The sequence below is a fragment of the Tachysurus vachellii genome, chromosome 7, assembly GCF_030014155.1.
Source record: "Tachysurus vachellii isolate PV-2020 chromosome 7, HZAU_Pvac_v1, whole genome shotgun sequence".
Lineage (NCBI taxonomy): Eukaryota > Metazoa > Chordata > Actinopteri > Siluriformes > Bagridae > Tachysurus > Tachysurus vachellii.
In genome coordinates this window covers 6,418,849-6,707,206 of record NC_083466.1, presented here as the reverse complement: position 1 = coordinate 6,707,206, position 288,358 = coordinate 6,418,849, and the positions used below count along the sequence as shown (strand labels likewise).

The 288,358-nt window shown below is 37.0% G+C and overlaps 7 protein-coding genes and 2 long non-coding RNA genes across 15 annotated transcripts; 8 read left to right on the top strand and 1 right to left on the bottom strand.

Moving 5' to 3' along the window:
• The first annotated feature begins 90,777 nt into the window (after window positions 1-90,777).
• tnr (tenascin R (restrictin, janusin)) lies at window positions 90,778-129,660 on the top strand. The gene is made up of 22 exons (XM_060873606.1): window positions 90,778-90,860; window positions 94,153-94,616; window positions 96,452-96,928; window positions 101,628-101,891; window positions 103,040-103,155; window positions 104,353-104,503; window positions 106,517-106,786; window positions 107,130-107,315; window positions 110,377-110,466; window positions 110,796-111,059; window positions 112,273-112,539; window positions 115,006-115,125; window positions 115,214-115,357; window positions 116,041-116,160; window positions 116,812-116,955; window positions 125,033-125,163; window positions 126,171-126,303; window positions 126,534-126,685; window positions 126,935-127,031; window positions 128,373-128,534; window positions 128,737-128,900; window positions 129,188-129,660. The coding sequence occupies exons 1-22, from the start codon at window positions 90,778-90,780 to the stop codon at window positions 129,305-129,307; spliced, it is 4,119 nt and encodes a 1,372-aa protein (XP_060729589.1). The 3' UTR covers window positions 129,308-129,660.
• Window positions 129,661-144,929: 15,269 nt separating this feature from the next.
• Window positions 144,930-148,361, top strand: LOC132848337 (uncharacterized protein KIAA0040). Of its 2 annotated transcripts, XM_060873951.1 has the most exons (3): window positions 144,930-145,235; window positions 146,537-146,586; window positions 147,084-148,361. In XM_060873951.1, exon 3 carries the CDS (start codon window positions 147,496-147,498, stop codon window positions 147,826-147,828), a length of 333 nt encoding a protein of 110 aa, XP_060729934.1. In that variant the 5' UTR covers window positions 144,930-145,235; window positions 146,537-146,586; window positions 147,084-147,495; the 3' UTR covers window positions 147,829-148,361. The 2 variants fall into 2 exon arrangements, with proteins under 2 accessions (XP_060729934.1, XP_060729933.1); XM_060873950.1 differs by lacking the exon at window positions 146,537-146,586 and having other exon boundaries at window positions 144,944-145,235.
• A 1,187-nt stretch (window positions 148,362-149,548) lies between these two features.
• tnn (tenascin N) lies at window positions 149,549-171,158 on the bottom strand. Its single transcript, XM_060873410.1, has 15 exons — window positions 170,941-171,158; window positions 167,564-167,930; window positions 166,885-167,259; window positions 163,536-163,799; window positions 162,833-163,015; window positions 162,161-162,250; window positions 157,400-157,663; window positions 155,803-156,066; window positions 154,853-154,983; window positions 154,604-154,742; window positions 154,051-154,202; window positions 153,756-153,852; window positions 153,306-153,470; window positions 153,032-153,195; window positions 149,549-150,400 (listed from the first exon to the last, which is right to left on the bottom strand). Exons 2-15 carry the CDS (start codon window positions 167,925-167,927, stop codon window positions 150,278-150,280), a joined length of 2,775 nt encoding a protein of 924 aa, XP_060729393.1. The 5' UTR covers window positions 167,928-167,930; window positions 170,941-171,158; the 3' UTR covers window positions 149,549-150,277.
• LOC132847919 (uncharacterized) lies at window positions 158,268-167,608 on the top strand. Its single transcript, XR_009648676.1, has 3 exons — window positions 158,268-158,341; window positions 165,874-165,909; window positions 167,544-167,608. It is a non-coding gene; the product is annotated as an uncharacterized LOC132847919 (long non-coding RNA).
• A 9,526-nt stretch (window positions 171,159-180,684) lies between the features above and the next one.
• On the top strand, window positions 180,685-184,287 carry mrps14 (mitochondrial ribosomal protein S14). Its single transcript, XM_060873409.1, has 3 exons — window positions 180,685-180,810; window positions 183,233-183,397; window positions 183,907-184,287. The coding sequence occupies exons 1-3, from the start codon at window positions 180,706-180,708 to the stop codon at window positions 184,087-184,089; spliced, it is 453 nt and encodes a 150-aa protein (XP_060729392.1). The 5' UTR covers window positions 180,685-180,705; the 3' UTR covers window positions 184,090-184,287.
• Window positions 184,288-185,301: 1,014 nt separating this feature from the next.
• Window positions 185,302-189,307, top strand: cacybp (calcyclin binding protein). The gene is made up of 6 exons (XM_060873949.1): window positions 185,302-185,479; window positions 186,238-186,451; window positions 186,565-186,661; window positions 187,442-187,541; window positions 187,629-187,723; window positions 188,936-189,307. Exons 1-6 carry the CDS (start codon window positions 185,462-185,464, stop codon window positions 189,093-189,095), a joined length of 684 nt encoding a protein of 227 aa, XP_060729932.1. The 5' UTR covers window positions 185,302-185,461; the 3' UTR covers window positions 189,096-189,307.
• An 878-nt stretch (window positions 189,308-190,185) lies between these two features.
• Window positions 190,186-195,706, top strand: plk3 (polo-like kinase 3 (Drosophila)). Of its 2 annotated transcripts, none has more exons than XM_060873948.1 (15): window positions 190,186-190,476; window positions 191,089-191,196; window positions 191,295-191,411; window positions 191,519-191,648; window positions 191,785-191,872; window positions 191,956-192,051; window positions 192,177-192,375; window positions 192,469-192,595; window positions 192,700-192,806; window positions 193,227-193,344; window positions 193,543-193,626; window positions 193,735-193,897; window positions 194,062-194,191; window positions 194,311-194,424; window positions 194,567-195,706. In XM_060873948.1, exons 1-15 carry the CDS (start codon window positions 190,279-190,281, stop codon window positions 194,759-194,761), a joined length of 1,974 nt encoding a protein of 657 aa, XP_060729931.1. In that variant the 5' UTR covers window positions 190,186-190,278; the 3' UTR covers window positions 194,762-195,706. The 2 variants fall into 2 exon arrangements, with proteins under 2 accessions (XP_060729931.1, XP_060729930.1); XM_060873947.1 differs by having other exon boundaries at window positions 192,697-192,806.
• A 6,802-nt stretch (window positions 195,707-202,508) lies between these two features.
• On the top strand, window positions 202,509-213,956 carry LOC132847916 (uncharacterized). The gene is made up of 3 exons (XR_009648675.1): window positions 202,509-202,618; window positions 211,170-211,213; window positions 213,798-213,956. It is a non-coding gene; the product is annotated as an uncharacterized LOC132847916 (long non-coding RNA).
• Window positions 213,957-228,097: 14,141 nt separating this feature from the next.
• Window positions 228,098-283,407, top strand: rasal2 (RAS protein activator like 2). 5 transcript variants are annotated; one of them, XM_060873944.1, is made up of 18 exons: window positions 228,098-229,051; window positions 247,919-248,046; window positions 248,645-248,774; window positions 256,582-256,688; window positions 259,473-259,585; window positions 262,651-262,804; window positions 263,080-263,178; window positions 263,284-263,838; window positions 263,922-264,066; window positions 268,421-268,565; window positions 269,167-269,403; window positions 269,551-269,752; window positions 270,598-270,797; window positions 270,948-271,797; window positions 273,515-273,646; window positions 273,800-274,002; window positions 274,171-274,258; window positions 281,831-283,407. In XM_060873944.1, the coding sequence occupies exons 1-18, from the start codon at window positions 228,853-228,855 to the stop codon at window positions 281,996-281,998; spliced, it is 3,855 nt and encodes a 1,284-aa protein (XP_060729927.1). In that variant the 5' UTR covers window positions 228,098-228,852; the 3' UTR covers window positions 281,999-283,407. The 5 variants fall into 5 exon arrangements, with proteins under 5 accessions (XP_060729927.1, XP_060729926.1, XP_060729924.1 ...); XM_060873943.1 differs by lacking the exon at window positions 228,098-229,051 and adding an exon at window positions 238,365-239,128 and having other exon boundaries at window positions 270,619-270,797; XM_060873941.1 differs by lacking the exon at window positions 228,098-229,051 and adding an exon at window positions 238,366-239,128.
• The last annotated feature ends 4,951 nt before the right edge of the window (window positions 283,408-288,358 follow it).

Sequence of the window (288,358 nt, the reverse complement as noted above, 5' to 3'; positions counted from 1 at the left end):
ATCACAGACCCTCACCTGAGTGTGCCTGATTTCACCAGTATGTAGATCACAGACATCCTGAGTGACAAGGAGGTAGCATGTGACTATGGACAAACATGTCTCTATCTCTCAGACCATCAACCCTGGTTCCCTCAAGGCTGTGTTCTTTGTACGCTTCTCATCTCCCTTTACACCAACAGCTACACCTTCGGTAACCAGTCTGTCAAACTACTGACCACGGATGATACATCCCTTATTGGGCTCATCTCTGAAAGGGGATAGAGGGAGATGGACCATCTGGTAACCTGGTGCAACCTGGATCTCAATGCTGTACAAACAGTACACTAGTCCACTACTGTACAGCTAATGTTTCATCTGCACTGTATGTAGCATTTGCAATTTAGCATTTGCACTGGTCCATTTTTGCACATCCTACACTTTTATACAGTTAATGTGTCTCTTTTCTTTTCTTAGATTTTTAAAATATATTTCTAAATGTTTATTGTTGTTTTATGTTCATGATGATTTCATAGATTCTTATGCTTCCTTGCTTTTTATTACTGTGCAACAGTACCCCATGACAGTTTGTTTTACATGTAAAACCCATAATACTTGGCAATTAAAAGAGACTCTGATCTACGCTTTTACCTGAATATAATTACAAATACTCACATGTATTTAGATTTGAACTGAAAGTGGAACTGGAACTGGACGTGGAAGCTTGGACATTTTTTGTCCACCCTAACACTATACTTTCAAAAAAACTGGAAATTGCTGAAAGGGAACATGCTTTTTTGTTTAAAAAAATAAGTAAAAAAACAATTTAGACCGTTTAAACACCTCTGGCAGAGTTGGGGGGATACGATGGCTTAGTGGTTAGCACGTTCGCCTCACACCTCCAGGGTTGGGGGTTCGATTCCCGCCTCCGCCTTGTGTGTGTGGAGTTTGCATGTTCTCCCCGTGCCTCGGGGGTTTCCTCCGGGTACTCCGGTTTCCTCCCCCGGTCCAAAGACATGCATGGTAGGTTGATTGGCATCTCTGGAAAATTGTCCATAGTGTGTGATTGTGCGAGTGAATGAGAGTGTGTGTGTGTGTGCCCTGCGATGGGCTGGCACTCCGTCCAGGGTGTATCCTGCCTTGATGCCCGATGACGCCTGAGATAGGCACAGGCTCCCCGTGACACGAGAAGTTTGGATAAGCGGTATAAAATGAATGAATGAATGACAGAGCTGGCTGGTGGGCGGCAAGTGACTACATTAAAGAGAAATAAATCCAAAAAAACAAAATGCCCAATAAAAAAAGACCCCAAATTCCTACTGTCTGTTTAATTTACACGTCATATGAAAGATTATTATACATATCAAAGGGAAATGCTGGTTAATTATTTTCTGTGCTTGGTTGCTTGTATAAATTATACAGTGAAAGCTATTCATCATGGATATATTTCCAGCACTTCAGTAAGTCAAGAAGGTTAACAATTGAAAGCTGCAAAACTGCTGGAAAATAAAGGATCATCTTTCTCTCTTTTGTAGAAACAAGTAGAAGTTGGAAAGATTGGTATCTGCTGAAGATTCATTAAACACATGACACTATTTTTAAATGACACACTTAAATGACATCAAATAGAAACAAGTGCGCAAACTGTGATCAGCAATGTGCAACTTATACAGTATAAGAACAAGACCGAAAAAAGGTTATATATTTTTTACCAGTAAGGACAAAACAGGCTCTTTTCCCCCACAGCCATACTTCAGCCCAGATGCCCAGCACTTGGTGGCAGCATTTTACCAAATAAAAGGTTTGCTTACCCCCAAAAAATATTCTAAAAGAAAAAGAAATAGAAGCTAACCCGAGAGATCAAGGGCTTCGATAGCCAAGAAGGACCATGTTGTGCACAAGATTCTTATCTGAACTAAAGTAACCAACTTAGCAATAGAAGGGCATCTATATTTATCCACATAAATAATAATAATAAATAAACCTCAAAGAAATAAAGAGATTTAGTTATTTATGCAGGGGATTAATCGCATTTCGCATAAGATGTAAAGCATACTTCGCTTCGAATTGGTAGAATTGTTTGATAATCATTGAATAATAAAGAGTTGGTTGGTCAGAAATGGTTTTCATTTGATTTTTAATTTTATTTTTCATTTTATGATCATAAAGCCACCTCTTTATAGAACATCTTTTGTTTATACACTGTATGAATGCAGATTCATAAATTATACAAATGACAATTTTGTTCATGATATGCATCGTTCGCATTTAAGTGAAGAATCTCACTGATTATACATTGACAGCAAACAATGCCTATTTCTAAATTGCTTCTCATTTCCATGTTTGTTTCCATTCAAATTATTTTTGAGCATGTTTGGTAACAAAATGAGCTTTTATTTAGAAGGAAGCAGACAGTCCTTTGGTCAGGAAGTTCACAACTGATCATAGATAAACTTTAAAACAATGTGAGATACAAATGTTTAAAGAAACACAAAAAGGTTTTTGCAATGACCATCTCAGTCTTTGAATTTGCATCCAAATGAAACCTTGCTATCTGAACTGAATTCTACATGCACAACATGATTCATTATTCAAGGTTGTTTCATATTTTTATGTCAGTTAATATACTCTGTATACGGTGTAGCAAAATAAGACACTGTAACAAAAAATAAACTACTTCTTTTTTTGCCCCTTGTTGCTTAGTTGCCTTCTGAAAATCTACAGCATAATGCCATTAGTAACCAGCAACTCACAAGCTTTGGAAAGAATGTTGGCTATTCATTGCTTGTCTCTAGAAAGCAAGGAATGACGAGAGCAGCAAATATGTCTGCAGAACCCACCGGGAAGAAAAAGGTAAAACCCTTTATTGCAGTGGCAGGAAGAGAAATGGGCAGAAGAGTTGACTCATCAGTCGCAAAGAAAGAGAAGAGTGAGTTTTTTTAAACATTGAAATGCAGATTAGGTGAGCGGGCATGGGCAAAAGCTGTTAGTGGAATGCAGCAGCATGGTGAAATATTGAGCTCAAGGTAGCTCAAAGACACAGAGACAAATCCTGGTATGCTGTTAGTGACTGTGATTCATTCTCTGATCTTGAGGCCTACCTCAGTGGTAGCTCGTCATTGGAGCAGTCTAATGATTGGAGGGAAAAGCAGGAGCACAGCACAGCCGTGGCAATGAATATGCTACACACTGGTGTCAAGGCTGCCTTGGCAAAACTTAAAGATATCAAAAATATGGCTTGACCAGCACTTATTCCTTTTTGTGATTTGATCTGATCCAGGGAGTGACTGGGATATTCTGTACTGTTCATAATTAATGAGCTCTCACACATTTAAGAGCTGACTAAAACCGTCTTTGTAAATATATTACCAGTACATTGCCTCTTTAGCAGTAAATGATGATGAAGCCTTGAACAGTTCTGTGCTGCACAAAACATAAATAAGCTGGTTTACCGAACATATGATACATTAGAGAATGTAAATTGAATCTTCAGTAAAGTGCCACACTTGTAACTGGCCCTTAATGGAATAATGCTTACAGCAAGTGAGGGAATAGAGACATATATCCTTCAGCCTAGGATCCCATAGCATTTCAAACCATGGGATAGCAACAAAGGGCTGCTAATCCAGATGAGGTAACAGGTAGGTTTGGAGTAACTTTTGGAGTCTGTTAAAACACACTGTACCAGCTGCCATGTCTTTGGCAGACAGTTTTCAGAACTTTTTATGTTTCTAATATGGTCAGATTCCACCCCATCTAAGAGACATAAACGTCTGCTTGAAATAATTGGAATTTCACTTACTGAACAAATTCCAGATGTGCTGATTTAACCAACCACTCAACTACCTTTGGTCCTTGGTGAACCTTTAAATTATGGGTACAGTTATGTTTGTTCATTCATACATACAGCTTTTTTTTTCTAGATTCCTCATGAGTACGGATGATCTGGATGCTGCTGAGCTCTAGCCACGTTCATGGAAAAACCATCTGCTGCTGGCTGGACTGCCTCAACTCCATAGGACCCCTTTTGCAGAGAAAACTATAAATCCAAGTTTGTGAATTTTGTTGTTCACAACTCCCGTCTCTGTGCTGTTCCTCTGTGTACCACAGATTAAGGGTCTTACACTTCCGGAAGACATAAAGAGTGCCACCAACCGGGGCAGAAGAGAAAGAAGAAAGCCCTGGGGCCGGCCGGCTTACATGGCTCATGACAGACATGACACCAGTGACTCCTCTCCAGATGAGTCCCCATCCCCAGCTAACCTGTTGTCTTGTGTGTTCCAACAGGCTACCCGGGAGAGGCTCTTCGGGAAGAAACAGAAAGTGAATGACCCCCTCCAATTTTTACTGTCTGCCTACATCCTGGTAAAAATTGGCCTATTATATCACCACATGAAGTGGAGAGGGGAGCCCTGCAACCTGCTTGTCATACCACAACCTCACACACCCCTTCTCCTGCACCTGGCCCATAAACACCCACTGGGGGGACATCTAGGACCGAAGCAAACGCTGGAAAAGCTGCAGGACCAGTTCACCTGGCCAGGTATTAACTCTGAAGTGCTAGCATTCTGCATGGCCTGCTCCCAGTGCCAATGAACCACTACCCAAAAGCCTTGCTCTGGCACCTCTCATTCCCCCCACCTGATCATCGGCATCCAATTTGAGAGGATTGGTATGGATCTCGTCGGGCCGTTACCGAAGTCATCCTGAGGTTATGAATACATTGTATTTATCATGGATTATGCCACCCCATACCCCAAGGCCGTCCCACTTCGGAAAGCCACCTTTCCTCATGCTCTTCAGCCGGGTCAGAATCCCAAGGGACATTTTCACAGACCAAGGTAGACCTTTTATGTCCTGTCTAATGGTGGATCTGTGTTTGTTGTTGTCAAACACCTGAGGAAATCTGGTGTAGACGAGAATTGATACCTACTCCTTCCCTATGTCCTCTTTGCCGTCCATGAAGCTTCCTTGGCTTGCCCCAGCTTCACCCAATTCAAGCTCCTATTTGGGAGACCTCGGGACTTTCGGCCTGCATGGGGTGCCCGCCACATTTTAGCGCCTCATGGACATTGTGCTCGGCCTCTTTGGACCTTTTTTTGGACGATGTTGTCAGCCACTCCTCCATATCGTCGGATCCCTTGTTCCATCTGGGAGAGGTTTTGAAAGCTCTCCATAAGGCTGGTATAACGACAAACCCCCAAAAGTGCCATCTGGGGCTGTCCATGGTACAGTACCTGGGCTACTGCATTGGGCAGGGGCTGCTGAAGCCCCAGGAGGGAAAGATCAAGGCTGTCAAGGTTACTTTTAATGCTTCATTCCTAACTTCTCCTCTATAGCTTCCCCCCTTTCAGATCTGACACTGTGCAGTGGATGGATGACACCAAGTGGAGCTCAAGGAGGCCATTATCTCCCACCCTGAAAAATGGGGGTGTCTTCAGTGATAAAAACCCAGACCCAAACATGGGGATATTAAAAACATGATTTATTACAGAAAACAAAACACAAAACCAGAGAACACTGGGGGAAAGAGAAGAAAGGAAGGAATTTAAGGCTAGGAACCATAAACAAAAACACATGACACGAGACATCTGATCCTGCTAATTTTCCAACAGGTAAAACGTTCAGGTGTGATTCTGACGGTTACTAGGCTCTGACAAGAGTTTGAAGAGAAGAAGCACCTGGCCTTCTTCATCTCCAGGAAGCTGACCCCTGCCGAGAAGGATTACGCAGGGGTGGAACGGGAAGCTCTTGCAATACAGTGGGCCATCAAGGACCTGCGCTACTACCTGGGAAGGAGGCACTCTACCCTAGTGATGGATCAGTCCCCCCTGCTGTGGATGGCCATCAAAGAACACCAATGCCCAAGTTACACTATGGTTTCTCTCTTTTCAAGACTTCTTGTTTCAGGTAAGGCACACAGCCAGAAACCAACTCGGAAACGCAGATGGCCTCTTACGGCGCTACGATATCTGGGGACGACTACTGCCAGGTGGGGGCAGAAAGCAAAGGGGGCCCTGTGTCAGCGGTGCACTAAAATGAAAAAAATCCGCTCTTTGCCATAGAAAACCCGCTGTGAGAGAACTCACAAATGGAGGAGATCTCTCAGCACCAAGGTAGCTCCGCTGAAACAGAGTGCAAGGCGGGATGGTGAAACTCTGAAATAAATCCACATTTGTGATTTTTGTTATTCCTCTGTGCTGTTCCTCTGTGTACTGCTGTTTAAGGAGAAGCTGTTAAAGATAAAAATTACTACATGACTATCATGCCACTGACATGAGGCCAAATAAAAAGCTTGTGTGTGCACTTTCCCTGGATTTACTGTGTTCCCTTTTAGTGCTGTACTGCCAAATTTGTTTCAATAGTTTTTGATTGTTGAGAGTATGAATAGTGTTTTTTGTTAAATAGAATGTAAATGTTTCAAACTCAGTGTTTCTCTCCAATTCTTCTTTTCTTCTTCTTTTTATGCACACAGAATAATTTTCATAGATAAGATATGTTTTTTCAATGATGTGCTTCTATTTTCCACTCCACCTTCGACATTAATGTTTGTTTTGCAGGTTATCAAGCATTAGCTGTATGTGCAGGGGTGATTATGTATTTTTTCATGGGAGACCAAAGGGGTGCAAAAGCATCAACAACGCTTAGCTCACCTTAGCTGAGATTTTGTTATACAAACAAAACTGCCTTGGCTATTCAATGTACCAGGTATGAATTGTTGTTTTTAAACAACAGTCAAACAAAGAAAAGTACAGCTTATCATTTATGTAAAAAAAAATAATAAAACACTATAAAAATTTTATATACTATAAAAAATTATAGTCAATTTTTACACCAGCCCTTTAAAAAGGATGTTAACACCCTATGAAACAGCATAAAAAGCATAATTTTGAACTTCACAGTATTTCCCAATAGAATCAACCTTTCAAATATGATTTGCATGTGAATTCTCCTCCTGTGTAAAGTGAATGTATGAATGTTTCTTTGTTGAAAGTGCTACCTGTAAGTGCTTCCATTACTTTTTTTTTGCATCTGTCACATCGGTAGAACTGTTTCCTATTATGATCAAAAATACCTCTATTTTGTCTTACCCACAAGAAGGTGGTTTCTCTTCCTCTTACATGTCACCTCACTGAGTTTTTCCTTGCTATTGTCATCACTTGGTAGCTCATTAAGGAGCTACATCTATATCTGAATTTTGGTAATGCTGCTTTGTGACAATGTAGATAAAGATAGATGTGAAGATAGACAAACATATTTGCTATTTATAAAGGATGGACTGATTGAAAGGTGCAATGTAAATTAATTAAAAACATGAAATTATTTTGCTAATTCGTACACATATAAATTTGCATGCATCTAACTGCAAAGCTGGAACGAAATGTTCATGTTTTGGTCCATGTCTCCTTGGTCCATGAGTCCAAGAGTGCAAGATAGAAATTAACAGACTCCAATGGTCATGAAAGACAAGGTATACTGTCAGACACTGTAGGAGTAATGTGAATAGAATGTCATGAAAACCAAGCATTCCCTTGCTTGAAAGCAAGAGTGAGAATCAGATCGAGGCCATGTTCACTTCTGCAGCCTCTTTGTCAACATTTCATTAACCTGTGCAAATGGGGGTTATGCAGCTGCTTCTTTTGCCACGTTGTGCCCTCCTGTTGGAAGATAATACCTATGGCACTTTTTTGCCTCATGCCCTACTGAGCAGCACATCTCTAATACTGTCATCGAGTCTCCTAGGAGGGGGTTTCCTCTTTTCCCCTTTTCTCTCAGTTGAGACACAAAACACTAACCTGAGTGGTGACCTGGATACTCAACCCTTTCAAAGCACTTGCTTTTTTTTGCTCTTTTTTTGCCTGGGATTTATTAAAGATCAAAGTTTTTGAGGACATCTCTACATACATAATTTGCAACATTTCTTTGTGCAAAAATAAAGCGCATATACTCCAGACTGGTGAGGGATTGCCAGCCATCATCATTACAAAGTCAAGAACTTCATGCCTTAAAACCTGTAATTTTCATGTTATCAGTTGATAGCTGCAATTTTGTCAAGTCCCTGCTTCTTTTTTGTGGTGCTTTGTATTAACTCAGTGCACACATGCACACAGTGTGAGCAAGTTGCATTGAAAAGCTTCATGCTGTCATGCATAATTACCATTGTATCATGAAATTTACTTTTAGAAAAGAAATGTGTGTTAAAAACACTTTTGAGTGGAGAAAGCACTTTCTCTACATTTTAAGCTTTCTTAACTGAGTCCTCAGCAACCAGAATGATGGAGTGCATCTCTTCAAAGGCCATCAGACACATCAAAGGCCTGATCATTTCCATTCAGCCCCTGGTTTGAATATAGTATTATGTATAATTCCAGTTGGTATTCCTACTTAATAATATGGCATATTATATTACACTGTAAATCTATATTAAAATATTATCTATAAATATATGGAACATGTTCTGTAACACTAAACACTTTACTTAAGGGTGGTATGTTGTGTTTGCAGGAATTTTTTCGTCACCAGTGGCATTTAATTTATATATATATATATATATATATATATATATATATATATATATATATATATATATATATATATATATATATATATATATTCTGACAAAGCAGTTTTGGTGGTGAATAATGTGTATTTATTTGAACGTTGCACTGATAGTTTAATAAATCTGGGTTAAATTAGCTGGATGAATATATTTTTCATTTATGTAGCAGCTTTACAGAAACATGGATAGGGATTTTATGTTTACCTCTACTTGAGCAAGAAGGGGGTGATACTGGCAAAAACTATGTGAAATGACATGAGGAAGTGAGGAACCAGACTTAGAGAACACAACCTCTTCCAAATAGTGGGATTATTAATTTATAACCTTCTACAGCTATAATTCTATGCTCTAAGGTAAAACAATACTAACTAGGTTGAAAGGATGCTTCATTTAAGCATCATATTATGTCTAGATATTTTTGGGCACACGTTTAAACAGTCTTGGGAATATACTGTTTTTGGGATGTGTCAGAATCAAGGACCGGCATCATGTCAGGTATAAAAATTACCCTCTGGTGTAAAACTGTGGGGATTTACCGAGAGCTAATGTACTGTGGCTAAGGGAGCAGTAATATGATCAATGTCTCTGGTTCCTTCAGCATCAGTGGAATGTATTTGCATGCTTTAGTGTATTACTGTGGGCTAAAACCAAACCAATATTCAATTTACATGTCCAAATGAGGGGCAGTATATTGGTGCTTCCCTGAATAGGCTCTAGCTTCACCATGACCTTGATCAAAATAAACTGGTTACTGAAATAAACAAATGAACAAATGAATGAATGAATGAATGAATGGATGATTGATTCTCCTAACTCTTTTATTTTTTTATTTTATGATTTTAAAAGGAATGTGCCATGGGACTCCATACTTACAGTCAGGTACTAGAGAGCTAAATTCAAAACACAAATTGAAGTTGAGATAATTCTATTTGAGAATGCTAACCCTCGCCCTTGATGATTCGAATTTTTATGTTCTTTTAAAGCTGCTTTGTGACAATATCCATTAATAATAGCATTACATTTATTACAATATTACAATGTTACAAGTAGTATAATTATAACCAAAGTAGGAGCTATAACAATAACACCAAATTATAATGCCTTGTATGAGCATTTAATTTGAGCTATTCAATAAATAATGAATTGACAATCTTTACTTTGATGGTTTTGTTAAATCTCTGCTGGAGGCAAAGTGTCACTTCTGCACACGCTGTACCTGCAGATGAGCATCAAAGACGGACTCTCTAGGTGCTTGATGAATGAAAACTAGTCTCTGCAATGGACAGCAGGAGCTATTCTCAAAGGTTTCATCATGGAAAAAGAGCCCACAAGCCCTGTAACAATTAGAGTTTCAGTATACTTCCTGTTTTATTTAATCTCTGAATCCATATCTTTCCCAACATTAGTATAGTTTGAAGAAAAGAAAATGCGTATGCATATATAAGTCCTTTATTTGGTTATAATATTTTCTTTGTGCTCTGTGCTTTTTTATGCCTAGTGGCTTTTTAGTGCATTCAGCAACTTCAATCTCATTTAGGGGAGTCAGTGTTTGCTTTATGCACATTATTGAACTTTAAATGTGTGCCAGTGTAGTGAACACCTAAAAGAGCAATTCAGTCCAATGACAATCCATTGACAAAATCTCAGTTATGCCTATAGGCAGGTCTGTTCTCTCTCTCTTTCTCACACACACACACACACACACACACACACACACACACACACACACACACACACACACACAATTCCATTTGCAGCTGTCAAAGCACTGACCATGAATGCCCAGTCTAACCCCCTTTTAAGTAGGACAACCAGTGCCCTTGTTCCTTTATTATAATAGCTCGATTAGTGGAATTAGGGTGTTGAATAGTGCTGGACATAAAAGTATAAAATAATCTAGGCAGGAAAAAATAGCTTAATTTAGCAGAGTGGAAATGGCAATGGTATCATTGTAAAAATGTTGAAGAAGTGAGTATAAGATATTAAAAGTTATGGATTAATATAGTTACAAAGGTTAGATGCAAGTTGTAGGCCAATGTTTACGTGTCTGTGACAAATGTTTTTGAGTTACAAACCCCGGATGCAATGCCCTATATTCTCTACTGTTGCCCAGTGGGAATGCCTCAATGTTATATAATTTTAAGTAAAAAGATATACTGCCTTGCTTTTGTTGTTGGACTGCTTGGAAATGACCACCTCCAAAGACCTACAACATCAACTTGCTGCAGATGGTGTCACTGTGCATCGTTCAACAACTCAGCGCACTTCGCACAAGATGAAGCTATACGGGATGAAACAAAGATTGAGTTATTTGGTCATAACAAGGGGCATTATGCATGGCAGCAAAAGAACACAGCATTCCAAGAAAAACACTTGCTACCCACAGTAAAATTTGGTGGAGGTTCCATCATGTTGTGGGGCTGTGTGGCCAGTGCCGGTACTGGGAATCTGGTTAAAGTTGAGGGTCACATGGATTCCACTCAATATCAGCAGATTCTTGAGAATTATGTTGAGGAATCAGTCACAAAGTTGAAGTTACACCAGGGCTGGATATTTCAACAAGACAACGACCCAAAACACTGCTCAAAATCTACTCGGGCATTTATTCAGAGGAACAAGTACAATGTCCTGGAACAGCCATCCCAGTCCCCAGACCTGAATATCATTGAACACCTGTGGGGTGATTTGAATCCAGACACTCATTACAGGCTATAGGAAGCGTATAGAGGCTGTTATTTCTGCTAAAGGAGGCTCTACTAAATCTTGATGTGATTTTTCTGTTGGGTTGCCCAAATTTATACACCTGTCTAATTTCGTTTTGATGCATATTGCGCATTTTCTGTTACTCCAATAAACCTCATTTCACTACTGAAATATTACTGAAGTGTCCTTCAGTTATTTGATAGATCAAAATGAAACTGCTGATCCAAACACCCAAATATTTCGAAATGAAAATCATGGAAATTGTCAGGGGTTCGTAAACATTTGCATATGACTGTAGGGAGACAATTAGACACATGAGGAACAAGTGTGCTGAGGCAGGAAAGAGTTAGATAAGGGTGGGGCAGACACGTGAACACAAAACGTAAACAAAACCACATAGCACAAGGGAATAGATCCTGACAGTTTCATATTCTACACAGTATCAAGGATGTGTTTTGTGTACTAATAGTAAGAGAAGAGTCACATAGTAAAGAAAACCCTGTCTCCCCTCCTTCCACCCATTTCTTGACTAGTACAAGCAGTACAGTCACAACATATTGTCTAATCTCTGATGCCTTTTTTCTTCAGCACTGTTTTAATTCTATTGTGGAAATTAGGTAGCTTTGAAGGGCTAGGATGAGTGATGACCTATGCAAGGCTGCTCTTCTCAGCAGGGTGTGTGTGTGTGTGTGTGTGTGTGTGTGTGTGTATACATTGTCAATATACCTACCTCAAGGGCAAAATGTTAGCATGCACCGGAGCCACCCCCACACCATCACCACAGAGTCCCGGTGGCACATTAATTACTGTCTGCATGATTTCAATGAGATGAGCCATGTTGCCCCCTTTCATACTGCTGTCAATGTCCTCTCTCTTTCTCTTGCTGTTTTCCTGCTGCCACAGGCTCATATTCACCATGGACACTTTAATATCATCAGGAAAGTACAACAAAATTGTTTCAATTGAAATGCTGACATTTGTCATGCTAACTATTTTTGCTTTTCTTGTTTAAAAAGATTTTTACAGTTTAACGTTGATTGCGTTATTTGTGTAAAAACTGCCTTGTTCTTCAGTATAATTGATTCTAACACAAATAATTTTGACTTGTGAAGAGGCCAGATTCAGAGCTCTAGCAGACTAGGTCTTTAAAAAGAAATATATTTTTATAAATCATGTAGACCAAGTAGATTTTCAGAAATGATTTAAATAACAATAAAAATACTAAAAGCTTAAGAAAGAAATTGGAAAAACAATTCAGACAGTAAAAAAGCAATTACTTCCAAGTTATTCATGTTTGAGTACTTTCATGTTTTTGAGTTTATACATGAATTTCCTGAAAACTTTACAGGCAATGTTTTCCCCCTTTCGTTATGATCCGTACTGAATGGTGGAGAAAATATACAAGGTCCCTTTTTGAAATGGCTAGGGACCATTAGGCCTTAATTCACTTTTAACAAATCACAACTACAAATTTTAAGAAATGTCTGAAAGCAGCTATACAAAAGCATAGAAACAGATTAAAAAATTTGAAGTTTAAGATTACGATAATATTTATCCCTAACATCTAACCCTGATGAGCAAGCCGGAGGTGACGATGGAAAGGAAAAACTCTCTGAGATGATATGAGGAAGAAACCTTGAGAGTAACCAGACACAGAAGGGAACCTCATCCTCATTTGGGTGACACTGGACAGTAAATAATGTAATTGTAAATAATGTCCTTTCTACAACAGCACCTTACTCTGCCGAGGTCTTCAAATGATCGCTGATGAAGACCCAACCATATAGCAGACTGTCACAACAGTGGTTCAAAGAAGTCGTGACAGTCTCTGGACGGCCCCATTCACAGCAATTCCATTAGTCACTGGCTGTCCAATCAGATCAAATCCCAGCTGAATATTTGGACAGAGAGTGGTAGGGGGAATTAGAGAAAAAGGTATGATTGTAATCATGTGATGGACAATGTGCAAAGTGCAGACAGGAACTCCGGCAAGACTAGCTATGACAACATAATTAAAAGAGAGAGCCAGAATGTGATACAGACATAAGGGCTTTCTGGGACGTAAAGCATCCAACCACTCAGGAGACCAGAGCAAATTGCGAGGGTGGTAAGGCAACAGCATCCAGACATCCCAGATCACCAAACACTCTATTCCCATTAACTCTTACCCCATCTAGTTTCTTACCAAAGAAAAACTATTCATAAATATCTAGAAGTGTTTTCACCCTGCACATGTTCATGTTCTAGCCTATCAAATAAAAAAGCATGGTCAATGGTATCAAAAGCTGCACTAATATCAAGCAACACCAGCAAAGAGACACAACCCTGATCTTTAGCTGTGCTATGATGCCAGTAACAGGTCATTTACAACTTTAACCAGCGCTGTCTCTGTGCTATGATGTGGCCTAAATCCTGACAGGTCATGAATATTATCCTATGTAGGTATGAGCATAACTGCTGAGCTAGAACCATTTCTAGGATCTTGGAGATAAAGGGGAGGTTTGATACTGGCCTATAGTTGGACAGCTGGCTTGGGTCGAGGTCGGGTTTGATAACCGCTAGCTTAAAAGATTTTGCCACATAGCCAATGCTAAGGGAAGAATTTATTATTTTTAGAAATAATTCGGTTTGGTATCTACTGTTTAAAGAAACATGTGGGTAAGGGATCCAGTACTTTACTGCACTAAACCTTGATGAACTGAATTAGTCATTCTGGGCAGGTCTACTAGATTCACTTTCATGTCAGCATCAAGCAAAGGGGAAAAAAAATAAATCACACACCCTGAGTAAGAGCCTACAATCCTGGAAGTTCATGCTGTTTGTAAGCCTCTGGCTATGGCCCTGGGCACTAAACATTATTTCTTGCTACTTCCTAAATTGCCTGATGCATTGCTCACTTGTAGTGCACCTGCTGCAATGATACCTAGTCCACTCCTGGCCATCAACCCCCTGAGAACCCAATTATTTTGCCAATCGTAACCCCTTCACCACCAAAAGGCTCTAAGAATGAATTTACTGTGTCTGGTAATGTGTAAATCTGAGTGGCTTTCTGTTGGTTATGGATCACACACAAAATTCTTTTCAACATTTTAAGCTAGATTAGTGCATTTTTTTTGTTTTGCACAATTTTAGAGTATAAAAAAGTGCAAAGATGCAAAAAAAGAATCAAGATTTAATCTTTGATTTTTATCAGGATTTGATTTTACCATGATCTCAGACCTTATGTATTTTCAAAGCCATTGTTAGGAGAGGCCAAATGATGCAAATTTTAGATTTTTAAAAACTCTGACTCAAACCTTGTCCCAAAAATCAGCAGCCATGGGCCCTCTGTGCAGTTGCTTAGCAATATGAAAGTTAAAATAATTGATGCCTACAAAAAAAGTTGGAGAAGAAGAAAACCATTTTCACCACAAACTCTAGCATTAGAAGTTAGCAAATAAAAATCTAAAAAAGCATGATGCCTTTTGAAACCATGTCCAGTGGACTGATGGAGTTAAAATATAACATTTTAACCATAATGAGCAAAGATAAGAACACCCCTCCAGCTGTTAAGGGGTGGATTGATCCTGCTTTGGACTTGTGTTGCAGACAGTGCCACAGGGAACATTTCACTGGTGGAGGGAAGAATGGATTCACTTAAGTACCAGCAAATTCTGAAAGCAAACATCAAATAATCTGAAAAAAAAAAAAGCTGAAAATAAAAAGAAGATGGATTCTAGAACAGGATATTAATCCTAACACAACTGAAAATCCACATTGGTCTTCCTCAAGAGGCACAAGCAAAAGCTTTTGACATGGACCTGCAACATAAACATCATCAAAAATCTGTGAAAAGGTCTCAAAAGAGGCCCCAAAATCTCACAGAACAAAACGCCTTTTGCAATGAAAAATGGACAGATATCCCTCAAACAAGGCATAAAAGATTAAGCTGGCTACAAAAAGCATGTACAAGCTGTGATACTTGCCACAGGGGAAAGTATTCTATGTATTTATGTTTGGGACCATGCAGAATGGCCAAACATTTGCTTCAAGCACTTTTCACTTTTTGTTATTTTAAAACCTAACTTGGGAATAACTGTAACAAAGCAAGAAACATTTATTTGATTTATTTGACCATAGAATGTGTGTTTAGAGGAGAAGTGTGTTGACCGTGTGTTATGCGAAACATATAAAAGATTTTATGATGAGACTTATGAGAATCAAATAAAATGTATCCTCTGTCAATGGAAAAAAAAAAGTAATATAATATAATATCAGTTTTTGTTTTGCAAGTTACTTTAGTAATAAAAGGATAGCACAATTAGGATCTATTTCTTTCTTTCTTTCTTTCTTTATTTTTGCACATATCAGTGCTGTAATGATACCTTATGGTCAACGCCACTACAAACATTGCCACTCTTAGCCATAGGCCTAGCATGCTATCTACAGTGAATAATGTTATAATTTCTACTGAACTGGGTTCAGTTTTCAGGTTTAAAAAGTTGAATGGTAAATACACAATGTTTAGCCCAAAATTTAAACATCCTGTGGAGCAGTATTACATCCATTATTAAAAAAAAACAAAAACAGAAATAAAATAGCGCAACCAGGAGGACCTAGAGGAGGTGTCCATCAAAAATAACTGGAAGGAAGACATTAGTGAGAGCAGCAGCTAAGAGAGTCTGACTCTCAACATGATGCTATTTCCACAATGTTTTACTGTAAGAATGGTTTCTTAGCATGATGTGCAAACTTTCAGACAAATAGTAGTAGCACTTTGTACTATGGACGAAAAGTTGAGAATCTTTTCCAACCTGTTTGTTGCATCCCAATAATGATGCTTGACAAACACCAAACTGTGGGGAAATAGTAGATCAGTGGTTAAGGTGTTGGGCTACCAATTGGGAGTTAGTAAGCTCTAATCCCAGGGCCACCAATATGCTCCTCCTGGGCCCATGAGCAAAGCTTTTAATGATAAATTGCTCAGCTGTATAAAAGTTATTCTGCATACGGGTGTCTGCCAAATGCCACATTTCCATAAAATCCAGATTTGTTGGCTGTCCAAGTAATGTTTGTTTAGTTTTGTCAACATCTTCCTTTACATGAGATATGGTCATCTCTAACTCATTGAGAGTTATCCCTAGCCTCTTAATCTTATTTCAGATAACTGTGTTATATCACATTTTAGATTCTTCTGCAGGTTCTGTATCCTAGTCATTTGTAAAGTATAGGCAGATAGCATATCCAGAGATTTTTGGACCTGCATATGGATAAACATGGTCAATAAGACTATAATGAAAAAGCACATATTCTTCTGTTCCAGTGTAAAATATACTACATTATTGAAGATATTTGGGTCAGTAGCAGTGCTCCTACTACTCCTAATACTGCACAAAACCGTTTTCAGTCAATAGCCAAGACATATGTTAAGAACTATTGCACAAAGAACTTTGATTAGTGGAGGCAATGAAAGAGAAGTCAAAATAACATTACCCGCATGAGTGGTTTCACAAAAAAAAAGTAAGAGCATAGTGCAAGGCAATATGAGCAAATAGCAGCACAACACAAACATTACAATCTAAAGCACACTAAAAAAACTCCTGCTTGATAAGCAAAATATACCAAATTGGTTTAACTTTGACTTGTTAAAATTAATCCAGGTTCCATGTTATTTATCAGATATAATTCCAGCCAATCTGTTAGATTTTGTTGAATTATTTGTTATATAATTTGCATTATTAGACAAAACACTACGAAGTCAGACATCTTGAAGGCAGAGATAGCAGATCAAAGACCTCCTATGCAGGGATGGCAAGTGCAAGATGAAAAAACACCAAGACAGAGAAGTCTTAGATCATTTTAGAAGGAAAGAGTGCAACACTTTTGGTATGCAAAGGGACCACAATATTATATTATTCAAAGTGTCTCGAGCTAAATTACCAGGCAATACTTAGTGATTGTCACTGAATAGGATGTAGGAATTTAATAAAGAAGAGCATGAATAGAGATGGACAGTTAGGGCCTAGCTGTAAATTAGTTTTGTCCCCAGAGTCCCAATCTCCCAGCACACTGCAGAAGGCCTAAATGTATGTTCAATTAATCTGATTATATGCAGTAATGAAGCAGAGGTCAGGGTGGCAGACATAGCACCCTTTCTGACAGAGGTGCTCTAGCCACCTGTGCATGTCATAAAATGCAAATGGAACAACTGAATTATTTAGGCTCACAGAATTATTAATTGAGCCATACAGTAGGGGTCATAGACAGGCACATAAAAGCAAAAAGCAAAAAACAAAAACAAAAAAAAAAAATTCTATGATGAATATATTATTTGCTTGAAGGATTAAAACAACATCTGACCTGCATTTCTTGCAGTTTTATTTGAAATGGAAAATAAAAACATTTTCTATATTTCATATTAATGGGAGTGTTTTAATAGTTGCAGCAATCTTCTGTTCAAAGGGTAGTGCAGTGAATTTACCATCTTAAAACAATCAAACAAAAATACTTAAAAACTGGTTTGCATCTTGTGCTATAGCCTCTATATTTCTGCTCCTGAGGTCCTATGGAATGGGTTCAAATAAAAGATACTATGTTCTAAATTGTTTAACACATCTAAATGTAAGTCAAGGAAATTGAAGCTGAAATTATATACAATCGTCTCATATTCATCTTTTGATATTTGATTGATTAGCTCACCTTTCCAGTTGATGTGCGGTCATGGGTGAGTATTGGATCACAAACTGCTGAATGGATCGTACATTACTGCTACCTAGATGCTGAACATACATGCTTGTAGAAACACAATATAAAGGTTTTGCAATGGCTATCTTAGTCAATGCACTTGATTGGTTTTGTAAACAGACAAAAAACTTAACAAAACCTAAGAATGTTTAATGAGTTTAAAATGTTCTTCATAGAGGACTGTTTGAAATTTCCTTGAGAGAAACTGTTCTCAAGCCTTGTTAGGAGAGACAATAAGTTCAGTGCTGTTATTCTGTCCAAAGGTAGGCTTTATCAAATATTAATTGTAAGGCTGTCAACAACTTTCATTCTCGTGTTTCGCAGGAGAAAATAGACCCAAATGAAGAAAGCTATTTTTTAAAATAATGCGCTAAATTAAAATATTACTGCGTTAATGTATTTTATGTTTAAAATATAAATCATTGCATGCAGTAATCATTTTTGCTTATTTGCATTAAGACTTATTGAGATTTACAGTAACTATGTAATGTCTGATTATTGATGTATGCATTAATTATGAATTATTCTCTACACAACAATCTCTTTATATGGATAAAACCAATCCGGACAAATAAAGCCAATCCTGTCCCTTAGCAAAAACAGTTTATGTTCAAGTCTCCCTCATTATTCAGTGAATAATCAAATATGCATATTGTACAATTGTACCTAAGAATAATAAAGAATTAGGTGCTCAAACTGAACATCCTTTAAACACAGCACAGTTTTGAATTCATTCTATACTTCTGGGAAAGTGTACTGATTCATAATCTCAGTATGGGTGACATCCAGAGGAGGAGGTTTCCTTTTGAGTCTGGTTCCTCTTCCTGGTCTCAGTTTTTCTTTGCCTTACCTCTGGCTTTCTCATTAAAAATCTAAATTTAGATTTCTGTGCAGCTTTGTGTCTATTATTAAAAGAACTGTACAAATAAAATTGAATTAAACATTATATACAATATCCACATTATACATTCTATATACACATATAGAAAATATATGTAACGAAGGACAGAAGAAATTCTAGGTGTACATATACATAGTACCAAGAATATATATATATATATATATATATATATATATATATATATATATATATATATATATATATATATATATATATTTATATGGTATAAACTCCATTTATAATAATCATTTACGAAGGCAACACCTAACAACAATGAAGAATAAATAATATAGTGGCCCATAAGAGTGCAGTTCCAGTAAAGGTCCAGATTTCATAATACTGAAACATTCAGAATATTATGAAAATTGTGTAAGCATTCTCATTATGCTTCTTCTTCTACTTTGGGATTTCCCGTTAGGGGTCGCCACAGCGAATGTCTGTTTCACACCAATTCCCTTCATTTACTCTTTTAACACATCCATACATCTCCTCTTTGGCCTTCCTCTTGACCTCTTACCTGGTAGCTCCATCTCCAACATCCTTCTACTGTGCCAATATAACCATCTCCCTCCTCTGTACATGTCCAAACCATCTCAATCTAGTTTCTCAGAACTCGTCCCCAAAACAGCCAACCTGAGATGTCCCTCTGATGTGCTCATTCCTAATTCTGTCCTCGTCACTCCTAAAGAGAACCTCAACATCCTCATATCTGCTACCTCCATCTCTGCCTCATGTATTTTCCTCACTGCTACAGTCTCTAACCCATACAGCAGTGCTGCTATCACTACTGTCTTCTACACCTTTCCTTTGAATGCTCATTATGCATATAGAAAACTAATATTCTAGTGTTTATGTAGCTAACTTATGATGTGTGTACAGTTGCGTAAAAATATTAATTGTATTGTAAGATAAAGGATTAAAACGCTCAGGGCTTTTGACTGGAGCCCATCTGTTACCTGTGGAAAGGAATCACTGTGGGAACAAATATGAGCAGTTATTATTAGACTAGGTAGTGGCATGGTTGTGTGTGTGACTAATACTAGTGTATTCAGTGTATGACCTCTGAAGGCCTTCTTCTTTTTTCCATTCTGAATGAATTAATTTGAATGATTAATTATTATGAATTATTTTGACTGTAATAAACTCGGTATGTGAATCTGGTTTTCTTTACGTGAGTATTTCCACAGCAAGCTTTTTGCTTATTTAACACTACAGCTTGATTAATTATTGATTACAGTACAGGTAGTATGGTATAAGACAGTGGTCTCATGTGTGCACAATGGACACTTCATCATTGCCTAAGAGGCTACAACAATAAACTCATGGCCTTGTTGTGCAGTAAGCAACTATACAGTACATGCTATATTTAGTGATGGTGTATGCTCTGTATTCTAGATCAGTGGAACATAAGCTTTATATTTGTTGTTTAAAGGATTTACACCTCATCTTTGCATTTCCTAATGCCAACCCATTACATACAGATGCAGTAAACCTCAGCATAGAAATTATTTACATATTCTTTTATTTTTTAATGTTAAGGTCATTTGTTTGGCAGACATTTCCTCCCAATTATATATAATAAAACATCCATCCAAAGTGCCATCTTTAACTCTTTTGCCAGAGGAAATGCAACACAAATTAAAGTATTAAAGTAAAACATTCAACAGAATGAAAATTGAATGCATTGATGTTTGTTGATTATATATAAAATTTATATGGAGCAGATTTTTGATAAAAACTGTGTGTAAAAAAATGTCCTGTAAGAGTCTAAGACCAATTTGGATAATCAGTTTACATTGTGTGATGATGTAGGTATAAAAAAAAAGATTTATTTCTGTGATTTCTGTCAGTAATGGTCATTAGATCATTAGCAGAATATTTTATCACTGTATTTATTCAATAATTTTCTCAATCCAGCTAAAATTGTGTTATTTTATTGCATGCTTATATGCTTAAATTATGATATTTAATACCCAGTCTAACACAGACTACTTACTATACATGCACTGAAACAATGGAGATGTAGAGCTCTGAAAGACTTGAATGGGACTCTTTGGAGAAATTTTGGCTTTAAACTTTAAACTGACAGTTGAATTATACAGAGAGAGAGCGCGCGAGAGAGAGAAAGCGAGTGAAAGAGAGAGAGAGAGAGAGAGAGAGAGAGAGAGAGAGAGAGAGAGAGAAAGAAAGAAAGAAAGAAAGAAAGAAAGAAAGAAAGAAAGAAAGAGAAATATCGCTTTCCCTCTCTCTTTTACTTACTTATATGATGAGGCCTGGAACTGCTACTGGAACACCCACTAGGGGCTGCATGAGGAGAGAGACCGCCACAATGAGGCAAAGAGAGAACAAGAGCGGGGTGGGGGGCAGAGAATCAAGTGAGAGAGGAGGGGAGAGACGGATGATGTCAATGAGAGGGAGAGTGAGAAAGCGCCTCACTGAAGAGGAAGACTGAGATAGTATGTGAGGGGGAGGAGAATGATAGAGAAAAGGAGAGAGAGAGAGGCAAGGTGCACACATTGCTCAGCTTGCACATTGCAGCCACGGCAGGCAGCCTGAGAGGAGCTTGCATCTGCACCTTGTGAACAAAAGACTGAATGACATCTCAAAACATCTGTTAGATTGATACTTCATCACTGGGAAGACATTACCACAAACAGAGGCATTTTTGGGACCACAGTGGAGAAGAAAAAAAAAAAGCAGTGAAGAATCTGACATCACTAGCTCTCTAAGTGGGTAAGCTCACTACTCATTTTTTTCTTATCTTCTCACATGGGATGTATGGCTTTGGGGTTACTAGAGAAGTACTGTATGTGGTTTGTTATCAAGGCTATTGGGTAAAATCGGTTTGCGATCTCAGGATAAATCTAAACATTACTTAGTTCCACATGCTGAATCCCACATCAGGGATGCTATACTAAAACTACTCTTAGCATTCCTTTAATTGTACTTCATATTAAATACAGCTCTTGGGCTGTTAATTTTTTCTAGCATAGATAAAGGCTGGATGGTGGGAAAAATGTATTCTTCTCCTTGTCCTTCTTTTTCTTGTTTTTTATTGTTCTTCTTCTTTTTCTTCTTCTTTTTCTTATTATTATTATCACGATTATTATTATTAAGAGGAAGAATGCAATTTTTGCGCCATTCAACCTTTATCAATGTTTAGTAGATGTTTCTCTATGTGTGTAGTTTTATTCACACATCATTTCCACTCACCTTACTACTTATATGACAAGGAGAGGGGTGTGTCCAAACCTACCTAGGCATTATATTGATCCAAGGGGTTTGAATCTATTACTGAGAGTAATAAAATCTCAAGAAAACAAAAGTGAACTTGTTGCCCATGTGGCAGGAATTGAACAGTTTCTAAATGATCCAATTCTCATTTCAATGTAAGCAACAGATTAAAACACCTCAAATATTATCTGAAATGCTTACAAACAATATGATACAATCAAAATGTTCTCTTAAATTTGTGGCCATAAAGGCACAGGCTGGGAACTTATTTTTAACTAAAATACTTCCTTTGCAATACATTGCAGTTCACATTTAATAGTTGTATAACTGCACTCGTGGCTTTTTCTGGACAGAACAGTAAAATCTAGGTTTTTATAGGTTTATGTTAAAGCAACAACTAATAATGTACTTATTAGCACTTGTTTTATATACACTATATGGCCAAAAGTTCATGGACACCTGACCATCACAATTGGTTCCTCAATCTGGTGTCACACATTTGAAAACACACATTTGTACAAAATGACTCTGTATGCTGTATATTTAAGATTTCCCTTCACTGGAACTAAGGGGCCCAAACCTGGTCCAGCATGGCAATACCCCTGTGCACAAAGTTAGGTTCATGAGACATGGTTTACTGAGGTTGGAATGGAAAAAATAGTGTCAACCTAACACCTTGGGGATAAATTAAAGCAACAACTGTGTCCCAGACATCAGAGTCTGACCTCACTAATGTCCCATTCACACTTTAATGTCCCATTCAAAACTTGGTCACCCTTCGCTGTTCTACTAACCTTAACTATCCTGTAAAGGCAATCTAATGAAAGCCCAGTAGAATTTGGATGAGTTTGCTAGACAGCGAATGTTACCTTTCTTTATATTCTGTTAACATTATAGGTGGTGTTCACTACAACTTTTTTCACATGGTTGAACATAATTGTTCAAAATTGCAAACTTCAGATATAAACATTTTTTAACCACTTATCTTATTTTTCTGATCAATACTTTTATATTTCAAATTTCAAGTGAATTATTCCTACACTAGCAGCACTTTTATGCAAGTCAGTATCTTTTGCACTGCTGTCTGACCCATGTCTGTTTTCCCACACACATATATTTTAAATGCTGCTTTTTATTGGTAGTGTTTGGATTTGAACTCACGACATGTCAATTTTTAAACCAAATCAAAACCAAGTCCAATCCCTTCATCACTGTACCACCACTGTTCATGACATGAGTGTAAAACTAGTCAGTTTGTGATTAACAGAAATAACATTATAATCATCTCAAATGACATTATTACTGTATTGAATTTATTGCCTGCTTGTAAGAAACAGTTGCATGGCCTCACTCATTGTGTCAGAAATATAATCCAGGAAAAGAATTTGCAGACTGGTTTTGCTGCATTGATGCTCCAGTCTGGGTCCCTCAAATTGTCTGTAAAAGAGCTGTAATTGCCTTTTTATGGTCTAACTGTTTTAGAAATATTGTATTTGGGATCCACAATCCTTGCCATGTAAACACCTATTCATTATATTTATGAGCATTGTACTTTTTATTAAATTGAAACGCATTTATTTTGTAAATGCAGTACCACAATGAATGGATTTTTCCACCCAAACAACAGATAACCCCATTAGCAGTAGATAACCCAACTTCATTAAACCTTTAAGACTGCATTATAGATTTGCTTCCATACACACATGCCCACTGTTTACACCACTGTTTGCTGTTAAATCTTAGGTTGGAGCAGAAACTGAACACAGATAGACAAATAGGCTAATACACAATAAATATAAAATTAGAGTACAATAGTGTGCCAATGTGCCAATGTGAAAAAAAAAGTGAAAATATTTACCACCTGCACTCTGAAAGGCAATTACATGATTTTGAGGGGATGGCATTAGTTGACTGTTTAGAATTAGCTTCTTTATTTCAAATGCTTCATCCTGGGTGCATTATTTATTATTCATTCTCAAAGTTATTTAATAAAGGTATTACCTTTTTGCACAAAACGGGGAATTAGGATGTTACTTAAAAGTGGTGCAAAATGTCTTGTGCCATATAAAATCCTTGCAGCTCTGCGATTTGAATTGTTTCTTCTCTTCTATCTAAATGCTGTCATACAGTGTAATATAAGAGCTTGGGGGCTATACTGTAATCTTGTTATAGGTATATCACACCTCTCCACTGCTCAGTCATCCCTCCCCCTTGTTCCTTCTCCTGTGGCATTAGAGATTCAATGCTCCAAATGTTATCTGAGGGGCCAGGTATTATTCTCTAGTTTCCCCTGCCAAGAAGCAGCCCTAGCTATTAAAGCATACCATATAGAAAAGCCTTCCGCTGAAATGTATGCAAATGCAGATCAATAATGCTGCATACAGACATTAGATGTGAAAAGCTCCACTCTTGCTAAAACAGCGAATGTCACATTCACTACCAACACAAGCACAAGTAATGCTATAGAACTTGAATTCAAATCTACATGAATAATTCAGATTTAACCCTGTGCTAACAGTCAGCAAAACAAGTATTATTAATGTGTTAATTAATAATTTACCTCATGTTCAGCCTTGGGAATGTTTCTCTTCTAGTTTTACAAGGATTTTTGCTTATACCTGTAACAAAACTGATTTACTTTGATGGAGATCTCCTGCATGATTATAGTAACAAAGGTAGAGTGTCATGCCACATATAGGAAGAGGAATATGGACTAACAAGGACTAGTGTCACTAAAATGAAAGCTTTTTACATTTGGGAGATTACATTTTTTTCAATTCAATTTTATTTGTATAGCACTTTTAACAGTGGACATCTTTACAGAACATAAGAAATATAGTACAAAACATTTATTACACAAAAATAATATCATACATAAGATTAAAGATTAATATTAGGCTTATAGTTAAATATGTTTGTATTTATCCCCAATGCACAAGCCTGTGGTGACTGAGGTGACTGTGGCGAGGAAAAACTCCCTTAGATGGAAGAGGAAAAAAAATTAAGACACAAAATTGAGCCTCATCCTCATTTGGGTGACACTGAAGGGTGTGATTATAAACTGTCATAAACACCAGAGAGTGTTATAATGAATAATGTCCATTCTATAGTCATATACAGTCTCACAATTGTGTATTGATTAGGAGGTACTGTAGTTGTCCTCAAAGACCACATGGAGTTGTCATCTCCTCTTTGAAAGCCTGAGATGTGGTAGAATCTGTGCTAAAAAAAATTATGGTATATTTGTCTACATTTATTTTTTCAACACATTATTTTAGCCAAACTAAATAAGTGTTTTTGCTTACAATGGGATTTGAGCTTGCATTTTATAGTTAACGGTGAGTACAGGTGAGTTTAGATACATGTGTATGTATGTACTGTACAGAATCTATGCATTGTTTTCCATTGTAGCTTTTGTGTAACTCTTTAAACATGGTTCCTGAATTAAATGTGTTACAATAAGATCATTTAATTTAAGACCTAAACATATTAGGGTTGAGTTTTTTAAGTTTTGTTCCAGGGATCCAGACTTGGTCCCTGGAACCCTGGATCTCCATTTCTTCTTTGTCAGCCATACATAGATGAAATACATTCTGCTCTGTTAAAGGGATTGATAGCTGTTATTCAAGCTTTGATTCATTTGAGAAAGAAAAGCTAACACAGCTTCAGACAATATGCAGTGAATGACAGAAGAAAGAATGGTTTGAGCCCACATCATTTCAATGCATGTTTCGATTTAGCCTTCCAACCTTCGTATTCTCCCAGCCACTATATTTGTTTTAATACCTCTGATTTTTAATTTGTTAATAAAAAACATGAAAAAAAAAACTTGAAACAAAATAAACAATTAAAAATGAGATTCCTAAGTAACATACTGTACCTAAAAAACTTAGGTATTTCGTTGTCTGTCTGGGTTAGAAGGGTTAGCCTAGAGATAAAGAGATAAAGAGGCTAATGTGCAAAATGACCTAGAATATATAACATTTTTGTTTGGTGGACATCATTGTCAGTGGCAGTTTATCACCACTCTTTATACAAGAATAAAGCCACTGTAGAACAGAACGCTGTAGCAGTGCAGCTGAAGTTCACCATAATGGTGTGTATTAAAGAGATTTGTTAATTAGACTAAGTAAATAAACACTGCTTCTTCTGTTGTGGGCCTAAGGACTTTAAATTCAGACTATGGGACCCTGTTCGAGACATCTGCATTTGGCTTCAATAGAGTCATAAATCCGACCAATAAAACATTGTCACATTGTAAGTAACAAGTAATGACTTTGCTTTGTGCTGTGTGTATATGTGTGTGTGCAAGAGAGCAAGCAAAACAAAGCAAGAGAGATGGTTGATAAGATAAATTCCAAACTGCCCAAGGCTTTGAAAAACATTGCTCGGCAAAGAAAATCATCAAGGATCGAGGGCAAGAAAGCCTCGTTATATACTACTCAAGTGACAAAGAACATTTGTCTTATCAGCTGGCATTTGATCGGGGTGCAGACTAACAGGGCAATTGATTGCTCTGTAATGCTGTAGAAATGGAAGGAAATAAATCAAAGGAGATTTACAGACATTCAGTCAATAGCCCAGATTATTCTTGACCCTTTCAAATTGGGAAGGTGAGGTACTGAATTATGCATTCAGCCAAAAAAAAGAAGAAAAAAAAAAGATAGAGAACAACAATAGAACAGGTAGACCCGAGGATATATCTTGGTATATCAGATGAACTAAGTGACTGTAAATGGTAGGAGGGTTAGAGCCCTTTTAAAATTTACAGAAGGGCTCTGTGTGCCAATTAATCAGACATGTCAATGTCAAAATGTCAAGCAGTCACATTAGAACGGTTACTAACAGCCTAACAAATAAATGTTAGCCTGAACACTAATATGCTTATGTGATACAATGTGCTTATGTGGAGGTTTTTCTAATTAGTAATAAACTCCAAGCTATTGAACAATACCTACTACTTTATTTCCAAATATATCATAGAACTAATTTCAAATCCAAAAAAGACTGTATTACAATATTAAGACTAAAAGGTGGCTTAAAAATAAGCTTTGTAGGTGAAACAATTAGTCAGGGAAATCCATTTACAGCATTTGACAGACACCCTTATCCAGAGCAACCACATTTTTTTGATCTCATACTTATACAGCTGAGAAATTGATGGTTAAGGGCCCTGCTTAGGGGCCCAGCAGTGGCAGCTTGGTGGAGAAGTGATTCAAACTCACAACCTTCTGATTGGTAGTTCAACAATATAAAAGTGGGAAGTTGCAGAAATCTTATAGGAGGGAATTAAGCATTGTTGCAAATATTCCTTTAATAGATGTATGAAGCTGGTGAAGCCTTCAGCAACTCCCACTGTAGAAGCTGTAGAACCATAATGCTAGCAGTTTTATATCCTCAAAGGAAGGTATAAATAAGGGTTATAAACGAGGATTTTCTTTTTTCTTCAACACTTCTAAATTTCTCGTTTTTTAAATACCAAGCTATAAGTGACATTGATGGGTATTGACCCCTTGTGGCAGGTCACAAGAAGTGAAGGTTTAAAGGTTAAGTCCAGGGGCACTAAGATAAGATTGGTTGCTTTATGTGAAGAGATGTCAGGAGAGGGATTTCATGATTTCTGGCTAAAAGTATAGTGCTTTAATATTTTAACATTTATTCATTTCTTATGGAAATCTGAGCATGTGTTAATTAATGCCTAATTAAAAAGGGGTGAAACATCTATTTTCTATGAACAGTCCATCTGTCTGTAATTGAAAGACTTACAATATTACAATAATATGACAATTTGAATTTATACCCAGCAGTTCTAACCTTTCCAATTACTGCAGAGGTGAATTTAAAGTGTTTCAAAATGACCCAAATATCTCTGTAAGCATGCTGCCATTAAATGGAAACTATTCTTTTGATATAACGTCTATCATCTGATAATCCATCTGTTAGAAGATGAATATTAAAGCTGCATTGGGACTGCAAATGCTCAGGGATCTATTCCAATATGTCCGGCTTGCGTTCCTGAACTGACTCACATGCTCAATGTATTTGTCAAGAGGAGATCGTATGACCATAATAACAGTATTATACAGACAATTTTCATCCTCAAGATTTGCAAAACAAATAAAGACCATGTTTATTGTTTACAAAATGACAACTTTTAGCACATACTGTAACAGCTAGCTGATACTAAGCATTGTCTAACTTGTCACTTACTTTCATTAACAGAATGAATTATAACTAGATAAAAGGAATAATAAATGATAGCATAATTGTATGCTTTTCTGTACTATCATTAACTGTTATTTAATGTTCAGAATCAGTGTTGATTTATTCAGAATGGAATCTTGGAAACTCACAAAAGCTTTAATTAGATCAAAGTTTTTTTGTTTTTTTTTTTGTTCGGTTGCTCCCTGTTCAGGGCCGCCACAACGGATCATGTGGTCTGCATATTAGATTTGGTTTTACGCCGGATGTCCTTCCTGATGTAACCCTCCTATTTTTATTTTAGAACTCTTCAACTAACAACTAAATAACAGTGAATAGATCTCTCTCATAAAATAACTTCCTGTAGTTGAGGTTGTAAAAATGCAGTTCATAAAAACAAAACACTTTTATAACTGTCTTTTTATTGCCAGCAACCTCTGACTCAGCTGCACTGAAATTAATTTTTCCTTATTTCTGTTTCCTCAAATGGTTTATGGATCTTGATAATCTTGCCGAATGCCCCCCCCCCCTCAATATAACAACACCTTCATAAATTAGGGCATATATGATTTCTGCTGCTGTTACACACTGGGACATTTCCCTGCCAGAGTACTAGGGGGCGCTGCCTGGCAGGTGTATCGCTGTTCATTGTGAATGTAATGCGATCATGTCTCTCCTTCCTCTCTTCTCTTTCCTCAACCATGGACTTTCTCTTCCCTCTGTCCACTAAACCCAAGAAGACTTCTTGTTCTGCTCCTTGGCTGTGTTGTGTTGTGCTTCTTGGCTTCAGATGTGTTGTGCAACTATCAAAGAGAGCTAAGATCATCTGAGAGAAAGTGGAAGAAATCACAACTTGATGCAGATCTTGACTCTTACTGTACACTCCTGGCCAAGTTCTCTTCAGATGTGACTTCTGCCAAGACCTCCTCCTACGAGGAAAAGATTGAAGCTCTGGCACAAGACCCTTGTAAGATACACACCATCTTTTCTTCTCTAATCAAGCCCTCAGCTCCACCTGCCTTATCCTCCCTGACTGCAGAAGACTGTAATTCTTTTTCCCTGAGAAGATTGAGAAAATGTTTCTCTTTCACAATCTTTCAATCTTTGGACTTTCACTTCAGACTGAACCTATGTCTCACAGTCAGGATTCCTCTTTTCCTATGTTGTTGCATTTCTCAGCCGTAGCAGAGAAGAGATTTTACAACTCATCCTGCAATCCTACCACCCGCCCACTGGATTCACTCCCTCCCACTATGCTTCAGACCATTTCGTAAGACCTTCTGCCCTTCATTGCCATGATCATCAATAGATCCCTAACATCTGGTCATGTACCAACTACCTTCAAGAGAGCAAGGGTTATTCCCATCCTGAATAAATCTGCTCTGGATCCATCAGACATCAGTACAGTAACTACAGACTGCTATCACTTCTCTCCTTTCTTTCTAAAATTCTTGAACGGATTGTCTATAATCAACTGTCTGTACCACAGCTTCTGTTCGGATCTCAGCATGTCTGGCAGACATATCATTGTGGATGACGGCTCTTCAGTTAAAGTTCAACGCAACTGAACTGTTGATCATCTCAGGTGATTCATCCCCAGGTTATGATCTTGCAAATATCCCTGCATAACGGTCTGATCTCCCCTTCCGTCACAGCTGGCAACATTGAGGTAACCCTGGGCACTCAACTATCCTTTTACTCTCATGTTGCTGGTTTGACATGTTCATGTCGGTTCCTTATCTACAACATTAGAAGGATTCGGCCATTTTTTTGCACACAGGCTGCTCAAATACTTTTGTCATCTCAAGACAGCATTACTGCAACCCACTGCTGGCAGGTCTACCTTTGAACGCAATTCGTCCTCTGCAAATGATCCAAAATGCAGCTGCATGACTTGTTTTTAACCTGCCTAATTTTTTTGCATACCACCCCCACTTCTGCGCTTCCTCCACTGGCTTCGGGTAGCTGCAGATTCAAAACACTGATGCTTGCCTACAAAGCCAAAATCGGACCAGCTCCCTCTTACCTCAAAGCCCTCATCACTCCTCCCACTTCACCTCGGACCATCAGATCTACCAGCACTGCTCGACTGGTCCCATTATCTCTCAGGGTAAGAGGTATGTATACAACAAGACTCTTTTCTGTTCTGGCACCAAGGTGGTGGAATTAACTTCCTCTAGAGGTCCGGACAGTTGAGTCACTGCTTGAAGACCTACTTCTTCATGAAATACTTGAACTAATACTTTCTCCCCAGTTTTTTGTATGTGTGTATTTAAAAAAAAAAACTTTAAACAGTGTTTTAGGCTCATGGTGAACCAGAGTTCATGTATTCAATGATAGAGTCTTAAAAGCACTTTTGTACATCATAAGGGCATCTGCCAAATGCTGTAAATGTAAATGTAAATGTCTCGTATGTGTTCACCTGTGATTACTTCTAATGTGCCCTGCTGTTTATCCTCTTCCTCTTTTGTCAACTCTTTGTCGAGACCTTATTCACATGTTCATAATGGTGGTTGTTGTGTACTGTTGTGCTCAGCTTTCTGTTCCACATTATGTTTATTTATGTTTATTTATGATTATGTGTTTGTTCCAGTGATATTTCTATGTTTCCAGGTATTTCTTTATGTTTTTGTTAATAAATAAAAGACTGCTTTCATCCTGCATATGGGTCTGGGAGAATACTTTCTCACATATCGTGATAGCTGCATATGACAGGAAATTGGATGTGTTGTATGCATGTGACATTTAAATGACACGTGGATGGCAACAAGTATCCATGCAACTGAAGATGGCTCATCATTTAAATCACTGCTTGCTTTCATGTGTGTATGAGGATTTCATGAATCAGATACACAGATGTTCATACTTCAATTCCCATGCTCAAATCTCTCAAGGCTCTTTTCTTCACATATTTGATACATAAAGGTCAGTGTCAGAAATCTTACCAGACACTGCACCCATGATTCGAGAAGTAAAATCTACCTGAGATTAATTCCTGTCTGCTTGGATTTGTTACTAATGCCAAATTGGATTGATTTAAATGTCATCTGAATTTAAACGTGACTGCTATGTATCTGTATTGTAAGTGAGACACATGCAAGTGGTGACACCTTGTGTACTGTAAATATGCTTTAGTTCATAAGCAATTCATTATTAGTATTAATTAATTTAGATCATGTGTCAATATTAATGATTTTGTAACGACTTTTGGCTAGTGGCAGTAATTACAGCAGTGGCACTGATTGCATTTGCCCACTGATTAAACACAAAACATTGATTTCCCAATGAGAAAGCCCAGCAGTCAAAGCCAGATTCCCAAACTCCCATAATAGATTTGTCCGTGCCTGTTCCACCTGCAGCAGTAAGCTAATCAGATCAATTCAATTTGTGAAATGAACAAGCAGTCAATTCCAGTTAGATGATAGTCAGGTCAAAGAAAAGTATGGTGCTTTGCTAAAATTAGATTTTTTCCCCTTATGTTCATTGATGACCAGGGTGCATCGATAAGGAGGCAGTTAGATTAAAATATGTCCAGTGTCCATCCCTGTTTCACTGTAGTGGTAGTGCAATTAATAAAGGCCTCATGACTAACAGTGAGTTGTTCACATAGCAGTGTTCAGCTATCATTTCCAACCTTTGTAATAACTATCTCTTTATTCCTTAATGAGGTTCTTAGACTATTCAAATACCCAAATAAATGTTTAAAACTAATATTTCAATTGCATTTTATTGTACTGTTTCAGTAGAGGAAACTGTAAGTTCTCATTTCATTTGAGCACGCTAGCCTAGTGAGAATACACAGTGAGCTTTTTTCTGGGACACTGGACAGGCCTGTTATGAGGAGGCGGATGGAACTGTCAAGCGACTTGTGTTCTAATCAGGCTGTTTTTGGGCAGCCTCCAACACTGAACAGCTCAAAGCCTGCGCCTGCTCTCACTCCCAGCTGCTCACTCAGTTCGTTAATGGTTTAAATGAAAGATTAATTCTTTCTATTCTAGATGAACAAAAGGAAAAGGGGATTTGAGAAAAACAAAGCAGTTTAACTCATGCATATCCAAACACATTTACTATACCAGAAAATGCTGTATTTACAATTATAGCAGTATCTCGCTAACTATAGTCGTATGCAAAAGTTTTTTTTGATTTTGATAGCAATTTTTATGATTTTCATTTCGAAATATTTGGGTGTTTGGATCAGCAGTTTCATTTTGATCTATCAAATAACTGAAGGACACCAGTAATATTTCAGTAGTGAAATGAGGTTTATTGGAGTAACAGAAAATGCGCAATATGCATCAAAACGAAATTAGACAGGTGCATAAATTTGGGCAACCCAACAGAAAAATCACATCAAGATTTAGTAGATCCTTCTTTTAGCAGAAATAACAGCCTCTATACGCTTCCTATAGCCTGTAATGAGTGTCTGGATTCAAATCACCCCACAGGTGTTCAATGATTCAGGTCTGGGGACTGGGATGGCTGTTCCAGGACATTGTACTTGTTCCTCTGAATAAATGCCCGAGTAGATTTTGAGCAGTGTTTTGGGTCGTTGTCTTGTTGAAATATCCAGCCCTGGTGTAACTTCAGCTTTGTGACTGATTCCTCAACATAATTCTCAAGAATCTGCTGATATTGAGTGGAATCCATGTGACCCTCAACTTTAACCAGATTCCCAGTACCGGCACTGGCCACACAGCCCCACAACATGATGGAACCTCCACCAAATTTTACTGTGGGTAGCAAGTGTTTTTCTTGGAATGCTGTGTTCTTTTGCTGCCATGCATAACGCCCCTTGTTATGACCAAATAACTCAATCTTTGTTTCATCACTCCACAGCACCTTATTCCAAAATGAAGCTGGCTTGTCCAAATGTGCATTTGCATACCTCAAGCGACTCCGTTTGTGGCGTGTGTGCAGCTTCACCTTGTGCAAAGTGCGCTGAATTGTTGAACGATGCACAGTGACACCATCTGCAGCAAGTTGATGTTGTAGGTCTTTGGAGGTGGTCTGTGGGCTGTTTTTGACTGTTCTCACCATCCTTCACCTTTGCCTCTCCAATATTTTACGTGGCCTGCCACTTCTGGCCTTAACACGAACTGTGCCTGTGGTCTTCCATTTCCTCACTATAGCCGCGTTCACACTGCAAGTCTTAATGCTCAATTCAGATATTTTGCTCAGATCAGATTTTTTTGTTTGGCTGTTCACATTACCTTTTAAAAAGTTGCCTATATCAGATACCAGTGTGAACTGTTTGCTGTTTCGAACTGACCGCAAACGAACAATAACAATGACGTCACACGCAGCACGCCGTTGCTCTAAAGTTGGCGAGGTTATGGAGGAAGTAAGCATTTTCGCTTTTCTTTCTAAATGCTTGTGTAATGGCAGCACAGAGACGCAGTGTTTTGAAAATTTTCGAATGTCGAGGGCAACTTTTGATTATTTGATCCATTTTGTAGTCGTACTCACGTGCGTACTCGCCGGCGCATAAGTGTGACGAATGTCGATGTAGACTGACGTAAAAGTCGCATCAAATCCACCTTGGTTGTTCACACTGCGGCCACATTGGAAAAAATCAGATTTGGGTCTGATTCAGGACCACATATGGAAGTGGTCTGAATCTGATTTGAAAAAATCAGATCTGGGCCAGATTTGAGTGTTCACACTACTCCTGAAAAAGTCTGACCTGGTCACTTGACCCCGAAAAAAATCAGATTTGGGCCACTTTTACCTGCAGTGTGAACGTGACCTATGTTCCTCACAGTGCACACTGACAGCTTATATGTCTGCGATAAGTTTTTTAGCCTTCCCCTAAACCATAATGTTGAACAATCTTTGTTTTCCGGTCATTAGAGTTGTTTTGAGGCCTCCATATTGCCACTCTTCAGAGGAGAGTAAAAAAAAAACAACACCTTGCAATTGGCTGCCTTAAATACCTTTTAGATGCATACTGCACATGTAGCCATTTATAGTTCTTCATAATTCAAGTTTAATACTTGAAGCAATTGCACTGAAATCAAACATTTTTTTTTTTTAAAACAAAATAGTTTTGAGTTTATTTCACTGCAATTACAGTTATTACCAATTCATCATGTTTTTTCATTGTGCTCTTATTGACAACGTCTTGCGTGTGGTGTTGGTTTATTTCAAAAGAGTTAATTTTGAAGAGTTCATTTGTGGTATTTTATTAGTTGTATTGTATCTTGCTCATGAATAAACCAATATGCAAAGCTCTGTGTTTATACAGAGAAATGTTTTGAAAGTGTGAACTTGTGGATGACTAAAGCTTCTTAGCTATTCTTAAAAACTGCAGTCTCTATTTAATTAACAAAATATATTCACCATGCAAAACGGGTAAAACAAGGAATGGGTCTATGCTGTTGCTGTCAGCTTTGTAGTCCTGTGAGAGACTGCGTAATCATAAAACTATCATAAATGAGCAAATAAATGTGAAAAAAAAAAATGAAAGAAGTACAAATTATGAAGGTGTTTTTATTCCTAACACTGAGTGGAATCATGTATTCAGCTGAACATTTTGGATCATGCAAGTCGTCTGTCAGCGTGCAGCCGCCGCTCACCTTGGCCTTATAACATTAGTTTAATACCACTTTCATTGAGACTAATTCACAATGCAAAGGTTAACACACTTCAAATCACACTGTATGTTTATGCTGAACAGGTCAGTGCAGAAGAGCAAATTTACAGAGAATTAAATAGTAAAAACAGGAGAAATGGTTCACTTTCTTTTTTTTTAATTTATTAAAAAATTCCCTTTTGAAGAACTTGAATCTGAATTATTTTCTGTAAAAGTAGCTCAACCATTTTCAGAAAGTAGCTTTTCTAATAAGATTTTCATGTTCAACAAATAATTTGCAAAGACTTTTATCTGTTTAGAGGCAGGTTTTCAGCATTTCTGTTTGTGTAGAACTTGCATTAGTCTGTGCCTCCTAGTTACAGGGGTTATATGCTACATTCTTTTCTTTGAAAGCATGATTATGGATAATGTGGGAGGAATGAAATAAAAAAAAGTGTGAGGTTTAAAATCCACCAGTGCAGAACGTCTTTTCAATTATATTTCCCTCTGCATTTTTATTGTTCTATCCATATAGGGATCCAGAGTGGGGAAATAAAGGGAAAAAGTGAGACGAAACAGACAAAACAGAACTGATATGTAGGATAAGAAGAATTGTCACATGTTGTATCTGCCAACACTCTGAGCAGCTATGATCAGTATGAACATAAGAAAAATAACAAAATAATCAAACAATATAACCACACAATACATATAAGCAGTTAGTCTAAAATGATTTGTGTAATGTGCAATGGAATGGAAGGACATCATATATAAGATACAGAACATACAGAATAATATAATATAAAAACACAAGATCAAGGTGTGTTGGATTACATAAAGAGGAGTAGGGCAGTATGGGTAACTACACTACCCACAGAATCAGTACCCACACTTAAGTCTGCATTAGTCACACAATCACCTCAATGTTTCCATAGGCTTCAAATGTAGAGTTGTGTAGCATTTGTTTCTCTAATTTAGTTGCTGCAGAAGTGACCCAAAGCTACATAATTTGAAATGCAACCAAGCCTGTGTCACTGCTCCACTTTCACTGCCAGGCAAAGTCTAATGCCAGTTACTGAACACATCACAGGTTCTTTGAGAAGTGGAACAAACAGCATTCACTGAGTTACAATAATATTTGCCATTCAGTGTCACTGTTTCAGCATTTACAGATTACAAATTTACAAAAACACAGTCTACTGATTATTTATCCAAATCAGGTGTTTAACCATCTTTAATTGGAAAGATAGATATATCTATCTGTTTTTGGATTTAAATAATAATAGTAAGAGAATACGCTTGTGCATCATTGTCAGTTTCTTTTGAGCCAGAGTATGAACAGGAATAAATCTCGAATGAATAAATTGAGTTTTTCATTAGGGAGAAAGCTAGCAGAGAATACAGTGTGAGCTGTGAAGAGCTTGATTTTGAGACAAAAAGCACTTGGCTATGTCTGGACCTGCATAAGTAGTTTGCTTTTATTCCCTTCATGTCAGATGCTTCTCGTTTGTGACCCCTGCAACCTCTCTTTTCCTACTGGCATGGTTGCCAGGGAAACAGTGTAATGGAGAGAAAGGGTGGTGGAGGTGGAGAGGGTCTCTCAGGTCTGCCTCTCCCCTATGTCTCTTATTTGGTATGGCCTGCTGATTTTGGTACGTCTAATCATAAACAGAATCTATAGAGCATTGAGTTATGGTGCTGATACAACCTGAATGTGAATGAGCTGACTAAGTCAGAAAAAAAACATGTAACAATCAGAAATATATCAAACTATTGCCTTTTTTGCCTGCAGGGCAGTTGCTTGACTTGAGTGTCCAATTGCAGGAACTGTGTGTGTGTGTGTGTGTGTGTGTGTGTGTGTGTGAATTGCTGGTACCTATAACTGAATGGCACACCACCAGCCTCATCACCTCACACAGATGCAGTTTCATCCTAACAAGGTCACTTGTTTTTCAATAGATGTGAATAATGGCTGACCCCAGTGTCAGACACAAAAAGAAAGGACAACTTCGATTTGAAGTGTAGTACAAGAAAAATGCCACGTGTCAACTCCAGCATATTGGCTGCTGCTGTTCCTTATGGTTTCACACTGACTGACCACCTGTAACTTTGCAATAAGATAGAATTTGTGCCACACTGCCAGATCTGCTCTCCCACCCATTCCTTATTTGGTAGAGAAACAACTTGTGTTTCCTCCATCATGGACATCATAACAGCTTTGTGGGCAATGTTACATTGGCTAAATTTGTCACAACCTCCTCCAGATTCATAATATTTCCCAAGGGGACTATACAAGGTTGCCAATCTCTCTGCTGGAAGAGTGGAGAGGTTTTGTATCATATCTCTAGAGTGCACTGGAGGGCTGGTGTGTGAGCTGCAGCTGGTGTGTAAAGCCGCATGAGTGTTTCTCCCTTGACACCTTCTGGCCTGTCTCATTTGTGTCTTAACTCTCCATCTCAGCTTTCATTTGCCTCTCCTTCACTTTCAGAAAAATAGGAAAGGGTTGCCATATACAAACTCATTGGTGATATGTCCTAATACCCAACATCGATAAAGCAAAATAAATCTTTAAAAGTAGGAGTGTAATGCAATTTTAACAGCTATCCCATTAGATGCCAATTCTGTAGAAGTTGTGCTGATACGTGAAGGGAGCATGGCTGGTGATAAATTGCAGTGAGAGCTGTGAAATTTGCTTTGTTAATTGCGTGGGTGGCTGCAGGAATAGAACGCAGAGATGGTCTATCTCATAAGCAGCCCCAATTTGACTGCTTCGCTGAGCAAATTTTATAGCTATCCATATTAAGTCCATGAACTGTGCAGCATACTTTAAGCAAGCAATTAGCAGTAGCTAGTTAGAATCACTATTAGCTGGCATTGAAATAAATAACACAAAATGTACGGCCTAGCACTCATTTATCATGACAGTGTCTATCCTCTAGCCAATTTGCTAAACATTCATAGGCTCATGTGTTTTTTCTTTAAAAAGGTGTTGTTATTATATATGATTTTAAATGTGAATAAGCATTACTATTACTATTACTATCACTATTACTTATACTTTTATGTCTGTACAAACACATCTCAAACAAACATGTCACACATCATGGCAGAAGATTTTAGTTAGAGCACAAAATCCTCTAACAACTGGTGCCATTACTGTAGATGCACTATATAAATACAGACATTGTTTTGGCTTCTCAGCTTCGATATTCAGTTGATTTTCTGGACTCAGAATGACACATCTTGACTGTATAGGATATTTCATTTAAAATACTTAAACATCAGTTACAAATGACATGTGCTAGAAAGAAAATAGGAACTACTAATGTTAAAGAATATAATAAACTTGATCATAATTGTTCTACCTTTTTTAGTTTATGGTTAGCTAAGTTAATTATATAGGAGAAAACATGACTCTGTTTTTAAGCTGACTCATCCCATGCATATGTCCTCACTTTTTCTTACCTGTTACCATCTAAATCCTATTCATTTTGGTTTTAACGTGAATAAAAATCTGCTCTTAAATGCTGTATTTTCAAACTTAGCTATAAAAATACACATATTCTTGATGTTGAAGGATTGAGAGTCGAGTTATTAGGAATGCATTCTGTCCAAGTAGGATCCATCCTGAACACTGTTGCACTGAGCAACTTTGTGCTGAGTTTTAAAAACTCAAACTTGGTACTAAAATCTTTGTTAGCATTTTATACAGAAACTGTATTTTTTTGCTTGTTTATAGTTACTTTGCATGTTTTTGTCTTGTTTGTGACCAGAACCCCTACCCTATTCCTCTGGGTAAACCACTGTAATCTCACTTCCTAAAAACATACCAGTAGGGGGATTGTTACTGTAAGTAATAGCCTCCCATCCAGGTTCTATTCCCAACATTGTTGGGATAGGGTCTGGATCCACCACGATCTTGATCAGGATACTCAATAAGAGTGTACTCAGTGAATAAATGAATTCAATTAAATTAAATTCATTTTTTTTTTAATAGTACATTTAATAATGGACCTTGTCTCAAAGCAGCTTTACAGAACAAAAGAAACATAATACAAAAGTTGAATATTATACAAAGATTAATATTAGACTTATATTTAAATGTGTTTGCATTTATCCCCAATGAACAAGCCTGAGGTGACTGTGGCAAGGAAAAACTCCCATAGATGGAAGAGGAAGAAACCTTAAGAGGAACCAGACTCAAAAGGGAACCTCCTCCTCATTTGGGTGACACTGGAGGGCGTGATTATAAATATACAGTCTGACAATTGTGTATTGATGAGGAGGTTGTTGTCCTGAAAGACCACCTGGAGTTGGCATCTCCTTTCAGAATGTCGGAATACTTCATGAAGCAGAGTCCAACTGGAGCTGGTACATCTCTAGATGGCTCAGGATCCTCACAGGGTTGGCCTCTTATCAGTGAAGATCTGAAGTCTTCATGACACAGAACACAACTGGAGCTGGTACATCTCTAGATGGCTCAGGATCCTCACAGGGTTGGCCTCTTATCAGTGAAGACCTGAAGTCTTCATGACACAGAACACAACTGGAGCTGGTACAATGTCTGGATGCCTCGGGATGAGTAGAGAAAGAGAAGCAGTGGATTAGCATTGCTGAATAAATAAATGAATTTTGCTCTGTTGCAAATATTGGTCAATATGGAACTTGTGGCTAAATTATAGATTTATAAAAGAGATTTTATAACAATGAAAATCTCAAGGTTACATGTTACTCTAAAGGAACTGTGCCACATCGCATGTGCTTCTTGTACATTGTTTTGGCTTCTCAGCTTCGGTATACAGTTGATTCTCTTGAACCCTATTGTTTTGTGAGACTCATAATTAGACATTTTAAAACGTATTAACATGTGTACATCTTCAAAGAAAGCATGCTTCAATGTTTCACTGAAGATAAAGTCCAAGTTCATTCATTCATTCATTCATTTTCTACCGCTTATCCGAACTATCTCGGGTCACGGGGGGGCCTGTGCCTATCTCAGACGTCATTGGGCATCAAGGCAGGATACACCCTTCGCAACGCATTGCAGGGCACACCCACTCTCTCAAAGTTCAAGTTAAAATAATTTATTTATTTATTCATTAATGTAAATGCTTTCATCCTGGCCAATGTTGATGTGGACCTGCAGTCTGTCCTGGGAACACTGACAGGTTTGTCAGTCCATGTAACTCAAACAGTCCATGTGCACAAATGCTCATCCACACCAAACTGTTTACTGGTGTGCTGTTTGGGTGTGGAAGAAAGTAGAGAACATGTAGGACACCTACACAGACATGGGAAGGTGATATCTCCAGCCAGTAACCCAAGCTCAGGATCAAACCTGAAATGGAGAATTTGTAAGTTTGTTTATAATACATATTGCTATTGAATTTTGGGTGGTGAATAGAGTAAAATAATTACTCCATGAACCCACTGTCAACAACTAGAGAGAAAAATATTGCTCTTGTATTTCACATCATATTTTATTAGCATCATCTTTGAAAGTGCCCATGGCTAGATTTGTGATTACAGTGTGAGTGCCATGGCCAGATCTCTGCTGAATTAAATCTGGTCCCTCAAAGTTCAGCAACATTTTGAATGCAAAGCAATAATCCGCAGCTACACTGTGATTAATTACCAGGTTGGTATTAACAAAAAGGGAACGGTTGTTCTGCTCCCTGCTGCATTCTTTGGCCAGTTTGCTCTTATGTTTTTTAATTAGCAGTGGGCAAAGTCTGTGGCTCTCAAATATCAACCATTTAGTATAAAATTTGAATATGTCTTTATTTATTTCTTTATTTAGCCGATGACAGCATAGGATGAGCATGTGACATGCTATAATGCATTTTGCATGTTTTCTATAGCTGCAGTTAGACCTGATTATGTCAATTGTGGACATTTTGCCTAATGCTTTTTTCATTAAGTTCCATCAGCTTAGATAGTGGCAATAGCTTTGAGAATGTTGATGTGCTACACCTATGATCATGACAATTATGTTAAGAATATCAGATGCACTAAACTGTCAAACCAGAGTTATTAAAGAAAAAATAGGAATAAGTTAGAAAAGAAGAAAAATTATCCAAGGCCTTCTTTAGAGTTGGCTGTTTACCAAAAAAATTTTTTTTGTTCTTATATCTTAGTGAGGACCAAATGTCTCTTGAGGATAAAAGTACAGTATGTAACACTTTTGATTGACACTCTAGCTGGGTCTCCACAAGGAAATGGTAATGTATGAGGATCTGAGTGACTTTTACTTTTGACAGTTGATGACTAGATGACTGGGCAAGAGACTCTCCAAAAAGGCAGGTCATGTGGGCTGTTCCCAGTATGCACTTCCCAATTATTACATACCAATGCAGCTACCTACAGAGACCCACACACATCAAGCTGCAATGTATTTTGTGCTCTGACACCTTTCAATATTAGCCATCATTTTTCAGCAATTTGAGTAAAGATGGACTTCCTTTCCTTTTCAGTTAACATGGTCTCACAGGCTGAAAATAAGTGCACTTCTTCAGCAACCTGAATGATGTGGTATGAGGTTATGGGTGATTGACGTTGTGATTCATCGGTTGTAATCTAATGAGCATGAAAAACTGATGTATATATATACTGTATATTTTTTTAGAAGTTTCTGTGAACATGATCTGTTATTTGTTATGAAGTAAAAGGCTTTCAACTATAAAGGTGTTCAAGATTATTTGATTTTTCACATGGGACTTGAACTGAAAAACACTGCTGGAGAACGTAGACACTTAGGATTAGACACATTAGATTATATTTTTCATGGTTGATTCTAGGGTTAGAAATGGGTCATGTGAGAGCTATATACTGTATGCCTGCATCTATTTCCAATTGCTTTAACAGCATATGTGCTTTATGAAATAAACAATGCTGACTGGATCAACTGTTTTCTTTATATTTAATCAATGCATTCCTATTTTTTTTTCTTTTCTTTTTTTAGTATTGCACATGGCATCTGTCAATCACAGTTTCAGTTTTCTTTGTTCATAATGCTTTTACAGCTGTCAAATTTCTGAATAAGCCTTTTTTATTTTTTCATTATGCTTCTTTAACTTGATTAAATTATATCTAAGGAGCATGGAAGTATGTGGATTAAAATAGTACAGAATATTTCAACAGAAAACTGAGCTTGACATTTGCATCATGTCTCTTGTGTAGCTGTGCATGTGATACTGCCATCAAAATTCTATTAATTCATCTGTGATCAAATCCATTAAATCCACAAGCGCATTATTAACTGCGTATAGCTCAAGTGTAGCTGCAAGGAACTAAACAACTAAATAAGTAAATAAATGAATGCATCAGATTACAATAAATTCCCCAGAAGCATGTAATTGGTGCCACAGTGTTACACATTTGCACAAGCATTTTTTTAAATGAATCCTGTCTTTCAGTGTCGTTTCTACGACCTATTTAAATGAAATGAAATAAAAATAAAATAAAACATAAATAAAGAATAAAACATAAATGTCATCTGTACACTTTGATTTTCTGTTCTCGAGGCAAGGATAAGCTAGGAGAGTTATACAAATATGTATTCGACCACCTGACATCATGCTTTTTCTTCAGAATTTTATTTACCAAGATCCTTTATATGCTGCAATTTATGTAAACATCAAACATTTCTATACATTAATTCATCACAGTGTTTAGATGATGACAGTAAAATTATCTTGTATGTAATATGTCAGACCAATAGCGCATGTTCTAGATCAGCTCTTTATTACTACATAGTTCATCTTCATAGGGAGATTACATTTCTGAGATAGACAAAGAAAAAAGGAACCTGCAGAATGTGGTATTACCTAAAGTGACTGGATGACTAATCATTGTAATTCCTGATATTTGACATAAGAGTGGCAGAGAGCAAAGTTACTTTATAATTCGCTCAATAAGTGTTTCTGCACAGAGATATAGCCTATTTACATTACACACCCCCAAAGTGGTTCATAAATATTTATCTTGCTTCCACAGAGGAGGTAGAATTAGCAAAATCAAGAGCTGTTGGTTCCTCGAGCTGAAACATAGAAAATTGGCAAATACAGGATAGACAGATAGGATAGGGGTTTCTGGTCAATACTTATCTCACTTGTAAACAGAGCGAGAGAGAGAGAAAGTGGAGGAAATGTACAGGTAGATGAGCGCATCTGTTTAAATGCATTTTTCTGGAAGGTTTGAAGCAGCTGCTACTTAATACTGTATGTTAGGCAACCTCTCTCAATATGGTACAATGCTACATGACTGTAGTGATTTTGGCTCGCAAAGCAAGGTAAATATTTATAAGTAATTATAACGTGTTATAGTGACTCCTAAATATTTTAACCTAAGCTGAAATTGACGGTAATGGAATTAAAATTACACTTATTTGGTCTGTTCGTCCGCTGAACAGGCCGTGTAACCTTTATTAATTCTATGTGGGCGCTATCTTCCCTTTTACTTTATACCATAATTTCAATTAAATTAACTTAATAGAGCATGTAGTTCAGACCAGATGTTGCAGGTACCTTACGTTTATGAGCGATACTCAGAGACAATCACTTGTGGAACAAAAATATGGCGTTTAATGAAAGAGACAAACACAACATAAAACTAACTACACGAACAACAAAAGAAATAGAGAAAACAAAGATGAAAATAAAACACACGAAAGGAATTGAAAGTGGGGAAAGGGAGGAAGAGACTGGAAGGGAAGAAATTAGAAAGGAAGGAAAGGAATGGCAAGCTTAGACTACAAAATTAATCACACCCTGACTGGGAAATCATCACAGAAACTTAAATTTACCTTACGATTCAATGCGAGATTCCTACTTGAAATACGCATCTAAATTGATCTGTAAAGGGAACGGTTACTTGCATTGGCTTGCTGCACAAGAGTCCAGATGCAACAGAGAAATCTCTGAAGAGCCAGTTAGGGTGGGGTCAGATGTTCTTCCAAGTTCTCCAAGATCAGAGCAGTTGTTGTTATTGGAAGTGAAGCTTGCTGGAAGTTCCTTGAAGGAAGATGAAGTCGTCTCCAAGCTGTTCCGAAAGTCTGACCACGGATTGGTGGTGTTTGTGACAATATAAAGGTCCTGAACTCCACCCATCTTTGGGGAGATGGCCAATACTACGACCCGGATTTCGGAGGGAAAAACTCTCTTTGTTTCAGGTGTCTGTGGGCGTGGTTTAGCTATCAAATTTTTAGATGACTTTAAAGTTTTTATCCAAGGTGTATTAAGATGGTATAGTGCCTTTCGTGCTCAAATAAAATACACCATTGATTGAAAAATGAGTAACTGATAATTTTGTGGTCATTTGGATACTAAACATGAAGGGGAATGACGGTATAAAGGCAGCGGTACATTATATACACGGATCAGTAATCAAAGTGTAACTGATGTTACTACGATATTGTGTTCTGATAAAGGAGAAAGAAAAGAAAAATGAAACACAAAAGAAAACAAAATGCATTTGCATTATTGAAGTGAAAACAGATCATTTTGTATACATTCTGACATCAAACCTTAAAAGGACATACAGCCTCAGAACAGGTATACATTAACATGCCAGGGTCAGTAATTAAAGTATAACTGATGTTAATACAGTGTTGTGTTCTGATACCTACTGTAAATAAAATACACCCTTTTCAGGAAAGTAAGGAGCAAGTAATTTTAAGTCAGGCAAGCCTTAACAGAAGAAGCACATTACAACAGGGTTATAAGAATAAGAATCTTAGAGTATATTATCTACTTGTTTTATTAGTAAAAGGAATGTCCCATTTTGTTGTGTGTGTGTGTGTGTGTGCGTGTGTATGCATTTGCAGGCGTGCAGTGCGTGCGTGTGTGTGTGTCTGGTTGAGGTCTCTATGAGTTCAATCAGAGAAACAGCGTGGTCTTATCTGGTCTTTGTGTAGGATCCCAGACCTCCTGGAGCCAGGTGTGTGTGGCACTGTGGAAAGTGGCCCTCAATAAAACCGTAAAACTGGGTTGCTCATTGGTTGGTTGAGGAGTAGATGCCGAAGTTTAGGGTGCCTTGGATATGAAATCTAAATGACTTGTACCAGACGCTACATGACCATGAGCCATCAGAACAGCTTTAATGCACATATAGATTCTACACATCATTGGATCTGTACTGGATGGATGAACACTATACTTTTAAAATATATCTCAATTTGACATTTTCAGCATTTGGCAGATCCCCTTTAATCCAGAGCGACTTACATTTTTACCTCATTTATACAGGTGAGAAATAAAGGGTTACGGGCCTTGCTCAGTGGCCCTGCAGTTAAAGCTTGGTAGCCCTGGGATTTAAACTCACAACCTTCTGGTCAGTAGTCCAACTCCTTAACCACTAGGATATTACATCCCAGTTGTACTTAGTGGTGGTGTGCACTGTGTAACAAAAGAAGAGTTGCAAAATAATAGTAATCTTTCCTATTAGGATAGAAATGCTTCATCACTGGATGATCACTGGGTAATCAGTCAAAATGATATTGATTTACGATGACCATTCCCTCAAAAAAGAAAACTGAACCCAAACTATGTCAGCATAATACCTTGTACAGAATAAAATACACTAGATTTTCTTTATTTTGTAACTTCAATATTAGACGTGGTGGCATAGTGACTTAGTGGTTACCATGTGTGCCTCATACAGTACCTCTGGGCTTGGGGGTTTGATTTATGGACTTTGCATGATCTCTGTTCTTAAAGAGCTTTGCACAGTTTCTCTTGTCCCATGTGCAGAGGATTGTGCCAGGCATGAGGACTCAAGTTGCACATTGACTTACTCATGATTGAACTTGTCTGACTCTGTCTTGAGACTGAAGCTTTGTGAAATATTGGACTGGAAATTAATTAAATTGCCTTGCACGGTTATTTATTGCACTGCTATTTGAGTGCAGCTCACAGCAGTAAAACCTAAAAATGAAAAAAATAAAAGCATGAAGCAGTAGTGCGGTTTTTATAGTGAAGTCCCTAAAAGACATGTCAGAAAAACAGATATCTGTCATTCTAGAAGATAAGAAAAGATAACTAAAGTGCCCAAATTCTAAAACTATATCCAGAATGCCTTACTCACATGGTAGAGTGAAAGCATTAGAAAAAAGACATCTACCGAAGTGTTGGTTATTTGTTTTTTTTTTTTTGCAACACACACAACAAGAAACAATTATTATTCTCTGTCTGAGAGAGAGTGCAAAGCATGCACGTGTGCCATAATAAAAAATAACTAGTTATTAATTATTATTTTTATCCGCATTTAAAAAAGTGAGTAAAAGACTAATATGTAATGCCTGAAGCAGACCTTTAGATGCTGCTTTTGTGTTTGATTTATTGTGTAGTAATTGCAGTGCATTTTGTGCAAGGGTGCATATTGTGAAAGTTCAGCCCAGCTGCTAATATGTTGCTGCTAATGGTTTTGCAAATGCAAAATGCATTGTGAGCAAGTGGGCTTTATAACAACTTTCAGTAGAGGCTATGAAGCAGCAGAGGACATGACACCTGGAGCGACAGAGGATTCAGCTGACCATCAGACTGCATGGGAATACGTGTGCAGACTGATTATTTTTTTTACACGAGTTTATAAGATTTGGTAGAGTTTACACAGTGGCTCAATGCAATTGTGGGTGGAGTTTATGCAAATGAGGTTAAAATAAGTGTGACAACTGCTTCTTGTTTTGAATGTAAACTATAAAAAATTCAGTAAATGCTAATTTATATTTAACATATATATATATATATATATATATATATATATATATATATATATATTTCCCTAATCTTTAGTTAAATAATGATATAAATTTCTCCCTATGTAAGATATATAAAAGATATATTTCCCTATAAAATTTTGCCAAAAATAAATAACAAAATAAATAACAAAATCAGTCACGGCTAGACACGCTATATTTTAATAATAAAAATTTGAATATTTAAGTCTGAATGTATATATTTACATTTTTCTAGCAAAAACATAAATTAATTTATTGATGTTTGTGTATTATAGATGTTATTGATGTTTGTGTGGTTTATTTCTTCAGGCACGACTCTTTATAGGTCACAATGTCATTTATAAACAAGACCTGACAAAATGCAGTTTAATACATGCAATTCAGAATATCAATACACATTCAATCCAGAGAGCTGTATATGAATAAGGAACAGGAGCAATGAAAAGCGCTCCTTTGGCAACATTATGCCCTACTCTGTGAAAGCCACTGTAACTGATGAGCCATTCTTTTGATTTCCTGCTTCCTGCTTGTGTCCTTATTGTATTCACATGTTTTCAGTGTTTTTCTTAACTGTTGTACTCATATAAACCCGTCTTCAGTGCGAAGTATAATTGTTGTATCGTCACAAACACACTATGCTAAGCCTTGCTTCAAGTTGTGTTCCTTGCGTCTCGTTAAGCCCATGCCATCGCTCATCTCATGTTTAGTTCTTGTGTTGTTTGACTTCAGTTTCTGTTCCCTGTTTCCGTGTTCTTGCTCTAGTCTATGATAATCCACCTGCACATAAGTATCCGCCTCCATGTTTCAACCTCTCCCACTCTTCAGAATACTTCACCTAATCATGAATGCAGCAACAATGCCAGCGTGATCGTGTCAGCACCAAAGTCCATCAGATTTAATCAGTGGCATGATGTATCATTTCTGGCACCATTTGACAGCACTAGAGAATGGCAAAAGGGTTTAATTTACTGTGAGAGTCTTGAAGAAGCCTGCAAAGGGACAGTGGCTGAAGCTCCTCTTGTAAAATGTAAAATGTCCATGTTCTCAGGCATTAAAGGCAGTGTTAGGAGCCACCCCATCAGCCTCTAGAGAGAGTTCGGGGGTCCAATGTTTGAGCATTAGAGTCTTCATTACAGAGCTTCAGGTAAGCTGGGTTCTCAGCCCTGTTCCATGCCGAGGCTGACTTGGCAGCCTTCCAGATCCTGTCACAAGACATTTTCCCAGCCGTATGTGCTCTGTTTATGTTCCACCTTGTTCTTTGTTTTTTCCTTTGCCACGTCTTGTTTTGATTCCTGTCCTGTCTCTGCCCTGTCATATCATTTTGTTCTTAAATGATGTCCTTATTTAAACCCTCATTAAACCCTTGCCATAGCTTATTTCATGTTTAGATCTCAAGGTGTTGACTTCAGTTTTTGATTCCTATTTCCTCTTTTCTGTGTTCTTGCCCTAGCCTAAGTAATATTTATGTAGCTTCACCAGCTCTTGATTGGTAGCTGTTAGTGGTGACTTTGCTTATCGCCAAACCTCTGTCTTTTCATTGGATTTCGAATTTGTCTTGTGCTTTGGTGTTTGCCTTGTGTTCTGTCTGTTCCACCTACATTTTCTGTTTTTTTTTTTTTGTTTTTTTTTTTGCACACCCACAGACATTTCAATGGACAACTAGCAGCTTAGAAATTTGACATTCTCTAGTCATCAACATCAAAATCATGTTTTCAGCTTTGGCTTATCTCTTGTAGATCTGTCAGCTAATACACATCCAACAAATATAAATCAAACAAGTATACAACAAATACGGCGTGAGAGGTTATTTAGCTGAGGAAAAAAGAAGAATGTCATGTGAGGATTGTGTTCTTGGTGTTCTGGATGTGGTGTTCTTGGATGGGTACACTGAGTACTCAGTTAGTGAATGCACTGAACTCTTAAAAGGAGAAAATAACATTATAGCATTGCTTGTCTTCCTCTCTTAATCTCCTGGTGTGCAGTTCTTTTGTGTGTCTCTGACTGAATTGCCAGAGCTGCCCTGAGTAATCGTTACCCCCAGAAGCAGCACATGTGCATTTCTTGATGTCAAAAGCACTGTGCAGGACACTTGCCATGTTAAGGGGCTCAAAGCATACTGGTGCATGAGAGTGTCCCAAACTGCAATTTACTAAGTAATATTTATATAGATGTACCAGCTCTTGACGGGTAGCTCTTAGTGGTGTGCCCAATTAGAATAAAAGATCAGAACATTTTCTGGAGTAATTTATCACTGTCTATCATATGATGTTGAAGTGAGAAAATAGAAATATCACTTGCTTATCAATACATTGTTTATTCAAAAGACGTCAAACCAGTCATTTGATTATTGACTTTAAAATTGTATGCAAAAGTAGAACAATTTGACCTTTTGTGGGCATTACATTTGACCCATATATATGGAGCATAAAGTACTTGCATATGCATACTTCATAAACATTCAATAGCCTAGTGGTCCTCTTATGGTCATAAGGCCTGTCCATAACTGCTTAAGACTATAATAGCAAAGAAACAAAAGACATGAAACAAGCATGATTATTAAAGCAGGTTGCATTCCCCCCTCCCTTTTTTTTAAAGTCAGTAAATCATATCTTTCAAGAATAGTAGCAAAGAATTGGGAGCAAAGTTATATATATAATCTGGCAATGTTGATTTTAAGATTTACTTTTTAGGATAACACCCTAATGTGTCAATGTTTCATAATTTTTCCTTGTAACGTAACATGATGTAATTTAATCTATTAAATGTAGCCGCCAGCAGAATGATGCATTTTGTTCTTTTGATGACTGCTAAAAGGTTTTGAGACAGCTGTGAAAACAAAATGTGGAGAATCAGACACCTGTCACAGATTAAGTGTCATGAATTGGCATTGGCACTTGTCACAACAATAACCTTGTCTGCATTTAGCCAAAGTGTAAATCGACTGCTTTGTGCACCCCATTAATGAAGCATTCTGCTTATTCAAACCATTAATAAAGAACTCTTGTAAATGTTTATTGGGCTACACTGAAGCTATTTGTGATATTCCAATAATAGGTCTGAAGTTATTTTCACCACTGGACAACTGTTTTAGATTACAGAAAGAGTGTGAGCTTCTCATGGTGCACCTCTTGTTCCTCTCATTCCTTTATGTTGCTTTATTGTTAATCATCAGTGCTCAGAGGTCCAGAGGTGGGTCTCTGGAGGTATCTGATTTAAACTTGTGATCTTCTGCTCACAACAAAATCTCAACAAATCAGGAGACATAACACAAGAATGCATGAAAAGAGCATTTTGACCTTTTGTTTTAAATTCTGAGGAAACATAACACAGATGTTTGACATTTAATAAAATACTACATATTTTCACCTGAGATCAGTGTTCCAAAGCACAAACCATTTCTGAGCAAATACCATGTAAAACCACTGCAGTCATTAGTATAAATGTTCTAAAACACAGCCTACAGTAATGAAATGCTCAGTCTGTCTGTCTGTCTGTCTGCCTGTCTGTCTGTCTGCCTACCTGTCTGCCTGTCTGTCTGTCTGTCTGTCTGTCTGTCTGTCTCTGTCTGTCTGTCTGTCTCTGTCTGTCTGTCTGTCTGCCTGTCTGTCTGCCTGTCTGTCTGTCTGCCTGTCTGTCTGTCTGTCTGTCTGTCTGTCTGCCTGCCTGTCTGCCTGTCTGTCTGTCTGTCTGTCTCTGTCTGTCTGTCTGTCTGCTTGTCTGTCTGCCTGTCTGTCTGTCTGGGCTTAAATGTCATGGCTTGAACCAGTCCGTGAGCAGTCTTCTGACCTTGCAGTATCATTTTAAATCAAATGGACCTATAGTCACTTTACTACATTTACAAGACCTCCCTAAGGAAAACTAAACATTAAAGCAGTGTTTCTGTTAAAAGATTGATCATAATTAAAACAACTGCATATTAGGGAGACAGAGGTTAGGCAGGCTAAGCGTAACTGCTTTATCTCTCTGCTAATGAATAGCTACTGCAAATGCTGGAGCCATAAAGATGTTAAAAAATTCAAATGTATGATACATAAAACTGAAAGCTTTAAAAAAAAAAATAAATATCATCTTGGTTTTAGCCCCAATTGAATAGTTTATTTACAAAGGTTCTTACTCTTAGAACAGAACTGAACAGCTTCTTGTAATCACATTACTCTTTCTCCCCCATAGAGACACAAGCTGCTGTTAAGACTGTTGAATCTCCAGGGCATCATTTCCTGTCAGCAATAACATTTTTAATTATCACCTGGAAAACAGGCTTTATGCCTCCCCATGGCATTGCAGAGAAAAGGACTACACTGTAAAAAAAAATCTTGTATATTTTACTGTATCTTAACTAGCAACAGAATTTACTTACTGAACTTAGTGTAATTAATATTTACAGTATACATACTGGGTTTCTGGTAATGCTACAGTACATTGTACAGACTGCAAAACTATTAGAAGTGTATTAGTGTAAAAATCACGGCTGCATTGTTGTTTTAATTATTTTTATTCTCAATCTAATTAAAATGTGTTTATTAAAGTAATTATTCCGGGTCACAGAAAACAAACAGAAGATTTACACTTTTGTATAAATTACACCAGAGCCTGTATATGTATATCTGTTTTTAAATATCAGCCAAAATATCAAACAAATATTAGCTACCCAGCTAGGCTAACATTACCAATGTTTGTGTGTTTTCTGGTGGATTCTGCTGATTTAACTGGCTAGTGGATCTTGTGGCTAACATGAGATGCTAAGCATCAGGTAGTTTGCATTCCTTCTACATGCCATGCATTCTTTACTGCTGAGTCTGCTATTATTTGTAGTGGGTATTCCCTCCACACATAAGTCTTTCTTATACTTGGGGGGACTGAGTTCATTGTGTTCATGCAGACAATGTCTGAGTCTGCAGTTACATTTAAAGCATTCAGTAGATGCCCTTATCTAGAGTGTATTACAGAAATGCTTTGTGGTCTCTAACAAAAACACATCCTGATGCTACTTTACTAGGTCAGAGACTAAATGTCTCATCAGTCTAAAACCCCTGCAGCTACAGGAAGCCAATAGAGCAAGTGTAGCAAAAGGGCGGTGTAGAAATCTCTTTGGAAACAAGAGTCTTGTGCTGCCTTAACATACCAAACACTCTTAACTGCTGAGTCTTACTTTTCTTTAACTGGAATTCCCACTAATTGCGACTCCTCGTTTTGTAGTTTGGACTTTTTAACTGAATTGTATTGACAAATAATCCACACTCTATTGAGCAAGGAGATAACCATACAACAGTATCTAACTTATTCTGACTGCCTTTACAATGACTATCTGAAGGACACTGTGACATCTGCTGCACTGACTGAGCATGCATTCATTCAACCACTGACAGGTGAGGTGAATAACATTAATTATCTACATGCATTTCAACGGCACCTGTCAGGGGGGCTATATTTGGTAACAAAGAACAGTCAGGTCCTACGTGTTGGCAGTACGAAAAATGGGCAAGCATAAGGATCTGAGCAACTTTGCGACAGGTATCTCCGAAATGTCAGGCAGTTACCAATATGCAGTGGTTAGTGCTTACCAAGGCTTACTTAAACACACATTGGGAGTAGAAGCTTGTCTCATCCCCAAGAAGAGCTACTGTAGCACAAATAGTTGAAAAATTAATGCTGGCTATGATAGAAAGGTGTCAGAACACACAGTACATTGCAGCATCATCACCATGCTGACCCAACCCCAAAAGCACTTAGACTAGGCAGGTGAGCATCAGATGGAGGTTGTCTGGTCTGATTAATCACATTTTCTCTTACACCATGTGGATGGCCAGCTTGGAAAAAGATGGAACCAGGGTACACTATAGAAAGAAGGCAAGCCATTGGAGGCAGTGTGAATGCACTGTACAATGGTCTGGGGAACTTTGGGTCCCGGCATTCATGCGGACATTACTTTTATATGTACCACCTACCTAAGCATTGTTGCAGACCAAATACACCCCTTTTTTAGCAGCAGTATCCCTTAATAGCTTTGGTCTCTTCAAACTAGTGCTGAACATACTGTACTATACTTTTTTTATTATTTTACATATTTCCCATAATTTTTCTAAAGGGTTTTATCTGCAGCTTATTGTTTCATATAAAGTGCTGTTACGGCCTGGCCCTAACTAGGACTATAACAGTAATATTGATAAATGGTTTGCTGCAATGTTTATCAGAGATATTAAAATATTGGTGTATGAAATTTCATCAGAGGTTGTATATTTTTGTCAAAGAAATATATGTATTATTCCTATTCATATTTCCCTCCTAATATTTCATTTAAAATATAGACTCATGATAATTATTAAGGCTTTCAGCATTGTCTTTCTGAGGTGGTTAAGTATAAATCCCAGTGAATACTGGGAAGTGTAATATCTTTTAATAATGTTTTGTACTGTATGTGCATATACTGTATGTGATAAGGCATTGCACCATGGCAATGGGACCCGATCTAAAATATAATATTTAGCGAGGCCGTATGTCACGTAACCAAAATAGAAGAATAGTTTCCAGCTTTCTCAGAAAATGTTCTGTCATATAAATAAAAATCTAATTTTAGTACAAATTCAAATGCAAATATCATTCTCCATTCTTTCATTCTCAAAGTAATCATCAGTTCCAAATGCAGCTGTATGATTTAGCATGCTTAAATCACAGCCCACAAAACATCTTTGATAAGATATTTAATTAAAATGCTCATTTCAAGATTGGGATATGGAATGAGATCATTTCTACTGAGATCATTTTGGAACACTGTAGGATAAAAACAGAAGCAACTGGTCAACTGGTTAAATAAACAAATTGGAATTCCTCATGTCTTGATCACTGTAATTCACTTTCACTTTTGTACTCAAGTCTCCATCAATGAATATTTGATGAAGATGGCTTCCTTTTTGAGTGTGGTTCCTCTCAGGGTTTCTTCCTAATATCCTCTCAGACAGTTATTCCTTGCCGCTGTCATTTATGATTTGCTTGTTAGGGATAAATTTGAATTTAAAATATATAATTTATTTCCTGAATGTAAATATTCCTGTAAAACCTGCTTTGCAACAATATATATTATACAATATAAAATATACAAATAAAATCAAATTGAATCAAATCGAATTCAAAGCACTCCATAGACAAAGCCCTCCTATCTGCTTATCCCTTATACAAACCCGAACCTCATATAAATCCTCTGATACTGGTTTTATTCCTCATACAATACAGCTGCTAACGGATCAGATCCTTTAGTCTCCTCTGAGGCTGTACAAACTTCACCTCGGTCAAAATCAAATTCAAGACATGGATATTTCTTTCTCGCTTTTTCCCCACATATAAGCCTGAAACTTTCCTAACCTTCTACTTCACGTTTTTAAGGTTCGCTTTGTTGTAGACTTTTGTCATCTCAGTATTTATCATTTTGTGTATGAATGAGCCTGAGGAGTGAACTTAAGGAGAGCACTATATCAAAATCTTTAAGTTTTTTGTTGTTATTATTATTATTATTCGGGGGGCATGGTGGCTTAGTGGTTAGCACGTTCGCCTCACACCTCCAGGGTCGGGTGGTGCATGGTAGGTTGATTGGCATCTCTGGAAAATTGTCCCTAGTGTGTGAGTGCGTGAGTGAATGAGAGTGTGTGTGTGTGCCCTGTGATGGGTTGGCACTCCGTCCAGGGTGTATCCTGCCTTGATGCCCAATGACGCCTGAGATAGGCACAGGCTCCCCGTGACCCGAGGTAGTTCGGATAAGCGGTAGAAAATGAATGAATGAATGAATTATTATTACTATCTCAGGCGTCATCGGGCATCAAGGCAGGATACACCCTGGACGGAGTGCCAACCCATCACAGGGCACACACACACACTCTCATTCACTCACGCACTCACACACTAGGGACAATTTTCCAGAGATGCCAATCAACCTACCATGCATGTCTTTGGACCGGGGGAGCAAACCGGAGTACCCGGAGGAAACCCCTGAGGCACGGGGAGAACATGCAAACTCCACACACACAAGGTGGAGGCGGGAATCGAACCCCGACCCTGGAGGTGTGAGGCGAACGTGCTAACCACTAAGCCACCGTGCCCCCCATTATTATTATTATTATTATTATTATTATTATTATTATTATTATTATTATTATTATTATTATTATTATTATTATTAGAGAAGCAACACACAACAGCAGCCAGATTCACATATTGCAAATCTAAAAAAATAACTATATAAACACCAACACTTGAAAATGAGAAATGAGTTAGAGGTTTATGAGTTTAGAAACTGTGAATCTGAAATGAAGAAAAATATTTATTTGATTCACTGATTATCTCTTATTACCTCTTACTGCTTCTATCATGGTTCAGTTATTAGAGCTGGTGCTAAGAAATTGTGCAGTAAAAATATCCTTCTGCTCTGTAGCTGAAACAGCTACAGAGGGGCTTTCAGCAGTGTTTAAAAGAAGGTGTCCTGTTGTGTGGTGGAGCATGAACTTATTGGTTCAGTCTTTCTTCTCAGCTATGGCATTAAAGTGAGTTCATGCATTTCCCCCATACAAATAAATACATCTTTCATTCAAACAGAAAACTGTCTTTAAGAGTTAGCAGGAATTATGTCAACAGATAATAAACATACTGGATATGGCCTGAGTGAACCCTAGTATATTCTCTGGTATAAATGCACGGTTTTTATTGTCTGGCATATGCATGGGTTTGCAGGGAGCATTGTTAAAAGTATATGTAGATATGGAGATGCAGGTTTTTTTTTCATTGTATAGTGAGATGCAGCAAAGTAATAATATTTACTGATGGTGTAAAGGTAGGGTTCTTTTAAATGCTTACTGGGCCTGCTTATTTGAAATCAAATACATTTACATTTATGTCATTTGGCACACACCTTTATCCAGAACAACGTACAATATATCTCATTTTATGCCACTGAACAATTGAGGAATTTGAACTCACAACCTTGAGACTTTTTTATTCCTTTATAATTAAAGCTGCATTATGTAATTTTATTTTACCTTATTGCTAAGTAAACATGCCTGATTACCTCAGGTTGTTCCCCACACTCTTATGCAATGATAATTAAAGATGAACGCAGTTTGAATTTCAACAACATACTTTATTACTTATGAAGATTCCAATTTTGTTGCATCTGCATGAACTCACACTGATCTCCTCTGTGAAATTAAACAGATTTTGAATATTCATTGACAACGTCCATATCTGAATACATCTCTGAATAATGCTCAATTCTTGCAACATTAAAGCATCAGGAATAAGACACAAGAACAAGGCAGTCTGTGTGATCTGAGGGTAGAAAAACATGCCAGTTTTAAAAACGTGGTGCATTACATTACCATTTACTGTACAATCAATCACACTAATTCATTTGTGCCTTCAGACAGACAGATGGAAGAAACCACAGCATAAATCTTTGAAAGAAATGTGTGTAATATGATGATGAAATTTTGGGTGAGTAATAGCAGGATGAAAAAACTGCATTCCATCCCATATCACAGAGAGATATTTATCTGCTCAGCCTCCACATCATTTGGTATGTGGAAAGAGAGTGAAAAAAAAACACCTAGAAATTCACCTAGAAGCATGATTAGTGCACCTGATATAAAACTTGCAAGTTAAACATATAATATCATAAGGTAGCCAAAGCTGAACACTAGCAATACTATTTCAGTTACGTTCAGAAACCCTCATGAGAAAAATAGACATGCTTCTTGTCCAAAGGGAAACAATACACTTTTTCTTTTTTCAATAGGCCTCTATTTTTTCTAATATACCAGGAAAACACTAAAAGGATTTTTAAATGTCTTGAGTAAAACACAGGTAATGCTATTACATGCTATGAGCAATAGACCACAACATGACAGACTAAGTAACACCGTGTTCAGTTTCCTAATTGCTCCTAATAGGAAGGGGCCATTGATTGCTGTGAGCATGCATTGATTTGGGGGATTTTAAAAAGTCAGGTGTCTAGACTCTTACTCTGAAATAGCATCTCTGAGTTCGGCACTTTCGTAGGCCACTCAGATAATCTAGGCATAGAACATGAGCTATTGATTTTAGAAAAGAAAGTTATGCATGTACATGCACTTTCGGATAACTGTCAGTATTGGTAAAGTATCAGATTTTAATGCAGATACCAAAGAATATTTAAGAATAATCCCTACTGTAAGTAGCACCTTTCAATATGGTTCAAGATGCATTCAATACTATAGCAGTCTGCTAGTCAGAGAGCAGTCTCGTACCCGCAAAGCATACAGAGATCATGGGTTCATCCTTTTAACAATTAACTAGACCACCTACTTCTACTCATAGCTACAGTATGGTCAAACAGTTATGAGTAATTATTGTGAAAAGATTCCCTCCTGGAGAAGGTTTCATTTTTAGTATAATTAGCTAACCCTACTTCAGGGGGAATGGATGAATGGTAGGTGTTCAATATTTGTATAGATAAATTGTGAGTCCTGAAATAAGCACTGATCAATATTATTGCAGCAATGTTTAGGTACAAGTCTACAGTCTATAGGTCAGATTACTCGTTTGATGATAATGCAACACATGCAGAATAAATACAGTAAGTGTTCATTTTTATACATTTGCATACTAATTTTGTTGCTTTTGGTCCATGCTAGCAAAGTCTTTAGATTATTAATGCCTTTCCAGTGCATTTAGATTTTGATAAGACCCATAATAATTATAATTTCTAATAAAATTTCTAGTTTAAATATTGTCCTAAAGTCTAACAGTGTGTTAACAATCCAACATTACCACAGGTAACACTTTTAATAATCATTTTATTTAGCAATCTAATGAAAGAAGAATACACTACACTCCTTTCTGAAAGTACTGGAAGAACAAGGCCAATTGTTTTATTTTTTTCTTTATACAGAAGACACTAGATTTGTTACACATCATAGCACCTTTGGTGGCAGATGAGTTGTGTTTAGTTGTGCAGTGAAGTGTAAAAAAAGTTTATCAGTGTAATATAATTGTGAAATTGGATAGGGCTGCCATACTAACATTGGAGTCAGATGCAGGATGGGAAGTGGCTTCTGTAAAGCTCAGTAAGAATGTAGAACATTCAATAAACAAAGAGAAACACTTTGATTGTAGTTCTTGTTCAGTTATTCCACAACAATGGCCTGTAACAGTTGCAACATTAGAATATAAGTGAAGTAATTATACAGATGGATTGTTGATTATATGCAGTTTCCTAGTTTCCTTATTTCTGAAATGGAAAAGCAACGCACACATGCAAAGGAACATTTGACTGGACTCATGTGCTTCTAATCCTTACAACTATGCATGTGCATGTCCATAGACTTTCCATTTCAGGATACATATATGTTGATTGTTGATGTTGACTTTGAATCTGCAGACACTAGAATATGCAGAATAAATTAATATTAATAAAGACACTGGTGAAGCAACTCAGAAGAAATACAGTTGGCTCTACTGATAGCATAGGCGTGATAGCACTTGAGTGTTTTGTTAGATTTATGAGGTTTGTCTTGTTTTGGTACATACCTTCATTTTGGTTATTTTTAGACAGCCAGTAAAGATACATTCACTAGTAAATAGTTAGAGGTGGTCTGACAAGCTGGCAGCATTTTGCAGGGCATTTAAAATGGTGTGTCTCTCACTTGCACTAATATGTTTAAGCTTTACACCTGCTTCTTGTGAAGATTATGGTGTGACATATATGTCAATACTTCTATGTATTTAAATGTAGCATTATTAATGCTTTTATTAATTTTATTGCTTTATAAAGTAAGCAAGTGAATCAAGTAAGCAAGCATTAATAACATCTGGTAACAGTAACATCTGGACTTGCTGATATGTTGGAAAAACTGTTGGAAAAAGCCCATCATACAACGTAAAATTGAATGTTTCAGAGAAATCTTTTCCTTAGTGTCAAAATACATGTTCATATAATTTGTGTTTTAAGAATAGTGTTTTAAAATCCACTGTAAGAAAAAGCACTCACATTTAAATTTAAATGTAGGGCAGAATACTTAGCCAGAGCAACGTTTCTTGCATTTATACAAATGAGCAGTTGAGGGTTAAGGGTCTTACTGAAGGTCTCAGCAGTGGCAGAATGCCATAAATGCGCACACACACACACACACACACACACACACACACACACACACACACACACACACACTCCTGCCTTTATCTGCTTATTTCTTATATTGAAAAAGTTTAAGTTGCAAAAAGGGCTCTTTTTCTTTTAAGGAAATTTGAGGTGAGAAGAAAGCGCAGGGAGACCTCGCTGACTTTTACAGAATGATACAGTAGAAAGCAGAAAAAACATTCAACAGTTACCAATCCAATAATTCAAATGTTTAACTCAATGTGTGAAATGGGTTCTATGATTCTCTCCCTGATTCTCACTGAGGGTGAGGATTTTATGCCACCACACTGGTTGGCTGTCAGCCTTGAGAGCTACTGCTGCCGTGACTTGCAGCCATTTGTGATTTCCACAACAGGGGTTAGTTGTGGAAGTGGGGCTGCCCTTTTATACATACATATACAAACAAAAATGCAAACTAACTCCCCATCTCTATCTATTTCTCTCACTTGCTTTCTAAACACATACAGTATACACATATTCATAAATGTGAACAACTTACATCTAGAACAAACAGAATATAAAAACAGGATATTAGGAAAACACTCACTTAATAAAAATGATAAATGTTTATAAATTGATCTTAAAGTATGAGGCATAAAGAAGCAGAAACTGCCTTTTGGGAGCTTTTAGGCAAGGTTGACAACTGTACATCAAAAACATGGAAAACTACAGATAATTTCAGTTAATAATGTTACCCTGAAACTCTTATAGCAAAGTGTATGCTGGAGCCCATGATAACTGCTTTTCACGGAAAGTGAGGTGCTTTTGCCACTGTGCGGATTGGTTGACGTGGCATTGTCCTTTCATACATACAACCGTACACACACTGCCACCTTATAACAGCAGCCTATAGCCACTGAGAGGCTAAGTAGAATGAGTAACTCCATGATGCCTTACCATTCATTTGCATTCTCTTTGAAGATTTATTGACAGGATGTAATAAACTAATGGACGATTAAAACAACTAGAATGTGATAAACGGTCATTAGAAAGTGAAAGCTCCCGCTACTTACCCCCTTTTTACTCAGAAATTAAACAGGAAACACAATAAAATATATATGTATACCCACCTGCACCACCTATGTGACCAAAACCCGGAAATACAAAATCAAAATACAAAATAAAGACAAACATTTTCAGCACTTACACACCTGACTCTATCCCCTCTCTAAATATACACATATATATTTATGTATGTACCATTCACAGCTGCAACCAGAAGAACCCTAATACTGTACATCAGTGCCAAGGTATGGCACTGATGGCACTTCTGTGGCTGAAAAAGGGCACTTTTATTAGCAACATCCAAACTACTAATAGAAAACAGTACACTGTCTAGACAGGGCTGAACAGCAACATAGCAAACCCTAAGAAACTTCACAGAGAGCACTGTTTTCAGCATGCTTCCCCCTAATAGTTATCAATAGTTAATCATCGTTAAGCCACTCCTTTTGTTGAACAGCAAACAAAACAGGACCAGAGTATATTTGGCACACAATTCTCAGTAGGATCTGGATAGCAGAGAAAAGCAGACAGGTGAAGAAAGACACTTGTGCAGGTAGAATCCCAGAAGCTTCACAGGACACATCATCACTAACATACTAAGCTCAGTATGTGAAATGTTTTCTATTATAATATGATGATAATATGAGAGTCTTGCCACACCTTGCAGCCATTTGACTTCCTGTTTTCCACAACAGGGGTGTAGACTGTGTCACAACATAAATACATGCAAAGGAAAAGAAAACATTTCAGAGGTACCACAGCGGTAGGCGATTAGCATATATACACAAAATGTCCCTAATGTCATTACTTTATAATTTCTTTTCTGATTATGTGTTTGTTAAGACACTTCAAGGAGAAGTGAAAAGGCAGTACTATATTTTACAGAGCACTACAAAGCAGCAAAATTGCCCAATAGCAACACCACCTTCAAAGAAAAGCAGAACACTCCAAAAGATAACACTACTTATAATCTTGACTTGAACACCACAGAGTGTGTGCTGCATCCTATGATATTTTCCCTGATTCTCACTGTGAGTGAGGAGATTTTCCTGCCACACTGATTGGCTATCAGCCTTGAGTGCTTCTGCTGCTCCACCTTGTAGCCATGAGCTCTCCTTCTTGTCACAACAGGGAATCTGAAGTGGTGCTGTCCTTTTATACATACATACACACACACAGCCTCCCCATAGCCTCTAGTTTCCTCTCTCTATAAACATACACATACACATTTATATGTTGCAGCAACTAAAAAACTGCAACAAACAGAACACAAACATACAGGTATACAACAATTAAATATGCATACACACAAACAGACTTTAATAAGAGAAAGCAGAGGGGCACTATCTTCATCTCACACAGAAAAAAGCACCAGCAAACAAACAAAAAACCTTAAACCATCTTGCTATCTATATCCATATATTATTATCTCTAAACATACTTATTTTTATTTATGCAGCAATTCAAGTGTATTGAGAAAAGTTCCATTTTATTAGTAGCCTTTTAGATTAAGGCAGTGAGCACTAACTTCTGAGAATTTCTGCTACATCCTGATACAATCTCACATACTCACTAATGTTGAGAAGCCATGTTAGAGCAGTCTCATTAAGCTTCTATATTGAGGAATAAAAAGGCCAGAGCCAGAAGACATGAACAACAGGCTCAAAACAGCAGAGAAAATTATTCTCCAGTATTCCAACACACAAAACAAATGTCTTTTGCTGTGTGAGCTGCACCCCACTGTACTGTCCCTGCTTCTCACTGAGGGTGAGGAGTTTATGCCACCACACTGATTGGCTGTCAGCCGTGAGTGCTTCTTCTGCCGTGACTTGCAGCCATTTCCACTCCTGATTTCCACAACAGGGGCTGATGTGGCACTGCCCTTTTATACATATACATACACAAACACACTCCCCACTTCTATTTCTCTCATTTACTCTTTAAAAATACACATTGCAGCTACAACAAACACCATAAAACCATTCCAAGATGGGATTAAATAGAAAACCCTTACTTATAAATTGCTGTGAAAGTGAACATAAAGTAAAGGGCATGAGAGGGCAGAGAATCATTAAATTTACAGCATTTAGCAGATGGGGTTATCCAGAGCATTTTTATACAACTGAGCAATTGAGGGTTAAGGGCCTTGGTCAGGGGCCAAGCAGTTTCAGCTTAGTGGACATAGGAATCAATCTCACAACCTTCCGATTGGTAGCCCAACATCTTAACCACTAGGCTACCACATCCCTTCAGAAGATACTACGCAGTATCTTCAGCTGTACAGAGTACACATGTCTCTAAGACCACTGAAAACAAAAGAATGCATCAGTTAATAGTGCTATCTTAAGCCCATGATTCTCTCCTTGCTTCTCTCTGAGAGTGAAGGGCTTTTGCTAATGCTCTGATTGGTTGACGTGGCATTGTCCTTTCATACATACAACCATACACACACTCCTACCTGCCTCTAACTCTCTCTAAATATATATATATATATATATATATATATATATATATATATATATATATATATATATATATATATATATATACACACACACAACCAGAAGCTACACAGCTACAACCAGAAGAACGCCAATACATCAGTGGCCAGGGTATTGAAGAAAAGAACACTTTTATCAGCAACATCTAAACTACTAAGAGAAAACAGTTGAAAACTACTAAGAGAAAACACTAGTGCACTGTTTAGACAGGGCTGAACAGCAACAAATCAAACCTTAAGAAAGTTCACAGAGCACTGTCTTCAGAGTGCTGCACCCTGTAATGTTCTGCCTGACTCTCTTTAATGGTGAATCACCATACTTAAGCATTTGCCAAGCAGCAAACAAAGCAGTACCAGGAGTCATGTGGCACATAATCCTCAGTAGGCTCTGGACAGCAGCAAAAAGCACACAGGGAAAGTAAAATAAACATGCAGGTAGAAGCCAAGAAGCTTCATAGAACACATCATCAATGACATGCTAAACTCACAAGCATATGAAATGTTTCCTATGATCTTTCTGATTCTCACTGAGGGTGAGGAGTCTTTCCCGGCACTCTGACTAGATGTCATCCTAGAGTTCATATAATTGTGTGTGTGTGTCTTTATTACTTTATCATTTTTTTTCTGATATCACAGCCTTGTTAAGACACCTTAAATTGAAGCTAAAATGCAATGTAATTATTCACAGAGAGCTATATAGTAGCAGACTTAAGGCTGGATATGACAACAACAAAGCAGTACCAAGGGAGCTACCATCAAAGGAAGTCAAAAAGCAAAGGACAGCATTACTTAATTGCATGATTTGAATACCCTGGCATGTGCTGCACCCTATGATACTCTCCCTGATTCTTACTGAGGGTGAGGAGTTTTTCCTGCCACACTGATTGGCTGTCAGCCTTGCTTCATCATATATAAACACACACTACCCTGGCCTCTACCTATCTACATACAGTATATCTATATATGACGTTGGAACTCAAAGCAGAACATGAATACACTCTGTCAGTAATGAACAGAAAAGCCCAGTGACTGATTTCAGTAAGCAAAAACAAAGCAGAACCATGGCCGCTGCACAAGGGTAAGCCTTCCTTACATAACATAGAGTGTTTGCTGCACCCTACGATATTCACCCTGGTTCTCGCTAATGGTGAGATGCTCTTGCTACCACACTGAATGGCTGTCAGCCTGCTTTACACAACATTAATGCTGAAGTGGCACTGTCCTTTCATACATACATACACACACACATTTATCCTGCCACATTTACATTGGAACATCTGAACATATGCATATTTATTTATATACTGTATTCAGCAGCTCAGGTGCATTAAGGAAAGTGCACTTTTATTAGCGTAAGGAGTCTAAAAAATGTTTTTTTTGAGTAGCAAACAGGCAGAAACCAAAGAACATAAGCCACACAGCATTCAAAAGCTTTGAACAGCAGAGGAAAAACATGCACTAGCTCTCCCTTTGTCTTACTTTAGCTGTGTGTGCTGCACTCTGTTATACTGTACATGTTGTCTCCCTGCGTCTCCCTGACAGTGAGGCTTCTGTGCTGCTGCTCTGATTGGATACTGGCTTTGAGCACATCTACTACCCTGACTTATAGCCATGTGTTCCTTTGCTGTCCACAATAAAGGTGAAGTGTGTGATGTTTAATACACATACATATACTCTCCTTCTTGTCTCTTCCTGTCTATTATCTATCTGTTATATTCTAAAAGTAACAGCTGGTGAGACATGCAAGAGACACCCCGAGGAGATTTACATCACATTCATCAGTTAACATTGCCAACATGACTTGCTTTTCTTAGCACAAGCTACAGATAAATCACTCTTTTTAACTGCTTTTCAAAGGAAGTTAAAAAAAAAGCATACGATGTGTCAAAACTGAGGAGCGACAAAGCAGAACCTAGAGAGCTATACAACAAGCACTGCTATCTAACACTTTTAACCAACCTAGCATGATGTGTGTGCTGCATCCCACGATACTTTCCCTGATTCTCACTGAGGGTGAGGAGTTTTAGCCACTGCACCGAGTGCACCTACCTCAATGTAAAGACATTTATCATTGTAGCAACTCACCTTTGCAACCACAATACCAACACATCAGATCCCAAGGTACTGAGAAAAGACCTCTTTTATTAGAAACCTCTAAAAAGTATACAGTGGTTTTCTACACTAGGGGATGTCTAGGCTAGGCAGCAACAAAGATACAAAAACTTCACAAAACTCAAAAGCTGTACAACATGATATTATCACTGATTCTCCACAAGGGTGAAAGCCAATACAGCAGAGACAACCACACATCTCTAAGCAACAACAAAACAAGACCCCAGCATTCTCACACAGTCCTGCATACATAGCTGCATGTGCTGCACCCCATGATACTCTCCCTGCTTCTCGCTGTGGGTGAGGCGATTTTGCCACTGCTCTGATTGGCTGTAATGCCACTGTCCTTTCATTCATAAATACATACTTCCCCTACCTCTATCCATATATCTCCCTCACTATATGCATTTATATTTAAATGTATTTACTGTATAGCAATATATTATAGCAATTGACAAGCACAAACCCAATAAACTTCACAGAGAGAACAGCCTTCAGCATGCTGTACCCTATGATACACTCCCTGATTCTCACTAAGAGTACCTCACTTCTGCAAAGACCTGTGGATAGTGCTCCTTTAACAAGCAGTAACAATTGGGGAAAGAGCAACTTTCATTAGGAGCTTTTAGGCACAGGTATGGGTGAGAAGACAGCAGTACTCTTGAGCTAAAGCCTCTCAGAAGGAACCTGACAAAAAGCAATGTCAAGAAAACACATTATGACACATCCCCTAGCTCCAGCAACAGTGAGGAAACAGGAACTCACTCTAGCTGGACAGTGAGAAAGGTGTGCCACTTCTCTAATAGCCTACAAGCACTGAGGACTTCTACAACCCTACCTTACAAGTACCTTGCAATTCACAAAGGGGGCTGTATTAGCATAATATGTTTAACATTATGGGAAGTAATAGTGCGAGGAGCATGTTTTTCACTAATGGTAAGGACTATTTGCAGCCACATGACCTCCTGCTTTCACAACAGTGGTGTGTAGACTGTTTCACAAAAGAAATATACTGTATATGCAAAGTATCTGTATTGCATCATTGTTTATTGTCTCTAAAGAGAAGTGATTAGACAGTATTTATATCCTTTACAGAGTGCTACATAGCAGTAAAGTGTATTTAGGATAGCTCAAAAACAAAGCAGCACCAAGGGAACTACAACAACGTCAGAAGAAGCAAGAAAGGACTGAAAAGCATTTCTACAGTATGCTGCAGAACTGAAACACCACAGAGTGTGTGCTGCACCCTACTGTATGATACTCTCCCTGATTCTCACCGAGAGTGAGGAGATTTTTCTGCCACACTGATTGGCTGTTAGCCTTGAGTGCTTCTGCTGCTCCACCTTGTAGTCATGAGCTTTCCTGCTTGTCAGGAGTTCTAAAATGGTGCTGTCCTTTTATACATACTATTTTTATACACTTAAGTTTTATACACTATAACAATTAAATATTCATTTATTTATGGTTTTCAAATCACCACAAATAGAGTTTAATTTGAGAAAACAGAGCCACTCACTCCAAGAGCCACTTACTTTCGTGTGCTGATACTCTCACTGCTTCTTACTGAGAGTGAGGAAACTGTGCTACCTCTCTGATTGGCTGCTGGCTTTGAGTGCTTTTGCCACCCCGCCTTACAGCCACGTGCTCCCTTGCTGTCCACAACAGAAGTGCTGAAGTAGCATAGTCCTTTCAGCACCTGGGAACACAGCACCATGGCGCTCCTTACACACACACACACACACACACACACACACACACACACACACACACACACACACACACACACACACACACACAGAGATCAATCAGCCATAACATTTAAAAACCACCTCCCATCTAACTCATTAAGTCCTGGACTACACAAGACCTTTGAAGGTGTGCTGTTAACAGTAGATCCATTAAGTCCTGTAAGTTGTGGGGTGGGGCTTCCATGGATCTGACTTGTTTGTCCAGCATAATCCTGCTGAAGGGAATATATATGTTTAGGTAGGTGCTGCTCAAGATATCCCAGCTTTTTTCCTTAGTGCATCCTGGTGCCATTTCTTCTCCAGGTAAGTGAGACACATGCACTCAGGGATCCACAAAAGAAAACAGGATTCAGATATAGATGATCAGATCAAGTTTTCTAGTCATCACTGTTTGGCTCCAGTTGCTCATAGCTTGCCAATTTTTCTTCAACTTTAAAACCTAGATATAAAATATATCAGGAATAATTTTGTAGTGGAATTCCAGCATATATCTGCTTTTGTTGGGATTATTTTTGTTGTTTTCCCTGAGTTGATATTTTCATGTCCATATTTTTATGATAATCTGATGTCATTAGAGTGCAGCGACACAGGACACGACTTTAAAAATCTGCCAGTGCAGCACTGTTTTGTAATTCACCTTGGTTCAGAATTGCATTTATGCTAACACCTTATGTGACCTGCTCTTTGTACTGGCACACTAGCCAATTTATATTTTCCTTAGTTTAGGCCAAGCCTCAAAGGGCAGTTTCAGTCTATTCCTATAGTCCTACTATATTCCTAGAATAGCTGGACTTGCTCAATTGATGGTGCATGTTTACAATAAGCTGGTCCAATAAAGATAAAATCCACAATCTACTTACAGTTGGCAAGAACACACAGAATGTAATGATTAGTACTGTAAGTCAGTCTAGATAATAGCAAAGTAAAAGTTGTTTTTTTACTTTGAGCGAGAGTTGATGGACATTGCAATGTCCATCAACTCTCGCTCAAAGTAAAAAAACAACTTTTACTTTGCTATCCATCTCTTATCCATGCTTCTTGATGATATACCCAATATTACCCTTTTTTTAACAAATACTTTACTATTTACCAGTTTATAGCATCCATCTCTTATCACCTTTGACCTTGTACTTTATTCTTACATTTTAATTCTGCTAGTGAAAATAAGCCCCTATTTGTTTTCCATTTCTTTTCACCCTAAGCACCCATCCTAAGCTCCACAAAATCAATGTATAGGAATGAGTGCATGCTGCTAATTAGAGTTCACTGGCCTGACTTGTCCACTTTGTGAGTTGCAATTTCACTGTAGCTGTCAAGGTCCTTTCCATCTTCATTGACAGCCCATGACAGGGCTTTTGTGGTTCAAGAGAGAGACAAAAATCCAATAGCATTTAATTGCCTGGTTTTACGGTGGTCACAGAAAAGTAATAGCAGCTCAGCAATTCTGTCCACATGGTAGATTCTGCTGATGGCTGTACGCTCAGCAGAAGAATGGGTGTATGCGTGTTTGGAGATTTATGGATGATACACTGAAAGAGAATATAATGTGCATCAAAATATCGAAATGAAAAATTACAGCCTTTTGATCTTGGGAGAAGCCATAGTGGAAATATGTCATTTTAGACTTTTGGTTATATCATAAAACAGCACATTCTATTCACAATGTGTCACCATACACAATTTTGAATGATGTCTAAACAGACATCTGGAAAGCTTGAAGGAAGACAGCACACTCTAAACAGCACAGTGCTGAGCTAATCAGTGTACTAACATACACTGATTAACATACTGTACAGTGGCATAACAAAATGGCTTATATTCCAATCAATGAACAAAATATTTATTTATTTATTTTCTTTTCTATTATTTTTTGTCTTGCAGAAGGGAGGGAGTAAAAGAGGCCTTGGGCTAATGATCACACTTACATCATGTGCCTCATGAGTAAGATTGATCATTGACAACGTTTTCATTATTAAATTCCAGTGTTCTTTCCCAAAACCACATGTAAAGAATAAGGTCAGTTGAAAATCCATTTGCGGCCTTTTTCTTTCTAAACTTTGACTCATATTCTATATTTCTTTGCAAAAACTCCTCTATAATAAGTGCCAGTCAAAACAACTCATTTTCACAGGCTCACTGATGGCAAAGAAGCATCATAAAATATTGATAAAAAATTTCCATCTATTTACTTAACTCAGTGTGCAAAGAATTGATGCTTGTGTTTATGTTTAATCTTCCTCATGGGACTCGTTTCTGGAGTCTTTTCAGCACTTGAAGGAAAGATGCTTGTTGTGAATGTCACAATGTCTATCAATGTCTGGCTTGTTGCTGAAAGCCTGGTGATGGCAAATGTTCTGGTTTGTAAGAAGTTCTTAAAGTTTGGGTCTCTGTGTTGTTACATCACAATTGTGGTGTAGAATGATGGTGTGTGCAAGCTAGCTATGCAGGTTTACTGGTCTGCAAATACTTCATGTAATGGAGTTGATCAAGATGTGCTGCATTTCTTATGTTCCTAATCAACATTGTAACCTTTCCTTATCTCCTTAGCATAATCATGAAAGTCCTACTTATCCTCTCTAAATTCAGCTATGCTATGCAGATTTAAGAATCTCAGCTTCTACTAAGGCAGCTGCATGTTTTTTATGTTACAGAATGACCACTCTGTAGTCTCACAATGATCTCCACTTATCTCTTAATTGACTGTGTGTATTTTACAGTCAGTGATCTCTCAGTGTTCTCTCATGATGTTCTGTATATTTATTATGTGATAGTTTGATATCAGACTCATCCTGCCTTGATTGTTTCCACCTCTCATCTGTCATTATATTCATTATGTAATGGGACTATAATGACATATGAGAGGTGGAAACAATCAAGGCAGATCTTGCCAGATGAACATAGCCCCAAAACATTTGCACTGATATGTGATGGTGGTAGATTGTCAGTTGTACCTTCCTCCATGGTGAAACCATCCACTTACTGTATTAAACCTATCTTAGTGTCATTTTGGCAATTATTGTCAGTGCACTTATCAGTGTTTACTTGGTTACACTCATAGTCCCTCACACAGAATCCACTCTGAGATGAAGCATGTAGATTTATTCTGTGCTCCTTTATTTCTCACTCATTTGCTTTCCCTATTCAACTCCTGCTCAATCTCCTGCAGCTTATGACCTGTGCATAATGTCATATTGATTGATCCAAATATATGCTGTTCTTTCACCTGAAAAATAATAGTTAAGGTTCTTGGTTCCTAATCAGAAGGTCAGATTTTCAAGCCTCAGCAATGCCAAGCTGCTACTGTTGGGCTCTTGACCAAGGCCCACAACCCTCTCTGCTCCAAGGCTACTGTATCATGCCTGATTCCCAACAAACCGAGGTAAAGTGAAGAAAGAATTTGACTGTAATGTATATGTAATCAAATGAGGGCTCTTCAAAATCAGGATTATACATTAGATTGCACACAGGTTTTTAAAGTCACTGCCTAAGACTGCATTGATGAGTATAGTTGCTGACTCATCTTTCAACTATGGCATGTGCTAAGCCATCAGTTCTTTTGTGGTGCACTAAAACTATATTTTGCCACTTCTATATTAGATGACAAGGATTTCTCCTCTTCTCTCACTAAGCTAGCATACCAAGAGTGTTATACAGCTATTAATAATAGTTAATTAATAAAAAACATAGAGGAGAATTGTAAATATCGAGCTATAAATACATAGTGTTTATAGCCCAGTAATATATACAAGGTTTAAATGAATGCCATCTCTAGACAAAGTATTTAATAGCTTCTGTGCTGACTGAATTACACAATGAATGGACACAATAGATTCTAATCTGATTTGCCAGCTTGACATCTGGTCCAATTATATCTCTGTAATGCAGACAGCTCTTAAGAAATCAAGCTTGTGTTTATTAACAGTCAGTCAAGTCAAAGTGTGAGAAACATATGTCTACTTAGTCTGTAAAATTTTGTGAGCAGTAGTTATACGTTTCAACACGTCAGTTTGTCTAAAAGTATAAATGCAGAAGTTTATGGCAAGAAACACAGTTACTTACTGTAGATGACAATGAGCATTGCATTATTATGTAGAAGTGGGCATTAAGGGAACATGTCAAAGTTTACAAAAACTTTCAGCAATGCATTAGATGGCACACAAATCTGACCAAAACTTTTAATAATAATAATTTAAAAAGTGGGAATGCACTGCCGCTGGGAATTTAGATAGATTCATTTTAAATAGGACTTCTTCTTAAATAGGAAATTCCTTTTGAGCTTCATGCTTGAGCATGCATGCAAAAGTAAAAGCCTCCCACTTCACTTTCTCAATTTCTCTGTTGCAGGATCGGTCTGAATAACAGAGTGAAAACTGAGAAAAGAGTTCAATAAACAATGAAACCAAACCAGAAAAGAACTGACTGACATTGAATTAATCATCTGAATGATTAGAATCTATTTATTTATTTTTCTATGATGGTGTTGTCTAAGCTCTAATTAAACTGTGCATGTGAGCAGAACAGTTAAAGTAATAATGTGAAACATTTGGGGTTTACAATAAGCTGCCCTGAGAAATGGAGAATGTGCCCATATCTGCAGCAGCAGTGCATATGCTTTGTCTAATAAACATTCTTTGTAGCTTTATTATGTACTAACATATCCCACATTGTGACATGTGACATTTTGTGATTGAAAGACCTGGGTGTTATCAGTGGAGTAGCAGACTAAAGCTCTGTTTACCCATGCAAATATTAACCATGAATTAATTTGAATCTGAGCCTAAATGCATATGTCTTCATGATTACATGCCTTCTTCCAAAATGCTTTCAACAAATGATGGTAGACCTATTTCTCAAGTAGTAGAGTGATTAAAACTCTGCAAAACACACAAGAACAATGTTAATTCCCCCTTATTATTGGGCTTCCTGGCAGGCTTTTTATTTTAGTCTTCATTAATAATGAATTCATTATGAGGTATGAAAGCTATAGGAGATAATTGCTGAGGCTTTGGTTTTTGTTGTAGCAAAACAGTTCATATTTTATAACTTAGTCTGTTGGGCTAATGAAGAGTGCCAGATATAATTTCACACACTGTTGATCATGTCTGACACACTATATGGTCAAAGCTTATCTGACTATCACACATTTGTGCTTCATGAACTTACTGTTCCAGATGTTATTCCTCTTTGCTGTTATAATAATCACCACTCTCCTGGGAAGGCTTTTCACTAGATTTTGGATCATGTAGGGATTTGCACATTCAGACATAATCAAGCATAACTGTGGTCAGCTACTGATGTTGGGCTTGAACACCTGGGGTGCAGTCACCATTCTAGCTCATCCAAAAGGTGTCCAGTGGGGTTGAGTCCAGGGCTCTGTGCAGGACACTCGAGATCTTCCCCTTCAACCATGGCTACCTATGTTGATCCTCTCTTTATACACTGGGGCACTGGCATGCTGGAGCAGGTTTGGTCCAGTTTCAGTAAAGGGACATTGTAATGCCACAGTATAAAACACATGGCCATATCATGTGTGTAATATGCAATATAGCCTTAAAATGTAAAAGATAAAAAAGAAACTTCTTGTTGTGATCTTCTTTGGATTTTAAGCATATGTGCAAATGATTGAAAATGACCTTCAAAGTAAAGTATAAAGTATTTATATTTATTCATACCCACTGGAAATATTACAGATTTTTCTGAATTATGTTGTAATGTGTACGCAGACATGAAAATAAACCAGTTTTAAGTTACACTAAGAAGAAATAAGAAGTTTCCAGTGTGTAGGGATGATTTTCTATGAGGTATTCATTACCCGATTTTCATCATTATAGTTGGTTTGCTGCCTTTCTGTCATGTGGGCACATAGCACTGCGGCAGATCAATCTTACAAATGGTTCTCTAATCTTCAGTTTTAATAGACCACTGAAACTAAGTGAGTGTACATATTTCTCTCTGCTCTCCTAAGGAAGAATAACAGATTCTAAGAGTTGACACATTTTGCATTTGAGTGCACATTCTGTGTCACAGTCTACTGGGCTATATCTTTGATCTTTGGTCTTGATAGACATAAACTTGTAAGTGTTTACAACTTTAATGGATAATGAGTATTTCATATGTATTCCCACATGAATTAGTGTATTAGAACTTTTTTCCCCCAGAAGAAAGTTGTGGTTGTGATTACTTTGTGATCTGCCAACTTAATTTCCAATGACTTTCCATTAATAAGCTTAGAATCGAGCTAAGAAGCTGTAAGACAGCAACATTTACTACTGAATATCCATGCAACGTTAATATATCTACAAAATACATCAATCTAAACATTGCAATATGAATTAATATATTAGTTAACATAAGTGCAGGCTGCATTCATTAATACATACTAAAAATGAACCAAAGGAAAATTGTAGGAACATACATCATTGAAACATATTGAAAAACAAACCTTGAAAAATAATATGAATGTAAAATGTACTGTATGGATAAGCAAAGGATCTACATCTACAAATCTACATGATTTAAAATTATTAAAAGTAATGCAGCTTTTTTGCAGATCAGAACAGATTTATGGTTAGCATGAGTGCATTTAAATAATGTGGCTTGACACATGCAGGTTCACATATATTAAAACATTAATTTTCTGGAAACTTTACAAGAAGATGATGCATACCGATCACAAAATGTATTACACCAGCTCCTCAGATTGATTTAAAACCTCAGATAACCGTGGCAAGAAATTTGAACAATGGTACAATAAGGCTCAGATTCTCTGTTAGAGTGGCCTGGTGTGGCAAAATTCTTACTTACAGGAGGTAGTTCTGTAAATATTAATATTTAGTCTTATCATTCTTCGTAATCACATTACACAGTAATAAGTGTTGTTTGCACATTACTTTGCTGCTTGTGATTGCCTTTGAGTTTCCTATGAGTGGAGCAATGTAATCATTAAAAAAGTTCCTCAGTCATTTTTCCCCAACAGAATCTGATTACATTGTGATTTGGGCCGTTCTGGTCATTCTAGTTATGTCTGTGACATTATGTGGATGGAAAACAGCTATGGTTGAAATGAATTTCAATTACTTTGATCTTATTTAGCTGTAACCCAGACAATCATAATAGTATTTTGCAATCATAAACACCATCTTTTTTACCCAACTACGGTATATGTACTGTATAGTGAAGGATCCTCAGCTTTTAAAAGCACACTATCCATTGTGTTTTAATGGCATATGATGGACGGTCCTCAGCCAAAGCTTTCTGATGCTGCTTTTAGTTATGACTCATACGATTAACCAGGATTGATTCGGCACTGGATAATAAATCTCATTAGCATGTGGACATCAACGAGTCATTAAATAAAGACGATCAGTGATGTGACCTTCTCTGAAGGAGACAGTATATGTTTGTCTAGCCTTTGCTTTTATTTCTGTCAGACAATAGACAGGTTGGATGCACAAAATGTCATTAAAAATTCATTAAAAATGCTGGGGATCTGTGATTGTATTATGTTGCCTCACCTCTAGTATCAAGAATTTATGGGCCATTTCCAGAACCTAATTTATTCAGGCGCATACATTATACTAGAGTTTCATGGAAAACATTAGCAGTTGGAATTTATATTTAAGTACATTTTAAATGTGTACATTCACATGCGATTCTTTGACATTCTCTGCAAGACACAATAGTGTATATGTTCTATTATAATAGTAATCGACTGGATTGTAATGTATTTATTTTGATGAGCAATTCTCCCAGCACATCTAACCATCACTGATAAAGACTTGGATGATGGATAGAACACTGCCCATAAGGAGAGATCTGTCAGTTCAACAAGTTTCATGTTTTTTGCTTGATTAAGACACTAATACAGGCTGTCCAAACAGCAGAACAACCCCAGCTTTAATCATGTTTCCACCTTAAACCAAATCATGGTTGGTTTGACTGGCTCACTTTCTTCTGAACTATATTTGTATGAGCCACTCAGCAGTGATAGGTGCCCATTTCTCAAAGCAGACAGCAAATAGAGGAACTGAATGCATCATTAATCAAAGTGGCTCATGGCCAAGATTGAGCATGATTGAAGCACTTGTTCAGTGCATTCCTTTGCTCTAGTGCAAAGAAAGAAAATAATATGATTGTGAAAATAATATGATGTACTCTCAAAGCTTAGAGATATTAAAGCTCCTAAAAATATGGAGACAATAATTGAGAAGTGCCTGTCTCTCTTATTTTTAAGCTTTAAAAAAGAAAGCGTCCTTATGGAAAGTTAAATTTAATGAATGTTTGAGAGACTTTTTATATGAATACGACAGTATGAAATAATAGCCTGTAATAACCATCATTATGAATTTACATGTATTCTTGAAGAGCAACCCAGTAAATCATGAGATTTACATTTATTTCAGTGCTTTTGGCAGCTGCTCTAATTTATCTTATACGACTGAGCAGTACATAGACTTGCTCATGGGCCCAGCAGTGACAGATTTGGAAGTTTAACTTAATTTTAAACATTAAACCTTAAATTTTTATTATGTTTAAATACTTATATAAAGCTGCTTTAAGACGATGTGAACTGTTAAAAGTCTTATACAAATAAACTGAATTGAATATATGGTTTTAACTGTTAGCCAGTTATCCTCCAGAATATACATATAATAGGTGACCAGTCATCATGATTTGGCTCAAGATTCATTACTCAGTGCAGAAATAATCTTTGTCATATATATATATATATATATATATATATATATATATATATATATATATATATATATATATATATATATATATATATACACATGGTGATATACATATTATTTCTAATATCATTGTTTCTATGGTACTTGATATGATGTATAAATATGCTAGCACATTAAAATGTCAAGGCTCAACAGCCAACATTAGATAACATTTGTGTTGAATAATACTATTAGCTTGCTACATGGTGCATGACTAATAAACTGAACCTTCCAGTGTAACCAAGACTGAAGTATAGATGGCAGATTATATCTACTGCATGTTCTGCTGCATTTTCATGCCCACTCTGTCATTCCCACTCTTCCCTGAAAATCCCAAATCCCCTTAATGTTAACAGTGTAAATCACATGACCTCATGAACATGATCCATATCCCACACTTTCACACAATCGTCAGCGTGTTGCTCCTGCTTTTGTTCAGTGAAGTTAATTAGCCATTATCTTGGCTTCCTAGAAATCCCAATTTTGACATTTGTTTGTTTTTATTGATTGCTACCTCTGCCTAGTTTCACCCTCTTGCTGATTGCATGATTTCCAGTCCTAAATTGGCTTTTAGTTTTTCACTTTCCCCTGGTTTTATCAATAATCACTGATCTGCATTAATATCCAAACCCATGTAAAATAGCTCAGGTAAAATATCTTGATAGCACATAGGGAAAATTTCATTTACGATTTTATATTCATTTTAATTCTTTATCAAGACATTTTCAAACTTGTTTAAAATCATACTTAATAATAATCTGTGTTTAATAATCCACATACTTTTCTTTTCTAATTTTGCACTTTAAATTTAAAGCAATTTAAATTAAAATTTAAATTTTAATGTGCAGGTCTTGTTGACTTGTAAAAGGATATTTCAGTGCCTTCGTCTGCCATCTGGAATATTTAATCATTTTTGACACCTTAAAAGCAACAGCTAATTTTGTCTTCCTGGTTTCATATCTGGCATCTGCACTTCTTAGGAGTTAGATGTAAATCATGACAGATATTTTAGATTTATTCTCTTATTGGCTATTTTGTTTGAGTCCATTCATGTGTGCTTGAGACACCAAAAACATACACAGAGTCAGCAATTCTCAAGTGAACTAAAGAATGATGGGCTGCAATTTATCATTTCTGTACTCTGGGTGCATTATCAAGCAGTCAGTTTCTTGCATAGCAACAAAGTGACTGCCACCCAAAAGATCTGTTGTGTAAAGTCAACAAGATTTGGTCATTGTAGAAACCAGCAGAGAAGAGAATATTCTTCTACATTAACAGTACAGGTTGCTTCCTTGTGCATTTGCAAGAATAATGTAGATCAATTGATCCTGTCATGGTTTTAATTAGTATTGAGCAAAGTGGACACTTCCGCACTTGTCAGCAGTCTTCAGGCTGCTGTTTTATTTGTTTCAACAGACCACATAAAAAGCTTAGAGAACTGTCTTTTGTGCTGCTATTTTTTCAGAATGTATATTACATAGCAATAAACCATGAAATCACAACTGTCACAAAAATATTCTGCACCTTTGTTTACATAGAATCATTTTGAAAAAGAATCTTGTTTGGATTTCCTCTCTTCATTTATAGCAATGCATCAGCAGTAGGAGCTTGGGTGGGATTGATTGGGCATGCAGAAATTTATCTGACCCTATCTAACCTGTATGACTTACAGGATCATTAGAGGGGAAAAGAAAGACTGCTAGAAAAATGTGCTTGAGCTCTGTTACGGTTTGTGTCTTCATTTATCTTGCCTGTTTTATAAAAATGTGCTTGTTCCAGCAGAATATGGCCTATGTATGATATCTGTGTATGATATATATATATATATACATTTATTATTATTTTTTTTTTTTCTTAATTTATTACATGAATCATATTATTGTGTGGGGGTACTGTGGCTTAGTGGTTAGCACGTTCGCCTCACACCTCTAGGGTTGGGGGTTCGACTCCCTCCTCCGCCTTTTGCATATTCTCCCCATGCCTCGGGGGTTTCCTCCGGGTACTCCGGTTTCTTCCCCCGGTCCAAAGACATGCATGGTAGGTTGATTGGCATCTCTGGAAAATTGTCCGTAGTGTGTGATTGTGTGAGTGAATGATTCAATTCAATTCAATTCAAGTTTATTTGTATAGCGCTTTTTACAGTGGACATTGTCACAAAGCAGCTTTACAGAACATAAACATAAAACAAAAGATAAACATAAGGAGAAGTATAAAGAATTAATATAATAAAAATTCAAGATATATACAGTTCACAGTGTGTATGTATGTATGTATGTGTGTATGTGTATTTGTCCCCAATGAGCAAGTCTGAGGGCTCAGGCAACAGTGGCAAGGAAAAACTCCCTTAGATTGGTAAAGGAAGAAACCTTGAGAGGAACCAGACTCAAGGGGAACCTCATCCTCATATGGGTGACACTAGATGGTGTGGTTAAAAATATACAAGAATCACAGAGTCCAACTGGAGCCGGTAGATGTCTCAGGGTTCTCACAGAGTCAGCCTTGTCTCAGTGGAGGTCAAGAAATTTCAACGCACGGAAGACGATCTTAGCATGGGTGTCTCAGCATGGGTAGAAAAAGAGAAGAGAAGAGCAGTGCATAGGGATTAACATATCTGCTGTTCATAAGAATGAGAGTGTTTGTGTGCCCTGCGATGGGTTGGCACTCCGTCCAGGGTGTATCCTGCCTTGATGCCTGATGACACCTGAGATAGGCACAGGCTCCCCGTGACCCGAGGTAGTTCGGATAAGCGGTAGAAAATAAATGAATGAATGAATGAATATTATTGTGTGTGCGGAAATCTCAGATGCTTACCACAGCATACTTTATTCTTATTGCTATCATTCTTTATTATTGCTTATAAGAGTAATATCATCTTGGGAGTGGTATCATTAGCACAAATGTCATCCATAGAGGATTTAAAAATATCGCTGTGCCAGTAGATTTGAATAATCACACCTCCTGGTCTATCATGCTACCACAAAGTACTGTAGGTGTGTTTACTTTGAACCTGGAGGAGAGTATAGGAAAAATATTTCTTATACCCAACGACATAAGAAGTGCAAAACATCATCAGTGTTACCCAATAAGTTACTAGAATAGAGCTCTTACATCTAGGCTTTTATGGTGTTTTTGCATGAAGATAAAGTGTCTTTGTCTGGTGCAGACTGCTAAATCAATACACCTTTGTTTATGCTGCTATTCAGAGAAATACAGAAGATAAATATGCCTCCAAAATCTTGTATCATTAAAGCTGATGAAAAGCACAATCTACTATTCAGAGGGGAAAGTTCTTTTGTGCAAACTTACATCCTTTGTTGCTCATGCAAGGAAAAGCACTCAATTGCATCATATAGATGCTCCAAGTGGCAATCATGTTTATTTGCATCCTTCAAGCACAAGTGTGTAGAACTTGGAACAACACTGGCTGGTGGCTTATTTGACATTTTGCAATATCATCGAGCTGTGGAAGGAATCAGAAAATGTGTAATCAGAAAATGTATACTAGTTTCAACATAAAAAGTCTATTTTAAGTTATCTGTTTCCTGCTGGTGATTTGAGTGCAGATCTGTTTGTGGTAATTTTAGTTGTAAGCCATCATAGCAAACATGATGGTTTTTAAATAGTACTAGCTACAGACATTTTACAATTTCATCTACAGTAATTTAATCTTCCGTCTGTCAAAGTGAGGCCAGCTTTAGCAACAGTGAGCTGTTTTCAATCAATGCAAACTCCGAACAAAAGTAGGGCATAATTAAGGATCAAGTAGGTCTGGAGAGCAGAAGAGGTCAGGATCACTGATGTGTAGCTCAACAGGGAGAGAGTGAGAGGAAAGGAGGGAGAGAGTGTGCGTAGAACAAAATACAGTTTATTACTTATGCTTATTGTTAACATTATTGCAAACATCCCAGTTCACCAAAACACTTCCATGAACCTTCTGCTCCTTTACGTAAAACTATACACAATAGACTTTACAAAACAAATGGGTTTTCAGCCTGGACTGTGTCTGTCTCCTGAACACTAATTGAAAGGCAGTTCCACAACTGTGGGGTTTTGTAGGAGAAGAGCTATGCCCTGCTGTAGCCTTAACAATGTCTTTAATGTTTGATCATTGAGGCATAATGGATCATCCAAAACAAAGGTTCACTCAGGCACTGTGGCACGAGATCATTCAGTGTTGTACAGGTCAACTACAGTATTTTATAATCAAAATTAGATTTAAAGTTAATCAAAGGCAGTGTGTATAATATACAGAGGATGTCTTTGTATCTTCTGATTCTAGTAAGGACTCTCGCTGCTGTATCCTGGACTAATTGGAGCTTGTTTATGCTTCTAGTGGAACATCCAGACAGCAAGGCATTACAAAAATCCAGGCTAGATGTAACAAAAGCATGAACTAGTGTTTCTGCATCATTTTTTATGCAAGCTTCAAATGAATGACTCTCATTTCTAATCACACTGAGATATTTTACTACTGTACATGAAGAAGCAGAAAAACCATCCAGAGTTACTCAGAACGAGTTCTTCTAGCAGCATGTGGTCAGAGTACAAGTGCGTTTTTCTTGTTAATAAGCATCCATGGTCTAATGTCTTTTACATATTCCTTAACGTTATTAAATTAGTGTCTTTCATCAGGCTTTGTTTAAACCAAAAAATTTGTCATATACATAACAGTGGAAACTAATACAATGTTTATAAAGGTAGCATATATACAGTTGATGTTTATAATACTACTAATAATAATAATAATAATAATAATAATAATAATAATAATAATAATAATAATAATGAGATAGAGTAGTTACTAGAATCAGAATGCTGAATGGACAGGATTTCTGAATAGGCTGTTATTGTGTATGGCTCATAATAAAGGCTATTAACATATACAATGTTTTCATTGACATATTTATAATTTTCAGACTTATTACTCATTAAATGCAAATTATCTTAATGAATAGGGTTTAAATAGTGTTTATGGAAGCCAGAATGTTGGCGTCTTTAATTGGAATTAAAACGGAATCTTTAAAAATAAAAATATCTAAAATAACAATTAGCAATGCATTAATTAACATGATAAATTGTTAACTGTATTATATTCATTAATTATTTGCAGCAATTTATGTTCTGGTGTAAGTGACTTTATCTGAATGCCAAAGATTCCCATTATGTGAGGTTTATTCAGATTTACTAATTGCTGGGGATGGAGCACAAAACAATGTGTTTCTAAAATGATTTCAAATGAATTGAGTTTGCTGTTTAACTATGGTTTTGAAGAAGTCGAATGAAATTTTCCATCACTAGATAAATGATATTTAGTTTCCCTTAAAGTTATTCCAATTAGATAGTCTTGTTTTTTTTACTTTATGCAGTTAACTATCTGTACACAATAAATACATTTAAAACATGGTGTTTAACTGTAGCCTTTAGATTCTTATTCTAATACAGGAGTCAATTCCATCTTTATAGTTAACAGTCAGTGCACATTAATTACATTTAAAATCTAGCAATTAAATGAAGCCTATGGGTTCATGGTCTTGAGCAGAAGCCAAAGATGACTTTTTATGCTCCTTACAATTAACTGATTGTGCTTATCAGCTTCACTGCCTTTATTTCCAAGACATGCAATTAATCATGTTTTAATTTATAAATTGAATAGCGCCATTTATCATATAAATGATTTTTGCACAAAATAATTTAGGCTTTCAGAAATAGGCATTTTAATTAACATAAAATTAATAATTTTACAGAGTTATTAATATTACTTTTTTTAGGTAGATTTTACATGTGAAAATAGTTTTTGACTGCAGGATGTTGACTTTATTCAGCGGGACTTTATATTAGACATTAGAATGGCATTGATGGTGGTAGTACCCCATAATTAATTTTAAAATATTAAAATCTCCCTAAGGACATTATGGTCTATATATTATTCATTTATCATTGTATGAAGTTAAAGAAATGTTCAATTATGTCACAAGCAGTATATTAAAACTCTTTTGACTAATGCGCTTTACAGAAGTGCTATGATGCTAATGTCAGAGAACAATAGAGACAGCAAAATGAGTACATGGCAAAGTGCCAGGCCCTGAAAGCATTGAAACATGGACTATATCTGCTGCCAGTTAAACATGGCTCATGCTGAAGCCAGTACATGGATGTTGGCTATGGTCCATTTTCCTAAACCTGAGCTGTTCAAAGACCATAAAATATAGTTTTATGAATATATATGAATATGAATTTTTATTTTAAAATAGTTTATTTTATCTATTAACTAGTATGATTCTATTCACATACACGCACACACACACTCACACACACACTGTACAGTATATATGATTCTGATTACAGAATATATTTAACCAGCATATATTTACTTTAAGAGAAGAGCCCAAATATGCTGTACAGATGCACGTGTGAAACTAGATACTGGTCTAGAGTGAAAATGTTGATTTCAATATCATTATTTTTTGAATGTTTGTATGGGTCAAATGAAACAAAGCAGCAGCATAAGCCCCAGACCTTCTGAAATCTGAAGGGTCACTTTCTTTTCTTTTCTGTGAAGATATCAGCCATTTTGAACATTTATACCTTTTACTTTCATTTCATTTATTTTACTTTACTGTAGAATTTATTGTAGAATCGATCTAAACATTTGCCTCACACCTCCAGGTTTGGGGTTTGCATCTCTTCTTTGTTACTCCAGGTTCCTTTCCCAGTCCAAAGAGATGTGCTGTAGGCTGACTGACATTTTTAAATTGTTTATAGTATGTATTATTTTGATGGACTGCCTTGTGCCCTAAGTCCCCTGGGATAGGTTCCATGCACCCTGCGACCCTGTCTAGGTTAAGTGGACGGATGATTATTTCTTACTGCAAAGACTATCCTTTTTCTCCTGCTGTAATATGTTTATTTCCCTCTGGGATCAATAAAGTGACCTATCTATCATAGTGTGTACATATGAAACAGATTGAAGTAACAAGGAAAATATGAAACCTGAATCGTTTTACATGAAACATACATTAGTGTTTATTTGTCACATTACTTGCTGCCCCTTTGAAATTCAGCATTAAAATAGCACCTCAGGAGTAAAAGATCTTTTTTAAATGATCATTTGAAATATGTGCTTTCCCTCACCTTCATCTAGAAAATCATACAAATAGGTGCCATGGGTGGTCCTTCTTTATAGATTTGCTCTGTATAGATTTCATCAATTCAGAATGGACTGCAGCCTTTGTGATCACTTGAATTTCTTCTTTTCTTGCTGTTCATTGGTGGTTTCTTTGCTTTCTCCCCTGGTATAAGCTTCATTTCATCATTACATTTATCCTGTTTTCCGTGACTCTCTGCACACACTCGTGTTCATCTCACTCAGTCATTCTGACAAGTTTTTACTGTTTTCAGTTGACACTTAATGTGTTATTGGTCTAGAAGCTATATTTAACTTTTAGTTCTTAAAGGACCATTTCTCCAGTCTTTTAGATCATTTGGATAGTGAAAAAAGGGTGAGACAGCTTTCTCATGACAGGTGATAAATGGTCACAGTGAGGGAATCTACCTGCTGCATCAACAAATAATAATGGGTTTCCTAAGGTTAACAGATTACACATGGTGGTCGTGTTTTACCAAACACTTGAATGCATCAGTCTCTTTACTTAGCCCCTTCCGTTATTTCTCTTCTCCACTTAAGGCTCTAAATAACACACAATATATGAGCTATTACACACAGCGTTTTACAGAGTCATGCAGATGGAAGTTCGTATTGCGCAGGCTATTACAAATGTTTACATATTTTTGAGAGCAAATACTTACAGTGCTGAACACTGTTTGTGTCTTTTTCATGAAACTGTCTTATAACATTGAAACAAGCACTGAGAGTAAACATGAATTAGCATCAGCTGAGGGAAGCAAACTCCCATCCTCTAGTGTCTTAATTACAGATCATGAAATATATGTTGCAGTTATAATGAGACAATAAACGGAAAGCATTCAGCACACTACACAAAACATGAAAGAACAACTAAGGAATGGAAGAACTATCAAAGATCCCAGTAGAAGAAAAATGGAGGGCTATGCTTGATGTGCTTTTGGTTGAGGTAACGGCAAATGAAGGAGAGATTTATAGAAATATGCTCATTAAAAAAGGGAATAATTAGGTAGAAAGCCTGACATGAAATAAGTTGCTGTATATGCAAAGCTTGTAAGCACCTAACCATCACACTCATAAGTGTTTCCTTCCACAAACTGTCAGCAGAAAAATAGATGTTGTTGTATGCTGTAGTGTCACAGTTTCCCTTCACAGGACATAAAGTGGCCCAGACCTATTGACAACACTCCCCCCTTAACAGACCAACATCCATAAAGACATTGTTTGCCAAAATTGGTTAGGAAGAATTCAAGTGTCCTGCACAGAGCCCACAGGGGTAAACTAAAATTGACAACTTTGGGATGAACTAAAATGACTACTGCACACCAGGCCTCCTCGCACAACATCAGTGCTGGACCTCAGTAGTACTCTTGTGACCGAACGTGCAGATCACACTAACACGCTCCAAAAGCTAGTGGACAGCCTGAAAGAAGAGTGGAGGTTCTTATAAAAGCAAAGAGGAACTACATGTGGAACAGAACATTCAAGAAGCATATAGGTATGATAGTCTGGTGTCCATGAGCCTCTAGTGTATGTGAATTCAAACAGGTCAGATTCATTTTACAGCTTCCTATACAAGATCGAGTGTGTCAAACTTCTGTCATACAACAAAATAAATTAATCAGAAACTAAGAAATCTGACATTAATCAAATTTATAGGATTTCCTTGTATGAACTTGCTACAACTGTATGTGATATTGCTATTACTCATACTACTTTGCCCATATACTTGGTATGCTTATTGATTAGACTGATATTGATTTAACAGTAAACATTTTTCAGGTTATTGAAATATTATTCTTAAATTTATACAGATTTCAAAGATGTAAGTTAGTGTAAATTGTAAATTTACCAGTCTGGCTTTACCCCAACCCCAACCCCAACCAGTCTGGCTTTAAAGCAGCTCATTCCACAGAGACAGCCCTTTTAGATGTCTCTGAGAAACTACATGCTGCTAGATCAGCCAATCTCTCATCTGTCCTTATCCTCCTTGACCTTTCAGCAGCGTTTGATACGGTCAACCATAAGACTCTCTTAGCCACCCTCAGGAGTCTTGGGATATGCGGATCAGCTTGGGAATGGTTCGCTTCCTACCTGGAAGGACGCTCATATCAGGTAACATGGAGGGGAGTGACATCTGCTCCACGCAGACTCTCCACTGGCGTCCCACAAGGCTCAGTACTTGGTCCTCTTCTTTTCTCCCTGTATACTCACTCTCTTGGTGAAGTTATTTCCTCACATGGGTTCTCTTACCACTGCTATGCTGATGATACACAACTTATCTTCTCTTTCCCACCCGCAGATGCCACAGCTTCTGACCGGATCTCTGCATGTCTGGCAGAAATTTCATCATGGATGACTGCTCATCAGTTAAAGCTTAATCCTAGCAAAACTGAGCTGCTCTTCATCCCAGGTGATTCATCCCCAGGTCATGATCTTGCTATATCCTTGCACAACGATCTGATCTCCCCTTCAGCCACAGCTCGCAACCTTGGGGTAACCATGGACAATCAACTGTCCTTTTCCTCTCATGTTGCTAATGTGACTCGCTCATGTCGGTTTCTTCTCTACAACATTAGAAGGATTCGACCATTTCTGTCCACACAGGCTGCTCAGGTACTTGTTCAGTCTCTTGTCATTTCTAGACTGGATTACTGCAATGCACTGCTGGCAGGTCTACCTATGAACGCAATCCGTCCTCTGCAAATGATCCAAAATGCAGCTGCCCGGCTTGTTTTCAACCTGCCAAAGTTCTCTCATACCACCCCGCTGCTGCGATCCCTCCACTGGCTTCCGGTAGCTGCACGCATCAGATTCAAAACACTGATGCTGGCCTACAAAGCCAAAAATGGACCAGCTCCCTCTTACCTCAAAGCCCTCATCACTCCTCGCACTGCACCCCGCACCCTCCGATCTACCAGCACTGCTCGACTGGTTCCACCATCTCTCAGGGTAAGAGGCAAATATACTACAAGACTCTTCTCTGTACTGGCACCAAGGTGGTGGAACGAACTTCCCCTAGAGGTCCGGACAGCTGAGTCACTGGCTATTTTCAAGCGGCGGTTGAAGACCTACTTATTCAGGAAACACTTCAACTAGCACTTTCATTATCTTTTGCATTTAAAAAAAAAAAAAAAAAAAAAAAACACACCTTTGACACTTTCATTGTAACTTTGAACAAATGTTTTAAACTCATGGTATCTTAAGTATGTAACTTAGTGATCCAGCATTAATGTATTCAATGTTAGAGATTTAAGCACTTATGTACGTCGCTCTGGATAAGGGCGTCTGCCAAATGCTGTAAATGTAAATGTAAATGTAAATGTAAATTGTTAGTGAAATATTGGGTAGCTTTGTTGGGTAACTTTGGGTTCTTATAAATATGATAAATAATATATGATAAATACGATCTAAATTATTATATGATAAATAAGGGTTACTGTCTTTGGTCAATATTTGGTCCTTATGATATGTTGCTTCCTGTAGATATACTACTATGTTTTTCACCATATCTCTTACCTGGAACAGCATAGTAATGCATTAAAATGCACATTATATATTTAAAATGTCATACCAGCATAAATCATTTGCGAGTGATGAAGCAGAGATAAGACAAACAGTCACCCTATACTGCATACATTAGAGTGAATTGGTTGCACTTCAAAGTCACATCCTAAGATGCAGGATGTAATTTAATTTTTGTAATCCAAAGACCTTGGCTTTTGCTGAGCTACACAAAGGAAGCAGCTTCTGTCTCCCAGGATATGCTGCAAGCATAACACTTTGTGCTTTGTGTTATGAAAAGCTGTGAGATTAATAAATTAGATGTGATAATAATCAGTGGCAGAGCGGCCCTAATGTATCCGATTGTTTAATGAAATTCAATACAGGCTTAATTGGCCACAGTGGAGGGAAGTGTGTGTGTGTGTGTGCTGGTTAAGCTTTAAACTCAACAATCCACACTGTCCTGTCTTGACAGGTGTTAATCTTCCTCCAGTAAGATTAGACTGATAAGAAGAAGAGGACTATAATGTGCATCAGTATTTTCTAGACTTTATCACTAGAGTCTTTTTTAATGTATATCTTATTAGAGCTGTAAGAGCAGTGGAAAGTTCAGAATGACAAAATGCAAAATGAGAAATATTCTTAAAATAATTTTTTAAATATTTAAAAAAATAATATATAAAATTTGAGGAATTTTGAAATGAAATGATTGAACAGTATCTTAACTGGTTATGCAAACATAATTATGCACCAGTTATTTGTTTGGTGTCAGCTTGTACGTTAAACATTGTAAGTATGAGATCTGATGTCATGGACATTTAGTTGAGATATGCATAGTTTACTGCATACAACTCTACTGGGTTCTTCTTTTAATCTAGAAAGAATGCACATTTTTTTGATTGTTTATTAAAAGTCGTAAATGATTATTCACCAAAGTGACTACATACAGTAATTCCCTGATATTTATAGTATAATTGACATTTACAGGTTATATTTACAATGAAATTCGTGAACTATTTGATTTACAGTAATACAGTCTGAAAAGAATTATAGTTTGCAGGAGAATATAAAAAAATTTATGTTATTCAGAAAATGTCATATTGTTACGTTGTGAAAAGAAAACTAAAGGATCTGGATATTGTCTCAAAGTAATTAGAGAACTTAAGCTTGACATTTACAATTGCTAAAAGGCTTAGCTGTGTGTCTGATGGCATGTGGTGTCAGTGATGACTGAGTCAGATTTGTTCTCTTTTAAGTCAGTAAAATTAAAATTTCTGAATTGAAGTGTAAAAATGACCCATTGCAAAGCAAGCATAGGTTAGACAAATCCATAAATAGTAATGCTATTTGCAAAATGAATGCTACATGGTTGTTTGTCAGTCTGATTATTTAGTATTGATAATGTAACGTCTCCATTTTTAATGTTGAAATGAAACTTTTTGATTAACATCACAGTCCTGGTTAAATATAATTTTTGAAAAAAATGTCAGAACACGTGCTTGCTGTATGTTATGAGTCACCCAGGAACTGAAGCAGAGGCAGCAGCTAAGTTTTATTTAATTCAAGACATTTAGTGCAAGACATTACTTGGTATCCCACAATAGCGAATAAAGCTTTACGTAAATGGCTCTCATTATAAGGGAGATATTATTTAATGAATTTGCCATACAAATTTTGGACCCTAGTACAGATGACACAAATCATGACCAAACAAAATCAAAATAAAAACAAAAAATAAAACAAAATCTTCTGTCACCTGGTAAAGGAGATGTCAGCACTTGATTGGGCTTTTTGCGTTAGATCTTTAGCGTTGCTAAAAAAAAAAGCCAATCCGATTGCAATGTCCTAGATCCAGAATGTTGTGGCTGCAAAAGTACTGCAGTCACTATTTAAGTAGTAACACTGCTTACCCTTCAGAATCAGCACCATAAGGTAGCCATTCCTAGACCAAAGAAGGAGCAAATCTAGCATACTGAGTGCAGATGTGTACAGAAAATCAATAAAATGTACAATTTGTAAATCATTATACAATTTGCATTAGGCAATAAACTTCAATCAATCAAAACAAACTCTTACAAGAAGGCTGCCCCACATCACCTAAGGAAAATATCAATGTTGCTCTTTTTATTCCCTTTAATTATTTCTTTGTATATATTTTTACATTTGCTACAAATGAATAAAAGCAGAATGAAATGAAATAGTCAATAGTGTGCTTGGTGCTTCGTCACACTCTACCCTGTCCTTCCATAACAGGGCTACAGCTGAACATATATTACTCTTTTGGTTTTCTGAAGTGAATATTGATAAAGAGTTAGAGGTCAACAAACACATATTGAGCTGTGGTCAGAGTTACAGCTTATGTCCAAAGGTTACCCCATTATATATACAGGGAATGTTTGTGTCTGCAGACTCAGGATACACAGCTGCTTAAGTTGAGTCGAATGATCTCATGCATATTGATCATGTCAGTTATTCGTTGCTTTTGTTTTCTTGACGACAAATCCTATCTCATGTGCCTGTATTTTTCAAATGCTTTAAACTGCTAACAAAACCTAAATAATCTAAGATAAGTTGGCAAACATTGTATTTGTGCTAAAAATGTAAAGGAAAGGACACTAATAGTAATAGTAAAAGCCACATGGTTATCACTATTATTAAGCTGGCTTATAGAAGCCAACATTTTGTTTTGCTTATACAGTACTTCTTGGACAAAAATCTATCAAGAGTAACTCCTCCTAGGGCCTCCTAAGGCTTTCAAGCCATTCGAGGAACCATTTGATGTCGTAGGCCCTGGTCTGAAGTTTGTTTTTATTACTTTTCTCGATACCAGGTCTCAAAATGGCCTTTTTAAGTTAACACAAAATGGACATGTGATATATCAAAACAATGAGGTGAATTGCACAGGTATTCGGGTGACATCACATGCTGGTATCTGTTCGCCTCCAAAAGTATTGTCACCCTAGCCTTTGGGAATACTTCGCTCCGACAAGCCAACATCCAAGTTTGTCGTGACGGACTTCAAATCTAGTTATTATTATTATTATTATTATTATTATTATTATTATTATTATTATTATTATTATTATTATTATAAACCCAAACCCTGCTGTAAATTATCCGACGCTTTTAGAAATTCATGAACTGAACTTGTGCCTTAGCCAAAGGATTTGCCTGATTTCTAACACTGAATAAAGAACTGAGGCACATTTCAAATTGACTGTAGATCTGCCTTCTGAGAAGAAAATGTTTTTTTATGAAAGGCAGAACAATATGTCTACATCACGGCCCCATAGGAAACTGAGGGCTTCAACAGAGGAAGATGAAAGTGAAATGAAGGAAAGACAATGCACTTTCAGAAAGGCTTGCATACAGGTTGTTAAAGTGAGCAGGATATTCCTGCTTTTTGCTCTCATGCATTCTCTTATGAAACACTTTTGATGGCTCTTATGTAAAGTCAGATATAAGAGCATGGATATATAGATATATTATGTTTTACGTATTACGTATTATGTTTTTAGGTTATTGCAGTAGATATTTTTTAGTAATCCAAGAGAGAAGCGGACAAATATCTTTTCTTGAGGATGTTTACGTTTATTAAGAAATTTTATATGGATGAAATTTTTACTACTCACTTAAGGTGTTCCTGTGTATACTTTAGAGTAGAGCACAATAATTTCACAAATACAGTGTTATTATTTTATTAATTTGAAAATCATTTTAAAAACCCGAATAAGCTAATCAGGACTTTCTCTTCATAAATCTTGATGTATCTTCAGTCACTGACAGTGAATATGGCACAAATTGTGTTTCTTTTTCCCAGACATATGCTTTTTAGGGAGCATCTAACAATAAAATGTGAAATTAGAGCAAAAAAAAAAATGTGTATGCAGGTTTGCCAAAAATTCTTCATTTAAATCAGCTTTAATTGTAGGAAGGAGTTGGGCCAAGAAGGTAGATGCCCAACTTTTAATATTATAACTTTAGTGACCTTGAGTGAATCAAAGGCTATGTTATAAATAATCTCAGTAATGACCTGAAAAGCTGTTTGTAGCAAATGTTCTTACTGATGTTACTGACTAACCCTAACCCTTACCCTCATTGTCGTTGAACACACTTGTCCTCATATTTTGTCAGCTTCTGTGTTTCGGTTCCTGTTTAATGTATTTATTTTTTGTGGTTTGTTAATAAAACTGTTTTTATTTTGTTATCCCTGCATTTGGGTCTGCTTTTATCCCTGCATTCCCTGACAGAAAAGAAATACATGAAACAGGAACCGAAACACAGAAGCTGACAAAAGATGAGGACTCTGCAAAGCTAACCGCAATGTGTAGGAAATAAATACACATAATAATTAAATCAATAACAAACAGGTAAGTATTAATTACACGTAAGACACGTGTCAGAAAACACACTGCTAGAACGCCCCCTAATGTTCCAGCAGAAAATGTCCAAGCAGTAATCCTGACAGTTACATTCATGTCATTTGGCAGATCCCTTTATCCAGGGCAACATTATGGGTTTATTATGTTTGTAACATTTGTAAAATCATCAGTGAATCATCCAGTTTTATTATCTGTACTACCTCTTTGACATCTGTGGTTATTAAGCTGAAGGATCATTTGTATAATTTTAAATATGTATAATTTTAGATAGACAACATACTGTAGGAATACATAAATAAAGCTGATTAACAAACTGTTCCCACATCACAAATAGGAACTCAATATAACTGGAGCATTTAAAAAATTATGATTTTTTTGTGCATTTTCCAAACAATAAGTACCAAAATAATAAACATTAAAATAGCATTAAACATCACATAACATAAAGTATTGTTCTCTTACAAAACTCACTCTAAACTAAAAAGTGTGATGCACTAATTCAGGAAGGAACAGCTTGATATCATTATCGAACACAGAAATTCTGCACAATTTTGCACTTATTTACTTAGTAAATAAAACACAGTTTGAAATCTGTACTAGATTTGTAACCTTAGCCTTAAATGAAGGCATTACAGGAATGCAGAACTTTAGTTCACAAGTTTGCAGTGTCAGTATAATACTTGCTAATATGCCATTTGAGGTTGGAATATGTGTAGCACACACTCACACATAGACACTGAAAAGAAGAAAAAAGACTTTGCATTTGATTTTTTTACAATCATGTGCAAAGTGTTACACCCCGAGTCATGGGTGGGGGAAATGAACAGGCACCAATGATCCTGAAATGCAAAGCAATTCAGCAGGACTAATGAGAATAGAACAGAGATATCATGGGGGTCGAACTGCCTGTGAAGAAGGAAGATGAGAAGAAAACAGAAAAACAAGAAGGCATATGCTTTCGTACAGAATCAAGGTATTTGTTTCAGGTATTTGCAATTTAACATGTGTAAATAAGGCATATGGAGTTGCTCCTTCACCCGAGTGTGCACTCACATATCCAACACACATATCCAGAGGGGAGATAAATGGAGAGAGAGAGAGAGAGGGAGAGAGAGAGAGAGAGAGAGAGAGAGAGAGAGAGAGAGAGAGAGAGAGACTCTAAAGTATAAAGGATAGACTTTTTTGTATAGAATATCTGACTTCATACACTGCATCAGTCTGTAAAAACATTTAAAGACCGCTTTTTTTTGCTTTGTTTGATATAAGAAATAAACATTTCCAGCGTCAGATGTACTTAGATTTAATGAAGTTACTTTTTATGGGTTTGCGGCTTACACAAACAAGTGTTACTTTTCTTTTGAGGTTTTCTTTTGACTACTACAGCAGCAATTAATAATGAACTGTAATACTTCATATACATGCAGGCTTCAGGCTCTCTGACTACTCTGTTTTGTTTGGTTATGCATACCCTGATTTTGCATGGGCAAAATACTGTACAGATGAATGCAATATTCTAATTTAAGACCACATTTCTTGCATGAAAAATGGATAGATCTTAACAATGGGTAATTTAATGGGTAATTTAAAACGGATTAAATTAACAATGGGTACAAATGAAACTCCCGGATAATAGTCAGTATCTTTCTTGCTTTAAGCAATGACCACATGAGAAGTCAAATGATGAATCAAATCTTTTTTTGCTCTGGTGATTGCTAGCAATATATGTATAAACTGTTGCACTTCAGGGTTTGTTTTTGTGTGTAAATCCATACTCATTAGGCATGTACAGTATTTATACAGTATACACCCCCCAACCCCTGCATAGACCTTTTTTGCTTGTGTGTATTTGGTGTCTTTGTGTCTTAGCTTTACAATAACTTTGTTTATGAGAAAGTTCCCTGTACATCCCCAGTGTGAGAAACACAGGTGTTTTCAGAAGGCATTAAGATACATGAATAAGTAAACTGACAGATGAAACACAGATGACAATCCTCACACATTACCTTTCTGTCCACAGGTGATGCTTAACCGCACCCCCTCTGCCTCAGTGCTACATAAATACAACTTCTTTTTGACCTATAGTTAGCTTATATTCACACATTCACACACATGGTATCAGTGCATTAAATAACTCCAAAGTGCCATGTGCCATATTATAAATTTGCTATGATTTACATATTGGATTGGATTGGATTTGACAGCCTTTGAAAATGTAATTCCATAGTGATTTTTCTTCTTCAGACATTGGTTTATAGAACCAGCACTGACTCTGCCAATTAGCTTTTCTAATTAATTCTCTTCAACACTTGGTGAGTAAACTGCCATTCTTCTCAAGGCTATGGTGATAAATCCTGCTTATTTATCATTATCCTGTGTGACCAGTGTTTTGTCACAAAGACTTGAACATAAGAGTTATTATTTATTATTAGGAATGTGATCTCAGTGACTTTGACAGTTATCTAGTTGCTATAAACCATGACATGTTTGCCAGATGGGATGATTTGAGTATCTCAGAAACTGCTGATCTCCCAAAAGTTTCTGGCACAATTGTCTCTAGAGTTTACACATGATGGTGCAACAACATCCAGAGAGCAGCTTCTATTGTCAAAAAAGCCTTTTCGATGAGATAAGACTATGCTCAGATTGGTTCAAACTGGCTGAAAATCTATAAAACAAGCTAATAGCCTATTAATTCAAATGGGTGTAGTCCACAGTTTCAGACTGCCCAATAGCTTCTTTCTGGAACTAGGAACAAATCCCATGTAGTCATCTAAAATTTGAGGACTCAAAGATTCTTGCAAACGATCTACTATTGATCTAGAAGAGTGTTTTCATATGCACCTTGTCTGATGGTAACATTAGTATTGAGTTAATGATATTCATCACTGCCACAGAAAGCAGGGACTTGGCCTATTGGCTTCAACAAGATAATGTGTTGGCATGTAGTGGTGCTGCAAAGGCAGAATAATTAATAACCTTCATAATAAAGTTATTCTACTTTATACCTTTATAAATTCCTACTTGGTGTAAATGGTTTACATTTCTTCAGCTTTCACCAGTTTCTTAATCTGCTGATTTCAAGACATAATTGCTACAGTAGTTGTTTATTCTGTCAAGTCCCTCATGGAGTTAGATGATGTACATGATATTCCTGAATTGGTTGGGAGCTTGCAGGGGAAAGGGATGAAAGATGAAACATTGTTAGCAGCAATGCAACAGAGCACTAAAGTGCAGCTCTTAGGAGAGCTTATAACAGTTGCCTTAGATGTAGAAACAATACCTGATTTTCAGTGACTGTATGTCATTCATTAATACTGAGGTCAACCTTGAATTTGAAGCAAAATATTTTACCAACTGAGCTTTGTGGATGTCAAAGTAAAACCCCAAAACATGGTACAGAAGCGGTTGTCTGACTTGGCAAATCTAAAAATGAATCCTCTTATTCACCTAAAGCAATGGATCAAATGCCTGGTACCAGTGGTAGAGCAGTTTAAGTCAGAGACTGGGCTTTTGCACAGTGTACCTGTTTCATAAAGGAGCTCAGTGTGTCTGTGTATAACACTAAAATAAAAGAGCCGATACACTGGACAGACTCTAAGTGTCTAACACCATGGTGTATTTAATCTTGTTCCTCGTAATACAGACAACAGAGATCATACAGAGAGCACTCCAAGTTATGAGACTGATAGTCACAGGATAGGGAAAATAAATGGTCTATTAACACAAATGAGAAGGTAAGCTTGGCTGGTGTAAAGGACATTGTCATAATCTAGTAAAAAACATTTTTGGCACGAGTGTCTAGCTGGGTCTTGGCACACAAGTCCAGGAGGTTGTACAACTCTGCAGATTCCATAGAACATTACTGAAAAGATGGAAACAAGGAGAAAACCTAAGTAAGGAGAAAACTTGTGCACTTCTATTAGGTTTTGCTCCAGTGGCATGTGGTTGATCTTTGTACAGTGATGCCACTGTTTACATCATTCACTCTGACTTGTTACTTTCTCATCTTTTGATTTATACAACAGCTTTAAGGAACATTATTATTTAATTTTTAAGTAAAATATATGTTCAGTCTTCAGTAGACTTTTAAGAGTATTACAAGAGTCATTTATACTTTACACACTATATAAAAGCCCTGATTACTGAACAATGCCTATCATGATACCCCTAGGGAATCACAATGCTATATATAAAACTGTCCTTTTATGAATCAGTCACCTATGATAGACATAATTATCATTATCTTTTATCTTTATGCTATTTAGAGCCATGATGTGTGGGTCCATAAAAGCACTGTGTCCTCTACTGAGCCTGGCATTGCTGTTCCTTAGTGTTCATGCTGCGCCAGCACGCAAAGACAAAACAGTATGGACAGCTAGGATCAAACGACAAGCCACAGATGGTAATGGAAACATTAAGAATCAGAGCCAGCCTATGATCTTCAACCACGTGTACAACATTAATGTTCCACTAGAGTCCCTGTGCTCAGTGGATCTAGACTCAAGGGGATCAACAGAGAGTGACAAATCGGGTGAAGAATATGAGGAGGAATCAATGGATTCGGAGAGCCAGGTGACTTTCACCCACCGCATCAACATCCCCAAGGCAGCATGTTCATGTCCAGCTTCCGCCATGCTGCAGCAATTAGCCAGTCGCATAGAGTTTCTGGAGAGAGAAGTTTCACTGCTCAGAACTCAGTGTAGCGGTGCTTGCTGTGGAGATAACTTGGGTGAGTACAAGATAAATGTATTGTTTATTTTTGAACATATTTTATGCTTGTTCTTTAATAATTCTACAAGATATTTTCATACATTTTGACAAACTTGAAAATGAATCTGGGGACAATTGTTAAACTTTCACGTCATTAATAAAATAAGATGCACAGTTTAAGTATTTGAATTATATATTCTATATTGAATTCTACATTATATATTGATAAAATAAGATACACAGTTAAAGTATTTGAACTGTATAACCAACAAATATCTAATTCTCATTTTCTATTTGGATCAAAATGATCTGTTACTACTTCTGGTACTAATGGAAGAACAGCTAGTGTTCCTTCATGAACCTTCATGAATCAGACTTAATTTCAATCAGGATATTAATTATTATTTTTGAAAGTTAAAAATGTCCATTGCTTTAAAATGCACATTCCAAGAACAGCTTATGATGATGACTCACCTCCATCAGTGGATAATTGTACTGTGTACCACAGAGTCTTGCACCACTTAAGCACTCCTGCTGTGATAATATTCATAATAGAGCTGTTCACAATATGATCATATCAAACATTAAACACATTTAATTATTACAAACATCTCCTTTTCTTTATATAACTGTCAGCTTATTAGGGCTGATTATAAAGTGGGTGATTAGTGAGTGGATGGGTAGACCTGGGTAATAATGCAATGAGTGAAAAAAGATAGGAAAAGGAAAATGGTGTTTTGATGATTAAGTGGGTAATTAGCAAGAAAGTAAGCTACTGTTTAGAATATTTGTGTAATATTTTGTGTAAAAGTTGTATCAGGGGCTAGACTTCAAATTGTGTGTCGTAAATTGTGTTTGCTAATGAATTTCACACAAAAAAAAATTTTTTTATAGTCCAGCTTTTGTTAAACAGTCTGTTAAATCAATTTGTTAACAAGACTTTTACAGAAGATTTTTTGTTAGTTACAAACCTTTCTGTTACAGATTGCTTAACTACACAAGCAAGTGATGTAATTTAGTCATTATAAACATGTCAGCATCATATATACCAATTTGACACATGTGAACGTTTAACTGTCCAAAGTAAATTATTACATTTCTCTTAATAATTGTAACTGAAATTATTTTCACTCATTTTCACTCACCTCATTTAATAATAAAGGAATATAATGTGTGGGTAAAGGAAAATATTCATTCATCTTCAGTAACTGCTTTATGCTTGTCAGGGGTATTGTGGATCCATCCTAATCCCAGGAATAGTGAGGCTGAAGCTCTAGATAGAATACTAGCCCATCACAGGGACTATGCAAATATATTCACACATTTATATATACCAACAGGCAATATAGAGTTTCCAATCCACCTACCAGCAGGTTTTTGGAAGTGAACCTAGAGGAAACCCATGCACACAAGAGAATATAACACAGGAGCTGTGTGGTCGGATTTGTGCTGTATTTAAAATAAATAATGTTTATTAATAATATGTGAGAAAATTAATGTATCATCATTCATGAACATTTGTGAATTGTGAACAACAACTAAGCTTATTATTATTATTATTATTATTATTATTATTATTATTATTATACATGAAAGTAATTATAAAGTTTTGTTCTAATGTAAAATCATTCCATTACAAATACTGTTTAAATAATATACTATATGTGGCAAAATTATGGACAAAAAAATATTCCAAATAAATGCCTGTTTCTCTGGTGTATAAATGAGCTGACATGTTAAGTCTCTGGAACTGTAAAAGGAGGAATAGAACATTCATCTAAAACATTTTGCTTCACATTGTGTTTTGATAGAAGTCTTTATTACATTTCATATTTTGTGTTATTTCCTGCCTAGGCCGGCTGGATTTTTTCCCTCACTGCAGTGGACATGGTACCTTCAGCATGGAAGTTTGTGGCTGTGTGTGTGATGAAGGCTGGATGGGGAAGAACTGCTCAGAACTACAATGTCTGGGGAACTGCTCAGGCCAGGGTCTGTGTGTGGAAGGCGAGTGTGTGTGTGACACTGACTTCAGTGGAGAAAACTGCTCAGAGCCTAGGTGCCCTGGAGACTGCTCAGGCCAGGGTGTATGTATTGCTGGAGAATGTATGTGTGGAGAGGCCTATACTGGAGATGATTGCTCCATGAGCAGATGCCTGAATGACTGCTCCGAACAGGGGCACTGCATTAATGGAAGTTGCCAGTGTAGGCTGGGATTCCTAGGTGAAGATTGCTCACGTATCTCCTGTGCTAACAACTGCAGCCACAAGGGAGAATGTAAGGCTGGATTTTGTGTGTGCCAGGAGGGCTACATGGGAGACGAGTGTGCTTCAGGTGGGTGCTTTTAACCAAATTTCTTCCAAAATTCTTCAAAATTAAAAAAATCTCTTTGTGGTCTTAAATTCATTAAATAATTATTTTTGAGAATATGAACAGGCATCCCAAAGGCTAAAAACTGTCCACCCAAATACCTTGCCTCATTCAAACATGAATGCTGCATGCACGTACAGTGATGCGCAAAAGAACACAAACAACAAATAATAAAAATAAAGACCAAACTGTTAAATGATGGTCATGACAGATATTGATTACAAAGATTTGCAATCAGCAGAAAAAATATTTAGTTCACTCATGTCTGAATTGTGCAGTGTGTTTATTGGCTGCATTCAATTCACATAGGTCTAGTGAAGAAGCAGCTGTAATTCTTAATGAAAGCCTTAAATTGACACAAGGACATATTACAATAAAATCACCAAACTTACAAACAATCATGAAACACATGCACACACATTAAAGCATTCAGATGAAGATGAAAAGGAAGACAGTATAGCAATTTAACCGTGTAGAGTGAAGAGTATTTGGCTATATTGTGTCTGAAATATCAGTAAGTCTATATTAATTTTCTTATACTGTTGTAAAAAAGCAATATCGCATTCACGATTGTGTGATTATGTATGCGCTTATATGGCCAAATCACAGCAACAGCAATATTTCATATAGCTACACTAAAACTTTATACTTTTATTATACTATAATATATATATTTTTTTTCTTCTAACATTCTCTTTTCAACACAAAACAGCAAGTCACTAACAGAAAGTCTAAAGCATCTATTAGTCATTGTCTGATAGAAATGGGGATGTAAACATTAGTTACATTGAAAAGCTTTGACATATTGGCTGCTTGAGACTGCGGGACACAGAGAGTGAAGAGGCTTAATGAGATCGAGTTTAACTTTGATCATGTAAGGTTACACATTTCCCTCAGCAAGTTACAAAACTAATGTTTGGCTTCTAATTATTGGCTTATTTCAGTCTCTTTCACTCCTTGACCTGCTCACAGATACTGTACATGTTCACAGATGTATACATTACAGCAGATTACAGATTTTCAGAGTGCATCTGTAGTGCATCATTTTATGGTGAGATCAGATTTTAACTAAGGCTTCAGTTCGTCTCTAGAAATTACTTCAAAAATGCGTAAATCTTGTAGGAGATAAAGAACCAATTGTAGAAAAACACCCCAAATCCATGCACAAGGCTACCTAAAGTAAAAGAGCAGCTGCACATCACACAACAACAATTAAACCCCCCGCTAAAGCCTCTGCACACACACTGAAGCTATAAAATTGGTGATGTGTGAGTTTAACATCATTTGTTGAGAGTCACATTCACTTCAGAAGGTTCTTCACATTAGTCAGGCCTGGGCAGTTTCTGAATAGTGCTCACTTGCTTTTATGTTGTTCTGAGAAACAAAAAAGAGAGAAAAAAAACAGGCTTGATTGCTGAAAACAGCTGTCACCTCATGAGAAAGAAGAGCAAGATAAAAAGAAATCACACTAAATTACACTACCAATTCAATGCTATTCCATTCTCTGTTTCATGAAGACATGGTTAAGGCAAAATTGCACATTTTATTATATTTGAGGGAAAAACCATAAGGGTGGTAATACAATAGAAAGGCTGGATAATACAGAAAAAGTGAGCAATCCTAATGTTCAACTCGGGTGTTTCAAGCTTTAGGAACTGCATGAAGTGACATTATTGATTCAGACAAGCTGATAACAAAATAAAGCAGTTCTGAAAAATGGAAGGTTAATTATATGGACTTTGATCTGTGTTCCAATCAATGCTTACACTTGTGATCATTCTCTGGCCCCAAACCATCATGCAACACAATTTTCCATTTACATTGAAATTATGGCTAATCCCCTGCTCATGGCCAGTGCTGCAAGCCGAGCTGCACAGCAAGTGTGGACCACAGTGCTATGGCATTTTTCTGTGATTATATGTTTTTTTTCCATTAACACATGGGTTTTGTTTTGGTCCATATCTTGTCTCCACCCATGTCTTGTTACTGTTACCCTGACATGTCTTTATTAGACTCAAATATTTGCACTTTGCTATCTTCTCTATTTAAACCATGGGGTGTCTTTTCTTCGGTAAGTATTTGTCCAGTTTCTAAAGTTTTTTCTAATGTTTTTCTGCCAAAAATACTTCTGTGTTTAAAAAAAAATGTACAGAAATGTACACAGAGATTTGTATTAAGTGATTTTCTCAGTATTCTTCAAGACTACAACACACACACATTTTCAGCTTTATGATGCAGCAGTTGGCCAGAATGAAAAATGAAGGTGGCTCCATCTCAGTCACCGCAGCATATGGCCAAGAGCCACACTGCTAATTAAAATTATCTTGAGCAAGACTACTCAGTGAGCTGTGTCCAGCTGTGCATGTCTCATGTCAGCACTAAAAATAACCCTTATTCACATCAACATCACATCTTGGAGAAACTTTATTTCTGGTGGCTCAGAAGTTAAAGGTAAAATTCTTCAAGGCAGCTTTCTACTACCTTTATTTATAGATGTTGCTGATTGTGGTCAAGACAATCCACTATGCCCAATGAGATCAGATCAGCACTGCAGAATCTGCTTGGTGTGTAATAGCCACTCTATAGACCTGCTGGAAGTTTTGGAATCACATATCCAGCACACCCAAACAAATGATCATTGTCTCTTTTAGTGAACCACAGTTAGTTCCATCTGTTCAATGCTGACAAGGGAATCATCTGGTTCACACTAACTATGGGCAGAAAAGAACAGACTCCTGGAAGATACCAAGTAGCTGTCATCTATCTGACTGTGTATGCCCCAATACCATTAAAAGGCTTTTGTGGAGCACACATTTGAACAGATGGGTACCAGTGTTTTACAGAATGACAACTATCAGATCAATAAGTCCTGATGACAGAGATGCAGGAATACAAGCTGCAGTTCTGCCACCAGTCTCTTTGGAGCTTAAAGGCATTATCAGACCTTGAAATAAATTGTTGACATGTCCCATGAAGGTGCAAATGAAATGTGTAGGCTAGACCCCTATTCAACTTAAATCCTTGTTCAGAGAAAGAATGGTGATTTTTGTCTGAATTTTGTTTTGAAAAAATGTAACAATTTTTTACCCATTCCTCTCTGCAAAAAGCTTCTAGTTCTGAGATATGGTTAGGATTCTCCTGCTTTATAAGCAACCCTTTTACATCTTACACTTTTTTTACAGAGTGTATACAGACTGTTTCAAGGATCTACTAGACTTTTGTGATGTAGAGGGGTTTGGATTTACCTTTCTAGCAATCCTATTATCAAAGTATTTATAAACCTTGGCATGGCCTTTATTAATAGCACTGAAAAAAAGTGAAAAAGCAGTGGTTTCAATGAACTAATTAAGATCTGAGACCTTGGTGAAAAAAAAAAGATCTGAGACCTTCTGAAAGTTAAAATTTCTTTCATACTATCCTTTAATTTATTTTACCCTAAAGTTGTAAAAAGCAAAAATAATTTACTAAAATTGTTAAAAAGAATGTTTCCTCTTTACCTTAATCCCATTGGAGTTAGAAATTTGCATTTTAATGTATTAAAGTTCAATTGGATATATTTTGTATCATGACAGTTGGTAATGTTGACATTAAATTAATGATTATTTCATAAGTAATATTTCATCATTTATGAGGACTTTTTTTAATATTTTAATTATACAATTAAACTGTAATTTAATTAATTAAACTGTGTTAAACTATGCTTTACTGGCTTCATAAATTTAATTAAAACTATTGTTTTAAAAACAAATCTACATCTAAATACATTCGATAAATATTTTATCTCCCGATAAAAAGAGCATGAGGAGATCATATCTCACTGCCAAAAATGTAACAAATAAATTATCAATTTAAATTAAGCTTATTTACTTGACCCATTCTGAAAAGGTGTTGCATGAGGAAAGGACCAACTGTGAGCTAAAAAATCCTAACTGGCAAGGATAATAGTTTGCTATCATTTGATTTAACACATCATTAAGTCTGTTTTTTCATATGCAACATTACTGTGTTATAGGGGACTGCTGCTGTTTTTGTTGTTGAAGGTTGGTCATGGTCAAATGCTTCACTACAGCTGCAAAGTGTGCAGAATTTGAGAGTATACAAATATTAGGGGTTCATCTGACAGACTGTACATGAATTTATTTGTGCTGACTAATAATGAAGCACAATGTGTCCGCTTTGTTATAAGCTCATGTGGTAATTAATATGTAAGCATTAACAGGATGGGAGCATGCCCTTGTGCTTCTTACTCATAGGTTATACTATTCTTGCCAGCTTATTAAATGATGCCTTTATGATGGTGGTATTTACTGGAAATACTCTATTAAACTGTATGCCACTATGTGACTGTTTTGGAAAGTTTCACATTGGCACTTCCAGTTACATAAAACTTAAATATGTTAATAACATTATGTTAGAAAAAAGTGACCAATACTAGAATGAACGAAAGAGAACAACACTTAATCACTGAATCTCTCTTTCAAGTGATGTTGGCTAACTGACCAAAAACAAAACCTTATACTATCTCCCTAGAACCAAGTTGAGTGTCAAGATGTTGCTTTTAACTTTCAAAACTTGCTTTTTTAATGTTAGTTCTTTTCATACCATATGTATGGACACAGTAATATACCATGACTTACACTTCCCCATCCTTCTGTCCTTGCAGTGGCACCACCCATGAATTTGCAAGTGCGTAGGGTCACGGAGAATACTATTGACATAGAGTGGGAAGGGTCATCAGTTGGAACAGACTACTTGATCACTTACCTACCAACTAACCTTGGTGGAGAACAGCTGGACTTGAGAGTTGAAGGACATGTGACAAACACCACCATCAGTAAGCTGGAGCCAGGTGTGGAGTACAACATCAATGTGTACACGGTCATTGATGATGTCATCAGTGTGCCAGTCAGCACTGTGGCCTCAACTTGTAAGTTCACTTTTTGCTTGACTAGATTATGATTCTATTCATTCAGTGATATTGTAAAAATCTCTTAGTCTGATATTTCTGTGAGGAAAAACTCCCTGAGATGATATTAGAAAGAACCCTTGTATGACCCAAATTTAGAAAGGAAGCCTTCAACATTTGGGTGACATCGGATAGTGTGTTTATAAATTATTTCATATCTATAACTGTGTACTGTATAGACAAACATTTACAAAAGTGAGACAGACGTTGAAGCAGCTGATTAGAAATGAGAATAGCATAGTTGACATAGGAAGCTATAATTACCAGATAGATTGGATCATATAGAAACATAGATTGGATCGTAGTAATATAGTAACATTTCCAGAGTACCAGTTCTATTAACAGTATAAAAGTTTGACATGACTGGATGCAATATTATGCAGTATGTTTGTTGAGCATACACAATCACACTATTTGCTGCATTTCCTTGCATAAGATTTGATTCGTGACACTTACTGGATAGCAAGTCGACATAATTCGCCAGCATCATTCTCAGACACTCACTGCTTGTCAACCTTCGGCAACTAAACAAGAGCTGGCAATGGCCAGATTTCTACTGCTTCCCCAACACCACAGCAAATTAACATATTGTTTGTCAAAATTCAGCTGGGCTTTCTGCCTAGAAATAATAGCTACTGCTGGATGAACCTCTTCTGCAAGAACTGTTGATAATTAACTGTAGATAATTTACAGATATCATGTGAATGGAAGCAAATTGAATTTGAATGGGACCATGTAATTAGTTTCTGGCTGTTATCACCATTGGTTGGTTACGCTTTGTCCAACATCTGTACTCATGATTGACAGACGTAGTAAGATTCAAATACATCAGATGGAGCACATGGAGGAGTTTATTTTATGAGTAGAAATCGACTTTGTAATAAAATAAAAACAAAAATATGGATTGTAATTTTTGGTTATTTTTAAAATGTATATTTTGCTAAACCAAATATTTCTTTCTTACAAAAATATCTCAGATAGTCCCATTTGTTTGTTTCACTCACAGTCAGCAACGTGAGAAAATGTTGTATTGCATAAAATATTGTAAAAAAGATGAATTTACCCTAGTGCAGACAAAAGCAAATAATGCATCAGTCTTTGGCTTCCAGATCTCTCAAACCCTGATGGACTAATATTCAAATCTATCATGGAAACATCAGTGGAGGTTCAGTGGCAACCATTTGACTACTTGTTTGATGGTTGGGAAATAAGCTTCATTCCCATGGTAAGACTTTTTTCTTTTTTCTTTCCTGCTTCCATTGATTGTCCATTCAGCATCATTTTCTGGTATGTTAAACAAACATAATCAGTTATAATCACGTGGACTCTTTAATGCCCTGTCAATTATATCCAACAAAGAGCTTCACCTATTGATGGTATCTGATGCCTCTTGCCATGATCAGAAGCACTGACGTGAAACATAAACTGAAGAGTAGCAAATGTAAGAGTAAGGCTCCAGCTGAGAAGTGACATTACAGCAAGAAGCACATCTCTACAACATTTCACCCTTCATTTCCAAAATAGCAGAAAGGAACCTGCCTCTCGCTTTTCAAAAAACATCTAATCTAAAATGTATTTCTCATAACAGTTCTGTGTTGAACATCCAGAGACACTTGTATTGATATTGTGGATTACTAATGCTATAGTCTGTGCAAACTATGTACAGTATTTACTTAGTAAGACAAGACTAATCGTTTTTGTTATAATGGGAACACAAAAAGACAGAATTATAATTTTATTTCATAACATTGCTCTTTTATCTTATGACAAGTAACGGACAGTCTTTAGCCAGTGAATAAGTACATTAATATATCCATGCTTGACTTTGTTCTTTCCTAATTGTGAAATGTTATTTAAAACCACATTTTAAGGCTGGGAAGGCTTGGCCTTTAATTCCCTTTATAAATGCCAGCCTTGTTAGATCCCAGCTTCTGTCCATAGCCTAATTGTTGAATAAGTGTGGCTTCTAAGATAAAAAGTTTTAAAGAACAGACAGTTTACATGAAAGTAAGAAGAAGAAAAAACTATTAGAGAAGGTACGTGCTGAATATAAAGACACATGTGCCGTGAGTGTCAGGGCCTGATTAATCCTATTGGACAAGAAGAGCTACCAGTTATAGAAAGGCACAAGGAAAATCTCAATGTGATTAATAGGGTTAGCCAAAAAAAGGATTGAGTCTAAATGTGTAAAATGATTTCTTAGTTTTGTTCAATATCATAATGGATGGAGTTTTGTGTGGCAAGAGATCAGAAAGCTAAGAGCAAACACACAAGGGAAAGACAATACTGTAGAAATGAAGAACTCTCAATAAAGTGTTTACCAGCAAACAGACTGTTATGGCTGCCATTTTGTATAAACTTTGTATAAGAAACTTATAAAACTTACTGTGTGTGTGTGTGTGTGTGTGTATTTTCACCACAGGACAATGATGGAGGAATGACAACACAGCTACCCAGCACCATCACATCTTACAGTCAGACTGGACTGAGGCCTGGAGAGGAGTACACTGTGAATCTGGTGGCACTGAAAGACCAAGGCAGGAGCCAGCCTGTCACATCCACCGTTACCACATGTGAGTTTGTTTAGCATTCAATGACATGCTCCTCCGCTCAATTTAATGTGCTCCATGTTTTTACAGTGTCTCTTTTTTGCTCATGTGTATTCATGTGTGATGCTCTTCTCCTGATGGTATAGTAACATTCTTTAAAATCATCTACCATGTGTGTTGTTAAGATTATACAAAATTATACAACTGCATTCACACAGGCAGCCTAAAACCACAGCATCAGAACTGGGCTGGACCTATAAAATTCAGTACCAAATCACACTGCCTTGGAAATGGAAAATGTCACCTTGATGAATGAGCAAGTCTGTCAGCAATTATGAACTAAATGTTCTTTCTGTCACATACAGACAGAACAATTAGATTCAACTGAACTTCTTCAAACCAACACAAGCTGTATGTCTGCTATGAAATTGCCATATATTTTAGTCAATCAACAATAAAGAGACAATGAATTTGATGTTATAATTTTTTTACATGTTCACTGTAGCGGCATAAGAACTAAAATATGTATAGGTCTGTGCTTGGGTGCTGAATGTAACTGACAAAGAACTGACCCAGACTTTGAAGACCCTCAACTTTTAATAGCCTTCTTTCTTATGTCTTACAAAAGGGGAGAAATATAAACCAATACATATTAATTAAAAAAAATCTGTTTGCTTTCATAGATGACCTTTTGGAAGCATGGGGAATATAAAATATTTAGAAAATACTGGATTTGCAACTTTTAATTTCAGAATTTTAATTTCATTACCATATTCTGCACCTTACTAAGCTTTAATAAGCTAGTCAACACACTAGATAGTTACCGAGCTAGGTAAGTACTCAACTGACGTGACTCTACTAAAGCAATAGCCAAACTCAATCACATGAACTACATTGTACTTGTGGTTATTGTTCCACATCTATACCTCTATCAAAATACAGCACAATAATAGCATTTGTCTCTTAATGAGTTCTGTAGCATTTTCCCTGGTTGATAAGGTGGCTCAGATCTCCATTCCCTTACCTCTATTTAATATGGAGTTCAGGGAATGGCTTTCGTCTCACATGAAGCAATTCAACCATGAATGTAGTATGCAAACACCTCCAAGTGCAAAAAAGAGATATAGAATAAGATTTAATATAAGTTTCATAAATATTAAGTGTGATTTCTAATTTAAATGTCTGTACCACTTCTGTACATGTAGAAATGCTTTGTTTGAATGAAGTTTACTAGCTAATCTAATGCAAAATATTACCTGTGTGGTTTATAGCCAATTTTAATTATCATTTAACTCAATTCAATTCCAGCTTAAACCAATACATGGTTGTATAGTATAATAATTCACGATTAGGCTACTTGTTTGATAAAAAGACAAAGACAATAGGTGCAAAGGCAGTGAATACAAGATATGTGCAATGAACAGTAACTGAGGAGAATTTTAAGTTAATCTAGATATGAAGTCCTTATATATCATCGGTAGCAAGCACTAGCATGTCTGGTGTGATAGAACAGCTACTGTAGAATAATTTGAAGCTGGCAATGTATCTACACACCAGTCAGAGTGCCCATGGGAAAAGGCAATGTGATTCTCTGGGTAATGCTCTGCAGGAATTCTTTTGGTCCTGGCATTCATGTCGATGTTTCTTTGACACATCAACATCTTTGATCTCAACTACTGTACATAAGCATTGCTGCAGACCAAGTATACCCCTTCCTGGTACCTTTGTTTCTTAATGGCAGTGGAATTAATTTTTATATTTTTTCAGCTGTGGAATACTTGACATTTCTCTGCTTTTGTATCGGTGGAGTCTCATTAGTATTGGCATTACCCTACCTTTTTATCTGGAAAGTGGCATGAGGCTTGATTCACTCACTTGTCCATTTGCAATTCTGGTTAGATTCTAACTGTAATTCACTGGTCCTGTACTTCTACTCTGCACAATGACAATAAAGAAGAATCTCATCCCATCTGACTTCTGTAATTTTTTGTGTGCTCTATTGTTTTAATGCTGGCCATTTTGATTTTTAATTTTCAGTAATTGATGGACCAACCCAGCTTATGATCCGCGATGTCTCAGATACAGTGGCATTTGTAGAATGGACTCTACCCAAGGCCAAAGTGGATGAAATCATACTGCGATATGGAATAGTGGGTTATGGTGAACCCATGACCACATTTCATCTGGAGCCAACTTTGAGTCAATACTCACTACAAGTCTTAAGGCCAGGCTCCAGATATAAAGTGTTAGTTAGCAGCTTTCACAAGGGCAATGAAAGTAGAATAACGTCTGCTGAGTTTATCACAGGTGAGCACACATCATGGAACATAAAACATGACAGATCATCAAGTATTGGTTTGATATTATTGATTTCAGACTGATTTGATTTATCAAATTACTGCTTTTATTAGGTCAAGGTTAGGTATGATGGACAGAAAAAAGCTGGTTAATTGATACTCCAATTCTATCAATAGAATGTTTTAAAATCTCTTACTATGACACTCTAATTTGTGCTAAACCATCCTACACTATAACATTTCTGATGGCGAAAAATTCACATAAGCTTCTTTAGACATGTACTGAATTGCATTGTGACATTGTACATTTAATACCTGATGCTAAGTTTTCAATTTGTCCTTATTTTTTACAGAGATCGATCCACCCAAGCACTTGAGGATACTCTCTAAGACATCCACTTCCCTGGAGCTGGAGTGGGACAACAGCAAGGCTGTTGTGGAGTACTACTATGTTGTGTACAGTACACTGGCTGGAGATCAGTACAATAAAGTTAAAATCCCTTGTGGCAGTGGAGCAACAACCAAGACCACTCTCACAAGTGAGCTCAACACATCTTTAAAATCTTATTCTGCTTCAGAGGTGCTCAGTTCTGTTTTATGGATTTCCTTTCATTATATTTACACTTATTGCCAAAAATGACCTGACCATTATGGATACCAGTGAGTAGTTTGTCTGCAAACTGTTGCATAAGGAAATATGGAAAATATTAAATCGTACCAAAATTAGTTTATGAAAGTCACAAGTGAGTAAACTGTCACTGTCACTATTCAGCATGCTATGTCATGATCCGCTCATAATGACCACCTATCAAGATGGAAAATGTGCAGCTCCACCAGCTTATTGTGGCTTTCTATTTAGCTGTAGTCGTAATTATCAGTTTTAGTGGCACCTTAGTGAGATTGCCATGCTCATATATATCTCGATTGCCCAAATCAAAATGCTGGTTAAAAGGCCGGAAACATGTTACAGCAAGACAATATTTTGTCTTTTTGTACTTTATACTTTGTGGACAAAGTGAGGTCCATGAAGACATGGTATGCCAAGATTAGTTTGGAAGAACTTGTGTGCCCTACACTGAGCCCTGACCTCATCCCCTATGAAAACCATTGGGATGAACCGGGATGCCAACTCCATGCCAGGCCTTCTTGACAGACATTTTCCCTGTAACTTATGATGTGTCTCTGTGGGTTTCTTCTGGGTCTCTTCCCTCTTCCCATGAAAACATATCAATTAGGTGGATAGAAAAGAATTTGCCTTTATGTGTGAATATGTGTATTAGGTGTTTTATCCAGAGTATATTCCACCCAATGTCCACTGAAAATAATATACATTGATTAGTAGAATAAATTAAATTTACAACATGCATATCTGCAAAGAATTGCAGAATCCCTGTAATTTATAAAGAAATGACTTGGGTAAGATTGCAAAACGTAGTGAACAGAAGGTAAAGGTTGTGCGATGGTGTAGCCAGAGGCAAAGCACACTAGATACACTGATTTATGTGTTGGCCTGAGTGGGAAAAAAGGAAGAGTGTGTTGAAGTGCCTTGAAGATTTGTGTGGGCTGTGCTCTTGTGCTCAACTTGGTGAAGTGCATCTTCATCTAGAGGGCAACACTTGTCCGCTGAGTCTGTGTCATAGAAAAAGACAGAGAGACATGATTAGGATGTGGTATTCATCACTTGCCATGCTCTTCATCTTTGTGAGGCATTGCATTGCTGGAAGCCTGGGTAGCTAAGCACCAGGTCCACTATTAGTGCTTGGGCTGATATTCTCCAGTTGTATTATTCTTGTCAACTGTGAAAGGTAGATGGGTACAATAATAGAGATATAAAGTCATAAAGTAATGAGAAGGTTTCCAAAGAACAGCATGCACCAACCTTTTTTTGTTGATACACTTGGGAAAGCTCTTTACTGCTTCCACCTTGTTATTCTGGGGCATCAGCAGTTCACACTGGGTGTGATTTTGCAGTTATTATGACTGGCTTAGATAAAACTCTGTCTTAGGTAGTACTTCCATACCTTGGCTGTTAGTCAATATGCATATAGACATGCCTTTAAGCCCCCAAACTCTATGTAAGCAATGCACTTGTGCTCAAGTGCCAGTGAAATGTCCTTAGTAACACACTAGAGGGTGATTTGGTCTTGTGCCTTAAAGAATTGGTGATTGTTCATATTCTGAACACTTTCCTGTTCTGTAACTGAAATGTGATCTACTGCAGTCTGTCTATATAACTCAAGACCAAACATATCAAACGTGAAGTTATTAGCCTGAATGGGTAATGAATCTTAAATGAATTTAAGTTCCACTGCTAGATTGTTGTACCCCATTTTCTCCTAATTCTCAATAGCTAGCTTGCCACAATCACATGACAAACATCATCCAGGATGTAATCCACCATATGATCACAAAACTCTTCATGCCACATGCTGTCTATTTCCTTCCTCCTTCTGTCTGCCCATGCACACCGCCTTCTGCCCTTAATCATATGGGGTAATTGCTAAGTATAAAAAGGGACATGCAGATGGGCCAATGCAGAGCCTGTAGCATTGTGGTGCAAAGTTGCCTGCTCATTGTTTAACCATCCTGTGTTATTAACAGGCCTGGCTGATTTTTTATTTTTTTTTTGCTAGTAGTTATATTGCCTCCATGAAAAGCAAGATCACATCACCCTCTGTATTGTAAGTTGGATCCAGGTGACATTACAGTATGTCTATTGTCCATGCAGCTTTGATCCTGTTGATTTACTGCCCTGGGTTACTGCTTCTTCCTACTTTGCTGACTCAGATCGCAACTTCTAGTTGCTTTCTGCTATGCCTGACTGTTTCATAGCGCTTACAACAAACATTCGATTTTCATGTTGACTGGTCTCATTGTATTTTTTTTCTTTTATTTATCACAGTAGAGCTTGCGGTTTACCAGGGCTATCACTTAAACATACAAGAATACCATTATTGCTTGCTTTAGGTCATTTTAAGAGGATTTTAAAAATTGGTTGGCTGTGTGGATTCCTTATTCTTTGTTATTGTGTGTAAATGCCTAATGCTGTCAATTGGCCCATATCATATGCTCAGTTTAAACTATATCCTTTTTGGTGTGTAGGTGTGAACAGGATGTTTACTGTTCTTATTGATATTAAAGGAAGCAGCTTTTGTTTCACAAGAACATCCTGTTCACATCCACAAACATGTCATATGTGTGCTGCATGCCTTTATATGACTAACAATGAATGCAACCCCTATTCATTATGATATATGTAGTTTATTTGTAGCATATACTGTATGTATTGACCCCTATGTGTTTCATATACATATGTCTAATAGTGAAAACACATCTTTTGGTCTCCTGGGTGTGGTGATCCTGTGTGCTTTTCTGTTCAATTTCACTGTGTAAAAGTCCAAATGGTGGTGTAGTTGACGTTCCCCTATTTTTATCATTAAGACTTTCATTAGAGATTTGATCTCACTAACTATTATCTTACACTACACATACATCAGAGATTATATAGTGACATTTAGGAACCAATATTTTTAAATTATTATATTCACATCTGTTCTTTTACATAACCATGCTTAATCAGAGAATTCAATTCTCTCTTAGATCTGCAACCAGGCACTGAATATGGCATTGGAATATCAGCTATTCTGGGAACAAACCAAAGCAACCCAGCCACAATGAATGCCAGGACAGGTACAGTAACCAACTATCAGTGTAAAGCATCAGATACAAGACATTTAACATTCATTTATCCAATAAGCTGTTACCTTTTACCTTTGGTTTTCTTCTTGTATGCACTGTATACCAGCAGTTCAGCTATTAACCTGTACAATGGACCTTATGCTTTCTACTTAGAATTTAGATTTAGAATTAAAGTAATTATTGCTTTCAGTAGTTTATTAGGATGCCCCAAAGTCTTCCACAGAAAGGTGCATTCAGTATTTTAGGCCTGGACATTACACATAATTATCCGATGCCCTGCTACTTTTATCTTCATCGTTATTGTTATTACTTTTTCACAGGTCTGGATACCCCAATGGATCTGATGGTCACAGCCTCCACAGAAAACAGCATCACTTTAGTCTGGGGCTCAGTCCAGGGACCCATTGAGTATTACAGAGTGAGCTACACCTCAGCTAGTGGTGTGACCACAGAAATAACTGTACCCAGAGAAATCAGCAGCACCACTCTGAGTGGCCTGGAGCCTGGTACTGAGTACACTATCACGGTCATGGCTCAGAGGGGCAGACAACAAAGTGCTGCTGCCACAATTGATGCTTTTACAGGTACTCACTGGGGGGATTTTACATACTGAGTAGTTATTTGTTGTATTTTTAGCCTGCAGCCCTGAGAATTCACTTATAAGTCTATGGTTTCTTTTGCCCTACATTATTATGATGATATATTTACAATTTGGCAGGGAATTTTAAATGTAATTTAAATTGTTTCTATTTAAATTTAAATGATTGCACTTTTGTTGGTAGGATGCAATTGCAGACATTAATACACAAAACCAGATGCAAAAATGTAACAGTCCAAATGGAGACTCAGTAAAAAGGCACGTAACACAGGTGATGCAGAAAATAAGGCAAATAATCACTATAACAGGGGAAAAAATGCATCCAGAAGAAATGGAGCACAAAAACAAACACATCTTCAAACCATAATCCAAAGACAGATGTCTTAACAGACCTTTTTCCAATGGATTAAATTAATTGATATCCAAGGAATAAATGAGATCCAAGAATGGGAAAACCGGCAAAGATCAAAACCGGAAACCAAAGCAGTATTTACAAAGGCAACATCACCAATTGTAGGAAACTGAGAATATACCTAGCAAAGCACTGAAACAATGGGGCTTAAGAAAAGGAAAACCAAACACAAACAAGGGACTGGTAAGAGCAGTTTAAAGTCTGATGGTTGAGCTCGTGGGATTGCTGGGAGTTGAACGAGGTGGCCATGTTTGTCAGCTGCTTCGAAGCAGGATCCATGATATTGTGCACTGTAACAACATTGAATGTAATCATTTTGTCCTGAGGAATTACTGTGGAGTGAATCATTGGTGTAGTACTGAAATATGGGTTTAAATATAATAATATCATACCCAAGATAGTTACATTTTCTTTACCATTTTAGATTAATCTTTCAAATTGTTCTTCTACTGTACAATCAGTTGGTTTTTTTTTTGGACATAGGTTTTAGCACCTGATAAACAATGATAAACAATTTAATTGCTAGCCTGTTTTCTTCTGAAAAGTCAACAGCTTATCTTTAGGTTATTTCTATATTTTGGTATGTTTGATCTCCAGTCTTCTTAAAAAAAAACACTCATACATGTATCAGTTTATTTGCTTGTACATTGTTTTTAGCCATAGATCTTCTGTCCTGCATACTAACTGATTCAACATCTCATGTTGCTTCCTCACTGAGAAGTTTTACCATTTACAGGAGAGTTGATTCCACAAGCAAACCAATAATATTGAATATCTATCATTTCAGGCTTCCGGCCAGTGAGTCAGCTCTACTTCTCAGACATCACATCTGACTCCTTAGCTGTAACATGGAGTGCTCCAGCCCCACCTGCCGATACTTTCAAGGTGCACTACTCTACAGATGATTCCAGCGAGGAGTCTGAAGTCGTTCTGGATGGTTCCAAGACTATGACAGTGCTTTCAGGCCTTCTACCTTCCACAAAATACATTGTCTCTCTAGTTACCATGCATGGAGACTCAGCTTCAGAGCCAGTTACAGGCACCATCGTCACAGGTACAACGTGGTTCAGCATTGGGGTAACACCTAAGCTAGTGATTCACTTTATAATAATAATGGGGTGCAATCTTGCTATCAGAGTCAAGATGTACCAGGACAAACTTTATTTTCAACCATATTCATTTTGGAAAGATCTATTTCTATGTTTTAAGACAAATGCTGGAAGACACACAAAACCCAACTGAAAAATCTGTGTTATCTGCAATATTTACACAATAAACAAAAATTAACAATGACAAAATTAACAATGACAATACTGCAGAATGTCCACTTGAATTCATGCTAACATTACAGTCTCTCATGCAAGCCAATCTTTTACTGACTTAATATTAAATCTAAAATATTGGCCTCGTATTACATTCCAATATTACTTTCATTTTGTCTAATGAAAGTTTTTCCAATCCTCATTCTGGTTCCCCTGAGCTCCAGGAGTTCTGGCACTGTTCTAAAATACCAAACATAACTCAGCAGCTCATTTACAAGTGCAACATGAGAGTAAAATGAGAGCTTAAGAACGATGCATCAGAGTAATTGTTGCAATGTTTCAGTTGAGAACCAGGATGTGCAGTGATATTATAGACAAAACAGACTTAGAGATCTTTAGAGGTATTTTGATGCAGAATATTATAAAACAGGATGGTAGCTTTGTTTAGGGATTTGTCTGTGTCTCCTTGATCAGTGGATAAATATATGGGTTGGTCTTTTACTGGTGTAAAAAGACCAAAAAAAACTTTTTGACTTATTGTTTACAGCAAAGTGTCTTTGATTTATTATCATGACTGTGTGTGTGTGTGTGTGTGTGTGAGAGAGAGAGAGGGACCTGATATGCTTAGAGATGGGTATACAAGCTTCTCTGCAAAGAATCGTTGTAACTGCAGATTGCAGTGAAGCAGTTACCTAACCTGATTTTACCTCTTTAGCCAATTGATCTTGATCTTCAGTTTACTACCAAGCATAGGCTCATGCTTGGTTTGGCCAAATTCTGCAGGCCCTTACAGATAAGATTAGATAACCTTGTACTAAGCTATTGGCCCACATTTAGACAGCGAGATGTGCAAAAAAGTGTAAATAAATTGGAAGTGCACTTAATAACTTTCTGCTTTTATATCCAATTAGTGACAACTAGTTTTGTCCATGCATATTGTCTAAAAACAGACAATATTTTATTTTACCATTTATTAGCTCTGATGCAAGAGTCATCACATAATAAGAGCACATTTTTAATCTTAAGCTATAGCCACCTTGCAAGCACATATTGTCTTGTCAGATGTTTTGTTGTAGTATCTTGTGTGCAAACTTTTATCTCAACTTCTATGCTGTTTCTAATATATTTCAAATGTAATATTCAGACTGTTTGAGTACTAAAACATTGCTTGAATATTTATGCCATTGTTACATTTTAAAAGGGGAAAAATGACCTGTTTATCATTTACTTTCTCTACAGTATTCCTTGAAATGTGCTGCATTTACTGATTACGATTCCTGCACAAAGTGTGCCAGTTCTTTTTTTTTTATCAATTTGTTTTAAAACATAAACAAAAACAAAGCAAAAATGCAAAGGTGCTGAAGTCACAGATTGGTACAATGTTATCTTCTACCTTTAGACCTTATAATCTTTGCTGATTGTTTTTTTGAATGCATAATGATTCAATATACGCATGGATGAAAAAGAAAAACTTTAAATGTAAGCATTTTAATGCATAAAAATTGAAAAAAATTTGAATTAATTAAGATAAAATTGAGGGGGGCACGGTGGCTTAGTGGTTAGCACGTTCGCCTCACACCTCCAGGGTTGGGATTCGATTCTACTTATGCTTATTGAAAAATAAATCACACTATTCTACAAGAATCTATTCTATTTCTATTTCTAAAACTATTTCTAGTATTACTAGAATTTCTAGTATCAATTTCTAGGAACGGGGGGCACGGTGGCTTAGTGGTTAGCACGTTCGCCTCACACCTCCAGGTTCGGGGTTCGATTCCCGCCTCCACATTGTGTGTGTGGAGTTTGCATGTTCTCCCTGTGCCTCGGGGGTTTCTTCCGGGTACTCCGGTTTCCTCCCCAAAAGACATGCATGGTAGGTTGATTGGCATCTCTGGAAAATTGTCCATAGTGTGTGATTGCGTGAGTGAATGAGAGTGTGTGTGTGCCCTGTGATGGGTTGGCACTCCGTCCAGGGTGTATCCTGCCTTGATGCCCAATGATGCCTGAGATAGGCACAGGCTCCACGTGACCCGAGGTAGTTCGGATAAGTGGTAGAAGATGAATGAATGAATGAATTTCTAGGAACCAAACTCACAACCTTCCAATCACTAGTCACTTAACCGCTGAGTTACCACTTCTCACTTCATTATAAACCTTCATAGTTTTAATAAACATAAATACTCCATTAGCAGTAAAATCCTTTAGCTTTCTTCACATTTCTCTGCACTTAAAACTAACTATATATATCTCTGCTTTAGGTATGGACCCTCCCAGAGAAATCATTATCTCATACATATCTGAGGATTCAGTAATCATATCATGGGCTCAGCCACTTGCTCAATTTGATTACTACAAAATGTCCTACCAGTCTGCTAGAGGTATGGTCACTTATGCACCCACTACATCTTATTATAGCAACCTGTTTCAGGAGCTAAGACATGGAAAAAGTTTTGTTTTTCACTACAGGGCAAATGGACAGTGTGCTGATTCACAAGGATGTGACAAACTATACTCTGACCAGACTCCATCCAGCAACAGAATATGAGATCAAGTTAAACACAGTGCGTGGAAGCCAGGAGAGCAAGCAAATCAGCACCAGTGTCTTTACAGGTACAGTATAGTGACTATTTTAAAAGTGACTGTTTCAGCAAAAAGAGTCACAGAACCACATGCTTTGACGGTTGCTTCACTTGTGTTGGAGGCCAGAAGACTCCATCACTTTGTGGTTAAATTTAAGATATGTCAACAAATTTAAATTACCCAATTCTCTAAATCAATTACTTTTTCCAGAGCACTCATTGTAGCAGTAATATTTACACCAGATGGTGACTATCTGACCCTCAGATCAACTATTCATCTGCCACTACAGAAAGACATGAAAAGCCCACTTACATGTTTTGTGATTTTCCTATTGTTAAAATGTTTACAAAAAACCTTTTTAAATTTGAATTGACATTTCAGCTAAATATAGTATTGCAAATGCACTGATTTTTTAAATTGTTACAATACAAAGCCAATCTTATGCATAAAGATGTGTGGCGCAGACACATTAGACTGTATAAAATCTTCCACAATCTCCGTTCATTTAGAAAATTGTGATCTTCCCCGGGATGTTAATCAAAACAAATTAGTTTCAACCTGGAGAGATGTGCTATATTTAACCATCTCTGAAAATCCTTGGCACATGAAAAAACAAGGAAATCATCAGACCACATCCAGTCATGCAAAACTGCGTTCTACAGACATATCTTTCATAAACTACACTAAACGTATTTATTTGTTTTTAACTGCAGCTATGGACATGCCAATGGAACTGATGGCACTGAATGTCACACCACAGGGAGTATTGTTGCGCTGGACTCCTCCACGCTCCAGTGTGGATAATTATGTACTCACCCTCACACGCAGCCAAGGTAGGTGGAAATAAAAAGGTAGAGAGAGCTGGAGAAAGAGGGAACAGAGTGAGGGAAAGCAAGTCATAGCAGAGGATAAGAGTGAAACTGAAAAGAGAACACGGAAAGAGAATGATGTGAAAACAGAGGAAAAGCATGTGTAAAAAAAGGAAAGGAAAAAATTGAGAGACAGATGGTAAAACTGAGCAACAGAGAGAAAGAGAGTGAGATAATAAATAGAATAACTGCCAGTAAGCTCAGCTGCACCGTTCTGTGCCACAACAATATTGACTCTAAACTGATTGTTAAATTTCTGTTTGTTTGTTTGTTTTTTTGTTTGTTTGTTTCCTTAATTGCTCATTATACACAATGATTTTTAACTTAGAAAATCATTAACTCAACAAAATAGGGTGTCATGTGGGATAGAGTTGCCATCTTGTAGCAACTCTAAGGTTCTTGAGTTTCTCTGCATGTTCTCTCCAGGTATATGTGTGATTCTTGGGGTTTCACTCAGTCCTTGCACCCAGTGTTTCTGGGATAAGCTCAGGGTCAGCTGTGACTAGGATAAAACCATTTTTGAATTTTATATTTTTAAATTACAATGTTATACAGCATATGGTGATTTATAGCTGACAAATCAGGTGTTGAAGCTTATCTTTTTCTTCTAACTAGTGACAGCAGAAACATTTCTAGTGGAAGGGAACAAGCAGGAACATCAGCTGAGTCAACTTCTCCCCAGTACTCCCTACTCCATTGCTCTTTATGCAACCAAGGGCCCTTTAACCAGCGGCACTGTGATTGCCAGCTTTATCACACGTGAGTCTCTGTAACTCAAACACATGTATCCACATCTTCACATCTTGACACTGTTCATCTTCATAATCAATGTCTAGAACCTCATATAGTGTATGTAGCATATTTGAATCATATGTTCTATTAAAAAAAATGATCCCACATTTAGAAAGTTGCAATACATGTATTACCCATAATACTTTGTAAGAATTTCACTTTTGCTGGTGAAACTCTGAATCTGTTTGTAGATGTTTCAAAAAATATTTGAATTATTATATTATATTTGTGTCATGAAGTTGATCTTGAATCTCTCAGATTCCATCCTTAACAAATGAAGTGGGTTTTTATTGCTATCACATCATATAACTTGTATACAGTGGATTGAAATGACCATGGTACACATAACAGTACCTAAGACTACAGAAAGTGCAGATACACAGCAGTGTGTGACAATAGTGCAGGACAATAAATACAAACAACTATAAATAAACAGGACAATAAATTGACAAGAAAATAAATACATGGAACATGGGCTGAAAACTGTAAACAATTGGTAGAGTATCAGAAATACATTTAGTGCTTCACATAAAGTGTCTGCTGCAGCTTTGTAAATTGTGGTGTGCATTGGTATTTACGCCTTCATTGTCATTATATAGCTCTGCATACAACAAAGTTTGGGTTTGCTGCTCATGTTGATGTCAAGTAACAGAAACAATATTATTGAGAGTTTGAAAAAGACAAAATTTAGATGCATATGGTTTGAAATATAAGTTCTCCCTGAAGATACCTGCAAATAAGTGCACAGTCCTTGCAATTTGTAATCTTATTAATTGACACCATGCCAGTCCACAGCAAAACAGAAGTGACTACAGAATGGAGTAGTAGAGTGACAAAAAAAAGAAACTTGAAAAAAAATACAAGACAATAAGTGACAATAAGTAATCAGTATGTGATTTTCTGAAATTCCTTGTCAGTGTATGTGCAAGTTTTTAATAAAAGTACAGTAACAGATTGAAAATGGAATAAAGTGACTGCAGTAATAAGATCCAGTAGTTGTAAGTAAAGTGACAAAAAATAGTAAATGGAATAAAGTGTCTGCCGTAATAAAGTGAGCAGTTGAAGGCAAACAAAACTGTCCTGTAGACATGTGGTCCTTGTACAGAGCTTGTAAGGACCTGTATCGAATGCCAGAGGACAGAAGAGCAAACAGATGGTGGTCTGGGTGTGAGGTGTCCTTGATGATGTTATTGGTTCTACTGAGGTGTCGGGGGGAGGCGATATCTTCCAGGGAGGGCAGTGAGCAGCCTGTGATTATTTGGGCTGTGTTAATTATCCTTTGGAGGGCTCTCTTTTCTGCTGGAATGCAGCCAGAATACCACACCGAAATGCAGTATGCCAGCAAGCTTTCAAAGGTGGATCGGTAAAAGGACTCCATCAGCTTACACTCCAGAATGTTTTTCCTGAACACTCACAGGAAGTGTTCCAGCTGCTGTGCCTTATTGTTGTCTAAGCACTACATTGCCAGTTTCTAGACCTCATTTCTGTTGGCTGATTCATCACGTCCTTAGATGAGTCCAGTCACTGTAGGGTCATCCACAAACTTGAAGATGCTGTTGGTGAGTTGGTGCAGGAGTACAGTCATGTGTGTACAAGGAGTAGAGTATTGGGCTCAGCATACAGTCGGTATTGGGCTCAGCATACAGTCAGATTTTTACAGTCAGCATACTGTAAAAATCTGGAGCTTAGTGATGGTGGAAGAGCAGTGGGGAACAAGTTTAACAGATTATGGACAGTTTGTGAGGAAGCTCTTTATCCAGGTGCAGATGGGGGAGAGGCCTAGTTCTGTAAGTGTGCTGACTAGCTTGCCTTGGATGATCATGTTGAAAAACTAAGCTGTTGTCTACTTGGAGAATTCTTACACATGTTTCCCAGGGTTGCAGGTGGTGCAGAGTGATGTACCTGTTGACTCTGTATTAAAACTAATGCCGGTCAAAGATGGGGCAGGTAGGATTTGATCTGAGTCTTGTAGGCCTCCTTGGCATCTCTGGTGCCTTTCTAAAATGGCTCTCTTAGTGCTTTACAGGGCTTGGTAATCTGATCTTAAGGTGGAGTTTTACACTTATAGCATTTGGCAGACGTACAACAGCGCTTTTAAGTCTATTGATGAATACATTAACACTGGTTCACTAGGTAAAAGACGTAACATACCAGTAAACCTAAAACTCTGTTCTTGTTTTTTTTTTTAATATACACATAGAACAAACAGGGAGAAGAAGAGCTAGTTTAAGTGTTTCAGGAAGAGCTAGTTCTTCAGCCATCGTTTAAAGACATTCAGTGACTCAGCTGCTCTGACATCTACAGTATAGAAGGAACCACCTCCATGCAAGAACGGAAAGGAGACTTATCCTGAGAGATGGTGGGAACAGTTGAGCAGTGGTTGTAGCTCTGATTGTGTGAGGTGCAGTGTAAGGAGTGATAAGAGCTATGAGGTCAGAGGGAGCTGGTAAATTTTTGGCTTTGTAGGCAAGCATCAGTGTTTTGAATCTGAGGCGTGCAGCAACTTGAAGCCAGTGGAGGAAGCGCAGAAGTGTGGTGGTGTGAAGAACTTAAGCAGGTTGAAAAAATTCAACAATTCAAAATTTATTTTGGACATAATTGCAAAATGTACAAAAAAGTTAAAATAATAATAATAAAAAAAAGATTCAAGATTAATATTAGACCTCTATTTAAAAAACTCCCTTAGATGGAAGTGGAAGAAACTTTAAGAAGAACCAGATGGGGAAGGGAAGCTCATTCTCATTTGGGTGACACCAGAGGGTGTGATAATAAACTTTTATAAACACCCGAGAGTGTTATTATGAATAATGTCCTTTCTACGGTCATATACAGCCTGACAATTGTGTATTGATTAGAAGGTTGTTGTCCTCAGAGACCACATGGAGCTGGTCATTTCTCTTTGAATGTTCAAGCTTCAAGAAGCAGAACACAACTGGAGCTGGAACAATCAGTGGATGCCTAGGGATGGGTAGAAAAAGAACAAAGTAGAGAGGAATTAGCATAGCTGCTGTTCATAATATTAACCAGAACTAGATAATAATGTGTATCTACTGGAGCACATGGTTGTAGGGTGTATTATGTGTATGCCTAGCTAATCTTGTTTTAAATACAAAAACTTTAGTAGATTTTGATATTCTGGGATATTCTGATATTCTCAGAATTCCTGATTTTTGTGATCTTAAAGAGCATGAAAGATTGTAGCATGTTGAAAGACATGTTAAATACACTGGAGATAAACCATTAAGAGCCTTGTACGTAAGTAGCAGCAGTTTGTAATCAATTCTAAACTTAACAGGTAGCCAGTGTAGAGATGATAAAATTGACGTTATATGATCACATTTTTTGTCCTAGTGAGAACTCTGGCAGCTGCATTTTGGACTAACTGTAACCTGTTTGTTGAAGGTGCAGGACAACCACCTAGTAATGCATAAAAATAGTCCGGTCTAGAGGTCATGAATGCATGAACTAGCTTCTCAGCTACAAATACAGATAGGAGGTTTCTTAGCTTGGCAATATTTCTAAGTTGGAAGTAGCCTTATCTTGTAATATGGGTGATATGGTTTTCAAGACAAGTTGCTGTCTAATATAACACCCAGATCTTTCACTGTTGGGCTACTAATAACAGTACATCCCTCTAAAAGGAAAATTAATTGTGAAAGCTTCTGTGTACTGGTTTTTGTAATATTTCTTTCTTATAAGAATTTAACAATAGAAAATGCACTCTGTTAACCTGGACAATTTCGATATTTCATTTAGTTTTGATGAGATATATAACTTGGTGTAAGGGAAGCATGTACTGTATGTTGAAAAAACTCAGCGTTCCTAAAACTGACCCTTGAGGGACTCCATTTTTCACTGGTATTAAACTGGAGGATTCTCCATTTAAATCTACAAAATGGTAACGATCGATGGTAGGATGGTAATATGGTAGGATCTAAACCATCTGCCTGAACAAGATGTTTGTGACCAAGAAGTGAGTTTGTGTGCTATGATGGGGCCTGAAACCTGACTGAAAATCTTAAAAGATATTATTCTCCTATAATAAGGAGCAAGTTTGAACAGACACAACTTTTCTAATATTTTAGACATACACGGGAGGTTTTAAATGGGTCTATAATTTGATAATTCATTCGAATCTAAATTAGGTTTCTTAACAAGGAGCTTAATAACAGCCAACTTCAAGGATTTAGGCATGCGATGTAAAGATAACAAGGAGTTAATTATATTGACAAGAGGCTCTCCAGCTGTATGCATCACTTCTTTCAGTCGTTTATTTGGAATGGGATCTTACAATATGTTAATTTAGCTGTAGTAATAAGTTTATAGCTCTTCCTGTCCTATACTTGTAAAGCACTGTAGAGCTTCAGGCAGGACTGGATCACGAGATGCTGTCATGGGTTTAATGTCCACTATTTTGCTTATTTGCTTTTGCTAATGCTTTGGGTCTTATCAGTGAAGAAATTTGAAAAGTCAATAATTGCTTTGGCTCTTCTAGTTTTTCTTTTCTTACAATAATCTCCAAAGGCTTGTCTTTTAATGCAGGGTGCTTGGTCTCCATGCAATGAAGCAGTTTTGAAAGCTTCATTGCCTTATTTGATAGCCTGTTGCTACATATTATGGTGCATCATTCTTGGTGCATTAGAATCACCTGGCTTAATAAACCCATATTTTAAGTACGACTCCTAATTTTCTATTAAATATGGCTTTCTTTTTCTTGACAGTTGAAAGCACTTTTTCTGTCTCATCACTGGGCCTTTTCCACTTTAAAAGTAGCAAAGTAGCTCTCCAAAGACATTTGTTCATTTACTCATTTTAGCTAGTTTGTGGGCTTAATTTTTTGTATCACGTGACTGTATGTGTCAAGCACATAAAGAGGAACAGACAGAGGCTTGCCCTTAATGTTCTTTAAGGAATTCACATCATCAATGCACTTGCATATACACCTCTAAGTCTGTGTTGTATGTAACAGCTTCTGAATATATTTTAAACTGTGTGCTCAAAAATGTCCCAAAACTGCTGAGAAGATTCTCACCAATGGGTTTGGTGTGTTTTGGAAGTGGCGAAAACCCAAGGTGGGAGCAGGGTGCAGTCTTTTAATCACTCTTAATGTTTGTTTAAGCTTACAAGATTAAAGCCCCTGGCAAAAATAAAACATCCATTGGGGTATACTCTCTGTAGCTCTGTAGAATTCGCTTACCATTTTGGCACCAGGTGAAATGTGAACGGTGACAATGAGAATGGTGGTAAATGCATGAGAGGCAGTATGGCTGGCATTTAGGAAGTAGATGTATTCTTCAATCTATGAAATAAGGAAAGCAAGTTAACATGCAAAAAGCAATATATGTTATTTTTAACTATTAATTAAAAATTCTGGAAATTAATTATAACATTCATTTTTGATAGCCTATTAATAGTATTTGCCATTTGGGGGAAGCTAGTTAGCAAACTAATTACAACTTTAATAGTCCTTGACTTCTGAAGCAAGAAACCACTTGTATGACATATTTGAAACATACATTATGCAAAAAAAAACTCAACAAGCAAGTACATTTTGCAAAAAAATCTGTTTTGGCTTCTTGAATTGAGCAAATGCTTTCAGGCACATTCAAACTGAATCTCAATCAACCAGCCCTCCCAGAAGTTTCTCATTAAGCCTTGTGGATTAGAGGAAATTAATTAGCATGTAAAAGTGCACCTACAGGCTTAGCAACAGAATGTACAATTGCCTGACAGGGTTTGCTGGTTTCATTTGACTTCAGACAGATTTTTGATATTTGTATTAATGCCAGCTTAATTTGGAAAAAAAGAAATACACTTAAAGCATAGTGGATTTAGATACTCTCATACACTGATAAAATGTAAAAAGTGCAGAATAAACATTCCAGTGATTTTCTCTAATATATGTACTGTCCTACAGGGGATTTTAAGATGTTGAAATATGTCGTTATGGCATTTATGGCAGAAAGTGTAGCATATGAGAATTTGCATATAATTGATATGAAAACATAAAACCTACTTCATGCCTCCCTCTGGAGGAATGTTGCCTGTCTTCAGCATTTCAATTACTGTACTGCTTTAATAGTTGTGAAGATTAAAGGCTGTGGTTATGAATATGAATGTACTCAGCATGCATATTATCATCTGCTTCATGGGCATTCATTTGCTCAGCATTTGTACCAGCCTTGTACTTAAAATAAGGTCAAAATTGGTTGTGGATTTTCTGTGATGATATGTTCTGTGATGATATGAATGATATGTTTGTGGTATTTTTTTATAAGTTTATGAGCCCACAAAAAAAAAGCAGTCCAAGGTGCTGTGATGTGCAAAAATGACAGTAGGTTGTGTAGGTTGACACTTACTACTGCATAGAAGGTAGTATTTAGTAATTAGCTTCATAATATTTATGGGACAGTTTGCACCTTAGGGCCTACAAGGCAGTGTATAATTCAACAACATGTTTATATTCCAACTAGGGGTGATAACACACTGGATTATGTTTACACAAACACAAAAGGAGAGTCTAAAGCTGTCCACTGGCCCACCTCAGACTCAGGTCAGACCCCTGTGCTGTTAATCTATGTTCATTACCTGCTGATGAAAGACAAAACACGGTTGAACATTACAAGACTGATTTTAGAGTAAACACATACAGAGTTAAATACATTATCTGTCACTGGAAATATTAAGTGTGGGTATGATGATGTTATCAATTAAATTATGATGAGGTCATTTAGGTCTCAATGGCCATGATTGCGTTTGGATCAGGTTACAAAGTGGTGCTACAGGCAGCAAGAAACTCACCAATAGCATCAAGAAAACCAAGGCCACCTACACAAAGACTATACAACAACAATTCAATTCAAACAATTCAAACAATACAGTGCATGTATCAAGGGATCATTAAGTTGACACTAGTCGTAAGTATGCTGCACCTCATCAGCAGCAATGAAGAGTCAGCATACAGGCAGTAATGAGATGGTGGAACAGCTCTCAATGAATTAAATGAAAGAAATGACTATTGACTTTAAGAGGACATGTAGTAAAAATGGCTTACTACACAACAGCTCAACTGTGGAGTCAAAATTTGCTTGGTATGCATATTGGAGAAGACCTCTCCTAGATCCCCAGCACACCTGTTTAGCCAAGAGTGCCTTTCCACTTCCTGTAGACAACTTCCATATCACCACCTATAACAGGCAGTTTCCTGAGAAGCTTTATCAGTGTTTCATATGGGAACTCAGAAAACAAACCCTAAGAACAGCTGAGGAGATCAGTGCATTGAGCAGAAGGTCACCAGCATTGTTGATGTACCCACACAGCCTGCTCTTCACCCTCTGGCCACCTGTACATCACTACCACCAAACTCTTAAACAGCTTCTTCAATGAGGCAGTCAGCATGCAACCATCAATGCAGACTTATGGGACACTATTTTGCTGTTAGCTGACACTTTTTTTACTTGATATTTTACTTGATATATAAACATGCTTCATGTTATCTACACTGGTAGGGTGTGTTTATTAAACTCTTCCAGTTTCAGAGCTGAGCTGACAGCTCTTTCACACTTAGAATGCATTCTAACAATTGGTACATCATTTTACAGTGTAATAAGTACACAGATTTATTATTTCACACATATATTGTACAAATCTATTTACTGTTGTCATGAACAGTGTAGCCTAAAAGGGATTGAACATGGAACTTTAATTTGTAACCTGTGAATGGCTCTTAATTGAAGTGCATTTTGACACTTTCTTGGCTAGACAAATAAAATATCCTAAAATTAATAATGTCCCGGAGCAATTTTGGCTTTAAGTATGGAAAAGATGATAAATCAGTTACTTTTATGAATTAATGCTTGACTAAAAAAGTGTGTAACCTCGACCACAGGATACATATTTCATGCGGCCAAGGATGGCTCTAAACCAGACAAGATGTCACCACAAGTGAACAGTACAGATTATATCACTACTCATTAAACTAGTCAGAACTGCATAGGTGAAGATAAATTGTCCTGTGTGTGACCTTAAAGCTTTTGTTTCATAGCTATGGACGCTCCCCTCAATCTGACTGCTAGTGAGGTCAACCATCGTAGTGCCCTCATCTCATGGCAATCGCCCATTGCAGATATTGACAACTACATGCTGACCTATAAGTCAAGCGATGGAAGCCGCAAAGTGAGTACCAATTGTTTTCACTTTTTAGAATGTATTCCATTAAACAGCTGTATATACATTATAAACTTTTTTTTTTTTTCAAAAAAAAAAAAAAAACCTTCCCATTTTCACAGTTCACCTGTTTAATTAAGAAACGTATTATGTTTCCACAGAATTGTGTGCTGTGAAGTTAAACATGCCTATGTTACATTCAAAATGTCCACCAAGGACACTAATATATTGATACAAATTATATTGTGTTTAGAATCTTTTGGACAATATTAGAAAATGGTCTCAGAAACATCATAATGTAGTTTGCTCTCCATTACTCTTTCTCTCTTTCCACACTATGTTTGATATCATTGCCTCACCCATTTACAGCATTTCATGAAATATAGTCAATACTTGACCCAGTCCTGCTGATAGGCCAGAGGGTGTCAGTAATGCACAGTGAATGAACACAAGACACAAGACTGAGGAAACAAAACCCACATAACAATGTCCTCCCATCTTGTTGAGTTCATTCCATTCCTTACCAAACTAATATGTGTTTTCATCATAAGACTTCAGGAATAAGATATAATGCATTCTAACAATGTATGACACATATTCACATATTTCTATTATATTATTATATACATATATATATATATATATATATATATATATATATATATATATATATATATATATATATATATATATAATTATATATAATTTAAATGTAAATGTAAATTACAGTTTGAACAACAGCATTGATATGTAACTTTAGTGTTTGTTGTTGCATAAATGCACTTTGTTGTGCTTCACACAACATATACAGCACACTAAACTTCAGCACACTAAATTGTGCTTCACTTTTATTAGCTTTTTTTATTATTATTTTTTGATCCAGCTCAAGGTCAGGGTACAACCATGCACAATTACAACTGCACAATAAACTAGAGTAGTGGTAATTTTAAAACTGTCGGTGTTGGTGTGCATGTGATCATTTTATATTAGCCATGTTTTTGTTTAAACAAATGCAGGAGCTAATTCTGGATGCTGAGGACACATGGATCCGCTTGGAGGGGCTGGCTGAGACAACAGAGTACACAGTTAGATTGCAGGCAGCCAGAGGCCTTGAGACCAGTGCAATTGTCTCTACATCCTTCACAACTGGTACCTCACCTTCACTCACAAACAACATGATGAATTAAATTATTTAATCCTTAATTTAAATTAAATTCCACCTGCCTAATATCTTAAGCAGCTACTGTAGTCAGGAACCTGCACAATAGTAATTTCAGTCGCTGGCCGGAAGCTCCAATTAATATTTCAAATCTCCCTAAGTTCTTAAGTTAATAGGGAATGGATATTAATTTAACTCTTGTTTTTACTTGTCTGCTTAGGCAACCGGCTATTTGCTCTGCCACAGAACTGTGCTCAGCATTTGCTAAATGGTGAGCTCCTCAGTGGAGTTTACACTGTCTACATCAACCGTGACCCCAGTCAGGGTGTACAGGTCTATTGTGACATGACTACTGATGGTGGTGGCTGGATTGTAAGTGTCTTGAAATTATATAAATTCTATTAGAAACCTAGGAAGTTCTATTAGATGCCTTGTATTTATGTTTCAAAAATCCATTCTACAAAATCGAGCCAAACAGACTAGAAGGTTTCAACATAGACGTTAGACATTAGAAGCGATCATATTGGGTGTTCGGCATATCACTACATTTTTTTATGCAAACTGTCTCCTAAGTGTGGTCTGATAGAGGATCACCTGAGTGATATATTTGATTTGTTGTAGGTGTTCCAGCGTCGCCAGAATGGCCTGACTGATTTTTCCAGGAAGTGGAGTGAATATAGAGCTGGATTTGGGAATCTGGAGGATGAGTTCTGGCTGGGTGAGATTACCATTTTAGCAGTGTTAAGTCTACTCTTAAATACAGCAAAAAAGATGTTTAGGATTCTGAATGTTTAGGTCATGGTCAAAAACATGTCTTTTTATCTTTGAAAGACAGGTGGGGTTTAATCCTGCCTTCCCATTTATACCAGTCACCCAATGTGCATAGAAACTAGACTTTATTCATATGCTCATTTTCTTTAAGTTTACTTTGATTAGCAAAGCCATTATCCTATCACCTCTTTTATATACAAATGTATACAAAAGTAATTTGTTGAGATGTGTGAGTCATTCTAATTTCTTATTCTTTAAAGTTATCTATTTCTCTGTGCATGTCAGAGTAGTGTTTTTGTGATTGCTTCATGCCACAATGAGTTCATAATCTGTAATGATGATTATTAATGCTGCTTCCAGGTTCATCCATTTAAACAGCTCTGTTATTGTCTTCATCAAAAATCCAATTTGACAATAAACTACTGAACCCATTTTGTTTGTATTTGAAGGCATGAATATTCTTTGCAAATCTCATTATAATACAATGAATATATATATTAAGATTCATTGGAGAATAAAGAAAGACTCACATGGCTCAGAATTATAAGCAAAAAGAAAATCTTAGAATAGACAGAAAAAAATGGAAAAATAGAACCATAAACAGAAAAATATCCAATATCCTAATATCCACTGCAATATTATTTGATATAAAATAATAATAAAATATAAAATAATTATCATAGTTTTCCTGTTTCACTTTTCTCAGTTCAAAGGTCATTTCTTTTCCTCTTATCTCTTGTTTCTTGCTAATTCTGGTGCAGGGTAATGTTAGACCTTTCAGTGAACCAAAACACCACACAAATTACCCAGTATAAGTGCATGCTGGCACTCCTCCAGAGACTCAGCAGAATTTCTTTAAAATAAAATTGTTCAGTTGTGTACTATGAACATAATTTACAGTGACTCAGAGTATCCACACAAGCAAATGAAACAGATTTACATCTTTTTAAACATTCTTATAAGAATTGATCTTTTTTTTCTCAAAAAGATATATACTACCCCAATGTGTATTTTTAAAAAATATGTTATTAAATTTCATAAAGTTTCCAGAAAGCTTTAGGTATTTCACACATAGAAGAGATGTTTTTCATCTGAACATACAAAAACCTCTAATAAAAGAAAAACATTGTAAAGTACATGCCCATGGCCAGATTTTTCAGCATAATAATCACTTCTACAAATCAACATGCTGTTATTGATGTACACCACATTTTTTTGCAGAGAAAACTTATTTGGCTTTGGTTGTAAAGGTACTTGATTACCCTGATATTTTTGTGTTTTTATGCAGGATTGGAGCATCTTCACAAGATTACAGCTCAAGGACGCTATGAGCTGCGCATTGACATGAGAAATGGCCAGGAGGCAGTATACGCCAACTATGATCGGTTTTCTATTGGAGACTCCAGAAGCCTCTACAAACTAAGGATAGGGGAATACAATGGCACTGCTGGTAAATGGATGGCTCTTTCTGCAAAAAAAGAAAAGATTGGGAGCTGTGTGTGTTTGGCTTTGAAGAAAATTTGATACTCTGAGTTTCTTTTGTTATCCTCCGTGCATCCCATTCATATCCTTCAAGTTCAATCAGCTGCGTATCATTTTCTATAGCATGACAATGTTTGTGAAAATAGTATTTTGTGTTGTATTTGTACTAGGTGACTCTCTGAGCTACCACCATGGTCGACCTTTCTCCACTAAAGACAAAGATAATGACAACGCTGTGACTAACTGTGCACTTTCCTACAAAGGAGCCTGGTGGTATAAAAACTGTCACAGAGTCAACCTAAATGGCAAATATGGAGAGTCCAGACACAGTCAGGTAAATATCTAAGATATTGAGATAAAATATATTGAGTAGCAGGATTTAATTGTATGCACATACACATTTTGCTTGTCTTTAATATCATCTTTTGCTTTATTTCAAACACCTATAGTCCAGTTTAATAGGTGCTGGATTTCACAAAACCCAAAAGAAATGTACAAGCAATAATATTCACACTGATCTATAATTCAAAGAAACAGTGCCTTGAACTTTTAAACTACTACAATCACCATTTTGAGCCCTTTCCAGTAATACAGATACACATTTAATTATTTTTTTTTTAGGGTATCAACTGGCACATGTGGAAAGGCCATGAGTTCTCCATCCCGTTTGTGGAGATGAAAATGAGACCCTATAATTACCGCAGCATCAGTGGCAAGCGAAGGAGGTCCACTACACATTAATCAGCTGTTTTATCCCCATCTTACTAGCTGTTCCTATTTTTACATAAAAGGAAAAGTAAGGTTGCGTCATTTTTTTATCTCTTTTGAGGAATTGCATTTAGATGATACGTTTTTTGGATTGTTCCCTTCTGTGTAAAACCTGTGATCCCTGAAGGTGTAAGAAAAACTCCTGGGTACAGTATTATACAGTGTGATTTACCACAAGCGGTTTGAGGAATGGACATAAATAAAAACAACAAACATGACAGTGTTACTTTAAAGAAAAAAAATGTAGAAAAAGAATCACTACAAAAAATAAGAGACTTATATTTTTATAACTAAAAACAGCTGTAAAATATGACTGATGGTTTACATGCAGGATTTTGAGACTATTTTGTTTTTAATCTGAAATTGGTTTTGATTAGACTCTTTAATTTATTTTTGCTAGTTGACATATACATGGGGTAACTACACAGTCCCCAAAATTACATTAAGAGGTGATCAAGATTATATGGGCTGTCTCTGGGCTATCTGGATATTTATAGATGCTAACTACATAAGCTAAAAAAAAGTATAACTGGATAAAAAACGGACTATCAGTGAGTTCAAAAACATCTTTTTAAAAAATTGTATTATTTATTCTTTTATTTCTGCTTTAGCCTGGCCATGGTCACAATCTATCAGTAGCTTGTGCCAGGAATACTGGGTCACAAAATGGGGAAGTGGCAGCTCAGTGGTTAAAGCTTGGGTTACTGATCAGATGGTTTAGGGTTCAAGGTCAAGAGCTGCTACTGTTGGGCCCTTGAGTGAGGCTCTTATCCCTATCTGTTCCATGGGGCCGTATCATGGCAAACTCTGATGCCAAAATTTACTCTACTGTAATTTTACTTCTTTCCAAACATTCACAATGTAGGCAATCCACCTGCTGTTTTTTTTTTTTGTTTGTTTGTTTTGTTTTGTTTTGTTTTGTTTTTTATTTCGATGTGGGAGGACACTAGAGAACCAGGAGGAAAGTCACACAGACAAGAGGAATACAGTGACAGAAACAATCTGCATCCATTCTCTATATAAACCCTGTTAAGAAACAACAAACCGCCTTAAGGATTATTTAAAGGGTTGCCAGTGTTCTAGCTGACAGGGTCAAGAGACAAACATCACTAGTATTACATTTTGAATTGATATTTGATATTTCTAAAAATATTATTGATGCTTTGTCTATAAATAATAATGACAGTGATGAGAGTCTATTGTTATCAATTCTAGAAGCTGTGAATTCATAACACTCATATTTTTGATTGTTCTTGTCCTCATTACCATCAATATCAGATTCAAACCACAGAAACAGTCAAACACCTGAGTAGATTTGGACATGTCACACTCCATATCATAGAAGAGCTGAGTAGTAAAAAAAAAAAAAAAAACATTAGATAAATCACTAAACATGAGAGAATCAAAAAAAAAAATGTAAAAGTGAGAGAATATAATGTTATTTTCATTGATTATTTGATTGTATAGGAAATATTTGAAGACATTTGTAAATCAACACTATAATTAGTTTGCATTCATTTAATTTGTATATTTTTACTCTTTTGACTCATTGCCCTGTTACTGATTGAATCATTAGACTGGAACATTCTGTTTTATTTCACGTGAAAAATAATCACGTTTCAAAGCTCTTCGATTCTTGCACTGATGGTATTTTTGAAAACCAAAGATTTATAGAATATATAGTGAATTTCAAAATTATTCAGCTTACATCTTGATAGTTTTTGATACAAAAATGCCATCATTGCAGCTTATAAAGCATCCCAGACAATACCAGATTATTGCAGCAAAATCAAACCTCTTTTTATAAATCCATCCTTAAACTTAATGATATGTGCACTATTTGTCATGTTCATGTAAGTTAATTATGTATTTAATGTAGTCTATTCAGTTTTGCTGCAGAAGTAGTTTCAGTGTAATGTTAAAAATCTTTCAGAATAACAATCCACACAAATGTAAAATCTACTAATAACATTTTTGCTACCTCTTTTAGTTTTATTGTGTTTTCAGTAAATGGTATTGATTCATTTTGTACTGAGTAAATTTATCTAACTGCGTGATAAAATTTGAAAAAGAAATTAAAATGAAAAAATAATTGAGACTTGAAAATAGACTTGGAGGTGGGGATGGGGAAGTGGGTCAAAAGTCATAAATACAATGCAAGTTAAACTAACTAGACAGATTGTAGATTTTTTCCACATATTTCTGGGTAGAGTTACAAAAAAAAAAAAAAAAAAAGATTGTACTAATCTAGTAACTGCAATTTCAGTTTAACTGAAAATTCCAATTAAATTAAACCCAATTAATGTCTTTTACTGTGATATTTAATTTTTTTTTTTACATTTACATTTACAATATTTGGCAGACGGCAGACGGCCAGAGTGACATACAAAAATGCTTAAGTCTCTATCATTGGACACATTAAATCTGGTTCACTAGGTTACATATTTAAGATATGAGTCTAAAATACCGTTCAAAGATTTTTTTAAATTATTTATATATACATACATACAACAAACAGGAGAAAAAAGGCACTAAGTAAAATATTAGAACTGTTATCCTCTATGGTATGCTCAAAATGCACTTTGTCTGAGATTACAAAAATCTTTCTATTCCTAAAAAAGTATTAATGACACTGAATTCATCATCTTGTTGAAGAAGAGTATTAAAAGATTATTTTGCAGCTATGAGCATGGCTCTGCTAGTAATCCCAGTATACTGGGATTTTCTGACACAATCCTGTGAGATCTCCAAAATTCCAAAATCTATTGAAATCTGACATGTGCTTAGAGAGTAAATAAAAGGAAGGAAAAGACATAACATGGCATAAAGGTAATTAGAGCAAATGTATGCAAATACAAATAGTTTTCAGCAAGTACAGTGCCCTCCACAATTATTGGCACCCCTGTTTAAGATGTGTTAAAAGCGGTCAAATAAACTCTTTTTTTTTTGCAGAAACATAATCTCTAACAGAAAAATTGTGAAAAATATAGCCTTTAACACAAGTTAAAAATTATTTTAAAAAGTCCATTATATATATCTATGTATATATATATATATATATATATATATATATATATATATATATATATATATATATATATATATATATATATATAATAAAACCACCTGTTCCACAATTATTGTCACCCCTAACAATTCCTCTGAAAAATGTAATTAATTTTTTTTTTTTAATATATTTTGTATTCTATTCTGTAGTTGCTAAAGTTGGTCAGGGTATCTAGGAACTTTTAATTAGTAATTCATGACTTCCTTTTTCCCTGGGTATAAATATGACATGACACAGAGGCCTAATTCTCTTACCCATTTGTCAACATGGCAAAGACAAGAGAACACACCATTCAAGTAAGGCAGATGTGTGTCAACCTTCATAAGTCAGGCAATGGCTACAAGAAAATAGCCACTCGCCTAAACTTGCTCATATCTACAGTCAGAGGAATCATTAAGAAGTTTAAAACAACTGGAACAATGACAAACAAGGCTGGAAGAGGTCCCAAGTTTATCTTGCCACAATGCACAGTGAGGAGAATGGTAAGAGAAGTAAAAAAATTTCCTAAGCTCACTGTCACAGAATTGCATCAAAGAGTGGCATCTTGGGGTCACAAAGTCTCCATAACAACCATCAGACACTCTCTACATGCCAACAAGCTGTATGGGAGGCATGCAAGGAAAAAGCCTTTTCTCACTAACACTCACAAACGTAAACGTCTGGTACCGGTACTGGGACTTCAACTGGGATTGTGTGCTTTGGTCAGATGAGACTAAGTTTGAGATTTTTGGCAACAAACACTTTAAGTGGGTCTAGCGTAAAACAAAAGATGAGTATGCCGAAAAGCACCTCATGCCCACGAAGTATGGTGGAGGATCTGTCATGCTATGGGCCTGTTTCTCTTCCAAAGGCCCTGGGAACCTTGTTAGGGTGCATGGAATGTGTACAATAATTGTGGGACACATGATTTCAAGTTGTTTTCTTTTCTAAATGTGTGATTTTTTTTACCACCAAAGTAATGTACTTAAATGAAAGGTTGGATATTTCTATTTTTTTGCATTTGGGTTCTTTGTTGTTTAAAAAAAAAAGAAGACTTTTTAGAAGTCCACGACCACATCTTAAACGGGGTGCCAATAATTGTGGATGGCACTGTATCCAGCTTTTACACCAGACTTCAGGCTGTTAGAGGTGAAATAGGAACTCGAGAATCTTGCACTGTTCTTGTTGGGATTTTTCAGATGTCTACCCTAAATTGTATGTTGTCAGATTGAGTTTTTTTTTTTAGAGTAATGGGGTATATAAAACTTCCATTAAAGCTGTTATTTTTGGGTCTTGTGTGCCATTTTGAAATGTTAGCACCACTGTGGCATGCAGGTAGATGAGTAAAGCCAGAGAATGAGTGTGATATCACAAATATGATGTGACATTCTCAAAGTGATGACTTTGCTTTTAGTACTGAGAAAGAAATAAAGGGAAAATGACACTAGTTCTAAAGTGAAAACCACCCGAGCAATCCTCCACTAAGTTGCAGAACCACAGGTAAATACCTGAAAACATTTCATGTGTTAGGCAGTTTGGAAAGCATTCTAAAATGCACAATGATGTAGTATGTGTAGCATTTGTAAAGAAAAAAGAACCAGATGGATTTAAATACATCATTAACAGATATGAACAAATCATTGGTTAACCTATTTCTTTTTCTTTCTCGAAGTTAATAATGTGACAAAACACAGCTTGTCACAGACCCATTGCCGATGTTAATCAACACTCTTTCATTAATGCAAAAATTCTTTGTTATATAATAGCAAATTTCTAATTGATTTGCTTTTAAGTTGTCAATTATTTGGACTGCCACAAGGTGCCAACAACAATGTATAAACAAACATAGTAACTAATGTATAAAATGTTGAGTAGATACTCAGATATTTTTGATGTTCCTGTTGTGGAAACTGTTTGTATTTGGCTCAATGTCTCTAAAGGTTTGTCATATATCAGTAAATAAACCTCAACATTTTATGTACAAAAGCTCACAATATTCTAGTATTGCAGTCACGTATTATTAGGCATCTCTATTATATATTTATTAGGCATTAATTAATAACAAATTATTTATGTACAGACCATTTTACTGAAGCTGTAATGTGTAATGTAATGTATGCATTCAAAAAAAACATGTTTACTACATCAATTAATGGGCACATTCAAAATAACTAATGATTTGTTCATATTTTATAATGGTGTATTAAGAAAGTAAGTTATTATAATAGTATTTTTTCTTTAAGGTTTTTTGTACATTATTACTTGTCCTGTATTGTGGAATTTCTGCTTCATTTAATACTCACATTGTTGCTATCATTGTTTAATGAAAGAATTTTTTTTTTCTGCTCTCTTAGACCCATAAGCTCTTTTCATCATGTAGTATGTACCTTGTTTGTTGAAGGAATTCTCATTTTAATACAGGCTCCATATTACTGCAACATTTGTACGTAGATTTGTCTTCTTATCCATAAAATTTGACTATCAGTGATAATATCAGGTCTAATAGCTACCCCATAGATTTAGTCCAGTTTCAATCAGCTCTTATGACTACTTATTAATTATAAATAATTATTATGCTGTATAATGCAGCAATAAAATGAAAACTTGACATATTATATCCTGATTTCAATTAGGGAGAAGTCCAGGTTTCGTGATTCAGCTCAGCAGCCTCTGTCATATTGACTAGTCACTCTCTAATGAGCCTTTTCTCACTGGCTGCGCTTGGAAGTCTTTATCTGGGTAACGTTGCAGAGTTGTGGCAGCATCTTGCACACCAGGCTCAATATATTCATATATACCAATAATAATGTGATCAATGGCAACCTAGAATGGATCAGAGAACAAGATTAAACACAGACTAATGATTTGAATAAAAAAATTACAAGTACAGTTACATTTGAAGGTGTTTTTTTCTTGTTAGTTTCGTTGTTTTTGTTTTTTACTGGATTAATTAAGAGGAATATACAATTGTTTATGTCAGTGTAACTGAGAACAATTCAGAACAGCAGCTCACTCCAATTTCAAATTTGTCCATCTTAAGGCTAATTTTATTCCATTTCCTCCCATCCATTGACTGGACTTTGTGTACTATAACACAGTGTGACAGTGCTCTTGAAATTTTAAATATACTATTAAATGAATTATACAGATAATTATTAATACTGTCATTTCTTCATTATGGGCTTCTTTTTGTCATCATGCCTAATGTAGTTTCTGCAGATGTTTTACTAATCTGTGAGACTGTGGAAGAGGGAAGATGAAACAAAGTAAAGTTTGTGTTCTCTTTCTCCCTGGCTTTTGATGTTTACTGAGAGAATGGATAATGCATGCGCTGAAGATGAACGTGATGTGGTAAGAAGATGGAAATGTGGAAATACTGTATATGCCTCTGTAATAGCCTGAACCTTACAGTCGAATAACCTTGGATACTAACGTGACTAATTAAATTAGCTCTAGTTTAACTTTAACGTGCTGTATAATTCCTTTTTAATACGTTTTGTACTTGTTAATAAAACATTATAAATATGAATTTGTTTTTCTGCCTCTTCATGTGTAGAAATAGTAGTACAGCAGCATATAAATTTAATTCAGTTTAATTCAATTTGGTTTGTATAAGATTTTATCGATAGACATTGTCTCAAAGCAGCTTTACAGATTTGTAGATATTACCAAGTTTAAAATTACATTTATATTTTTACCTAAGGAGCATGGCAAGTGACTATATATATGTATATATGTGTATATATATATATATATATATATATATATATATATATATATATATATATATATATATATATATATATATATATACACATATATATAGTAACATAAATGATGTCCTGTCTACAAGTCAGCTGAGGCTATAAATTAATTGCAAACAAATGATAAGCTCAAAATGATGGAGGTTTGTGTCATTTGTAAAAAAAAAAAAAAAAAAACACACCTGTAGTAGAGTATATGAAAAAAGACATCCTGATACTGTTGTCTACACAGGAAACCTGATAGTGAGTCATGGATATAGCAATGCTGAAAAAAAGATGTGTTGTTTTCTCTAGACTTGTTTTTCTCATGATCTACACCATGCTTTTTTGTCCTCACAGCTGGTGCAGTTATGTTGGTGCAGTAAAAATCTGAGCTCCTGGGATTGATCCTGAGCTCAGTGGCTGTCTGTGTTTAGCCTCAGTTTCCTTAACAGGATCAATACAGTACAATTATTTACCTTTATGTTTGTCAGCACTACACAGTTTTCAGATTAGTGTCTGTCACTACGTTGAAGATTCTCTTTTCTATTGCTCAAGAAATAAAAGGCCGCAAAATGATAAAACATGTATGGACTTACTCTGGATTGGACAGAGAACAATGTACCATAGAATTTTCAATTCAACATAGCAATAAACAAATAGTTATCATTTCTATAATAACAGATTCTTTAAAGGGATTTATATGTCAGACACACCAAAGAAATTAATCATGTGTGTAATGGTTTAGATTTCTGTAAAGCACATTCGTGTATCATTTATGGAAAGCATTCTGACTGTAATGGACAGTAGGTTTTCCTAGAAGGAAATTTATACAGTGTCTCCCCAAGCTCTATTTCTTTTACTACAACTAAAATGCTTGATATGTGGCTTATTAATAAAAAAAAAAAAAAAAAAAAAAAGAAATTATTTGCATCATAACATGAATACTGTCAAATATATAGATACTCAACAAGTCAAGTCAAGAAGCTTTTTATTGTCATTTCAACCATATATAGCTGTTGCAGTACACAGTGAAATGAGACAACATTTCTCCAGGACCATGGTGTTACATAAAACAAAGACAGAGCTATAAGGACTTAGGAAGTTAGTCCAAGCCACATAAAGTGCAACTGTGGAACCTGGTGCAAACAGTGCAGGACAAGACAAACAAGACAGTGCAGGACAAGACAAACAAGACAGTGCAGGAAAAAAGTACAATACACAAAAAACAATACATAAAAGACAATAAACGGAAACAGTGCTGACCAGTGTAAATAAGATTTTCTTTCACAAACGATTATTAAGGATAATCGTTTGTGAAATAAAAATAAAGCCTTTAATGGTTGCTGTTTTTTTTTTTTTTTAAGGAATATGAAACCATACAGGTATCTTATCTCAAATTTGATTTCAGATTTAAGAATAGAAAACTGAATGACCTTCAGAAGAACCCAAAAACAAAAGTCACTGACCACCAACAAGGGGTGAAGGTATCTTGATCCACCATGCGAAGAAGACTGAAAGAGGATTCTACTGAAGTCTACAGAATCATTCTGTCTGGCCATTTACAGAGACATGCATCTGATCTAATAGCAAGACAATGACACAAAACACACTTTTCAGTTCATCAGGGGAAAAGTGATGGTTTTATTCTGGCCAGTCAATTACCGGACCTTAACCCAACTGATCAGCATTTCAAGTAATGAAGGGAAGACTGAAGGGTGAAAGCCAAAACATACAACAGCTGACAGCCTGGAAATGTAACACAGAAGAAGAACACATCAATTTGTTAATGTCACAGGTCACTGGCTTGATGAAAATATTGGTATTACTTATGTAAATTTACTTCAAGACTATCCGTTCCATTACATTTGCCTACTCACCTACTTATTGCCACCAAAGGGCTGGATGCAAATATCAGGAAATAAAAGCTATAGAAGCTATATATGAAAGATCAGATAAAAATGGCCTGATTTGTCCTGCCAGAAAGATCTATTAATTCATTTGGGATATGTTACACTTTGTAACTATCTTGAGCAGAAAAGCATCTTAGCAGGCAAAAAACAGCTAACCTTGGAGTGCATGAGCTACAGCAGTAAACAAGTTCCACTCATGCCAGTAAAAAAGATCAAGAATCTCAGACTATCATGGGCATAGATTCACCCAAACTTGGCAATTAATGGTAAAAAAAAATCACCTGGTCTTTAATGACTTTTGTAGGTCAACCACCTCAAGGTCTTATGTGTTGTGCATTCTGAGATGGGTTTTTTCTGCTAAGCATGGTGTAAATTTATTTATTTTTTTTTTAGTTACTGTAGTCTTCCTGTCAGTTCAGACCAGTCTGACCCCCTTCATCCCCACTCATTATCAAGGTAATTCAGTCTGCAGAACCTCTGCTTTGTAAACCTTACAGAATGTGGTATGTGAAAATGGCAGGAGTTCAGTTTTAAAATAGACCAGCAGACCAGCACATTCATTCATTTATTTTCTACCGCTTATCCGGACAATTTTCCAGAGATGCCAATCAACCTACCATGCATGTCTTTGGACCGGGGGAGGAAACCGGAGTACCCGGAGGAAACCCCCGAGGCACTGGGAAAACATGCAAACTCCACACACACAAGACGGAGGCGGGAATCGAACCCCCAAGCCTGGAGGTGTGAGGCGAACGTGCTAAACACCAAGCCACCGTGCCCCCCAAGGTTACAGAGATCAGACTTTCTTCTCATTCTGATGTTTGATGTAAAAATGAACTGAAATCATGTATCTACATGATGTTTTGTATTTTGCTGCTGCCACATTATCTGGTATCATTATCTATGAGTTACTGAGTAAGTGAGCATAGGTGTAGCTGTAGATAGAAAATTGTTTTCAGATTAAGCCTAATTAATTGTCATAATGTTTGATTTTTCTTTCTGATGTTGTCTTGTGTTATTTCCTGACACTGCCATCCCTGTCTTGTTCCTTACATTAAATCTGTATTTGAATTTCTGTAAAGCTGCATAGTGACAGGTTGCATTGTTAAAAGTTTATTATAAATAATATTGAAATGAATTAAACTGAAGTTTAGATTCTTTTATAAACTTCAGTTTAATTAATTTCAATATTATTTATATCAAACTTTTAACAATACAATATTATAATTAATTAATTTTTTTTTAAATTCTATTCATTTCAATATTGTTTATATTAAACTTTGAAATTCAAATACAGATTTAAATGTATCTGTAAGGAGTAAGGCAGGAAAGAAAGTGTCAAGAAATAACTCAATACAACATGGGAAAGAAACCCAAAGAGGAACAAGAATCAAAAGGGAACCCATTCTATTTAGGGTGGCATCGATCTGGGTAACAGACTGCAATTATTAGTCATTTCTTTTCCACTACTGTATACTATCTGGTCATTCCATACTACATGTTTTAAAAGGATCATCTGTATGAGTATCAGGGTGTTTTTTTTATATTATCCAAGTTTTAGCATTACATCCATTTATGCAAGTGACTATATATAAAGAGAAAAATTATTAGGTATCCTCTTGTCCTCTAGTCTTTAATGTGATGTACAGATTACAAGTACGGCCCATGCATGACATGTCCTGTTTACCAGAACATTCTCTGCCTATCAAACCTCCAAATCTGTGCCTTTACCAAAGGAAATGTTTAGACTGTGTTTGAAGTTAATAACATTACACATTGGATAATAACATTACAATGGGACCTGGGATATATTAGACAGAAAATATACAGTTAGTTCTCAAAGTTTATATAAAAAAATTGTGATGACTGCATCAAAGCATTGTGTCTTGTCAAATTATTGCACTCATATGGGCTCAAATGAGTCGCATTATGTCAACTTAAAGCCTATCAAAAGAAGATGATTCCATTTAATCTTGCCCTTCCTTGTTAGTGTGATATCTATCAGTCTCCTTTGTCTCCTTATTCAGTGCATTGTCTGCTCCAACTTGCATGGGCCTAGATGGATTGGACATGTTTGTACAGCATACCCCACAGATACTCAATCGGCTTGCGATCTGAGGAATTTGAAGGCCAAGTCAACACCTTGAAAACTTTGTCACGTTCTGGAATGCTCTGTGTTTACACAGCCCCATATGCAGCAATCTGTAGTGCACTGTTGTGTGATTTCTGACACCAAAATGAACTGTTGCCAATTTTACTATATAGTTTTACTATATAATTTTAGTTCTTTAGTAATCTCATTTTGTCTTACAATATTTACTGTTCTCTAACTCTGATCACAGTGTTTTGAACAAAATAAAGAATTTTGTTCAAATGCCTTTGTTATTGATCCCACAGTGGGGAAATTCACTTATCACAGCAGCTCACAGACAGATAAAGTGCAGGTATTAAAGACTTAATATAGAAAAAAAAAAACAATATTAAAAAAATAATAATAATGAAATTATATAAAACTATATAATATTGCACAATAACATCACTGTAACACAGTGCTATAAAGTCTGACAGTCACTGGTATGAATGACCTGCAATAGCGCTCCTTCCTACACTAAGGGTATAGCTGTCTGCTGCTGAAAGAGCTTTACAGGTCTCCACAGTCCCATAGAGGATGTAAGTGGTATTATAAGCAGTGGCATAGCATGCCAACCCTTATTAAATATCTTTGAATATGTTGAATATGTAATTACAGTGGAGGGTAATTACTAATTATTACAGAATCACAGAACAAGACTGGGAAATCATTTGTAAGAGGAACTGCTAACTTACATCACACACTTAAGGAAGGAAATGATAAGCAGAAATAATAGAAAAAAATCTGTTTCACACCAACACAGCAGCTGGGAAAGATTGTATTATATGACAATTAAATGGCATGGTGTTGGTTTGAAGATTCTCAAGAACTATTATTTGAAATTTATTTAATATTTTTTCTCTTAACTTTAGAACTTTGGCGATCCATGGCTAATTCATTTCCTTAGGCTAGTCACTGCTAGAATCCTAGATTAGATGCACATGTATGTATGTATGTATGTATGTATGTATGTATGTATGTATGTATGTATGTATGTATGTATATATAAATATACAGTAATTCTCCTGAATGTATTCAACAGAAATAATCTTTTCATCTTTTAAAGGAATTATGTTTTTAGAAAAAGGAGCCGGTAAATGTATAAATATAACACATATTATATAAAATAATATAAAAAATATACAATAATTCGGACAGTTTTTAGATTTGGCAAATTAATTCTATAAGACCTTATGAGAACCTGCTTAAATCAATCTTCTGTCCTCACATCTAAACTTGCCAGATTTTTCTTGAGGAGTGCTGAGAAGTAGGAGATAGATCTTTTCTTTTCATTTCAGTAGAACCCCATCTTTAAGGTTTATTTTTCATTCTTGTCAAACTGACATAAAATGGAAATTTCAAAAGAAAAAAGGAAAGACTAATATGATATTCTAATGAATGCATTCAATAAAATAACGACAATGGTAATTTCCAATTCACTGTCATATGAAGAACAAGTGCTGACCATTTGAAAGGTAAGCAGACCAAACATCTACCTGCTACACTTAGTGCTCACTTTAAGTTCATTCAGATATGTAGCTATAGCAGTCACTCCATTAGTAGTTCTTCTCTGTTTAAAAATATTTACGGTTTCTTAATATTTTATTGTCAAACTAAGAAAGAAAAACAAAAAAACGTGAATAGTTTGTATTTAAATATTGCATTTTGAAAGTCATGAATCTTTTGATGAATCTTTGTGTGTCACTTGAATGCAGTTTGTAGAACACAAGGCAACATACTGTAGAAGAAAAATGGCCTTGAGAAAGAGGGCACTCTGTACAAATGAGGCTTTCTGAGCTGCCCAGCCATGTTGAAACTGATGCTTCTAGGCAGCATTTGTGTTTGAACCATCTTGCATTGAACAGGTTTTGAGCCTTTTGTCCAAGAGATAACAAAGCATATGGTGCAAGCACAGTGGAGCTCCTTCAGGCTAAGTACATTATAATACGTTTTGAATCTGAATGTCTTTCAGCCATTTATGCGGTCTTGAAATACACTTCCACTCTCAGTGTCATTCTCCTCCTCTCCCACTCTCCCAATCTCTATCTATCTATCTTGTTCATCTTTGAAGAAAGACTTTGCATCCTCTGTTGAAACAGGACCTACAGTAAGCAATTCACATTGTCTCAAATCAGCTTTACAAAAGTATAGAAACAGAAAAAACGAACTAATTAAAAATTAAAGATTAAAATTATATTACTATTTATCTCTAACATCTATCCTTAACATCTATCCCTAATGAGCAAGCCTGAGGTGAAAAAAATGAGATGATATAAGAAAGAAACCTTGAGATGAACCAGACTCAGAAGTGAACCTCATCATCATTTGGGTGACACTGGACTAGAAATAATGTAAATGTAAGTAATGTCCTTTCTACAACAATTTGTAGTTGAGTGGAATTGAACGAGCAAGAGCTCCTGAGTTCTTAAATAATAACACAACATATTTTTTGGAGTCATGGGCTATCCATACAGATCTATCCCATCAGAGTGCACCACCAAGTGAAGAGCCTCCAACCAGGGTTAGGGCGTTAGGATAGATCAGGTAGGTCCAAGTGTGAGAAGAAATGCTCCAGAGTGGCATGTATACCTAAACAGAGAGAGAGAGAGAGAGAGAGAGAGAGAGAGAGAGAGAGAGAGAGAGAGAGAGAGAGAGAGAATGTTGACGGATATAGCAAACTTGGCAGCCATGTGAAATGTGTTATGCACATAAACATGTTCTGACATTAGTGATACTCGATTGTATCAGTCCAGGAAGTAATTTTGATAAGAGCTCAAAATAAAATATTAAGAATATTTTAGGGGCTTTGTACCAAAAGTTAATTGATGTGGGAAAAACTTAAAATTAGTATGTATTAAAATATTCTCCAAAGATTTACTCATAATGTACAATGTTCAAATTCAGGTAACAGAAATAGTAAATGATCAAAATATATCAGAGAGCAAGTAGTGCTTCTCTTCTTTGTTTTTCACAATAAACTGAATTTCTATTCATTTTGTTGATAATCCATTGGCCCTGTGGCATTTGTATAGTTACAGTACAACTAATATAAAGCCCAAATAAGAAACAGAGGACTAACTAACCAACTACAAACTGTTATAGAAAGGACATTATTTACATTGACATTATTTCCTGTCCAGTGTCACCCAAATGAGGTTGACGTTCATTTCTGAGCCTGGTTCATCTCAAGGTTTCTTCCTTATATCATCTCATTTTTTTCTCCTCGGGCTTGCTCAATAGGGATAGATGTTAAGGATAGATGTTAGAGATAAATAGTAATTTAATTTTAATCTTTAAATTTTTTTTATTCTGTTTCTATGCTTTTGTAAAGCTGCTTTGAAACATTGTGAATTGTTAATAGTGCTATACAAATAAACTAAACGGAACTGAATTGAATTGAATTGAGTTGAATTTAATTGAATTGAAAACTGTTGTTACTCTATGAGGTGAGGCAAGGACATGTCACTGTAATGTATGTTTTCACAATTCCTTGAGAAACCCTGCTACATAAAAGCACCATTCCACATAATTACACATTATAAAATATTTAATTAGGAAAGAAAGAAAGAAAGAAAGAAAGAAAGAAAGAAAGAAAGAAAGAACGAAAGAACGAAAGAAAGAAAGAAAGAAAGAAAGAACGAAAGAACGAAAGAAAGAAAGAAAGAAAGAAATGATTTTTTTACTTATGGCAAAGCATGATGTTTTCTCTAGTTCCACCCTCTTTCACAGTACTAAGCTGGTACATTTCATTTGCCTGACTCACATGTGTTTGCTGCTGGTTAGCAACAACTCATGCTATATTTGGCTTCTCCAAACAGTGTGCCTGTGTGATTTATTTTCCACTAAAAGGGCAGCTAATATCCTAAGCTCCAAAATGTTCTTTTATTGAGTTATTCAGTGGGGCTTTTAATGCCCTTCAGGATATAATCAGGCTGGAGAACAGCTCAGAGAATAGTTCCTGGAGGGCCTGCTTGCTTCATTTTGTTGTAACAATGTGGTCCTTTGTATATACCACATGGCTTTGTAAAATGTAACATAGGCTTGGTCTTAGAGGGCTTGGGGAAATATTAGTGTAGTTCATACTCACACATGTCTAACATCCTCTAGCATTAACAGAATTACAGTGGTTGTAAATTTAGTTCATCATAATATCTAAACCATAGGCTGTAAAGTCAAGGAATCCTGTACTGACCTTCTAACCTCTTTATAATACATTTCTGGCTTTACGGTTTTATCACAAAGAGTTTGCTGAGCAGTATTTTCAGAAATATATTAGATTTTTATCTCCTAAAGTGACCTTTAATGTAATGATAGCTTATTTGTATTATAATGAAAGTTGACTAAAACAGAAACTGGCATGAATGTATTTATGCTTACTAAAGTCAAAAGTCCAGATAAAGTCAAATGTTTCCAGATAAATCAATTTATGCCACCTTTGCAAATTGTCTAGAAGGAAAGGTTTTTTTCTGTCATTACGAATTGCATTATGTATAAAGCATCTAATTACACAATTGGGCTTTAGTACAATACTAGAGAAGGTAGGAGTAGTAATTTAACCATCAAAAATTTTGTCTTTAGTAGTTTATGGCAAGTGTCTAGTTATATGAGCTGGAATTTAAGAGCCTTTTTTTATTTATTAATAATAAATAATATTATTTATTATTTAAGAGTCAGTTTCAGTTTATTTTTATTCCCTCTATTGTGCAAACATGTATGTTGGCTATTGTACTTTTCCTATGAGCTAGTTCATGTTCATGAGCATATACTGTATTGTGACAGTTTTACTTTCAGCCCTCCCACTCTGCTTCAGTGACATCACAGAGTAGTTGAGTGTATAACCTACCCACAAGAATGCAAGAGTGTGAGGCAAAGGAGCTTGTAAGACACAGGAGTTTTCCTTCCACTCTAGGCCTTTTCTTAGCAAAAGGAAGGCAGAGGAGGTAACTTGCGCAGTAGTCAGGTGAACATGTGGATGAAGGATAACCTTGCATGGTGTCAGAATTACCAGGATCTGAGGAGGGCTGTGTAACGAGAAGGAAAACATCTGGTCCTTGTGTGTACAAAGACGGTAAGGGTTAAGCTTTGATGTTGTTTGTGGCTTCCTAAGAAATAAGATGTAGCAATTGTGGTGTTCAGCATTTAGCAAGATGCACACACTTTTGAGAGTAGCTCTCTCAGCATATGCTGCTTCCGTTCAACTTTCTGTAATACTGCACTTATGTGACTGACATAGAGTCACCACACTGACAAAGTCACATATGTGAATGTGGTGAGAAACTTTTTAAGTTTTTAACTCATGTAGCAAATAACAGATAAAGGTAGATAAAAATTATGTAATTGAATAAGGTGACTAGGATAAAGCTAAATATTTATGTAAATCTTAATTATTTCAGAGTTATTTGCCAACATAGAATTTAGAATAGGAAAATAGAATTTATTTGAATAATTTATATAAGATTACATAACAAATTAGGAGATTATGAATAGTAAAATATCAAAAATGCAAACTGGCCACTTATAAGTTGACTCACTGTAACTCAGTTAGTAAATCAAAGGCCTTTTCTCTTTGTGTAAACATTGCCTTAATTGGTTTAGAGCAGCAAATGATGTAATTCTTTCAGAATAACGCTAGCCATTTATGAACATAGCTCCAAACAGCTGTGAGCAGATGGGTTTGAATCTAAGTGGTGGTAATAATTTTTTTCATCAATGTTTGGTCTTCCCCACACAGAGAGCGGCCTTAAGGAAATAATACAATTTCTACTACATTAAGTTGATCACCCTTTATAAAAAAATGAGTTTAAAGGTAATTTCTAATTCTGTCAAAACAGAAATACAATACAATAATTTTCGTCTCTAGAAAACTGACATTAATTTAACACATTATATACAGACTGATACAGTTACCCAACCTGGCTAGGTGTGGTTTCCTGTTTACTATTCTGAAAAAGCTTGAACTATTGATGTGTGAAATGGAACTTTTATAAAAGCACAGTTTTTTGGCATTTTAATGCACTTATACTTATTATTAATGTTTTAAGATGTTTTTCTTACTCTCTGGTTGTCATAGGAAAATAGGGCTTGTGTATGATGTAACCTATGACACAAATTAAGCAGCCAGGCAAATTATTAATTTGGGAATAGGATGTAAACGGTGATCCCTGACCTAGAAATTACAATTTAGATTGGGAAAAACTCAATTGCACCTTTTAAAACATTAGTAACTTTTCTTCTACATTTGATGACACAAACCGATCTTATGAAAGAAAAGAATAACAATCCATCATGACCTTCTATCCCTTTAAGGAAATAAACTAGATCAGGACTTGCCCTTATTAATATTCATGGATCCTTTTTAATTTATTTCAGAGGTGTCCAGAGTGGTTTGCTCCTTGAATAGAGCTTTCAGACTCCTTCCTGTACGTGTAAGCTAAATGTAAGAGTTGACAGTCAGGAACATCATGAAGACAAGAGGAAGTGTGATTTACTGTACTGCTAACTATTTGTGCAACATACTATAAATATCTGTGATTTCCCAAGAGGATTGTACTTTTTTTTCTTTTTTTTTAAAGTAAACTGATTTTGTTTAACCTGAATTTACTTTCTTACACTATTAGAAGTTTGGCTTGAATTATTTAATAGACATTAATGACTATCTTTGTACAACATATATGTATTGCAAGGATATTATGATGTTGTATTAAATGTGTATTGTTATTATAGTTATTTAAATCACTTATGTCCTACTCAAAAAGAGGTATTTATACAATACACAGATACACTGGGATTACTAAGAAGTTCTAGATTTAGCCTGCTAATTGTGAATATTAATTTGTTTACATCATTTCCTTTTTGTCAAACCACTATTGCATAAGCCCTAGATATTAAACCACCACCACCCACCTTCTCATTACAGAAAGGTCGGCATTCTCTCACGTCCACTTCATGGAAAGTCAAAGCAGAAGGGACTAATCTGCAGGTGGAAGTTTGATTCTGCATGTTTCTGAGCTGGACACAACGCATCCACTGTTTCTACTGTCCTTCCCATCAGAATCTTCTGTGATTTCAAAGGCAACCTTCACATAAAAATGTTTTGGCATTCATAACAGCCAGAGATGAATGTGCATTTGGTTGACTGCTGGCCATCTCTCATTCATTAATGCTAAAAAGAACTTAGATGAAAGGAAAAAGTTTGCAGTGCTAAACAAAGCTGAGATCTTACGGAAATTCAGAGAAGTGGTATAACCTTCTGGCCATTTACTAGAAATTGTATTTCTGGTTTGATCTACATATGATGTCCTGAGAGACAAGGATCTTGTTGAACCATAATGGAGACGATTACTGAATTCTTCAATGATTTGTGGACACTTTTGGTCACCAAACACAACGAGGGCATTTACAACACAGTGTGTGTTATTGTGCTCCTTATGCTGCCTCTGCTTGTTTTCTTTACCTCCCTTGTTGTTTGCTGTCACTGCTGCTCGTCCCATTGCAGTGTGTGCCACTGTTGCTGTTGTAGAGATTCTAACACACTGACCGGGACACAGGGTGATAAGAAAAAGAAAAAGAAGAAGAAAGGTGACCAGAATGAGGAGGACTTGTGGATTTCAGTCAAAACAGATGCCATGACTACTGATAGGCTGGTCCTTACCATTGTGTAGTCTGGAAATAATCTGTTTCAAAGTCTTGATTGGATATTTATATATGCTTAGCTCAACTATATATCACTTACTAGTAAGTCAAGCCAACTGTATGTATTATAATAATGAAGATGTAAGTTATTTACTCATTTAAGAGATGTGAATGGGGAAAAACATACTTTCCCAAGCACTAAACTTTGACTCAAATTAAATGATTTGTGCAATAGGTATAGACTTCCCTTTCTTATATCTAAATACAACACTGCTGACAGAACAAAAGAAAAAAGAGCTTCCTGAACATTCAAGTTAGGCATTGTGTTAAGCAAAAAATAAATGCCCCGTGAAAATGATATATTAAAGATATTTTGCTCAATTCATTTTCAATGTTCTAAAAAGAAAAGTGTTGGAAATCAGTTGAGATTTGTGAGATTATGAATGTTCTTTTTTTTTGCTTGTTTGTTTTTTCTTCTATATTATTGAGGAATGCAAATAAATGATAGCAGTCCTGTGTCTTGTGTGTAACCTAATTAAAATAAAGGTACTGTATTTTTTCATTTTCTGTTATGTATAAAAGACTTTCCTTGCTATCATAACAATTCCACTTTAATGTGTTACTGTAAGATGTGTACAGGATAATCTCATATAACACTTAAGCACATCAATTTTCACAAATGAATCCTATTGGCCTAATAACCATAAGTGCACTTATTTTATTCACTGCCATTTCATCTGAACAATAGCTAAACCCATAACAATATCTGTTTATCTAGATTCACAGGCAGTAAGTGAGTGAATGACTATTTCCAAACACCCTGAAACTCTTTTACTTTTTTCTTGAAGGCTTTTTCTTTTTTCTTATTGTGATGCAATAATCCAGACTAGTAAAATAACACTAATACAGCCACGATTTGGCTTCCTTCACCTTCCTTTCATTGCCCAAACCAAACGTGCATATCAGGTCGAGTGTTTTATTAAGTGTTGTTTTTATATAGTAGTAAGTGACAGACATGCATGCTGGCATACTTTGAGACTATGGTCTATATGTTGATATTGTTGCATCATATACAGTAACTGATGCAAATTTGTCAGTTCTCCACTTTTACCACATCATAAAAATGGGGTGATTGTAGTCCTTATAAAACCCCAATATACAGTATAATCCCACATAGCTGTTGAATTAATGTGCTTCTCCCAGCTATGGTTGCCTCCAGGTTTAGATCATGTTACTGTAAAGAACTAAGTAGGGAGAAGCTGCCTTATATAAAAATTAATTGCCTACTGTAGACCTTATCAACCATTGCTGCTTTAGATTTTGTCCCAAATAGAAGCCTGTGGTTCTTTTCCACGTCTGTACTTAAGTGATGTCATGTCTGTATTATGGTAATTGTTTACATGGGGGTACAGTGGTGTATAGATACTGATGTATCCATGGGTACAGAGCACAAAAAGGGCTCTCCTTTTGCACTGTTTCATAACATGAAGAACACAATTACCTTTAATATCTGCAGTCCATTCATTATGACTATGTTGAACAGCCTTTACATGTGAAGAACACTGGGTAGCTTTTTGTAGCAGTCAGAGGTAACATTCATTAGAAAAGCAATACACTGCAACAGGACCAAAAACAAGAATTCTATGTGAGGCTTCAATTAAACTGAAGTAACTTCAATATGCAAAAAACCTATTCTTCTTGCATGTGACCTGCATATTACCAGTAACACACTGTACATCATGAAACCTATTCCAGAGAACTTATTTTCTTTATTAAGTTTTAGTTACAATTGCTATTACAAAATATTGTGCTAATACAGTTTATGCAAAGCCACTTTTTGAGAAACTCATACCATTTTTCTGCCATATTAATAATGAATCAATAATAATGAATAAGATGAGCATCAGTTGACAGTTTGACATCACTATAATAATGATAAATATCCAAATATGGTTTATATTATATGGTACTTTTGAAATAACTGGCCTAATACATACTATACACCATTTAGGTCAAACATTTAAAAGTAATCATTGCAGTAGATACTTAAAAAAACACACACACAAATATATAAAAACAGCATTCCACACATTCTGAAAAGATCAATATTGAACACTGGAATAATTGTAAAATGAGGAAAAGGTGATAAAATAAACTTAGAATGTATGAATTTTAAATTATATATCACCTACCAATAAATTGGCCAACTATACCACAGTTGTTCAGGGAATGATGCCATAATCTTATCTGTACAAAACTGCTAAATGTGACAAATATAATAAAAAATATTGATTTTATTTCTTTTTGCATTTGACCTTTCAACATTTTTGTAAGATAAAGTTGTGCAGTTGTACAGTATCGGCAATCAGTAAAAAAGATACTTTTCACTCATATTTTTTTAAATGTGATAATATGGTACTTTGATTAATCAGAAGTTCTACTTTCATCATGTCATTTTGCTTCGCAGTATTTTGATCACTAAGCAGCTTCTCTTCTCTTGAGTGATCTTTTCTTCCGGCTAGATGTGTTCACTGGGCGGATCTTAATCTCTGTAAAGTCCAGGGACTTGAGGTGGCCCTTCCATGGCTCCCAGTTCACTCCCTAGTAGGTAAGGTTCAGAAAATTAAAATTAAGTCTCCTAATGAAATTCAGCAGGAAGTGAAAATCATGGTCACATGCTTACTTATTTCTCAACTAACTGGTGCCTCTGTTGCGAACAGCTAGTTGTAGCAAGTAAGGACAGTTAGGCTTATTGATTCACTTGAGGAGCAAAGGCTAGCCATCTGGATCAATCCCAAAAGGCTTAAACTGATTATAAGAGAAAGATGTCACATAGTGCATCCACAATGCATCGTGCTGCTTAGTCATAGTCTGGTACACTGCATACAGAGATCATGTGAGCATCAGAACCGGACAATTGGGCAATGGAAGAAGTTGAAAACTGCTGTTTCATTCAAACATCTTGGATGTCAAGAAAAAAGTAAGTTTCTGTAGGGTAAAGTCTGGATGCCTCCGGTGGAGATAGAAACCCCCATCTCCAGCATTAGAGTCCTCACAGCAGAGAGAATTAGTGACAACTTGGGGGCATAGTCATAAAGTCAAAGCTAATGGTAAGGCTCACCCACAGGAGCACCAATTCTCTACACTTCACATGTCTAACAGGTTTGCTCACTTACAGCACGTACAGAGCTCTGGATAAACAAATCTTATGGGACTCCACCAGCCCTGGCCCTTGTTCAGAGCTAGATCACCAGACATAGACGGTAATCTTGGTGTCTTAGTATAAGGCATAGTATCCTAAGGTAGTTTTGATGTATTAGCTAGTGATATACACCTTTGTTAGTTAAAGGGGTTACATAGAGTAACACAGCAGAAGTGTTTAAATTAGCAAAGGTGATGTTTGGATCTATAATATGCCCTTGCTCAATCCCAATGCGAGTTACGGTCACTAAACTCCTGTCCAGGAGTGCTCAAAAACAATATGGGCTTTATAGACAATTGAAGCATTTTTGAGTGCAAAAGCTGGATTATAAGGGCAGGGTGTTGTCCATCCCACTCAGAAAAGTGTTGCTCTCATTGCTTGCAGCATAGCATATAGTCTCAGAACAGGCCTAGTTAATCAACCCGAACCCACAAACATAGCATGTAACATATATATATATATATATATATATATATGCGTGACACTTGACAGCCCTGTATATATATATGTATATATATATACACTATACTGAACAGAAATGTAGAAACAGAAACTTAGAAAGTTATTTTTCTCAGTTTTAGGTGTGATATATGCACTTTTTTATGTTACCATGTGAAACATTTATATTTATAGCTCTTATTGGAGAGCAGTTTAGCAATAGTCTCCCAGCATAATTGTCCAGAACTCGATCAGGCAATTGAATACTTATAGTCAGCATTTCAGCACACTCTCTATAATGTAGTTTCACATTGGTGGTAAATTGATACTATTAAGTGTTGTGGATGGCAAGCCTAAAAAGTTACAGAAAATCCCTTAGTGCTGCTAAATCGACATAATAATTTTTTAATTTTAATTTTTTTTTATTTTTTAACTTTTTGTTATACTGTGGCAAAATTAACAGGAAAATATCCTCAGCACACTAGAACATGCACACCATGAATATGCAGCAGCAATTACTTGCTATGAATTATTGCAATTGTAAAATTTAAATTATCAGCCAAAATTCAGACTATGAATATAAAACCTGACTATTTGATAACTAAACCTCTAGTTAACAATATTATTATATCAGTCAGGATACAGTTTTAGCTTCATATGTTATGTTGATGACAAACAGATGTATGTTACAGAAAGCCATATGGGAGACCCCAACTTAGTAATGTTGAGGAATGTGTACATTAGGACATTACAGAAGGACAGAAGGGCATTAGACATTGGATGCTTATTAACCGGATGTTTATAATGCTTTACTTTCTGGATTTTCCAAAAGAACATAGACAAGCTCTACTTAGTCCAGAATACTGCATTTAGAGTCCTAACTAAAACCAATAGACATGAACACATCACCCAAAGTCTCAGAGTTTAAGTGCAAGCTGAAATAATATTTGTTTAGTAAAGCTTTTTGTGCATAGTTTGTTTTTTAATAATCTGGATGGATTCAGTTGCTCCACTTCTATCAGGCACTCTGAGAGTTGTAGATGGTAAAGTGGTTGGATGTAAACTCATGTCTGTGCCTTCTGACACTAGCTTTTAGTTACACTGTCATATTTAGTCTTGATGGAAAACCTGCTTGAACTCTAAGTGCACACAAAGTACATCCTTAACCATTATATGATCACAAGCATACCTAATACTCTCTCTCTCTCTCTCTCTCTCTCTCTCTCTCTCTCTCTCTCTCTCTCTCTCTCTCTCTCTCTCTCTCTGTGTGTGTGTGTGTGTGTGTGTGTGTGTGTGTGTGTGTGTGTGTCAGACACAATCAGTTTTGCATTCAAGTTTCCATCAGATAACAGTTGCTAACTTCAACAAGACAAACCTAACCTTATAACTAGAATGAATCTCATGGTTAAACAATAGCAGTTTTTGACCACAGCAACATTGTTTTGATGGTGCCCTCTGCTGGCCATAGTGTAGCTCTTCACCATTCTCACATTACACCAATGAATGCACAAATTAAACCACAGACTGCATTACATTCCTTAACATAAAACATTTCTCATTAATTTAAAAGGTATTATTTAACTAAAGCTTACCATGCTGTGTCTGTTGTCCTCAAATTTGCCATTTAAGTTGGCTAAGTGGCAATTTTTGTACCACCAGGCACCACCATGCGTGAAAGCACAATTACCCAGAGCAATGTCATTGTCTGAGTCCATAGTAGTGAAAGGTCTCCCCTGGTGGTAGGTCATAGCATCACCTATGGCAAAAAGAGGTCATTAACAAGTAATTTAGTATATAATTTGTACCAGACATTAGAGTTTGGAGTTTGGGGTGTATATATTTTCTGGCTACAGTTGTCTGTCCTACCTGCATTTCCTCTATAATTGCCAATAGTGAGCTTAAACTTCTGCTTGGCTGATCCTAACTTGAAGTCATCGTAGACAGCATAAGCACGCTCACTCCCCAGGCCCAGATCAAAGCGCACTTCATATATTGTGCTTGTGTTGGTCAGTGCATGGATGTTTTCCAGGCCTAGATAACACAACACCACACAGTTACAGTGGCTGATATTAAATTGCAGTCCAATTTTTTCTTGCATCCTCCAAAGCACACCCCCCCACACACACACCACCACCACCAAACGAAAAAACAAAACAAAATACAGCATTTGATACTATACTGTAAGAATATCATGTTATAGCAATAGTATGTTATCATACTGTTCCCAAAGAGGTCAAATTGTATGTTTGTATTTGACTTTTATATTAATGCAAAATGTAGATTGATAGATTTTTATTATAGCTATATTTTCAGTACCAAGCCAAAATTCATCAGTCAGTTCCCCAAAGCCTTGCATGTATTCTCTCCAGCGCTTCATGAAGTCTAGCTTGCCTGTGTTACGTCTCTGAAAGACCTTGATTAAGAAAGAGACAGAGAGCAAAAACACCTTTTTTACTTTCATCATTTAAGTGTTTAGATCATCCATAATGGAAAACTATGTACAGTATAAAAGATGAATGAATTATAGTGACAATCAACTGTCTTTTTCTCACAAGGAATGGGCTTTTTATATTTGCATCTCTTCAAACAATATATTTATAATACAACTTACAATCCAGCCACCACCATCTGTGGTCATGTCACAATACACCTGCATCGGCTTATTGCGGTCATTGGCAACGTAGATAGTGTAAACTCCGCTCTGCATTTTTCCATTCTTCATGATCTGTGTGCAGTCCATAGGGAAAGGATAGGCTGCACCTACTGCAAAGCCCCAAAATAGCATTACCTTTTAAAAATAACTGCAATAAAATAAAAACAAGCCAAGCAAAAAACAGAACTGTGTTATTGTAATTCACCACATTCTATTTCTACTTGAGAGTTGCAAAACCTAACATGCTGATTTTAGCTTTTATTTACTAGGCCCTCATTTTTTATACCTCACTTACAGTATTAGGGCCTAAGTAAAAAGGGCCTAAAAACAAAATGCAAGTAACTGAGCTGGTAAAGACTATCATTCCTTAGCCTGAGACACTGACCCTCCTATTTGTGCCGGTAAAATAAAATGGTTAATTTGTTTCAGGGTAAAAACATAATTGAAATGATTTACCTATACAATGCATCTTTACACCATAATACTATAATAAAGTTTTGTGATATTTTACCAGTGATAAATATGGTTTCCACCACTTTACTCCTCTTTGAACCTTTATATGCAATTAGAGTGACAATATACTTCTTCCCCGTATCCAGACCAGAGAGGCCAACTCTATTATCTCCTGCGACAAAGTTCTTCTCAACAGCCTAAGAAAGAAAAAAACTTCCTAGACAGAATATTCAATATCTACATGCAGAACTGGAGCATTTATAGCTGCTCAGCGCAGAAGATATTTAAAGTTTAGTGGTCTACATACCTCCATACTACCATCTTCAGGCCTGTAACTAAGAATGTAGCCATCAATGTGAGCCTGAGGAGGTTTCCAGGTTAGAGCTGCAGATTCCCTCTTAACATCAACAGCTTTCAGATTCTTTGGAGCATCAATGTCTGTAAATATGAATAAAACACTGAAGTCATACATTACTTATATTGGCTTTTCAAAAGAGGTTCAACAATGAGGGGAACTGTGCATGATGAGTATGTTTAACACAAAAATTTGAAGTCACAAGTCTCCATATTTTCATTGTACAATCTGTTTCTATGTTTATTTCACAACTCAGGTGTCAGTTTTTTAGATTTACAGTTTAAAATGATATGTGAAATACATCCAGTTGTATAACCAGAAGTATAACTGGTGCCTCTCATTTTTGGTTAATTTTTGGTCTTAGTTTTTCTTAAATGGAGCAAGCACTATGGATATGATGCATGCAACCACAGCCAAGTGATATAGTATGGTTCAAACAATATTTTTTATTGTTTAATTTTTTTATTAAAAACTGCTTATACTTCCTCACTGGAGTAGTTAGAAATACTGTAGTTCACAATGTAATCATCATAGGCTTACTGTTTGGATTTATTTCTCATGCCACTGAAACAAGAAGTTATATTAGGACCATCTACTTCTAAACACCAATTCTTTATTCTTTACTGTATATAAACCAAATAATGTATATAAACTAATCATTTGATATGGAAATAAATGTTTTAGCAATCCCCAAAGGGAGAATCATATCCGAATGTCCCAATACTTGATAAGAGATTTAGAACTAATTTAAACCAATTATTATTATGGATTGTGACTTTTGTTAGTTGATTCTTAAATATGAAGGCTGGCCATCCATAGTTTACAGCAAAACAGTATACAATTCTTTTTATATGATTTGCCAGAAAGCCTGAGGGTTTTACTACAAGAGAAATTTCCGAAACCTGTCTCAGTTTCTGTTGTGGCTGTCCTGCTGGAGCGAGAGCCCTTGATGGCCCAGACATAGATTGTATATAGAACTCCTGGCTTCAGAACAGTCAACTGGTAGGAGGTGCTGTCTGCTCCCACTCGCAGCTCATCACTGGACCCTTCAGCAGAGTTATAGCTCAGTATGTACCCATCTACTTCTGCTTGGACTCTGTCCCATGATACCATCGCTGACTCCCCCGTCACGTCTCTGACCACAAGATTAGTAGGTGCATCTAAGACTAAAAAATTTATATATAGCATGTTAAAAGTGATGAAAAATCTCCCAACATTTTCTTTTTTATTTTATGTTTCTTTTCACAATTCACAGTGATATAATCCATTTACCAAACAATTATTATGGAACAAAACTTTAATAAGGAGGATAAGCTTTGTACAAACTATATTATATAGTTTTATTGACAAAGTCATAGCTTATTTGTATAAAAAACATTAAAAACATTAAGCACAACACTTTATTGTATTACCGTAGCTCTCTGCTTTTTCCATAGTTTATAATGTAAAGGTGCCTGCTGTTAGTGACTTCAGTTTGGGGGAAAAGAATACATTTTCAATAGTTATCTTTTATTTTGATAATACAGTTGTGACTTAAACCAATGTCTTCACTGAACGTAACTTTTTGTTGTTTATCTTAATTTCAAAAGAACTTACTGTTCAAAGTATGGAACAAATAATAGAGAAAAAAGTATTTTTCCTCAATCTTGTGTGAGGTTCAAATGTATGCCCACGTGTGTATGTGTTTTTGTGTGTGTTTGTGTGTGTGTGTGGGGGGGGGGGGGGGGGGTTGTTGGGGTTCAAGCAAAAGGAAAGAAAAACACCAGCACGTCTGCCCCTGAAAGGCTTCTATTCCCTGTTCTCAGATCCATGAGGCGTCCCACCATTTGAGTTATGAGACCAGTTATAGTCTGTTTCACTCATCTTATTTCCAAACATAGAATAAAGTCCACAGGAAGACCTACCACTGATTGAATCTGTACCATCTGCTCTCTGTAACCTATTGCTCACATATAATATTACAGCAGCTAATTTAAACAAGTTTAGTGAATTCTTAAGCTTATCTCTAATGCCAATTACAAGAGGAATTGTGATGTGAAGTAGTGTGTGTGTGTGTGTGTGTGTTTGTGTGTGTTCGAACCACATCACATCACAATTCTTCTTGTTATTTTATCTATATACACACACACACATATGTGTATATATTCACATAATCTAAGCTGTGTAAAAGCTCATAAAATTAAAAGACACATATCATTATGTGAATATAGTTGCAACATGTCATTGTTTCTGAAGAGTTGAGGGCCAGCTCAAGCTCAACATAAATTTGGGCTCAAGGGATAAGCAGGTAATCTCAAGGAGATAAGTAGAAGATGAAGTCCTATCCATTCAGCAACTGTAAATTTGTTACAGAGGAAATGTCAACTATCTTAAGATTAAACCTAGGAAGGCTAAAAAATTTAACTGAAAAAATGACTTCCATTTCAGAGTGTGAATGTGAAAGATGAAAAACTGTAAGGAGATCCCTCAACATAGGAAACAAGCAAAGAATAAGTTTACCTGTCTCTGCCTCAGTAGAGCTCTTCCTGCTCAAACGGGAACCATTGTAGGCCCAGAGGAAGATGGTGTACACCACCCCAGGTTTCAGTGATGTGAAAATATATGAAGTGGCATCTGCTCCCACTTGGATCTCCTGGCTGGAGCCTTCAGCAGAGCTATAGCTCAATATGTAACCATCAATCTCAGCACGGACCTTGTCCCACATCACAGTCACTGTAGTTTCAGTTACATCTCTTGTGACCAGATTATTCGGAGAATCAATGTCTTGAAAAGAAAGGGATCGTGTTAATTATGAGACAATAGTGTGAGTGAAATTCAGTCTATAGTACATTTTTTTAAGATTTGTATGATGTTCTATAGACATGGCATTGATTACGTAAACTGATTATTCTTTTTGTGTGCACATTGTTTTAGTCATTGTAAAAATCTATACTTCATTCAAGAAACCCACAATAGTTTATGCTGTATACTGTACATTTCCTTAGAACAATTATTTTACTTGAATGTTCCCATTTTAAGACACATTTTGACAGACAAATACAAGAAGGTCTTTTATTGGTTTAGTTGTATTCATGTTCAAACTGAAAATAAGAAAATTGGAGAAACTGAGTAGAGCGTGTGAGCATCTGGGTTTACCAGAGTAAAGTAAAGTGAAGTGAGCACTGGCATGAGCCACAAGAGGATGTGAGATGGGATGCAAAAGCTATCATCATTTGGGAAATTCCTCTGTGACTGCAGCAAGGTCAGTGCCATGCTATCAGCTATAAAATTGATAAATTGTGCATTCCAAAGACAGTGAGATCAACATCCCTTGAAGCTTTTTGTTATTATACCCATGGTTTTGTGTTGCCTTGATTTGAGGTATGGTGTGGAATTCAAAAGAGCAAGTCAGACTACAAACAGTAGCATTAACCCAAAGGAATGCCAGTGCAAATACTCTTGGTAAGTACTAACCTCAAGTGCTAAACTTTTTTGCTGAAAAAACCACAAGCAGACAAAGCTTCACTTTTTCTTCCAATTTAGTGTCTTGGTTAATGCTATTACTGTGTACTATACCTACTGTTTTGCTTGCAAAATCTGCTAAAAGCTGTACTTTATAAGAATAAAGGCAGCAGAACAGTGAACTGATGATACATTTAATTGTGTTTAATTGCACTAAGACATCTCTCAAGGTCTAGTCAAGCTTTACAAGGGCAGGGGATAGAGAGAGAAGCTGAAATGCCTGCCTCCTTTAGTGTGAAGAATAGTGTAACAGGGCTTGTGGCTTTTTCTATATGGAAAACACATGTACCTTATTTAAGAGCAGATTACTCTGGGTTATGAGTTCGTGTTGCAAATGTACTGTATAGTGAAGGTGGCAGAACATGATGTGAATAAAAAGTGACATTACTTGGGTGTGTAACTATGAAGAGTCCCAGATGGCAGACAGTCTTCATGTAAAGTAGTATTTTGTCCATGTATGGGCTATACACTGTTAAAAAAAACTCTCATTCGACATTAAATTAAATACTTAAATGCACAGGTTTAGGTTTCTGATTCTCAAATTATTTTCCATGTTATAGTACATGTATCTCATTCATGGATATCTTAAGTTATTCATTAGTATTATGGGCATCCAAATTACTCAAGTGTTATTAATGCAAAGAATTGGAGACTGTGAAAAAATAGTGCAGTAAGACCTTCAGGAATAACACTAGGAATCTAGGAATTATCCTCAAGGATACATTTGCAAAAGCCTTTATGAAGCCTCTGACTTATTTTTAGGTTTTTACTAAGTAAATATTTTCACATGCTGTAATGTTCTGTGCATCTCAGGTCACAGATGTGCCCATAAATTCACCGGTTATAAAAATGCTACTGTACATTAGACATATAATAGTGTTACAATACCATAAATAGGTCAACTAAACATTGCAGGCATTATGAACTGCAGCATAGTGAGGCTAAGCCTAAGCAAGCATTTTTTCCACATGTAGAAGACTGCTGGCTATGTTGAGAGAGAAAGGGACATTATTTTAAGATTCAGGTGAGGAAATGAAAAAAGTTAGCCTAAATGAAGCCTCTATAATGGCAGCTAGAGCCATCAGGGGCTGGAAGTGGTGTAGTCTGCGATTTAAATTTTGAGTAACAACTTTCACACAGTAGTTCAGTGAAACAACTTAAAGAAAAAAATCAGTTCTAATCATTGTGATTGTTTCTATTGTCATATTCAAATCTCATTTTTAAGTGTATGTACTGTACATACAGAATTTTTTTCCCCTATCATCATTTGTCTACTAATAGTAGGCAGTATGGCTCTCAATATGTATATTCTCAACTTAAAAGTCAAATAATTTTCTTTGTTTTTTCCTTTTTGTTTTAGTACAAAAGCATGTTAAGAATCAGATAGTTACAGTAGAACAATGAAAAATTAAGAAAGAATGTGGTTAACCTGGTGAAGAGTTTAATCAAAACTATTTATGCTGAGCTTGGGGATCAACATAAATACAAAGTACAAAGGTGCTATCAATAAGATAGCAAGCACTAACTAATTTCAACTCAATTAATTTTTTAGTATGCTGGCTGAAGATATGTTTCATATATAGTAGCTGTACAATGAATATTGAAAATAATTTGAATGTTCCTACAGGAAAATGTTAACTTATTTTGAGTCAATGATTGAAATATATGAAAATATGCATTTAGTGTTATCAAAATTTTTCAGGTAATTTTTTAAATATGTCATGTCACAACCTACCATAACTGGCCAAAAACTCACTAGAGTTACCCAGAATTATGGATTGCTCTTTGGCTTGTGTTGGTCTTGATACCGTGTAAGAATAGCACATATTTGAGTAAAGTAAAGTTTAAAAATAAAGAAAGAAAGAAATAAAGAAATAAAGAAATAAAGAATTAAAGAAATAATAATAATAATAATAATGATAATAATAATAATAATAATAATAATAATAATAATAATAATAATAATAATAATAATAATGAGAGAGTTGGGTGGCGGTATGGGAACTGGGTTTCCTCAGTCAAGAAAGCTGTTTAATTGATTTATTGCAGCAGGAAATCATTAGTAATAAACTGTACTGTGAAAAGCACAATAATCAGTAACTAGAATGTACATTTCCTGAAGAAAATGTGAATGGTGCTTGCATGTGGCAAATCCCGGAGGCTAGTCGAGACGAGCGTGTGACTTCATCTGAATACTCTTGAGGAAGTTTTTCTCATTGTGCTGAGTGTTTTGATTTTGTGCTAACATGACATAACGTGATGTCATCAAAATACACGTGAGGAAGTTCCCCTCATTGTTGTGAGTGTTTTGATATGTCACATGTCCATGTTGTAAAAAGTTTTTTGATTTTGCATATATTGGGGGCGGGGCTGTGGCACAACTGGAAGGCCAGTCGGTACACCAGTTTAAAAGTTTGTTCAGAGTATCACCCTAAAGGAGCTGGCCGAGTTTGCTGTAGATAGTTCAAAAGTGTGCCGAGTTATAAACCTCCAAAGTTTATAATGGGAGTCTATGGGAAAAAAGGCCACTTTGAGACCCGGTACCGGAAGTACCGGTACTCGGATTGCTTATAAAAGTCATAGCACACCTCTCCTCAATGAGCCGGTCAATTTGACACATCATTCATGGGTCTAGGACAAAAGCTGCAGGACAAGTTACGCGCCGAAGTTTTGTCTGGCACAATAGTAATAATGTTGCTTTGCAAGCACCATTAATTTAGTTTCATTCAAGAATACAAACATCTATTAAAAAACTCAATATGTTAGAAATGATTTAAATAAGAATGGTTAAGTGGTGTAAATGTTTAAGTTATCAAAATTTGAATATTAGAAGTTCCAGTAGTGCACTCACAAATGGAAAGGTATTGAAGGAAGAAAAGTGTGAATCAGATCCAGGATGCAGAATAAAGTTAAGGGTATACTGTGCATGCTATATAAGTGAGATCTGGCACAACATTGGTTTAAGATTAATTACCCAAAAAGGAATGAAATAATCATCATTGATTACAGACTGGGGGCACGGTGGCTTAGTGGTTAGCATGTTCGCCTCACACCTCCAGGGTTGGGGGTTCAATTCCCGCCTCCGCCTTGTGTGTGTGGAGTTTGCATGTTCTCCCCGTGCCTCGGGGGTTTCCTCCGGGTACTCCGGTTTCCTCCCCCGGTCCAAAGACATGCATGGTAGTTTGATTGGCATCTCTGGAAAATTGTCCGTAGTGTGTGATTGCGTGAGTGAATGAGTGTGTGTGTGTGTGCCCTGCGATGGGTTGGCACTCCGTCCAGGGTGTATCCTGCCTTGATGCCTGATGACGCCTGAGATAGGCACAGGCTACCCGTGACCTGAGGTAGTTCGGATAAGCGGTAGAAAATGAATGAATGAATGAATGAATGAATGAATGATTACAGAATAGTTTCCCCACATGTAACATTGCACATGTTTACATCTTTATGTGTGCAAATTTTCTCTTCTTTTCTTGCTTTTTTCCTTTTCTTTTTGGTTAGTAACTATATGTGATATGTAAACGCACAGCTTTCAGTTTTTAATTACAATATTACTAGAAACATACTTTCCTGTGGTGTTTATCTATATAGCAGAAATTTGTTTCATCAGCTCTTCATAGACAAGACCGTCAGTGCTGGAAACAACTAGTTCATCTGGTCGGCTCAACACACAGGGATGGGACACCCCCTACCCATCGCAGGAGCCAAATTGATTGATTGATTGATTGAGCTCTTCATACCCTGTCTTTAATGATGACTAACCTGTGACTCCTGTGGTATGGGCTGGTTTGCCTTCATTGCTTCCTTTGATGGCCTGAACTGTAATCTGGTACTCAGTGCCTGGGTTAAGACCTGCAAACATAAATATAAAACTGCACCATTGCCACTCACTCAACTGCCCTACTGCCCTAACAATAAATGTTTACTCGATGCCCCATGCAGTTCAGAGGGTACTGTTATCTATATTTAAACAGCTGAAATGATAGTTAAAGTCTTTTAAAACAAAGACATCTACATTATTAAATCCACATTTATCAACACAGACTGTGATAACAGTTCAGGGATGAGGGGGTAATTTTATAATAGTGTGTCTCTGTCATGATTCAGCCCGGACTTTTGGCCATGTGCTATTGTTGTTGTCACGTGTCTGCCCCGCCTTCGTCTGCTCCTCCCTGTTTCATCACCTGTTCCTAATGTAGTCATTATCTGTATTGTATTTAAGTGAGCCACGTTGCTGATGGCAGGGCGGAATCATTAGTTATGTTTCCCCTCGTCATGTCTAGTCCTTGTTAAATGTCGTCATTTGTATTGTTTTAGTTATCGTCATTTTGTCTGTCTTTATTTATTAAACCCCCATCATTTGAAGCTATCCTGCGTACGGGTCTGTCTCCTTCCATTCCAGGTTGTGACAGTCTCCTTCTGAAAGAGTTATACCTATAATAGTATGCACAGTCCTAGCCTCCTGGCTCTTAGCTACGTTTTCCAGTTCCTCTTGGCTGCCTGGACTGGCATGACGTAGTTTAAAGTAATCAACCTCGGTTTCTGGGTTCTGCCAGTCCACCTGGATAGAGTCTTCTGTCTGTCCAAGCACACGAACACCTTCTACACCAGACATATCTGCACCAACACACAATATATGTATTTATATTCAAAACAATATAAATAGTCTGAAATCTCTAATATTGCTATTAATTACATCCAGTATACAGTTTAATTAATAAAAGATTGCTAATCTTGTTGACAATGGAACTCTTTGCAGAGCACAACATCTCACAGTATCCCATACTGACAGTCCATGAAATTCATCACACACAGACAGCACATACTGGTCCTACTAAGTTGTTCAAGTCAGCTTACTTTTGCAATGAGGTTGCAGGTAAGGTTTCCTGTGGATAATTCTTCCATGCAGATCATGTGTAATGCAGATTAGAACAGTGAAAATCATCAGTCATGCAGTTTGCTGCAAATGATATTTTGACTTCTTTTCACTTCAAAGATCAATGAAATGTGTAATTTGGCCAGGGTGATTTTTTTCTGGAGTGCTTTTAAAACCCAATAATGGCCCAGGTCAGTTTGACCCGAAGAGTACCAAAAGGTCCAAACAGTGAACATGACACAGGGTATAAGTGCTCTTTACCTGTTGTGGCTGTGATGCGATCAGATTCACTGCTGATTGCCTTGATGACAGCCTGCACTTGAACAATATAGGTAACTCCAGGTTTGAGGCCTGTGATCAAATAGGAATTTTCAGTGTTGGGAACACGGATTTCCTTGATGGCTCCCTCATTTCCATAAGGATAGTAGGAGAGCAGGTAATACTCTGCATGTTTTACTTCTTCCCACTCCACCAGCAGAGACACATCAGTCACCCTGATTACATGCAGGCCCTTTGGACCCATTACTGTGGAAGCAAACAATTATTCATGTTAGAAAAAACTATTTTTGCTGGTATTTTATATCCATGGTGAAAAAAACTTTTTAGGCTATTACAGATCCACCAAATGACCAGGTAGATGTATCACATATAACTGGGGTTTTGATTTATTTTGCATTTATACATTTTATACTTACCATTGCTGGAGATTTATGTAAACATGTTATGGAAGACAAAAATACATTTTTCTCAGCATTTTTCTTTTTACCTTAACCATTATTTGTTCCTCTTCCAGATACCTTTCTATATTTTTCCCTCTTTCACCATTGTTGGAATCTATCTTTCCGTAACTTAAGTATCTTGACTAGCAACTGGGTCTGTAATTAATTTTTTCTATAATTGCAGTGCGGACACTAAACAACATCAGTAAATAAAAGCCACATCTCATTAGAAAGGATAAATGTGATGGTAGAGGTTGCTTATTAACAGATATATACATACAGTATATTATATGCACCAGTACTGACACACACTCAAAAACTAAAAGAAATGAAGAGGAGGGTTCCAGTACATGAAAACAATGTTTATGGAATAGATGTTGAGAAAATGTTTGTGTGTGTGTGTGTGTGTGTGTGTGTGTGTGTGTGAGAGAGAGAGAGAGACAGAGAGAGAGAGAGAGAGAGAGAGAGAGAGAGAGAGAGAGAGAGAGAGAGAGAGAGAGAGAGAGGGGGGGGGGGGCAAATAGATGTTCAGAAGACCACATTAACCAGGAAAGAATTCACAGCAGGTTTGGACATTGTTCCACATTGTGAAAGGTCAGGAAGTCAGTGTTTTTCTTTGGTTTAGCAGGAGCCTTTTCATTTAGTGGCGGTTAATACTCCTGTCTCATTCCAGCATCTGCCAGGAATAACTTCACCTTTAAATATTAACCCACAAAAGGCCTCTGGGATAAATAAATTACAATCTAATGGCTTTGGAGAAAGCATAGTGCAAGAAAAATATTCTGCCAAATGAATGCAAAACATAGCAGAATTGTATTTGAACTTTATAAAAGGTACCTATATTTAAAGAAGTAAATGAACTAATGATATTTCTGAAGCTTGACCTCTGTACTCTGATTTAGATCATGCATCTATGGGCTAAAGACATCTAATTTTCCTTATGAACCCCTAGGTTTCATGAGTACAATAAAATGTCACTGTTTGATGTTACGGGTTGTTTACACAGCCCCAGTAGGTATATTTAGTAAGTGTTCTAAATCCTGCACATCTGTACAGTCCTAATCTGACACAATAAAATCCAGCATGACCTTAGAATAAAGCTCCCTCCTGATTCCACTTTTAATGATTAATCCCACCTGTGACAAGGGATAGAAATTCTATTTAATTGTTTCTCAACTTCAGAGCCTTTATTTGTAAGTCATTTTGTGGCTTCCCTGCTGACCTGAAATTGGTTCAGTGCCTCCCTGCGCTCCTTAAGTGCTTCCTCAAATGTTGACCAATTGTTTTAGATATTATTACTGAAAACAGTCGCAATATAAAATATCATAAATCAACAGGTTTCTGAGGTCATGTGAACAACTGCTTGGATGTATTGTTAGAATTATGTGTACTATACAAGTCAACATTGATTAGTACCATGCCATATGCCATTTTCTTTCTTTTCTTTTACAACTACAGCAATGCATCAAACCATATGTTTGATGCATTGCTGTAGTTGTAAAAGAAAAGAAAGAAAAATCACTGACAAATGATTGACAGGTTAAAACATCACATACCATGCTAGCTCAATTAGTGTCATGTGCTTGGAATTATAATTCAGCTAGCATTTCAGATGGTGCTGCAATGCTTCAGGGTATGCTTGCTCTTCACTCATATGGACTCAATTGATGTCTGACCCACAAGTGTTAACATGGACAGTATACAGTATCCTTCTTCTAAGTTACATGCCATTCCCAATATTATTTTGAAGATCACATATCAGTGCATTCCTACCTTGAGGCCCTCTTTCCTTATGAAAGGAAAAAACTGAAACAGTAGCTAACTGCAGGAGGACAGTTGAGTCCTGCTACTGAAAACTGCTTCTTTTCATATTCATGAAGGTACCAAGAGGCACTTATGCTGTACAGTTACCTCAGGTATGTGTTTTTGACCTTTGCAGTATGTTTAACTTAAAAGAATACTAGACTTCTAAGATGATTAGATAAGGCAATAAATAAAAGATAACATGTTGTAATGTAGCATGATCACACATTTTATAATTGATTCCACAGCTGAATTTGTTTGTCAAGCTATTTTTTTGACAATGTCTAATATTTAAAATGCTATATAAAGTAATTCATTAATTCACTCATATTCAGTAATTACTTTAACCTGGTCAGATTCATGGTGAATTTAGAGCCAATCTGTAGAACACTGGGTGCAAAGCTGGATAATTCATTCCGGAAGGGAAAAAAGTCCATCACAGGACGCCATATACACAGATACTGTATGTCAAATGTCAATGGACTGTCATTTTTAGCTAGAACAGAAACAGTAAAATTGTCAAAGTTAAATTTTACAAAAAATATAAATATCCCAATTTTATGCTCAACATTCTTTTATCTTTTACAAGCAGTTTCTGATATTTCTAATACTTATATTCAATTTTTGCTTCTCATCTGTGATCTACATAAAATCTGCCAATCAAATCCAATGTTCTGAGTCACAGATTTAGCTACTCCTTGCATTTTTATATAATTTAGAATCATTTGGTCTCTGTATTTTCACAAAAGATCAAAGTGTTAGTGTTTTCGGCTGTGTTTGTTTTGCATGGATTGCCATTAAACCATAACTGTGGGTTTAACATTTCACTGTGAGAGTGATTCCCACAACCTTAAATGAAGTACAGGATATTTCATAGGATGCTAGTCCTATATTTTTGGGATAATGTATAGGACTAGGGTACAGACAGTTCTGGGTTTGGATTTGTTACCAAGGCACACATTGCTGCTGTCTAACCCTTTACATCTGTAAGAGATACGTACTACAAATAACATATCCAACAATGTTAGGTAAGAATTATCAGGTATCTAAAATCACCGCCTGTAGGGATATAACTAAAGAAACCTTACCCATAGAGCAGTCATTTCCAAAGAAGCCCTCATCGCAGAGGCACTGTCCATCAATGCAGCGCCCATTCTCTTTGCAGTCATTTGGGCATTTCTGTATGCCACAATTGTCTCCAGAGAAGCCCTCAAAGCAGACACACTTGCCATCCACACAGTGGCCCTTGTCATTGCAGTCATCTGGACATGTGAGTAGACCGCAGTCATGGCCCGTGTAACCAGTGTGACAAACACATTGTCCATCTACACAGTAGCCATTATCGTTACAATTATCCGGACAAGTGGAGACGGAGCAGTCTGGACCCTCCCAGCCTACATCACATTTGCAGCTGCAGGTGTTGTGCTGGTATACACCATGGCCACTACAGCTTTTGTCCACACCTAATGGAAGGCAGGTCAAATTACATAGTTCATAGCAGTATAATGAAGGTATTAGATTGTAATGTGATATTTTTTGCAGTTACTCCCTCTGCAGTAATGACAGACAACATAACATAAACTTTACTCTCATATTCACCTTTTGATCTCAAGCCCAAATGTATTTAGCATACGTTAAAATATTTTCAGAGGGGAATATGGCAAAACTGTGTTCAACAAATGTATGCAAATTATGGGTATATTTGACTTAACAAATCAGGAATAAAGGACAAAGCAATCATTTTCAGGTGTGCTTGTTAGAAAATACCTGAACTTCCTGCGCAGCAGCCCTGAGCACACTGGGACTTCAGGTAGGTAACCTCCTCCTCCAAACCATTGACACGGTATAGCAGGGCTTTGAATTCCTCAGAATTAGCGCAGTTGCAGCTAGATGAGGGCAACTTAATATTGTGCTTGAAAACAATGTCCTTCTCTCCATCCACCACCATGACTTGATCATCTGATGCTTGGTCATGTGAAGGAAAAACTGTGTCCTGCTTACAACCAGAGTTAATTTTGTACACATGGCTAAATGTAACTGCTTTCTCAGACTCTTCCGCCTGTGTAACGAGTGAGACTACACCCAGGATCCCAAAGAGGAGCAATTGGAGCCAATTTAGCCTGGGAATCATGACCTGTGGAAGAAACACACCAACAATTTCCGATGTACATCTGTGTGGAAATTCAGAGCTAGACCAAATACTGGACTTTATGCACAGGGACCATGCCTTATTACATGAGCAATAAAGTTAGATGGTTGATCCAGACATTTTATTATGTTTAATGTGGTTAAGGAGATTTTACTCATGAAATGTCTTATCCTTTAAGAACTGAGCAACCCTTTTGCTTGGCTAGCATATTCCATCTGAACCTTTAATTATACAACCACAGCCACACAAGAGTCTAAAGAAGTATGGAACCTTTTCTAACTGAATTATGTCATTTCTAAAAACAGTGATGTCATACTAATACCTTATTAACCTTACACAAAAGAGGAATATACAGTATTAAAGGATATTTTATTAAAAACAAAATAGGTGACTTTCTTATAAGATTATACAATATGTGCAACATTTGATTAGCATTTGAAGTTTATTAACCCTACTTTAAAAATGCAAAGACAATTTGGATATATAAAATATATAATACACTGGCACATTAAATCTGTAAAACTGCACATTGAAAGATAAAAAATATGCATATCTATATATTTTTAGCATACATGTGCATTAACTGCTCATCACAGAATGGGAGTTTGCCACAGAAATGACATGTCCTTGTGGGCCTATGGGACCCCAAGGCAAGGATCTATAAGTAAATCACTTTGGTCAACTCCTTTAACCAGTATTATAAAGACCTTTGTGGTTTTATAATGATTTCATAAACTGTTCAAATTCATTGTATGTAATATAATATATGGTTAGTATATGGTTTATGGATGTGGGGTAAAATATAATGGAAATAATCTAATAATTACAATATACATCATTCAAGTCATTCTATTTCTAGCATATTGCACTATTTATTTTGATCATCAAGGACATATTAGGAGCACAGAAAATATAACACAATGTGCGTAATGTGAAATTTCAACTGTGAAATGGCCAAAAGCTGTAAAGTGTGCTCTTGCATCAAGTAGAAGATGAATGCATTTTATGGAATATTCACATGTGATTGCCCAAGTAAGTACAAATCATCAGTGCTGGTTCAGAGTAGTACATAGCTGATTAGACTGAATTGAGTAGATAGTATCTCTGGAGTCCACATAAAATCCTCAGCTACATGCCCATCAGAACTTACAATGAACAATCAGAGGAACTGTTTAGTGATCCCTCATTTCCCACAATTTTTATTTGATGCTCGCAGTCTACTGCCTTTTATTTTTCCTAAAGATGGATCACTTGAGACCCACAAGTTTTTCTCAGTCCCCAGAGATCAACAAAAGTCTAGCTGCCAGCATAAAAGCCTTGAACCTCTGTCCTAAAATGGTTCAGACAAATATGATCATAATAGCAACAGTTGCCCGTGCTCAGAGGGGCAGGTCACTATACTGGCACCCTAAATTGTCATTTTCTTAATTTATCTTCCACGTTGACTGAGTGCACTAAGGACACAACTCATGAGCTCAGCAAAGCTGGACACATTTCTTTTGAGAGAGGTTGCCTTGTCGGTGCCTGCTCTTGTAATTTGCCTACAATGGTCTTAGGCTCTGTTCAGGGTCAGCAAGCCACCTGAGAGCTGCATATAGACTGCATTCCAGTCCTAAATAATTACACTTCAGTCTCATACCTATGTCAACAAGCTGCGAAATACGAAACCCTATGTAAGGTGATAGAATTTTGCGGGTTAACACCTACAGCACAAGCTCAAAGGAGATACAGACAGTAAAATGGCTAGAGATAAATGGCTGATGTATTGATGTACTGTATGTATGGTCCTCTTGGATAGGTCCAAATGAAGCTCAAGGACAACATCATTCTCTCACTAAAAGGGACTAGCAGAAGAGAGGTAAGAAGAAAACATCCACACTTTTGTCCCCCTTGTCTCTTGAGGTATAAGATTCAATTCAAAATTGTTCTGTTCTTTTGCTTTATGCTTTATGAAACAGAGCTTGGGTCCTGCAAGTTGAGGGTCTTCATGATCTGGAAAAATGCCACTAGGCAGTTTAAAAGCAGCTACAAATATTTTACACTGGTGCATTTCCTCTCTGGTCTTCAAGTGGAAAAAGCTGAAAGTAATTATGCTAGTATACGAGATGCTGAATTATATACCCTGCCAAGCCTGTAACACTGGGGACTTAACCATGACTTCCATGACAAAGTAATCGACCCCCCAAATCACCCAGTTAACCTAACACAGCTTTTTACATTCTAGACACTAGCACAATTATTTTCATCATTTTGTATTTAGTTAATATTCTGCATTAACATTCTGCACTGAGGGACAGCATAAAATGCTGTTATTATTTTAATAACAGCATAACTCAAAAAAGCTTTTTTGGTTCTGTTTTGTTACCACATTGATGTAATGTATGGGAAAATGTGTATAAATAAAACTGACCACTCTGACACAAAAGAGCAAAAAGCTTGCTTCGTGTTTGAATTCCAGTGTGTAAACCTGCATGTTTATAGTCAAGTGCAAATAATAACAGAGCAGACAACAATCTAAGAAACATTATCTTTAGACCACATTAGTTCTGCTCCTTCTCTTTACAATAATTCAGTGATAAGATATTTAATTATTAATGATATTTAATAATGTTATCCTCTATTCCATGGGATACAGTGGAAAAAAATAGCAAGACTCTAGGACACAGTGCAACATATCAACAGCATAAATGCTAATGTAATCAGGACTGTGTTAAGTGCAAATAATGTAACACGTTGTATAAGATGTGCAAAAGTAAAAATATCCAAATTTCCACTAATTATATAAGCAGTCAGCATAAGACAAATCACACTGTCATATTAATTGTGTTTAAAATAAGAAATAGCATGTAAACTGTATAAGCAGCATATTATTCATGCTTTACATTCATCAGCTTCCTTGTTTAATCAAAATTTAATCTAAAACTTTTAATTATAAAAATGATTATAGTATCAACCAGATAGAGAGTTTTAAATCCAGAATTGAAAATGATCATACCGCTGTAGACTGAATTCTGAATGTCCCTCCTTAGTCTGTCAGAGTACAAGAGCCTCTTACTGTCATTCAAAGTGACTTGCAGTGAGCACCTGTCGAGCAGCTCGGACTTGGCCCTCCTGAGTATTACAGAGAGTCCTCTAGCTCCAAAAAATCCCTCTCACAGTTTAAATGAGCAGCCCTGAGCCAATAGGCACCCTGGGCGTTCCTCTCTCTGTAGCTCAGGGATCACAGAGGGAGATAATGTGAGGCATTCCACAACTCAACATTGTCTGGAACGAATCGTTTCTTCAAACATTGCATTAATACCCCCAGCCCTGTCACCCGCTGCCCACACTACCCCCAAGCAGGTCACTTTTCATAGAAATTCTTTTTCAGGTTTTCTGATGTGTAGTAGCCGCAAATGTTAATGCATCTCTGTTCCAGGCACTGCAATATATATATATATATATATATATATATATATATATATATATATATATATATATATATATATATAAACAGAGGCCAAAATCAACAAAACCCTGAGCCGAAGGTCTGAACACACCACTGAGTTAAGCATTCGTGAGAAGGTGTTCATATTTCCACACAGTCTCTCACAATGAAAAAAAGACATTTAATGTAATTTACTTTTTGTTTCAATAAGTGGTAATGTGCAGTGGTAATGTGGTTGATTTGCACACTGAATTTGGTCATTTTTAAGATATGATCAGAAATTCTCATAAAATCAAAGTAAAAAAAAAAGGCACAATAAAACACTGAAATAAAATTAATATTCCCTAAAATAACAATAATCACAAAGCATTTAATAACTAGCCTTGGAGTCTAAGAGTGATTTAAGCCATCATTTAATAGTTTTTGTATTTAAAATATAAAATTAAAGAATCTTGTAGCTCTTATGCCTAAATATCCTTTATGTTGTCTGTCTCTAAATAACCTGGAGTTGAGTTGCACAAGCCAAGGTCAAACATGGAATTGTTGTAACTGGAGACCAGAAAATGCGTAAAGGTATTTTTTTGTTTGTTTGTTTATTTGTTTGGTTTGTTTTTTTGAAGAGGAATTCAGTCTCATTTACAGACTTCTGTTTTTTTCTGGTATAGATGAACAGAATGGTCGCAATTACAGGTGCTTATTGCTTTCTTTCCTGATGTCAAAAAATGTTTTGAATGTCTCAATGTCTCATTTGTATGGCTAAATGGAAGCACATGCCCTATAAAACGCTTGAGTGCACAAATTTCTCTTTAAATGTTTGGATGCTTTCACATGTGGCATGAAAATGCAATAAATAAGAACAGAAGAAAGAATAAAATTACATTGTGTTGGAAATGGCCTTTAGTAAGCTTTCAAGAAAAGCAAAGTTTGTGCTAGATTATTATATGAGGAAGGGAATTTAATACAACCTTAACTGCTGAAAGTTTAAGTCTTCAAGGATCTTTGCTAGTTGTAATGCTACTTACTCTGCCAGTCCACAGTCAGGCATTGCTCCATTCACACTTAACATCTGACTAACATCTGACACTGCACAAAAATAATGGATATTAAATTGCATTCTAAAAATATTTTAACACTCAATTAATGGCTAGTTAATTGAGTGTTAAAATGAATGCTAATGTATTATTCATTAAATTAATTCTAAGTATCAAAATACCTTCTGACTTCCTAGTACTTAACTGCATTGTAGATTTACTTGTAATACAATGTCAATTCTAAAGGTATTTTAGTATCTAAAAGCATTCTACTTGACAGATCCTTGATGTAAATTGCATACATTTAATTGCATGTAAAGAACATAATGTTTTCTCTTAGTAGGGATCTTCTGTGCTATGTATGTGCATGTGTGAGTATGTGGGGGATCCCAAAGCTGTGTAGCAGAAATGTAGCGTGGCATAAACCAGACTTATGACTTCCTTAACCATTTCTTAGGTCAAAGGCTCAGCAAGAGCTTATGAATGCAGAAAAAGGAGTTTACTGCAATAATGAACCAGCAGGAGTTCCTGGCAAGAGGGGGTATTAGGCACTTTTTTAAATTTGCAAAGAAAAAAAAAACGATACCATCTTTAAAATATTTCTTTGCACTACTCTTAACTTCAAAAGTCCCAGAAAGTTCAAAGTGCTGGTTCCAGCCTGGTGAAAATAAAGCACAGGATGTGCACTTCTAAAACCCTCTTTCATGAAAAAATGAAGAATAAATACACAGCATACTATTAGTGTGGACTAAGACTTTTCTTCAACAGACTTTCTTTTTGATATCATCCTAAAGTAAACATGCTGAAGGAAAATGGACTGGACTCAATTATTCCCCTATCAGAGCGAAAGACCTCTTTTTTGAGAGCAGTTCCTTTCCTATCACCTATTCTGCTCAGTTATTTATGTAAAGTAGTCCTGAACAATTTTTTTTTAAAGTCCACTTCCAATGAGCATTCTGGAAAAACAAATCCAGTGTGACTGATATACAAGGGCAAATTTTAGGGTTAGCAGTTATAGGTTTTCTTAGAATAGAATTGGAATAAAATCCAATGTAACTACTCTTTTTCTACACATTTCTAAAACATTTTTTTTTGCTGACTTAAAACATTGAAGCACTTACTGTAGCTCACGGCACATTGTTTTCTTGACATCATCTGTTAAACAAAAGTTATGTTAAACCTGACTACTGATTATGTCCAGGAGCATCTTGTAAAATAACAGTAATAGCATTGGACATGAATACTATGCAATTATTCTGGCTTTGACAAACATTCTGGTATTATAGATTTATTAAGTTGCTCAAAGAATTACCTACACAGAAATTGAACACTAGTTAATAAAGGTAAGTCACGAACTGACGTAAAGTGACATGCACTCAGCGTGATGGTTCAAAACAGGAAAATGTGTGGCTATAAGCATGTCAGTATGGGGTAATGTTTAAATTGACAAATGACATTCTTCACATTCATGCCATCCCAGTCACTCAGGCTTCTGTGGCTCTGATGTCTATTAAATGACATCTGGGACTGGGACATTGTGCTGTGTTTGGTTTGGCTATGCATTTAATTGCATTTTAATGAGATTTTCTTGCCATTTAATTCAGAAGCATCCACATACTGTTGTTGAGAACGGTACATTTTACTGTCATTAAACAGTGAATTTTTATGCTTTTTAACCAATATTAGAGTCATTATATTATATGAAAAACTCATTCTTAAAATTAATGTACACTTGAAATTATAGAGTAACGTTATTTAAATGTTTAAAAAAGCACAGTAGGATTCTATTTGAACACATTAAAAGTTTACCTTTATTTATATATCAATAAAACTTTAGACTGCAGTAAATGATAACATAAATGATTTCCCTTTGAGGACTGTGTACACTGGCCATCACCAGCAAGTGTGTACTACTGATCCTTCAGTTGTTAACTGCCCAGCAAACAACAGGTATCTAGAATATTGTTGTTATTTTTTAAAACATTGATCATTCATGCAACATTAATAATAGCATCTCAGTTAACTCAGTTAAGTTTCTAGGAACTTTGTGAAGCAGCATAATTCTATAAAATTGCAAGAACATAAATGTTGTAATGTTACAGCCAAAACATATTAGAACCTAACCTGATCAATATTGAATTTGAATCATTTTACAGAGTTTTAAGTTAGTTTCAGTTAGCTGGGTAAATTGCTGACACATAAAATAATAATATCTGATAATTATATCCCTGGTTTTTCTTTCATTGACCTGTTTACCTTCTCTAAAAGCCAGAAAGCAGGATTAGAGTCCCAGTGCTTTAGTCCACTGCTGTACTACTTTTCTCATGCACTGGTGACAAAGTTTATTTATAGTGTTACTAGTGGAGAACCTGCACTAAGTCTGGTTTTCTTATTTTTCTACATTTATATCTTCATGCTTGTAACATTAAATTACAAGAATATCAATTTTACTTTTTTTATACATATTTATATAAGCATAATATAAAGTTGAAAAGAGTGTTATAACCTATAACCTTCTTAAACATTCAAAACCATTCATGTAGAGGGTTTGAAAAAAATTTGGTAAATTATTATGAGACATTAATTTAGCAAAAACTGTAAAGTAGATATGCATATTTTACATCTATGTATTAATTTCTTCATATATAGATTCAACCTAGTATAAAAATCCAATTATATTAAATAATTCTTATAAAAAGTCCTAACATTACTTCCTTGTCGGCAACTTCCTTATGTATACAGTGCCTCAAAATGCACTTCCTTCTAACCTTGGTGGTCCCGCCGAATGATTTCACAGATGTTGCTTAAAAACACACAAAAACTCACTGTTGCCCTTATCATACTGTCATGTCATTTTTGTAGGTTTAAGAATTGCACACTTCATTAATCAACTGAGTTTTCTTTTGGGTTTAGCATCTTGGCCACTCTTTGTTCTGTGGTGTCAGTAATATAATTTGAAATAGTTATATTTTTCAATTCAATTCAATTTTAGTTTAACAGATCTTTTAAGAATGGGGAGGGGCAACAGCATCCAATTATCTCAGTTCACCTCTATGACCATGAACCCTCCAGATCTGCTGATTATGAAGAAAACTTTTCACTCAAAGCTTGAACTAAACAAATAGGTTTTCAGCCTAGACTGAATCCTGAACAATAATTGGTAGGAGGTTTCATAATTGTATGCTTTGTAAGAGAATGCTCTGCCTCCTGCTGTAGCCTTCATTATTCAACAAACAGCCTGAATCTTTTGAGTAATGTCGGTGTAGTGGATCGTTAAAAAAATAATACTAAGTTCACTCAAGTCAAGTCAAGAGTCAAGTTTCTACATAAAACAAAGACAAGGCTAGGACTTTGCAACCTGGTGCAAACAGTGCAGGACAAGACAAACAAGACAGTGCAGGACAAGACAAACAAGACAGACAAGACAGTGCAGACAAAAAGTTACAAGGCAATACACAAATACAAAAAAGACAATACACAGAAGACAGTAAACTGAAACAGCGCCGACTGACCAGTGTCAATACTGTATGTAAATGCTGTATGTTCAGACAATATTGCTTGCAGTAATACTAGAATGAACACAGATTCTTTGCAGCAGGTCCCTGAGATAGTGTAAAAACAGCAACAACTGAAATATTATGCAGTATGTGCCAAACGACTGAAATGTTAGGCAGAGTGTGCAAAGAGCAAGAAAGTAAAGAAAGTGTACAAAACAGCATGTAAACAGTTTGTAAACAGTAAGCATGTAAACAGTTTTATGAATGTAAGTAGCATGTAAACAAGTTGATGGATGTATATTAGAAGTGTGTATTTTAGGTGTAGGTCAGTGCGGTCCATACAGATGATGTGCATGTGTATGTTGTGCTCAGTACAGTTCAGTTCAGTTATTAAGGAATCTAATGGCTTGTGGGAAGAAACTGTTACACAGTCTGGTCGTGAGGGCCCGAATGCTTCAGTACCTTTTTCGGCAGGAGGGTGAAGAGTGTGTGTGAGGGGTGTGTGGGGTCATCCACAATGCTGTTAGCTCAGTGATACAGCATAAGACCAATCGGTGCTTTATAAATGAATAGTTTTTTCTGCGTCATGTAGTGGCATTATATTTCTTATCTCAGCTAGTTCTGAGAGGAAGGTTGGCTATCTATGTGAGCTTGAAATGAAAAACCAGAGTCAGTAATCAAGTTAAAGACTTTTACTGCTGCACATGATGAAACAGGAAGACCATCCATTAATATTTACTCAGCAAGTTTACTTCTTGCTGCATGTGGACTTTCTCTCTATGTAGGACAAGTATTTCTGTCTTGTAATAATGAAGGAGAAAGTTGTGTCCGCTACATCTTTTTCAACTTTATTAAGATGCTGCTGCTCATCTAGCTTTTTAGTGAAAAATTTTATGTCATCAGCATTAGACTGGAAGATCATACTTTTAATAATGTTACTACAACCTGTCTCTGATTGGGGTTGTGTCTCCTTGCAGATTTTGACACCATTGTTGAAGTTACGGGATTGGTCTGCTACTGGCTCTGGATCAGGTTATTGACTGATCATTATCAATTTGTAGATATAAATGGTGTCTTCTCTATGCATACTAAAATTATGTTCAGTGTCCCACACAGTTCTGTTTTATGCCCACTGATTTTTATTTTGCTTCATGGTACAATTATTTGCAAACATGGTATTAGCTACCACTGTTATGCTAATGACACTCAGTTGAATGTTGCACCAGCTTAATAAGAGTGAAGAATGTGTGAAGGGCATTAAACAGTGGATGCTTACTAACTTTCTCCTGCTTCTGACAGGACAGACATACCTGTACTTGGACAGTATGCAGTCAGAAAAAAAGCTTTCTGATTGCAGAAAAACTCTCGATGGTCTTTCTGTTCCATCAAACATAGCCACCCTGAACTAGATTCCAAACAACACATTTCCCTGCTCTCTTCACCAAGTTACTCGTTTACTTGTTTACGAGGACTTTCACTGTTATATTACTGCAATATTTTTGCTCAGTTCATTCCTGTCTGACATTACCAAGCCTTTTGTTTTTGTGCTGATTTCATGGTTTAACCATTGTTTCTGTTTTACCTTGCCGGGTTTAATTGCTTTGCCTTCACGCTTTTGTTTGCTAATCGCTTGGATATTGAATGTCTGCCTGAGTTTCCTATTAAAATTTCCTATTAAAAATCATCTGACTCTGCAAGTGTTTCGTGATATAGAATAATATTCTAAAGATTAATAGTGTCTGGAGTGTATAGTTTAGAGTATGACAATAACAGTGACTATAAAAATCAGATTATAAAAATAACAAAATCTCTTGTCTGTTATATAACACTTGGTTACTATGGATTATTGGCATTTTACCCAGCCTGTGAAACAAAGTGTCCCTTGTCTGGAGTTAAACATGCCTTTCTGTTAAATTAACACTGTTTAAATGGTGATTTCCTGACGTTTATGTGGCATTATTGTATATGGGGTTGGATATGTAGACATGCAGACATATTTAAAGTCAGGAAGAAGCTCACTGTGTGAATAAGCAACTGGGTGGTCAGTTCTGATTTATAGCACTTTACTGTAACCTGACTACCTCAAATCTCAAATAAACAAATGAATGACTCCTTAAAAAAAGCTTTTAGTAAAAGTTAGGGTGGGCAGATATAAATGACACTAAATATTATGTTACATACTGTATATACAAATGAAGTTTTCTACAGCGCTACCACATCTCCAAACAGACCAGCATATGTTTTCAATAAACCTAAATTCAATACAGTATAAAAATTTAGAAATGTTGCACTTCTTTGTAGTGTGCCTGTTATAGATTTGACACTGTTATGATGTGAGTTGCTTTAGATTTTTAAAGATTCGATTTGGTTGGCTTTGATGATGAATGGCTCTTCAAGAGTCAAGTCAAAGTCAAGAAGCTTTTTATTGTCATTTCAAACATATATAGCTGTTGCAGTACACAGTGAAATTAGACAAAGTTTCAATTCAATTCAATTTTAGTTTAACAGATCTTTTAAGAATGGGGAGGGGCAACAGCATCAAATTATCTCAGTTCACCTCTATGCACATGAACCCTCCAGATCTGCTGCTTAGCCTAGACTGAATCCTGAACAATAATTGGTAGGAGGTTTCATAATCGTATGCTTTGTAAGAGAATATATATAGCTGTTGCAGTACACAGTGAAATTAGACAAAGTTTCTTCAGTACCATGGTGCTACATAAAACAAAGACAGAGCTATAAGGACTCAGTAAGTTAGTCCAAGCCACATAAAGGGCATCTGTGCAACCTGGTGCAAACAGTGCAGGACAAGACAAAAAGACAGAAAGACAGTGCAGGACAATATAAATTTACAAGACATCACACAAAAGACAGTACACAAAAGACAATAAACAAAAACAGCACTGATCAGTGTAAATACTGTGTGTTCAAACAATATTGCATGTGCAGAAATACTGGACCGAACACAGTAGCAGCAGTTGCAGCAGTTGCATGAGGTATTGTAAAGTATTGTGCAAAACAGCGATCAACAGAAATGTAAGAGCATGTGCAAAGAGCAAAAACAGTGTGCAAAACAGCATGTAAACAGTTGTATAATGGAAGAGTGTGTATTTGTTGTAGGTCTGTGCAGTCCATACAGTTGATGTGCGTGTGTGTGTAGTAATTAATTATAAGTCTGATGTTAAGTTAATAAGTCTGATGGCTTGTGGAAAGAAACATACATTCTGGTCATGAGGGCCTGAATGCTTCGGTATCTTTTTCCAGACGGCAGTAGGGTGAAGAGTGTGTGTGAGGGTGTGTGGGGTCATCCACAATGCTGTTGGCTTTGTGAATGCAGCGTGTGGTGTAAGTGTCCATGAAAGGGACTCCAATGATCTTCTCAGCTGGCCTCACTATCCACTGCAGGGTCTTACGATCCGAGATGGTGCAGTTCCCAAACCAAACAGAGATGCAGCTGCTCAGAATGCTCTCAATGGTCCTCTGTAAAACGTAGTCAGAATGTGGGGAGGGAGATGGGCTTTTCTCAGATATGCTCCATCAGAAGATCGGTGATTGTGAATATGTTGGGGTGTGTGAGATTGGGGAGTCTATCTTGATTATTTAAAGCAGTCTGCCTGAGCAAAGTATCAAAGCACCTCACTGAACTTGACCACAAGTCATGTCAGGGTGTCTCCCATGTAATTCTTCTGACTGACTCAGATTGGCTCCCATAGTCCTCATCACTTCTGCTGTTCCTTATTTATGGAAAGAGATGGAGAAGTGACGCCAATGGGTAATATAAGTTGCTCTTTGTATATAGGCACCCAAACACAGATTTAAGCATGTGATTAAGATTAAGAAACAATGATTCCTTTCAGTCTGTGAAGGAAACAAACTATATGTAGCTGCCAAAAATTGCTTGCAGACCCAAAGCCAAGTGAATTCATCATAGTTAAGAGGTCATCATTCTTATTTCTTATTATGTTATTGATATAAGGTTTGGACATTTTGCATAGAGAGTAAAACATGTGGTCAGTATAACTGTGGGTCAAAGTTGCTGAGGCATTTATTTTTCTCAATTTGAGGGCTTTTTATTTGGAAAATGTACCACAAGCCTTGAGGCAAGTTGAGCCAATGGCTCAGAAACACCACTGAAATGCCTGTGAAAATGTGAAAATAAATATTGAGATTTGTTTAAATGTGGTGTTAATACATACAGTGTTAAATATACACAGCACTCCTATGTCCTGAAGAATCTCTTGTGGCATGCTTTACATAGTTTTTTATCGGACATAGCATTATTGTTATTAGACTTTCTGTTGCCTGGAGCATCAGGTATTAGTTATCAGGCAGACAGTGGATCAGGTGTTGCTATAGAAATCAAAATGCTGGGCTGCTCTTCTATGAAATTAAAATGTATGAAACATTTAAAACATATTTATATATTTAAAACATAGTTTTCCTAAAGACTGCAATTGCTTAGGGCAATGAACAAGTTAATAACTTAAAATGATGCTCATACTTAAGTTCCTGTTAACACAATTAACACTATTTGAATGATATGTAATTTCACTACTACCAAGAAGAGGATGAGGATGAGACACCTAATAAGTCTGATTCCTCTTACCATGTCATCTCAGGGAGTTTTTAATATACAATTTTAAATTTAAATATGAACATTGGGTGCAGGAACACACAAGGAACACACAATCAACCCCCCCCCCCCCCCCCCCCCCCACACACACACACACACACACACACACACACACACACACACACACTCACTCACACACACACACACACTCTCCAACCACTAGGTGACGGTAATGATGTTGAAATCCGTCCCGGCAACAGCAATAACGAGGAAATATAAAATGTCAGCTTGCAAAATGCTCCGGTCTGGTTTGGGGTTCCTTCAGTCATCATTTCAGGTGATGCTGCCTTATGGTTGTTTGTAAAGCTGTTGCTTATCCTTCCGTACAAAGCCACGTAGATTACTTTATAAAAGAAAAACACTGCACCTGCCTACATAGCTCTATAACGTGTGCCCTATAAAGCTAACCTTAGCTAGCTGCTAATGCTTCAGACCGAGTCCTAAATGGCTGTATAGGACACGTAGTGCACTACGTAGGGTGTAGGGGCGATGTATAGCGGCTATTGTTTATTCTTCCAGCCAGTGCGCTGATATACGGAGTAAAGCGCTGTTTAGGATTCAGCCTTTAGTTCAGCTCAATGTCATTAGGTGCCTATATCTTGTTACTTTGTGCACGTGCAAAGTAAACATGTTTGCTTGATGTTTTAGTTTATTTTAGACACTTATTACATTCATTAGGACAGTGCTACATGTGCAGTAAAATATAGCTGTGATGATTTCATTATGTTATGAGATGGTGTGTGTATAATTAAACATTTTTAAAATAATGCACTGGAGCAGTAACTTAAATAATAAAAATAAATAAATAAATAAATAATAATAGTAATAAATATTATTAAGTCTTTGCAGATTTTCTGAACATTAGCAAACTTAGTGATACATATTTTGGCATTGTTGAAATATTTTTCAAATATCATGATATATTTTATCCCCTTATTATAAAGCCATAATTTATTTCTGTTTTATTTCTATTTAGTGCTCTTATGTAGGGACTTGTTACATTCAGAATTGAGCCTGGTAGTGTTTAATTTTTATAAATAAATATGCCTGTATTATACTCACAGAAGTTCAGAAATTTATATTAACAAGGTTGGACTCCTTTAATGTTTTGCATTGCTGCTGATCTAAAATTGTCTCTTAAATAGTGCACGTAGAGTAGAAGAGCCTTTTCTCTATATAGTGCACATTCATAGTAAGTGAATATGTGGTGCAAAAAGACTGTTTCTTTTGTACAGTTGTGTGGTGAGGTTTCATTACATTGGAATCCTCAATACCAGAAATCTTACAAACATCAAGTCAAGTTTATTTTACGAGCTTTTATTACAAAGTCTAATATTGTGAAGCATTTAGATTTTCAGACTTACTTACTGGACACATTTCCATGATTTGATCATGTATTGCATTTCTTTTCAGATGATTAACTTTTCAGAAACTTCAAACAGTGATCTAACAAAAAGGCTAAACTATAAACTTTAACTGCTTTGTATTGTTTCCTTGAATATGTGAGCATATTAGGTGTCATCATTTGTGAAAAAAGCATAGGACATTTAAACAGCTACACAGATCTATGTCCGAAGATCTACGTAACAAAGGCCAAACAGAAAGCATACGATGAGTTGTATGCCAGGTTAGACATGAGGGAAGGCCACGTACAGATTAGCGAGAGAGATAGAGATGGGAAGGACATACAACAGATAAGGGTGATTAAATGACGGTGACAAGAGAGGAGCTATAGTACTGTATGAGGATGTCAGGAGTGACACAGATTAGTTCAGGATATGTATGAGAGGAGTATGACAACAGTGAGATGTGCTGCAGGGCAGACAGAGGAGTTCAAGGTGGAGGCGGGGCTACATCAAGGATCGGCTTTGAGTCCCTTTTTGTTTGCTTTGGAACAGATTAACAGATGAAGTCAGACAGGAATCACCATGGACAATGATGTTTGCGGATGACATTGTGATCTGTGAGAGTAGAGAGCATATGGAGGAACACCTGGAAAGGTGGAGGTCTGCTTTGAAAAGAAGAGGAATGAAAGTCAGTCGTAGTAATAACGTGTATGAACAAGAGGGGGGGAGTAGAACAGGGAGGTTACAGGGGGCTGAGGTCAAGAAGGTGCAGGAGTTTAAGTCAAACTGTGAGACTGTGGAAGTGAAGAGGCGAGTACAGGTGGGTTGGAGTGTGTGGAGAAAAGTGTCAGGAATGTTGACAGAAGAGTGTCAGCAAGAAGCAAAGGAAAGGTGTACAAGACAGTAGAGATAGCAGCTCTGTTATATGGGTTAGAGACTGTAGCAGAGAGGAAAAGACATGAGGCAGAGAGGAGAATGTTGAGGTTCTCTTAAGGAGATTTATGGATGTGTTAAAATAGGACATGAAGGTAATTGCCGTGAGATTAGAGGATGCTGAGGATAGAGTTAGGTGGAAACGGATGATTCACTGTGGCGACCTCTAACAGGAAAAGCCGAAAGTAGAAGAAGAAATCTTTTATTTATTCTACTGTGTGCCTCATATGTAGTATCTGTATTTATAATCCGTTATAATTTATAATGTCATTTAATGTCATATATTGTCATTATAATGACACTCATTCTCCACAAGAAGTGTTTACACTGCCATAAAAATAATGCTGTTTAGTTCATTCTTTTCTTGTGTGATCTGGCCTCAAAGTTCTTATTGTGCTGCTGCTTTGTCTCTGTATTCAGGCATGTAGAAGTTCACTTGGGTTTGTGGAGCAGACCAGAGGTTATTATGTTAACTGGAGAATGCTGCGAGATGTGAAAAGAAGAGAGATGGCATACAAGTACGCAGACACAAGACTACGGATCAATGCCATCAGAAAGAACACACTCTTACCTAAAGAGTTACAGGTGCTGATCTGATTCAAATGGCACTTCTTACACATGCCACATTCTGTTCCTGTGTGTAGGTGCAATGAGGCTAACATAAAACACCTTATAATCTCATCATAACAGCACATCTATGATCCTACAACACATTTTTAAGATTATTTTTACACTTGATTAGTATAGTGTTTATAGATGACAGTGTGTTTATAATGTCCTCTGCTGTGCTGCTGATCAGTAGTTTGTGCTGTTGCAGAATATTAAGAGTACAAGCTCTAGATGGAAATTATATTTTACAAGCCAATAGGAAATTCACATTTATTCTGTGTATTATATTCAAAGGCAGTTCACTCACAGAAACAGAAGGACTACAAGTCAACTACTGAAGCATTTTTTAACTATATTTATGGCCTCCATATTCATTACTTAGTTTTTACATTTTCTTGAAATTTGCTATCATGATTGTTCTATTGAGACTCCTGTATATTTGCTGTAAGCCAAAAATTGACATAGACTTCACTTTGTTCCTGCAGGAGGTAGCTGATAAAGAAATTGCTGCATTGCCTCGAGACAGCTGCCCGGTGCGTATCCGCAACAGATGTGTGATCACGTCTCGACCCCGTGGAGTGAAACGCAGGTGGCGTCTGAGCCGCATCGTCTTCAGACAACTAGCAGACCACAATCAGATGTCAGGAATACAGAGAGCGATGTGGTGAAAACCTAACAGTGGACAATTCAGTCCTTACAGCTTACACCTTCAGGATGGAGAAGCTCAAAATTTTCAGAATCCCAGCAGGAAAGTTTTATGTGCACACGAACTATCAGTTTTGAAGATATTGTCCTGAAAATATCTTCATAATCTGGGAAACATTTTGCTGCTTTGTGTATAATAAAGCTTATTCACTATGATCCCATCAGCTGTCTGTCCTCAATTAGTTTTTACATTTAGAAAGACAAGAACACTAGAACTCTCCATACTCAGACATACCTTACAAACTTATTCTTTCAGTTTCTGCTTTAATTGGTCACTACAGTGTGAATGAAGGTGTTAAAGAAGCACATTTCAGGTTGAATGTGATCAGTTTGACATTCTCAATATCATGAGAGAAAGTGTGATCATTATAACCAGCAGATAATTGATAAGATTTTGAAACTTTTTCAGAAAAGTTCAAGGTCACAGCAAATTTAATGGCAGGATTTTTTTCTTCAATAGCTGCCAAGGTGTGTTTAAGGGGATTTCAGGCATGCAGATTTGTAAGAAGGACTAGTTATGTTGGCAGTGGTGGTATCACTCAATGCATTGGCATCAGGTTCTACTTGGGTGTTATAAACATTATAGGAGAAAACATTTTTATTGTTACTAAATTTCAAACAATAATGTGTGCCAAGGTCATGACATATTCCTGTTCTCCTCATTTGTTCCTGCTCCAAATTTTGATAAGTGAATTTCTACATTATTTGCAATATGAAATCATAGTACATTAATATGCATTAACAAAACAGGTAATTAATAGAAATAGATACTTAAATAATAGTTTTAATAAACCGTTGATAGTGAAGCTAATTTCAGTGGAAGATTATAAATGAAACTTATTCATCTTATTTAAATGTAGCTTTAATTATATACTTAACAACAAGCGTATATGGTTGCCTATATCTTGTAAATTGTTTAACTTTATTTGCATTTTAATTTTGATTATTTATTAATTTGGATCAATAATAATACGGTGCCTTTATTTTGAAATTGTATGAACGTAAGATTGATAAAAAACGATGGTTTTAAGACTGTTTATATAAAAATGATTTATATAAACTTTATGTTTATAAGTAGTATGTGTAGGTAGTACAAGTTTCTTCCAGCTGCTGTTTTAATCAGCCTATGGAATAAAAACGTTGAAGCAACTTTTATTTTGGAATAAACCCGGAAGTATTGCAGCCGAGAGGAATCTTTCTAGAAAAGCAGCAACACTTGCGTATACTGTAGAGTCTGATGTGTATGAAGCTGTTTGTAGTTTAAATCTTAGCATCTTGCTTGTGTTTATCAGCTAAATACATTAAAGGAAAGACTTATCTAAAGCAGCCAAAGACATGGACCTTAGCGAACAGGTATCTTTCTTATTCCTAGCTGTAAACTGTTGAATTGATGTTGTAGTGAATGTGATGGTGTTAATAATCATGAGGGTTAAAGTGTTCAGCTAGGATCAGTTTATAATTAGTTAGTTATAACAATGAGTATTAAACTGCCTTAATTATACAGCTTCTTTACATAAATGTACAGATTTAGGTTTGGCTTTAAATTCCCTTCTTTCACATTCATGATGTGATGGACAAAATATATCAGAAATTCTATAATAATAACTAAATAATGAAGGGCCTTTTATCAGTGTTTATCACTTTGCTGATTTTATATCAAAAACCAGATCAGTTTTCAGTCATTAGCATTAACAGAAAATTAACAGGTAAACTACTCTGGGATTAAATGAATAGAATAATGTCAGATACATGTTTATTTAATGCCTTTATGCATGAAGTCTCAACTTATTGATGCCGTTAACCAAAAAAATCTAAAAATGTTTACTTTAATGTAAATCAATTTCTAGATTTATGTCTGCTTTTATGACTGCTTTCTTTCAACAACCTAGATTCCACACAGAAGCCATTTCTGTGAATAAAATATTAATTATAATTTAGCCAACAACATTAAAACTTTATTACACTGTGTTAAACAACACTCTGTAGCACAGACATAAAGCAATGTGCAAAATTGTGACTCAAATGACTTTTTTTTTTTGAAGATGAACTTTGGATTAAATCCGTTACAGGAGTTGAGTCAAATGTACTTTGATAATTAACTTCTTGTTCAGATCACAGGACATGAGAGTGACTTGAAAGAAGTGACACGGCTCCTGGAGATGTGTGAAAGGAAGAGGGTGCAGGATGTCCTCTCACAGGAGAAGAAAAAGATCGAGAAAGAATTGGCTCAGAAACAGCAACAAAGAGAACAGCAAGCAAAAAGAGACTCTGGAGACAAAGCAGAAACAACAGTCAAGGGATACACAGTCAAAATAAACAATTATGGTCTGTATACTTTACTTGTGCTGTTGCCTAGTCTCCTTTGCCTATTAAATCATCCATTATACCAGACTGAATGCCTCTGTTAATGAATCTTTTTTTTTTCTTTTCAATTATAGGTTGGGACCAGTCTGAAAAATTTGTAAAAGTCTACATCACGCTAAAAGGAGTGCACAAAATCTTTGCTGACAATGTTAAAGTCAGCTTCACAGACAGGTACGTTACATCAAACTGCTGATCAACATGAGTAGTTAATTAATGAAGTGCTTATTTTCTGTTACAGTGTAAATCCATAGTGTGCTGCTTTGTCTTGTCTCCTTCATTATACTCCTGATGAAGTCTGTGAGACACAGACGGTTGTACCTTTCATTAATGTTCAGTTCAGTTTCATTTATATGGTATTTATTACAATGGACAACAATCGTCACAAAGCAGCTTTACAAAACTCAGGTACTGGTATCCAGTGATCCGATCCAAGGCAATACATTAATCTTAGCGAAAACAGAGTGGTTTTAGGTGATGCTGAAACTGGTTCAGGTGATGCTGAGTGGTTTTAGGTGATGCTGCATTATCATGCCAAAAGAAGCCATTAGAAGAAATTTTGGCAATGAAGGGATGCGCATTCTCAGCAACAAACAAATGCTGACATCACATTTTTCCCCATTCTAAAGGTGATGTGAACAAGACTGGCAGATGTTATGTAATGAGTTTTAGCTGAATTTGATGTCTTTTTCAGGGGTGTTACAGAGAAAAATGGTTAACATCTTATTTATATTGTACTTTTTGTATAGTTTTAGTTGTATTTTATTTATGTTGTACTTTTTTGTGTTTATTTGTTTATTAGGTTTTGTTTGTCCACAGACTGTGAAGCATATTATTTATGATGAATGATATAGAACACAGTGACATTTTACATTATTATAAAGGAATTGAAGATGATTCTATTTATTGATGACCTCAGTGTGTTCTGTGATGAAATTTTTATGTCTTTTACAGGTCTTTCAATGTGCTTGTTGAAGGTTTGGAGGAAAAAAACTATCAAATGACTGTCAACAACCTCTTGTTTCCCATTGTAGTAGAGGAGAGCAGTAGAAAGGTGAGCAGTAGAAAGATGTGTCACTGAAAGTTATCAACACACTGCATCTCTTCTTTGATCCTTTATGGTGTTATTTTTTGCACACAGGTGAAGACAGACATGGTACTCGTCATGTGCAAAAAGAAGACAGCAAAGAAATGGGAGTTTCTTACACAGGTGGAGAAACAGTCTAAGGAGAAAGAGTGAGTATGATATTATAGTAGAGTACTTAAATCTATACTTATCATCATGTACAAGTAATATGGCCTCTGGCCCTGCATTTTGTTCAGGAGATTTTGTTCTCCTTACATACACAGCACTTGCATCCATTAATATAACATTAGTTCACATTAGTTCATATTTTTTTTAATCTCACAGGTTCTTATGAACAGAAGGTAACTGGAGCATGACCACAGTTTATACAAACATATATATATATATATATATATATATATATATATACACACATACACATACATATATGTATTATATATATTATATAATAATGGTTATTTTATTGTGTAAGAACTGAGCATCCTTAACCTTGTCAGCATGGTATATACATGATCATGACAGGTGTCACATATTTATGGGCAGATTTTCTTAGTCATTCATCACCATGAGTAGGATTAAAGAATACACTAATTAAATGAGAAAGTGTATTGACCTACACACATTAAGGACTTTTCAAGAGGAAGTAATTTATCTAGAGAGCATGGTCTCAAAACTCAAACTTGGTTGCCTGGAACTTGGAATAGTACCAAATTCTATAGTCAGGTAAAATAAAGTGTTTACATTTTGGGAACAAACACATGAGATGGTTTTGGAATAATAAGGTTAGTTTTACAAAAGAGATCCACTGAAGGTCTTGTGAAACTTGTTGGGATGCATCAAGAGACTCCATGAAGCACCGGGGGATTTTAAATGAAAATAAAACTACCTAGTTGTATCTCTTAACAGGGCGAGAATCCAAAACATACATCCAGCTCCACACAATATAGTTCATTAACCACAAAATCTAGCTTTTAATGTAGACTCACCTAGGACCCTTAAAGATGGTGGAGACATAGTGTATTGAGGTGGGTATTGAGGTTGACAAGGTTTTATTAAAAAGATGCATTAGTTTGGTTTTTGGTAGGGTTTTTTATTATTATTATTTAAGTCATTGTTTCTGTTATTTTTACAGAATGTTTAATTAAGAAATTTCAGTAACGTTATTTTTAAACCATTTTTATCTTAGGGTGGCTACATTTGAGAAATTCATCCATTCTAATATGTGAAATTGCCACTAGAGGGCACATTCATCACGTTTTGTATGTTGTGCACAGTGTGTATGTTAACTGCTTACTGTTGTTGTAGTTGAAATATTGATTACATTCCTCTGGTCATGGCAACTTGTCCTGTGTTCTCCTCAGCAAACCCAACTATGATGAGAATGCAGATCCTGGAGAGGGGCTGATGAATATGCTGAAGAAGATCTACTCAGAAGGTGATGATGAAATGAAGCGCACAATCAACAAGGCCTGGGCAGAGTCACAGGACAAGAAAACCAAAGGAGATGATTTTGATTTCTGAGTCAGTCTCTAAACTAACATTGAATTACAGTTTGTCACCTACGTTCCATTTCTGTATAACTGGCATATCATGGCTAACATGGATTTTCTGCAGTTGTCATTCCCCCAATACTGTCAGAAAACATTTGCTCCTGAATTGTGACATGCTGCACTCTCTATTGGATTTTCAAGATTGCATAAATGATGGAAAATAAAATATCAACAAAGAAAATTGGATTTTCATGTGTTCAGTGGCTGTTAACCATCGAGCATTGGCTTAACCATATTCTGGGGTTTTCTCACAACCTTTTGAAAGGATGCTGCATTAAAAATATTACATACATATATATATATATATATATAAAATGGTATTTGTTTGTTAGCTCCTATTACTGAGGTCTTATTGTTGATGAAAGATTGTTTGCTCTTTTCAAATCAGCTAAGGGCTTGTAGGTAGGTGGGTATGATGAATGAATAGCAGTGACTACAGTAACAAATTAGACTTTGATGAACTGTTCAAATTCAATACAAAATGGCATGAGATTTAGAAGTATTGCCAGGCAGAAAAGGGGAAGTTGTGTTGAGGTAGTGCCAAAGAAATCCACCAGGGGGTGCAGGCTGCATTATTATTATTATTATTATTATTATTATTATTATTATTATTATTATCATCATCATCATCAACATGACACATGATAATGATCCTTTTATGTGACAGGACATTTTAAAATAAAGAAAGATTTTTTCTATCGTTGATGAATGGAATGATTTGAGAGTTTCACCATAAATAAAAACACGTCACACCCTAAAGGGAAGATCTAGGTTTAGTTTCAATCTTCTGACTTAAGCGAGCTGATAAAGGGAATGAATGGGAATACAGTCTTGATTAAATGTTCTCATGTTCAGACATCGACATTCATTCAGTACAAACACACCGACCTGTGATTGGATTAATGCGGGTTTCATTCACCATTTCAGTTCGTTTCATTCCGGTTTCTACGCCACATCATGACGGACGTCTGACGGTAACGAATCACATCATGGCTTTTAACGTCTGTCCGCCTATTACACGCCGCCTCCGCTGTGACGTCACAGGCAGTTTATATACTAGGCGTCTCGCGCTCTGCCGTGTTTGAGGAGCTGTTAAACGGTGTTCGGTGTCGCCACGCGGACGATTTCTGTACCTGGACCTCTTGTATTAATGAATGAACCCGTGTTGTTTCAGCACAGAACAGCGTCGCTCCTGTCAGATGATGAACCCGGATCTGTTGAAGCCGGAGCGCTTTTCACCAGCGCCACAAAAACCGAACCGGAGCAAATGTGAACAAACGAAAATGGAGTCGCAGGTGGTGATGGACTCAAAAACTGGAAGGTCTTATTCCAAAGGAAAGCTTTTGGGAAAGGTACTGAACCATTCTGTAACACTCCAGTGTTTGTGCGTTAACAGTGTAGATGATGGTGGTCTTCTGGCCCCTGGAGCAGGAAGGTCTCAGTGTAGATGATGGTGGTCTTCTGGCTTCTGGAGCAGGAAGGTCTCAGTGTAGATGATGGTGGTCTTCTGGCTTCTGGAGCAGGAAGGTCTCAGTGTAGATGATGGGGATTTTTTTTTAGGAAGCAGGGCTTTACTCCAGGCTGTAAGGCATTATTATAGAGCTTTAACATGGTCTCGTGTACGTGACCATCAGTGTCTCCTCTTCATCATACCTGAGGATTGTGAAGCAGCTCCTTTTTCTGTTCCTTGATTTACAAACGGATTTATTGCTTCATATGTTCCCTTATGTCCGATCTCATCAGACCAGACTCCTGTGGTTTAATGCATGATCACTGCATCTTTGGGTGTCATGTAAACCAATAAGGAGCATCTTCATTTGAACAGATCATGAAAGTGCAGTGTCACTGGCGCTGATTTTAGATGATCCTGAAGGATAGACCATTCATCACAATTGTTTGTTTTAAAGCAAATTATGTCTTTACCAGAGCTGACTTATCTTTAACAGACCTGCGCTTTGTTACAGGGAGGGTTTGCTCGATGTTATGAGATGACTGATCTTTCCAGCAACAAGATGTATGCAGTGAAGGTTATTCCACAAAGCAGAGTCTCCAAGCCACACCAGAGAGACAAGGTACATATGAATCTGATGACTATCACGTTAACCTTCATACTAATGAAAATCATTTGTCATGTTTTCATTCTAACTTTCATGTTGTGTTTCCCTGTTAGATAACGAATGAAATCGAGCTGCACAAAACCCTCCAGCACAAACATGTTGTCAAGTTTTCTCATCATTTTGAAGATCAGGACAACATCTACATCTTCCTTGAGCTCTGCAGCAGAAAGGTGAGCTATTTCACCAGTAAATGTACTGTTTACTCTTAAAAAAATTAATCATGATTACTGCATCTGGTGAAGAAATGAGGTTTTACTGTATACTTTCCTTGCTGCAGTCCTTGGCACATATCTGGAAAGCACGACACACCCTGACAGACCCTGAAGTACGTTACTACCTCAGGCAAATCATTTCTGGCCTCAAATACCTCCACAACAAAAGAATCCTCCACAGAGACCTCAAATTAGGTAAAAAAAAAAAAAAAAAAAAAAAGTTTCAATTTCATTGTCACCCTATGGAGTTGAATTTGCAATTACTGTTATCTTCTTTGTGTATATTTTTGAAATGCTGTAGTTAAGAACTAAATTGTTTTGTTTTAAATAGGTAATTTCTTTGTAAATGAGAATATGGAATTGAGATTAGGAGATTTTGGGCTGGCAGCAAAAATGGAGACTGTTGAGCAACGGAAAAAGTAAGTTGTTTTTCTTCCCAAACGAAATCCTAGTTCTGGTCAGAATCATTATTTGCAATGAGATCATTGACTCTGTTTTGCAGAACTATCTGTGGAACACCAAACTACCTGGCACCAGAAGTATTAAATCGTCAAGGACATGGGACTGAGTCAGATGTTTGGTCACTGGGTTGTGTGATGTAAGTGAATGCAATAGTTACCCTTATTTACTTAAATCATATAATAAATGGAAAAAGTGTACAGTGGGAAATACTTTGAAGTATTCAGTTTCTTGATCAAAGGTATATTTCTTTGGATTTGTCAGGTATACACTTCTATGTGGGAGTCCCCCATTTGAAACATTAGACTTGAAAGAAACTTACAAATGCATCAAAGAAGTGAAGTATACACTTCCACCATCACTCTCTCCAGCAGCACAGAAGTTAATCTCTGCAATTCTGCAAAAGAACCCCAATGATCGCCTTACTCTCGACCAGATACTTGCTCATGAGTATTTCAGCAAGGTTGGTTATCATATTGCATCTGCTTAATTATGTCAGTGCTCTTAGACAAGTGTATAGCATCCTGAAACAATTTCCTAATGACTCCTCTTCCAGGCCTTTACTCCAGACAAACTTCCACCCAGCGCATGTGTGATGGTGCCAGAGCTCAACCCACCCAGCCCTGCCAAGAAGTTCTTCACCAAGATGGCCAAGAGCCTCTTTTGCAAGAAGAAATCCAAAGGTAAGGCCATCACTGGGCTTCTCTTTAAGCTGGGTTTTATTTAAACTAAACCCTCTCAGAATTACTTAGTTAGCTTATTTGCCTGTTTCATTGACTTTCAGCAGAGAAGAACCCCAGTGAGGACAAGGAGGACATCTCCAAGCTTGTCTCAGGCATGGTGAAGCACTCTATTACCCGGCAGATCAGCCACAAGACAGTGGGAGTGAACGAGGTATGTGTTAAGAGCTTTAATACTGTTTTGGGCTAATTAACGTTTTGCTATATATTTAAATGTCTGGTCTGATTTACTGTAATTAAGGTGTGATCAGCTGATTTGGTAGCACTTTTATATGGGGTTCTTCTGTAGATGAGTAACATGAGTACAAAAAACCTGAGAACTCTATCAAATCATGTGTGTGTCACAAGAGAGAAACTAGGTATTTAGGAGAAGAATCCTGATCTGCCAACCAACACACATGCCACATTTTTTATATAAAAAAGGAAGAATTGAACAACATGCCAGTTCTGCACTGCTGATTTTGAAATGATCACACAAAGAAACAAACTTAACAGTCCATGTAATTTACATTGTTTGAAATAAAATGTATTGATTTTAAAAATAAAAACAAAAAAACTTCTGTTCCCCACACAGGTTTCATCTCCAGCAGGACAACTGGCTGTTTCAGGGCCCTTAGACACACCAGCCGAGGACGAATCCAGAAAGTCAACATCTTGTTCCTTCAAAGGCACAGTTGCCAGCAGTACTGATGGTGTGTGTGCATTTGTTAACAAAGCGTGGCTCTGCTTGTAGATGTACTATTTTAGGTTTCACCCCGAGGCTTTTAAAGTGCTGTATAATCTGCATATCACATGAGCAACACAGCAAATTGACTCTAGTTTTGCTCTCTTATTAGCTATATTAAATCTCTGGTTCTTTTGTTCCATGTTTCTTTACCTTCTCTGTGCAGGAGGTGAAGACTTACTGACCCCAGCTGCTGTAGCTGAGGCTGCAGTGAAGGTCCTTGTTAATTGCTTGTCCACCATGCCATCAGGTTTGTTCTAGTCCCACTATAATAACCAATAGAAACTTTGATGAACAATTCTGTATCTCTCAGAATGATGGTCAGAAAATTAATGTAGGCATTCTTTTGGTTCTCTAGCATCTAAGAACGGTGCATGTGTCACAAAGCCTAAACCTTTCGTCTGGGTGACCAAGTGGGTAGACTACTCCAATAAGTATGGCTTTGGCTACCAGCTCTCCAATCAGAACGTGGGAGTCCTCTTCAACGAAGGCACTCATCTGAGTCTATGTGACCAGAGAAGGTAACTTGCGACTTTAATTTGGTACTTTTGTTTAAAACTAAATATAGATCTCAACAATAGTTGATTAATTATGGTGCTTTCACGTAGTGTATTGTTGGATTTCATTTATGGCCAGATTTTTTCACTTGATTAGGTTTATGACCTTACATTTTCCCTCTCAACAGGGTGGTTCGTTATTGTTTGACAAACAATAAACATTTCACCTTCCAAGCGGCTGCACTACCAGAACAGCTTCAGAGCCAGAAACACATTGTGGAGCTGATGGCCAATTACATGGAGCAGAATCTCATGGAGGTGAGGGGCTTTTCAGAAAACCTTTGCTTCAAACCACTGTTGCTTGCTCTCCTTAAACTAAAGTAAATTCATTCTTGAGGCACTGGGAGTCGAACTAAGCTTTGTATCTGGCCCTACAGGGTGGAGATCTGGGGTGTGAAGACCAGCCATCTCCTACTGACTGTCCCCTTCTCCTGCAGTGGATGAAGACCGACCATGCCTTAGTTATGCTTTTTAACAATGGTTCACTACAGGTAAGCTTTTTTTAATTCATTTTGATTTGCTGTTCATGTGAGCCCTCTAGATTAGCAGCATATTGCTGCATTTCCTGAATGCTTGTATTATTTAATAATGTTACTATACAGTTACAATAAGGTGCTATTTTTCTGTTTACAGGTGAACTTCTATACTGATCACACCAAGATTATCTTGTCCAAGTTGGCAGACACGTACTTGTTGACCTATATTAACCGTGAGCGGGTCTCCACCTCATATGCTCTGAACACACTCGGCGAGCATGGCTGCTCCTCTGAGCTGCGCCACCGGCTCCATTACATGGTGCAGCTGCTGCAGCACTACACCAAAACATAAATGAACCACAAAAAGGACTTAAAGTCAAAAAGGTCTACTACTGAAATCATATCTGGAGAAAGTTGCATAAAGTTCTCCGAACCCAAATTCTGGCCTCCTTGGACTTGGGGTGCACTGTTTTGGATTTAGTTTTCTTTTCTATGTCACACTGACACTACCAGCTTGACTTCACCATGTACACAACAAAGTGACAAGGAGATGGAAGAGAACTTGCGTGATGAGGATGAGGCTTTCTGTTTGATCACCAGCCTTCACACTGTCTTGAATATAGACATTTATTATTTCACTTAACGGCACACATCAAGCATGGAAAGCTGATGATTCCAAACATTTTAAGAATGATCTAGTTTTATACCTGGAGGGGCTAGTATTCTGCAGCTGGACCGGCTATAAACCATATTGAGAAGTGAAGTGAGTAAAGTGCCTTTCTGAGGAACATCTTCTGGGTTGTGCAATAATAGCCCTTCTGTATCTTAAGCTCAAATAACAAAGGTATCAGAAAGGGCTTGTGCAGTGGAGCTTTATTTTTCTGCTTTCATTTCAGTTTGGATTGTGTTTAAATGGATGGAGATAAACACTACAAACACCTGCTATAAGCTTTTTGCCTGGTACAAGATGTTGTGTAATATCCTCTCTCAGATGAAACATTAAATGTTTTTCGTTTGTACCTCCAACTGTTTACATCATGACCACCACCACCATGTGGCATTGTTCTAAATACTGTGACTGACTGTAGTGCTTAAGAAATAAGTATTTTTTTTTTTTCCATCCCATCACTGGGAGTCATCTTTCCAGGCAATTTTTTGGCACATATTTATGTTTTTATTTATTTTTATTTATTTATGTAACTATGGTGTTATCACTGTGTAAATGTTCAGGATCACTTTTTTATGTATTGGTATCTTGAAATCATAAGGGGGGAATAAAGTTTGTTGCTTATGCATATCTTTTTGAAGGCTGACTTTTTGTTGTATTTCTAAAGTATAATCAAAGCCGTAAAGAAATGACTACTAATAGGACAATGATATAATGACATATTGTCTGAATTCATATAAAAAGGCCATTGTGTAGCTGTCTGTTATAATGGCTGCAGCTGGTTACCCTGTTAATAAACTGTTGCTCATGTTGTCCGATCACCGCCTGAGTCACTGCATTCTAACTAGGCATTTTAATACCCTTTAGCTTCACAAGCACAATAGAAGCCAAGGTCTTGGCTCAGCTGGCTGCAGTTTTCAGGCCTAGCTGCACAGCTGCCATTATTTTAATAAGGAAAATTGGGTTGCTGTAACCCTTTAGATCTTATCAGGATACTCTTAATCTCTTGATTCTTTCAGTATCGATTAAAAAAAATCTAAAACCCATTTTGTCTCAAATATGGTGGTCATATAGAAAATAATGTAAAGGCTGTATTCAAATTCTTATGCTCTCCAGAAGTTGAAAAAGCAGTGATCAACCTTTGACAGATATTATTAAAATTCAGTCATGTTCAGATCTTTCCATGAAAGGACAATTTAAAACATTGCAGATATACTAAGCAGCATAGGTCTATATAAAGTTACACATAAAAAGTCTTGATATGTTTTATATTGTCAGTTTATGTAAAATAAGTATATAAATATACAGATAGACAGCCTCTCCTATCCTCCTGTTTCTCCAGGAATGTAACACAGATAAATCTTGGCAAGCTCAAGTTAGTCATTATCTTCTTTTCATGGGTGCTGCTATGTCAGCAAAATTGCAGGTGCTGGATTTTTATTAGTAATAATTTTTAGAAAGAAAAGATAAGACATGCACACAGATACACTCATTAACACCTTTATACAGTAACTTTATAGGTGCAGCTCTTTGTCAAGTACATGAGTGTCAACAGGATATGGATGAAATTATACAATAACTTGAACAAGCCCAGGCTTGTTCTTCTCTGTAGAAGTCAAGGATTAGTTTACTAACAGGTAGCAAGACAGGGAGGGAAGAACTGAACTGAGTTAACAGTATACTTGTTCTTAAAAAGTTGCATTTAGTTATTACCAATTCTTTAATGTTTTTCTAAACATATTGCATACAGAATTAAAACCTGCTTAGATAACAATCTGACAACAATGCTGATCTTATATAAGTAGACCTGAATAAAACAAATACTCAGAAATACATTTCTTAATCATATAATTAATTTCTACAATTAATTAAAATCGTGCATAAAATAGTACAAGAAATAAAAAAGCAAGCATTAAAAGATAAACTTTTATATAATCAACATGTAGTGTATGTTTAAAGTTTTTTTTTCAACTTTATCTAACTTTACATGAATCAGCTTGTTTTCTATTAATGTATAATGATTATTCACATAAAGAGCAGATACTTTACTGACCTAATCTCTGTTGGAGACTTTTCACTTTGAGTCTAGTTGTTCTTAATTTAATCACATTGTACTCCATGATTTTGAGATTAATTAGTGTACAGAATTATTTAGTGATCATTTATAATCCAGTATCATTCACAATATTTATAACTCATTTTGCTATGTAACTGTCTTTGTCTTATTTGTTTCATTTTATCCACAGCAACTGCCCTGGCAAGGAAAACTATGGAAATGAAGAAAACAAAGTATACTCTGTAAAATGTGTTCTAACTGATGACAAGATCTTAATGGACCCACCTATCATTCCCTAAGAAAGGGGCTCCCGCAGAGATTTATGTGAGATTAATCCCTTCTGTCTTAATTATTTACCTCCACTACTCCTGAAGATGTTAAGCAAGTTAACATTCAGTGAACTTTGGCTTGCTAAAAAAGTTTGTTCTTCTGTTTCTCTTTTAATTTGCATAACCACACTGTGTTTAGTGGCCAAACTTTTGCTCCTGAAAGTCTCTTTAAGAAAGCTTCATAATTTTTTAAGAAAGCTGGCTTAATACTTTCATAAGAAAGCTGTTTCAAGCATAACTCAGTCTTAGGGATTGCTTTAGTTTTTTTGCATGTAAATCTACATATTAATTATCCATTATTTTACATACAGAACATTTCCTGCTTTGGTGCTCTTTTGCTTTTGGTTGTTCCTCCTTTTGTGATCATTCTTTTACTGAAAATACCTGTCCATTCTAAGTGATTTTACCCAGAACTAAAGATAAAGAAGATTTTAGCCACAAAAAAACAATGTAGCTCACTTAAACATGCTAAGAGCTATTATCTTCTGACATGAAAAATGACATGAACAATGAGTATAATGGTACTGTATGTTTTTAATTCATTTTTGTTTTTACTTGTACAAATATATATTAAGATTTCTCATGTGGCACTGACATTTCCATCACAATCTCATTACAGTGCAATACCACCACAAACCTCTAAAAGTTCATAAACCCCTGGATGAGAAACATTGCTTTAAGAAATATATTTGTCAGTTGTGTTGTGGATTTTATAAAAAATCCACTACCTGTCCTCTCAACTAATGAGGACAATGTCACAAATATGTTCCTAGATCCAATTTGATACAGAAACAGTCTCTAATTCAAAGGCTGTGAAGGATATTTAAGCAAGTCACAAAGCAAGACAAAAATTCAAACCTTAGACTGTGCTTTGATGTATTATGATATCAAAGTATGCTGTTGTCCTCAGTTATTATTGGAACCTGAAGAGGTTCATATTTCATTTAGTATAATAACAGTTCCTCTGCATATCAGTCAAACAAATTAGCTTCTGGGCTCAACCATGTGGCCCTGTTGGGTGTTGGGGTGCAACAACCGAGCAACCGGCTGAACATCTTTGTTAACTACATGCTGCTGATAGATTAATACACAATTGCATTTCTGCCTTAGATTAGCCCTTTTAACAATTTTACACTTATTCTAAAACAGACTACATGTCATCTTACACATAATGTAACCACTACATGTAAACATACACTGCATGTTTATGGTTCACTGTGGTTCGCTTACATTTAATTATATTCATATTACAATATTCACAGCATTAACACTCTGTATTATAAATTAGTGATTACTTCTGTATTTTGTTTGTTGTATTAAATATAGCTAAGTGCCGCTACATCACTCACTCACTCACTCATCTTCTACCACTTATCCGAACTACCTCGGGTCACGGGGAGCCTGTGCCTATCTCAGGCGTCATCGGGCATCAAGGCAGGACACACCCTGGACAGAGTGCCAACCCATCGCAGGGCACACACACTCTCATTCACTCACGCAATCATACACTACGGACAATTTTCCAGAGATGCCAACCTACCATGCATGTCTTTGGACCAGGGGAGGAAACCGGAGTACCCGGAGGAAACCCCCGAGGCACGGGGAGAACATGCAAACTCCACAAACACAAGGCGGAGGCGGGAATCAAACCCCCAATAGCATGTGAGGTGCTGTGAGGCGAACGTGCTAACCACTAAGCCACCGTGCCCCCTGCCGCTACATCATATAATTAATATCTTTGCTACATGTAAATATAGACAATCTACAGAAAACCCAATAGCATTTGGATGAGTTTGCTAGACAGCTAATGTTACTCTTTCACTACAACATTGCTCACATGGTTAACACAGTTGTTCAAAAGTGCATTGATGTTTTTAAGCTTTAACACTCTTAACTGAGTTGGAGATCTCTTTTTGCTTTTCTTAAATGGCAGTATGTGAGCTGATGGGTGATTCATGCACTAGGGAAAGACGTCATTAAAAGGAAAGGAGGGTTGAAAGGATGTGTGTTTTCTATTTCAGACTCCTCTATTTCCTGGCGATGGCTCCCCCACTCGTGAAAAACCTGTGTGTGTGCTGGGAGAGTTACATGCTGAGTGATGTAATAAACGTCATCACTATACTTTTTTTACAGAAGTTAAATGTCCTACACAAACTTGCTACCATTAGCATCTCCACACATCATCTATGGGGTTTTTTTAAATCAGTGTTTTCTATAGTCTGAGCCACCTACACCATATACTTTAGCTTGCCAAATGCTAAAGCTTTATAAATAGATGCAGACACTGTCTAGTGTCACTATTTACATCACAGCCATTTCCAGGCATCGTTGGCAGAAACAATCATTATGAATCCCCCTTTGAAATAAATTTAGGAAGGTGACTGCTGCTGTGTGGACTAATGTATCAGCTCTGGTTTTCATTATTAGCCTCTGCATTCCCAGACAAGGACAGACCTCACAGGGCTAAATTTTTGTATGAGACATTAGAGGGTTTCCTAACAAAAGCTTGGATTGTGGGGGTGGATTGCAACGCGGTGTGACACTGATTTCCTTTGGGCAGCAGGTCTGGAATTTTGGTAGAGTTAGATAAGAAGCGCTTTGTGAACCTTGGGAAGCCAGTAAAATGTATGTTAGACTTGGATAGAGCTGACTTTACATCCACATAATGAACACCACATTTGTTTATGAAAAGCTGTTCTGTTTGGATGCCAACGGGTTACTTATACTGCGATGGGTTGGCGCTCCATCCAGGGTGTATCCTGCCTTGATGCCTGATGACGCCTGAGATAGGCACAGGCTCCCTGTGACCCGAGGTATTATTATATATAAGCGGTAGAAAATGAGTGAGTGAGTGAGTGAGTGAGGGTTACTTATAACATGGTCTGAATGAACTGACAAACATACAGTCAGTATAATTAGGAAATTAGTGTAGGAAACCAGTAACTATGGCGTCTCCTTGGCCATCATTCATTAGCACATTGTACAGGAAAACAGAATTCCTTAAAAGTTTAGAGACTGTTTTATACTCTAACTGTTAGGTTCTCGAAAAAACAATAATCTTTAAAATAATCTTAAATAAAATGAATGTATTAAGTGTTATTATTTTATGTATATTAATGTATTGAGTTTTGATCCTCAGTTTTCTCCTTTTCGGAAATCAATCAATAAGTCTTTGGTGCATTCCAGAGCATTAGATAAGGGGAATTTCCACACTGTTTCCTCCTAATTCTTTTAGTATGCTGAGAACCAGATGTACTACTCTGACTCACATGTTTAAACATGTCTAAATGTTTCTCAAACATAATTAATAGGGAAATATATGGTCTAATGCTTCTAAGTCATTATCAGAAATCAGACAGCTTTAGCCCTATTAGATATAGATGCTCTAATTTGCAGATACATTAATCATTAATCTGTGTTGTCTTTACTTTGAACTGGTATTGTTTCCAAATATTGTTGCCCATTTATGCGCAATGAGTACAGAAGTACAGATAAAAAGAACAAAATCAATCTGGACAATGTCAATCTAATTAAAAAGGCAAATAAATGACATGCTAAATTTATCAGAATTTAAGATATTGTACTAATATGTCCAATTTAATAATGATCCTTACAAAATCTACACCTTATTGACAACAAAATCTAAAAGGACTTTAGTTTAACATATGTTGCTTTTTCCTGGAAGATGGATGTGTAAGATGTTTTTAAGGTTCATTCTCCCAGTTTTAGACAACACTGTAAGAAGAGTACCACTTTTGGTGACAAAGTAATCAGGGAGGGTAGCACTTACAACATATCCCAGGAAAAGAAACAGGATCCTTTCTTTTGTCTGGCTGGTGCTTATGTAGACAGAACAGATGTGCTGTTGTTGTGAGGCTTCAGCTTAGGAATTTAAGTTGGCCACCAGCTGGTTTTCTCTATGAAGGCAGGGTTGCCCACAGGCCTGTTTCTGCAAAACCACCCCTGCTCTGAAATCCCATAACAACACACTATTCACTTTCAAATAAGCACATAAATCAGCTCTCAGGGAATTTACTGTTTTTTCGATTCATAGATACTTGTAGCACACTATTACTAACTACATTGCATGCTTCCTTTGTTGCTAGTGGGATGTTGCCAGTCATATTTGCAATGTGTGCTACCAGAAAACACATTCCCTCTTCTTTAAACTGCGTCATTCATGTAAGTCTGCTGACAAATACCCTGGTAAAATTGTGTAGTTAGTAATTTCCCTTTTCTGCCTGTAACAACACTGTATAGGTGTACAAAGAGGAGCTCGGTGTTTCCTGCATGGGTATTTCTCCCTATTGTTGTGAAGGTTATATTCTCTGTCATGCTACCCTATAGAATTTCCAAAGCTTATTTTATTAGTTTATTAGTTATAATCTAATGGAATTAAACTACACATGCTCCAATTAGTTTCTCAAAGTCCATACTACTGCCTAGCACATAAAAGGCCACCCAAAGTGTACTTTTTACCCCTGTGGAGAGTTTGTCCAACAAGTAAATAGAGAATCAGCTTCATTGAGTTTCTAGTTACAGAAAGATGATCAGAGGAAGGAAAGTTCCTTGTTGCTTTACCTAGGAGTTGAGTTCCTCCTTAAATAAAAGTAACAATACCTACTTCCTTATTAGAAAGGATGTCATCCAGATCTGTGAAGTGTTCTGCCTGTTACCCTGCAGGAAGTAAAATAATACCAAGTTTACCTTGATAAATATTGTTAACAAAATGAACAGAAAGCAAGTGAATGCACAAACCAAAACTGCCAAAGAACTACTGTTAACCCATTTGTTGCTCATTTGTATGTTGGGATTAATTATTTATTATTTATTTATTTAATACTTTTGATAAAGTATCAGTAGCATCACACATCAATTGTTTTGCAATCAAAACGTACAGTAAAAAGGTAAATATTCATGAGAAATTAAAGCAAGTGGTAATATAAAACAGAGGTTCATGACATTTGTAATGGAAAGAAACAGATAAATAACGACTTGTATGGGTTAGCATGCATTAACTGCCTCATGGCACTGTTGACCTTGTCCACTGGAATAACATGGACCCTGTGTAGACAGAGCCATACAAAATATCAAGAATCATTAGCGAGCCACAGAACTTACAGGACAGACCGGACAGATGCCAAAAACATTATTTTTGTGAGTCACTTCCCTTTGTTATTTCCATTGACCTTTGATTTCCAATCTATGACCAAGTGAGTGTTAGTTTCTGTTGTGTTCCAAGTAGTTCAAATGGAACAACTCAAAGATTTCACAATTTACCATTATATTCTTCCTCTAACATTAGTGTTAGGAAATTAGTGTTAACAACTACATCTTTCTGACTTGACTTGGGTTTTTCCAAGTATGAGAGAAAATACCTAGAATTTAAATAAATATACAAGTTTGCTTTCAAAGTTTGCTGACTTTAAGTAAAAGTTTAACCAAAGTGATCTTCTATTCCTGCAAGCGGAATTGAAATGTGTCATGAACATTTTTCAGGTGTACTTGTTCTCATTCATAGTCTTTTTCTCAATTGGTCTTATTATAGATAGAATTGCAGAAAGAAGAAAATGGAAGAAGTGAATGTAACAGAAAATCAAGGCAAACATAACATTTTAATAAGCAGAAAAAAGAACAAAATATCTAATATATAATGTTTAGAAAATAAGTGTTTGGATAAATTAGTTTTTACATGAGCACAGAGCGTGTGTAACAAAACTACCTACTACAGTACTGCATTTACAAAACATCTTTAAATGATAAGACAGGAATTTACAGCTTCATCTCTCTGCTGGTAATCTATTGGATATTTTAATTTATATATGCATATTGGCACTTGCTGTTGGCCTTGTCCCTACTTCAATAAATGTTTTACTGATTTATTCTGTTTTCAAACAAGCAGCTTGTACAGCTGCGTGTAAATGTTTGCATCCCCAATTGAATTCCTTTCATTTTATAGACGTTTAAACATGTACACAGCTAACATAAAGCTTGAAAACATTTTGCCTCATGACAAATTTTTGTGTAAAAAAGACATCCATCAAATATTTATGCTGCACCAGTTCATGATGGTGCATCTGCTGCCTGACATGTTTCTCACCTTTGTGGCTAATGATACCCAGCAAACAATATCTGGACAAGCATCTACGATTCTTTGCTTTTAAGCAGTCAAACATATCTTGGTGAAGTAGGATTGATGTGCAAATCTGGGAGAGTCTTAGGCCACTAGGAACAAAAATGCTACCCACTTCTGGATTCTCAAGTGATCTCCTTGTTCATTTCCCAAAGTGACCCACATTCTAGCAATTAATCACAGCACAGTCTGGTTTGGCTGCCATGGGAATGAGTGAGGGAAAATGTGTGTGTGTGTTTGTGGGGGGGGTGTGCGGGGGTGCCAGGGACAGAATGAGAGATAGGACTTTATTGAGTTTCCAGTCACATATTACTACCTCAGCTGCTGATTTCTCTCCAGCTCCCTCTCCATTAGCATTCTACTCATAACAGCCACTTTCCAGAGAGAATCTGATTCACTGCAGGGGGAATGACTCTGTGCTGGAATGAACCACTAACAACACGGTGTCATATTAATATCTGTGGTTAATATTTACCCACTAAAAAACAATTTGCTACTGAAAGTGAGAAATTTACTTGAGCTCATCTTTTTGTAACGTTCTCCTTTTGATGAATCTTGGATGGAAAATCATTAAGGCTAAAGGGTCATTAAGCAACTCTTTTGGTGATCCACTGTACATACAACCCTGTGTGAAAATGTCACCACAGAGCAGTCCTCAGGTGCCTCATCTGGGATGTTTCTGTCATTTTTGGCAACACACTCATGCTGAGTCAGGGTAATAACCCATGCTGTGCAAGTCACACTGAGATTGGGGAGTGTAAATGTCAAGCTGAAAAAACTGTCACCCTGGGTGGGTGAGAGTGTTTATCTAACCACCATGTCTCCCATCTTTATAATCTGAGGTGTGAGACACTACACAATCAGTGATTTAGCCCAAGTGAAATAACAGAAGAATTCTTCACACAGGCAGCTGACACCTTTCCAAACACTTAGAACCTACCTATAGATGCTTGTAAATGAGCTAGTGTGTGGGTGTGAGTGGCAATTTTTTTTATACAGGAAAGTTGACAACTAACAAAAGGAGAAAAAGGAACAGTAAAAAAACAGAACAAACAATTGGTTTACATTTAAATTAAATTTTACTGTAATATATTTAATTAATCATTTAGCATACACATTATTCCCTTTGTTTATTCATCAACCTTGCTGTATACTTGCCATGCTATATTGGTGAATCTGTGTTTATTGCAGTGTCTCATGAGGACAGACAGCAGAATGGTGTGATCACACTTTCATATTACTTCCTCTGGTGATGGTTTGTGAGACAGTGGGAGCTATGTGTCATGACTAGTTTTTTAGGAGGCAGTGTTCAATGTTGTGAATCAGTTATACAGTGGCATGGAAATCTGGGAATCTGTTGTGGGTGTGTGTGTTCAGAAAATGCTAAATTAATAATGCAACAACTCGCATATAGATGAATGTCAGAGAATCAATTACAAACAGTTCTAGTTTAATCAAATCTACAAAATAGTAGTGTTAGTGGTTGATATTATTTACTTTAAACTGAACAGAAATGGTAAAGAGAGGATGTGTTTATTTGTTTTTGTTTGACCGGGTTTTTAAAGCAGCAGTAGATATGTCAAGTAAAACTACTCTTTTAAACAAAGATAATTTGAAAAAAGTGAATGTTTGTTAAAGGCTTTGCAACACTGACTTAACATACTACAGGTAACTGGTACATTTTTATGTAGACAATTATTTGTGCCAGACAATCATGTGTCTGGCAATTTTAGTTGGCACACTTTTACACCAATTCCTCTCTTTTCTCTTTCCCCAATGACTGTCAGTGTTAACCCAGCTTGTTAGAAGACTTAAAAGGAGCACCAAGAACCTGGTTGCCATGGCAACAGCAGCAGTAGCAACATCATCATATGATTGGTCATATGCCACATGCAGTAATTATTCAAAGGGAGCAGACGTCAGCACACATACGCACACATCAGCAGAAGTATAGTGACCTCAGTATTGCTGACGGCAACTCAGAAAATCCAAGGATTCAGGATAAGCTGGACGTTATTCGTCACTGCTGAGCTACATGAAGTCACTGCTAACATAAATCAGTGAATGATTATACTCATTAAGTTCATCATACAGGCACTATTCATCTCTATATCGTACAGCACAACAGGATATATGTCACTTTTGTATTACCATGTATAGGAATTATACAGAACACAAAGGTAATATGTTCAAAATACATTTCTTATTTTTTGTCAAAATAAAGGTGTGTTTAATTTTTTTTAATTAATAATGATAGAAACCTATAACAATCTATAAAACCTATAAGCAAAGACTCACTCCATATATATGTGTGATTTAATTATTACACTCATTAGAGATGCTGTATCACTATATTTCAAGATGATTCTTTTGTACCCCCACATCACAGAAAACTGATTAAACTCCAACTTGTTTCTAAATCTAACACTATGTTACATTTCCCTGATTACCATGAATACTAAGAAACATTAACTTGTTTGGAAATTTCTGCAGTATCATTATGATCCATGTACAACTAACTCTACCCAATTCTCCCCTACAAATAACAAGTTATCTAATACCATAATGTGATTAGCAGTGCTTCCAAAATGTAGTATTTCTGTTTATATTAAACCTTTTCAGTGTTGACCCAATATAAAGGTATTACTGTATTACATTATATGGGAAAATACAAGACATGTAGTGTTTATATGAGCTGCAGATTAAAGTCACTCTACTGTGAAATCTATAGAATCAGGTAATTCAAAGTTCCAGGTGAATTTTCCCTTTCAAAACAAGACAGTGGTTTCAGCTGATCCAGGAATAGTCATCAGTGTCAACCCAGAGCATTCCAGTGCCATTAATGTTGATCTCAAAATGCACTAGGGATTTAATTTGAATCTTTGGATGATATTGCTCAGGCTCATTTTACTCACAAGGAAGGAGAGACTTTGCCACAGTTTAGGCTTTTTGGCTATTTGTAATTTAGGATGAGATTGTTATCTCTGTTCTCCTTCTTTACTAGTAGTCTAATAGTATGATCTATTTGCACTACTGATGTTACCTTTAAGTTAACTTTGAGAACATGCCTAAAATCACTTTTGTACCCAGTATGAGTATTTCAGGGGTAATGACGGCATTTCAGGGGAAATTTGATCTCTGGGTGGGAGGGTTGACATATTCTTTCTGTCTTTCAATACTACAGCAACACTAGCCAATAGCATTTGTCTGTGAGCTCATGTATGCGAAAGAGGGCAGAGTGTGTTACACTGTGCTGTGACACAACAAGAGCAGCAGCATAAAAAAGTTTCAATTAGCATCTTGAAGGAAGCCAGTGTTAGCCTTTATCACTGGTAGCTGTTGTGTGATACTGGAGAGATGAGTGATGAGTGGTTAAACTGGTATTTGACCAGATTACAGATAAAATCAGTTAAAAAATCAGAGATTTTAATTGGTAATTGGATTGTTATATGCTGCCAAAATTTATTTTTTAATTTGTTTGTTATTCTATTTTTACATTTTTGTAAATATAATAAAACAATATAATTAATATTAATATTAATTAATCAATATAAAAGTGAAACCAATTGAGTATACTGCAAAAACTTGAATTTCCTTAAATCAGTTTATTAATTAGGTGGTGTAAACGATTGCGATTGAAGGCTGTATTGTTAGAGATATTCTAAATAGATTGATTTACATGTACATTTACAGTCCATCAAGCAGTGATAGTACATATACAGGTCAATAAGGGGTATCTTTGAAGCAGAGATAATTTATAGGCATGGTCCAAAGTATAACTTGAGTTTCATGCACACATATGTAATGCCTGAAAATAATAAAATAGAGAGGAATATATGATATATCTAGGATTTATAGTGGGTAGGTGTGCTCTTCTATTCTTTTTTGTTGTTGGTTTTCAACTTCAGCTTGTTTCTGAGAGTAAGTAAAACAGTGTAAATCAAGGAGTAAGCGAACCTCTATAATCTGGCAGGATTACGTGACCTAGGCTAAATTTACACCAGCAAATGAACTTGCAGATTCTTTAGGCCTGAGATCAGCCATATTTCCTGCTGAAATTTCTTTGCCCCATATACAGTACCAGATCGATTGTGAACTGACAGAAGATCAATGATAGCTTGAAAGAATGTCATCATTTCCTCATCTGTGCAGTCTTTGGCCACATGAATTAGGTTATGCATCACATAAGATAATGGACTTCCTGCTCTGTTCCCACTTTACTTTATCTCTCTCTCTCTCTCTCTCTCTCTCTCTCTCTCTCTCTCTCTCTCTCTCTCACTCTCTCTCTCTCTCTCTCTCTCTCTCTCTCTCTCTCTCTCTCTCTCTCTCACCTCCCGTCTCTGAAAGAAACTCTTCCAGGAATTCTCAAGGCAATGCATTTACCTCCATTTATATATTCATTCATTAATCATTGAACGTCTGTAAGTTTGAGGTTGTATCACATGCACACAAGAAAAAAAAGAGAATGATTATGACTGCACACTCATTCAGCACCCCTGAGCACTTCTGAGTGAGAGTCATTTACACACACTGAATGGCAATTAGATAACAAAGTGAAAGACATTAACAAAATGAACAAAATGAACTGCATTTAATAACTTCAGGCTCCATTGCTTATAACACAATGATTTCCCACACTGACATTTGCCAAAACTGGTCACTATAAATACTGTCACTGTAAATTTTATAAACAGTGTAGTTTATTTGTGTATGCTGACCTGCTTTATCATTGTAATGGTCAAGTAACTGAATTCATATTTAAATAGCAGCTTACATTTGTTTTTTTCGGCTGCCCCTTTAACGACTGTGGATTATCTGGTCCGCATATTTGTTTTGGCACACCCCTGTAAAAATTGTGGGATTTTGTAATTCTTTTGTGTGTCTGCTGCAACTTTCTGCTCCAAATGAATCTGACTGCAACTACACCATTGTCATTGTCTTGTAATTAGTGTTGTTGAAACAGCTACTGTATGGCATTGCTGGCTTTTTCTAGTGTTTCTATGTCATAAACATTCATTATATACCAAATTCCTCTTCAACATTAGCTTACTTCAGAGTAACTCACCTTAATTACATTGATGCGTTTAGTATGATGCCAGGTATAGTGTTATAACATTATATAAAATTACAGGTTTTAGTGATAAATGGCAGATATTTTTCATCTTTAAAGTAATATAAAAACCAATAAAATTCAAGTAAAAAAATAAATAAATGCTTAGGAAAATAGAAAATTACAAAGATCTGTCTGCAGATGCACATTCCATAACTAATACAGTGTTAATGCAATTTTTTGGCCTGAAAATTTTATTTATTTATTTATTTTTTATTAAGATCTGTGCTCTAACTAGGTTGTTTGAAAACACTGATCTTGTGTAACCATTCTTTTGTTGACTTGGATACAAAGTGCTTTGGTTGTTGTCATGCGGGAAATCTTTTTTTTTGTGAGAAAGGGCTTCCATCTTGCCAGTCATACCTCATAGACCAGATGTGAAAAATACAAAAGAGTACTGTCACATGCAGGGTGTGACCAGTACTTCTGACATGATTTATTTCAAAAACCTGCAGTTTTAGCAGCGGAGTATAGACAGTTTATATCCATTGTACTTAATTACACTACACTAAAGACATTTATGAAATATAGGTGAGTAGCTTTGAAGCAATCTAATTCTGAAGAGGTCTGTTTTTATTGAATATGTTTGATAAAGAAGCTGTATAAGCAGTGATAATTACAAAACTGACAGGTGGGTAATTGTAGTTAGGTTCAACTGGAGCAGAGATGTGTGTCTGGTGGCATACACACACACACACACACACACACACAAATTGACAAATCATACACATTTATCATACACATACACATGATAGTGCAAAGCTTGAGAAACCATAGAGCGATACACATGTCAAACAAAATGAGAAACAAGACAGTAAGAGAGAGGATAAAAGGCTGTACACACGGCACCAGACTCCCGCTGTTGAGCCTGGCTGCAGTCTGCTAATGGATGCAGTGCTTGTGGAGAGTGAAAAGGCATGCTGCTGGGTTAGCATGTGTGCTGCAGCGTGCCATACATCCACACACAAGAGTGACACTGCACAATGATGTCATCTCCATCAGACACGTGTGTCATACACAATCCCATTAGAGCTCAGCTAAGTGCATGCTTACATAAAAGTAATTTCTCTTGGCAAAGCTGCAAGAAGAGGACATTAATTTATGTTATTCTGCAGCTGAGTGCAAAACACTCAGCTTAAACACTGTTTTATTATAAATGCTCAAAATATAGCTCACTGCACTTTAAGTAATTACAAGAACGTGTATAGATCTTTGAAGTTAACAGTAAATTATATGAAATAGCAACAGGACAACCATAATTCCACAGTTATATTTTTTGCAACCTACATGGTAACTAATTATTAATGGTTCAAGGATAACATATTCATGTCAAATATAAAAGCTCATCCTGACACCAAAGACAATTAGCTTTTAGCCAGAAAGACAAAAATTATGAAAGGATGTAAAGGTAAATGTAAATGTAATTTTTGTTTTGGCTTCATAAGAAGAGTTGGTCTGCAATCAATAACAGCTGCGTGTTGGTGGTATTCATGTGACCTCTCTTAGGGACCTATTTTAAATACAAGTGTGCCTTGTGTTTATATGGCTTTCTCTCTGCCTAAAAAGAGTTTCTGTGGCTTGCCATTTGGGAGGTGGCATTGGGCTTTTGTACACATTTGAAGGCGGAGCAGACACACACTTTGTGTCTAGAGGTCTGGGGCTTGAGACAGGGGTCTAATATCCATCTGCCATTCCTCCAGCTTGTGTAGGAGTGAGAGGGGCCCTGCGCTTCTGCAAACACAATGGAGAATCTGCTTCTCTTGTCAATCATAAGGAAAAGTGTGTAGGCCTCCATTGCACTCTTTCACTCTGCTAAACACAACTATTCAATGGTCTGCAAATGTGGGGGTGCACCTGTCATAACATTTGTTTTAAATGTTATATTATTAAGTATATTTATTAATACTTATTCTAACAACAATATCACATACTCACTCACTCACTCACTCATTTTCTACCGCTTATCCAAACTACCTCGGGTCACGGGGAGCCTGTGCCTATCTCAGGCGTCATCGGGCATCAAGGCAGGATACACCCTGGACGGAGTAATATCACATACTGGGCTCCATTAATAAAATATTTCACTTGAATATATTATTTTCAATAAGGAATTTATTTTTTTGTAAATGTGAAAAGAAATATTTTGTTTTATATACAAATATATATTAAGGATAAGGATACAACATAACTGAATAATGAGCTGTGGCTTCAAAGGATTAAAATAAATTTACATTGAGTTTCTATTCTTACCCATGTGTGGTTTTAGGATCTCTTAACATCAACTGCAAGGAACAGTGAGAAAAAAACATTTATATTTAAAGCCAAAAGTCAAAATCATTTATAAAATGCAGTTGGCCTTTGTTCAGCCTCTCTAATGACACATTCCTCTAAGGTGCTTTAATTCTTACTAATTTCTGTTATGAGCTGACATTGTGTGAACCTGACATTTTTCCCTCTCATAACAGGAAAATGTCTGAGCTGTGACTAACCTTGCTGTGACATATAAAAGGTATGAAACATCAAGAGGATAAAGAATGACATGAATTCTCATTCGCATACCAACTCTAATGTTTTTCTTCTCAGATACCAGAAACACATTGTGAGCATTACTAGAAACCAGTTTTCTTTAACAGACTTGTGCAATTGCAACAAATTCCTTGTGTATGAGAACAAGGGGTGAAACCAACCTCAACATGTACAGCAAACTAAAGTGTACAGCATTTATCAGCATTTACAATATTTTCAGAATTTTGTACTTAAACTGAAATATATACAAATATAAGAATGGTTTCTTGTTTCTTCAGAACTTTTAAAAAAAAGCAGCTTCAAGCACATGGAATGCAAATATAGACTTAAATTCCCAACCTATATTCAGTTTTCTCTCCCTCTCAATAGAAATTTGCTCCTACACTGTTTGGAATGGTGAAAGTTGAGCTTAGAGGAAGTGATGGTTTGACCTATGCTGTTTTTGGCTCAAGCTGAGCCCTACTAATCTTAATGAGGTGTGTAACATTGCTATTTTTATACCACACATGTGATGACAAAAGGACACACACTCCTCTGTACGTTTTGGCTTTTTATTTATAGAAAATACCCTTGGCTGATGGCCATACAGTACATAGAGCTTTCTTCAAAGTGAAGAGCCCCACATACTTTTATATCAACACAGAAATGGTTGAAACACAGAATATCTTTTAATAACATTTTTTTTTGACAATGACTATCTCTGTTCATACCTGTATACACATGCACAAAGCTAAGAACTAATGCCCCTTTTCCACCGAGGCAGTTTGAGTACTGCTCTGAACCAGGAAAAGTGGTTCTTAAGTAGCACCAAAACGTTGCTGGTCTAGACTTAAGAACCGCTTGTGTCAGGAGCTGTGGGCGGGGCTACTGTTGATAATGTACCTTAAGTATACTAATGTTTAATACACTTTTACTTTACCGCAATATGATCAATTATCAGCACACGTGACAGTAGGTAGCTACATGCTAAGGCTACCTTTTTTCTGTGTTAATGATAAAACAATGTTATGTACTTTCTCGATTACAACCTCCGTTTATACAGATTACATGCAGCTGCAAGTACACATTGGATTCGCCGCGTTTGGGTGCCAATGTAGGTTCACAAAGCCATGAGCATTATCAGTAAAGCAACATCCGCCATTGTTGATGTTGTGTTTGTGTTTGCCGCTGCTGCTCTAACGTTGCTGGGAAACACGAAACGTATACAGTGACGTCAGATTCGGCTCTGTGATGGCTCTCTGCTGGAAAGGCAATCCGGTTCTTAGAAGGATCGCCAGTGGAACCAACTTTGAACCTGCACCAGCACTAGCTCTAAACCAGCACTCGGTTCTTTTTGGTGGAAAAGGGGTAATAAAGGAGCTTACATGCTCTAGCCAGTACAGTCAACATGAGGATTTGCTTCTGGTAGCTCAACACCTTACTAATGTTATTGTTTTCATTTATAAGTTAATTGGAGAAGAAGCCAACATGTGGGTAGTCTGGGACCTGAGGGAGGCTTCCATATGAAATAGATTAAGATTATGATAAGAGTTACATTTTAATGAAAGAAATATAAAATGAAGAGACTTCTTCTATGATCAGATGTGTTTATATTTTTCGACTGGTACTAGAAATGATTTACTAGTGTATATGAGTCATCTGTATTATGTCAGTGTTATCCTATTTTAATGTTGTTGCAGATTAAGACTTCTGAGGGTAAGTTAAAAAGACTTGAAAATCCCCCCAAAAAAATCCAGGCTCACAGCCTCCTCATCCTTGGCTTGATTCTGTGTGGGTGTGGCTCTGGTGCCTGTATAAACGGGCTGACCTTTGGCCCCCTCATACCCCCCAGGCTTTTGCAGCTGTTGAAGAGGCCCCATCTGTCACTGACCTCCTGGGGTGAAGGGGGCAGGGTCTTCAGTCTCACTTGACTAACCTGAAACATATAAGAATTTTCTGTGTATCGTAGGAGGAGCATACAAAACTCCAAAGCAAACCCCCATTCGTTTCTTAAAAAGATACAAACTAAATAAAACCACAGATGACTATGTCTTTCAAATGAGCAAAATACCCTTGTCTGGTTTTGCATGTTTACCTTAACAAATGAGTGATTTGGGGCATCACCTTTAATGTCATTTCAGAACTTGTGAATGTGTACACCACTTAGTATGGCCAAAAACATATATTATATTTGTGTATGTTGGCGATTCTAAATGTTGGAGAATGATGGTCACTCTATGCCCTTGTGATGTAGTGGATTAGGTCAAGTCATCTCAAAATGATCATAAATTTTCTTTAAAACTAGGTAACATTAAATTGGTAGTACGTGGTAGTGGTAGTATTGGTAAATGTACGTAGTTAAATATGGACTAAAGAATATGGACACCTGACCAAATAATCCATATGAAGGTTTAGATAAGATTCTTTTTTAATTACTAACTTCAGTAATTAACTACCAATAATGGCAGCTGAGGTTTCCTAATCCCTTAAAAATGATTTATGCAAAAATCATGAATGAGCTTCAAAAGCAAGTAAAGTTTCTAGTAACTTTCAATGTGTGTGTGTTTGTGTGTGGTGTGAAAACCCAGCCTACTTCATGATTCTAGCACCTGGTAGTGAGGCAACAATGAATTTGTGACATGTCAGAAGATTCTGAGGAGCCCAGAGGCCTGTGGGTGGTTGTGAAACGCCAGTAGAGACACTGTGATGACGCACAGAGGCTTAACGCATGAGGAAACCCCACTCACAGACAAACTGCATTATGTGGTATGATTCTTGCAGTTGCTATGGATACACTCACTGTCATACATTTCATTGCGCATTCAGACTTGCCATAAACACATGCAATAGCACAAACAGTCACATGATTAATATGCTTTATCTCTAACACACCTCAAACTGGGTGTGTCTGTTTTTTGTTTCCTTTCTATGAAACATTTCGTACACCTTACATTCAGGTCTATTGAGTGTTACAAGTTAACTAATATTAGGGATGAAAAATAGGAATTTTATTTATATTTACAGTTCTTAATCTAGCAGACACAGAAGCAGAATTACAATCTAATCATAACCTTTTAAAGCAGATGAAAGGTTTACAGACAAAAATCAAAACAACTGTAGGAACGAAAGCAGGTTTGGAGGAAGTGACAGGACAAACATTAGTCACACTGAAGTCAGACTCATGCTCATGTATGCTTCCTATGTCCTTACCTCTTTAATAGGAACACCTAGATTTCTTATACCAAAACTATCATGACATTTCATTGTATATCATAAAATGCTGGTATACCTATTATTTCATACATTTTGTCTGTTAGGTACAATGGAGTATAACTTTTTCTATGCAATCTACACTTTTCTTCTACACTTTTCTGTCATCACAAAGCAATTGTAAATAGTGACTTAGTTAGAGAAGGTAAAATTGCTATTTAGAATAAACCATTTATTTAATGTCTATGCATACTGTTTATTGGTTATAAAGACACCAATGTCAAACACAAGAGTTTTATTGATTTGATTTTCAATTAAAAAAATTCTTCTAAATCTTGGCCCATTTAATTTTTTTAGTTCTTTGTTATAGTCAACTGTGATACACACCTAGGTTGTGTTGTAAGCATAGAGTTTTCACATGAATACATGAATCAATATGAATTATATTTTTAATTGCCCATAATGTTGTGTGCATACTCCAGCCTGACATTAATTTATTTTAGGATGCTTAATAGGTACCATGGGATATTTAACATTTACCTAAATATCTTTGAATATATTTATTCATTTACCTTAAATTACATGGGCATTATCTGCAGCCAACTCACCAACCTAACCTGATCTCAGGATTGTACAAAGGAATATACAAGTTTAATTGTAAATGCAATACAAGAATACATATTTTACTCATTACATAATTACATTTCCTCAAAACCTTTTCAGATTCCCTTTTCACTGCTACAAATGGTCAAAGTGCTGTGGCCTGGGGACTAAAGCCTTGGACTGGACCCCTCTAACATTGCAGATATGCTTAATATACATCCATCTAGACCTAAGGTAAACCACACATCTATCTCTGACTGTTCCTCAATCTTAGCTAAAACATGAAGTTGACCATGCATTTGCTGTATCTGCTAGACTGGTAGACATTATTCAAGATTCTTCTGTGATCATTTTAGATCAAAGTTTAAAACATATTTGATCTTTGGGAAATTGTAATTTTTCATTATACCACTTTGTGCAGCACTTACTTATTAAAATACACCAGTGGCTACATTGTGACCGTTATGTTTATGAGCATTGACTTCCTGCATCGAAACCACCAAAAAAGCAAAACAGGCTTTGAGTGAAGACATTTATGGTTTTGGTTCACTTTACAAAAAAATATTGACATTCATATATACCTAACTGGGTGGGACTGAGACCACAAACAGATCTAAACAATGTCTGGCTCAATTGTGTGCATCAGAAAGCTATGGAGATGTGACGGTAACCTAGATGCATCAGTGTAGAGCTTACAGAAAACAGTTAATACACTATATTGTGCTATACTTATTTAACCATTTTCCCCCCAGTAATATTGGAAGATATCAGTATTCATTTATCAAGAATAAGTAGAAATTCTGATCTGATGGGTTCATAAGAGAGTGTTTTGGTGAACTAGAATGTTTGGATGTTGTTTGGATCTATATCTAGATTTCTGTAGAGCTGCTGTGTGATAGTTTTCATTGATAAAAGCATTTAATGACATCACCAACAACCTCTATAGGACAGGAGTGAAGGTATCACCATACACTGTTTAAAGAGGACTGTGTTTGTATGCCAATTTATAGAGAAATGTGTCCAATCTAATGTATTAATGGACTTCATCAGGGGGAAATGGATGGTTTTAGAGGGTTTTTCATTTTCTTTAACCCCATCTGTTCTCATACTTTTTTGCAAAAAACTGTGTGGTCTGCCCTCTAGGCCTGTGACACGTTTAAAATAAAAAATAAAAAAAATAAAAACTCATTTAAAAAATCCTGATTGATTTCAATGTTTTAGTACATTTTAAGAAGTAACAATTAATTGTACACTTAATTGTACACTTAATTGTACACTTAGTTGGGGAAGTCGTGGCCTAATGGTTAGAGAGTCTGACTCCTAAGCCTAAGGTTGTGGGTTCGAGTCTCGGGCCGGGCACGACTGACGTGCCTTGATCAAGGCACCGAACCCCCACCCCAACTGCTCCCCGGGCGTTGCAGCATAAATGGCTGCCCACTGCTCTGGGTGTGTGTTCACGGTGTGTGTGTGTTCACTGCTGTGTGTGCACTTTGGATGGGTTAAATGCAGAGAACAAATTCTGAGTATGGGTCACCATACTTAGCCGTATGTCACGTCACTTCACGTCACTTCACTTCACTTGTAAAACAATATTGGGCCTATATAATGGTTTATACTGGTTTTTGAGGCTACATTGTGGAGCACATAGTCTGCTACATACTTTCAGCACACTGTCATTGGAATGATTTAGAAACCATGTGGAAACAAGGACTAAGTACTATGAAACAGAACAGGATGGAGAGTGGGGAAAGGGAGGAGGAAGAGGCCTGTTGGCCTGACTGAGGTTGTCATTCATGTCATTTTTTATTTTTCCTATGAAATGTGCAATGTCTGTAGTAAGACATGTCATTGCATTGTAATGATGCATACTTGGTCAGAATTGGTTTGCACTGAAACTTTATTGATGTGAATTTGATCAATGTTTCCCTGTACTAATTATCTCATATTTGATCTCATCTTCTAGCTCACATTGGACATGCTAGAGACAGCCCTGTCTGCCATGTTCTAAGTCCTTCAACATATCAAGACTTAAATATCATGAAATGAAAGCAGAGCATTTTATCTACTGTGTGATATTCATCTTTTGATCTCAACTCAAAAGGTCTTCTAGAAAGGTATAGCTAGAGTTTGCCTTGTCATTTCACACTGGCTTCTAAGAGGAAATGCCGGTGAGTGTCTCAAAGCCAGGCCATTAGTTTTGTTGCCCTTCCAGTCTGGTGTCACTGTCACCCTGAGCAATATGTACAGGTGGTCTGAAAGGGAGGAGACAAGGATCAGAGTGGAAATAAAAACAGATTAGCATGATAACAAAAGCCCCTCCACCCCTGAAACCCAAACATCCCCTGCTATTCAGTAAACATCTATTTAGGGGTCTAACAGATGCTACCTGAGACTGAGTGAAAGTCGTCAAGGACATGAATGAGCAGTGGCCAACAAAATATGGTTCATATGGATGATATATATGCAGTAAATATACAGTCCCTGACAAAAGTCTTGTCGCTTGTGTACAAATTGACCTGAAGTGCCGCTGAAATATATTTCTAATCAAGATTTTTTTTACAAGAAATGGCTCGTTTTAATCCCAACAGCTTTTGTAATAATGTTTCAGTGCAAAACGAAACTGTCAAAAAGTATTCTAATATTCACAGCTTGGTAAAGCCCATTGAGTCAATTTTTGCAAAGACATAAGTGTTGTCGCCTTGTCATATGAGCTTCACCTGTGACTAATAATGGATCAATTAGGTCTCAGGTGTGTATAAAAAGAAACCCAGTACACTAGACCTTCACGTCAACTGCAACTAGACCTCTGCAAACATGCCTAAGATTCACCCTGAGACTAAAGTTTTGATTATAAAGAGGCTGAAGACCAGATCCACTGCTGATGTGGCAGACACCTTCAATGTGTCTCAGCGTCAAGTACAGAGGATAAAAAAAAGATTTGAAGAGACTGGAGACATTCTGGACAAGCCCAGATCAGGCAGACCCCGCAAGACAACTGCTCGAGAGGACTGTTTGTTGGCTCAAAAATCCAAGGCCAGCACATTTTCCACTGCAGCAGAGCTCCACAAGACCTGGTCACCTGAAGTCCCTGTGTCAACCAGAACAGTTTGTCGGATTCTGTCTCGAAATGGCCTCCATGGTCGAATCAGTGCCCAGAAGCCAGCACTAAACAAAAGACAATTGAAAAACCGTGTGGCATTTGCCAAGGCCCACAGCCTGCTAAAAGGATGGACGCTGGAAAAGTGGCAGAAGGTGGATTTTTCATATGAATCTTCTGTTGAATTACACCACAGTCGCCACAAATATTGCAGGAGACCTACTGGAGCCCGCATGGATCCGAGATACCCCCATACCATGTTTTTTCCGCCACCAAACTCTGTTTTCTGGGTGAGTGCGAAAGATCTGCAGGGTGGAAGGCAACATCAATAGTCTAAAATACCAAGAAATCTTAGCTAACTCTTATATTCCCAACCATAAAAGAGGCCAAATTCTGCAGCAGGATGGTGCTCCATCGCATACTTCCATCTCCACATCAAAGTTCCTCAAGGTGAAGAAGATCAAGATGCTCCAGGATTGGCCAGCCCAGTCACCAGACATGAACATCATTGAGCATATGTGGGGTAGGATGAAAGAGGAAGCATGGAAGACGAAACCAAAGAATATTGATGAACTCTGGGAGGCATGCAAGACTGCTTTCTTTGCTATTCCTGATGACTTCATCAATAAATTGTATGAATCCTTGCCAAACCGCATCGATGCAATATTTCAAGCTCATGGAAGTCATACAAGATATTAAATTTGGATCTCACAGCACCACTACTTAATTTGCTGACATATTTTTGTATTTGCAGTAAATTTGTTCAATTTCTGTATAGGCGGCAAAACTTTTGTCTTGCCAAAATTTGACCTTTCTGTCTTGATTAAATGATAAATCTTTTTCAGTGTAACTAATTTATTTCAGTGCATTAAACATCATTTGGGAGAGTTTTAGCTTTTCATATGAGCTATTCTAACACCAAATGATTAATTAAAGTCAGGTTAATAGCAGGTGTTTCTACAAAATAGATAAGCGACAAGACTTTTGTCAGGGACTGTACTATACAACTTTATTACTGTGCTCATTTTTTTTTGTCTCATCACTAGAAACATTCCTGTGAGCCTGCTATATTTGAAATAGTAAAAACTGTTTTGTAGATTTGCAAAATGTCACTACTTACAAGTAAAATTCTTCCCCTGAGAATAAAATCCATTTTCCTTCTTAATTATTAAGTGTGAGCATCATATTATCAAGTTTCCTTCCAAGTGTCATTTACGTGGCTGTTTATGAATGTAAGGTATTTGAAATATGTGCCTTAACCACATGCTAGTAGTTCCTAGCATTTTACTTTATCAACTGAAAATACCTTTGATAATATCTAGAGCTCCTAGCTATATTTAATTGTTTTTTTCACTGAACATAGAAAAATAAGATACTAGATACTATAATTTTTATAGTATATAAACTATAAAATATTTTTATAGTATTTAAAAAACTAGATACTGCGTTATCTAGTCATGCGGTGAAGTCTACCTTAAAAAACACACATCTTATTATAAATATGTCTATGTGTTATTCCTCCTTTAATAATATACAACATTAGAAAGTGTGTTCCATACACACACACACACCAGACACACATCATGCACACACATTCCAGACACACACACACAGTCTTTGGAGAGATAGAGAGAAAGAGATGCAGGATGCATGTGTTCCAGCATTCAGGCTGTCAGAGTGATCAGTCTTCCCTCACTGCTGCTGGAGTGCTGCACTGCGCTAACTTAGCCTGATTTGGTAGGATGAGAGCTTTAGCTGGATGTCCTAATCCAGAACCACCTGCCTATGTAAACAAAACACACAGTGTTGAATTTGTTTGTGTGTAAAATAACATTCCCATTTTGTGTGAAAAACACAGCCCCCACCATACACTATATGGCCAAAGGTATATGGACACCTGATCCTCACACCAATGCGACGGATGTCTACTTATGCCATAGGCAATACATTTTGTCTTTTACTTTCGCTATTGCACAAAGCGAGGAACAGGGATGTGGTGGCCTAGTGGTTAAGGTGTTGGACTACTACTGACCGGAAGATCATGAGTTTGGTCATGAGTTTGGTCACCAAGCTGACACTGCTGGGCCCCTGAGCAAGGCCCTTAACCCTCAATTGCTCAGTTGTATAAATTGGAATCAATTGTAAGTCACTCTGGATAAGGATGTCTGCTAAATGCCAGAAACTTAAATGTAAATATTAAGGCCTGGTTAACCAGGCTTGAAGTGGAAGAACTCATGTGGTCTGCACAGAGCCCTGACCTCAACCCCATGGGCCATATAGTGTATATACTTGTAATTACACACCATACTATACAACAGATCAGCATGTTAAATACAGTTATGAACATAAAGTACATTCAAACCAATATAGTACATCAAACTGTGATTATAAATAGACCTGGTGTGTTCATAAGTTTATTTTAGAGGTAGTTACATCTTGACCCCATTTCTAAAGCATTCCACTGGAAACTAAAAACAAACATCCAAGCAGGTTTATTTACAATCTGTTTGATACAGTGGTTGCTTGTCTACCGTTTTCCACCCACATAAGAGTTTGTACCAGTGCACTATTTTCTGGTTAGTCAGCTTCCTGTTGACTTCTGTGGTTGTGCAGTGTGATCTGCATTGAAGCAACATTCTTAAAATAGCAGTGTTATATTTTTCCAACGACTACCAATTCCATCAACAAATTAAACAAAAGCGCAGACACCTTTACATTTGAATGTGAATCATTTCAAGCCTATTTCTATCAATTCATGCTTGTTAGGACCACCAAACTGTAAATAAGAACCAAACATAGTGTTTGTATTTACAAAATTCTGACTGATCAAAGTAAAGACATGTTTATTTAGATGGGTTGATGATCAACCCCTATGAGTCTATTTTACCACCAAAGAAATGAAAGTGTGTAAGCTCGGCTTTCTGGAACACATGCAGCAAATTACTATTATAGTGCCGTTCTCTATGTAGGACTTCAAAGCCCTCCACAGAAATGAGGAGGTGGAGAAGCAAAATGCAATGTGTGACTTCATCACCCAAATGAAACATGAGACAAATCAAAAGCTTGTACACATTAGAATTTCCTACCCTTTGATAAACATCTCATTCTATGATTTTGAATGACTGTTTCATGACACATGTTATCGGTAACTCAGTACCATAACCACCTTTTGATACTGTGTTACCATAGACATAAAATCATCTCTATATTTTAATACTATTTTTATGAAAGTAAACAATAAATAAGTATATAATAGCTTTGAATTACCTGGCAGCAGAAAGTACATCAGAAAGTGACATCAGCGGTCAAAGATATATGAAACAATTGTAAAGTAAAATTAAATTTAAATAGTCTTATGGAGTATTTAATTATTTCTTACCATTGTATACATTTCCAGCACTTTGCAGACACCATTATCAAGTGACTTACATTTTATCTCATTTTATATTACTGAGCAATTGAGGGTTGAGGGCCTTGCTCAGGGGCCCAGCGGTGGCAGTTTGGTTGACCTGGGATTGAAGCTTGCAACCTCCAATCATTAGTCCAACACCTTAAGGTTAACCCCACATCCCCCATTTCTAGCAGTTTCTTGCTGTCTTTTGTGAAGGCTATCTTTCTATAGTTATTTCGAGTCAATAACTCAAAGCACTCAAAGAACTCAAGAATGGCTCTTGAGGGACAGTAAAGCCTCCAAAGGACAAGCAGTAAAACAAAGATAACAAGAATGTGTTTAAACAATATTGGAATGCAGCCACTGCTGCAAATGTAACAGGTTTATATGCACATAGCTTTACACTTAGTTCACACCACATCATTTTCATTCCTACATAAGCCTAGAGTGTATTAAAGGTGTGGGGCTTTACAGCCCATCTAAGGTGTGGCTGAAATTATCTTCCATCAATTCACTCCTCAGCAAAAGCCCTGTTTACTGAGAATCAGTGCATTATTATACACAGTAATATACACACCAGGTAGACACAGCAGGCTCTTTTTTACAGTTCTCATTTATAGTACAGAGATTAAAATTATATGAATGAATACTGTGGGGTGCTTCTCCCCACAGTATTCATTCATATATCCTTCATCCTTCTCACAAATATATTCAGAATGTTGTGAAATTAACCTAGAAGCCTGGCTTAGGACAGCATTAATTAGATTGAAGTTAGTAATTACAAAAGTGGAAGAAAATGGGAAGCAGTGAGAGTGTGTGACATCAGCCCTGGATTCTAGTGTAACTAAAAGACAGGAGGCTGGCTGAATGCGCTTGATGTGGGTATCACTGTGTTGAAAAGGGGCCTTTTCTATTTCCTGAATGTGCCTTACACATTTTCGGTCAGAGACCCTAGTTCTCATTTATATTTTGTGTATATGGACCAAATATGCTTACAAGGGTGTTTAATGGTAGGGCCTCAGTAGATATGAGAGATCCACAGCTTTCTATAGACAGAATAGTTTTGGATTTGAGAGACTAAAATAATTTAACATTTAATAATTTACTAATTTACATTTAATAATTTACTGTAATAAATTACAGTGAAACTGCAGAATCAAGACAGACATAAAATATGACTAGGATTCTCCTGCATTCACCAATAAACCAATAAGTGTTTTACCATATATTCTTTATTTATCCTGCTGCTCTGTGTTTGTGTTAGATTTTAGGTCTTAGTAAGCCCAGCACCATTAGTTCTCCTTGGCTAAGCACAGATGTTGTTTTGTGAAAATAGTCCAGTGAGGTGAAACAGGGCTTTAACAGCTTGGAGGAAGGACACTGACAATCTGAAGCTGAATGTTGAAAACACAGGGGTTACAGGTGTTGCTTCTAACTGACATTGAGACACAAAAGATATCTTGTCTACATTAATGACTGGAAGAATTTTCTTAAAGGACTTTTTAATGGTTGCTGCTTAATATGAATCTTGTTTAAGGGACACATCTTTAAAGTCATTATTTCTGTGGCTGAGACTTTTCAATTTTATTTGAAGAATTTGTATGGCTTCCGTTTGAATAAAATAACATTCTTTTCCTGCATTTTCTTTTCCTCTCTTTCCCTTTGCCACTGCCTGCACATTAGTTTACAATAATTACAGCCCTGCAACTTCAGATCCTCTGCTATGTTCCTATCAAAGAGTCTGTAATTGGAAACTGAATTACACCTAACGTTTCACTCTGATGCCACAAAAAGGACTCAATTACAGTGGTAGCTATAGGGACAGGGCTATGTGTTGGCAGTTATATGGAGAGAGTACAGGCTTCTGAATCCCAGCTATACCATTATATTTTTATTTTAAAATATTCAGTTGGTAATATTCACATTCAATTGTTCAACCTATTTTCCAACTGCTTGAATAACTATAGAATATAATCTTACATCCATAGAAAGGTCAAGTGTGGGAAAATGTTTTTTGTTTTGCTCAGTGGATTCCAGTAGAGCTGGTAAAGTTTCTTTTTGGATTTGGGAGGATTTTGGTAGGTGGATTTGGTCCTAGGTAAGCAATTAAAATCAACAACTAAACAAATATCACTCATTAGAATGTTTTACTAGGTTGTATGTATGCCTGTGAAGCCTATAAAAGGACATGTTGTTCACAATTCAGATCAGTACAATTTTATTTTTATTTTTCTTTACAGAAACCCAGATGTAGATTTAAATTCTTAACAGTGGCAAGAACTAAAAATCTGACAGAAAGAAATCTTGCAAGGCAACAGAATCCTGGTTAATATGTCAGGTACATACAGATAGGGTCCTTTTGGTACTGTTTATAAAGCACTCGCCCAAAAGCATGACTCATCTGTCCATGGACACCTTTTGGTTTTACAACACAATGTTGCCCCCAACTGGAGAATCCAAGACAGGTTCCTGTAAATGAAATGTCAGAGTGAGAGTACTTTACATTTACACACTAATATCTCGAATTAAGGTTTCAGGTGTCAGTTTGTTAAAGAAGTACAAAATGTGTGAGCTTGTGTGAGGATTTCTGTGTGGTCAGGTGATGGCCATGATATCACATGGCCATGAAAGATGTGCTTCTTACTACAGTTTTTTAAAAATGTTTTTAATATTAAATAACCAGGTAATGTTTTATCTGAAGAAAAAAGACAAGAAATATTTCTGAAATCTTTGAAGTGAGATTTCCATGTGGACCTTGGACTTTCCATGTGGATTTATACACAAAAGCATTTTATAAGATAATAGATTTGTAGACATTCTCAGTGGTTTTGAAGTGTCCTATTATAACCGTTTGTCATGATTGATGTCATAGAACCATAGTATATTGCAAAAATCTCATATTTTGATTTCTGTATTGAAAAGTTTTATGGTATTTTAAACACATAAAACAGACACATCATAATTCAGAAACTGTAGGGTAAAACTACAGAAAATAAAAACATTAAATTGTTATGAAGCAATTCTTTAATTAACAGGCCCAGAAAGCATTACATTTTCAAACATCCCAATAAATCTGACATATTTGCCCATTCTTGATCCATGATACCCTGTGATCCATGATACCCTGAATTGAAGGAAAAATAAAAAAAACATATATACTATATATCAATCATTAAATTAAAATCTGTGCTGGTCTGATAAAGGAGAGGTGGAAATGACAATGACCTGATAAATATTGCTTAATAACAAGAATTAAACACATGCTAAAGACTGGCCACTTACCAAAACAATAATGTAATATAGCAAAATATTCATCCAGTGCTTTAGCTAGCCAGCATTACAGGATGGCTAGCTAATGGTTGACATTGACATGGACAAACTGTGGACACTGTTATTCTTGTTGTTTATTGTGCAAGTCACTGTTATTGAATTTTCACAGCAATGTCCTTCAGAGACCTACTGCTTTGTTCCATCAGGATGATACGTAACTAATACTTAAATACTGGTGGTAGTCTTACTTAATGGCACCATCTACTGTTGGACACAGGAAATATATTTATTTGATTCAGTCTAATAAAGCAAGGATAGAATTAATGACCAGAGAATTAATATTAAACCTAGGTTTTATGTTAACATGGAAGAAAATAAATAAAATCCAAACCAAGCCAAAGTCCCCAGAGGGACCTACGACCACTAGGCCTCTGTCTCCCTAGCCGGCCATATGCTTTTGCCACTGCTGAGTTCCTGAGGACTACCAAAGTGATCGATGGAAAGGTTATGGCTGAATGGAAAACTTACATCTGTGTACCATCCTGTATTTAGCAGGCAGGATCAGCAGGCCAACCAGAGATAAGACTCTGTCTTATCTCTGCCATGAGCTAAATGTGTGTACCCCATATCAACCACCTCTGTTCCCCTGAAAGACTACAAATACCAAGTTAGCCATCATAGGAAACCTATTCTTAGAGAGCCCTAACAGGTCAAGCCAAACCACAGACCACCTCTCATTATACAAGCATGACCACAACCAACTCCACGTACACTTATGATTTACATAAAATAAATATTATTATATGTAAAGACCACTGTGCACTAAATAAATTATATGTACAGTTAACAGACCTAATGATGCTCTATATTTCCCAGTCTACCACATTCCACTGCTCTACCTTATTCCAAGTTGAGATGTTCCATTAAAAATACAGTCAATACATAAAATGCATCATTTATCCATAGTTGTGTTTTATGTATGAATACATGAAAAGCACTAAATACCGTCAACTTCCTTCTTTCCCAATTATTCTAAACTTTCCAAACTACCAAAACATGGCAACAAGGCACCTTGAAAAGATACATAAGTTACATGTACTAATTTTAATGCTTATTTCACAGCAGTTCATTGTAAATGTGCATCATATATATGTGGAATATATTAGTTACTGTCATTAATTTATAAAAAAAAAAAACAAAAAAAAAAAAAAAAAAGCTTGTTTCCAAAATCATATTTATATCAGGCGTTTCTACTGAAGTCTTAGCCACAAAACTTTTAATGTCCCAGTTCACCTTAACTAAACCCCACGCTTTAATACAAGTTTAACAACACTACAAAAACTGGCAGACAATTGTATTGTCATGTACTAAATTATTTTACTGAGTGTGTATTTACATTTTAAAAACTTTTGCAGTAATCAGGTTTTCAACGTTCAGCTTCTTCATCCGTCAGCACGCATAACAAAGTTCCCAAAGTAGGAAACCTGACAGATTAGATAAAAACAAGGAGACAGAATTAGATAGAGACAGAATTAGATAGAGACAGAATTAGATGGAGACAGAATTAGATGGAGACAGAATTAGATGGAGACAGATTAGATAGAGACAGAATTAGATGGAGACAGAATTAGATGTTGACAGAATTAGATAGAGACAGATTAGATGGAGACAGATTAGATAGAGACCAAATTAGATGGAGACAGAATTAGATGTTGACAGAATTAGATAGAGACAGATTAGATGGAGACAGATTAGACAGAGACCAAATTAGATGGAGACAGAATTAGATGTTGACAGAATTAGATAGAGACAGATTAGATGGAGACAGATTAGATAGAGACAGAATAAAATGGAGACAGATTAGATGGAGACAGATTAGATGGAAACAGATTAGATGGAGACAGAATTATATGGAGACAGAATTATATGGGGACAGATTAGATGGAGACTGATTAGATGGAGACAGATTAGATGGAGACAGATTAGATAGAGACAGAATTAGATAGAGACAGATTAGATGGAGACAGATTAGACGGAGACAGATTAGATGGAAACAGATTAGAGGGAGACAGAATTAGATGGAGACAGATTAGATGGAAACAGATTAGATAGAGACAGAATTATATGGAGACAGATTAGATAGAGACAGAATTAAATGGAAACAGATTAGATGGAGACAGATTAGATATTAACAGATAAGATGGAGAAATAATTAGATGGAGAGAGATAAGATAGAGACAGATTAGCTGGACGCAGATTAGATGGAGACAGATTAGATGGATACAGATTAGATGAAGACAGATTAGATGGAGACAGAATTAGATGGAGACAGAATTAGATGGAGAGAAATTAGATAGAGACAGAATTAGATGGAGACAGAATTAGATAGAGACAGATTAGATGGACACAGATTAGATAGAGACAGAATTAGATGGAGACAGAATTAGATAGAGACAGATTAGATAGAGACAGATTTAGATAGAGACAGAATTAGATGGAGACAGATTAGATAGAGACAGATTTAGATAGAGACAGAATTAAATGGAGACAGAATTAGATAGAGACAGAATTAGATGGAGACAGAATTAGATAGAGACAGAATTAGATGGAGACAGAATTAGATGGAGACAGATTAGATAGAGACAGAATTAGATGGAGACAGAATTAGATAGAGACAGAATTAGATAGAGACAGAATTAGATAGAGACAGAATTAGATAGAGACAGAATTAGATGGAGACAGAATTAGATGGAGACAGAATTAGATGGAGACAGAATTAGATGGAGACAGAATTAGATGGAGACAGATTAGATAGAGACAGATTAGATAGAGACAGATTAGATGGTGATTTAAGGCTTATCCTACTCATCTGTTTTGCGTGAAATTTGCTTCCTTTCCAAACTGAAAATCAAATAAAAAATCTACAACCTCATTATTATTCTGATTATAGCAATAAACTGTCCCAAGAGATGAACAGGTGACCAGTACAACTTTGTTACCTTTGTATGTTTGATTTTAGCCGGCAGGTGTCTCAGGAGTTCAATAGCACACACACACGCGCACACACACACACACACACACACACACACGCACGCACACGCACACACACACACACAGCTCTGCGTTGTATAGCGATAAGTCTAAAAAATAACAAATAAAACAATCGGATTTGCCCAGAGGTTTAGAAAATGCCTATGTTTTTTTTCCCCTAAATTACAAACGTTACAATAACTGAGTGATGAACGCTCTCTGTATAGCCCTTACACATCCGCCCGTGTTCATCGACTGTTTCGGGAATCCTCTAATCGTCCCTGAATCCTGAGCAGTGCCATGTGATCGAGCTGGAGAAGCGGACTGGCTTTTAAACCGATCAGAAGCTGAACTGCTCTCAGAGTCACTGCGTGAATAAACAAGAGCAACTTCAAACAAAGTCGCCACTTGGAAAATGCAGGCGTGAACCTCAACGGGTTTAAACCAGTCACATAGAAAGAAAGAAAGAAAGAAAGAAAGAAAGAAAGAAAGAAAGAAAGAAAGAAAGAAAGAAAGAAAGTGGTGTTGTCGAAGCAGAGGAGGGAAAACCTGCCCTGATACATGTACAGCACCGGGACTCGATGTCCGACAGACGGAAAACTGGGGTAGAAAAACTTTGGACGTTTTTGTTTGGATTGTGAATTGGGTTCTGGGATCTGAATGAACCTGAGATCAGATTAAAACGTTTATAAATAATGTTGTTTTCAGAAAATCCCAGTAATACTTTTGTTCCGCAGCGGTGTAGCCTCTGAGACTGTAAACTGTGCAAATCGTGTCTTTTCTTCCTTCTTTCATTCTGAGTGGGAAAACTAAAGAAGATGAAAAGGACTGGAAACTTTTAGTTAACGTGCGGACACGGAGAAAGTTATCTACTGGGTTTGTTTACACACATCAACAAAGTCGCCTTTTTAATTTTACATATCTGCTGCTTTATAAACCGGATGGTCACAAAGCCTAGCTAACTGCTAGCTACATCACCTCTCCATGGTAAATAAACACCAACCGGTGCTGACGTTAGTTAAGTCGGCGTTGGTTCATTACTATGGAAAACGCTTTTAGGAACCAACTTGTCCCGAGGATGGAGTCGGGCATTTACCGTGGGACTGTGAACGGTATGGACACGGACTCGCTGACAGGAGACGGTGACTCGGTGCAGGGAGCCTCTGTTACAGTAGACCAGGTGCTCGACAGCATTTTGATGGAGTCCTTCTGCCAGCAACAAGGATGGATGCGCGTATATGGTAAGTTTTATATATAGTCGCCTCATCGGTACAAATCCTGTATGTGTTTTCTAACGATGCCCTGATTTATTTTTCACCTCTTCACCTTACGTTCCATAAAACCAGAATACAAGGAATGATCTTTGACCCAAAGACCTGAAAATAAATAATGCAGAAAAAACGTTTATTATACCAACGCTAGCTGGCTAATCAGTGTATAGTGAAGAACACAGTAAACAAAGCAACATGTAACAACTTTCCTCCTTAACATCAGCGTCACTGGAACTCTTCACATCTCTAATTAGTCTATAGTGTGCCCATGGTGTGTGTAATATGAAATATAAAAAGTGCTTGATGGCTATCAATGTTCTCAGATACTGTTCAAGTTTGGGGATTATTGCTTTATTTTTATTATGTGACAATTAGAGGGTTGAATCTTTCAGTCTCTTTACATGTGATTTATTTAGTCAACTATTAGATACAACTTTTTCCTCAATTTTTAATTTGATCCTGAATTTCAGTCTATAACCTGACACTGATCCCATCCTGACATCATTACATTAATCAAGCACTTTTGGTTGCCAAGTAATGGGAAACACTGTGATGATAAATATAAGATCTGTTGTCAATCAGCACCAGACACATGTTAAGGTAATGGCCAGGCTAAATCTGCTCTGATCAAGGCTTATCTAATGCCAGTATCACCCCTATTGTCTGTACAGTGTACTAATTGTACTCTATTTTAATAATATTGCGTGGTTATAGCATGTAATGTGTTGTAAGTGTGTTCATATGTGTTTGTCAATGTTGGTTAAGTACCAGGTATTTGTAGTCCAACTGTGATGGAAATTGTATTACAGAAGTCATCATATGTTTCAAAAAACAAACCAAAAAAAAACATCTACTTCTGTCTACCTGCATATGCTCCTCAGTGTTTAATTTCAACTCCTAAACCTACGTACTGGAGAAAAGAAGTCAGGCTTCAGATAATGATTTTAATATTATTTTAATGATTTGGAAACATTTTCAGTAATGCCAGATAGGGTTTTTTTTGGCTTTATGTTAGCCTGCTTCCTCATATCGCATAATACTTCTGTTTGTCTTTCCAGATCTATTGTATTGTTATAACAATGGTTATATCATTCTCATTTGCAGTTACTAGTGCTGATTGAAACTGGTACATTACTGAGACAAGGATGATGAGTCATAGCCAGTTCATACCAGTGATTACAACCTCTTCCATGTTTGCTTAGCTATAGTTGCTATGAATTCTTCTCATTGACAGACACAGGAAAAGTTGTTATATTGGGAAAAATGTTCAGAAATGAAGTTAAATAAATAAAAGATGATTATCCAGAGTATATTGTTCCAGGGAAGATGTGAATGTCCATTTGTATTTGGAGATTTTTGTTCCTGGAAAACTGAAAGAACTGCGTCATTCGAGTAGACAGCATGATCATTTGTAGGATACTGTGTTTTTCCTCACACAAACATGTCTGGGTTAGGCTAAGTGTTTGTTTTGGCTCAAGTATTGTGTCTATGAACAGCTGTGTGAAACTCTCCCTTCCACACAGCTCTATACAGACCTGGAAATTCGGTGTACCTGATTTTACAATGGAAAACAATAGGTGATATGACCTAAATTCCTCAAAAATGTGTTTTTAGTTCTAGGCACATTCCTAGTCATATAAAAGGGTGGGTCAGTGCTGTTCTAGAGGTGAAGCTAAATGCCTTCCTCTGTGCAAATCTGTCCTCATTCTGTATTCAAAACATCATCGCTCATGTGTTTGGTCTTCTTGAGGAAGCTAAGAAGGCAACGGTGGAGGAAAGTTTTATTTGGTACATTGTGCAGAACTGCCCTGTTGTCTCACAAGGTGAGTGTCCCACCTTCTTCCCACCATCCCTCCCTCCACCCTCAAAACCCCATCAGCCTCTCTGTGCAGTGGGAGTGTCATAATCCAGTATTGAGGACTATGATGTAAGCAGCCTGTTCTGTCAATGACCTCAGTGGGCAGGCACCAATGGGCTCGTCACTGCATTCCAGAGCCGAAGTAACTCAATAAGGCTCGTACAGCAGCTCTCTCACTCTTCATTCCTCTTTCATATGTCTCCTTCCTCACTTAGGAAAAGCATGGCCCACTTCCTGGCTCATCTTGTCAACATGACTCATGTGAAGTCATACGGACATTCAAAAGGAATGTTTATCTTAACCATGCTTGGAATTAATTTTGTTGCTCTTTGCTTCTGTTGCTAAAAATATGACATGAAACTCCTACTTAAGCATTGTTTGAAAGTTAAAAATAAAGATTCTGTGGGAAATTCTGTTGGAAAGTGCATTTTTATTTGGAAAACATGTTTTTATTTAACCATTTCATTTCTTTTGTCAGGTTTTTAAATACCATATGGATTAGGTTCCTTAGCCAGCATCTTAGTTAATATTAATCATGTTTTGCACATGCTGATGAATGACATATTATTCTGGCAAAGTTTTCTAATTAATTAAGGATGATGGTGGCATAGCAATAGTTGGATGACTACACTAAATTGGGCACAGTGTGTGGCTCTAAGCTTTAAGCAGATACTGTGATGAATGAATGAATGAATGAATGAAGCAAGCAAGCACTGGTTAGCTTTGTGTTTTTTGCTTTGTACAAGTGACCATAGAATTATGAGCACAAATATTGAAGCAAATCTTGATAATGTGAAGAAAACTGATATTCTACAAAGGCTAATTGGTGAAAAGGCCTTGAGAAAGTAATTTGACTGGATTTAGCCTCAATTGTAGTCACAAGAACTTCACATGATCTCATAAGTTTAGAACTGCTTCCTCTCCCAGGTCCAGTCTCAAACGTTTTTTTGTTTCCTTTTATAATTGTCAAAAGAATGTGGTGGGATGTAGGCTAGATTACTTTTTATGATAACTTTGTTTCCTACTGATCAATGTTTTCAGATTATCAAGAAAACCGGAGGACTTTAAGTTCTATTGAAGCCAAAGTCCTATACAGTGGAAAAATGCATCATCTATATATTATGCTTTGGCACAAGCAGCTTTGTAGACTCAAAATAAGTGCCCTAACAATTAGAGTAATTTATTTCTACCCATAATTACATTGGACTAGGACCTAGTATTTAGTATTCCTGACTGCTTGAACACAAATGAAATTGACTATCAGATTAGATTCAGTAAAAATTCATGTTGTACTGAGTGGACTTATTTGAATGAGGCGGCTCTCATTCAGCTCTATTCGGCCACAATTACTGCCATCTTTGTCATCTGGACATTTATTCCTAATGGGACAGGTCTCAGAGCAAACATAATTCTGTTGTTTGCTATTGATAAGCTAAATTAAGTGATGGCACAACAAGCACATTGCATACTTCTTGCCTTCTTTCTAGCCTACCCCTAAAGATTAATGATTACACTTTCTGTAATATTAAATTGATGATTGCTTTTTTGGTTTATTTGCAGAAACACCCCAAAAACCCCAATGTCTTCTTGTTACCGATTTCACCTTCACTTAAGCGTTGGCAGGGAATTCACATTTATGAATCTCTATAACGTTATCACACTAGTTAAATCACACTGTTTTTGAGCTTCTGGCATATGCAGCTTGCACTCTGAAAAGTGGTTATAGATTATTGTGTTATTCATGTTTGATCAGTAATCTGAATAATCTTCAGCATTAAATATATATTTGCGTGCCCCAAATTAAAGTAAAATTTGTATTCGATTACAGAATGTGGAATGGTTTGTAGGTGAGGACCGCATTCAAAGATTCTGGCTATTATCATGTTCATACGATCCTGATCAGTGTCTTATTAGCGGTTCTTTCAGAGTTCATAAGTGCTACAGTGTCAGAAAACCGCTATTCATCTCTTTATTAGCTATAATTTAACAAACAACCTGTAATCAAACGCAGTTTAATATCAATTTCACATTGTCTACTTTCACATGCCGTGCAATAATCATTTGACTGGTAGCTCAATCTAAATAAAACTATTCATATATATCCATCAATAAGAAAAGCATGATAGGCAATCATGGCAGTCTGTATGAAATCCTTTTATTCATCTGTTATAAGGAAAAATAACAGCCATGTAAAATTTCCTTGGAACATTTCTTTGGGACAGTTTTAAAATAGACAGTTTAATCATCATTTCCTCTGCTTAACATCATTGCAGTTTACATTTTGTTGTGTTAATAAAAAACAGTTTTAACACATTGGTCTTCACCTAATTCACTTTGGTGCTTGGAGAGAAAAGTGACTCTGAAAGAGCTCTCAGACTTCAGACATGTTTCCTAGCTTTTGGCCAGATTTTCAGGTGGCACTGGCTTTAGCCTCTAATACTAATTAGTCCCTCTTTTTCTGTATACATTTATTTTATAGACATCAAAAAGCATGATGCTCTATTTTAACAGGTTTTAAATTGTAACTGAACTGCTCGCAGGTTATAAGCATACATGCAGTATATTTTGTGATGCATGCATGTAGAAATATGCCATGTATTGGGATATGCTATGTCAGTAGTCATTACTGAGTTCTTTACATTAATAAAATAACTCTAACAATTGCATTACAAGTGTGAAGAAGGATTTATTTATGTTCAGAATTCATGCATTTATTTATGTGGAAAAAGTGTGTCCATATATGTGTATTTGCTCTATATATGTAGATAAATGCAAAAAGTGGGGCAAAGCATCAGTACATGGCACTTGGAGATGGAGATTACTGCCAAATCACAGCAAAATGGAAGTCCTACCATTGTACATCAAGGAACATAGTCTGATTACTTGATTGAATGCTGTCAAGTGATTGCCTTCTTTATAATACTTTCAATTTGATTGGTTGTAATGAATTATCTTTCTTACCAGTACAATATGCGTACTGATGCCTTTGTATACACAAACAGAAAAGAAGGAAAGGACAGGCTGTCTAGAGGCTGTGTGAATAATTTCATTTGGTAACCATGTTCTCCATGTGCTCAAACAGAAAACATCACACTGTTGTGAAGTGAAGGTTGCATATCTTGTTGGCCCTCTTGTCTGTTATCAGGGATGTGCAGTTAACAGATTTAGAACTGAGCTCTGCAGGAGCAATCACACACACACACACATACATACTCATTCTTGTCCTTCACATCCTTTTCCTATCGCATTCTGACGCCATGTCCGGAGATGCAATACTGTACACAAAGGCTCATCAGCCACTATCTGGAAGAATGAAGGCCCTTCCTTCAGTTCCCTCAGAATGTTTGTCTCTTATAAAGATGAAACTATTTTAATATGCTCTAGTGCTGTTTTACTCTTCACCGGATTCCACTTCACCTGGAAGTAGTAGACCTGCTGCCCAGTTTAGCAACTATTTTGTATGAAACTGGTTTGCTTTGCTTGGCTGTATAACTAAATAGAGATCTTAGTGTGTCTCTCCCTTTGCCTCTGTTTAGGTCTGATGGCCTGTATTGGTGGAGTGGCAGGATTTCCCTTGGTTGAGCTAGGAAACAAGAGTTTTAATCTCTCTCTCTGTTTAAAAATACACTGCCACATATTTTAGGGAGGAGGTTTCCCCTTGTTAATGGGATAAACACATGGTGTCATTTGCTCAGGTTTGTGTGATCACTACTACTGTTCCCTGTCCCGCCATGTAACTGTTAGTTATGGTGCTGACTGTATGCTGGATTTGGATCAGAAAAATAATTCCCACCTAAGAAACGAATGGTTTTACCAGATTATAGAAAGTTTATTTCTCTTCTAATGCTTGTTTGGCCAGCCTTAGCATAGCCTTTATCCTCCTAATATAGTCATTAGGTTTCTCTGCTTCACCTGACTTCTAGGGCCCGTTCTTAGTGAGGAGCCATCTACTTGCCTTTTGAGCTAAGAGCGATTTATCTCTCAGCTGAAATCAATACAGTGTAGAAATTTAATTCTGTTAGTGCTGGATTAGCCAGGCCAGTATAGCTTTTAGCCTGTGACATGCAATCTGCTTCATGTGTTCTTTCTCTCTCTGTCTCTCTCTTTCTCTCTCTGTCTCTCTCTCTCCACCTTACAGGGCCAGTAGATGCACTTTACTTTTTGAACATATTCCCCTGGCTTTCTATAGACAGTGTAGCTGAGAGCAGATACTGGAACAGTTGCCTCAGTTCAAACACAGTCAAAGTGTCACTTTTCTCTGCTAGTTCCTCTTGAGTATCTTGAATGATTTATTGCATTATTGCACTTAGGCTTGTTTGTAGAGATAATCCCTGTAGACTAGAGCTTTTAGCTTCCATAAGACTTGGTGTTTAAGTGCATATTAGTAAACCTTATATTTTACCTTTAAAACTTAGTTTAAAGAAATAAAAGGCCATAATAAAACTTTATCGTAAACCTTAGCATAATTGAATAAGTGTTCATTTTTTAATTGAATCCTTGACATGTATATTTAATATTATGAAAATAGACATTGATAATTAATTGCATTATGTTCTTCAAAAAAAGTCTGAGTGAGGTTTTACACAGTTCCACGGTTCAGAAACAGTTAAAAGATGTGAAGCATCTAAAGAGATTTTATAATGCTGGTTGTTTTGAAAAGAAATGGTGATAGAAAAACTAGACAGTCTAAAATAACTATTCCAAGGCTACATCAAAATGTTTCATACTGTAATATTAAATGGTGGTGCTGTATGATGACATACTGTTAAGCTGTGTATTATAGTCTGATTTGTTTAAGCAGGTGTGGTGTATTCTCATGCCATTTTATTCAGCTGAGTAGTATAAAGTTTGTAGCCAAGCTTTTCAAATGAATCATGCTTAAACAATGAAAAGAAAAAGTGACCTTTAGCCTGTCAAGCTTTAGATCCTGTGGGTTGGTGATGTTCTTGTTGTCCCTGAGCAATGGGGCTAGGACTATTTTAGTCCTGCAGCAGTGCTCAGGGGCTGCTGGTGTTTAATGACCATTTTCACACCCAGCTTCTGGGAACCTGGTTTGTGCTACAGCTGTAACAAGGTGTTAATTGCTAAAATCCAGACACAGCCCCTCCTAAGGGCTTTCAGAGCACCAGAAATGCTCAGAACAACAGGCATTAAAGCCTTTAGCAATCATGTTATTGCAGATGATGTTCATGTTCTAAACAATTAGGATACATGACTCCAGACTTGGAACAAACTAATGTACGCAATAGATAGTAATAATAAAATGATCTTTTATGCCCAATTATGTGACACGATGTGAATTAGTGCAGAACTACTTGCATTTGTGTTTCTTCAAAGATTTCACATTCCCTGTTGCAGATTTGTGTTGGTATCTTTAAGAGGTGTTAAGTGCATGTAAACTGGAAGCAGGAGTAAGGAAATAGCTCTGTGTCCCTTGCTGGGGGTATTATATTCGCACATAACAGCTGTTTCCATTTAAGACTAACCAAGAATTAGATTACGTTCATCCACATTTTAGTTTTTTTGAAGAATAACTCAAGGGCTGTATTGTGGCAGGTTGTGGATATGGTTCACCTCAATAGATTTTCTCAAATTCTCCCAGTTGCTTCTTGCATAGTTTCAACATTATCTTGCTTAACAGCATCTGAGTACCTCCAAATGATTGATTGAATTTACTCTAATGGCGGTGAAACTGGTGAACATAAAACCATGTTGCAAGTTGGGGCCTCCATGCATCAGGACTTGTTTGTTCAGAACATCCAGCAGATGCTTGATCGGATTTGAGATTTGGGGGCCAAGTATACACCTTGAATGCTTTTCATTTTCCGCAAACCATTCCTGAATCATTTTTGCAGTGTGGTAAGAGACATTGTCTGGCTGAGAGTCCACTGCTATTAGGGAATATTGTTGCATGGTGGGGTGTACTTGATCTGTAACAAAGGTAGATGGTACATGTGAAAGTGACATGACATACGGCTAAGTATGGTGACCCATACTCATTTAACCCATCCAAAGTGCACACACAGCAGTGAACACACATACCGTGAACACACACCCATAGCAGTGGGCAGCCATTTATGTTGCAGCGCCCGGGGAACAGTTGTGGGGGTTCGGTGCCTTGCTCAAGGGCAGCTCAGTTATGGTCGGCCCGAGACTCGAACCCACAACCTTAGGGTTAGGAGTCAAACTCTAACCATTAGGCCACATGTCAAATGAACATCCACATTAATGCTAGGACCTATGGATTCCAAGCAATCCATGGATCACACTGCTTCTGCCAGCTTGGTTGCTTCCTATAGTACATCCTGGTGCCATCTCTTTAACAGATAAGCAATGCATCTAGCAGTTCCCTGGCCATCCATATGATGTAAAAGAAAGTGCAAGAAAGTGAGAATCACTGTCCTTTGCTGTGGTAAAATGTCCACTATGTCTCTGCCCTTAATTGCCTCAGATTCCTGTTCTGGGCTAACAGGAGGAAAACCAAGGCTTTTGTTGTTGTAGCTCATCCACCTCAAGGTTCGAAGTTTTGTGCATGCAGGGATGCTGTTATCTTCCTGTCAACTCAGCTGCCACATTATTGGCTGATTTAATGACCGCATGAAAATGAAGCTGTACATTTGTTCCTATTCGAGACGGTGGATGTATTTTACAGAAGTTGCTATTGAGTTGTATATTGTTCATTGTAAGTAAAGGTGACTGACACATGTAAGAATCTGAAATATCAATTCAATTCATGTGTTGTTTTTTTTTTGTAACCATGTAGATTCATTTTGGGGTTAGATCCAGTTTAAGCCCTTTTTAATTAAATAGCTACAAAAATGAGATTGAATAAGTGAGAGGTCTAATTAGTTGTTCTCTTAATGACAATACTATATGCTCAAATATATTCAAGTAACTCATTTTCTTGTGGGTCTACATTTAAGTATAAATGTGATTGTAATATTTTGATTATTCACCTTTGGACACACTGAAAATAATAATCACAGTACAATTTTGGATGTGATGTTAACTGTATTATGCCATGCTTAGAGTTCCTCTTATTTAACCAATAAGAATATGATATAGTTAAGTTCTTAGGCAAATTGTATACTTTACACAGGTACAGAGCTTGTGAATTACAGCAATATCTTTAGTACAAGTTTACATCATTGAAAAAATAATAAGTACATAAATTAAATGATTGATAATTCTTTACATGCATTTAACATACATTATCTGCATGATAAATATATGCTGTCCAATAGGGGTATTTTTTGACAATGATTTATTTTTGACAGTTTTTTCTCTTTTTTGGCATCATTTATTCATCAGAATTTCATCGGTATAGAACTAAAGTGATCCCATGCACTCTCTTATTGGATAGCGAGTGTAAGCGTCAATGTGATTTTTAGTCCATTTCCTCCCAGGAAGCAGATCAGTAGTGCACAAAGCAGGAAGTGATAGAGGAAGCAACATGCAGCAGACGTGTCTTCAACAAAGTGAAGTCTGACGCTTTCTTTAAGATTTCGTCATAAATACGTTGCAATAGTTGTCTAGAATTTAAAACTCAGACAACACTGACAATCAAAGGTAACAATCAAAGATTTCCTCATTTCAAGAATCCAGAGTCTTTGTTGTCTTGGTTGAATATTGTGAGTAGACACGCTGTACCTTGTGTGTTTATCTGCTGGACTTCACTCTCATCCGAATGAGTCTGGAACGGAGTGCTACTCTTGGTGAGCGGATATGGTCTAGCAGAAATCCATCTCTCTACCTGACTGACAGAGAAAGTCCTCATCGATGGGGCCTCCTGAGGAGGCCCTGGCTAAAACATCGCTCCAACTCTGCTCCCATGGATACTCTTGAGAGCAGAATCCGGTCCAAGCAGCCTGTGCTCATCGAGGATCTGACCTGTTTTAACCCGAGCAGTTACACCTTGCCTGCCAACCTGCCTGATGTCAGTAAAGTCACCAACTCAGGCATGCTACTGGAACATGTTCCACCTGACGTGCCCTGCACAGCCTACAGAAAAACACCATATTTACGCTCAGCTTCTGAACCAGGTACCAGCATTATAATAGAAGCCCAGCCTCTGGAGAGGAAACAGAGAAGCCTCCCATTTTCTGGGATTCTCTTGTCAATGTCTCGTCGCATAAGTCGGATTCTGACAGCCAGAGGAGAGCAAGAATCTGTGGAGATGGCAGAAGCCGGTAGGAAGTTCTTGTTCTCACTCAACAACATGTACCAGTGGCTTTGTGTCTTAGACCCATGTTAACTTTATATTCAGAACATTATTCTGGTTAAATTGTAGATTATGAATTACATTAGCACTAGCATATTTTAATTGTCCATGTTAGCTATAAGGGAAAACCATCAACCTATCTGTACAAGCGACAGTACGCTAAGCTAGATTCTCTTATATAGAGCCTTTTTTGGGTGTTTTTTTGAAATCTGTCTATATTATTAATAGAAGGACAAATCAGGGATTACTTTGCTGAAAGAAGTTTTTTTAAAGCACAACATGCATTTTGACCCATCATCGCTTGTATCTACATGTGAGGTTTGAGAGTTTTGAGACAGGAAATGAGTCATTTGTATAGAATTATGGATAGACTGTAATTTTCCATAAAGTCCATCACATAAATTCATTGTAATCAGAAAATCAGGGGCTTTTTCTAATATTCCACATAGCCACCACTTAGGTTGTAAAAAGAAAGCTTTATTTTAATCTGATTTCATAACTATTATGGTTATCATGGGTGTTTCACTTCACTGTAGCTGAGCTCTCTTCCTTATTTGATGTCAGTGCTTTCCCCACAGCAACTAACTGGATTTTCCCTTTTGAATTACCAGAAATTAGAAGTTCCTTCAACAAACAACAAAAAAGCGCTCACTCACTAAACTGAAAGGTCTTCCAGTATCATGTTTGACACAATAACATTAATTAGGAGTGACATGAGTTCCTCAAATTATCACAAAGATTCAGCAGGCAATTATGCTGAGGTTGGCTGTCCATTCCATCCCCCAAATCTGCCCATTGCTCCTTTTTCTCCTGCAGAATAAGGAGGGAATGTGTTCTACTCCTCTTTTTGTATGCAAATAAGTGTTTCAGCAGGCAGACAAAAGAATGAAGCCACACCACCTGAAGCATTAGTTTCTTTACAAAGACTGGTCAGCAGAAGTGATGACCAATCACAAAGCTCTCCACTTTTCAAACAGGAGCCATCCCAGTGGCAGCAGGATGCACAGAGGTGATTTCAGATGTGAAAGTGTTAGTTAAGGTTTTTCAAAAACCCATTTAGCAAACATGAAAACTTCATAACTGATTGTTGGAAATAGGAATGTCCCTGTTTCCCCCAGAGTAGGTAAGAAGAGCACAATAAGAAAACTCTGCTGGAAAGTGAAGATAATCTCCCTCATACCATTTGCATAGTTTCAGGATATATAATTGAGCCGCAACACACAAAACCCTACCAGTGTTGATTCCATGCCAGAATTCACTGTACAATTCCTGGTTATGGAAACGGGGGTGGTGACGTTCCTACTTTGGGAAAAGAAAGGCTAGTGAGATGCAAATGTGCTTGTGCAATGCTGCTGGTGAAAGTGTTGGATTTAGGGAAAAACAAAAGAGCACTTTCCCTCCCCCTGCTCACAGCTACTCAAATCAGGCACACATTGAAGAAACAATAAAAATGCAATTTATTTAGCATAACCAGTGTTTGCCTCTCTATGAATGACACGACTCACTTTTGGATTACAGGTTGAGAACCAACAAAATGCATCCAGTGAATAACACCTGAATCAGAAACTAACCTGATTAATCAAAGGAGATTGGACAGGTTCACGAAAGAATAGCTTTCAAGTAGAATAACTTAAATAATCTGATTAACTGACCAGAATACACGTGGTGAACTATGAGGCAGATGGGCTGCAACACTACAAGACTACATAAGGTTCCACTCCTGTCTTTCAAGAAAAAGCAGAAAATATTATTGCTTGAATTGTACAGCATAATGTGTGTAAACACACATACCAAGTTACTTGGTTCAGTCATAAGAGGATCCATGTCTATATCAGTTTACTGAAATATATGTGCAAAAAAGCTAATACACCAGCTGCACAGAATCATTGTGATGTACATGAGATGTTAAGCTTGGTCCATTAAGAAGAAATTTGAGCTGGCTGACTTTTCTTCGGCCTGTGGTGTCTTATAGGAGAGTCTTCTTACGGCACACCTCATACATACACACACACACACACACACACTTACTTGTACTCTGCTGAGCTATGCCACTGTCAAGATGAAAGAGACATGGCAATATCTACCTTATTCAAATATTTAGAAGTAAGAAAGCCAGTGTAAAGTCATTGTTATAAAAGTGTTATTTCTAGATGTCCTTTCACAGCTAAGGTTAAATATATTTGCTTGTTTCATGGTAGTCATTTGAGGCCTTGTACCTGGTAAGTGTGGCAATCTTGAGATTTTAATTCTGGCTTTGCTCAGTTTGCTCAAATCACATGATGCTATTGATCAGTGTCCACCACGTGAGCAGAAGCACCCATTTAATACCTAACCCATTTAAATGTTTTGCTCAACATCTGTAGTCTAGATATGTTCTTACTCTGTGCCTCAGCTTTTTAGAAATATTACCCACAGCACCTTCAGATAGATACGCTGCCTCCTGTTACAATGAACAGGCTGCAGCACATTAGTGAAAAATGTATTTTTCAGTGCACTTAGTGCATCAACTAGGAATTAATAGTATACTGTACATGTGAATTTCCAGTTACGAAAATGCCTGCTACTTACGCTAAAGACAGGTAAAGTACTGTTTGAGAAATGGGCATATACTAGCCAGACATTTTTGACAGCTTTTAGGGGAGCGTTTATTATTGTTCTGATTCATACACGATTAAAAGTGAACACACTTAAAATTAAGGTCTCATTTCAGTTTGTTGCATGTTGCTGTCTTCAAATACTGTAGGCATGAAATCATAAACACATTTAGTCTTTATTACAGCAGACTTCTTAACAATATTCTCAAACCAAATACCTATCAACACACCTACTGTTCATCTTTATAGCAGTTATAGAAGCGTAATGGTTTTTAATTTCACTGTCTGGTGCCATTCTGAAAAGGATTCCCATGAGTCTGGTTCCTCTAAACATTTCTTCCTCGTGTCATCTCAGGGAGTTTTCCTTACCACTGGCTCCTCTGACATGCTCATTAGGGATCTGAGTCTTCAATCAGGTTTCTGTAAAGCTGCATTTTGTCTATGTCATTATTTTAATGATTTAATTCATTTCATGAAATTCCAATAATAGAAAAATATGTGATTATTGTTTGCACAATGATTTATTTTTTGCTTCATACTAATCAATCCTACTAGTCAACAAATAAAGATGTTTTTAGCGCTGTGTTGTTCTATGTAGCACAAGGGTCTGTACTGCATCAGCTATATATGGATGAAATGACAATAAAACCTACTTGACTTGTATAACTACATTGTGTTTGTATGGGATTGTAGCAAACTGTTCAGCTTATTTAGGGCAGCAGGCATTGACAGGGATATTAAGGAAGTATCAGTACCACACCTTGTCTCTCTCTCTCTCTCTCTCTCTCTCTCTCTCTCTCTCTCTCTCTCTCTCTCTCTCTCTCTCTCTCTCACACACACACACTCACACACACACACACACACACACACACACACAATGAAGCAATCCACTCACTACATTATTTACCTTATGATACCCTCACCCACAGCACACTCCTTTCAGATGATGTCAGAGCATTGTCAGTGGATGAGCTGTTTGTGTTTATAGGTTGTCGTGACGACCATACAGGACAAAGCATTTTCCGTTCTCCTTTAAGGGTGTGCATGTATTTTTATATGACTCTTTGCACATGTACAAGTCTGTGTGTGTGTGTGTTTATATTTATACATTTCTGTGTGCACCTGTCTCTCTGTGTGCTTGTGTGCACACACCTGATAAATACTGTGGGAATTTTGCATATCGAGGTGGTAAATTCAAAAAGGGAAGGCCAAATATAGGGACTAATTAAGAGTTTGTGTTAATATCTTTATACTTGTCAAGAAATATGAAGACAAAATGTTTTTCAGTGGAAAACCACTTAATTGCACATCTTTGATATTCAGGCCTTAGGATGAAATAAAGGTTATTATTTGTATTTTGCAGAAGAGAATGTTCTCAGTATATAGAATTCTGTTTTGTGGCTGTCAGGTTGTAAATAGGTACTTTGACCAGCAACAACATCCATATTTTAAGTTCCCCAACAGCTGCTTGTTCCCTGTTGCCTAATGCTACCTCTTTCACTGGCTTGCATGCAACCTTTGCTAGCAATATTTTTGATTCATTCTTCTGATTCTTCAGAAATAGAGTCAAATCTTCTCGCATGTATCTTTTAATTGACTGCTGTGTAAAAACAAAACCACTGTTTCTGGTGAAGCGCTGTGGTTTTTAACTTATTCACTAATTTGCAAATAAGTAGGCACCAGAGTTTCTGAAGGGATTGCTTTAGTCTAGTAGGAATAGTCTTTTTTAGAAATAAAAGTTTAATTAGTTGTGAATCTGTGTGTGAGGGAATATTGTTGAGCTCTTCCTGTTGTGGTTGTGATTGGCAGGCCAGAGAGATTCTCCCCTGTGAAACCCCGTCCTGGACAGGTGGCACAGCCTCACCCCAGTACAACACATTCCGGACAGGACACACATACACGCACACACAAACACGAAGCATGCTGGGGCCTCCTTGTGAGCCTGGGAAGGTACAGAGATGCACCAGGGTGACTTTTAGGGTCATGTCCATGTGTTCTCTGCATATACATACAGGTGGATGCATGTCTTGTTGCTTATGCACCTCTGTCCTATTTGCAGATTTCTGTATAAGGGGAAGTTGGTCAGCAGATAAGATTCTGCAGAGGAAATTGTGAGATTAATGCACAGAGTGATGACTAAGGTTTTCAATTTCTCAGTTATATAGTTTTGTCTTACTTTTGAGTCACTTTGGATAAGTAAATGTAAAAATATAGCAAGAAACATGTTATCAGTGCTTATTATGCAATTCAGTGCTATTTTACTATTGGTAACGGCTTTACATTATATTATGTTGTCCTTCCTCTAAACAGACTGGATTAGAGAAAGCAAATGTTAAATGTTTATTTTAATGACTGTGACTTGGTTGTGTATGACAGACTGACAGACTGATCTGTCACTTGTATGACAGACTGATCACTGTGGATTCATTAATCAGCACACAACCCAAAAAGTCCATCTTTAACTACAAATTGCTGACTAGTCTAAAAGATAGTATTGTTCACCCCTCAGTCACACAGTCCTTTTTCATTACTGACAAACTCTTTCCAGCCCTCCCTAGTGCAAGCTATTTGTGGATTTCAACCCCCTCAAGGGTCACAAACTGGTGGCTCTTGTGTTGAGCTGGCACACACCCCCTTCCATAATTGTTTTCAGCCACACAAATACACACAGCAGCATGCAGCAATGTCCACGACAAATGTAGTGGGTGAACATTGTGAGGGTAGAAATTTTTGTCTTGATGCTAAATGAATATAAGGAAACGGAACCCCACACCATGTAGATTTGATGGTAGCGTCAGGTATTTACAGTGGATATTAATGTGGATATTAATATTACATTGTGTGCATTATAAAATATTGAGATAAACACTTTGTTTAACCAGAACTATTAGTCTGAAAAAGAAAAAGGAAGTTAAATATTTCCCCCATTTCAGTTTTGAGGAGAAATGTGTAATATCATCATAAGCTTTGCAGAAGGGAACTGTGGCCTTTGTGAAAACTCTGCTGAATGATCGAGTTTTAAGTGATTCTGCTGTAATGCTGGAAAACAACACATTTTGTTTACATAATGTTTCTCTTCTTTTAAGCCTTCTGTCCACAACGAGACGGCGTTTTTGTCAACGAAACTAGAGATTTTTGAAAACGCTCTTCGAAGTGGATAAAATTGCGTTGCAGTGTGGCCTGTGAATCGAGGCTTTTGGAAATAATGACGCAATTGTAGTCTTGTAAAGCGTACAATAATATGCAAATGTCCTTATTTCAGACAAGATGGTTTTCGACACTGTACAGCATTTGTTTTGTTTACTCTTCGTTTTGACAGCCTTGATGAAGATTGATGTCAGTTTGCACATACTCCAGATTGCTTTTCTAATAAATAAAGAAGCACTAAGTAATTATATGTAAATAAAAGGAGGGTGGAAATTACATTTTATTAAGGCATTCTTTGGCATTTTATTTTGTGTAATAATTTGTACTAACGTTTCCTTTCGTGAGATCTGCCTCCAATGTGTGGAGGCAGAGAGCTTCAGGTCTGAAACAGGGCACTGAAACAGGGCACAAAATCCAAAAAATATGTTACCAGCCAACTAAAAGAAGTAGAGACCCTCTCTGGCTCACACACAAAATCATCAAATTAAATTAAACCAAAACTACAATACCCATAATTCTGTTATGCAGAGGACCAATGGAAAATGGTTAGCAGGACTGTGCACATAATCGGTGATAAATGTCACTGGAAATGTGGCAGTGATACATGTGTAGGGGCAATGAAATTGATGTAATAAACGAGACTCCTTACATTTTAATTATGTTTTGAGACTGTTTTGTTGAAGCTTTCTATGATTTTATGCTTTACATGCTAACCTTTATAGCACTCTAAAGCAACCAATTTTAGAAAACCTTTTCCTAAGAATATATAATGTTCTGCCTTTTTCTTTTCCGTTTACTGCTAAAAGTATGCAGACACTAGCCATCACACTTCTTTCCCAAATTGTTTCCACAAACTTGGGGCCACACAACTGTATAGAAGGGTTTTTATTCTGTAGCATTACAAATTCCCTCAACTGGAACTAATAGCGGGCCCCTATTCCAGGATGGCAATGCCCATGTGCACACAGTGAGAAACATAAAGACATGGTTTGCTAGTTTGGAGTGGAGGAACTCAAGTGTCCTGCACAGAGCTCTGAACGTAGCCCCACTGAACATCTTTGCAATGAACTGGAATGCTACTGTTCACCAGGCCTCCTTCACCATCATCAGAGTCTGACTTCAATAAAGCTCTGGTAGCTGAAAGGGCTATCCACATAGCCAAGATTCAAAATCTAGTGGAAAGCCTTCCCAAAAGAGTGGACCATTGACCATATAGTGCATCTAGACAATTTGGGCATCATGGGTTTTTATATTGAGCCTCTTTGTACTGGGAAGAGCATTTTTAAGCTGGTGAGGGAGGACCTGCTAGTTAGGGGCCAAAGTGATCCATATTAACTACAGTTGAAAGAGTCCTGTGACAGAATCCACATTGTATATTACCTTTTGAGAGATGGAGGGTGATTCAGTTCAGCAAAACACTGCTTGGCACCTAAAACAGTAGACTGTCATATTGGTGATTTATTAAAAACCTTTTCTTGTTGCCTTACTAAGGCTATGTTTGTTAGCATTCAAGAGTAAATCTGGGGTTCTGCTGGCTATCTGACCAACTGAGAGCTATTTTTCAGGTTTTATTGTATTATTTCCACTCTGATTAAGCACAAACGTGTGACTTCACTTCAGGAGAGTATGGTACCGAGGCAGTGGACTGCTTCCCTAATTGTTTCACGTGCTTGTGAATGGCATATGATCCGTTTCAGGGAAGATTTTTATCTTATATTGCCATATGCTGCTCTGGCTTGAAGCCATACCCAATACAAGCTAGCATCTCATGCAAAGAATTAGTAACTCAGGCTCCCAGGGCTGTTTCCATTTCTCCCACGCATTTCTTTCTCCTGCTCTGTCAGAGTGCCTATAAAAACATGTGTTTACTTGGTCATTATTTCCATGTTTGCATAGCAGAAGATGGAAAAACAACTTGAGTGAGTGAGTGCCAAATTGGGGCGCCAGCTTTCCTATCCCTTTTACACTTACTGAGCCTTTCCACTTCCCTATGTGTCTGCACTCTGCAATGTCAAGAGATGAACTGTGTTATTTCATTTTGCCACGCATTTAGTTCAAGCTTTCTTGTTAATAGATCACTTGTAAGCTCAGCCTTCTGAACTATATGTTTCTAAAATAAGGCTATGTATTTCTAAAATTATATTCAGGAGTACACACAAGTTTACTGATTGTGTCAGTGGATATGATTTACTTTTGCACCATTAGTCCTGTACCTACAAGCTGATTGTGTTTGGCATTTTCTGAAAATATTTGACATCTTCCTCTGTTTGTGCCTCTTTCCTCTCTTTGTGGTCCCTGGAATGTAGGTGTTGTGTTGATTTACTTATTTGCAGTTTCTTTTCCCATACTGCCCCCTGCAGATTATATTGTAGACTCTCGCCCCACATTAGAGTAGAATGAATTGAATATGACTTTATTTTACAATACACATTGCTCAGAATTCCATTCACTTGACCATACACAATACAGTTTTTTATATTATAAAAGATTATGAGCAATGAAAAGTGAAAGACTGAAAAGACTCCTTTTTATTTTATTTTTTTTTTTTTTGTATAATAAACATAATCTTTTATATTATTAGGAATATCAATTTAAGAACATAAATACAATAATGTACATGTCTAAGAATATAATAAAAAAATGATTAGTGTCATTTTCTAGGTAAGGAAGAGCTCTTTTTATAAGATGGTTGAGTAACCATGTAACCTATAATGTGTGTGAGAAGCTGTGCAATTGCATTAGATGCACAATTAACAAAATGCTGTTAATAAAATGTGAAACGTATATACCCACATTTTGCACATCACACTATTGTGTACATTTTTTTCTACTATGGTGAAAGTATTGCATGTTTTGATATTTTTTGAGAAATTATGTTTCAGATTAAACCCTATTACAAAAAAAAATCAATTACAATCTTCCATATTCTGAGAGCATTGTTTGCCAGTATTTATTTTCCTTGCATGCTTAGTACTGTGTTTGTTTTCCAACAAATCTCTTCTTTCCCCTGTGTGCAGACGTAAAAGGGCCGCCAAGCTACCGCTTCTCTTGTGGCCAGTCACCCTTCTCCGAATCCAGCATCTGGGAAAAGAAGTACTGCATCCTGACTGACAACCAGCTCATCCTGCTCAACCGCGAGGAAGAAGTTAGAACTTTTTCTGCACTGTTTGTTTGTAACTCAAATGAGAGGATAAGGGATAATGAGAGGAAAGGGTTACTGGGGCACTGCATTTTTATTTCATCTTTCCATTTTTTAAATGAGGTGGTGCTTGAGACCAGGAAGCAGTTGACTGGGGCCATTTCTTTAAGACAGATCTTTGGTTTTTCAGATTCTGATTAAACTTTCCATTCTGGAGTAAAACAGTGGCATTGATCTATAAGACTGCTACATATTAGTGTTAGTATTTATAACTTATAGAATGTTAAAGTAATACAGTTCTTTATGTTTCTTATGCTTTAATCCATATAAATTGATGGAAAGGAAGATGACAGGAATGTAAAAGAGCTTTTCGATATTTTACTTTAATATGTGTTGATATGCAGTGTCAGCTTGAGGTACATTTACTCCAAACATGTGATTAATTTTATCGATGTATAATGGGTTGAATTGAAATGCTGTTACAGTAACTAACAGTTCGCTTTCTAAGAAACTTGAATATTTAGTTCATTAGTAGCAGTCACAATACTTTTGTGAAAGTGAAAGTGGACACCCCATGTGACCTCGACCTCTGACCTTTATCCAGATGCCTGCAGAGAAAGTGCATGAAAGTCCCACAGCTTCATCATCCAATGGTCGCAGCCTGAGAAGAACTGTCAGTGTGCCCTCTGAAGGACAGTTCCCAGAGTATCCAGCAGAGGGAGCATCAATGTTGGGTGAGACAATTTATGAAATGTACAATATCTTGGCAATCTTTGCTGGAACATTTGGGCAGAGTGTTAATTGTAATTTTGGTGGGAGGCATATGCAGTTTTAGATTTTATTTACAGACATTTGGTTTTGAACTATCTGAATGATCTAAGTTTATTATTTCTGTATTCATTGGCTTATTAAAGTAAGTTCTGAAACTTGTTCTCATGACTAATATGAGTAAAGGGGTAAAAGGGGTAAAGTTTTATAAAATAGATAAGAAATGTCAGTAGTATAGACAGTACTATAAACAGAGCTTTCCTTTGGTAATTAGTTAGCTATACAACTGGAAGGTGAAATTCTCCTATATTTCGGCTGTTTGCTACTACTGTGTTGTACCATGAGTTTTGTGTAATGATACTGATGGATTTTTTTTTAGTTTTGTAGCAATAGTCACAATGAATTATGAGAAGGCAGCAGTTTCAAAGTCAGGTTTAAAGCAGGAAGTCAGAGATGCAGCGGATGCTATACAATGACATGACATAAGCCGCAAGCATTTTTGAAAAACAATACAGCTGCAAACGAAATTCAAACAGCACTGATATTTTTTCCTAAATGTTTCTCAGCCTACCGTGGGCAGCTGGATACTTGCAAGTAGGGGAGGGTTTTGGAATTTGAAAAGAAAAAGTCTGTGTTAGACATTATATCAGTCTCCGGCCCTCTCCCTTGTTCCCCTCCCTCTTTCTCTCTTCAACTATGACATGTGCATGCCTTACTGTGGCTACTGACCCTGTGGGTGCAAAACGGGACACTGGGCTTTGTGGATGAGGGCAACGGCTGAAAAAATGCCTCATACTCCTGCATGTGAGAGTGCCATTCATTTCCCCTGACCTTTTCAGGTCAGAACAGAGGGAGGGGGTTATTTAGATGTTAATGTATGTGCCTTAACAATGACTCACCCAGGACAGAGAGAATAGATGGGATTTCTGTGGCTATTCACACAAGTGGTGAGCCTGCTGATAAAAGAAGGAAAATGTTGGAATTTTCTGATAACTGTGTTTTCAAGGTCTAATTCACACACATGGTAATGTAGCAGGAGAATAGAGGTTTGTGTGTGTTTGCAATACAATATCCATTTATTATTATTATTATTATTATTATTATTATTATTATTATTAAACTTAACTTTTGATGTTTAAAGCAGGAATAATATATATAATAGTATATCTATTCTATTATTTAACTTAGAGAGTGATCGTATTTAGTGAGCAAGTATTTAGTGTGGTAAAAATGCAGTTGGGCCTTTTCACTTATTTGGCTTAGTCTGCAGGTGCTAGGAATTTCAGCTTTATATCATCTCTATAGCATAATATATTCTATATAAATAAAAGTCAAAATGTAACTAGTTGGGTGACATGGTAGGTAGTATTATCATGTCTACAGCTTTAGGAGTCATGTGTTTGATTATTAAGGTTACAGTTTTTCAGATTTTCCTCAGCAATGCTAATTTGGCACTGGCTTGAATATGTGAATTTGTGTCCCATGAAGGTGTTTAGTGTTACCAGAATCACCCCAGATGAGATGGTTACTGAAGATGAATGAATTAATGAATTATTTAATTAATTCATGATAATGAAAACTTTACTGGTTTCATTTTCTTGCTGAAAAATGTAAATTTAACTCATTATGAACTGATCATCAGGTTATAAAAGCTCCTGCAGTTGCTATTATATCCTGCAGTTTAACTCACTGAATTCATCACATCAATTTCAGGCGTATTATACATGGAATCCAAAGTGAAATTTATGCCACTTTTGCTCTTATTTGAAATTGTAAGCTGTTAAGTAGAAAATAATAGCATTTGCACCTGCTGTAGTGCACTTTGTACATTTTGTGGAAAAAGTAAGTATTTGACACTGATTCTTACATTTTTATCTGTGTGCTTTGATTACTGCAGCAGTGCTTTACTGAGCTGCAGCTTGCACGTGCATGTTTAGCAGAGTGCTGGTTTTGCTGGTTCACGTGTTAACGCTTCTTTTGTTTGCCTCAGTTCAGTAGTCTGACAGAAAAGCTGTAGGTTTGACTGATCCGGCATGCTGGCTTTTCTGCATTCCAGTGTAGGGTGAAGGACGAACAGTGCAGTAATAGACAGTGGCTCAGTTAATTAGCCAGTTATTTGGATATGTTTGGTGTGAGAGATATAAGAGAAATGATGGGCTAATATGGAGTATATGGGTGAGTTTTCAAATTTCATAGTTAGGAATTTTAGCAGTAAACTACTGTTTTAGCAATGTAGAAAAAAACTGTCTTCTTGAACTGCTTTTTAGCTATTTGTAGCTACTTTTTCTAAGTATCGAATATTTTAGGAGTGTTCAACACTGGATATTCTGCATCATTAACCATGATCGTGTGATCAATTGCATTATGTTTTTTGCAATTTAATTGTGTTTCTATTTTTACATTTTCAGAATTATCTGTATATCTAAAAACCTTAGTTCTTTAACAATGTTGGTGGGTATCTGGACATGACATTGACTGTTTTAATTGGTAATAAATAGTTCTTTATATGCAACCTTGTTTGTACCTTTACATGTTTGTACTATCTTGTGTGCACAGCTTTGAGTGTGAAGCTATTAGTGTGCTGTGACTTCAAATTCTCTGCATGTCCTCAAAAAGAAACACACGACTGGAGGGGTTATCACACACTCCTATAGACCCATTTACTAGATAATTTCACTGTATTTATAAGTTGAAACAAGTAACAAGATGTAGAAGACAAGCTTCTACTAAGCAAAATTCAATGAGGGCTGCAATATGAGACTTTCCTGTAAACCATTGACTCTGTGGTTCCATAGAGAAATGGAAGCTGTGCCGGGCAGAAACCACAGTATGAGTGGAGGTTCCCAATCACCTCGGCTGTATCCCAGAACAATATAAATAATTTATTTGTGCTGTGCTACATTTAATATCAGATATCACAGTGAGGGGAAAATATTATTTGATCCCCTAACAAATAAATGATCAGTCTATAATTTCATGGTAAGTTTATTTTAACAGTGAGAGACAGAAAAACAACAAAAAAAACAGAAAAACACATTTCAAAAAAGTTAGAAATTGATTTGCATTTTATTGAGTGATATGAGTGATGAGTGCATTTTATTTATCATAATGAATAATCATAATGAATGCAGGACACTGGCATTGAGAATCATGTCTTCTTAGACATCACATTGAGGTTTGATCCATACTGAGAAAAAAAAATATTCGCTTCTTGTTCACTTTGTCTTCATTTTGCTGATTCCAACATAGTGCCTCATTGAAGTGCTGCCAATATGTTCTGAGCTGTTCACACAGGTACAGTCATAACGAACACATAACTGTGGTCTAACAGTAGGTTTATCTCTTGTATGTAGAGCCCCATCTTATTAATCTGTAGTGTGTCTGTGTGTGTGTGTGTGTGTGTGGTTGCGCGAGTGTGTGCGTGTGTGTTTGTGTGTGTGAGGCTACTGCAACAAGAGCCTGGTGCATAAGGAGAAATAGGGGTGGGAGAAAGCCTGTGTGAGGTAGGCTGATCGAGAGAAAGGAAGTGCTCACAGTTTTGCTGAAAGGAACAGGGGAGTGAGGTTACAGCGATTGATTAAATAAATGCGGTAAAATCTCTTCTGATGGTGGGCCAAAAAGCAAAATGAGGAGAGGCCAATGCAACGAATGGTGGAACTTCAGCTGAAAGAGGCAGAAAAGGATCTTTGAAAGAGTGAGTAAGACTTCATTTGGGAGGACACAGAGATCCAGAGAGAGCAGGAGAGGAGATATGACATGCCTGAAAGAAGAGCCAAGAGACAGAGACTTTGTGAAGTGGCCTCTCATAAAGAGTTTAGTGGAACAATGGACAATTAGGAAGAAAACATACAGCCCAGTGGATGAGGGACGATGGTCACGTTCTGACTAGTGCAATGCTGACCTGGTACATTTACTGAGCAGGGGATGGGAAACAGTTGCGATAGAGGTATCTTTCTCACTCCCTCCCTCTTTCTCTCTCCCCTTTTTCTCCTCTAAAGATTCTGTTTCAAGTTCTGATCTATTAGATTAGTTTTATACCTTCTTTTCTATTCAGTGCTAGTGTTATTAAGTTTTGTGAGTCATGCTGTGGAAGGTGAACTTCTTTATCATGGACTCTCAGCCATAGTGATATCCCTTTTTTCATAAGCACAGCAAGTATTAGGCATGTTTATTGCTGAGTCATATGGCTCTTCTTTCTCAGGTTATGCATAGCTGAGAGTGTAGACACACACAAAATGAACAGAGTAGGAGTTGTCTCTGCACAGTGTGGAGACTGTGAATGTTGCAGCAGGCTTTCTCTGAAGTACCACTGAGAAAGAGAGAGAATTTGGACACCTTTTGGCAACGTAGCTTTTCAATTGTGCCGACTGATTCATAATACTATCTTCACTCTCATCACTCTGAATTTAAATGTGAGCCATGAATTTCCTAAGGAAGGAGAAAGGAGAGTCAGCTTAAATAAGTTTCAGTGCTTTGACATCCTTCCATTTTCTGTAAGACAAGTCACAGTCACACCCACTTAGTATGTCTTTGGACTGGGGAAGTAAATTGGAATACTCATGGAGCACATTCAAATTCCCACACAAATCAAACACCCACCACTGTGGGGCAAGGCAAACATGCTAATCACGAAACTACTGTGCCCTCTGGACAGAAATCTCGATACACAATGTCATTAAAGTCTGTTAGTGACACAGTATGACAGGCTACCAGGTACGGAAGATGACTGTCTCTGTTTAAATCACCACTGAGCTCCAAAGCATTGTGTAGGACAGTTTGGTAATGGAGACGGAAACTCTAGCTTCCCCAAGGGCTCAAGTAAACAAGCCATTGCCAAGTGATTCTGTTTAGAGTGCTGACGGTCCATTGCAGCTTTCATCCATTAATTTTCTGTATAAAGCATATCTTAAGTTCACCTTGTGGGTAACCTAGAGCCTACCCAGAGGACTTGGGGCAGTAGGCATGTTGGACAGGGTGCCAACTCATTACAGGGCACAATCACACACACACACACACAAACCTATTCACACACTACAGACAATCAGCTTACACCACAACTCTTTAGATTGGAGAGGAAACTGAAGTACTTGCAGGAACCCCAAAGCACTGGGAAAACATGCATACTCTAAAAACAGAGGGAAGAGACTGGAATCAATCCCCCAAACCTGGAAACTACTAAACCTCTCTGCCTCCCTCAGTTTTCCAATCGCTAATTACAAAATGGACCATACCTATTTGTGAATTTTAATCTTAAATATCTCCTATTTAGTTCAAGCATTGAAGACATAAGGACTCCTACACTCCAGGTTTTATGAACTGAGCTGGATGTGGTGCTATGGAGGTGCTGCAGATGTAGGTTGTGTCCCTGTGCATCCTTGACACACATACAGTGGATATCTGTTTCCAAAAAAAGATTTTACTGCAACTAGCCTCTTTAAAGGTGTGGCTGAAATCCACATATTAAGAATTACTACTTGTCACAGACTTCAGGGATTTAAGACAGTTTTGCATCAGTATTAAGCTCGCAGGCATCCAGGCAATTTTCTAGCTTGTCTGTCATGTTTTTATAAAGCATATAACTCAGAGTCCTCTTTAGTGTATCTGCCATATAGCTATAGCATGTGGGTGTGTGGTCTGTGTACTTTGCCATACATTTATTCTATTTTTAAACTCAAATAAAAAAGCATGGTTTAATGATTTTAAACAAACAAAAAAGCTGGTAAAGCATAATTGCTTTCAACTATTTGGAAATGCCAATTCAATATTATTTTGTTTATTTATTAGATTAATGTTTTGAAATCATTAAAAATTATAAATAACAAAAGAAAAAAGAAAAGAAAATGTAATAAGGAAAAAAAAATCTGGGTATATCTGAGATCTACAGCTCTGGGTACCTTGGCACCCTGGAAGTAATTTAGGTCTCTAGCATCATATGTCATCATAAGCATCATCTGTATCATCACTATGGCTAGATATGTTGGTGAAGACATATGAATAACTAGTGATCATGTCTTCACAGTCATTTGCTGATGTCACCATAGATATGTTGTGGAGATGTGTCCAGACACACAGGAAGTAGTTTTACACATGTGTTGTGTGTGTTATGACATCACATCACAAGTCATTTCTCTTTTAACAAAAAATGTGTTGATTTCAGTGTGGTTAAATTCTTACAGCATCTCTAACAGTGCAGCCAAATATCACAGCTTTATATCACATAGTCTTACAGAAACAGCTCTTTTGCAGAGCCTCATGTGGTGGAAACAGAAACCGATTGAAAACTTAAATTTTCTGATAGCAGCATTTATTTAACATTTATGTAAAGAGTCTTGTAAACGCTTTGTAAAGATCAATATGTTTTCCTTCAAGGTACAAGTTTTTCTGCAAGATTGCCATTTCTGGGTTATTTAGGATACATTTGGTAGGGAGATGTTATCTGCCAAAGTATCAGGCCTTGGAAGTATGGAGTGGCAGAAGCCATGAATCACAGTAAAACCCCACATTGGCATTGTAGTGAATTTCGTAACCATGTGCTGAAGCCCAAAGCATAGCCAGAGAATAATTAAATATCATTAATACTGAAAATAGATTGAAGAGTTTGTGTTGTTAATTGCATGCCCAGATTAATAAAATTGAATAGGGACTTTCATGATAAGTGTCTATTAGTTCATGTCTGTCACTAGTCTGTATAGAGGTGCACCGGAAGCATCTCGGACACTGGCACTTTAAAGTGCCTTTTTCTTAGCTTGGTGTGTTTCTGGGTGTCAACAAAACCAATTATCATTGTCATTATTAAGCTTTATGCATGTCAGATCAGATTATCATTATCTGTTTTGAATAACTGGCAATTTGACTACATTTTTCTAGAACAGAATATGAGGGATTTGCCAAATTTAAAATTGCCTTAATTGGCTGACTAATTCAATTGGCTACACGGGTCAATTAGATTAATTAGTGCATAACCAATGGATTTGCTGAATAAAAAAACGAACATTACTGTATATATGTTTTATTTTACATTTAATGCCACCACAAACATTTGTGTGACACAAAATCTGTTTTAAAGCTGATATTGATACTGGTAATACCAGACTAACAGAGATAAGTTCTCTTTTAATTCTTTAAGTGTCGCAGCCGGGGGCACGGTGGCTTGGTGGTTAGCACGTTCGCCTCACACCTCCAGGGTCGGGGTTCGATTCCCCCCTCCACCTTGTGTGTGTGGAGTTTGCATGTTCTCCCCGTGCCTCGGGGTTTCCTCCGGGTACTCCGGTTTCCTCCCCTGGTCCAAAGACATGCATGGTAGGTTGATTGGCATCTCTGGAAAATTGTCCCTAGTGTGTGATTGTGTGAGTGAATGAGAGTGTGTGTGTGCCCTGCGATGGGTTGGCACTCCGTCCAGGGTGTATCCTGCCTTGATGCCCAATGACGCCTGAGATAGGCACAGGCTCCCCGTGACCCGAGGTAGTTCGGATAAGCGGTAGAAGATGAATGAAGTGTCGCAGCCTTGTTTTGCCAATCCACCCAGACCTATTGTGGGTTTAAAATGTGGAAATGTCTGTCTTTATTATTTCTGGGGATTTGAAAGGATATAAACCAATAAAAAATTGTAGTTGTTTTTTTTTTTGTTTCTTAAATTATCTGCCATTGATCATGATGTTGGCTATAAACATACCACTTATAAGAGAAAGGCCACATGAATTAAACAGGTTTATTTGTCTTTAGCTAACAATTATCTTTCCTTCTAATCATTGCTTTTATCCATTCTTTCTTTAGAAGTATCCTCAGATCGCTCTCCCAGACGGAGGAGCATCTCTGGCCTTGGCAGCTCTGACAAGAACATCTCAGTGGATGGGCCCAACTCCTCTCCCTTCAAAGTGCCAGTGAGTAACACTGTGTCCCCCTTCTGTCAACAACTAATGGAACCAGATTTTTAAGAGCTCGAAAAGTTGATTTAAGAAGTTTTTAGTTTAGTTTAACCACTATGCCAGAAAGGTAGAAATACCAGCATTGTTGGCATGGTGAGAATTCTGGCTCTGACACTTCCTCAACCTCAGCTACATCATACAAATTCATTAATGGTTCAACTAGTTTTTTATTCTCCGACAGTTATTATTTTTGATCGTACCTGGCCTGTATTATATATCTATTTTATATTAAGAGCTAAGAGATAGAGACTAAGCAAGTTGGGAAATATTTTCATATTCAAGCCACTACATTAGATTTAAGTGATGAATTATGTGTTTGTCTTTGTCAGACAGCCTTAAACATAGTGCTGTATGAGTCTGTTCTACTAGTAAGTATTGTTTCTTAAGTGATTCTTGCCAAATTTTCTTTGCAATCAGCTTGATTGCAAATCTAGTGTGTTTAAATCATTAAGGGAGATTGTGGTAATGGCCATACTGAGCATGCTGAACACTCTTAGAGCAGGTTGTTGTGAATTCTTCTACTTTCGGCTTTTCCTGTTAGGGGTCGCCACAGTGAATCATCTGTTTCCACCTAATTCTATCCTCAGCATCCTCTACTCTCATGCAATAATCTTCATGTCCTATTTTAATACATCAATATATCTCATGTCTGCCTCATGTCTTTTCCTCTCTGCTACAGTCTCTAACCCATATAGCAGAGCTGCTCTCACTACTGTCTTTTACACCTTTCCTTTGGTTCTTGCTGACTCTCTGTCACACAACATTCCTGACACTTTTCTCCACCGACTCCATCCCACCTGTGCTCACCTCTTCACCTCTTTACACACACCTTGTAACACTTTAGGTTGACCCCAATACTCCTGCACCTTCTTGACCTCAGCCCCCTGTTACCTCACTGTTCTACTTCCCTTCACCTTGTTGATTCGCATGTATGTCTGAATTCCTCACAACATTCTTCCTTTTTCAACTTTCACCACTTGGTCTTTTCTATCTTTCCTCTCGTCTTCTTCCTGACCAGCAGAGATATCTTACACATCACTATTTGATGCTGTCTGGCTACACTCTCTACTACCACCACTTTGCAGTCACTAATCTCTCTTAGATTGACTCCTCTACAATGAATCTTGTCTACTCCTACCTCCACTTTTAGGGCCTTTTTACACCTGGTCACTTCATGAGTTTTCTCTGATCCGATAGCTATCTGATTTGTTAAAACTGTTCCATTTACATTAGGCCACATAAATCAACATAATATCAATCCAATCTTTGTACTCCCACCCAAAATGCAAATATATTTTACATCATTTCCAGGGTACGCTTTGGTGTATGTGGTTTTCAGAATGCAATCAAAAAGAAGACGAAAAAACTACGACGGTTATGCTACAAAAAACAAACCCTGCGTGTCGTCCATGTTATTTGTTTCTGGCGTGATGCACGACTCGTGAGTCACTTGCGAGTGACGTACTTCCGTTTGGGAGGAGTATAGCGCTGACGTATGTGGCTTGAACAACCACATTCATTTACACCTGTCCAGTTTCATCTGAAATGCGTCCCAGACCACCTCCTGAAGTGGTTTGAACGATCAGATTTATATCCGTCTCGAAAACGTTTCGGAGGGCATTTACACCTGGTCTTTTTACGATCGGATAGCTATCTGATCACAGAAAACGCATGAAGTGACCAAGTGTAAAAAGCCCCTTATATGTAACTCTATGCTGCTCTGGCTAGATTATGCACTTGACTTTTCTAATGATCTTCAATGGTGGCATATTTTAGTAGTCCATTTAAGTTCAAAATGAATGAACTGGAATGATCTATACTTACCTCTTAAGTTTTAAATTTGGCTTGACATGAGGGAATGTGAAGTGATTGGCTCTTCCATAAGGTAAAAGTCATAATGAACTAATATACATGGGATGCATGATAGGGTCTCGTCATAGTTAAAGAAGGTATAGGAAACCAGACACTGGTGAAACAGTTAATCAGGGGTTTAGCTGAAGCTGGAATGTGCCAGGAAGTTCAGTGACCAGACGACCTGAATGAACCATGCATTAGATTATACTGTAGATATAGTCCATGGAAAGAGCCAGCTGAAGACACTTAACAAGAATAGATTTGATGTGGCAAAATGGAATTTGTTCCTCACACACTTAAAGTATTATAGAAGCTGGTCAGACAAGGCCTGACTGTCAGGTATTTCTATTGTTTGTCTTTCTTTTACTCTGTGCTGTTTTGTCCCATGGATTCTCTCTGCTTTCCTCCTCTGTGTCTTTGTCACCTTGCCTATCCTGCAGAGTGCATTTTTCTCTCTTGTTTCTCTCTCATTATGCTCATGCATGCACATTATCTCTCACCGAATGATTTTATTGCTTTTACTGAAGCTCTGTAGTGCTTAAATGAGTCTTTCATGCCCAGTCTTTCTTTTAACTGTTTGTATGCATACGCAAGATGGTTGCTGTGCATATCCTACAGTTTGGAAGGAACCTAATGTGATGCTGCCAATTGGTACAATTTCATTTTAATTTTGTACCTATATGAGCTACAACTGTAAAGTAATTTATTGTATAATAATAATTATTAAATAATTAATAAATAATAAATAATAATTAAATAATAATTTAATAGGAGCTTTTTCACAGTGGCCACTTACTCAGTGAGTACTTATTAATACTGAATTACACAGAATACAGTTTACATATGTAGACATTATATTTTTGTCTCTTTCTCCTTTTCAATCAGGGTTTTTTCAGTAAGCGACTAAAGGGGTCAATCAAAAGGACAAAGAGCCAGACCAAACTGGACCGGAACCCAAGCTTCAGGCTACCATCACTGCGGCCTACTGAGAATGACAGGTGCAGCATTTGCTTTGCCTACTGTTCAAAAAAATGATATGTTTATGATCTCTCCTGTTCTGTGGCATGCTCTGTACTTAAGGAAATCTTACAACATAAAGCTGTTATTGACATTTTATGAGTAATATATAATGTATATTCATACATTATACTCCTTTAATGAAGGGAATATTATTGTAGAGCTAATGACCTGTCACTTTGTCACTTGTGCAACATATAGTCATATTTAATTTCCTGTAAGAAAACAGATCTGCTTTACTGGTTTGGTTACTTGGTACTTAGAACAATACAGTCTTTTGTAATTCTTCAGACTGGGTGATACTGGAGATACTTTAACTGATAAATTACTTCAGAAGGCTAAGAGAAGATCTTGAAAGATTGACACTTGTAGTTTCTGAGTTTGGGTCTGATCACCCAAGGTCTTTACTGCCACCTTATGGAACAATAATCTGCATCAGTTTCAGCTGTCTATTCTATTGCAGTTCTGATTTATTTTATCATTGTTTGAAACAACAAAACATTTTTTACCATTTGAATACAACCATTTAATATACTAACTACACTGGAACATGTTATGAATAAGTTCTACTAGCCTTACCGTTTTGGTTTCTGTGACGGCCCTAATGAAAAGAAAGCGGGATCAATACTTATTTATACAATTCTGAGGACTTCAAAATAGTTTATTTAATTTTGTTTCGATATTTTCAAGGAGCAGGAAAAAATACCATTCTTATACATTTATACATTGATGTTGCAATAAAATAAATACTTTTAAGTCTTTCTTGAGAATATGTAAAGAATGAAATCTTTCTTCCTTGAATATGTTCATAAATATATGCAAATTGAATAAGGTTTGTTAAATTAGTTTTGAATATGATTTGGTGTAGACTTTCAGCTTTAATATTATTTACATCCAAATTAGGTGAATGGTGTAGGAATTGCAGCACTTTTTATATATCCATCAAAAACTATATTTTAATCAGAAATGATCTTTCCCGGAACCTTGAATTTACAGTTAGTAATCCAGAATGCTCTTGAAGAATAGAATAGCACAGTGAAATTCTTTCTTCACATATACCAACTTTGGTGGTTGGGGTCAGAGCACAGGGTCAGCCATGATACACCATACCTGGAGCAGACAGGGTTAAGGGCCTTGATCAAGGGCCCAACAGTGGAAGATTGGCAGCTCTGGAGCATGAACCCCAATCCTCCAATCAACAGCCCAGAGATGGGAAGGCTGATGTATTTCAAAAGGCTGATGTATTTTATAAATTCAAGTGCTAAAATATGCAGATGTAACACCATCATTGTGCAGCATCACTAATCAGTGCTTAATAAACCAGTAATTTATTTGTACGCCAGTAACTCTTCAGTAAATCATCTTTCCACCCTTAATTAAGCTGCTTTAATAATAACTCTCGCTCTCTGTAAACATTTTAATAACATCTCTTTGTAGAACTCCATTTCTGAGGGTAATTTTTAGAACAGATATACTGTTGGCTTTGGCAGAAGTAGTAGTAGGCGTTACAGGTGCCACAAGTTTAGACTGCGTTCGCGTTCTTTCTGAATTCTGCAGTGACAGTCGAGATGCGCCAAGACCCATAATGACAATCAGAAAGCAATAACACAGTCGGTTTATCTTGTTCTCCCATTCCTAATACTTACTCTGTTTGGTGTCCTTCCCATCTTTCTCATGATTCATAACAATCTGCTTGTGGAAGACTTCCTGTGTTCATTTATATTTACAAGACCAACTCTATTAATAATCGAGGCTGTCTAGTAAGTAATCTTGTCTGGATCTTAGTGTGCTAGTGAGGTTTGTATGATTATTATTGTGATTTCAGTGTGTACTTGAAGAAATGTCAGGTTTGATTTAGGAACTGAGTCATTAGTACCATTGAACTCTGGAATTATGTCTGGCTGGTGGTGCTCTTTGTATTCTTAAAAACATATTAAACTGCAGATATGTTTAAGTATGGTGTTTTAAGGGCATCTATTAATTTGTTACAGCACTAGCAAATGGGCAAACCATAACTAATGACACTGGAAATTTCTAGAGACTTTGTTTATAAACATTATGAAGTTCATTCAAGCCTTTATTGCAGGAAATACCAGAGTGATTATTCAGGCCAAGATATTTTTAAAGAGACTGAATGGAACCAGACAGAATCTGTGGTGTACATGAAATCTCTACTAGGTCACTGAGGTCATTCCTGTTGACAATTATAAATTTATTAAGTTTTTGTGAGACACTTCTCTTTTTGTAGGACTACTGTGTACAGACACTTCTTTAATAAATAGTGAGGTTTGAATGTGCTGTGCAACAACAGCTATACAGTACATGTTGTGCACACATCTCATTTCAAACTCCTTGGCCACCACTCCTCTTAGAGTCATCCCCATAGTGACACTCTCCTGAGCTTCAAGTGCATTTCCCTTGTTTATCAGCTGCTGCTCAGCAGGATGGTGAAGCATAGTCACCTTCTTGCCACACCTATATTGCACTGTAGGTTCCAAGTGATATGGAGCAGGCAGCTAAAAGGCATTTATTTCTGTAAAGAAGATTGTGGATTCCACAGAATAGATGTGCAACTGATATGCTCTGGGGAGCCTCCCTCAAGTGGATCTTTAGTTGCTTTTCGTACGTATTAGCTTTCTCTTCCTGGAATACAGCAAGGTCCAGCTATATTACTGAATTTCCAGCTGTGTGACTGATATTTGATGAAATAAGGGGTATGTTTGAACGTTTGAGAAGATTTAAGTATTAGGTATGTTTGAAATATTTGTGTTCATCTTTGAGTGTTCTCTGTTTCTTCCTCCTACAGTCATGTAGTTTGCTTAAGTACAGTATTTTTGTTTTGTAGTCCTTTGGACAAAACTGTTTTCCTTTTAACCCTCAGTGTCTAATGATTATTTACAGGGACAGAATCATATATAGGAATTGGATAAAATTATTAAAATAATTTAAAAAATAATGCACAATGTCATTGTTCCAGCTAGTTTGCTAATGTTTGAAGATTGTTTATTTTGAGCAAATCAGTTGAACATGTTTGGAATGGCTATAGGTCCCGAGGCCTGCCCAAGCTGAAAGAGTCCTGTTCACATGAGTCTTTGCTCAGTCCGAGCAGTGCTGCAGAGGCACTAGATCTCAGCATGGAGGAGGATGTGTACATTAAACCACTTCACAGCAGTGTGCTGGGACAGGAGTTCTGTTTTGAGGTATGGCCTCTGCAATTTCTTGGCATTATTTCTTATCATTCATAATATTCATATTATCATGTATACCACTCAAGTTTTTAATATGTTATTATTTTCTTATGAGACTTATTGAAGTCTAATTTACTCTTATTTGGTTTGTTAACTGACATCGCTTCAACATTCTGTCATAATATCTTAACTTGTTTTGAGATGTATGGATTATGTATGGATTTCTTTAATCTTGATTCTTATCCAAGTGCTTAATTTGAATAAGTGCTTTTTGCATATTTCTGTAGGTGATATACTCAGGGGGCAGTAAGTGCTTCAGCTGCTCCTCAGCTTCTGAGAGAGACAAATGGATGGAGAACATCAGGAGAACTGTGCAACCAAATAAGGTGCCTATTGCTTTTTGGTCCAATCTTCTTTAAGTATTAATTCCCTTTTCACTTTAGTAGATAAAACGCTTCCCGAAAGTTTTATTGTGCATCAATCATCCTTAGGACAACTGCCGGCGTGCAGAGAATGTGCTTCGCCTTTGGATCATTGAGGCGAAAGACTTGCCACCCAAAAAGAGATACTTCTGTGAGCTGTGCCTTGATGATGTACTGTACGCACGTACCACAAGCAAAGTGCGCTCAGATTCCCTATTCTGGGGTGAGCACTTTGAGTTTGGTGGTCTGCCTGCTATCAACAGCATTATTGTGCATGTATACCGTGATGCTGACAAGAAAAAGAAAAAAGACAAGAGTAACTATGTTGGACTGGTGAACATCCCAGTACAGGCTGTGAGTGGACGCCAGTTTGTGGAGAAGTGGTACCCAGTGAGCACACCCACCAGCAGCAAGGTGAAAGGCGGCGGCCCCTCCATCCGTATCAAGTGCCGCTTTCAGAGCATTGCAATCCTGCCCATGGAACTCTATAAGGAATTTGCAGAATTTGTTACCAACAACTATACTATGTTGTGTTCAGTGCTCGAGCCTGTTATTAGTGTGCGGAATAAGGAGGAGATGGCCAGTGCACTTGTGCATATACTGCAGAGCACCGGCCGGGCAAAGGTACATGTTCTTTATTCTCTCTTGCATTCCTGTTACTTTGTTTGTCTGTCTTCATTTTACAAACCCTTGTCACTTTGCCTCAGGACTTTCTGACAGATCTGGTCATGTCTGAGGTGGATCGGTGTGCAGATCATGATGTGTTGATCTTCCGAGAGAACACGCTGGCAACAAAAGCCATAGAAGAGTACCTCAAACTTGTAGGTCAGAAGTATTTGCATGATGCCCTAGGTAAGAAACAACCATATTAATATAGCATATAAATATTAGCTTTTGTACTTTATGTACTTTTTTTACTTTATATCTTATACTTAATATCTTTATATCTTTTCATGTGACAACACTGAAGAAATGACACTTTGCTACAATATAAAGTAGTGAGTGTACAGCTTGTGTAACAGTGTAAATGTGATGTCCCTCAAAATAACTAAACACACAGCAACCAGGTGAGGAGTACAGACAAGTGTGTCTTACCTACAGTCAAGCATGAGGGAACCATGAATGCCAACATGTACTGTGACATACTAAAGCAGAGCATGATCCCGTCCCTTCAGAGACTGGGCCGCAGGGCAGTATTCCAACATGATAAAGACCCCAAACACCTCCAAGATCACCACTGTTTTGCTAAAGTAGCTGAGGAAAAAGGTGATGGACTGGCCAAGCATGTCTCCAGATGTGTCTCCAGATTATGTCTCCTAAATCCTATTGAGCATCTGTGGGTCATCCTCAAACAAGGTGGAGGAGCGCAAGGTCTCTAACATCCACCAGCTCCGTGATATCATCATGGAGGAGTGGAAGAGGACTCCAGTGGCAACCTGTGATGCTTAACAAGAGAGTTAAGGCAGTGCTAGAAAATAATCGTGGCCACACAAAATATTGACACTTTGGGCCCAATTTGTACATTTTCACTTAGAGGTGTACTTACGTTTGTGGCCAGCAGTTTAGACATTAATGGCTGTGTTGAGTTATTTTGAGGGGACAGCAAATTTAAACTGTTACACAAGCTGTACACTCACTACTTTATATTGTAGCAAAGTGTCATATCTTCAGTGTTGTCACATGAAAAGATATAATAAAATATTTTTTAAAAATGTGAGGGGTGTACTCACTGCTGTGAGATATTGTACATATCACTCGTAAAAAAAGTTAATTTAATAAATGTGCCACCATTAGCAGCAACTACTACAACCAAAAGTTTCTGATTACTGGTGATAAGATTATTCAGAATGATTTTTTTAGCTTTGTCAGACAAAATAAGATTTATGTTTTCCAAAAGAATCCCAAAATTCTTGGAGGTCTACAAGGTGTTTATTTGGAGACTCTTTCACCAAATGCCAAAAAACATTTTCTACTGTTTCGTTGTTCCTCTCTGGTGTTCCTCTCCTTTGTTTTTCTTGATTTGCCTCGGATTTTGTTTTGCAACTCTAGATATAATTTTTGCCCTGTTTTTAAAAGTGAAATTATGATTACTGACCTTATCTTAGTCAATTGAGTCTTGCAGCACCTTATGTTCACCTGTGTCTTCCTTAGTTTTTCTACAGGTACTTATAAGCTCATAAGCTCCCATCTGTGCTGACTGAATGTTCTGTGAATGTTCCAGTTAAAGTTGTATTCCTATATACTGGACCATAGTCAAAGTGGGACATAAGCTATTTTTTAAGCAGCCCATTTATTTTAGTAATTAACTACTTGTAATGAATACATCTAATAACAACTTGTTTTTTTATAGTCTGGAATGTGCCCAATGTCCAGACCATAACTTTTATGCAGTTATGAAATGCAATGGATGGCACGGTGGCTTAGTGGTTAGCACGTTCGCCTCACACCTCCAGGGTCGGGGTTCGATTCCCGCCTCCACCTTGTGTGTGTGGAGTTTGCATGTTCTCCCCGTGCCTCGGGGGTTTCCTCCAGGTACTCCGGTTTCCTCCCCCGGTCCAAAGACATGCATGGTAGGTTGATTGGCATCTCTGGAAAATTGTCCCTAGTGTGTGATTGCGTGAGTGAATGAGTGTGTGTGTGTGCCCTGCGATGGGTTGGCACTCCGTCCAGGGTGTATCCAGGGAGATACTAATTTTTATTTGTGAAATTGTAATGTTTGCAAAAGGTATAGGTCCGAATTTAGTTGTTGAGTTAATAAACATTATTTGATTGCTAAGTGTTTTCTCCTTTTAGTGTTCCATAACAGGACTTTCAGCATGGCCCACTGTGGCATAGAATGTAATATATTATTTGTAATATGTATTTGTGGTATGTAGTACTCTGTTGCGTAATATTGTATTTGCTTACTATCAGTGTTTGAACATGATGTTAACAGTACTGTGCTCAACTGGTCCAGACCTCTTACTGAGGTACATAATGCAGTCAGAGGTATAAGTTGTGCATACTATCAAATTGTACACCATTTTCAGCCACAGAAGCCAGTTGTGGATACAGGCAATTAGGAGAAGGATTAGTGGGGATAATTTTGGTCTAAGGATGGCCATCTTTGCAATGCCCATTTCATCTCAGCTAAGTGGCATAAAAGTTTGTGTGCTATACAATACAAGTTTTTAATTATTAATAGTAGCAGCATTTGTAATAGATTATTATTATTATTGTTGGTGGTGGTGGCAATGCTGCTTATATATATATATGTGTGTGTGTGTGTGTGTGTGTGTGTGTGTGTATATTTTAATTTTTTTTTTTCTGTCGATCATACATCAGATAGATCAGATGGGTCATTTTGTGTTGTTTGTACATGGTGGTTGCCCATTGTTGCAAAGGCTGGGTTGAAGGCAGAATTGAAGTTTATGCTTCCAAGTCACTGAAACTGATTACAGCTTGGATTCTGGCTGTGTCTTGGGTGGCCTGTTAACTCATGGGGTGAGCTATGAGCTAATCTCCCCAATGCTGCTTGTTTTTAAGGAGTGAATGGATTACTTGCATGCATCTTCTGAATATCCTTGTTGTTAAAGATAGCCCAAAGAGTAGAACTTTGGAATGGAATGTGTGACCCAGGGCTGTAAATCTCAGACAATATCTGTGTTCTTGAGAAATTTTAATATGAAAGTAGGCACCTGACAGCTCACCTCTTGTGAACCTGTGGATGCAAGGATAAAAGGACATGTGACAATTTATCTATTGTGTCTTTGTCCAGGAGGGGGCAGACATTTTTGGGACAATTTGGCAGATTTGATCTGCAATTGACAAGTCCCTGAGCTCTGAAAAGGTAGGGGGCTGTCTGCAAAACATAAACTTGTATCCTTGTGCCAAATGCAATAGAACCCACTGATCAGACAGAGGTGGTTGCAGCCCAATGGGTAATGTTTTTGGCCTGAAGCACTTTGAAAAACTTTTTGCAGGAAAATTATTTACCTGCTAGTCATCTATGATTGCAGTTCTCACCATCTAGTGTCCATCTCAGGCTGACAAGACCTGACCTGCCTAGGTGACTCAGAAGAGTCTTTATTCTACACTGCCTCACTGACAGTCTTGAGCTCTTTCTGCATGTGGCTCCTACTTTAACATCATATACTGTACTATAAGAAGCCTGACCATCACATCCATAAGTGAGCCATAACCAAATGGTTACCACAAGGTTAGAAAACGTCTTCTAACTCAAAATGTAACTAAGATCGCTATTCCTCGTACCGCCCTCTCAGGAACGTTATACCAAATAAGACACTGTGAATAGTAGAATCAGAACTCGGCTCGCCAGTGCTGTTCCAAGAATAAACTTATCAGCAGATGTGCTGAGGTGAGATATGTGGTATGCTACCGTGACTATATAAATCATTAAATGTTGGCTTCATTTTCTGTTTGATTAAAGTTGACAGCTAGTAAGGTTGCTGAGAAATTCTAAGGTTACTTTTTTGCATCAATGTCTGTGATGCACTTTGACCTGCATATGCAAGATTTTGAGTATCAGTAACTTAGTAACTCTGTGATATGAGCATTGGATTACAAGAGCAATGTTACATTTCTGCCATGCCATAGTAGCCTTCTGAGGGCTCAGCACATCCAGTGCTAACATGCTTGTCTGTGATTGTGAGGCAAATTGAATGTGCATTAATCCAATAGCTCATAACTGACTGATGAACTTCGAGACTAACACAATGTTTGTAGAATTGTGTTGAAATATCACCTTCTGGTAGTTAGGAGTGGCAAAATATGACTGCATAATGCTATTGCTATTGATGATATCTTTGTATTTGGTTAAAAAAAAACTTGTTTTGCTTCATAAAAAATATTTCACAGAAGTTTATTATAGTAAAGGGTTGAATATTGGTATTGAGAAAATGTCATTCAGAAGAGTGACAACTCCCTGGAGTTTCTTTAACTATGGTCTTACTAATCTTACTCATTGAAAGCTAAGCTGGAAGGTTAAGCTAATGTTATGTTCTAGGGTTAAAAATAAACTCATCTCATACTCCAGGTATTATGTAGTAAACATAGATCACACCGGGGACCTGAAAATCATAATATTAGTCTTGGTTAATAACTGATTTACCCAAACTGAATAAGTGATTTGTTCAGTAGAAGCATGCCTGTTGACAGATAACCAGTACCTATCAAGACATAACCCTTCCATTTCCCTGCTTTTAAGGAGAGTTTATCAAAGCTCTGTATGAATCAGACGAGAACTGTGAGGTGGATCCATCAAAGTGCCCCAGCAGTGAGCTGCCAGAACATCAAAGTAACTTAAAAATGTGCTGTGAGCTAGCCTTCTGCAAGATCATCAACTCCTACTGGTAAACTCAACAATTCAGACTCTCTGTATGGTGTAGATTTGTGGAATATATAATTTTTATATATTGTGGTGTAATATCATTGTGGTTAAATGTATCTGTTTAGCAAATCTATTGAATTTTCTCATCCTTGTCTTACCTTCTCAAAACCTGAGTATACATGGTCAAACAAATTGAGTCAAACTGACAAACGTATCAGTGTATCATATCAGTGTATCAGACAATGTCACGTGTTTTTGTTATTCTCCCTGTGTCTTTTCTCAAATATTCGCTTAGTGGTGGTGTGTAGAATATAATTTTTTTTGTTTTTGTTTTTTAACCTGTGTATCCTTCATTCAATCTATAAATTGAATTAATAAAATGTTATTTCAAATGGGATAGAAAATAAGAGAAAATTCAGGATTTGGCTACATAAAAATGAAGCTATTTGTTTGACCGAAACAATATTTTGAAAAGTGTTTTTTTTTGTTTGTTTGTTTGTTTGTTTGTTTGTTTTTTTTATCTCAAAATGAATATGGATTAAACAGATGATACGCAGATTATGAAAGCTCCTTACTTTTCATTTACTTATTTCTCCTATATTTTGGGTGATATCTCTCATCAGTGTTTTTCCACGTGAGCTGAAGGAGGTGTTTTCCTCATGGAAGCAACAGTGCCATGCTCGGGGGAAGCAGGACATTAGCCAGCGTCTAATCAGTGCCTCACTGTTTCTACGCTTTCTCTGTCCAGCCATTATGTCACCATCTCTCTTCAACCTGATGCAGGAATATCCTGATGACCGTACATCACGCACCCTCACCCTCATTGCTAAAGTCATCCAGAACCTTGCTAATTTCACCAAGTATGCAACAGACCTTCACATGGATTATATGTATTCTTTAAGTAATTATATTTCTAGGGTTTTAGATGGTTTACGTAGGTCAGAAAGTACTACAAGTTATGATTATAAATCCTATAACTCTTATACATCTCATCATTTTGTCTTCAGGTTTGGCAACAAAGAGGAGTACATGGCTTTCATGAATGATTTTTTGGAGCATGAGTGGGCAGGCATGACCCGTTTCCTGCTGGAGATCTCCAACCTTGAAACCATTTCCAATACTCCGGGCTTTGAGGGTTACATTGACTTGGGCCGTGAGCTCTCTCTGCTGCATGCTCTGCTGTGGGAGGTGGTATCTCAGCTAGACAAGGTACAAAAATGTCAGTCAAGGCACAAATGCAAGATTCTAGAGATTGTGATGCTTCTATGTCAGGTCTTTCTAGTTTTTAGTCAAAATCCAACTTTGGTCCATGACCATGGTCAATGATGGATTTTGTTCTGTGGGAGACATCTCATTTATTATTCTATCATGTTTTTGATCATTTTTAAGGTCATCATTTCATAATTGCAACCCTACACATGGTTGGGCTCTATGTTAAATGATTAAATGCATTTCATTGGTTCAAATCTTGTAACCTGTCATTGTTTATAATAGATATTATTATTTTTATTTTTACGTTTTGTGTTTACATATATGCTATTGCATAAAACACAGGTTAAAATATGTTATCAGTCTAAGTATTTATGTAAACAGAATCCAAATTAATGGTATACTTATGGTTACCAACCCTTTATCCCCAGCTTTAACTTCTGCCAGTCTCTGGGTCTCAGCCTGATTATGTTTTGACTTTATTAATTCCTCCCTTCGATGTTTAATGGCCCTTCCTATATCACTTAAAACTTAATATTTGGGCTTGATGCATGCACTGGGTTTTGCCTTTCAGTCTCACCATTTAGTTGTTTGTTTTGGAATGGCTCATTCATTTGCAAGCATGTATTATCTTTTCTATTTATTCTTAATTTAATTTTTTTTTCCTGTGTCCCCATCTCCATCTTCTGTACTCTCTCTTTTCCACCATCTTCTGTTTGCTCCCACCATCTCTCCACCCGACACAATGTCTCACCATGGTTCTGCTGTGCTACCACCAATGCATTATGGTGTCTCTTGGCCATCTCCTTCCTTAAACTGCTCGGGCTGAAAAAACACAACACCAGGGTGATAATTCCTTCCTGCAGGCAACGGTGGCCAAACTGGGGCCTCTGCCACGTATCCTGGGTGAGATCACACGCTCACTGTCCAGCCCCACACCAATGCAGCAGCAGCTGAGACGTTTCCAAGACCATGGCTCTGCCCATAACCTCACTGGCAGCGTGTCTTCAGGACTGCAGAGGATATTTGAGGACCCGAACGACAGGTAAGCACATCACTGCTTCTGCTCTTGGTACATGCCAGCCTGAAAGGTTTTAAAATTGTTTTTAATAGCTTTAATACCTGAGGAGCTTGTAAGCCTTTTGGAGCTTTGTGAGCCTTATGGGACTTTCTTATTTTCATAATTTTTCCACAGTGATATTCAGAATGCCAAATCTCCACTGCAAGAACATACAGAAGTTCAGTCACGTGGAAAGCCCCCCTTACTGTGCCAGCAGCCATCCCTGCAAAGCATGAGCTTCTCCGACAAAGAGCGAGAGAGCCACCTCCCTAATGGGCGCAGCATCTCCCTGATGGACCTACAGGACTCGCAGCTTCTTCATGATGTCCCACCAAAAATAGGCCGTGTTGGTTCCCAAGCATCCATTGGCCCACTGCCTCCCTCTCTTCAGCACCTCCATCACCACCATCCACAGCAACAGCAGGCCAAAGTGGTCACACTAAGGGAAAATGTACCCCAGAGTGCACCACAGGTTCGCCGGCCTTTGCAATTATCTTTAAGCCAGCAGCGCAGCCTCCAGCCACTCTGCTTTCAGAATCCGGTATACCAGCTAAGCAGTATGCATGCACAGCGCTCGGCTCAGGCACCACTACAGGCCCATTCCAGCTCAGAGAACCTAAGCACAGCAAGCTCGCACAGTGCCAGCCCCAGCATTGCACCAAGTAAAATGTTGCCCTCCACCACCAGTCTTGAGGAAGAAGAAGCACCCTCTCCCTGCTGGCATACAACCTTAGTTGATGCCCAACCAGGGCCACAGGTAATGGCTGTAGCCAGGCAGAGTGGTGCAGGGACTGCACATATTGTAAAAGTGGAACAGCAAAGTAGGTCAAATGGAGGGCTGTCGCACCCACTGCCACATAGCAACTCACTACGCAGCAGCAGCAGTATCAATACAGACCCACAACAACAAAGTGAAGTCAGCTCCAGACAGCAGTCCATCTGCTCACGAGACGGCCCTATCCCAAACAATAGAACTAACAGACAGGTATGCACATTCATTTGGATTTTTACTATATAGCTAATTATTGAACATCCCATTCCAAAACGATGGACAATAACATATCGTCGCTGTCGGGCGGAATCCTTGTATCTCCAAAACCATTATTTTTCAGGAAATTAAAAAAACGCCGTATTTTTTTGAGTTATTAAACATTGTATCGTTAAAGTTGTTATTATACCTTATATTGCTATCATATACTGTTGTGTACCACAACAACATTAACACAACATTTTCCCAAAGTCACGTTTTATCGGAGATACAAGCTTTTTGACTTGGGAGCAGGGAGATACGAGATTATGATGTCATTGATAAGAATGGTACGGACACAGACGTCGCTGCTGCCAGCAGTGTTCAATAAAGTCTGCGGTCACGTTGAGCCTTTTGACAAGAGACAAGGCTTCAATAGTTAACCAAAGCTAATGACTGTAGTTACATACATCTTCCTAAACTCTATTTTAAAGGTTTAAGAGCTATAAGTGATGCAATACAAAACACGATAAGCTGATTAGGCTGTCTAATAGGTGGTAATTAGTCTAATCTGCTCGCAAACTTACCTTCGTGGCTCACGGGTTTCTTTCTGCACAGAAGCATTACAACTATCGATTTTTAAAAAAACAGGCCTACTCAAATGTATCTAACCTAACTATTGTCATTTGTTAGTGTCCAAAAAACAGTGTTTTACATGCACAGTGCCAAGAGAGGCATTGTCTATAAGTAGGCTGACTTAAAGTCAGTAAAATAATAATAAAAACAATAATTTAATAGTGGTATCCAAAACATTCAATTTAATTCAAATATTATATTATAAAAAACATTTTAAAACGTCAATGAACATGTATAATAAGCAGTAATAAATAGATATTTAAAATACATCAATAACACAGATAAACATAAAATCATAGTTAAAGGAATAGTTCATCCAAAAAAATAAAATTAATAAAGGTCAAATTATCGTTTCACTGTGTTATACGGCATGTTTACCTATAATAACGAGGCAAAAAGCCAGCCAGCTTGCTTAAAGTGATGAGAAAAATTCCTGTCCTCAGACGAGCACCAGAACTAGCGGGGGTCAAGATTTTTTTTTGAGCCCCCAAAAAAAAAATTTTTTTTGAGCCCCACAAAAATCACTTTAGATATCACTTTAAGACGTGTTGATTCGTTGTGACTCTTAATCTTGAGGAGAAATATTTCGCGAAGCTCTCCCACGGAGTGAAAAAGAGGTGGAGTTACGAGGTTTCTCAGACAGTTGAAGTGTCCAATGGAGTTAAGAGGTTTGCGCTCAAGCTATTTTCAAGACTTTAGATTGGTTAATAACTTGCAAAAATAACAGACCCACGTGGGGACTGACCAATAGCATTGATATGTGCAAAAATATGAAATTGACAAAATTTGGACATACAAGGTTTCCGCCCGACAGCGACGATATAGTTGTTTCCATGTGGCTACTATAACAGCCACAACACTTTTGGGACAGCTTTCTACTAAATTTTGAGCCATCACTCTTGAGGATTTGTGCCAAACCTGTACAAGAATTTCAAACTCATTCTGTCAGTTGTCGCTATGAATATATATATATATATATATATATATATATATATATATATATATATATATATATATAAAACATGCATGCAGATAAAATGCCTGTGTGTGTTTGCGTTTGTGGGTGCATGTGGGTGCGTGTGTGTGCGTGTGCGCGCAGATGCACTCTCCTGTCGAGTCAGCCACCATGTCTCCTGTTGAGCGAACAGCTGCATGGGTGCTGAATAATGGCCAGTATGAGGAGGACGAGGAGGAAGGCCACAGTAAGAAGGAAAGCAAGCATGTGGAGAAGGTACCTGCCAAAGCATTAAGAGATACATCTTCTAGACATGACTTTCAAAAATGAATGTGTACTTAACGTTATGAGACTAAACTGACTGAATTTATGAAATATGAATGAAAATTTTTTTTAATTCGTACTATTTCTGACTCATCACTCATGTAGTATGAGCAAGAGATTACAAAGTTGAAAGAGCGGCTGTGTGTGTCTGGGCGCCGCTTAGAAGAATATGAACGGCGGCTTGCAGCACAAGAGCAGCAAATGCAGAGGCTGCTGCTGGAGTACAAGACTCGCCTGGAAGACAGTGAGGAGCGTCTGCGGCGACAACAGGAGGAGAAGGACAGCCAAATGAAGAGCGTTATCTGCAGGTATGTGTGTGCTAAAAGTATTTCAAAGTAAATGTCAAATTTAATTTCTGTTGGGTCACTCTGACATATTTACCTGAATTCTTATTTTAAGAATTTATTAGCATCCAGAAAACACATTCAAATATCTGCTTATTGCTTATGGTGTACTGTCTTCTTTTTGCAAAACAGGTTAATGGCAGTGGAGGAGGAGCTGAAGAGAGACCATGCAGAGATGCAAGCGGTTATTGATGCAAAGCAGAAGATCATAGATGCACAGGTACATGAAGACAAATCACAACTCATGGACACTTTTCACTGGTTTCTGTAGCTTTTGTGTACGTCTCTGTTATTATGATTAATGTTGCAATTCTATATTTTGCCTATGTGAATAATCACTGTGTGACCTGACGATTAGTGTGGTCAGCTGTTTGGTCTGGTCTTTATCAGCAATCATTTGAAGACTTTGAGAGGAAGGAATTAGTGTTGGGTCTGCACTGAACTCAGAGTTTGCAATGACCCATTAGTTCCTCAGGAGCTCTCAGTTGCACTATTATAAACTGTTGTAGAAACAACATTATTTACATTTACATTATTTACTGTCCAGTGTCACCCAAGTGTGGATGAGGTTCCCTTCTGTGTCTGGTTCCTCTCAAGGTTTCTTCCTCATATCATCTCAGGGAGTATTTCCTTGCCATCGTTGCCTCTGGCTTGCTTATTAGGGAATGTTAGAGATATTTATTCTGTTTCTATATATCTGTAAAGCTGCTTTGAGACAATGTGAATTGTTAAAAGCATTCTACAATTAAATTGACTTGAAAAATTAAAGACAGGAGCACTGTGTTCATATGTGAACTGAAAGAGGCTGCGGACTGAACTGAACTGCAGGTCTCTAAAGGAGCTGAGGCTATAGAAGTAGGCAATTATGAACAGTGCATCACATTTTGGATCTGATGCAGGACAGTTATGCTTTTGAGCGCAACCCAAATATTGCTATAACTTCACTTTTTTGTCTTTAGGTTTTAACCCCTTGACTGCAATATACATATATCAGATCCTGCATTTTAAAAAAAGGTAAAAGTATGGTGACAGATTCTCATTTTACTAACAAGTTTTGTAGTTCTTTTAACAATGGACATTTTCACTAAGCAGTTAACTGAAATCTATAAATTCCAGTTGTAAATTTTTAATTTATAAATTTAAACGTGATAAACAAGCCAGAGACAATAGTGTCAAAGAACAATTCCCTGCTATTAGGAAGAAATTTTAATAGTCCTAAGGCTATATAATGAAGTCTTTGTGGTTTTTTTATGTGGCTGTCCATATATAGGACAGAGAGCAGAAGGGATCAGGGTAGAGAGGAGAGAGAGGGCAAGAGAGAAATATAGATTATTGATTATGTTAATTTTCATAACCGTCATGTTTTTAGACAGTGTGTGGTGCGTGCAAGCAGGGAATCATGTCAAGTTATGACCACGTAACAAACAAAGATCCAGAAGTTAACCTGAGAGTGCTCTGGTATGAGAGTGGTATAGCACAACAGCATTCACGTGCTATAAGCCCTACAAATCTATCACTTTACATAAGGAAAAAGCTGTTAATAAAAGTGCAACCTAATAAATGCTTGAGTCTCAGCTGAAAACAAAGACTGGGTCTGAGTTACAAACACTAACTAAAAATCACAAACCAAGATCCTGCCCATTTTTATCAAAGTAGTTGTGGTGAATTATAAAGACCAAAAATTCACCCTATAAAGACTATTTATTGTTTTATACAGTAATAGTATTTTGTACTCACTTTAAATTTTGTAAGAATTCTGACTGCTGTATTCTGAATTGGAGTTTGTTGATGCACCTAGAAGAAAAGCTGTAACAGTAACTCTCTTACTGTCCATATGCATTTTGCAGTGTCCTTCTATATTTATGTTTTTATATTATCGAAATTATAAAAATATTTGTTGAGATGCAAGACGAGTCAATAATCACACTAAAGTCACTTCTATACATGATGTAACTTGTAAACTTTTTGTAGAAACATACAACTGTTTTTCATCAACGCAAACAGTGGAAGCTTCACAAATAATTTTACCCAGTGGTAGCATATATACTATAGATAAAAAGCAGTTGACCTAAAACAGCCTATGATTTAACAGCAGACAGGACACCAAGTAATTTTTTCAGTCAGGTATATGATAAACTGATGGTTTAAGATACAGAGGAAGAATTTGTTTTAAGAATGTATTATTTTTAAAAGAGGATGCGTTTGAAGAAATGCCTAGGTACGGAATCCAGTACACAAGTTTTGATGAGAAAATTAGTGAAAGTGACCATTAGTTATTTTCATTCTTAGTTATCAAACAGTATGCTTTAATTTAATTTCTAAAAAATTTGCCTGACATTTTCAATCTTGTCATTTAAAAAATCATGTCAACATTGCTACATATTGATGGTGTGCATGCTTCTGTTGTGATCTTATTCCTAATTAATTCTAGTACAGAATCTAGGATTATTTTGTTAATCTTCCAGTAGGGTTCATACAGTACATGGCATTCATGGCAACTGATATTCTAATTATACATTGCATTTCCAAAATATTGTAATTTTTTATCATTTTTCTCCTTTTCTCCTTTCTCTTTTAATCTTTGAAGAACTTTGAAGTATTTTCCAGAAGGCAATTGCCATTCCCTGTTCACCGTGAGTTTCCAAAAATGTCTGCTCAAGCCCACATTGCAATGCAATGGTTTCCCAGGCCTTATTTTCTGTTGAGCACTAATTATGTCACTGGTGAATGCAGTGGATTCAGAGAGACATAAGTAAGGGTGTGTGATCTCTCCAGACTCCTAAAGGTTTTCCTAAAGTCTAAGCATTAACAGGAATGAATTGGATTAGGGTTAAAATGCTTTACCAGTTCTATTAATGTCAAGTAAAATGTAACTGAACCCAGCTGTTGTAAATAGGGATGCAATATTTCCAATACTGGCAATAATGTATTCAATAAATATTAACAGTATTCACTTAACAATGTCCGATATTAGAGATTCTTGAAGGCCAGTTCACACCAGATATAACCCATTTCTATTCTATTTTAAAAAGCATGTCAGTTTAAACCAGTTTAAGCAGAATGTCATTTATCTGACATTTTTCCCCACAACAACATAAATCCATATAGAATCGTGGAGGAAACTGTGAAGTAAAAACTTTAAATAACCACTGTGTATTTGTGTTTTGTTTAATAAACTTAAACTAGCTATAATCTGAAATTATGTGTGGTCTATGTGCTTTCAGATTATGTTACCTTTCTTACAGAGTTTTGACTGATGGTATTTTTAGTCCATGGCCTGGTAAAATATTAGGCACTCTTTATTCATTGAATCTTCAGCACACTGAAAGTCACTCTACATAACGGCATTTTCCCCCTCAGATCAATTCTCTGTAAATATTCATTGCAAGTAATCATTATGTTGGCTTTGTAGAAGACAACATTCTGATTTCCTTTATAAGCTTATTATTATTATTATTATTATTATTATTATTATTATTATTATTATTATGTTGGCTTTGTAGAAGACAACATTCTGATTTCCTTTATAAGCTTATTATTATTATTATTATTATTATTATTCTTAGCCACAAATTTATCAAGAGTAACTCGTCCTAGGGCGTTCGAGCCACATGCACCAAATTCGGATATGTCGTAGACCCTGGTCTGAAGTTTGTTGCTCCTACTTTTCTAAGCGATCGGAATTCCGGCATTCCCGGTACGGAAGCTCAAAGTGGCCTTTTTTCGTATCCACTTCCATTATAAATTTTGGAGGTTTATAACTCGGCAAGTTTTCGAGCGATTTACACCAAACTCGGACAGGTTCTTTAGGACGTTACTCCGGACAAACTTCCGGACTCGGCGTTCTGACGGAACTTTCGGTTTTCCCGTAGTCGACGATGGAACGTCCCATAGACTTGAATGGGGAATTCCTAAAATTCCTCTAAGCTCTCACACACGCACCGTGCGCAGAGCTCAGGCACGGCTTCTCTCCTGTGTTCTATGCAGTATAATAATAAGTAGAATCCCATAATGACTGCAGTATTGACATGAAATGTCCAAACCCTCAGTAGCCACTTTTTGCCAAAAGTATTGGCACCCCACCGGGTATACTGGTGACGTCACGTGTAGCCCCGCCCCCAGAATAAGCGAAATCAAAAATGAGCACAATATGGACATGTCATATATCAAAACACTCAGCCCAATGAGGGGAACTGCCCCACGTGTATTTTGGTCACGTCACGTGACGTCACGTGTATAGCCCCGCCCCCAAAATAAGCGAAATCAAAAATTTGCACAACATGGACATGTGACATATCAAAACACTCAGCCCAATGAGGGGAAGTGCCTCACGTGTGTTATGGTCACGTCACGTCACGTGTCGTCACGTGTCATCACGTGAAAATAAAAAATTTGCACAACATGGACATGTGACATATCAAAACACTCAACACAATGAGGGGAACTGCCCCACGTGTATTTTGGTAACGTCACGTGACGTCACGTGTAGCCCCGCCCCCAAAATAAGCGAAATCAAAAATTTGCACAACATGGACATGTGACATATCAAAACACTCAGCAATCTTTCTGTCCACTTGCCTCCAAAAGTAACACTAACCCTTATGTCCACTCGCCTCCAAAAAGCACCGGCCTTTGCAAATACTTGCACCGTCAAAGCCAACATCAAAGTTTGTCTCGACGAACTTTACAAATCTAGTTATTATTATTATGTTGGCTTTGTAGAAGCCAACATTCTGATTTCATTTATAAGCTTCTTCTTCTTCTTCTTCTTATTATTATTATTATTATTATTATTATTATTATTATTATTCTTAGCCACAAATTTATCAAGAGTAACTCGTCCTAGGGCTTTCGAGCCACATGCACCAAATTCGGATATGTCGTAGACCCTGGTCTGAAGTTTGTTGCTCCTACTTTTCTAAGCGATCGGAATTCCGGCATTCCCGGTACGGAAGCTCAAAGTGGCCTTTTTTCGTATCCACTTCCATTATAAATTTTGGAGGTTTATAACTCGGCAAGTTTTCGAGCGATTTACACCAAACTCGGACAGGTTCTTTAGGACGTTACTCCGGACAAACTTCCGGACTCGGCGTTCCGACGGAACTTTCGGTTTTCCCGTAGTCGACGATGGAACGTCCCATAGACTTGAATGGGGAATTCCTAAACTTCCTCTAAGCTTTCACACACGCAGCGTGCGCAGAGCTCAGGCACGGCTTCTCTCCTGTGTTCTATGCAGTATAATAATAAGTAGAATCCCATAATGACTGCAGTATTGACATGAAATGTCCAAACCCTCAGTAGCCACTTTTTGCCAAAAGTATTGGCACCCCACCGGGTATACTGGTGACGTCACGTGTAGCCCCGCCCCCAGAATAAGCGAAATCAAAAATGAGCACAATATGGACATGTCATATATCAAAACACTCAGCCCAATGAGGGGAACTGCCCCACGTGTATTTTGGTTACGTCACGTGACGTCACGTGTATAGCCCCGCCCCCAAAATAAGCGAAATCAAAAATTTGCACAACATGGACATGTGACATATCAAAACACTCAGCCCAATGAGGGGAAGTGCCTCACGTGTGTTATGGTCACGTCACGTCACGTATCGTCACGTGTCATCACGTGAAAATAAAAAATTTGCACAACATGGACATGTGACATATCAAAACACTCAACACAATGAGGGGAACTGCCCCACGTGTATTTTGGTCACGTCACGTGACGTCACGTGTAGCCCCGCCCCCAAAATAAGCGAAATCAAAAATTTGCACAACATGGACATGTGACATATCAAAACACTCAGCACAATGAGGGGAACTGCCCCACGTGTATTTTGGTCACGTCACGTGACGTCACGTGTAGCCCCGCCCCCAAAATAAGCGAAATCAAAAATTAGCACAACATGGACATGTCATATATCAAAACACTCAGCCCAATGAAGGGAAGTGCCTCACGTGTGTTATGGTCACGTCATGTGTCGTCACGTGTCATCACGTGAAAATAAAAAATTTGCACAACACGGACATGTGACATATCAAAACACTCAGCACAATGAGGGGAAGTGCCTCACGTGTGTTATGGTCACGTCACGTCACGTGTCGTCACGTGTCATCACGTGAAAATAAAAAATTTGCACAACATGGACATGTGACATATCAAAACACTCAGCACAATGAGGGGAACTGCCTCATGGGTATTCGGATCATGTCACATGCTCATGTCCGCTCGCCTCCAAAAGTATTGGCACCCTAGCGGTCCAGTAGCTTTCACAATCTTTCTGTCCACTTGCCTCCAAAAGTAACACTAACCCTTATGTCCACTCGCCTCCAAAAAGCACCGGCCTTTGCGAATACTTGCACCGTCAAAGCCAACATCAAAGTTTGTCTCGACGAACTTTACAAATCTAGTTATTATATTTTCTTCTTAGACAAAAATTTATCAAGAGTAACTCCTCCTAGGACTTTCGAGCCACATGTACCAAATTCGGATATGTCGTAGACCCTGGTCTGAAGTTTGTTGCTATTTCTTTTCTAAGCGATCGGAATTCCGGCATTCCCGGTACGGAAGCTCAAAATGGCCTTTTTTCGTATCCTCTTCCATTATAAATTTTTGGAGGTTTATAACTCAGCAAGTTTCCGAGCGATTTACACCAAACTCGGACAGGTTCTTTAGGACGTTACTCCGGACAAAGTTCCGGACTCTGCGTTCCGACGGAACTTTCGGTTTTCCCGTAGTCGACGATGGAACATCCCATAGACTTGAATGGGGAATTCCTAAAATTCCTCTAAGCTCCCACACACGCACCGTGCGCAGAGCTCAGGCACGGCTTCTCTCCTGTGTTCTATGCAGTATAATAATAAGTAGAATCCCATAATGACTGCAGTATTGACATGAAATGTCCAAACCCTCAGTAGCCACTTTTTGTCAAAAGTATTGGCACCCCACCGGGTATTCTGGTGACGTCACGTGTAGCCCCGCCCCCAAAATAAGCGAAATCAAAAATTAGCACAACATGGACATGTCATATATCAAAACACTCAGCCCAATGAGGGGAAGTGCCTCACGTGTATTCTGGTCACGTCACGTGAGGTCACGTGTATAGCCCCGCCCCCAAAATAAGCGAAATCAAAAATTTGCACAACATGGACATGTGACATATCACAACACTCAGCCCAATGAGGGGAACTGCCCCACGTGTATTTTGGTCACGTCACGTGATGTCACGTGAAAATAAAAAATTTGCACAACATGGACATGTGACATATAAAAACACTCAGCACAATGAGGGGAACTGCCTCATGGGTATTCGGATCACGTCACATGCTCATGTCCGCTTGCCTCCAAAAGTATTGGCACCCTAGCGGTCCAATAGCTTTCACAATCTTTCTGTCCACTTGCCTCCAAAAGTAACACTGACCCTTATGTCCACTCGCCTCCAAAAAGCACCGGCCTTTGCGAATACTTGCCAACATCAAAGCCAACATCAAAGTTTGTCTCGACGAACTTTACAAATCTAGTTGATCTTGTTTTTTTTATGTTTACACATTATGTTTTTAGATCCCTTTCACTAAGTTCATTACAGGTTTTATTCAGACTTTGAAAGAAATATCTCTCAGTCCAGCAATAGCAGGAAGTACTTTGTGAGAATGCCACAGTTATTTTTTGTCTCCAGTATACATTTGTTTTAGAATATAGTTTTAGAAGAAATGTATACAAAATGTTACTTTTCCAGTCTTGTGGCTGTAGGAACTGGTGTATCTGAATTTACATCTGTTTGTGTGTTTGCAGGAAAAACGGATCAGCTCCCTTGATGCAGCTAACTCTCGCCTTATGAGTGCCCTCACCCAGGTCAAAGAGCGCTACAGCATGCATAACCTTCGCAACGGCCTCTCACCTACTAACCCCACCAAGCTCTCTATCACTGAGAATGGTGAGTTCAAGAACAGCAGCTGCTGATTAGCCTGCTTGCACCTGGTGAACGGTGCTAGCTCAACCACTGGCATCAGTTAGGACTAAGGTGCAGTGCCAGTGGCCATGTTCTCTGACTACTATATAAAATCCTTCAAGGAATGTCTGGTTACAGTGTATATAGATTGCATCTTGCATTGAGCTTGTACAGAAAAGAAGCAAATCAGTTAAAGAGTTTCAAATTAGTTTAGAGATGTACTGTCCACTTTGCTTCATTTATTTTGTTTTTAATATCAATAGTACCATACATGAGGGTTACGATTTCAAAAGATTTTTAAGTATTGTTTAACTACAATATTATATATTGAGGATATGTACATATCATCTAATAGAACTGTTTTAAAGGAATGTGCCATAAAGCACATAGAACAGGTTTGTAGCTCTTATTAACAATCAAACAGAAGGTGGTTTTATGCACTCAATTTTATAGCTCATAATTTCTTGGTTTTTGCTTTCCAGGTCTTTTTATTTTGTTGTTTTGTTTTGATTTACTTTACTTTAATATTATCTGATTTAATGTCAAGTTCAAATCAAGTGGCTGGATGGGGGGTGGGGGTTTATATCAGCTTCACACCAATGAAAAAAGTCAACAATAATTTGTGAGTTAATGGAGAAGTTCATTTATCTGTGTTTTTCATCCTGCACTCTATATGGCAGATATCCGTATGTACTTTTCATTCATCCCATGTAATTTTCAACATCCCATTCCATTCTATGAAGCCTTTCAACAAGATTTTGTAGTATGGATTTATGAATTTGCTCATTCAGCAACAAAATCATTAGTGCAAACATGTACTGGTGTCTGATTTGTTTCAGTCGGTGTTCAGTTGGGTTGATGACAGGGTGCTGTGCAGAACACTAGCATGCCTAGACAGGAACCACTTTGGATGAGGTGGTCAGCTGTTTGCATACTGTCAGCCATATAGTGTGTTATGTTTTCAGATTTGCCACTCTGGTGTACCCCTCTGAATCTAGCACCAGTATTCCCATTCATATCCTAATGAATATATTATCAGTCCTGTCTAAAACAAATTTAACACTCATGCTGCTTTTTATACAGTGGTTCAGACAGATAATCTGTCAATTCAGTTACTTGCAAAACTCCTGTCCTTTTACAATCTTATTTCATGTTTGTCACTGACTACTATTAAACCACACTGTTTGACATAATGGCCTCACTCTGATGTTAACAATATTTTGTATCACATAGACACTGAATGCATTTTGCCGTTGTCAATGTTCTGTAACATTATGACAAGACTGTGAGGAATAAATATGTTTGAGATGCAGTTTTGCAGTTTTTATTTTAAACTGCATTTGAATTAAATGTATTTTATAATAAAAGTGATTTAACACTGTTTCCCCCTTTAAACCAATAAATTTCCTCCTTGTATCAAGTTGGTTAGATCGTTTTTGTGTAAATTGGTTCTTATTAAAATATCACTGTTAGCTGGATCACTTCTGATCATGAACTGAGTATAAACATTCACCTGCCTTGCTATTTAATTTTTATCTCTTGCCTGTTTTTGAATGTTTCATGATGAACTATGAAAAACAGACAATAAAATGTTGTCTGGAATTCTTGACATTCTGGAAATCTGGAATTCTGGAACTATAAGTCAGAACTGTGTGGAACAGTTTGTAAAACTGAGCACTACTTTATAAGCTTTCTAGGCTAGGGCTATAGTTAGGTTAGGGTTAGGGTTATTGTTATGTTAGGTTTGGGTAGGGTTAGGGTAGGGTTTGACAAAACGCTTGACAATAAGAAATTTAATCCATCTGAGTAGTGTATGAAGCTTTGCATGTGACCAAGATGGACCCTGTACTAAAATATGCCCCCCTCTCTGTTATCTGTGCCGGATGCAGAATTGAACTACCTCGGTTGAGGACCCCCCCAGCCAGGTCTCTGATGCGTCGGTCTGTAGGATGAAAGGGGAGGCTCAAGGAGGCTAAGTCAGGGTTCCTCAGTATGGGATGGGAGGTAAGAACCTCCCGGAGGTGGAGGAATACCTGCTCTGTATCCTCGGTCCACAGCACCTGGTCCGGCTGGCCCTTCCGTGTCAAATCTGAAAGGGGGGAAACTATAGAGGAGAAGTTAGGAATGAAGCGTTGATAATACCCCACTAAGCCCAAGATGGCACTGAGATCATCCACTCGGGGGAGGGGATAGCTGTCAAACTCTGATACCTGATTGAGCCTCCGGAAGTCATTGCACAGCCGTAGCATCCGTTCCACTTATTCCTGTATGGCTCCAGGACCCTATAGGGACATTGCCGCACCACCACTACCCCTGGAGGAGTTTGATCTCATGGACCAGCTGGGTGAGTCCCAGCACAGATGAATAAATCTCCCTGGACTGGAGTGAAATCATTTCCTCTCTCCACCAGGGCATGCTATTGGGGATCTGTGACAGGAAAAGCAAGCTCAGAGACAACCGGCACAGGGGCAATACACTTCTTCAAGATGTTAATATGGTAAAGTTGTGTGTCTGAGCACTTACCTGGCTGTTGCAGCTTGTAGTTCACAGGTCCCACCCTCTCGAGGACTGTGTGGAGGACTCGAGGAATTTTGAGACAGCATTAGGGACCAGCAACATCACCTGGTCTCTGGGCCAAAACTCTCGGGGCTGGGCTGGCTGGTTATATGTATGTCACTGTGCCTGTTGGGCCACCTCTAAATGCTCATTGGCGTGTCATAGGCTTTATTAATTACTCCCAAAAATTTGGTGAACACTGTGCTGTATGTGCAATATTAGGAGAGTCATTCTGTGTATTCAGCAAAATGCTGTGCCGAAACAGGCTTGTCATGGGCTAAAGCCCTCCCAATATTGATGCACATGCAAGCATGAGATAGAGGTAGACCTAATCTGAGTCCATTTGAAATTCTTAGACCGTTAACCACAGGACTGGGTCCCATGGGAAGCCAGATATCCAATATTGGTGATTGTGCAGATAAAATGTTGAATTATTGCACAAAAATGTCCTCTGTGTTATCTGATATTCACAGAAAGATGCCCTTCCTAAACCACATGCAGACATTGCATGATCTGAAGCCTAGAAGAAAGACTTCAGGAGAAAGAACTGGAAGGCCAAACGTTGGCTGGGACCATTCCAGATTTTGTTGACTACACGCACTGCTGTGAAATTAGCGGAGAGAGCAATGTGGATCCACGTCAGTCACTGCAAACGGGGTACCAGTGCCAAGCTAGGAATAAAAGGACAAATCAGTTAACCCACTGTTAACAATGAAAAATTAGCTCCTGAGACCATCTGCATTTCTGTCCAGTTACGTGAGTGGCTGGGTTACCCGCACTCACGAGACACAGAGAGGAAAATCACTACAGTATGTTTGGACATTCTGAGTGGTATAGCATGTGTAAAACTATTTCACAGAGAAGAGACAAGAGCACACATTTTCTGGAGATCTTTCCACCTGATTTAGTTCAACCTGACTATACTCTGGCTTGACAAATGTAGATGGATAAATTAGCTTTGCTTAGTTTTATTCTACTCTTCTAGTTAATGAAAAGTCCAAGGGAGAGAGACTAGGGAGAGAGAACAGGAGGCCTATGTTCCTGCCACATCAATGGGATGGCTGTTGAATGCGTTTCCAGCTTCAAGTTCCTGGGGATCCACATCTTGGTGGACCTGTCCTGGACTACCAACACCTCCAGCCTGGTCAAGAAGGCTCACCCTTCTTGACCAGAAGAAAAAGTGCTCTTTTTCCTGAGGACACTAAAGAAAAATCAGCTTTCCTTGGATATCCTGGTGAACTTCTACCGCTGCGCGATAGAACGCATCCTGACCAGCTGTGTCTCAGTCTGGTATGGGAGCTGCTCTTTTGCAGAGTGTAGGGCATTGCAGCAGGTGGTGAAAACCGCCCAGCGCATCACAGGGACTCCACTTCCTGCCCTGGAGGACATCCACAAGAAACGCTGTCTGCGTCGAGCTCGCAGCATTCTTAAGGACTCCTCTCATCCCGCCTATAAACTGTTCTCACTTCTACCCTTCAGCAGGCGTTTCAGATGCCTCTGGACCAGGACCAGCCGAATAAAAAAACAGCTTTTTTCCTAGAGCTGTCTCTTTATTGAACTCTGCCCCTCGCTGGTTATACCGCGTCCTTCATTCTACTGCCAACCTCCACACACACACCCCCCCCCACACACACACACACAGACACACACACACACACACACACACACACACCTCATACTTCATTATTGCACTAATGCACTGTCTACACAAAAACTTATGATCACTTTTGCTCATTTCTCACCCCACAATTAGTTATTGCACTAATGGACTGTTACATAAAACTATGCTCGTTTGAACACTTGCTCTTCTTTTTTTTGTATTGCTGCTCACCATTGCCTTACATTGTATATACCCACCTGATTTCTATTCATAGTAACAGCAATATATTATATTATGTTCATAGTACATATCCCCCTGCATATTTCGGTTATAGTAATAACAATATATTGTTTATAGCACACACCCTTCTGTAAATTTTAGTTTATAGTAATAGACATCTGTATATTATATTCATAGTACATATATATTCATTATTTGTATATTATATTCATAGAACATACATATCTGTAAATTACTGTTTATAGTAATAGCCATATATTTTGTTACAGCACATATCCTTCTGTAAATCTGTATATTATGTTCATAGTACACACACATCTGTAAATCACTTCCATATCACCACCTTATTTAAATCCTGTAAAAAAAACTGTATACCCTGCACTTGCTACTATTGCACTCTGGTTAGACCTAAACTGCATTTCGTTGCCTTGTACTTGTACATGTGTAATGACAATAAAGTTGAATCTAATCTAATCTAATCTAATCTAAAAGGATAGAAACTTTTGGGGACTGTGGGTACATGTGCTTGATAAGATCTGACCTTGCTGAGGTGACTGGGAGGTCACCTAAACACAAATGCACACACATACCAACACACACACATACCAGGCCACACAAGCACCTAGGGTACCTTTGTACCTAGGGTACAAAAGAAAGAGCTGAATCACTAAATTTTGCCTCTTCACTGTTTAGACTTGGCACTCTACACTGTATGGAAGATGCCTTTTGCTGCAGCAAAATAAAATACCATCTTTACTTCTTTGCTTTTACCACCACCTCTGAGTCTGATTGTGTTTTTACATGTACATCAAAACTGCCACCACACGCAATTCTATGAATCTCAGCCCTCTGGCTCGTCAGGAAAGTGGTTTTTCGTGCAACCTTATATAAGCACACATCTGACAAGCTTGAAAAGGGTTTTTTCACCTTAGGTAGGGCACACTGTGTTTATGTCAGAAATCTTGGAATAAAGCTTTTTTACATTATTTTATGGTAAATAATATAAAATATGATAGTTTATATTAAAAACCAATATGTTGATAATAATATAGCGTTCAGCATCAGTTCAGGCAGACTAGCCCCTCCCTGACTAGCTTTCATGGAGCTCATGAAAAGGATGATGAATTCAGAACAGAGCCATACCGGCAAATGTAAATTTTATAAGCTTGCAAATCAAAAATTTAAATGTCAAAGAATTGTCTTTATTTTGACTCAAGTGGTCCTGACTGAAATATGATTAATGCTCGACAAACTGACGATTTGTGGGTGGAATGATCATTTTTATGAAATCTTAGGTATCAGCATGTGTTTTGAATGAATCCCTGCATGCATGTACAAAAGTGCTTCTCAGGAGCTGAAAACGCGATTCCGCGAGTCTTGTTGGAGGAACATCTCAATTGTTCTTACCTCGAGTGCAGATCTATATTTCAGTCTTCTTACACTATCTAGCAATTATATTAAATCACTGAATGTTTATCAATAACTTCACTATTCATCCGCACTCTAGTGGAGAGTCGGCCAAACCTCTCTTCCACACATGACTAGAAAGGAGTAAAACATTGAAGAAGGAGAAAAAATTGATCCATTCAGTATTTTTATTTGGTGTAATCCAGATAATATTGCTTCAAATCCTGATATAACTTCATCCTTTGCTTTGAATTTGTATGAAATACTGATATAACTTCATCCTTTGCTTTGAATTTGTATGAAATACCCCTGGGTTGACCATTCATTCATTCATTCATTTTCTACCGCTTATCCGAACTATTCTCGGGTCACGGGGAGCCTGTGCCTATCTCGGGCATCATCGGGCATCAAGGCAGGATACACCATGGACGGAGTGCCAACCCATCGCAGGGCACACACACACTCTCATTCACTCACGCAATCACACACTACAGACAATTTTCCAGAGATGCCAATCAACCTACCATGCATGTCTTTGGACCAGGGGAGGAAACCGGAGTACCCGGAG

Bases quoted from the DNA above. Each gene is read 5' to 3' on its own strand.
- tnr (XM_060873606.1), top strand. From the start codon at position 90,778: ATGGGGGTCGAACTGCCTGTGAAGAAGGAAGATGAGAAGAAAACAGAA. The intron at 115,358-116,040 runs GTACAGTATAGT...TTTTAACTGCAG, and splicing joins CAGCACCAGTGTCTTTACAG to CTATGGACATGCCAATGGAA. The intron at 128,901-129,187 runs GTAAATATCTAA...TTTTTTTTTTAG, and splicing joins GAGAGTCCAGACACAGTCAG to GGTATCAACTGGCACATGTG.
- LOC132848337 (XM_060873951.1), top strand. From the start codon at position 147,496: ATGGAGACGATTACTGAATTCTTCAATGATTTGTGGACACTTTTGGTC.
- tnn (XM_060873410.1), bottom strand. From the start codon at position 167,927: ATGATTCCCAGGCTAAATTGGCTCCAATTGCTCCTCTTTGGGATCCTG. The intron at 157,664-162,160 runs GTTAGTCATCAT...TTTCTTTTCAAG, and splicing joins CCATACCACAGGAGTCACAG to ACATTGATTCTCCGAATAAT. The intron at 153,471-153,755 runs GTACTGAAAATA...TGTGTTATCTAG, and splicing joins GACTGATGAATTTTGGCTTG to GCCTGGAAAACATCCATGCA.
- mrps14 (XM_060873409.1), top strand. From the start codon at position 180,706: ATGATGTTGAAATCCGTCCCGGCAACAGCAATAACGAGGAAATATAAA. The intron at 180,811-183,232 runs GTGATGCTGCCT...CTCTGTATTCAG, and splicing joins TCCTTCAGTCATCATTTCAG to GCATGTAGAAGTTCACTTGG. The intron at 183,398-183,906 runs GTGCTGATCTGA...TTGTTCCTGCAG, and splicing joins TCTTACCTAAAGAGTTACAG to GAGGTAGCTGATAAAGAAAT.
- cacybp (XM_060873949.1), top strand. The intron at 187,542-187,628 runs GTGAGCAGTAGA...TTTTGCACACAG, and splicing joins TAGAGGAGAGCAGTAGAAAG to GTGAAGACAGACATGGTACT. The intron at 187,724-188,935 runs GTGAGTATGATA...TGTTCTCCTCAG, and splicing joins AAACAGTCTAAGGAGAAAGA to CAAACCCAACTATGATGAGA.
- plk3 (XM_060873947.1), top strand. From the start codon at position 190,279: ATGAACCCGTGTTGTTTCAGCACAGAACAGCGTCGCTCCTGTCAGATG. The intron at 191,412-191,518 runs GTGAGCTATTTC...TCCTTGCTGCAG, and splicing joins TTGAGCTCTGCAGCAGAAAG to TCCTTGGCACATATCTGGAA. The intron at 191,649-191,784 runs GTAAAAAAAAAA...TGTTTTAAATAG, and splicing joins CCACAGAGACCTCAAATTAG to GTAATTTCTTTGTAAATGAG.
- rasal2 (XM_060873941.1), top strand. From the start codon at position 238,627: ATGAGTCTGGAACGGAGTGCTACTCTTGGTGAGCGGATATGGTCTAGC. The intron at 268,566-269,166 runs GTAAACTCAACA...ATCTCTCATCAG, and splicing joins AAGATCATCAACTCCTACTG to TGTTTTTCCACGTGAGCTGA. The intron at 270,798-270,947 runs GTAAGCACATCA...ATTTTTCCACAG, and splicing joins TTTGAGGACCCGAACGACAG to TGATATTCAGAATGCCAAAT.